At 46.0% G+C, this 288,358-nt stretch overlaps 2 protein-coding genes and 2 long non-coding RNA genes across 4 annotated transcripts in view; 2 read left to right on the forward strand and 2 right to left on the reverse strand.

The window, feature by feature from the left end:
• The window catches only part of LOC119180073 (uncharacterized), a 10,968-nt gene extending 1,984 nt beyond the window's left edge, over positions 1–8,984 (forward strand). The window contains exon 3 of the long non-coding RNA XR_005110961.2: positions 8,748–8,984. This is a non-coding gene — a long non-coding RNA (uncharacterized LOC119180073). The remainder of the gene's footprint in view (positions 1–8,747) is intronic.
• An 18,155-nt stretch (positions 8,985–27,139) lies between these two features.
• On the reverse strand, positions 27,140–39,686 carry LOC142767052 (fatty acid synthase-like). The gene is made up of 3 exons (XM_075868273.1): positions 39,459–39,686; positions 28,867–29,094; positions 27,140–27,302 (listed from the first exon to the last, which is right to left on the reverse strand). Exons 1-3 carry the CDS (start codon positions 39,586–39,588, stop codon positions 27,265–27,267), a joined length of 396 nt encoding a protein of 131 aa, XP_075724388.1. The 5' UTR covers positions 39,589–39,686; the 3' UTR covers positions 27,140–27,264.
• A 28,550-nt stretch (positions 39,687–68,236) lies between these two features.
• LOC119179100 (fatty acid synthase) lies at positions 68,237–191,703 on the forward strand. Its single transcript, XM_075870088.1, has 23 exons — positions 68,237–68,372; positions 72,140–72,463; positions 74,018–74,218; positions 76,464–76,586; positions 101,851–102,084; positions 105,248–105,549; positions 111,573–111,962; positions 113,193–113,382; positions 117,846–118,075; positions 139,940–140,143; positions 147,931–148,188; positions 149,671–149,887; positions 151,884–152,138; positions 155,743–155,916; positions 158,687–159,905; positions 162,209–162,363; positions 173,603–173,818; positions 178,167–178,496; positions 180,290–180,409; positions 183,500–183,855; positions 185,168–185,521; positions 187,857–188,100; positions 191,690–191,703. Exons 1-23 carry the CDS (start codon positions 68,237–68,239, stop codon positions 191,701–191,703), a joined length of 6,246 nt encoding a protein of 2,081 aa, XP_075726203.1.
• Positions 191,704–195,267: 3,564 nt separating this feature from the next.
• On the reverse strand, positions 195,268–196,093 carry LOC142767053 (uncharacterized). The gene is made up of 2 exons (XR_012884728.1): positions 196,005–196,093; positions 195,268–195,368 (listed from the first exon to the last, which is right to left on the reverse strand). It is a non-coding gene; the product is annotated as an uncharacterized LOC142767053 (long non-coding RNA).
• Between the last annotated feature and the right edge of the window lie 92,265 nt (positions 196,094–288,358).

The following is a 288,358-nucleotide window of genomic DNA, read 5'->3' on the forward strand; positions in this document are numbered from 1 at the left end:
ATTTCTGAAAACTGAATGTAACTTTCGCCAAACATGATTTTCTCTGCCTCAAGTAGTTTTGATAACTGAAGCTATTTAGATGTTAACTCTTTTCAGTGACGTAGAGAAGCTTCTGAATTTCAATCACCTTGCTAATCTAAAGTTACTGCATTCGACACAGTGTCTATGATGTATTTTGGATGCCGGAGAGCTCACGTGAATTGAAATGCAGTAAGAATATCCTTCGGGACTTGACTATGTCGACCATGGCCACCACTAGCTGAGACGTATACATGCACACCCCCTAGTACAAGTTGCCGCCCAACTAACGCCATGGCTTGCCTCCCCCACCATTATTCCGCCGATAGGAGAGTCAAGCATTCAAGATCACGCCTTTGCACACCACGACGCATGGCGTCCACATTATCATGATGTTGAGTACGGCTCTATAGGACTGAGTCAAACGAAAGCAGCACTAGTTTTGTACTCAAAACACACAAAAATCTTGCTCTGGATTTTAAGGTATGCAAAAAAGAAAGAGAAAAAACGTAACCACTTAAGCCCTTCGCACAAATGGTTAACCATCGAAAGCTAAAGCGTTCGGTCCCGGTGTAGAGCAGTGAGTTTATCCCGACGCTGCACTGAAGCCTTTCACAAATCTTGGTTACATGTTCGTGCTTCTTGTTGAGGTTAGACAAACGTTTGACTTGGGTTTAGCACAGTGTTTTTATCTCATGCCACTCATTGTCGCATGATAAAGGTCATGTAAGAGTGTAACGAGTGGTTATATGTGTTTCGCAGTGCGTAAATCACATGTAGTGGTTGTTCTGAAACAATAGGTGGTCACAGGCATCACCGCCAAAGCCAAAGGGCCACTGGAGGAGCTCCCGCCTGAAGCGGGTGTTCGCTATGGAGAACAGGCTGTTGCAATCATCACATTGACGCCGCAACGCCGTGTTTTTCGCAAAAGTTTGACATCGTGAGCTAACTCACAACGCATCCGATGACGCGCGTGCTCGGCCACTACGCTGCCAATGACGTAATTGATAACACACTCAATGGAGAGCACATATGATACTTTGGACGGATGGTTTTTCGTTGCTCTTAGCCAAATACAGCTTTCGGTGTAAAAACGCGCTGCACGCATTTTCTATTCTTGATTTCAACTATAATATCTTTAACCCCAGTTTGTTCCCTAATCCACTCTGCTCTCTTCTTGTCTCTTAAGGTTACACCTACCATTTTTCTTCACATTTCTCGCTGCGTCGTCCTCAATTTAAGCTGAACCCTCTTTGTAAGTCTCCAGGTTTCTGCTCCGTAGCTAAGTACCGGCAAGATACTGCTGTTATATACCTTCCTCTTGAAGGATAGTGGCAATCCACCTGTCATAATTTGAGATTGCTTGCCAAATGTGCTCCACCCCATTCTTATTCTTCTAGTTACTTCAATCTCGTGGTTCGGCTTCGCGCTTATTTGGTATATGCAGAGTTAGAAAAATGGCTGCGACCACATCATGAAGGGCCGTTATACTCCCATGCAGCGTCGACGCGCGCACACGCTGGGCACAACGACGCTACGTTAGCAAAACGCGAGCACTGTATAGTTTGACTCCAAATGCGACCGGCGCGACCAGCGTCTGTCGGCGCTGCCCGACAGCAACCGGCGCGAAATGCGAAATGCTACGTTTCGCGCCGATGCGCTACCCAAAATAACACTGCGTTTCAATAGCGTAGCATATATTCATATTGTTACATGACACGCACCTCATGTTTATCATGCATGCACAAGTATCATACCTCCGTCCTCCATTCACGTCCCGTAATACCAAATTTAGTATAAGTGAAGCTGGCGAAACGGCTGCCGGCGCATCAGGAGCGTGTCATGTAGTCATGTTGTTACATGACACGCAACGCATGATGATCAGCCCCGCCGCTGTGGTCTAGTGGCTAAGGTACTCGGCTGGTGACCCGCACGTCGTGGGATCATATCCCGGCTGCGGCGGCTGCATTTCCGATGGAGGAGGAAATGTGGTAGGCCCGTGTGCTCAGCTGTGGGTGCACGTTAAAGAACCCCAAATGGTCGAAATTTCCGGAGCCCACCACTACGGCGTCCCTCATAATCATATGGTGGTTTTGGGACGTTAAACCTCACAAATAAATCAACTCAATCAACTCATGGTGATCATGTTTGGACCAGTCACATACCTTCGTCATACATTTACGTACTGTAGTACCAAATTCGGTAATATGTCACGCTAGCGAAACGGTCGCGAGCTCATCATGAGCGTGGCATGTAGTCATGTTGTTACATGACACGCATGTCATGATTTTCGTGTGAGCGTCTGTCACTTGTGTTCGCCATGAAATCATGTCACACAATACCAGTTTTGCAACATGCCTTGTGAACGAAACCACCGCCAGAGCTGCCAGACAGTGACATGTAAATCATGACATTCATGGCATAAATGTAGTGATTTTCATGTCGTGACTAGTCAAATATGTTCTTCATACAGTCTTGTTGTGCCATACCAATTTTGGTATTGATACCATTATCGAAATGGCTAGGAGAGCCAAAAGTCATAGTTGGATAGATAGATAGATAGATAGATAGATAGATAAATGGATAGATAGATAGATACGTTTAATGTCGCCGAAGTTCGTTGAGAAATCATCATCATCATCAGCCTGACTACGTCCACTGCAGGACAGAGGCCTCTCCCATATTCCGCCAGTTAACCCGGTCCTGTGCTCTCTGCTGCCAATTTATACCCGCAAACTTCTTAATCTCATCTGCCCACCTAACCTTCTGTCTCCCCCTAACCCGCTTGCCTTCTCTAGGAATCCAGTCAGTTACCCTTAACGACCAGCGGTTATCCTGTCTACGCGCTACATGCCCGGCCCATGTCCATTTCTTCTTCTTGATTTTAGCAATGATATCCTTAACCCCTGTTTGTTTCCTGATCTACTCTGCTCTCTTCTTGTCTCTTAAGGTTACACCTACCATTTTTCTTTCCATTGCTCGCTGCGTCGTCCTCAATTTAAGCTGAGCCTTCTTTGTAAGTCTCCAGGTTTCTGCTCCGTAGCTAAGTACCGGCAAGATACAGCTGTTATATACCTTCCTCTTGAGCGATAGTGGCAATATACTTGTCATTATTTGAGTGTGCTTGCAATTGTGCTCCACCCCATTCTTATTCTTCTAGTCACTTCAATCTCGTGGTTCGGCTCCGCAGTTATTACATGCCCTGAGTAGACATTGTCTTTTACAACTTGAATTGCACTATTACCTATGTCGAAGCGCTGCTCTTTTCCGAGGTTGTTGTACATTACTTTCGTTTTCTGCAGATTCATTCTAAGACATACTTTTCTGCTCTCCTTGTCTAACTCCGTAATCATGAGTTGCAATTCGTCCCCTGAGTTACTCAGCATTCAATGTCATCGGCGAAGCGCAGGTTACTAAGGTATTCTCCATTAACTCTTATCCCTAACTGTTCCCATTCTAGGCTTCTGAAAACCTCTTGTAAGCACGCGGTAAATAGCATTGGGGAGATGGTGTCCCCCTGTCTTACACCCTTCTTGATTGGTATTCAGTTGCTTTCTTTATGAAGCACTATGGTAGCAGTTGATCGCCTGTAGATTTCTTCCAGGATGTTTATATATACTTTATCGACGCCCTGATTCCGCAGTGTCTGCATGACGGCTGATATTTCTACTGAATCAAACGCCTTCTCGTAATCTATGAAGGCTATGTATAGTGGTTGGTTATACTCTGAGCATTTCTCTATTACCTGATTGATCGTATGAATGTGGTCGATTGTTGAGTAGCCTGTTCGAAATCCTGCTTGTTCCTTTCGTTGAGAAATTCAAACTCTCTTACGGCTTCTCTCATAATCTTATGGTGGTTTCAGCATGCTAAACCTGACATATAAATCAATCATGGCTATGCTGTAATTTTTTTTTCGCTGTCTTCACAAGCAGAGCATGGTTGCGTTGTAGAACACCCGTTCGCTACGCAATCGATCCGGGTACGGTATCCACTTGAACCCAAAATTTCTGTTTAATTCGAAGCGTTGAGAAATGCTTCGAATTAGAGAAGTGCTTCTGTTGAGAAGTGCTTCTGTCTACCCGTCCGTTCGTTTTTGAGTCTGTCCGTTCGTCAATTTGTCTCTCCGTCAATGCTTCTGTCCATCCGTCCATTAGTGCATTCGTCTGTCTGTCCGTCCATGTATTCGCCTGTGCCTCTGTATGTATGTATGTGTGTATGTATGTATGTATGTATGTATTGATTGATTTGTGGGGTTTAACGTGCCAAAACCACCCTATGAATATGAGAGATGCCGTAGTGGAGGGCTCCGGAAATTTTGACTTCCTGGGGTTATTTAACGTGCACCCAAATCTGAGTACACGGGCCTACAACATTTCCGCCTCCATCGGAAATGCCGCCACCACAGCCGAGATTTGATCCCGCGACCTGCGGGTCAGCAGCCGAGTACCTTAACCACTAGACCCCCGTGGCGGGGCGTGTATGTATGTATGTATGTATGTATGTATGTATGTATGTATGTATGTATGTATGTATGTATGTATGTATGTATGTATGTATGTATGTATGTATGTATGTATGTATGTATGTATGTATGTATGTATGTATGTATGTATGTATGTATGTATGTATGTATGTGTGTGTGTGTGTATGTATGTATGTATGTATGTATGTATGTATGTATGTATGTATGTATGTATGTATGTATGTATGTATGTATGTATGTATGTATGTATGTATGTATGTATGTATGTATGTATGTATGTATGTATGTATGTATGTATGTATGTATGTATGTATGTCACCTGCTGAGTGAGTCATACAACTAGGTGGTTGCGAACCGGTCAAAAAGAGACATGCATGAACAGAACCACGGGTCAGGAACTGCCTATGCTTGGAAATGCAGCGAAAATATATTTCACCTTTTTTTTTACAAACGCATGCGTCCTGTATACATGCTTCGCAACACAACATGAAATATTGCGATAATATTGCGTAGTACAAGCGTACCTTGCCATCGGGCATTACAACATGGGATAATCATAATGAATTCATAGTTAAATGTGCAGCCACCCCCTACATACACGAAGTGTTTGAATTATGCACTAGGAACGAAATATTACTATATAACGTTTGCCTTTAAAGGCGAGGCTTAATGGTTACCCACGTTATCTGAAGCTGATGAAAACATGATTGCAGATGTTTCCGCTTCTTTGCGCAGATTTTTTTTTTCACTGTTACTGCAGACATTCCGAAGGGAGTCTAAGATTGGGACTAGCCTTTGTCGCCACCGCATCATAGCGCCTCACATTGAAGAAACGACATTCTCCACAAATGCAAAAGTATACGGCACTATACATGCGATAAAATAATACGGGCTGACCACTCTATCTGCCGTTTGAGAGCGTCTAGCATGGCTGGCAGACTTACCTAACCTGGGAAAATATCGACAGCAGAGTTGTGCAAGGAATACACAAGACTTAAGCTCAGCATTTCATAAGAACTTTAGAATTTTTTTTAGAGCAGGCTTTCATTGAACAAAGAAACAGTTCTTTTCATTAGCCATGAAGTGTGTACTACGTGAATGTACACGAAATCAGTGCGCCTTCGGTAGTTTATTCAGGCTAACCGCAACGTTATCCATTTCCTCCTCTCCTCATTCAGCTACGTTGCCGAAGTCAGGTAACTTTATCTTTATTGCCAACGATATTGGCTCAATTAAATGTTCGTAAAAGCGCAGACAGCCTACATTTTTGTCTTGAGCACTTTTGGGAACTGCACGAAAAGATTTCAACAGTTCCCACTTCCTGTTTTCAATTTTGTCATCACTAACTTCCATTTTCCTCTTTCTGGCCGTTGTTCTAGCTAACAAGCATGTGTGGTTTTTCAATGTTTTTCATCACGTTGCACTGGAAATGCTTTCGCTCTTTTGGTGGCAACGTCTTTTCTCCAATTAACGGTTTTCCAACAATGTTTGGTGAGCCACAAGACACGTCCCAATTGCAAAATTGTAAAAATGTCGATTGATTCTTGCTGTCACATTCCTTCTCTAAGTATTGTTACCGCCCCATCACAGTGTAAATGATTCTCAGCGCAAACTGCGCCGGCAGTGTTTGATAATCTGCAGGGCTGTAGTAGGTCATTTTGTTGAGATTACACGCACGACGCTAACGTAACTGACTATTCTGCATCCCACGTGACACCTGAGAGCGCCGGGATATTCGACGGCACATGCATAAATGCCGACGCGCTTCACCGCTCATCAATCGACCGACGTTAGAGGCTCTGTTCCAAGCCATCATTGCCTCCGTGTTGCTGTAGTCTAACTTTCCGTTTACCGGCCATAGGTCCAGCCAAATAAACAGCTCCACCATCGATATACACCCTGCTGCTTTCGTTAACTTCACTTTCACGTAGCACTATTATGACTGTAGTAGAACAAATATATGATGTGCAAGTGCTGCCTTGAGTGAGCACTAGAGGCCACGATTGATGATCTGTGAGGTTTAGCATCCGAAAACCACCAGACAAATATGAGACATGATGATATTTGGGGTTTAACTTCAAAAACAACCTTATGATTATGAGAGACGCCGTAAGGAAGGGCTTCGGAAATTTCAACCACCTGGTGTTCTTCAGCGTGCACCCAAGTCTGAGCACATGGGCCTACAGCATTTTTGCGTCCATCGAAATGGAGCCACCACCGCCAGGATTTGATCCCGCTACCCGCGGGTCGGCAGTCGACTACCTTAGCCGCTCCACCATCGCGGCGGCGCTCGAAGCCACGATTAAATTTTAGGTAGAGGGCTATGAACCTCAGCAGGTGGTGCATCACCGTATCAGCGATGTATGCTCTGTGCCCAAATTTGGTGTCTCCCTTTTGAAAAGAAGTTTATATGTTGTCAGTGTCACCCCCACTGCTTCCTCTTTGAACATACCTCTTTCAAGCAACTGAATAACCTTCTCCTAAGCGACTGGCAGGGGCTTATCACTGCCATTCATTTAGTGCCACAAGAAGAATCTCACGATGATGATAGCATCTACCCCCCCCCCCCCAAAAAAAGAACAAGAACACCTATTACACCCTGTCGGTTAATGTAATTTGTTGTAATGCAAGAAATTTTGGCTACTGCGGTTTTGCATACGAAATATATATATTGTGACACATTGTTACGGAGACGATAAAGGAAACGAGAACAGCTGTAATCTAGAAATACTTCATGTATTGTGCTTCTATATACGCTAACTAATGAGGTGGTTGTGTGTCCTAGGTGGTCTAGTGGCTAAGGTACTCGGCTGCTGACCCGCAGGGCGCGGGTTCGAATCCCGGCTGCGGCGGCTGCATTTCCGATGGAGGCGGAAATGTTGTAGGCCCATGTGCTCAGGTTTGGGTGCACGTTAAAGAACCCCAGGTGGTCTAAATTTCCGGAGTCCTCCACTACGGCGTCTCTCATAATCATATAGTAGTTTCGGGACGTTAAACCCCACATATCAATCAATCAGATTGGCCAGAATAGTTGTTTTCTTTGAGGCTTCTTGGAGCTGACGCAGTTAAAACGTCACTTAACGTATCCACGATGACGTCGTGCAACACAAACATAAAATAGAATAGGCGTCTTTATTATTTAATATTTTAATAAAATAGAAGGCATCTTTAATTACACCGATTCATTTGATGAAGCACTATTGCGCCACTACAGAGTCCCTCTTCAACGTATAATGAATGCTCGTCCAGTACGCGAATGTTTCTCAGTGTTTGCAATATTTCTCAACTGCAATGTTTCCCTGTGCGAAACATTGCAGTTGCTGCAATGTTTCGCGCAGGTTAGAAATGATGGCGCTACAGCCACAGAATATATTGAGCACTGAACTAGGTGCCTGACATGGTACAAAGGCCAATATCATTTTGAAGGCAGTGGCATTTCGCGCTGTTTTGCAACACAAAGGTGCTACTGTTCTTTCACGAGCCCTTACCACATAATTGTTTTACAGCGAAAGCTGTTATAAGATGACAACTTGGTTTACGTGCATGCCGTAGCTGTCCGCCGCTGCCACCACCACTGGTGTGTGTAAACATTATCGCCTGAAATAGGACAACTCTGTAGACAGAAAACATTAAGTACATTATGGTATTCGTACACGGGTCTCCTGCATGCCAGCCCAGTACCTCTGTGCCACGCCTGTGTTTTGAAATTTGTTGCAAACTCGCCTTAGACATGGCTTGACGTCGGCAAAAGAATCGCGGTATTATTAGTAATAAAGCGTTTTAGAACAGCAAAAGAACACTGAGGTGTCACAGACTGTGCAGTGAGTGGGTTATCGAATGATCTAACCATTTACAAAAGCTCAACCTTGTTCCTCTAATAGGTGTGGGACCTACCTGCTGTGGGGGATTTTGGTAATAACTAAATTCTCTGCCATAATTCCTCCTTCTAGTCAAGCGCAGCCGACCCTTGAATGTGTGCAGCAGGTTTTTTCCGAAGGATGGAATAGTGAATGCATGCTAACTCTATGATTAATAGCGTAGTGGTTACCCTGCAGGTGTGCGTGCCCGAAAGAGAGCTTAAAAAGGCTCTGAAGCGCAGGCCTGGCGTTTTTTTTATTTAATCAGGTTATCCTCTTTCATTCACAGCTCGGCTGTTCAGGATGCGCTACACGTTTTAATTCATACCAAGCAGGGAGTCTGAATGATTGCGTTGTGACCCAGCAAGTGTATTCTTATTTTACAGCCCTGCTTCCATTTGGGCATACCGCACCATATGAAGAGCTCTACTCTACCGAAAAAACGAAAAATTTTTGCTGCGATTTAACCCAAGTCTCCGGCTTGATTTCTTATGTGCCTGGCCCAGAAACAGAAAGCAATAAATAATCTGCACAATCCATTGCTCAATCCTCAACTAGCGTAATATTCGCGCCACTGTTTCAGAAGAAATGGATGTCAATAAACAAACTGGTTGAAATACTGATGCCTATATATATTTTTTAAATGGAGAGTTTTTACTTGGAACGGCAAGTATCTCGCTGAAAGCAGCGTGTGATTTGAATATCACGTAAAAATTTAAACTGCAATGTAGTTTGTTGCCTTCGGACAAGGTAATGGTCAGCGGCCAACTTTATTACGCCCGTATGACAATCTTATTCGCGCAACAACTGTCTTATATAACAGCGACAAATTTATAAATGTTTTCCAACGTTGCCGTGCTTTTGAGAGTGGGAGGAAAGTGAAAGGTCGCAATTATGTTTCCAAGCATTGGGAGCAACCGTTCCTGGTGCATGGTTGGGAAGAAACGTTCAGATTTTCACTTAGCATTGGAAAAATGCGACTGTGATGGACGCCTATTGAGGGATGTCATTTCGTGACCACCTACGGTTCGTTAGTTAAGGTAAGCGGCATGAGGATTTGTGTATGTCAGCAACATCTAGAGGTGACCCCTGTGGCCTAATGGGGCACTGAAAATCTTTTTGAGTGTGGTCAAGAAACACTGCATATTTGAAGCTCCCGAGAGGACGAGTGGCAGCTATTAGAGCACCCGTTTTTATTAGCATCAGTTCTTTCACGTGGAAAGTCATTCATGGAGCCGTAAACGTTTCAGCCCGATCTGATCACGATCAGAAGGTGTGTCGTGTATTTGCTCATGCAGTAAAATATTTACACTCTCCTTTAATTTTATAAATAAACGAGTGGAACGCCCTTCCGCGCCCCATTGTGATTATTAAAAAATTAACTGGTTTCCAGTCAGCTCTACTATCGTACTAAAGAGAGCAGTCCTACCGTACTAGTTGAATTGTCGAAATTTATGTTTGCAATTATTCTATTTATATTTCTGGCGAGGTCGTGTATTCATTGATCGCCTCTTTTACACTACCAAACCTTGTATTACTGATCTGTGTTTGTCTTTTTAAATGCGAAGAATTTCTTGGTGAACTTCGGTGACTTTGAATCTATCTATCTATCTATCTATCTATCTATCTATCTATCTATCTATCTATCTATCTATCTATCTATCTATCTATCTATCTATCTATCTATCTATCTATCTATCTATCTATCTATCTATCTATCTATCTATCTATCTATCTATCTATCTATCTATCTATCTATCTATCTATCTATGTATCTATCTATCTATCTATCTATCTATCTATCTATCTATCTATCTATCTATCTATCTATCTATCTATCTATCTATCTATCTGTCTGTCTGTCTGTCTGTCTGTCTGTCTATCTATCTATCTATCTATCTATCTATCTATCTATCTATCTATCTATCTATCTATCTATCTATCTATCTATCTATCTATCTATCTATCTATCTATCTATCTATCTATCTATCTATCTATCTATCTATCTAACCGCCTACGACTTTTAGCTCTCCTGGCCGTTTCGATAATGGTATCAATAGCAAACTTGGCATGGCATAACATGACTCTATGAAGAACATATTTGACTAGTCATAATATGAAGATTGTGACATGAATGTCATGATATACATTTCATGGTCCTGCAGCGCTCATAGTGGTTTCGTTCACATGGCATGTTGTAAAACTGGTATGGTGCAGCATGATTGCATGTCGAACACAAGCGACAGACCCGAACATGAAAATCATGACATGCGTGTCATCTAACAACATGACTACATGCCCACTCATGATTCGCTCGCGGCCATTTCGATAATGTCACATATGCCAAATTTGGTATTACAATAAGTGAATGGATTACGAAAGTATGTGACTTGTGCAAACATGAGACTCATGAGATGCGTGTCATGTTACAACATGACTACATGCCACGCTCATGATGCACTGGTGGCCATTTCGCGAACTTCATCATACCGAATTCGGCATTCCGGGACGTGAATGGATGACGAAGCTATCATACAGGTGTAAACATGATCAACATGAGATGCATGCCTTGTAACAACAACACTATCTGCTACGCTCATGATGCGCTTCCACCCGTTTCACTAGGTTCACATGTACCAGACTCGGCATTACGTGACGCTCATGGACTACATACGTAAATGACACATCCAAACATGATAATCACGACATGCGTGTCATGTATCAACATGACCATATGCCGAATTGACGACGCACTCACGGCCGTTTTGCTAGCTTCACATATGCGGATTATGTATTACGTGATGCCAATGGGTGACGAAGGTATGTGACTGGTGCAAACATGATAATCTTGAGATGCATGTCATGTCATAACAGGACTATATGCCACAGTCCAGGCGCCAATACATTTTGACGTGACGCGGTGTGCGTCCTCGCTGGCGTACATTTCGTCAAGTCACGCTGGCGTTGCCAGGCCAGGCGCCGGTCCTGCCATATACTCGCAGGCAAACGCCGCACCGCGTTGCTTTGACGCATGCGCATTTCAGTGCTCCCGGCATTCCTCCGTCACGAAAATAGGCAGACGCAGTGTTGCCTGGGTAACGCACCCACGCGAAATGCAGCATGTCACGTTTCACGCCGGTTGCCGTCAAGCCGCGCCGATGGATGCTGGTCGCGCCTAGCGTCAGCCTATAGGGTGCTCACGTTTTGCTAACGTAGCGTCGCTGTGCACAGCATGTGTGCGCGTCAACGCTAGATTGGAGTACATTGGGCTCTTCATGATGCGCTCGTGGCCGTTCCGTTAGCTCCACTTATACCAAATTTTGTGTTACGTGACGTCAATAGACGACGAAATATATGGCTGATGCAAACATGATAATCTTGACACTCGTGTCATGCAAGAACATGACAACATACCACGCTCATAGGGTGCTCTTGGCCGTTTCACTAGCTCCACATACACTTACTTTGGTAGCACGCGATCTGAACAGGTGACGAAGGTATAGGACACATCCAAACATGATAATATGACACGGAAGTCACTTACGGTGTCATTTACCTCAACCTCGTAACGTTGTGCTCTTTTTAAAGTGACATATCAACATTTCTCATTCGTGCTTCGCATATCAACAATTCCCACTTTACGTGGGATCTGCCAATTTTTCTTTTTTTTAAATTTTGTGCGACGTGGTTACGGGCATCGGTGGCGGTGGCGGACAACTACCGCGCTGCACGAGACCCGAGTTGTGATCTCATAACAGCTTTCGCTGTAAAATGACAAGTGCAAGAAAGCGAACACCACAAGCGCTTAATAACAACCAAAAGTTTTATCACCTGAATAAACAAAAACAACATCTAAACTCGACGCTCGACAAAAGAGGATTTAAAAAAAGTTGGCCCCGTATCTGCATGTAATCTGCAAATGTAATGGAAAGACGATTGTCTTACGTGTGAAGAAAGTGAACAAAAATTTTTTTGATGTTCTGCGCATTAAAATCGGTGAGTAGTGTTCCGGAGGCGCGGCGTTAGAGTGCCTCGAGCGTGCAGCGGAGGCGAACGAACGTATCAAGTCACGTCACACGTGAGATATGAGCGCCATCTGGCAGTTTATTTAGGAAAACAAAGTGCGTGGCCATGCGCCCCTTCTCAGAGGTGATAAGGTGTAGAACGCGAGGCGACGGGTAAGTGCCACCACCATTTCGTCTTAGCGAAGCGTTGAGAGCATTCCCCGTTCCATGCAATCGTTGCATAATAAGCGCAGCGTAATAAGCGCTACAAAATTACTTATGTATGCGTTTTCTGGTAAGAGATGCATATGCAGAATATATGCGTGTTGTTATGGTGCTCTAGACATGCGCGATAATAGCTTTTTAATTGACAACTGCACAAGCATGAACGCTCATCCTTGAGCAACATTGGTGGTCGCTGCGGATGCGGTCGGCCGTTTCAAGTACCTGATGCCGGTACGAGTATACAAACAGACAAATATACAGACAGACAAACAGACAGACAGACCAAAATTTTTGCGTCGAAGGTCCACAAGAAAGACTATCGTCTTTAAAATTGCATGAGTGGAATTCATTGCCTAGGAGTGAAGCAGTGCCTCAGGCAAGATGGCAGCTGCGGCGGCCATCTTACTAGGGGCCTGATAAAATATCACTGTTCAGAGATTAAGAATAGGGCGTTTACTTCACATGCCCAACGAGTGTAATGGGGAAACTTTTTCATATCACAGAGTTCTCCGAAGGCGTCTTAGAGCTACTAATTTTCTTTATCGAGCCTGTAATCGAAGGCAGAGTTCTTGGGAAATTCAGTCACCCATACTCGTTTCTGTGTGTTATTTCGTCGGGAATGACTATCTTTTAATACCAAAACTGACGTAAAATTTACACTATTATATCAAAGCCACTTGATCTCTAAGTGGCCACTATCAGGAAAGAGCATGTTTCCGACATCTTGGCAGTGGCAAAAGATGGCTTCACTTCTAGTGGCATGGCATCGCAGGAAATTCCACTTCTGCAATTTTTTCAAATTCTCCTTGCCCTGATCTAAAACCCTCGCATGCGCGTCGTGGGCGAGGCAAAGGGCAAGAAACCAAAGGAGAAAAATACTTCCTGCGAGCGCATGCGCGGGATTTAGTTGAGCGTCAAGTTTACATGTTATTTGTTTTTGGTTCAAGCAATAAACCTTTCAGTTGTGAGTAAGCGCTTGTGGTATTCGCTTTTTTGTTCTGGTCTTTTTTTGTGTGACATTTACGTCGTAATGAATCAGTACCGACTCGCTCGCCTCTCCATTTCACTTCCCAGTAAACTTTTTGTTTGGGAGGAAGACGAAGTGTCTCTCTGACAGAAAGCTGAGTCCCTCGGTTTTTCTTTTTTTGGGGATAACAATGTTTTCCCCAGCCATGTGTGGGTTCCTGCCGGCGCGCGATGGAGATGGAGTCGCACACGCGTCCACCAGACCCCACGAATCTCGCGAAAGCCGGCTCCAGGAAGTGCAACGGCGCGGAGAGCGACACTGACAGTGACGATACCACGAACTATTATGTCAGCAGTGAAGAGTGTGGTTACGACACTTTCGAGCTGGTGAGGAGCTGAAAGGCGAAGAGACGGTTTATGAGCACGCCATCCGGTTTGAATACGTCCACCATATGACCTTCGCGTAGTATTTCACCGTCATGTTCACGCCAGTTCTCGCCACGGACTCTATGAGGCGACTCAACAGGAAAGCCGTGTCTGCACAACTGGAGGCACTGATGCCAAACGAAATCAAAGACGTCAGAGTTAACACGCGCAAGAATGTTCTAGCCATTGACGTTAACCACGCGGCTGCGCTGGGCATATTGCGCAAGGTGACAAAGCTCAATGGCATGACATTCCACTCTCCCATACCGCTCGGCAAAGAAGTCATTGCTGGAGTAATTTATGATGTTCATGAGACCGTTGTCAACACAGACTTGCCAATCCTAATCAAGCCCGCTACAGAAGGCAACATCACAACAAGCGTTCTTCGTCTCGGCATGTCACGCTGCGTGAAGATCATATTCAATGGTGAAACCCTCCCGTCACACGTGAAGGTGGGACACTTTCGGCACGCTGTTCGTCCCTTAGTACTGAGGCCACTTCAATGCGGAAAATGTACGAAGTTGGATTACGTGAGCAGCGTGTGCAAGAACACCACCCCTTGTGCTCGATGCACTGAACCTCACGCCACTAGCAAATGTCAATTCAATACTCGGAAATGTTCGAATTCTGACAGGCCCCACGTTTCATCATCGAAGGACTGTCCAATTATTCGAAGAGAAATGGCAGTGCTAAAGAAAATGATTCGAGATCACTCGTCTCACCGGGAAGCAGCCGCATCTATTAGACGACGACGATCGCGTCATCGACAGCGCTCACAGACATCCAAAACACCGTTGTCTCATAAACCGCGCTCAAAGTCATCTCCACTTCTGTCTCCCAGAACAAGCGCAGTCGGGTCCAAGGATAAAGAAGCCGCCAACAGCGACAGAGCTGGCGCCTGGCCGGATGTCCCTCGACTACACGACACTAGAGAGCGGCATCACACTTCAGCAGTGAAGCACTCCTTGTCCGAATTCTCTAAACCAACAGAGAAGGATTAACAAATAGTCGCCATGGTCAGCTCCCTCGGGAGTAGCATTCGTGTGTTCGTGGAGAGGGTGCAAACACCAATAGCACGAAGCACGTCGCAGCTGCTGGATACCATCAGCCCGGTTCTACCAAGCCTTCAGATGTCGATTGTTTAAGAAGATTAGCAGCAGAACCATGGCTTGTCAACGGAAACAGCTATCGTTTGCAGATGATATTCAAAACGCCTTCATATTTGAATGGAATGTGAGACTCCTGAGGTCGTGAATATCGGATTTCCCGCAGTTCATGTTTTAAAACCGCTTCCCGATCATGGTAATCTGTGAGCCGAACTCATCGACTATAAGAATATCAGGATACTAGTCTTTCACCTCAGCCACGAATGGAAGTAGCAGCAAAGTTATTGTTCACATTCGCAAGGACCTTATTTATTTCGCCTATGCTACGTCATGCTATGTTATGCTATGTCATGCTATGTTAGCTAATGACCAGCGGCGCTTCTGGTTGGACATTTGGTTACTCAAAGAATTCACCTGATGCATATAAAAAAGCCCAGCGGCACGTCGCGAGTAGTAGACATGTGTGTCAGAGAGTAGACTTATGTGTTAGAGAGGAGGGATCGGCTCTTCGTGTCTCTAAGTTGTCGGCCCCAGTGCCGAATTTGTAATGCCTCTGTATATATGCTGTACATAAACCTTGTTTAACTCACCGCCGTCGCGTCCGCTCGTCTATCAGCTCTACGCAGAAGCAGTCGTGAGCTGAGAAACCTACGCTACCAAACGGCTGGTGATCTTCCCGGCGGAGTTCGAAGCAGTGGCGCCTTCGGGACCCTGTTGGCGTCGCTGTCTTTCGAAACTGTGGTTGCAGCGGTGAGATTCGTGGCGCTCTTCGTAACGTCGTTGGAGGCGCGCTTCGTAACAGTGGTCCAGATCACCACCACCGGATCACGAGAACCAGTACGTGTGCATTACTCTGAAGAAGAAGCAGTTGTCTTTTACGTTTATTGGCGTATATCTCCCGCAACTCAATTTGATTGTAAGAGGTTAACAGACAATATGGCAGCTATTCTAGGCTTTTGCATTATAACTGGTGATTTCAATGCACATCATCCAATATGGGGAACTTGAGGACAAACTAGACGGGGCGCTCACTGATATCCTTTGTGTCAGACCACAACCTGCACCTTCTGAGTGATGGTAGCACGACATACCTGCGAGGAACGACGTACAGCCGCTGCTTCGACCTGGCACTGGGGTCGGGTTGCCTAAATTCAAAAGTGTGGCGGTTTACAGATATCGAAACCCATAGTAGCGACCACATTCCGACATATGTCAGCATTGATGGTCAAGATACTTCGTCCTCGCCGGTCAATCGGTATATAGACTGGACACTTTATTAAGATCAAGTGAAAACACGTGCAGAATTGATTCCTCGTGTGGGTTAGAAAAAGTAATTGCAGATGCAATGAAAAATTGTACGCGCTGCTTCACACGCTCACGGAAGCGCACGGAGCTTGACATCGAATCATAAAGGCTTCGGGCGTTACGTAGACGTGCTGAGAAAAGATACAGGCATACCAAGTTGATTCTTGATCTCAGATTGGCAAAGCGTATGCAGAAAAAAATAGTTCACCGAAAAGACAAACTGCAGGATCAAAGATAGAAAAGCTTTTGTGAGTCATTAGACTCACACAAGCCATCGTCTCATGTATGTAGAACTCTACAGGATCTTCGCCCACACGCCATGCAACGTCATCCCTTCAAGGTTCCTGCACTTCGTCTCAACCGCCGTGAAATTGACGTTGCACCAAGTTTTTGTGCGAACATCACCGGTGGGACAGCCCTATTCTCTTATGCGCTTTTATGCAATATCCCCAGTCCTCGAGATATAGGTATGGATGCTCCATTTTCTTTGGAAAAGCTAGAAGCTGCTCTGACACTGTGTAGGTTTTTTTTCTTTACCAGGGCCCGATGGGATAATGTATACGGCTCTGCATCATTTAGGCCAAGCAGATAGACGAGAACTGCTAAATTTATTTAATCGGTCATGGGAAGAAGGCATCGTACCTCAAGAATAGAAACGGAGCTGTCTTGTGCCACTCAGTCTAAAAGCAGCGAAGTTTTCTCTGGTGCTGACATCATACCAGCCTGTAGCTCTCGCCAGCTGTGTTGAGAAAATCATGGAGCGCAAGATTCTCACGCGCCTGGAATGGTTCCTTGAACGGCACAACATTTACCCCGACTACAAGGCGGGATTTTGACGAGGCCGTTCATCGATTTACAGCGTCATCGATTTGGTGTCATCAGTAGAACAGCAGAAATTTAGGAAACGACTAGCACTTGCACTCTTTCTTGGTGTGAAAGGTGCATATGACAACGTTTCCCATCAAGCTATACTAGACACACTGCTGTTAATTGAACTGGGAGGGCGAATGTTTTGATGGATTCGAAGCTACGTGACACAAAGATCCTTTTTTTGTATATACTGAAGTTTGCCCAACCTCAGACCACTACACGTGTCGGGGCGTCTCGCAAGGTGGCGTTTTAAGCCCAGTTCTTTTCAATCTTGCCTTGCTTGGCCTGGCGGAAGCTCTCCCGGAAACAGTCAGTGTTTCAATTTACGCTTATGACATCTGTGTTTGGGATCTGCATTGACACGCATACAAGTTAGAGGAAGGATACAGAGGACAGCGTCGCAAGCATCTGACTACCTTCGCGCACAAGGCCTAACAATCTCAACAGAAAGATTTGCTTTGCTGGCCTTCATGCGCAAGGCGTTGAAAAGTTACCCGATAAGCTATAATGGACAGCCCATCTCTTACAAGCGTAGCCATCGTTGTCTAGGTGTCATTGTTGACCGCGACCTCCTTGTAGCTCTCACGTGACTAGCTTGAAAGCGAAACTGGTGTCTATTGCCCACGTCCTGAAAGTCATCGCTGGAAAAAGATTGGGTCCGTCATTGAGTTACATGCTACAGCTTTACCAAGCACTTTTTGTTTGTGTACTGCGCTACAGTTCACCTCTACTTACTAAACCTTGCAAGACAAACGTTCGAGCAATTTGGAGTGTGCAAGAACAGGCACTACGTGTTTGTCTCGGCCTGCCACGAACTACCTCAACCGCTGGAACAGTTATATTGGCTCGGGATCATCCGGTTACGGCCTACGTCACAACCGACATGATGAAAGCACACATTCGGCACATTTCACGGATGGTATCGAGCCATTTGACATTTCTGCCGTAAGAACGACCGCAAGTGTCGTTCTCTAAGGTCGTCAGCTCCCACTGCGTGTTTGCTACAATACGGTTTTATACCCTTGGCACGTTCAACCTCCGCCTTGTGGAGCCTACGACAACCCGACATGCGCCTTTCCGTCACAGGAATTAGAAATAAAAAAGTCCTTTCTGCCTTGGCCTTTAAGCAAGCTACTCTGGGCTGTTTACGCACTTTCTACGCTGACAGAATCCACGTATACACAGATGAATCTATTCTCCAGACTAGCTCTACCGGCACCACTGTTATTCTATCGCGACACATCATAATTCCTTAAAACTTTGTCACGTGAGCACATCAACTGGTTCTGAAATTGTTGCCCTGCGAGGTTCAATCGATTATATCAAGTAACAACCGGCTAATCGATGGGCAGTATTTTGTGACTCTAAGGCGGCTCTAGAATGTCTTTCGTCAGCACTTCGTCACGGGTCGTACGAAGAACTGGTATGGGAGATCAGAGAACTGCTGCACTATGCGACCGAACAAGGACATAAGGTTGTGTTCCAGTGGATACCAAGTCATTGCGGTATCTTTAGCAACGACCTCGCCGATGAAGCAGCCAGAACTGCACACGTACAAACAAACCCTGTGTCCGTACCTTTATCTAGGATTGACTCGGCTAGATACCTAAGTAAGCTGGCGCAGGACATGACACTCCAGAAATGGCAGTCATCACAGTTCGCACATCACAGACTATATTCTCTCGATCCATCTTTACGAATGCGGCTACGCTCTGGTCTTTCTAGAGAGGAAGGTACAGTGTTGTGCCGTCTGCGTCTGGGCGTAGCCTTCACCAATGCATACTCATTTAAGATAAGGATGGCTGACAGCGCGGAGTTCAATGAGTGCGCCGTCGATGAGACTATTGAAGACATCTTATGTTACTGTGTCACAAAACGAGCGCTCATAAACGGGCGCACCGCCAAATTCTCGCGACGAAGCGCCGAGAGGTCAACGATAAAAAAAAACAAGCATCTAAAGACTCCCCGGGCGCGCGTTCTCCTCCCCTCGGAAGCGTAGGTATGCCGACGAAACCTCCTCGCGTCGGCGGCCGAGCAAGCACTAGAAAATTCTCGATGGAAAGGGGCGTGGTGATACCGGGTTGAGTCATCCGTCGCGGACGGCCCCCGTATCGTCTCGCACTTTCCCCCGGCCTTCGCTGCGTATCCAGCCGACGAAACGATGAGAATTTTCTGGAATCTCGCGCGGAAGATATTTAATCGAGCAGCCGAGATGGGAGATCAGGAGAAGATGGAAGTAAGCGCCAGAGCGCGTGGGGTATTCCGCCGTGTAGTCGGCGAAGGTTTTGTCCGTAGTGATAAAGCAGGAGAAGAAGAGAATTTCCACCTGAGGGGTGAAGGCTCGAGCTACATGCAAGAGCGTTTGTCTACTGCTATCGAGTGAAGACGCGTGGCAACAGCTGCGTGTGTGAAGCCGTTGTGTTTCCGGCGAAGAAGGTTGAAGCTTGGAGAGTGGCCAAGTGAAGACGCGAGGTTTCCTAGAAGAGAAACTTCGGTGGCAGTTGAGGTTTCCTGGAACAGAAACTTCGGGGGCAGCGGAACGCAACAACGCTAGACTTTGAGTGAGTGATTCTCGGAAGAGTATCATCCAGACTTTTGTTCCAACAACTTTGGACTGAATAGGTTTTCTATCTGTTTAGTATTTAAGTGTCTTGGTTGTTGAATGCATGTGAATGCATTGTAGTGCGTATTGTTGTCTGTGTCTGTTGTTTCGAGTGTGGCTGGTTGTAGTGTGTAGTACGTTGTTTGATTGGTGACATATTGTACTCAACTATTGTGGAGTGTGCATACTTGTGTATTGTTTTGATCTGCCATAATTGAGAATATAATTTTGTTTTGTTTATCAACTATCGGCTCTGACTTGTTCTTTGGGCCACAGCCGGCGTCCACTGGTGCGCCAAATAGGACCACTTCTAAATTGTCCACGCTTTCGTGGTGCGGTTCGGGGAGGCTGATACTTCGGCCCCTCGAATTAGCCCGGCGATCGCCTCCCTAATTAACGGGACCTGTGACAATTGATGTGGCGTCCGCGACAGGACGCCTTTTGGTGCACAGTGTGTCCAAAGTAGTGAGAAAGAGCCTCGAGTTGTTGATAGTGCTATCGGAACGATTTTGTGTGTTGTTCAGTGTTCTAGTTAATGAGTGCAGGGGAGTGTTCCGATAGACTTATTTAGGCAGATACTTTTTGCACGCGGCAAGACTTCATTTGCGAGACACAATGGATCTCGAAAAGTTAGTAGCTTTTGGTGAGAAGAAGGGTCTTTCTGGAGCCGAACTTCGGAAATTGGTAAGCCAGAAGGAGAAAGAGGCGGTGGAGAGAGAGAGGTTGGCAGCTGAGAGGGCCAAGAAAGAAAAAGCAGCTGAGTTGGAGCGAGAAAGGCTGGCCGCTGAAATGGCGAAAGAAGAAAGAGAGGCAAAGGAGCAGCAGCTGAAAGAAGAAAGAGAGCAGCAATTAAAGTTGGAGTTGGAGAGAGAAAAGTTGGCAGCCAAAAGGGCGATAGAAGAAAGAGAGGCAAAGGAGGGACAGCTGAAAGAAGAAAGAGAGCAGCAATTGAAGTTGGAGCTAGAGAGAAAAGCTGGCCGCTGAGAGGGCAAGAGAAGAAAGAGAGGCAAAGGAGCGACAGCTGAAAGAAGAAAGAGAGGAAGGGGAACGGCAGCGACAGCACGAGATGGAACTCGAGCGGCTCCATTTGCAACAGCGAAGTGAAACTCTGGTTCAAGCTAGAGTTGAAAGCAGCGAACGGAAAGTTCATGGCTTCCGCTTGAACCCAAGCAAGCTGCTCGTAGCGTTTGATGAAAGGAAGGACGACCTTGACGCGTACCTTTACAGATTTGAGACGATTGGAAGGAGCCAGAAGTGGCCAGAACATCAATGGGCAACTGCTTTGAGTACTTGCTTGAGTGGTGAAGCGCTCAGTGTGTACGGTAGGCTGACGCCGACTGATGCAGCCAACTGTGCAAAGGTGAAAACTGCTTTTCTGAAGTGCTTTAGATTTACTGTGGAAGGATTCCGGGACAAATTTCGGACAGGAAAGCCAGCTGATGGTGAGACGGCTACGCAGTATGCCGCCCGACTTTGCCATTATTTCGACAGATGGGTTGAACTTTCAGGGATAGCGCAGGAGTACGATGAGCTTAGAGAGCTCCTAATTAGAGAACAATTTCTTACTAGTTGCCACCCAAGCCTTTCGTTGTACTTGAAAGAGAGGAGAGCTAAATCACTTGAAGACATGCTTGAATTAGCTGATCAATTCTTGGAAGCTCAAAGTGGCACTAATTTGGCCAAGCTCTAGAAGGAGTGTCCCGAAGATTTGAAGAAATCGGCTCCCGAAGAATAGAAGCGTGCACCGGTGAGCATTCTGCGATGCTTTCTGTGTAACCGAGTGGGTCACCGTGCGAGCGACTGCCGAACTAACTTCACGAGCCCCACGGTTGTAAAATGTTTCAAATGTGGTCAGACTGGGCACAAGGCAGACGCATGTCGTAACGGAGCGAGTCAAACTCACCAGGTATCTTGTGCACAAGTGGCACCAAAAACCGTTGATGACGTCACCGATGGATTCGTAGAGTTGAAAAATGGGGAGAAAATCCCTATTGTGGGTGCTGTAATGTCAAAACAGCAAACAGGTGCTACGAAGGGAATGTCTGTGATGGCTGGAAAAGTGGCGGGAAGGCGTGTAGACGTTTTAAGAGACACTGGGTGCTCCACTGTAATAGTACGAAGAGATCTAGTCTGGGACAACGAACTCACGGGCCAGACCAGCCTGATTTTTACCGTCGACCGTTCGGTGATAAGGCTGCCTGAGGCCAAGGTCAAGATCGAGACGCCCTTTTACAGTGGAACTGCTTCTGCCTTCTGCATGGATGATCCATTGTATGACGTAAATGTGGGGAACATCGAGGGCGCCCGTTCGCCGGACCAACCCGAACCACTGGAAGAAGACACAGAGATCGATCCACCATCGATTGTAAACCCTCACAACCAACCACGGCCGACGAGGACGTAGCGCAGTTGTGACCCAAGCACAGACCAAAGCCCAGTTGAAGCCATGGCAGCCCCTCCCTGCACCAAACTCTGAGGAGGACCCGAGCTTCATCTATGCGGAGGAACAAATCCAGGACGAGTCGTTTAAACCCTGCTTCACGCAAATCGACAAGGACCTGAGATGCCGTAATAGTAAATGCGCGATAATGTTCAAGCAGGAAGATGGACTGCTCTACAGGTACTATACGGAGCGGAGTGGTCGACGGATACGACAGCTCTTGGTGCCGAAGACCTATCGAGAGGCTGTTACGAAGCTACCCCACAATGAGATGATTGCTGGGCACCTGGGAGCCGAGAAAACCAAGGAGAGAATTCAGGAAGAATTCTTCTGGCCAGGTGTCACAGCCCACGTGAAACGTTTCGTGGCGTCTTGCGATATCTGCCTGTGAACTGTGCCAAAAGGAAGGGTGCCACACGTGTCACTCGGCTAGTCCCCCGTCATAGACATCCCCTTTAAAAGGGTAGCTATTGATATAGTAAGCCCTAACAGACCTCCATCTGGTCAAGGAAACCGCTATATCCGGACGCTTGTCGATTGCGCCACGCGCTACGCGGAGGCGGTTGCACTACCTGGCATAAAGACCGAACGAGTCACAGAGGCCCTCGTTGAGATGTTCTCCCGTTTTGGTGTACCGAGGGAAATCCTAAGCGATCGGGGCTCGAATTTTACGTCGGAGTTAATGAAGGAAGTGGCACGACTTCTATCGGTGTGCCAACTTCATACCACCCCTTACCACCCGATGGCCAACGGGATGGTAGAAAATTTTAATGGCACCCTGAAGACTATGCTTAAACGAATGTGTGCGGAGAGACCAAAAAACTGGGACAGATTTATCGGTCCGTTGCTGTTCGTGTACAGAGAAGTTCCCCAGGCAAGTCTCGGCTTTTCACCGTTCGAGCTACTGTACGGTCGACATGTCCGGGGACCCCTGGCGATCTTAAAGGAAGTCTGGACGAATCAAGAGCTGGACGATGAGCTGAAGACAACCTACCAGTACGTATTGTATCTCTGAAATCGTCTAGAAGAGACGTGCCGCCTAGCTCACGAAAAACTCCGAAGGGCGGGAGCACGCTACGCTAAGCACTACAATCAAAAATCAAGAGATAGAATATTCCAACCAGTGGATAAGGTTGTCATCCTGCTCCCAACTGACAAAAATAAACTCTTGCTGCATTGGAAAGGGCTCTTCAAAGTGCAGGCGACAATTGGGGACTTCGATTACTCCATAAAGACGCCGAGCGGGCCGAAAATTTTCCATGCCAATTTGCTGAAGAAGTATGCGGAGCGGGAAACGAACCGAGATGCGCCACATCAATGCCAAGTCATCGTAGGGGTTATTGACAATAGAGATGATACCGGTGCCGCAGTTTGTGCAGACAGAAGGGATTACTGACATCAAGATCTGCCCATGTTTGACGGACCAACAAAAGGAGGCGTTGCAGTAAACCATGACAGTGCTCTCTAAAACATTTTCGAATGTCCCGGGCAAGACAGATTGGGTGGAGGGCCACCTCGAGACAGTGACGGAGTCCCCATTCCACGTCAAACAGTACCCGTTACCTTTTGCTACGACTAAGGACATCGAGGCCGAGGTACAGCAAATGAAAACACTGGGCTTTATTGAAGTCTCGAAATCGCCCTATAATTCCCCAGTGTTGCTTGTGGACAAACCGGACAAAACCAAGCGGTTTGTAGTCGATTTCCGGCACCTGAATAACCTCATAATAGCAGATGCAGAGCCCACGCCTAGAGCAGATGCCGTTTTTGCCAGTGCCACAAACAAAATATTCTTCTCTAAGTTAGATTTTGTTAAAGGCTACTGGCAAATCCCACTCTCCCAGCAGTCAAAACCTAAGACTGCGTTTTCGACAAAATCCGGTCTCTACGAGTTTTGCTACATGCCTTTTGGGATCAAAACGGCACCCGCCGTAATCGCCCGGCTGATGCGACTAGTCACTGAGGGAATCCCGGGCGTTGAACATTACTACGACGACGTACTCATAACAAGCACGACCTGGGAGGAACACCTATTCACTCTTAGACAACTCTTCACTCGAATTCAGGCTGCCGGGTTGACCGTGAGACCGAGCCAGTCTGAGTTGGGAATGAATGAGATTGATTTCCTTGGTCATCACATTGGACAAAACATGCTTGCTCCGCTGAGAAAGACTCTCGACAAAATCCAAGCTGCACCCGCCCCAAAGAAGAAGCGACAGGTACGCGCTTTTCTCTGGTTGACCAGCTATTACCGGGAGTTCATTCCAAATTATGCCGAGATCAGCGCCCCTCTCACAGAACTGATCAAGAAGGGTGAAAGCAACTTAGTAAAATGGACGACGACACACGAGAAAGCATTTGCGAAACTCAAGGATTGCATCTCGAACCCTCCCGTGCTCCGCCTCCCAGGCTTAACCAAGGAATTCATCCTCTGCACCGACGCTTCCGACACCAGCCTCGGGGCTGTGCTCTTGCAGTCACACGAAGGGACCCTCCATCCTATAGCATACGCCAGTCGCAAACTACTTCCCCGGGAATCAGCCTACAGTACCATCGAAAGAGAATGTCTAGCTTGGTGTGGGGGACACAGAAGTTTAATATTTATCTCTACGTAGTTTCTTTCTTGGTCCAGACTGACCACCAGCCACTCCAATACATGAAACAGGCTAAACAGCTTAACAGCAGAGTATTGAGGTGGAGCCTGCTTCTGCAAGGGTATCAATTCCGAGTCGAGCACATCAAGGGAAGTGAGAACGTTGGTGCCGACTACCTTAGCCGAGTTTGAATCTTGTGGAAGGGTCTGAGAGCAGTGAATGCAATAGGCTGTGTTGTTATTGTGTTATCCTGTGTCACAAGTGTCGAAGTGTTTGTGCTGTGACGTGATGCATAGTATTCTACAATTGTAATGAGAGAACTTTGTACATTTGTATTGTTTGGAATATGTGATGGAGTGTTGTACTCATGTACATGCGGTTATATTTCATGTGTTGTGAGATTGAATTACATTGTACAATTGAATTGAGTGATCTATTGTGAATGTGACGTGTCATGAGCAACGGACTAGGTTACAGTCTTTTAGAGTGTGGAGACTGTTCACGCTCGTTTGTGTGGTTTTCAATATTATGAGATAATATTCTTAAAGTGGGAGCAGATATTAATTGTCACAGGTCCCGTAATTAGAGAGGAGATCGTCGGACTAATTCCAGGGGCCCAAGTATCGGCCCCCCCGAACCACACCACGAAAGCGTGGACAATTTAGAAGTGGTCCTATTTGGCGCACCAGTGGACGCCGGCTGTGGCCCAAAGAACAAGTCAGAGCCGAGAGTTGATAAACAAAACAAAATTATATTCTCAATTATGGCAGATCAAAACAATACACAAGTATGCACACTCCACAATAGTTGAGTACAATATGTCACCAATCAAACAACGTACTACACACTACAACCAGCCTCACTCGAAACAACGGACACAGACAACAATACGCACTACAATGCATTCGCATGCATTCAACAACCAAGACACTTAAATACTAAACAGATAGAAAACCTATTCAGTCCAAAGTTGTTGGAACAAAAGTCTGGATGATACTCTTCCGAGAATCACTCACTCAAAGTCTAGCGTTGTTGTCGTTCCGCTGCCCCCGAAGTTTCTGTTCCAGGAAACCTCAACTGCCACCGAAGTTTCTCTTCTAGGAAACCTCGCGTCTTCATTTGGCCACTCTCCAAGCTTCAACCTTCTTCGCCGGAAACACAACTGCTTCACACACGCAGCTGTTGCCACGCGTCTTCGCTCGATAACGGTAGACACACGCTCTTGCCTGTAGCTCGAGCCTTCACCCCTCAAGTGGAAATCCTCTTCTTTTCCTGCTTTGTCACTACGGACAAAACCTTCGCCGACTACACGGCGGAATACCCCACGCGCTCTGGCGCTAACTTCCGTCTTCTCCTGATCTCCCATCTCGGCTGCTCCATTAAATACCTTCCGCGCGAGATTCCAGAAAGTTCTCGTCGTTTCATCGGCGCGATACGCAGCGAAGGCTGGGGGAAAGTGCGAGACGATACGGGGGCCGTCCGTGACGGATGACTCAACCCCGCATCACCACGCCCCTTTCCATCGAGAATTTTCTAGGGCTTGCTCGGCCGCCGATGCGAGGAGGTTTCGTCGGCGAACCTACGCTTCCGAGGGGAGGAGGACGCGCGCCCGGGGGTCTTTGGATGCTTGTTTTCTTTTTTTATTGTTGACCTCTCGGCGCTTCGTCGCGAGAATTTGGCGGCGCGCCCGTTTTTGAGCGCTCGTTTTGTGACATACTGCTCGGCATACACAAACAAGAGCCTTCACCTGCGCAGTGTTTTAAATCAACTGGACATAAGTGGTTTCACTGCCGAGAAAGTATTGGGAGCATGGAACTGCCCATCCAATTTCCGAAAGGCAGCGAAAGCACTGTTGCATTTTCGCAAATACACCGGCCTGTTTTCATCGTTTGCGATGGTGAAACTGTTACGCGTCGGCCCAGTCAGTGACCTTTTCTCTCCTCCTCTATAACTTTCCTTTCCCTCTCCCCTTCACCAGTGCAGGGTAGCCTACTGGGGCTCAGCCCTGGTTAACCTCCCTGCCTTTTTCCTTGTGTTGTCACGCTCTCTTTCTCTTTTCGTTTGGGCCAATTGGTGCAGCCTCGAGCACATAATTCTCCTTCATCCGTGTGTTTTCGCCCAATCCAAATATGTGCTTTGGAGACCAATCCCACCAGAACAAGAAACTAAGAATGGAAGTCATAAGTGGTGCTCGTTCCTGTGGCAAACGTGCTAATACTATGTTGAGATCTACACTATGGCAGCGCATACACATTTTATTGATATATTGCGTCGTGTTACGATTACAGGCAGGCATTTCGTAAATGCATAAAATACTTCATGATTCTCGAATTTTGACGGTCGTGGTTGAGAAGTATTGCGCCTTCATGAAGCCATTTCTTCATCCACGTCGCTGGAAATATCTGCAGATGAGCAAAGCAGAAAGTACGGTCATGATGTTTATGATGTGCCAGGTATATAACTTAGGCTAAATATTTCGAAACGCCCCACTTGTATATATATATATATATATATATATATATATATATATATATATAAGACCACGCATAATCATTAGCGATAAATTGGCACTTGCTTATACAGCCAATGGACTAGCAGTTCAGCTATTTGCAAGAGCTCCATGGAACTGTCAATTTATTTTGCGACTAGTTCAACTCATGAAATTGTAGGTGGGTCGTCATACCGTGTTTGCCAAAAATGACAGGCAACTGAAAACTGTATGATGCTTACCGAAAGGCCTACAACATCGATAGCTCTTTAAGTGATGGTGTACCGGAATGATTCAGTCATCATTTTAACGATGCTATGTAGGGTACAAAAAAAGGAAAAATATTTCTTGGTCACCTGAAGGAAGTGCAATAAAAATGGTATTAACTTTTCTAGTTTGAGACTAAACCGGAAATTATAGGACCGAAGGCAAAGTTGACAAGTGGTGTTGTATCTCTTGCCGTTTACGTGAGAAAAAGTAACAGGATGAGAACGTGTGAGCCGGCTTGCTGGATGCGTGACAGAAACGGAGATGATGAACACTTGGACCAGCAAATCAAATGGGAAAACTAAAACTAAGAAATCAGCATAACAAATGAATATCCGGCCGAAGGCCAAGGGCATGCCTCGTTCCTGAATATGTATATTTATTATGGCCATCTATTAGACACCGCAGTGTGTCGCAATGCGCCGCCGTTCATGTCATCGATAGAAGTTCATAATAGAGTGCCCTTAAGTTAACCAGAAGGTACTCCGGCCCTGCGATGATCCATTCACCATTGGAATGATGGGTAGTAAACAAATTTGCCTGGTCTTCGTGCTTGCGGGCTCTAAATTTAACCCATTTGTGGCTTGGTTGATTCCCATTCTTTTATTTTGTTTCAAATGAACGAACGATCATTGCAGGTGTCGTAACCCAATTTGAATTGGTGAGCCTAAACAGTTACGGCGGTGAAGCATACCTGCCTAACGTTTGCTTATTGTCGCATAGCGACGAAAAGCTTTAGGCTACGCGAAGCGAAGCGGAGCGAAAAGAATGAAGTTTAGAGAAATCCATATACTACCCGTCATTCCCATGATCGTCAAAACGCCGCGCTCTACAGCTCCCATAGACACTAGCGCCAGTTTCCTCCATTAAATATGGTAGGAATCTCTATGACGTCAATCCACTCAAGTGGCCCGTAAAGTGCACTGCAGTGCACACGGAACGTAGTGCCATGCACACTCCATGTTTCATTTTCCATCACTTCGATTGCTGATTCATTTCTCGTCTCTAACCCTGAGGAAGCTCATAAAAATTGCGGCATGCTATAGTAGACACGAGCAAAGAATGAATTTATCGTTTTTAAGGTCAAACTACTACTACTGCGTATGCCATTGACCACGTAGTGATGTGTATATGTATGGCGGTGTGCTTGCAAGTGCACGCTGAAGAAATTATCATTATCGTGACGTGAAAGCCATGACGTCATAGCCTACCATGGTTTGTTTTGACAGTGACGCAGCTGTCCGGCATCCTTTTTTTGTCGGTGCAGGCTTCGTTGATCTCTCTCAGTTGGGCTACGCTGAGCTGTCGTATTTCTTGCATGGAGAGGGCAACGTCATAGTCTCGCTCCAACAGCTGCCTTACTTCGACTGTCATCAGCGAGTCAATGCCCAACTCACCGATGGTTATGCTTGGGTTGACCGTGGATGAGTCTTTAATCCCTAGAAAAAAAGCGCACATTCCTAACCGTCAACGCCAACACTTTTTTTTCATCGTTCCCAGCGTAGGGTATACTCTTGAAATAACAATTGTTTACGCGTCGTAAGCATCCGAACTAGAAGCCAAAAAATTCTTACCTCAATTTTTGAAGCCATGAAAATCCATACAAGAAATTAAAAAGTGCACAAAAATAACTGACCCTTACTCAATTGGCATTTTTACGTTATCATTTCTGTGGCCTGCAAGATTTCACAAAATGACCTGCTCTTATATAGGTGAATGTACTTGTTGTCATTGGCCTCGTTTACATCCTGCCACACTCCGTACATCTGTCCATATACGCGGACCACATCTGCATCTGGGCATCAGGGGTCACGCGTCGACACGTACGAGCCAGGCTTCAGAGAGCGGCTACACTGACGTCAAACTACCTTCAAGGACGAGGACTGGAGCTGTCATCTGAGAAATGCTCACTGGTTGCGTTTACGCGCAAGACAATGACGCCATACCGCATCAGAATTAATGAACACACAATCAGCTATCAAAAGACTCACCGTTTCCTGGGAGTATTTGCTGAAATACGACTGCTTCATCACCGGGCTATAGAGAAACAACATGACATAGCGTATCAATGGATAGCAGGCCACTGCAGCATTGATGGAAACGACCGTGCAGGTGAAGCAGCCCGAACTGCTCATTATGATGCTCCTTGTGTAGCCTTACCATTATCCAGAACGGATGCCGCTGCAAGGCTTCAATCACTTGCACGAGAACTGACACTCGCTCAGTGGAATTCACCGGCATTAACCAACGTCCGCCTTCATAATTTGGACCCACACCTACAGCTGTGTCTTCCATCAGGAATAACCAGAGCAGAGGAGACGCTTTTGTGCCGTCTGTGGATTAGGGTGGCCTTTACGAATGCTTATTCGTTTCAAATCGGAATGGCCAGAAGCCCGACATGTGACAACTGTGGCTGCACAGAGACCTTCTCCCATCTTCTCTGCGAGTGTCCCCGCTTCAGCATGCCAAGAAAAGAACTGTCGAAAGCTCTACATAGAATAGACAATCGCCAATTGTCGGAAGAAAGGGTATTAGGACACTGGCCGAGACTGTCCTCTGCACGCAAGGCATTGAGAGCGTTGTTGCGCTTTCTGCGGGCAAGTGGTCTTAGAGACAGACTGTAAACAGCGTCGTGGGTCGTCTGATGACCTTTTCTCTCCTTTTTTACAACGTCTCTTTTCTCTCATCCTTTATCCCCCCTTACCCCCTTCCTCAGTACAGGGTAGCCAGCCGGTCTGAGAACTCGCTAACCTCCCTGTCCTTCCTCATTTATTCCTCCTCCTTCTCCTTGTTGTCAGATGACCACAGATTGATGTAAACTGATAACAGATTGTTTTATTCGCTTGTTAGCTCTGTTGTTTCGTGTTGCGAAGATGCAATGAACACTACCTTACCGCATTACGTTTGGGTATCATAATTTTAACAAAGGAAGTGGGACGAAAAGATAAAACATTGCACTTAGCGTGGCACAGTGTTCCCTCGTCTCGTCTCCGTTCCTTTTACACAAGAATTGTGTTGTAGCACAAATTTCTGCCTTAAATGTTTTTTTAGAATAGTGACTGCTAATTTTGTATGTTTACATTTTACGATTAAAGGGACGTTGTACGAAGGACGTTATGTGCCGTAAGTTTTGAATCCCAAAATGTTTGTCTAGTGGAAGGCCACACTCGCACATATAAAACGAATATAGAGTAATTAAAAGCCTCTGAAATACAATGATAATGACGTGGGGTTTTTATGGTGCAAGTGACACTATTGGCCTAAGAGCACCGAGTCATGGGATATAGGATGTGATTAGTGGTGGCACTTAGCGGGTGCGTAACAGCCTAAAAGTCTGCGAAGTAAAGGTGTATAAGACATAAAGTGCCTACAACGGGTGGTCTGAACTAGGTGAGTCAGCATGAAGTGCCCAAAATAGGTATGAGTAGTTTGCTAATGGCTACCAAAGTAAAATGCGTTAGACTACTCAAAGTTCGTAGTTCCTACCGAAGCCACGCAGCCGATCATCCGAGACCTCTTTATTGGGATTTTAGTGTGACGGAAGACGGCGGCCGCGTTTCCCATCTGCTTGAACCGCAATCATCAGCAGGCATCAAGTCGTTTCCCTCGTGTGAAGAACATAGGACTTGCGGGACGCTGTTACTGTTCTTGCTATTAATATGCAATCTATTTTTGTGCCTTATTGCCTGTTCCCAGACGTTACGTGTATAAACAATGATGAAGTGGTCACAACAACAGATAGTACCAGTCCTACTGGAGACACACCACTTTTAAAATTCCTTGTCTCACTGTCAGGGGTTCCATCTTCATCAGCCACTCAGCTATCGACGGAGACGTCAACGACGATGCATGGCTGAAAAACTTTTATTGGGGCCCTGAAGGATTCCACCTCCGTTTTATAGGGGTAGGATCGCGGGCCGCTCCCACGTTGGGAAGGGGAAGTCCAGCCTCACCGCCGCATCATGGGCCTTCTGGGCAGCCTTGAGTTGTTGCATGAGAACCGGACTCGTGAGCATTAAATGAAAGAAGTTCTCAGAAAATTCTTCATTTTTCTTTGTAAAGAGGGGCGTTTCCAGAGCATGTGGTTGAAATCATTGTGATTCTGGCAGTCCGCACAGAGTTCTGAAATATCGGAGTAATGGCTATAGGTTACGAGGCTAGGGTATGTTCCCATCTGAAGCATGCGAAGAGAGATTGCCTGTGGCCTAGACAACTTTTGTTGTGGCAATGGAAAGGACCTACGGCATAATTGATAATGCTTCGTGATCTCGTTGAAGGTAGTCAAAATGTCCCTAAAATGAAGGCCTCGCGCCTTGGAGTGGGCTAAGTCGTTGACATTAAGAAGTCCTCCGACCCTCAAGCCAAGGTGAGCAGGGAACCAAATAATTGTGTGGTGGGTGCATTCCTTGTGAGCGAGAATTCTCAAAACTTACTTGCACACGGAACCAGAAGCGAAGATCCTAGCAGCGGATTTAGAGTCCGTATAAATATCAGTCCTTTGTGGATCAAGGAGTGCTAGTGCAATGGCCATCTGTTTTGCTTTGTAAGAAGAAGTGGTTCGAACCGATGCCGAGGATAAAATCAGACCCTTAGTATCTACGGATACTACCGCAAAGCGAGCGGAAACGCCATACTGGGCGGCACCAACAAAGCATGAAACAGACGAGTGTTTGTGAGCTTGAGCTAAAAGAGAGGAGGCTCGAGCGACACGCCTGCCCGCGTTGCACTGTGGATGCATATTTTGTGGAAGGGGGTATACTTTGATGCGAGAGCGTATATAATCATCGAATGGCGTATTTTGCACTTCGAGCGTCAGGGGGTTGACTCCAGTGTCAACCAGAATCTTTCTCCCCGCTGGTGTGATCGAAAGTCTGGCAACCTGTGCCGTTTGTTGAGCCTCGATAACTTCTTCAAGCGTGTTGTGGACTCCAAGTTTCATAAGGTTCTCAGTGGTAGTGCGCATAGGAATGCCAAGAACTTTCTTGATGCTTTTCCTTATGAGGACGTTCAATTTATTTCTTTCATGGAGTTGCCACCTGTGCATAGATGCGACATAGCTTATGTGGCTCATCAAGAACGCATGGAATAGTTGAGGACGTTGTGTTATCTAAGACCACCTCGACTGTTGGAAATGCGTGGGATTAGTCGGATGACCCCTTCCGCCTTAGAAGTCAGACGGGTGATCGTGCGGCTGTTCTGTCAATTAGCCTCGATAATCAAGCCCAGAACGCGTATGAAGTCCACCCTTGGAATACGCTGCCCCGATGCTGTGTCCAACCTAATGTCGATGTCAGCCAGTAGTTGCCGGTTTTTGGGTTTGAGTCCCCGTCTCGTGGGTCGATATAAGAGAAGTTCAGACTTTGCTGGCGAGAGCTTGAGGCCCATTTCATTTATGTAGACTTCAACACAGTCTACGGCATCTACAGAGCCCTCCGAGCCACCGACACTCCATATGGTGATGTCGTCCGTGTAGATGGGGAACTTGATGCCTTCTTGGTTTGAGAGCTTTGCAGCAAGGCCGCACATTGCAATGTTAAAAAGCAGTGGGGAGACGACTGAGCCCCGCGGGGTGCCGAAGGAACCGAGATCGTAGGGCTCAGACTTGAGATCTCTAAGCTGTATAGTGGCTTTTCTATTCTTGAGGAACGAGCACGTGAACTTGTGAAAGTTGGCTCCTAAGTTGAGAGAAGAGATGGAGGCAAGCATGTGGGAGTGCGAGACATTGTCAAAGGCCTTTTCAAGATCCAGACCGAGAATAGCTCTAACGTCTTTTGTCTCCTGATCTATGATGTGATGCTTCAACATTTTCACGACGTCCTGAGTAGATAGGTGTGGTCTAAAACCTACCATGTTGTACGGAAACAGATTAGTCTTCTCTATGTGCTTTGATATTCGATTGTTGATGACATGCTCGGCGACCTTGCCTATACAGGAGGTCAGTGAAATGGGTCGTAAGTTGCTAAAACTGGGACTCCGGCCAGGTTTAGGTATGAGAATAACCGACGCCCTTTTCCATTGCTCAGGGAAAGTCCCCGTCTCCCAAATACGATTGATTTCTTTGGTGAGGTAGGTTACCGAGTCATTGTCTAAATTGCGTAGTGTCTTGTTTGTAATGCCATCCGGGCCCGGGCTGGAGTTCCCATTAAGATTGTTTAAGATGGTGCGGACCTCTGCTTCCTGGAAGGGCTGCCATCCGGGCCCGGGCTGGAGTTCCCAATAAGATTGTTTAAGATGGTGCGGACCTCTGCTTCCTGGAAGGGCTTGTCCAATTCGAAGGCTGGTGATCCCGTGTATTGCGCGTAGCCAGGAGGAGGCCGGGTTGTGTCCAAAGGGAGGTATCTCTGTGCCAGACACTTTGTTTTTCCGTGTCCGATTTAACCTTCATTTCTGAGTGCAGTATTCGGTCTACCAAGCGCTTCTGGTTGGATTTAGGTTTGGTCTCCTGTAGCAGGTGTTTGAGGAGGTTTCATTTTTCCCCAACTTTTAATGACCATTCACCTTGTTGCAAATCTCGTCCCAATGCTGTTTTTCCAGCATCGGACAGTAAGTCGTTATTTCTTGGTTAAGACTTGCGATGCGTTTTCGTAGTTTTCGATTCATACGGTGTGCTTTCCACCTGGCTAGGAGGGCGCTTTTAGCCCCAAGAAGATGAGCAAGCCTACTATCCATTTTATTGGGAAGATCAGTCTCTATCGTTTTGGTGGCCGACTTGACGCCTTCGACCAGCTGAGACAGCCACTTGTCGAAATTCGGTGAGTCATTAATCTCTTCTGCGCTCTTCGCTCTGATCTTACGGAAGAGGTCTCAATCTGTAAATTTTAAAGCTTTAGGGGGCTTTGCTTGAATTTGTAATGTCGTACTCAAAATACAATGGTCACTCCCCAAATTTTCTCCTAAGTTTAACCATGATACCTTCCCCGTGGTTGTGACAAAGGTGATGTCTGGGGTAGTAGCCCTAGAGCAAGAATTTCCAGTGCGGGTACGAAACGTGGGGTCAGTGACCAAAGTAAGATTCAGATCCGATACCGCTTGCCAGAGCTCGGCTCCCTTGGCAGTGGTGCGAGGGTAGCACCAAGCTTGATGGGGTGCGTCCACTTTCCTAGCGATTGTAACGGCTTTTGATAACAATGAGGTGAAGCGATGGAGCCTGCCTTTTGGAGAGCTATATATGTAGAGTATGAAAATGCTATTTTTAAGGTTGCTGCCAGGTATAATTTCTAAAAGAGAGTGTTCAATCTTGCTATATGCCATGTGCAAATTGTGCTCAATGTAAGTGTACTTCTTGGACACAAACATGCAGATACCGCGGCCATCTGGAGGTTTCGTGATGTGATCGGGGTAGCTTGGCAGGCTCATTGTTTCCGTAAGCGTCTCCTGTAGCATAATAACATGTGGTCGAATTGGCTGGGATTTTACATACTGCTGGAGAGCTGCCTTCTTTGATTGGAAGCCCCAGCAGTTCCACTGCCAAATTACGAAATTGTTAAGGTGTCCCGCCATTTTTGGGACCCTCAAAAGCTCTCTCCTGAGAGACGCTACGGGTTGCCACCTTCTGCACGATCCTGACCTTAGGTATTACTTGGACCGAAGTAGCCTCGGCTGATTGTAAAGCTTTAACTTGGTCAGCCTCGATCTTTGTGACTCTGCTGTCCAATACCGCAATCGACTCAACCACCGCCCTGAGAGCATTTTTGATATCATTCAAGGTTTCCTTGGCCTCTGTTTTGAAATCCCTGTCCTCGTTATTGGCCGGTTGTGCTAGCGCTCTCCTTTTTGTTGGTTTTGCCCCAGGATGAACGTCCATGGGTACCTCATCGTGACTCGCATCCGATGTGGCTGCTGTACAGGGAACTGTGTTTGAAGGAGACGGAGACGAAACCTGCTGTGATTTCCTGAAGTCGGCTATTTCAGCCCTGAGTTGCTCGACAATGGCCCTGAGGTTAGCATTTTCCCTTTGCATCTGCGCATAGATATCTGAGTGTTGCTCTGGATTGGTACCCCCCTTTACCTGTGGTTGGGAGCCCTTGATCTTGGATGCCCAGGTCTGGTGATGATTTCCTTGCTGCACACCATTGCGGACGGTAGGCACCCGTGAGTTAGAATGGCCCTTAGATCTAGAATGTCCTCTGGATCTCGAACGACCTCTTGCTCTGCCTCTGGAACGGGATCGCCCTCGCGGTAGTTGTAGCTGTCGGCTGACGTCACGCGGGCGCCAGCTGCTGCTCAGTCGCTCAGTCGGAGCACGGCCGCCTGCAGCGGCTTGTAGCGATAGAAAGTCTCCTCCACTATCTGTGAAGTTCATGTTGTCGGCGTGTTGTTCCGCAAATTCCATCGTATATTGCATCCGTCGCTCTCGTCTTCGTCGACGGGCTATGTAGGGCACTGGAAAACGATGCTTACACGTCTTGTCTGCCGTGAGATGTGGACCCCCACACAACTTGCATTCTGGAGTGCAGACGTGATCCTCCGAAGGAGATGACATACCACACCCTCTACAGATGGTATCCTCTGGATGGGGACAAACATCGGCTCGATGACCTAGCTTTCCACAGGCATAACAGACATCCGTCTGTCGACGATACATGGTGCAGCGAACAAAACTATCTCCACATATGACGTAATATGGTACTTTTAGTCCGTCAGAGAGGATAATCATCATGGTGGAATTCTCCGCTAGAGTGCTTATAACTGCAATGTTCTGCATCATATTCGGGCATACCACGTCTTCCGTGACTTCTTCCTCACTGAGCGCTGCAGCCACTGCGAGTGCTTTCGCGAACTTAATTTGACTCACAGTTCTCATATCCAGGCCATTTGTAGGTCTCACGATGACTCGATGGTGGTCTCTTGGAAGGTAAGGAAGTCTAGAAGCAGTGATAAGACGCTTCTTCACCGCAGCCCGGGAGCGCTGAGGCGACCATGCCTCGCCGTGCATGGAGACGCTTGCTTGCGTCTCGGTCCTGGGGGTATGCGTCCCAAGAAGTTTACGTTTATTGGTACCCACAGACAATCCAGAATCTTGAAGATCATCGGCAGCGATACCCTCCCCATCGACTGAGACTTGCATAGACATTCCGTGCGTAGAGTGCTGAAACACCCTTCCGAGAAGTGCCGGCGGCCGCTCCACCGTAGCCTCAGTCTAGCGCGCTCAGCGGAGCAGATGGGCAAACAGAAGAGTCTCGAAAAAGGGTCAAAAAGCTCACCCACAGTGAAATACCCCAACGACGATGGTGACAGAAAAAAGTTGCGCCTGAAATGCGCACGTAACTGCGATCGCTGCAATAAGGCATGACTGTGCAAAAAAAAAAAGAAAAGGTACGCTGAATTCGGGGACGTTACATTTTAACTCTCACATTGATAAACAGACTAGGCTAGCATCTGAAATGACTCCGATAATTATGTTATCTTTATCATTATGAATGAGAGAAATAGATCATCGACCTCACTGCGTGTCTCTTTACCCGTGAAAGATTGAATCTGCGTATCATGAAAGGCAATACCGGGTAGAGCAAGGGTGTGTTTCCAAGCAAAAATAAATGGAGAAGCAGATGTGAATTGTTACACAAGTTCGGGGACGGCTTTCAGCTCTCCCACAGTAAAGTACTAAGTACTCTAAATCGTTGACCACTTTTTCTAAACACACAAGTTCGATGGAGCGGTTATTCACTTATATTACGGTTCTCGATACCTTTCTCCTGTTCATAAGACTCCCACAAAATGTTATGGCAAAGCATCGTAGAGTGCACACAGGTGCCATGCCACGGTGCTGGCGTATCTAGACAGGCACGAGGAGTGTTTACGTGCATGATTTTTCTTCAATTTTCCTCAGCGTGCGCCTCAATAACGAGTAACACATGATTAATTTGTGATGCGTATACAGGAATAGCTTGATTTGGACTTGATTTGGAGGAGCTGGTTTATTCTGAGTAATGTAGGTACAGCGCAATAACATTCATTATTGTAAGGTAAGAAAAACAAGTCCTCACCGCACAGCATGAAGCCATAAGTAGGAAAAGAATAACAGTACGAAAGATTAGCAGTTCAACCACACACAGCTGAATTTTACTGAACTTATGGAAGGTGGTTCCGCCAACTCTTTTGACGGGGTGCGAAACCCCTTCGCGTGCGTTACTAAGTTATGTTATGCATAGCACAGTTGTTAATGTAAGGAATATGATGTGTCAGATGGGTGAAGTGAGAGTGAGTTTTTTCATCGCACCACGGCCTTCCGGATAGAAACACTTCTATATTGTCCCTTTCATTCTTCATATCCGCTTTCTTGAAAACCCTCGTCACGTGAAATAGGGCATGGTTTTCAAAGTCCTTGCAGTGCACAGTCAGTGGTTACCGTGATCATTTTTAACGCTGTATGTATGCTGTGTCGCTCGACCATTAAGCAATTGCCATGTTTGCCCTACGTATATCTTTCCACAGGCCAACGCTATTTCGCAGATGACATCTGAGCACCCAACAACAAACCTGTGTTTATGGCGAACGTTATACAGTTGACTACACTTAGTGTCTTACACAACGTGCAACGCAGTAGAGTGGCGAAGCTTTTTGCAATGAATGCGTTAGCACTAAGAATTGGAATGATGATTTTTCCCTCTCAGAATTGACTGCTTTAACTCATCGAGCTTTGTAATAAATGGATGTGCGTCGGAGAAAAAGACGCCTCGTTGTACGGTTGTCAGTTTAGTTTTCCTGGTTCACTTCACGTCTGTTTGTTCTCATTTCTTGAGGTTTCATTTTTGAATTTTTGGGTCGTTAGGCGTGTTCATGCGTGCTCATCTTGCGCGAGCGTTCACAACGAATAAAGTCAAGTCACAAGAGAGGCAAGTCGTCACACACATTGCTCACCAAAACTCTTGCATAGCTTTCATAGCGTCGCACCTCATGTATAAAACGCAGTATAGTCTTGTTGCTATTAGGAGACGCACTATCACAAGCTTGCAAGGGGAGGAAAACAACAAATTGATATCACATCTGCCCGCTTTCCCTTTCACCCCCCTACATTGTGAGGCACCTTATGTACGTACAGTACATTAAGAAATGGTCTTTCATCTTTTGTTTTTATTTTGCTCCTGTTTAGTTGCAGTTTACTTCTTGCAGGGGGCTATCAGAAAAGGGTGGGAGGGCGCAGTGGCAATAGCCATCAGTATGGAGTCTTGCAATCTGGTTAGTTAGGCTGACCTCCACCTTGTGCACACGTGAGTTGTTGAAAGTTGCAAAAGCTTGAACTCAGGCCTCCGAAAAGGGAAAGAAATGTATAGAAAGTGAGAGAAAAGATAAGAAAATGGTAAGTTTGAGAGAAATAGAAAGAGAGAACGAGATAAGAAAAAAAAGAGAAACAAATTGAGACAAACAGATACAAAAAGAAATAAAATGAAGAGAGAGCAGACAAAAAAGAAACATAGAAGAGAAACATAAGGGTGAAGCCCACCCAGCTCCCCATTTTATTAGGAATGGAACTCCTATTGCGAGGTAACCTGAATTGTTTCACAGGCCCTGTGAAACGATGGGAAAGAGCGATTTGAAAATGCAAATCGCTCTTCCTGCGAAAAATGGTTCCCCTGAGGTGCTCACAGTAGAGCACGTAGTGCTCTAAATTGTTAGATACTTTTTCTAAACCACACTTCTTATGTTGATCCTACTAAACGACTGTGCTGCCGGCTGAGTGCAGTCAATCGAGTATTTTATCAGAATCAAAGGCAGGTTCACAAACCTCAAGCAAGAGGGCTCGAATTCTACAGTCGGTACAAAACATTCACACGGTTTTGATGGAAATATTCCGTTCACTTACCAAGGATATGTGCCACGCCTTCAACGAGATCGCCTTTATCCTTGCAATATGCCGCCGTAGACGAGCTCTTCTTGACGAACGACGAAACAACGGGATGGCTTTGGCTAAGAAATGCGTCCATCACCGCCATGCAGGACCTTATTGACTGTTGCTCAAGTCCAGCGACTGCAAAGTCCTCACCCAGGTTATCGTGGAGTACACCAACGTCACCGATTGCACCCCACTGAATGGCCAGCCCTGAAGGGTTCAAAAGGAAAGGTAGTGAGAGATTGCCACTACAAAACCTGCATGTCATTATCTACTAGAGCACCAGCTCTCGAAGCTAGTAATTGAAGCCGAAGTCACAATTTAGATAATGGGGATGTCTTGAAATGAATCACGTGCTTTGGGTCTCTTCTGCAAGCAACTAAGCTAATTATCTGCAGGTCTTTATAACAAGCGAACTCGAGCTTCGTCATAGGTTCATACATAGTCCAATTCGTGGGTTTCCTTTGCTATTTCATATTTAAAAATGGTGTTGCATTTGTTTAGAGCAGACTAGTTCTTTTCACCGACGAAAGGACATCTTAAAGGCATAGTGGTGAATGAAATCAATAAAGACAAACTACGCAGAGTTGGTAAATGTCAATTCAGACATTTACATATATTCAGACATACAGACTGTTAAGACATATACATATATTCAGACATATACCCTGAGATCGATAGCACCAACATCTGTAAGGTCTGCCAGACAGACACAGCTAGGCTAACACACATGCTCTGGGAATGCGAGGCTTAAGCAAAGCGTATTATTCTCGATGTTCTTTCGGCGAGGTCGACCAACTCTGGGCAGTCCAGCAGGCCCGTGAAGCGGCGGTGAGGCAAGGCCTTGACGACCCGGCATTTGAGACCTGAGCCCGGGCCACTAATTTGCCAGACAATAAATGAAGTATGACCACCACCACCACCACCATCAACGCGATGAAAAGCACAAAAAACAGTGCTGTCACATAACAATATAATTCTCTTAAAATGCAATTTCTAAACACCGTGCATGGATGCTGTAAACGAACTACCCTTACATAGCTGTACGAAAATTGGGAAAGCCCACTAAGAGAGATGTAGAACGAGTGCACGCATGAAGTGACACAATGCGCTGCACAAACACGTAAAATGATAAGCTTTTGTGTACAGGCACCATTGTAAATTCTATAGAATACTCGTTGGCCCTGGCTAAGCTATAAAAAGCGCCTAACTGTTGCCGTTAAACACAAAGAGAAGCAACCCTACCATTCTAAAGGTTTTTTAACATGAAGGAACGTGTTGCGTTCTGCTGTATTGTTATATTTGATAGCCAGGGAAAAGTTTTGCAAGAGAGAGAAATGTTTACCCGATTTAACGCCGTCTCTCAAGGAAGCCTCGACTCAATAAAACATGGGGCAGCATTAACAGAAATTTGGTCGAAAGAACAACATTACAGTGACCAATGTAAAAAAATAATGTTTCAGGAACCGCATAAATCTCGTGTTCACACTGAATTTGTGAACACGGGGTCCGTGCGGATCCCGATACGTCATTTGGTTTTATTTTGACATAGACCAGTGACATGTTTTTTCATCAATGCCGTAAGCTGACCAGATATTATTCCGTGGAAGTGGCGACTACGTGAAAGAAGGATTTTTTTTTACGAATATATAAAAAGGTAACTTTTAAATTGAGAAGGCATTTCAAAAAGCCTGCACAGAACAGCACATTATTGAAGACACATTATTGAATACCACAAGAACGTAAACAACCCCAATGTGAATTTGCCAAGCCTCAGGCCAGTGAGTGAAAACATCTAGTAATCCAGTACGACCAGAGGTATCAACCGGGAATATTTTTATTGAAGGTACCTCGGCGTAGTTGCGTCCGAACAAAAACATAGACAGAGCTTGAAGTTTATTATAAATATGACGCGCAGGAGCTTTTAACGACCTTGACGATTTGTCGGCAAGCGCATGAAATAGCTGCATAGCGAGAGTCACAGCTCACTGCATTTCGCTACACAGTGATTGGGCGTTTACTTTTTTTTTATTTGAATATACTGCAGGCCCTTCACGGCCCAAGCAGGAGTGGGTACACAGATACATCGAAATACATACATTGCCAAAAAAAAAATGAACAAACAAAAAAAGAAAAAAAAATCATGGTGCAAATTCAATACACTGTATGCGGTTGATGAAAGAGTCAATCGTACTACAACAAACAATGTCGTTGGGTAGGCTGTTCCAGAGGGAGATAGCTGACGGAAAAAGTGAATGTTTGTGAGCGTTTACACGACTTAAAGGTTGGCGTATTGTTTTAGAATGATTTAGTCGGAATGATTGTTTAAGTGGATCTTGCAGATAATGAGAGCGTGATATGTGGAAATGACCATGATGTAATTGGTAAAGGAATTTTAATCGTGACATTATTCTGCGTTGAAAAAGTTGTTTTAAGTTTGCCCTTGCGAGTAAATCTGCGGTACTGGACTGCCTCGCGAATTCTGAATATACGAACCTTACTGCCAATTTTTGTATTCGTTCTATTTTACTAATCAGGTACTTTTGATGTGGACTCCAGATGAGATCGGCGTACTCTAAACATGGTCTAATTAGTGTTTTGTAGGCATTTATTTTAATATGTGGTGGTGCATTGCGCAGTTTTCTTCTTAAGAAAGATAATTTCTTTTCCGCTTTCTGACACATGGCCAAGATGTGTGGTTCCCAGTTAAGATTCGGCGTGAGTGTAATGCCTAGGTATTTAACTTGATTGCATTTTTCGATAATTGAGTTTCCAATCCTATATGTATAGTTAAGCGGGGATTTCTTATTTGTAAAAGAAATGCAATGCGTTTTTGATGTGTTTAATTTCATGCCCCAAGTATTGCACCAGGAATAAATTGCCTGAAGTGAATTGTTAAGTTTAGTTTGGTCGTCTGAATTGCGCACGACTGTGTACACGACACAGTCGTCGGCAAACAGACGCATCTGAATAGGGTTCTCAACGGAAAAGTGGATGTCGTTAATAAACATTAAAAATAGCAGAGGTGCAAGAACCGATCCCTGAGGTACACCAGAATAAACATCAAGTGGTTCTGATAGCTGATTGTCAATTTTAACGCTTTGTTTCCGTTTAGTTAAGAAGTTGTTGATCCAGGATATTATTTTGATATCAATACCAAAAGCCGTTAGTTTTTTGACTAAATCCAGATGTGGGACAACGTCGAACGCCTTAGAAAAGTCTAAAAATATAGCATCTAATTGGACGTTATCGTTGATTGCGTTGGCTATGTCATGAGTTAATTCAGCTAATTGGGTTATAGTTGAGAGGCCTGATCTGAAACCATGCTGTTGTTTGTAGAGAAGTTCGTTTGTTTCTAGGTGGGTTATTATGGCCTTGAAAATTACATGTTCCATTATTACATGTAATAATGGAACATGTATTATCTTTGAGTGTGTATTATCTTGTGAGTCACACTACATGTTATCCTCATGGTCACCAGTGTGTCAAACCAATGTAAAATGTGGTTCTGGTTCAACTAAAACTCTCAATTTTCCCTTGGTGGAGGTTCAGTTGGCAGAAATATTATGTTAGGACCCTCGAACTAATTAGGCACAGCAAACTCTAACACAGTGTGAAGCACTGTTCACACATATGTGATAAGCTGAGAAACAACAGATGCGAGCGAACTGGTAAGCTTACTTGTGAATCTCTTATTTGAATATCATCGTAATTTCCTTTTGCTTGCATGAACATTTCATACTGAGTGCATGACGTACATCTCCGAAAACGACGGTGGAATTTTCACCAAAATGATATCCAACGTTTCGCAGAGTTTATTCGCCCACGAAATCCTTAACGTAGGGGAGATGCATACTGTATTTCATATTACGAGACTTGATTTCGTACAAGATTACTGCTACGATTGAGAACACATCACTACCGGCATGTGACCTTCAAGAAGGTGTGACTGACTGCTGGTCGTTCCGTACTCAAGCGGGCAAAGTAAAAGATCACAGTGAGTATTAAAGAAAATACAAGAGATTTATAGGCCCACAATTGCGCGCGAAACAGTGAAATAGGCACAACAGAGAGATAACCCATTGGTACCTATATCAAAAAAGGAGCAGGATAAGGAAGATGAAACCAGTAAATAAGGGAAATAAACGGCTAAAAGTGAGAATGTAACGATGATGCAATCTAAATAACACTGGTAGGCTCAGAAATAAATTGCCCATCAAGAAGTATGTGTATATGTCACACGGATGACTGAACAGTAGGTACGTACAAGTACGTGCATGATTCTTGAAGGGAATGATGTCGCTTTTCCCAAGAACGATGGCGTTTCTTCTCTAAGTGAGTGTGATTTCTGGGCTCATTTACGCCGGGGTCTAGACCAAAAAGCTTTTCCCGAGAAACTCCAGATAACAAGACGAAACATCATGAACACGGTTGCGCGCCTTGATCCATTACCTTTCTCGCGAGGCAGTGCTTCAGAATTAAGATTGGCCCAGGGAGGACTACATGGTGGTGTACATTGTACGGCTTCTATATCAGGGTTGGCTATAGATGAATTAGAATCGGTAATTGCTTCCGTTGCAACGACTTTCTTTTACTTCAGTTGGCAGGGTTAGTTTTGGTGACCATACAGTCCTCCAAAGATCTTGGGCGCACTACTTGCATTGGGGTGAGAGAGGCGGAGGTTTCTCGCTCTACCATATGCTGAGACGCTAAACGCTCTTATTGAACAACAAAACTCGTTTGTTTTAAATGCGAAGCATTTCTTGGCGAACTTCGCCGACTTTGACGGTATCTATCTATCTATCTATCTATCTATCTATCTATCTATCTATCTATCTATCTATCTATCTATCTATCTATCTATCTATCTATCTATCTATCTATCTATCTATCTATCTATCTATCTATCTATCTATCTATCTATCTATCTATCTATCTATCTATCTATTCGCTTACGACATTAGCTTTCCTTGCCGTTTAGATAATGGCATCGATACCAAACTTGGTATGATATAACATGACTGTATGACGAACATAACTGACAAGTCATAACATGAAAATCATGAAATGTATGTCAATCATGTCTTGATTTACATTTTATAATCTTACTGCTAATGTGGTGGTTTGTGTTACATGACATGTTGCGAAACTGGGTTTGTATAACATGAATGCAAGTGAAACACAAGGCGAACACAAGTGAAAGACCCTAACATGAAAATCATGACATGCGTGTCATGTACCAACATGACTCCATGCCACACCCATAATGTGCTCGCGGCCGTTTCGTAAGTTTTGTATATACCTTATTTGGTATTACAGAAAATGAATGGATGATGAAGGTATGTGACTGGTGCAAACATGATAAACATGAGATGCGTGTCGTGTAACAACGTGACTATATGCCATGTTCATGATGCGCTAACGGCCGTTTCACTAGCTTCATATGTACCAAATCCGGTATTACGTGACGCGAACGGACGAATAGGTAAATGACACATCCAAACACGATAATCACGACATGCGTGCCAAGTAACAACATGACTTCATCCAACACACATGATGCGCACGCGGCTGTTTCACCGCCTTCACCTATGCCAAAGTATGGTATTACGTCACTTGAATGGATGACGAAGGTATGCGACTGGTGCAAGCATGGTAGTGATGAGATGTGTGTCATGTAAAAACATTAATAGACGCACACTCAAGGCGCCAATACACTTCAACGTGAACCGGTACGCGTGCGCGCTCGCTGGCGTTCATTTCACCACGTCATGCCGGCAATGCCACGCCAGGCACCAAAATCCCCCTAGTAGACATCAGTGGATCTGCCCATTGACCTCCGTTGTGGATCTGCCTGCCATGTACTCGCAGGACTGCACTACACTGCTTTGACGCATGCGCGTTTGAGCGCACACAGTGTTCCTCCGTCACAAAGAGGTACAGACGCGGTGCTGTCTAAGTAACGTGGTCGGCGCCAAACACAGCATGTCGCATTTCGTACCGGTTGCCACTGGGCCACGCCGACGGACGCTGGTCGCGCCGGTCGCAGCCTTCGTCAGACTTAATAACTAAATGCTCGTGTTTCACCAGCGTGGTGTCGCTGCGCCCAGCCTGCGCGTTCGTCAACGTTGCGTCGAAGTACATTGGGCCCTTCATGACGTGGTCGCCGCCATTTCGCTAGCTTCACATGTGCTGAATTTGGTATTACCGGAAGTGAATAGACGACGAACGTAAATGAGACGTCCAAACCCGATAATCACATGCGTTTCATGGAAAATATGACTACACGCTACGCTCATAGTGTTCTCGCCGCCGTTTCACTAGTTCCACATATAGAAAATTCGGTATTACGTAACGCGAATGAACGACGTATGTAAACGACACGTCTAAACATGATAATTATGATATGGATGTCATGTGAAACATGATTACATGCTACACTCCTAGCACGCTCACGGCCGTTTTGGTAGCTTCATATATAATAAAGTTGGTATCAGGTGACGTTCATAGATGGCGAATGTAAATCAAATGTCCATACATGATAATCATATCATGGAAGCCATGTACGTCATAACTTGTCGCCGTCTCGTAACGTTGTGCTGATATTGAAGTGACCTATCAAACTTCCTCATTCGTTCTTCGCATATACTCGATTCCCACTGTGCGCGGGATCTGCCATTTTTTTTCAAATTTTAAAATACATTGGCTGAGGCCCTTTGTACATCCTGGTGGCGTGGGCTGCCACCATTTTCCCTTTTGTTATGGTTGTACAGAAGTGGAGGGAAAAACACGCAAAATTGGCTGTATACCAAGTATATATACTGGCTGATTGACAATCACATTAGTGTATTAACAGCAGACGGATCATACCGTGATGATTGTTTATTTCGAAGCCTGTTAATGATGTGTGCATCTAGGCATCGTATACAATCACCACGCATTTCAGTGTACCCGGAAGGTAGTTCACACCACTTTTCACATTTTATTGAGGTGCATTTACGGGGAATAAACTGCGCGGAGTTCCTTTCGGAAACTCCCCGCCGACGCACCGAGTCAGGTGTGCCAGCGTAACACTTTTTAAGGTAATCGCGAAGCAAGAGTGACTGAAAACCCTACCTGTCCTTTTTAACATCATCTCCCTTGACCGTATGGCACCCGCTAGCCTGCACGTGGCATGCCGTGACAACCAAAAATAAGAAAAAATTAGACATATGTCAATGATGAACCGATGCCTTGCACGTAAAGTGGAGCTACAATAGCAGTGACATTTGAGATAAAGCTGTGTACAATTATGATGGTGATGTAAGTGAAATAGTTAATTGATCATTCCACAACGAGGTAACGAGAAAGCGAGTCGCCTTTTTATCCGTATTTTTACAGCACAAGCTGTAATGCCTACAAAAGTCGGGTCACGCGCGGTGCCGCAGTAGTCCGCCGCCATCGCCGTCACTGCCACAGCCGGTGTCCATAACCACCAACGCGAATTAAGAAAAAAAAAAAATGGCCCCATACCCGCACGTTACACTGCAAGTGTCGTCAATCTTGCGTCTGGAGAGAGTGAACAAAATGTTTATTTGATGTTCTGCGCAAGAAAATCTGTGAATGACATTCTGGAGGCGCTGCGTTAGAGTGCCTCGAGGTTGCAGCGTAAGTGAATGAGCGCATCAAGTCCCGTCACACGTGAAACATGAGCGCCATCTGGCAGTTATCTTGGAAATTGAAGCGCGCGCACTGTGCGCGCCCGTCTCGGTTGTGATAAGATGTAGAACGCAAGGTGACGGGTAGCTGCCACCATCACGTTGTCTTAGGTAAAATATCCAGAGACTTTAGTCTTAGCAAAGCGTTGGAAATACTTGCCTTTTCGTGCAAGCGTTGCCTGGTCAGCGCAACGTGATAAATGCTGTGGTCTTTATAATTACTTATGTATGTTTTTAAATGCGAAGCATTTCTTAGTGAAATTCGGCGACTTTGAGCGTATCTATCTATTTCTCTGCACTATCAATGTAGCCGCTTATGGCTTTTAGCTCTCCTGGCCGTTTTGATAATGGTATCTATACCAAACATGTTATGGCTTAACATGACTGTATGAAAAACATATTTGACTAGTGATAACATGAAAATCATGACATATATGTCATTATTGTCATGATTTACATTTCATGGTACTGCAGCTCTTGCGCTGCTTTCGTTTACATGGCACGGTCGCAAAACTTGTATGGTATGGCATATTTGGACGGCGAACACAAGCGACAGACCCTAACATGAAAATCATGACATGTGTGTTATGTATTAACATGACTTCACGCCATGCTCACGATGCCCTCACTGTCGTTTTGCTAGCGTCACATCTACCAAGTTTGGTATTACAGTACGTGAATGGATGACTAATGTATGATACTGGTGCCAACATGATAAACATGAGATGCGTGTCTTGTAGCAACATGACTACATGCTGCCCTCATGATGCGCGCAGGGCCGTTTTGCTTGCTTGACATCTATTAAACTCAGTATTACGCAATGCGAACGAATGACATTGGTAAATGACCCATCCAAACATGATAATCACGACATGCGTCTCTTGTAACTACATGACTACATTCCACACTAATGATGCGCTCGCAGCCGTTTCTTTAGCTGCACATATGCCAAATTTGGTATTACGTGACACCGATGGGTGATGAAAGCATGTGACTGATACAAGCATGATAATCAAGAGATGCGTGTCATATGAGAAGATGACTACATGCCACAGTCAAGGAGCCAATAGATTACGACGTGACGCAGCGCGCGTGCTCGCCGGCGTTCATTTCGTCACCTCAGGCCGGCGTTGCCATGCCAGGCGCCAGTCCTGCCATATACTCGCAGGCGCGCGCCGTGCTGCGTTGCTTGGACGCATGAGCATTTCAGCACGTCCGGCGTCGCTCCGTCACTAAAAGAGGGAGACGCTGTGTTGTCTGGGTAACACATCGCCGCGAAATGCAGCATGTCGGATTTCACGCCGGTTGCCGGCGGGCTGCGCCGACGAACGCTGATCGTGCCTGGCGTCAGAATATAGAGTGCTCGCGTTTTGCTAACGTAGCGTCGCTGTGCCTAGCTTGCGCGCTCGTCAACGCTACATTGGAGTATATTGGGCCCGTCACGATGCGCTCGCGGCTGTTTTACTAGCTCCACATATACTAAATTTGGTGTTGTGTGACATCAATGTATGACGAAAGTATATGACTGGTGCAAACATGATAATCCTGACGCGCATGTCTTGTAAGAGCATGACAACATACCACGCTTCTAGCGTGCTCGCGGCCGTTTCACTAGCTCCGCATACACTAAATGTGGTATCGCGTGAGGCGAATAGTCGACGATGGTAAACGACGCATCCAAACATCATAATCATGACAAAGAAATCATGTACGACATCATTTACCTCAACCTCGCAACGTTGTTCTGATTTAAAGTGACAACATTTCTCATTCGTGCTTCACACATAATCTATTGCCACTGCACGTGGGATCTGTCAATTTTTTTTCTAGTACAAGACACACATACAGAATATTGACGTGTTGTTATGGTGCCTCAGATATGCAAAATATTTCTTTTTAATTGATAATCACTTAAGTATGAACGCTGAACCTTGAGCAATAATGGTGGGTGCTGCGGATGGGGTCGGCCATTTGGAGTATCGTTTGGCCACTTAGCTGCTATTTTGGTACCGGTAAAAGCGGACAAACAGACAAACGTACAGACAGACAGACAGACAGACAGACAGACAGACAGACATACATACAGACAGAGAGACAGACAGGCCAAAATTTTTGTGTTGAATATCCCCAAGGAAGACTGTAGTCTTTAAAAAAAAAAACATTTGTACCACGGATACAGTGATGCTCGAACCCAGGTCCGCTGCGTGCCAGCCCAGTATTCTACAACTAAGCTATGCCGGTGCTTTTTTTTTCTCTAATGAATGACATTATCACCAGGAAAGTACACAGAACATACTTCAACAGAAGTCAGGCAAACACACACAAGCGTGAAGAACGGGAAGCCACACCGAAACAGGGTCAAAAGTCTCGACAACACTGCGCACTTGAGCAGCTGCTTCTCGGAATACAGATCTTGTCGACCGTGGTGGCGCGGCGTGTCTATCGATCATGCGACTTTTCCATAATGAATAAAGTCCTAACAACATAAACAGGTCGTAAGGAGTACTATAAGTCAGACTCTTTTTGAACGGAAGGAACCTCATACCATGGGCTGTGATTGGAAGTTCATTTCTTAACGTTCTTTTTAGAATGCCCCAAAAGTGAAATGCACCACGACAATGAATAAAACAATGCTCTATAGTCTCAGGTTGGTTACAGAGTCTACAATTCACTGTCCAGGGTACGTATATTGATTTTTCATTCGGCCACGTTTTCACTGGCAGCGTGGAAGTGTGCAGTTTAAAGAAAAATGTTTTCGCTGAAGGAGATATACACATTTTATGTACACGAAATAATACATCATGACCAGACAGAAGCGAATATGACTTTCGATAAACAGGTTCGGGGAAAAGATTATTCACAAGTGCAGCGGTTAAATTTGTTCTGTCAATAGTATACAAATACTCTAAGGTAAAGCTGGCTTTCAAAAAACTGCCAGTATCACCAATTTCTTTTAGGAATCCCTGCAACGGCGATTCCTTAGCAACGCTTGTTGTGACATGAATAAAAGGAAGGTGGTAACATAGACGGTTACGAAGAACCGCTAATAGAAATGGGTGGCACACATCCTTGAGGTAGAAAAATCGCAACACCAACTGTCGCACGAACAAATGCACAAGGCCGAGGCCACCCTTTTCGAGTGGAAGAAAAAGATTGTCTCTTCTCATGGGTTCCCAGGAAGAGCTCCAAATAAAGCAGGCAAATATTCTATGAAAGGTTCGAATGTGTACCCGGGAGCAATGCAACACCTGCAGGATATAAACAAGCTTCGATACAAGGAATATATTGCATGCTTTCGCTCTGGCGAAAATAGAAAGCTCCCGTCCGTGCCATGTTGCCACCTTTCGGCGGATCGCACGGCTACGCATGGCCTGCGCGCTCCGGGGGCTGCTGGCAGCGGCTTCCAGCAGGAGCGACAGCAACCACGTTCTCTTCTCGCGTCATCTCGCGGCGAGCAAAACAAGATGTCATTACTGATGTGGAACCGATGGCAAGATTGCAACCCCCTCCCCTTTCAGGTTGATTACTGAATCGTCCTTGTCTAGCGACTCAAATTATTTCATGCGCGAACCTGAGGACTTATTTTGTTGTTGTTGCTTTGCTTTATTGCTTCTACTTAGTGTTTATTTTCTTTCTGATTGTACTTTCGTTTCTTCCTAAAGCATCACGACGATGCCTTTTTCAGAGGGGGGCAATCCTACGTTCTCGTCTCATCTTTTATTACTGCCCTGTTTCACTGTCAGTAGTTTGCAGCGTAAACCACGCCTACACAGTTTGAGAAGCTTCAGGACGGCAGTGGAAACTTTTGTTAAGATTACGCCTACTTCATAAACATGACAGATTATTCTCCGCTTGTCAGCTGATCGATGGCTGACGCTCTGTTCGCTGCTAGCAGTGCCATTGTCTTGCTGTAATCCGACTTTTCTTTTGCGTTGCCACAAGTTCGGCCCTAGTAAAAGTTGCATCTTCGACATGAAGTTCACTCCCTGAAGTTTGCTTCCTGAAGTTCGCAACCTGAAGTTCGCTCCCCCGTGACAATATTGTTGCCTGCTTTTCAAGCTCTGTTACTTTTTAGTCCATTTCTTGACTTTTCACTCTAGATAATCTCTTTATTAATGCAGCCTATGTTCGAATGGGTACAAACATGCTCTCCATTATGAAAATAGTTTTTCGTTGTCTTTCTTACTTCCGTTTATTTTATATTTAGGATTACGCTTTTGCTTTCTGTTAATTATTTTTCATAATATTTACTTCACACTTCAGGGGCGTAGCAAAGAAGTTGCACGCTGGCCCCATTCCCCCCCTCCCTGAAATATGTCTAGCCATAATATACCGAGCAAAAAAAACATTTTTGAGAGTGTGCCTCCTCACCCCGCTAAACGAATGTCTGGCTACGCCCTTACATACGACCTGGTGAAACAGCTGGCCTTTCAATGCAACAATACGCCAGTGTAGTATTTTGATTTCAGGCGAGCTCCGCATAACGTCCTGGCATTGACGCATTGTCATGAAGGGCTCATGTTTCTTAGAGTTATCACTTTAGCTGTAAAAATTTTTGCTGCCACCATACACACCTTTCATGACTAATCATTTAGGGGTGAAGCTCCTTGTGCCATGGGTTGTGCGTCCTCAATGTATGTGGTAGTATTAGGAGGTAGCTTCCTACTGTTTAGTACTTGGAATGCTCCCTGGATGGCCGTACTTGTATAAGGTGAATATATGATGAAAAGATGCGAGATGGAGGAACTTGGAGTGTTGGCTAGATGAACGGACCGACGGACAGACATACGGATGGACGGACTCACGCGGACACACAAACGGACTAATGGACAGAAAGACAGGCATACAGATGGCGACACAGACGGAGAAAAAGACAGACAGATGGAGAGACAGACAGATGCAGAGACGGAGAGGCAGGCGGAAAGACAGACGGACAGATGGATTTGTGGTTTACCGATAAAACCATCTGAAACTTTGCCCCACTCATCAGCATTCCCTCCGCGGATATGCTGACAATTTTCAATTCAGCCGAGAATGCTTGTGGTCCATGATTTAGATTTAGGGGCACGTTAAACAACCTTAGGTGGTCAAAATTTCCGGAGCCCTCCACTTCAGCGTCTCGCATAACAATATCACGGTATTGGTACGTTAAGCCCCGTAAGTTATTATTGTTGGGTCAAGATATTGAGGTCAATACCCCCTGACTATTCTATTTCTCCGAAGAAGTGTGGTTTTCTCTCATTAGAACGAATAAACAGGTTTATCGTAGCGCTAAAAGGTCTGCAATAGGTGCGTGAATGACTGAGATGACGCGACGGCGTTGATTAACCTCTTTAAAGCAAAGCAACTGCTGAAACAGTTTTGTGACATATCTTTCTCTTCGCGCGTTTCTATGTTGCAATGCCCGCAGCGCTCCGTAAGCAGCAAACAGCTGTACGATCAACACTTGCAACAACCGGGTCAGTTGTCGGGGATACATGAATTTTCTTCTATTTTATTCTCGCACACAGGTTTAAAACGAATAGCCTCAGGCCATTTCTCCATTAACGAAGACATGTTCAAGGCGGTTTTCGTTTTTGTGCACCGGCGTATCCTACAGTAACATCGGCGGGGAACTAAGGACTTATTGAGTAGCCCGCACATTGTCAACATTTTTCTTCCGGCCTCAAGCCAAATATCTCCGATGCAATTTTTATAAATACAAACGTTACTACAAGATATAGTACTTAACCTGAAGCAGCTTCCTTTATATCTGAAAGCTGTAAAAGAGCCTTTCCTTACTTTAGGACATTTTAGAAATCAACCTGTCTGGTTCCGAGTCAGAGAGTAATAATTAAAGCGACCTGAAACTTTTCAGGAAGCAACACGTGCTGCTGCTATTGCAATGTTGAAACTGGACAAAAGGTAAGCCTTTTCCGGAAAATGCCTGTGGTTCGCGAACAATGTTCGCTTACCTGCTTGTTGTTTTCCTGTTCTTGCGCGTGCTTCGGTGGTAATTGTAATTCAATATTCGTCGAGACTTCTTCATTACAAAAGAACTCCAGACCCTTATCGCTATTGATCCCACCAAGAGCAAAAGTAATAGCAACGCTGGCAGCAACACAGGTCGGTTGAATGTCTGATAGTCATCACTTTGTGTATTAGCCAATGGTAGTAACTTTTCATTCTTTTCACTTTGAATTTGTCTTGCACAACTTGCTGCGACTATGACACGTGTTACTTTTTGAGAGATACATTGTCATAACTTGTCGTTTTGATTGAGTGACGCTTACAACGACATCGCCTAGACAGCTGACAAGAGATGCGTTGCTTATTGGCGGCCGCACAGAACTCATATTTTTCTAGACAACAGTAACAATCCAAATCAACCACGTAATTAGAGATGTTTCAAAATCTAATCTCTTTCACTCAATCTCAAAAAAGCTTTATGGCAGAGGTTCTCACTTGCTGCAGAATCCATTCTATTCGGTTGAAAGTCAGTCACAAATCGTTTTTTTTATCAATCACTGCCAGCGTCTAGTTCTTTACTAAAGCCAGAAATAAATTTTCGGCTTAGCGGCGAATATCACAGCCTTGGCAGGCAGATGCGCTTAGTACTGCACAGCAGCAATTACAGTGCACGGGACGCTAAAGCTTGCATTCATTGAAACCGCATTGGAACCGGAGGGAAGCATTGCTTCAAATAAGCGTTACCTTCAGAGCATCGGCTGTGTGAAGAGTTAAAGAGGTATTTTTTTACTCCTACTTTCATTATAATAACTTTGATGCTCCTTAAGAGAAGCATTTGGTAAAGAGAACAGCCGACATGGACTTACGTTTATTAGGGACTGCATGAGTTAAACTGTCAGAAATGGCTTCTCGTTTTCTTCCTCGAAAGAGCTGGCTAGCATGCAGCTTCTCTTCTTGTTGTGCTGGGCAAATGCAGGCTATTTGTACTCAAGCTTGCTACTACACAAATGGACGTGGGTCCATTCACCCTCTTCGCCTTCTGCAGGCCTGGATGTTCAAATTAACCTTCACCGTTTTCCAGGATTTAGTACTAAGGGCACGCCAACCACCTTTGCAGAAAAGCTACGTATCCACAGACTGAGAATTTTCAGCAGCGCAAGCCGCCCAATAACCTGAGACTCAATGATGAACTTTTTAGTACCTGCATCATGCGTACATGTTTGTATCAAAAGTCGGAGGCACTCGCGTTTCTGCACAGTTCCATTGGGAGGATTTTCCTCTAGCATGTACCTCCCGAAAATGTGAAGGTCACGAAGGTACCAGTGCAATAAAGAAAGAGATAACCAAAAAGTAAGAAAAATATTGTTCTATGTTGACCCTCCTTTTTTGTTTTTTTTTGTAAAAGTTTGAAATAGATTTTCTCAGCCAGGTTTTATCGTTCTGCCAAAGCCCAAGATACTTTACCATTCTCAAAACGGCTTTTTTGACAACAAGTCCACCGAGCGAGGTCTTCTGTATCAAAAAGAATATATAATCTAGAACTTTGTAAATATGCTATTAATATTAGGCATCACTCTTAACTTTATACAGTCGTTTTACCACATTACTCACAAATGTCATACTTTATAAACTCGACAGATATGGACTTAGAGGCGTTCCTCTTCAAACCGTTTCTCGATGAGAGACAGTTTTTTTGTGGATAATAATGCATCAGTAATCAAATGAATATTTTGCGTAGTCCCACAGGATACCATTCTGTGCCCATTTCTATTCAGCCTGTACGCCAGTGCTATTGATTACAATTGCAAAAAGGTAAAATAATATTTACGCAGATTACACGATTGTTTTCATTTCGTACTTCACATAGTAATTTATTTACCATGGTGTATAAGTGAGTGTGCAAACCATGCTTCTGTTCTATTGAGAACTGTTCAAGATAAATGCAACAAAACCGAAACGGTAGCTTTAATACTTAAGGCTTACGTCTTCTGTCAGGTCAAGCATTAATCTGTAAATCTACAAAAATAGGCGTTGTGCACACGGTAAAGGTTTTAGAGGTACATTTTACAAATACTATTCAATGGGATGACAATGTATGCTCGACCCTCCAAAAAATGGCCCCGAAACAGGGGCTGCGTGTCGTACCATGTGTACGGTACCTGTATCGGCAAAAATAATATTAGGTATTGCGCTATTCGTTTCTCACATTCGTTAGGGACAATCTTGCATGGGGCACCACACCTCAGCTAAACACGAATGATTTATTCCTTATGTGATCACTGATGTGCGATATTTGGCTCATACTGAAGTGCTCGAGAAATACATCACTAAAGTCCATGAAATATTTGAAACTCAACTCTTATGGGAATACTTTCGCTCATTTTATAGCATCATAGCTCTCCCAAATCAGAAGTGTGGAGCTTCCTGTGCTTGAGAACTGACCATGCTTAACACGTGCCGTGTCTTAATATACCTAAACGTCTTAGCTTGTACATTAAAAAATGTCAAATGAACAGCTCTTGATATTGCCATAATTTAGAACGTTGATGCGTTTCCTTCTCTAGCAAGCTTCGGTAAGCTATTTGTGTGTGATATCTTGCTATTAGTTTTCTTGCATGCTACGAAAAGCATATCTCTTGTTCCTAGGTTTTTCTTAGTTGCGTATTCCATTATGCGGTTGTTTTCTTTTTCATTGTATCACGATAATAGTTTATGGCCTTCCACAAACGTTATTACGTCGTCTACCACGAGTAGCCATACTATTCCATGGGGTGTTGGGTTCCCTCATCTAAGTTTGTGCGTTTTTTTTTCATTATCCACGTTCATTTGCCCATTTGTACACGGGTGTGTAAGTAGAAATGAATCAATCGCATCAATCATTCAAATCTTCCAAAGTACCTGCTTCAAAGTGTAATTGGTGTTTACATGATGAAGCACCTAAGACAATCAGCACTGGCGCAGAGCTCCTCTTGATGTGACGCGAAATGTGTGACGTTCACTTCAACAATAGTTCAAAGAAATACCGCAAATCCATGAGGATTAGCGTTGTACTACCGGCTGAAAAGAAGAAGAAAGGACTGCGCGTCACAACATGGCGGAACATTGCACGGCTCCTTACCACCTTGCATGCGAAATCATGCAACCTGCATTTAAGATTTTCAGAAAAAGGTTTTTGAAAAGCGCACTTGAGCATGGGCAGTCAGAAATATGAATATGAAACCAGTGCATCAAATGTTGTCATTGAGGCAATACAAAAATACTGCATCTCATTCAAGATTGTATGCAACACTTAAACACGTACTGCTGATAAATTTGCGTACTTTCTTCTGCTAATACATAGCTCTCAGTAAAAAGTTACTTAGAAATTTGGTAGTGTATTGCCTATTCTCGTGGCACCCATGACGTTTGACATCAACCAAAATTCTTCATTTTGGCTCTGTGACCAGCTTTTCCTATTTCAAGTTCAAATGAAAAAAAAAATGGCCGCATATCTACGGGAAGAATGATAGAGAGTAGGGCGAAGCATCCGTCCGTCCATTCGTTCTTGCTTTCATCCGTCCATGCGTCCATCTGTTTGACCGTCCATGCGTCCATCCAACCGTCTTTGCGCACGTCTGTTCGTGCGTCGACACGTTTATCCGCGCGTCCATCCCTGCGTTCATCTATGCAACCGCCCCTGCGTCTGTCCATGCGTCCATCCGTCCGTGCAGCCATCCGCGCGTCAGTCCATGCATCTGTCTGTGTGTCCGTTCGTCCATCTAGTCAACACTCCAAGTGCCACCATCTCGCATCTTTTCATCATATATTCCGCATATAGAAGTACCGCCATCCAGCGGACATTCCAAGGACTAAGCGAGATGTGGCACATGCACCCTTTCTTACGGCTTGCGCTTCGTGTCGACTTCCCACTTTTAACCACCTGGAGTTCATGGTATATACTACTTCGCTGTATTCATGGCACTGCGGCCCAACGCTCGCTAAACATTCCTAAAACCAAGGAGCTTACGCCCAGCGAGTATAACCTAGCAACCCTTTCTTGTCAAATAGTGCTTAATGTACATGCCAATGGCTTGTAATTGGGAATGAGAGACAGGAGAATTCGGCTTTTTGTCAAGGCGCCCGCTGCGAATTTATTATTGTTCAACAACGCACAGGATAAATCTTCAACTGGCACCACCTTGCAGGTGAAAGCGTAAGACGTGTTACGTACAACGACGAGGGATGAACGGGTGCCGCTTTAAGGAGCTTCGCCCCTGGAACGGGCATTCAATTCGCTCGAAAATAGCATTTCAAGTTTTATCTGTCACGTTTCCCAACCCACACTGGAACATCTTGAATAAGTTTTGAAGATATGTTATAGCTTTTTTAGAAAGCCAAACAATGCCGTCACTAGCAGATATGTGCTAGTTTTTACAAACGTGGGTTGGTCCTTAGAGTCATGTACAAGACGTCTGTGACGCCCAACATCAAGGATTGAAATATGTTTTGTGTGTTGTTTTTTCGAGATATTTCATTGATAAACCAGCACCTTATTCTATAATCAAAATGGGATTCCGCTATTTCACGCCTGTCCAAAGGCGGCCACCTGGGCCGGGTATCGAACCAGTTTCCTAAAGCCTAACATTGTAACAACTTACCTTTTAAGGTACGCTGGTGAGTACAAAACGTTTTCAGATGCCGTTATCGCCAGCGGTTAAGTTACATTGAGCCCAATGCCACGCCCGAGCACCTAAAACGAGACATCCAGAGCTTCCGTTCAGCAGCTACTCCTCCGACCAGGTTATCCATGCAATCAGCGGATAACATTGAAAAATTGCGGCATTTTGCTGACACTCCTAACAAGCCCGCATACACAGCCTGGCAGATATTAAAAGAAGTTAAAAATTTAACAAGCTCCGCTTCGGGGACACCAATGACACAGCGAAGTTTACGGAATTATCTTTATCAGGCTAACAAGTTTCTATATATATTTTGCATTATTTTCATATATGTTGTATTACTGGTTTTTGTAAAACTTACTATGTTGAGGTTTGAGACGGTAGTATAAACTGTATTACATATTGACTATAGAACTCTATAAAAAAGTTTAAAAAGAAGCATTTGCTTATTATCGCATGATATACTGCATCACTGCTATTTATGAAGCTCTATTTGTTATGCTTTGAAATGGTAGCATAAATGAATAGCAAATGACCATAATAGCAAATCAATAGCAAATGAATAGCAAATGACCATATCAAAACAAAAAGCCATCGTTTAATTCGACACAATTTATGTATCACTACTCTTTCTATTCGACACTTTCATAGGCACTGAGGTTGTAGTATAGCCACCATATTTCATAACCCTAAGGTCTCACGTCACAGTGGTTATAATAGCTGCTGCCTTCCTCCACTTTAGTGGAAGCTGTGGGCTGTGGGTTTAGACAATTCTTGTGGCAAATGCGTGTTTATGATGATGACAGCTTTCTGATAGGTCGCAAACATTTTGGTGGCACATGCCCGTTTTCTCTGCGAACTGTTGCCCCCACTTTTAGTGTGCCAGTGGCGAGTAGCATGATTATGCCAATGTGTGTGACACATACCACAGATCGAAGACATGAAATACCCGACAAACAGTGGCTTTGTTATCTATATAGTACTTCAGCGTTCTTTGTGTTTGGCCGAGTGGAGGTACACAAGTCATTCTGGAACCCATGCATTTGGGTATAATAACAAGTTGCATAACACTAAAATACCGAAACTTCCGGATCCCTACACAATACAGCGTGCCTCATAACTATATCGTGGTTTTGGAATGCAAAACACCAATATTTCTTGCTAATATGTTCTCATCTGTCAGCAACGCGCTGACGAGTCCTTGTTTTTTGTTTTAAATGAACTTCTCTCCGATCTAAACTTGTGTTTTTTGTTATAAATGAACTTCTCTCCGATGTCAATTTACTGGTTATACGCTTGCCTTTTTTCAACAATTATGTGTTATTCATTTTCAATGCGCAACTCATCTATCTATCTATCTATCTATCTATCTATCTATCTATCTATCTATCTATCTATCTATCTATCTATCTATCTATCTATCTATCTATCTATCTATCTATCTATCTATCTATCTATCTATCTATCTATCTATCTATCTATCTATCTATCTATCTATCTATCTATCTATCTATCTATCTATCTATCTATCTATCTATCTATCTATCTATCTATCTATCTATCTAGCTGTTTGAGTAGACCAATATTATTATGGGAGGATAAGGTGGATTTATCAATATGGTTTGCTGGTCGTAACGTGAATAGCGTAAAAATACCTTCCAGTACATTGTAAAGCGCTTTCTTCTGGACACGTGAGGCACATACTCGAAAAACATGGGCCGCGGTCGCGGGTATGTGCCACAGCTGATCGACAATTTATCTATACCCCGCAACGACGAGAGCCGTAATGAGTAATTGATATGTGAGTGTGTTTATAAAAACGGACATTGGCAGTGTTTACCAGACGAATTCAAAAAATACATAATTGGGGGTCGCTTAATCATAGCCTTTCAGAGTTTCACGCGATGGTGTTAATGTAAATTTTTTTAGTGCGTACATCAAACACTTAGTGTGTGAGGTCTTGTCGAACTTGCTTTACACCAACTGCGTGGTCTTAGGAGTACAGTAGCGTGTGTGCCTTTTGTTGTGGGTGACTCGCTCCAAACGCTGAAGTAATAACGATAATTTCAACTTCGGATGCCCAATGGCAATGTACGCTCGTACCACGCACTATAACGGTAATAATTCATCTTGTATTGTGAAGCAATTCTACAGAACCCTTGCGTTTAGTAAAGCTTGGAAATTGCTTCTATTGATATCTAAGCAGAGGAAGTTATTTTTGCTATATTGAAAAGCAGAGGAGTGAATTCGTAGTATAACACCAGCTTTCCTTAAACGACACGGGTTGTGACCCACACACGCCAGGAATTTTGTATTATTTTATTCACATCTGCCTCAACTTTTTGGTAACGCAAAGATCATGATCTTGGCTCACAACTAGTGACACTGTCCCCAACGCCGTAATTTCTGCAAAGCGACGTCTTTACCGCTATCGCGTTAATATAAGGGCCCAGTAGTAAGAGAACGCAAGTATTATGCTTCAGAGTCACGCACTCTGCCACGGAGCCAAGCGAGGTCTCGATGTTTCTTTGAATAAAGACCCAAACCAGGCTTATTGTTAGTAAAATACTCTTTATGGTTGCAGTACTGGCTATCTAGTTTTATAAATATTACATGATCTTACGTCTTGGTTTAGGCGGGGTGTATTTAACACAAGGACTCAGCAGCGAATGGGCAGTCTGAGACAGAGTATGCACGCACATGATGATGATGGCTGTGACAGCCGCTGAAGATGAGGACAGGGACCCAGGTGGATGATGAGGATGATGATAAATGTGCAGATGAGAAGATGCGCATAACAAATGCCCACAATGTATACACCTGTGATACGGGCGTCACGTTGGATTAACGTCAATTGTACACCTAAACAATACCTGCTGGTGTTTTCTATGTAGCACCAACCAGCGCTACTATCCTTGCAAGCACATGAATGTGCAGATGAGAAGATGCGCATAACAAATGCCCACAATGTATACACCTGTGATACGGGCGTCACGTTGGATTAACGTCAATTGTACACCTAAACAATACCTGCTGGTGTTTTCTATGTAGCACCAACCAGCGCTACTATCCTTGCAAGCACAGTCTCCACATATCAGCATACCGCCTCTAGCATTGCTTACTACCTATGTTGCTGCTGGCATCTTTACGTAACTCTGAACAACAGCTTACATAAAACACATGCACGTATGCAACGTAAGTGTGTGCGTTCAACCTTTGTACACATATTCAGCGTAATATCCTAATATTTAGTGCAGTGAAACATTATGCATCCATCTCGCTCTCTGCGTATGATTTGCATAAAATTGTTTTCAATAGTTTGTTGGGTGTGCTTAATTTCTTTTAAATCATCACAGCAGGGTGGTTACAAACCTACATCGATGGAGGCGAAAACGCTGTAGGCCCATGTACTCTGATTGGGGTGCACGTTAAAGAACCTGAGGTGGTCGAAATTTCCGGAGCCATTCACTACGGCGTGTCTCATAATCATATGGTGGTTTTCGGACGTTAAACTCCACACATAAATCACTTGAACAAAATATTTCTTTTATTACGCTGCACGCGTGCTCACGTGACACTAGACTTCGTTAAACAACTGTCTCAGCAAAAAAAGCACCAACAAAGAGGTGAGAACAATGAACACAGCACAGCGGGAAGTATACCTGATAGTTTAATTTTGTACAATTGCAGCTGTCTCTTCGTAACAGAGGATGTCAATCTTCTACCGGCTCAGTTCTGTCGTGATGCCGAATCAAACAAATTGACTTTTCTCATCTTCAGTTTTATTTTCAAGATATTTTTATTCCCCACACATCCCTGAGGGATATTGTTTTATTGTTAAAACTAATTTTAAACCGTAATTTACAGCACTGTCTTACATTGGCGTTGGAAAGAGTGTTGCTTTTATCTAGAATCACACAAAATCGGGGTATGCGTAAATAATGTGTACCTGGGACTTGGTTCTGGCTGTTAAAGCGTGATTTTATTGCTCATGATCACTAGCATAACACAACAGTAAGCAAGCATGCGTGCTTTCGTTGTAGTCTAGCTGCGACACAATTCATTTTGTTGCAATTGGTGGAAAACTGCAAGCTATTTTTTTTCTTTGCCGTTGGCGTCGCCTTAAAGCCATAGGTCGGCAAACTCATTCATGAGTATACTCACCCAGATTCACTCAGACTCAGATGGATCCGTGAGTCTGAATCTCAGTGAGTGCGTGGTTCCAGTGATCCCAAGTGATCCCAAGTGATTCCACCTGAGACCAATTTTGGGGAGTCTGGGTCTGATATGAGAACATTTTGATGAGTATTGGTCCAGGTGTTGCTCAAGCGCAAATTATGCTTGTGGGTGAGCGTGATAAGCTTCACATTTTGTGCTGACCTATGATTGTAACTATTGAACTGTAGCCTTACTAGTAGCCTTATATTGGCTCGCACTCATACTCACATCTTTACACACATATTCCAACACACTGGATTTCCTACGACAGCTCAGTTGTTCCGGAGGAGAGGCGTGAATTACGAACAATATAGGCGCCTTGACCTGCCCTTTATATGTTTTTTTCACGACAATATCTTTACAAAAACGTGTCTTGAGTAATCTATTTCATCAAAAATATAATTGCTGACTTTCAGCACGTATAACTTCTATAAATGTATTAGACATAAAGTATCAAATATAGCTTCGATTGGACGAGAGATTATTGCTGAAAAGCATTGATACCACGGTCGAAAGAGCTAAATATAGGCTAACGGACTCGTAGGTGGACTCACTCATACTTACGCAGCCTCGAACTTAGTCGTGAGTCCGAGTTTGATTGAGGTTTTATAGAGTCCAAGTTAGGAACCTTATCGTGAGTTTTAGTCACGTGACTTTGGTTGAAAAAAAAAGGTTATTGAGCCTGAGTTCTAGTTACTCCACTTCAGCAAAACTTTTCGTAGTGTGAGCTGAACAGAGCGTGATAGGCAAAGTACACTTCATGACTGAGTCTGAGTAAGCTAATCTTCCGCCGACCAACGTCTTGAGGATCCGTATATGTATACTGGTGTGCGCAGTGAATGATAACGACCAAGAGAAATAGCACTCAAGGGTGTCCCTCAGAAGCACGAAAACTCGGAATAATCCTGCCGACCTTTCAATATGTCTGGAGACCTTTCGCGAAATTCAGCCACAGCAAATATACTCTCCGCACAACGTGAGCCATGGGCATCCTTCAAGGGGCCCTGTAACACTTTTTAGGCATTGTTAGAAAACGCTGCCGATCGCTAGTAGACGCTCCCGACAACACGCAAGCTAATATTATAGCTTAGCATGCAGCTTGGAATTCATAATAAATTATCAAAGTCAGCTACAATTGCTTCCTTTTTTCTCAAAAAATGACAGAAGCCGCGGAAAAATAACTTGTAGAAAGCCCATCGATAAGCCATGGGCTGATTTGAACATGGCGCGCTCGGTTGTTGCAGAGATTGCCGAGAAAGGCCGTCACACGTCCATGCGTGCGCGCGCGATCGCACTAAAAAAAAGCCTCGTATTCAAAAGAAAAAAAAACGTCTCAAGGTGATGAGTCACAGGTGACATATTTTCTTCGCCCCTGCCATCCCTCCCTGCTTAGCTTCTAGGCTTTCGTCAGGACGAAACAAGAGAGAATGCAATAGCAGCATACGACCAATCTTGATAGCTTCACTCGCACTAGAAGGATTCTCAAAATTTTAGCGGTGTTGAATTCGTGCAGCAATAAGGTTTTCCAGGGAATTCATTTCAGAGTTACTTGAAAGAGTGTTTCAGGGCCCTTTTAGAGGTTGGAAATCCGTGTGTATCTGAGTGCTGAGCTTTTTCAAAGACTGTCAATGCGTGTGTAAATTAAGTGCTTGAGCTGCTTGCTTGCTTTGGCATCACGAATACTTACTTGTTCAGTAAGTATTGGTGAGGAGTCGAAGAGTGCTGCAGGCGCAGCAAAACCTCTGCATGCTTTTTGCGTAGCCAAAGCGGCCGTGGATAGGGTACAGTAACTTCAAGACACGAGTTACTGAGGTCTGACACGATATCTTTCGAAAGCATTGTGTTAAATGGTATGAACAGAGCGTAGTTACAACGAAGGCTGATAAGTTTATCTACAGTGAGCACAATTAGGCCGTGCAGTTTGTTTGAAACTAGGGTCCTGTAAACTGTGGCAGTCGCTTCTAGGAAGCCAGCAATGAGTGTGTTCCAATACAGGCCGTAAACAGCTAAACAGCTAAGTGGACTGCAGCCATATTAAGTCCCATTCTGATTCGCACGTGGCTAGCAAAATATGCAGTTTCGAGAAGGTGGCATTGTTGACAAATACGATGTAAGGTGCTTTGCTGTTCAAACAAAATGGCGGCTCAGCGAAATGCTTGGATCTCACCGTAATGGTCCTCTGCACAGAAGCAGATCCTGCAAAACCAGAGAACCAGGCGTCACGCATAAAAAATTCTGTAAACAGGCGTCCGAAAATGTGAATTCTGTAACCAGTGGGTCGTTGAGTGCTTTAAATTTGTTACAAAAGGCTCACTAACATTTCTTCATTTTAATTAGCCACAGTTTCACTTGTAACTAGCTACAGTGTACGTATTGTCGTCACTGTAATTAGCCACAGTTCACCTAATGTCTCACAGCTACGTCACGGGTACGACACTTCTCCAATTAATGATAAGTCATGGTGTACTAAGTATTTCCCTACTTCCTGAAACTCAGGATAATTTACAGTGTAGTGCTTGCGTCGTGATTGTAATGGTATTAGTGACCCAGGAAGCTCATAGGGGCCCCATAATAACTTTCCTCAAAACTTTCATAAAATTTTCCCTCTTTTAAACGTTACCTAATAAGACCCAGTGTACTTCACGTCCTCTTCGGGAATAAAAAATGCACAAAACAATATCACGATCATGCTCATTACAAAATCAAATGCCAAAGGCTGAATGAAGATAGTCTTATCTTGGCATATTATTCATTCTAATATCCTCCTCGATGAGTCTTCACGTGAATGAGAACCTTCTCAACGCACGTCGTCAGTACTTATTTTTCTAAATTTGGTCACCGATTCTTAGGCGTCGTTATCGACTGAAGTCTTTCATGCCGAATGGTGATGCACGTTGCAACCATTCGAAAAACAAGATCATCAACTAGCCCGCATTCAAGCTGTTCTAAATAGATGTTTAGTCAGATGCTCACATCTCGCACTTCCCGAAGAGGCTCACCACTAACGTCCACGTAATATTTCTCGCTGGAAGTATAGAGCGCTCTTCTTGGGGCACTAGCGGTGTATAAAGAATAGATGGGGGGTGGGGGTGAATGACACTGCTTTAGAATACGTGCGAATAGAAGTGCGTATAAACGCTATCTAGGTTAGGCATATAGCAATGCTGACGATGAGTGGATATGACCCTAGGTCCGCACACATAATTCATATTTACTCAGACTGACTAAATCAATGTATCTTGTGCTTCGGACTCACTAAGGCTTCGACTAACCAAATATTTTTGAGCCAGACTCATTCAGCCGTACACTCAAGAACATTTTATTCAACCTTGACCGCTCCGACTCAAACTCACCAAAAGATTACTCACCCAGACTCAATCAGACTCAGACTCACGGCTCCCTCTGAATCTGAGTAAGTCGAAGTGAGTCGACTCATGCGTCAGGCCTCCGACCTGTGATCCAGAGTGCCCGACCACCACCTCGCTAGACAGCTACTAGAAATAACGAAGGCAGAGTCCGCAGTTATTGCGGCTAATCAGCATCCCATCTCGAGGAGGTTCTCACCCGTAACTATACCGCTATGCTCAGAGTGGTGTCTGTGAAAAGCCCGTGTGCACCTGGAAGTGCCGGAGACATACAAAAAGGCTTGCCTCACATCCGCAGTCACGAAGCAGGTCTCATTCAAGCTTCTGCATACATCATATGCTAAGCGAACTCATATCTATACAGATGGTTATATCTCGGAAAGTTCTATGGGCACCTTCGCGGTTTCATCTTAGTCAATCAGCGTCATGTTGAAGACCTCACACGTCACGACATGTACGGCCTCCGAGCTCGCCCCCCTTCTAGCCGCAATAAAATATGTTATGCAAGAATCATCTCGCAAGTGGGCTGGGACTCCGAGGCCTCCTATAAAAAATCTGCGAAGACTACGACGCGGGAACTATTGTCAGTTGGGGCCTCAAATCAAAGAAATCAGTCATTCTGCCACCAACCAAAACAATAACACTCTTTAAATGGTTGCCGGGTCCCTGTAGGATCAGTGGTAACCTCATTTCCGACAGCGCAGACCGATGTGCACGTGACGAAGCGCGCACACTGGTCATATCCTTGTCAAGAGGGGTACGCTGCAAGAGAGCTTTGCACATCCCGCATCATGTCACGCTTATGCATTCGAACCTTTCAATCAACTTCTCTTAACGCCCACAGAACCTACGTGCTTTACTCCAACTACAGCTGCCCTCAAATAGTTCGTCACGGGACGCTAGAAAGCTTTGCAGGTTGTCAGTTGGCGTAGCTTTTAACAACTCATCAGGTGATCACATTGGTATGGCTGACTCATCCAGGTGTGACAACTGCAACTGTGTGGAAACTCTTGACCACGTCTTGTGGCACTTTGAACAAGATCGCAGAACTCTCCTGTGTAGCTTGAGGAGACTAGATGGCCGTTCCTTTACTAAGGAGAAGATGTTGCGTGTGGTTTCCTCAAGTACATCAGCCCAGAAAGCTACGCGAGCCCTTCTACAAATCTTGAGGGCAACATTAATTAGCTACCGCTTATGAAACCCGGCTGAGCGTGTGTGGTGTGCGGTGTGCAATGTGCATCTTCCTCTCTTTTAAATTTTATCTCTTATACTCTTTTACTTTCATCTCCCCATCTGTAGGGTAACAATGTGGACGTAGTCTAGTAACCTCCCTACCTTTCTGATATTCGTTCTCTCTACCTCTCTCTATGTGTATGTTTGTGCATGCGCACGCACGTGCGTTTTGCCCAGTCCTACGGTGCTTTACCAAGTTTGTATTTGGTAATAGTATTTAGTTATGGGAGCTCCGTCATGGTGGCCTAGAGTGTTCCAGTGAGGACATTTCCTGTTACGTGTAATGGTTATCCTAATCATATCTCGTTTAGTAAAGCCTGCAGTATTCGTACTCACAGAGTAAACTTGGTACAAGAGGGGTGATATTGTTGTGCAGTTTTCGGCCCATTTAGTGAAACTGCATAAAGCTCAGCATTTCCTGCAATGTCATTTCCTTTGAATGTCACATGTGTTCTCCTACCTGTTTAAGGTGTTACACGTCCTGATTTCCCTTCAAGCTTGCGTATTTGAACTAGCAGACAAATGAGGCTCCTAATCAGTCTTTATTGATTCCGACTGCGTCATTGTAATGATACTAATTTTAACATCAAAAGATGGCCACGTGCTTTTAAGGGACGCTGTAGTGGAGGGCTCCTGAACTTTCGACCACTTAAGAATCGCGCACCTAAGTCGAAGTGCAGGGGCATGAAGCGTGATCACCTCAACGAAGCGAAGAAGAGTGCGAAAAGTCAATAAAGTGAGAGAGGCGGACGAAGCCGCGGAGCTTTGTCCGTCGCTCTCACTGTCTTCTGTTCTGGCGCTATTTTTCGCTTCATTTGTCATGTACCAAATGGCCCAAATAAGCACTTTAGTAGAGTCTTTGCCTCCACCTGAAATACAGCCGCCGCAGCAGTGGTTACATTCCACGAACTTCGAATCAGAGCTCGAGCACTGTCACCACTGAACCACCGTGGTGGGTCGTTATTGTCTGGAATATGTTTAAAAATATTCCAAGGTAATATCTTCTCATGCGGTTATTCGGAACGACAAAAATATAGTTATCATAGGTTCACCCACTATCATTGGTCCGCCCACTACTCTGATGACTACCGCCTTCCTGTTCGTCGCTTAGAGATAGCTTTCCAATCCGTTGACAAAACTGGTTATATTTATACGAAAGCTCCGCCTCTTCAAGGCCTAGATAAAGTATAGTAAAGGTAATAAGAAACGTCCTAACTAAGTAAACTCCGTTCGATTTCTAAAACATGCCATCCATTTTTCATTGAGAACAGACCCTTTTCAAATTTTAAAGCTAGCTTTTCTGCGACACAATATGAACAACTGATAGCGGCTAGTCACTTACTGCAAATAGGATGTTCAAGCACAGTTTGCAAAGGCGTGGAAAATGTAGAGTGTGCTCTCTTGACATAAGTGCTTGTAGGAGACAAGGCCCAGCTCGTTCAACTAAGACCACTTCTCCGCTTGAAGCACGACAGGTGCCGATGTTGTTTGGGCTAATATTCAGTGCAGAGATGCGCAGTTGGCACTTATGCGAAGGGTTTATTGGGCAGTTCCGAAGAACGCAAGAGATATTCCTGCGAAGGTGCACAACTTGTATTTTCAATTTCTTGCAGGTTTGTCCAGAGACAGCAATGGCTGACGACGACGACATCGTCATCTCCGGCTTCTCCGCCTATTTTCCACAAGCCAATCACCTGGTAGAGTTTAAGGAGAAGCTCTACGCTGGTGTCGATATGGTCACTGAGGACGGCTTGCGTTGGCCCCCCGGTCAGTCTTGCAATATGTATTATAGTGGTAGCAACATTTACGCCCTAAAGTCATTGCATTAACGAACACGACGCACTGGTCAAGACATGAATAGTGTCACAATCCCGCCGTGTACGTCGTCAAACACTTCCCGCCAGACAGTTGCACATACCCACTGGCGGGTATGTGCCGCTGGGTATGTGGATATGTGCCACAGGTAATTGACAATTAGTATCTTTAAAGAAGAACGAGAACACACGTGGGCAATCTTAACGCGTGAGCGTTAAGAAATACCCGACATCGGTAGCATCGATCCGACGACTGCAAAAAATAATTGTTAGGGTCTCAGCTGGAATCAAACCAAAGCATTCTGCGAGGCAATGGAGCATTTTGTCACAGAGCTACGCCAGGTCTCGGAACTACTTTTCAAAGAAAAATAGACTCTAATCTTTGCTAAACGTCGATAGTGGTTGTGGTGCTGCCTACCCAATTTTGCAAATATTACATATGTACTTCTTTGAAACAGCCGTCTCATCGGGTTAACGTCAATTGTGGTTAGTTGTCATGCGCTGAAGTTGATTTTTGTAGCAGTGTTCAGGGCCGGCCTTCTCGCGAGCATTGGCGCTTCTTTTCACCTTCTGGTGTTTCTAATACGCATGTTTCAGTTGGCGTCGTTGCGCAACTGCAAACAACTGGTTAGGTAAACATCTGCAACTTTTCAACATAGGTCTGTGCGTGCAGAATTTGTACATATATTAGCGTCATTTCATGAAGTGTCGCTCAATAAAAAAAATGCAACACGGTCACTTTTCCTCCACATGCTTCGCATATCGTCGATTGCCAGGCACGTGGGATCTGCCAATTTTTTTTCTCTTTGTGTTGCCCATGAACTGCAATACCTCTTAGTGGCCCTCCAAAGTTCGGACAGTCGAGCAGATGGCACTGTCATGGAGTTATTTCGTTTCTGGTTTGGAAAGCGGACCTTAACCACATTAAGTGGCAGTGTCCAAATCAGTCCCCTTCCCCGAGCTTTCGTAAACAAGTATGTAGTCAGGAGCTGTGGGAGGCTGCCATGTGCAGCTAGAACCCTGAAGACTGAGGTGGTAGAGGAGGCCTACCGCGAGTCGGATCCCTCATCTTCTCGCAGGCGCTTTCCCTTCAGCTGGGTAAATACAGTTGTTTCTCTCTAGGGTTCCACAACGCACAATGCTGACGAAAGCGTTACAGTTTGTCAAGAAAATGCTCAGTCTAAGTGTCAGTCTTTATTCCAGACATGCATTGACAAATACTTGACTAAGAAGAAGGAAAAATTGGCAGGCTTGACAATGCTCTATTTCTCCACGTGTACATCACTATTGCTGTATGCACAGAAAAGAAACATATAATGACGCTGGAAGAAAAAGCCAGACAAAATAATACAAAACAACTTGAAAAAACAAGCTGCGTACTAAAATTTACGAATCTACAAATACAGCATATCTAAGGGTTTATTCAATACGAGTTACACCAACAAAAAAAATAAACAAAATGGTGAAGCAATGCTCATACTAACAAAATAAGTTCCGAAAAGAATTCTATGAAATATTGTGGATGGAGACATGATATAACCAACACTTTGAGCAAAAAATCTATGTACAATTCAGAGTGTCAAAGGCATTGTTAGTACGTGGGTGAAGCACAGATTAATAATAACTAATATACTTGTGGTGCCTTGTAAGGTAGTACACAATGTTGGAGGAGAGGTTAGAGAGTTCAGATAGTCGTATTAAACCGCTTTTACGCTGTGATTTGTACAGCTGTAAAAATATTGCATATGTTGGGTATACGTATAAAATGATATGCACAATACTATATACAATTCTACAAGTAGTTCAGCAAAATTTAAGACTTATTCTGTTTCTTCAGATAAGGATAAACAGAACTTTTCCACATTAATACGCCTCTTTTTGCGGCTCCCGATTCTATTATCAGCGGCTACTCGAAGTTGTATTGAATACCACTGCCTCACGGAAGTACAAAATCATTTTCGATAGTGCAGGCTAGAGGTGTATGTAGCTTTTTTAGAGGTACTTAGGGTTCGATCCCCGCTTTGATTGTCTTACAGGTACTTAGTAGACAGGTGATTAGGGAAAGCACTCTGGCTTTAAGTATAAAGTGTAATGAGGCTACTTTGTCTTTAATTTTTGCTTTCTTGTTTTTTTGCTTCCCCATGTGAAGAACATATGCTTATAATGTTCTGCACAGCACTAGCATAGACATTGCAAGAAACTGGTATGATTTCATGAAATGCTAAAGGCTACACGAACCTTGGCAGGGCAAGCAACGAACAGAGTAATTGCGTGATAAAAAACAAATTTGTATATAAAAGAAAGCTTTGAACAGAACATGGAGAGCCAACTGCACAGAGGCAGCAGGAAGGCAGCCTAACAGACCGTAGTGACAGAAAGCACACGTCAAATCCACACCTTACTAAGCTCCAGAAATGTGAAAGCATGTTGCAGTCATTTACAACTGTTAAAAAAACTGGGAGGGAGCAAAGCATGCCGGGAAAGGTGTTTGAGCGTCTCATGCACAGAACCTGAAACACCCACGCATAAAGTGTTTTGATTTATGCTCTCGCTATTTTTCCTATAGATTTTTACTTTTGTACTTATACTTATCTAAATCTTCGTCAGCTTTCGTTTACTTCACTCTCTTCCTCCCTCTTCTCCTATCTTTCTTTTCTCGTCCCTCCTCCCGAAAGAGTGAGCAGGTGTTGTGCCCCTCCAGGTGGCAGTTGCCAGCCTGCTTTCTCCTACTTTTCTGCGTTCCTTGTGTAACCGTGTATGTAAATCAAATAAACAAATAGAAGCTTTTCAGGTTCATGAAGCATTTGTGTTGTACAACGGCCCAACACGGCAATATATATGCTCTAGCAGCTAGAGAGAAGGCTGTACAGCAAGCTTCCACCCCATTTTACATAGGGTTCTTGATGTTTGTATTGCGTGATTTCAACCCACGGGCCCATACTCATAGAAATGCAATATTGAGATCCTCGATCTCAATTTTTCGGCTTGCTCAAGTGGCTAAAAGCTGTCTTTTTATTAAACATTTATGAACGTAGTAAATAGAAGCGTTGATTTATGCGCGCAGGAACTTCGGCATTCATTGAATATTCTAAGCAACAATTTTTTTTTCAGTTTATATTCATTATCATTTCGAAATACAAAGGTTCATGAGTAGCAGTATACAGACGAAGGTATCAAATTAAAGCAACTGCAATCGGATTCTTGGTTAATAATAACAAAAAATATATAGGTGAAAAGTAGGATAAGAATGTCGAAATTACCCATAGTAAAGAGAAGTGAGTAAGGAACGTACCAGAAAAAAAAAGACCTACAGTGCCATACAACGAGTACATAAGAATTAGAGATGTAAATAAGCACACCTTAAAATATCAACCTTAACTACAATTGTTTTGAAGTTATATACGCGATTTATATAAAATTATTGTTTACGAACTAGTTAAGCAATATCATTTTTAAGTTCATGTTTCAAAGTATGCGATCATAATGATGGTTCAGAACACACGCTGCCTTTGGCAATACACATATGCTCAGGGGCATTTGCTCTACCGTCAAGCAAAGTGAAGCACTTTTTTCTTAACCTTCGTTTAATGACTAATCAAGAAACCGTGTTCCACTAGCGGAAGGATGTGCCACACGCAATAATATCGTAACGTTGCGATAGAAAGCGAAACTTATTCTACCTTCTGAGAAAGTAACACGCGGTGAACTATTCCTTTGCAGGGCACATGGGCCTGCCTGGACGCCACGGGAATATCCTAGATCTGTCCCGCTTTGATGCTCAGTTCTTCCACACGAACCCAAAGCAGGCACACGTGATGGACCCACAGCTACGAATGCTGTTGGAGACGTCGCACGAGGCCATCTTCGATGCCGGCTACGACCCCGACACACTGCGCAAGCGCAGCATAGGTGTATTCATTGCGAATTCGAACTCCGAGTCATACTACGCTTTTCGCAAGGACGACAAGGTGGACAGCAACTACCTGCTGGGATGCGCCAGGTCAATGTTTTCCAACAGAATCTCCTACTCTCTCGACCTGCAAGGTGTGTGACATATACCTGCATCCGAATCACGATCTTTTGCGGAGGACAAGTTATTTGTGTGCATGAAGAATCTTGATAGAGTACAGAGTGTTAACATTATTTCCAAACACACCAGCGTTCTCTGCCCAAGACTTAATCACAATAAAGCGGCAAGAGAGTGACTTAAATATAAGCCGTTCAACATATGGGCAGCAGGGTTCCAGGCCAGCTCGACGTAGTGCTGCTTGATTCAGAACTTCTTAGAAATCTGCAGTCGTTGAGCTCTTTGCGATGTACACATCTGATGTAACGGTCCAATTGCCTGTTTTGTCTCCTCTGTGTTACAGGCATTCTTCCTGAGTTCTAAGCGTTGCGCCGTGCATCGGTGCTGTGTTAGAACCGTTTTTTGGGGCCACTGCAGTTGCAGCTTCGCTATTGCTGAGTGCCCTAACAACTTTGTGTGGAGCACCCAGAATTTGTGTTTCCTCTCCGTCTTTTTTTTTTGTTTCCCACTAGCATCGCACCCTGTCGCAAGAACAGCATCTTACGCATCGTTAATCAAATTAAATATCTGTTTTGATATCTGTTGTTGCCCTCAGTCATCTGCACGAGGAAATGCCGCTAAAGCGACGCACGCCATGGAATCAAAATAGGTGACTTTCCGTACTCCTGAGTAGATGCGCACGTAGGAAATTTCAGTGTTATCACCTTCCACAGCAATTTCAACTGGCGCCCCTGCTCCTATCTTACCTGCTAAAACTCTTGGCGCTCCTTTCAGCAGAACACTGTCGCTTCCGCTTTCCAGCGGTCGCAGAGATCTCGGATCACATCTGTGGAGCGTCAGAATGTAACTCTTGCTTTTTACCATTGCTGTGGGTGGAATGAAGAGCGCGTGCGTGTTTTCGCCGCCACTGCAACGAAATGCGGTGACCAACCGCCTCTACAAGCAGCGTTTGTTACCACTAATGCATAGATCAGCCGCGCGAGCATGGCTCCCAAACTTGAGCTTGGGTCCCCTGTAGCAGACAGCTACTTTTCGCCCTCTGCGGGTAAACGTTAATCGTTCTTTATTCTTTGTAACGGTGAGAGCATTTGATTGATGTTGATTTGGTTTGCGTTGTGCTCGTGTAGATTGTTCCATCTGTAGGTCCACGACCCCTGTTGTCGCTGATGGCACCTAACTATGGATTTAATGCTGGATACAGCACGTTCCCCCCTCCCTCCTTTGTGCGCGTTGAGAAAGTGTGAAAAAATGGGGGGGGGGGAGGGTTCTGCCCGTATCACCTCGTATTTGAGTTATCCCAATTCATCAAGTGACGCCTGAAAACCGAGCAAGGTAAACCAAGGCCTATTCTTCGAGAACACGTCTAGGCAACTGGTGCAAGGTTATGTGCAGCACACGTGACTGAGTCATCGTTGGCGTTCCTTGTGTACGTATTCATGAAGTAGGTGCTATATTAGCGTTGTGATGATTAACCAACAAACTTGAGATATATTAGATTCATGCAAAACCACTTAACTCGAGACCGTGACCCGCAACAAGAACTCAATCTTGGCCAACATTCTATAACACAGGGCCGAGTATGACGGTCGACACTGCGTGCTCTTCTACACTGGTGGCCTTGAACGAGGCCATGCTCGCGCTTCGCTCTGGACGCTGCGAGGCTGCCATCGTGGGCGCTGGGAACCTCAACCTCGATCCATGCGTAGCGCTGAATTTCAAGCAGATGGGTGTGGTGTCAGAGGACGGGAAGTGCAAGTCTTTCGACTCAAGTGGTGAGCTTTCTGTCGGTTACCATTCCCCGTATTCTGAAAACTTACATAAAGACGCTTCCACAACTATGTTTGTCACGACGTCGTCCTCTTCAGAACATCACATTATACGTCATATCAATACTTCATTTTTTTTTCATTATTACATAACTGCCTCATTTGCCGTAAAAAGTATATTCTGCCAAACCTGCAGCTGAGGTCAAAGAACAACGATGCAGAAGCAAGTTCTTGCATTCAGCATCTTGATAATCTATCTTCAATAAATAACAAAGGATTCGACAACGAACAAATATGGGAACAAAGACAAGTGCCGACTTTCACAATCAAAACTTTCAATATGGATCTGCTCTTTCTTCCCCTTCTTCTCTATTTAGGCATCGCATTTGTTGACACGTTTAATATTGTTTTTTTTCTAAATTTGGCAGCGATGCCTGTTATACGCCTGCTTCCCTGCACACACAAGGTGTAGTATGGCAAGATAGATAGATAGATAGATAGATAGATAGATAGATAGATAGATAGATAGATAGGTAGGTAGATAGATAGATAGATAGATAGATAGATAGATAGATAGATAGATAGATAGATAGATAGTGATAACGATAATTTCTACAGGAGCGACGCTGCATTTCGGCTCACGTCGACTCAATGCATCGTAGTTCTTTGACCTCAGCCGCAGGTGTGGCAGAATATACATTTACGGCAAATGAGGCAGTTCTGCAATAATGAAAAAAATGATATATTGGTATGACCGACAATGTAATGTTCTGCAGAGGACGACGTCATAACAAACATAGTTTTGGAAGCGGCTTCTATGTTTTTTGTTGCCTTCTTTTTCGCTGCTGTCGTATATGATGCTGATGGTTTTCCATAAATAGTCAAGCTTAAATTAAAATAAACCGTTAATTGAAGCAACCATTTCGTCCTGTGTCATATTTGAGTCTTGCTACATTCGGGCTTTCACACCTACCGAATTCGCACTTTTCCATAAGTTTTGAAGTGCCTCCTCTCATGTTACTCATGTTTACTCATCAACTTGGTCATTTGTTTTTGTTTTAGAAGATCCCATTTGCCCTTATTGCTATCCTAAATTCATCTGCTCTTTGGTACACTCTATCTAAGAAGGGCTATTTATATATTTATCAAGTTATCTCTTCAGGATTGCCGGGCTGCGCATGTGGCTGAGTAGTTTGCTACTTATTTGCCTTTTTTTTTCAACTAAATATTAGTTTCGTGTGTGAATAAAATTCCGTCAAGCATTTCTTCAGCATTTGTTGCTTCTGCATTCTCAATTCATATCCGCATGGAGAAAACTACAATAAATAACCGCAGTTTTCGATGGAACATACTATTTTTACGTTTAAGAAAAAATATGGTGTAGGAAACAATTACATTTTCTTGCCCGGAGAGTGAAAAAATCTTATGATTCACACAATCTCGCGATAATCATTTCCAAAGTTTTTAAACTCAAGTTCCACACTAGCAAAGCCTGCCTATCTGAAAGAATTTTACCTTTTATACCAACCATCGTACGCGAAACATCAGTGATGGCCATGCCCTGTGCAATGCGGCAGAAAACGTAAGGCGTCCTGCTTTCACAAAGCTCGCTTTCAAGAACGGGACTGGTGTATGGTGTGTACATTTTATTTATGTTGTTTTTTTTCTCTCAAAAAGGCAAACCACTGATACTTCACAAAAAAAGATACATTACTTCTAGATCAGCTCAGACAGCGTACAGCTTCATAACTAAAATTGTAGTGGCGGAAGCAATAAACAAATGTTCATCATTAAAAAAACTTCTAGTTAGGTCTCACAAATTCAAAAATACGTGTTTTAACGCCACTCTACTACCGCTACTCTGAGGTTCATGTAGTTCACTGAAGCACATCATTTTCATTCAGTCCTGGTTCCTGTCAACATTTATTAATAATTGTTTCAGTGAAAGGCTCGGGAAATTCTGTCTATCGGGTGTTGTGAAACGTGGTCATTAATCTGAGTGCACGGGTCTCTAGCATATTGTGTCCATCGAAAAGCCCCCACCTCTGTCGAGATTCGATCCTGCGACCTTAGGGTACGAAGTTTAGCATTAAAACCACTAGATCACGTCAGCGGGCTCCACGCCAGTGGAATATCTAATGTTACGTACTTTATATTGATAATAAAGTTGACCTGCAAAAATGTATTTAGAAGGTTGCCCTTAGGTACATGTCTTCAATGCTTAATGGTACCATGTTTTTCTTTTGTGCAGGCGATGGCTACGTTCGAAGTGAAATTATTGGCTGCATGTTCCTACAAAAGTATTCTGATGCCCGTCGTGTATACGCCAAAGTTATCAACGTAAATGTTAATACCGATGGTTACAAGCTCGAAGGTAAGCTTTCCATCATGTTTCTCAATTTGGCCTTGCCATTTTATAGCGATAAAGTATTTCCTTAGCTACTGAATGTGCGTGAGCGCGTGCGTGTGGGTGTGTAAACTTTTCATGCCAGTGGGCATGGAATGGCAGCAGCGACGATGGTCGCTAAAAACCCTTTCTGCTTTTTTGTTCAGTTGGCTGCACTTCTCCACACGTGCCGTTATGCCTGCGCCGTGACTTCGGCGCACCCAAATGCTGCTGAAAAACGCCTGGTCCTGGAGATAACAACGATCCATTCTGCGCCATGTGGCCTGCCTCCATACGTGTCTCCGCAAGGGGACGCTGCCCAAGCCGCCAGAGGGACATCGACCGCATCCAGCATGTCCTACTTAAGCCGCCTTCCGACCTCGCCACAATTCAGTGGGCATGGAATGGCAGCAGCGACGATGGTCGCTAAAAACCCTTTCTGCTTTTTTGTTCAGTTGGCTGCACTTCTCCACACGTGCCGTTATGCCTGCGCCGTGACTTCGGCGCACTCAAATGCTGCTGAAAAACGCCCGGTCCTGGAGATAACAACGATCCTTTCTGCGCCATGTGGCCTGCCTCCATACGTGTCTCCGCAAGGGGACGCTGCCCAAGCCGCCAGAGGGACATCGACCGCATCCAGCATGTCCTACTTAAGCCGCCTTCCGACCTCGCCACAATTCAGTGGGCATGGAATGGCAGCAGCGACGATGGTCGCTAAAAACCCTTTCTGCTTTTTTGTTCAGTTGGCTGCACTTCTCCACACGTGCCGTTATGCCTGCGCCGTGACTTCGGCGCACTCAAATGCTGCTGAAAAACGCCCGGTCTTGGAGATAACAACGATCCATTCTGCGCCATGTGGCCTGCCTCCATACGTGTCTCCGCAAGGGGACGCTGCCCAAGCCGCCAGAGGGACATCGACCGCATCCAGCATGTCCTACTTAAGCCGCCTTCCGACCTCGCCACAATTCAGTGGGCATGGAATGGCAGCAGCGACGATGGTCGCTAAAAACCCTTTCTGCTTTTTTGTTCAGTTGGCTGCACTTCTCCACACGTGCCGTTATGCCTGCGCCGTGACTTCGGCGCACTCAAATGCTGCTGAAAAACGCCCGGTCCTGGAGATAACAACGATCCATTCTGCGCCATGTGGCCTGCCTCCATACGTGTCTCCGCAAGGGGACGCTGCCCAAGCCGCCAGAGGGACATCGACCGCATCCAGCATGGCCTACTTAAGCCGCCTTCCGACCTCGCCACAATTCAGTGGGCATGGAATGGCAGCAGCGACGATGGTCGCTAAAAACCCTTTCTGCTTTTTTGTTCAGTTGGCTGCACTTCTCCACACGTGCCGTTATGCCTGCGCCGTGACTTCGGCGCACTCAAATGCTGCTGAAAAACGCCCGGTCTTGGAGATAACAACGATCCATTCTGCGCCATGTGGCCTGCCTCCATACGTGTCTCCGCAAGGGGACGCTGCCCAAGCCGCCAGAGGGACATCGACCGCATCCAGCATGGCCTACTTAAGCCGCCTTCCGACCTCGCCACAATTCAGTGGGCATGGAATGGCAGCGGCGACGATGGTCGCTAAAAACCCTTTCTGCTTTTTTCTTCAGGTTGGTACTGTACCCTCGCTCTATTAGAAAACATCCGATAATATCTGCCTGCTGTTATTCCCGTGCCCACATGTTTTAGTGTCTGAGTTTTATGACATTGTGTATGTTGTTAAGCTTGTTGTACTAGGAGGCGACGTAGAGCTTAACCCTGGTCCCCCAAAACTGGACCCTGCAGCTGAAACTAGCCAAGTCTTGTCTGCAATTAACCGTCTTACTAAGCACCTAGACGAGCGGCACGACCCGCTCTTGGAATCTATCAATGAGGTAAAAGAAAACAAACGAATTCTTGACACCAAGGTATCCGACTTAACAATGCGTCTTCCCGCTGTCGAAGAAAAAGTAAGTTCCTTTGACGCACTCCATGATGAAGCGAATTTAGACGCGATGATTACGTCAGCTGTACGTAATGAAAGCGCCACACTACAATCACGGCTAGATGATTTTGAAGACAGGGCACGACGAGAAAATTTGGTATTCTATGGAATATCTGATTGTGCGGAAGAGACGTGGGCTGAAGCAGAAGATAAAATTAGGGGAATTCTTTCTGACAAGTTCAAAATACAATTGTCCGATGAAGCGATTAACCGTGCGCACAGATTAGGAGCGTTTGTCGAAAATAAGTGCCGGCCAATCATCGTCCAATTTGCGTCTTTTAAAACGAAAGAGTCAATTTTTTTCACAAAAGTCTCAGCTACGCGGTACAAACATTTCAGTTGCTCAGGACTTTTGTAAGGCAACGCGCACCGTACGTAAAAAGTTGCTGGATTTCGCGAAGGCCACCAGTCAGCCATTTTCTCTGAAGTACAACAAAGTTGTAATCGACAAAAAGAGCTATGTGTATTGCAGCATTACCGATCGTGTTGTTGAAATTGGACTAAAGGGTGGGCGCTTTCAAAACTGCCGAAGTAATCATAATAGTCTGGGCCAAGCCGGATCGTGTTCCCCAAACAAAAGTGAAGGTCAGTCGTCAACATAGCTAGATGTGCGCACACAAGCTGATGCTATTGAGCGGGAAATTTCCTTTCTCCTTTGTAATGTAAGGAGCGTGACGAATTATTATCTCTTGTTCATGCGTGCCTGGCAGATGTAATCATACTGACGGAAACTTGGTTGTCAGCGAAAATTGATAGCAGGGAAGTTTTGCATGGTGCAAATAACTACGTTCTTTATCGGTACGACCGAGGTAGCCGTTCTGGCGGAGGCGTCTTAATTGCGGTATCAAATGAATTTGTGTCTTTCAAAGTTAATGTCGCTTCTGAACTAGAGTTAATTTGTGTGTGCATTCGCCTGCACCACAAAGACTACATTCTTTGTACCTGCTATCGGCCTCCACATTCTTCTTCAGGCTTTTCCGAGATATTTCATGATGTTTTAAATAAGATACATATTAGATTTCCTGCTGCAGTGTTCTTTGTTCTGGGAGACTTCAATCTGCCCGATATTTCTTGGTGTTTACCCCAACCAAGTGCTAGCTCCAGCTCGTCTGAAAGCGCATCTTTTATCAGTGTGTGCTCAGATTTCAATCTAATACAACTTGTCAAGTACCCGACCCGTGTTACTACTACCAGCTCAGCTATTCTAGACTTAGTCCTCACAACTCACCCAGATCTTGTTACTTCCCTTTCTGTGATACCTGGTCTCAGTGACCATTCAGCAATCCACTTTACTATTCCCAACAGGAATCCCAGACGACAGAAAACCTCCAAAACATTCAGAGACTATAAACGTGCAGACTATGCTGCACTAAATAGGGAGCTTGAAATATTCACCGAAGAACTGTTTCAAAATTTTGATCAGCGTTCTGTAGACGAAAACTGGCATCGGTTTAAATCCAAGGTGTCTGAGTTAATAGACCACTATGTACCACTGCGTAGAATAACGAATACTGTTCAATCACCGTGGTTCACACCGACCCTAAAGCGACTACGCAATAAAAAGCAGCGCCTTTTTCGGAAAGCCAAATGCTCGAGGTCAACTGACCGATGGGCTGCGTACAATGAATCAGCCGAAGAATATGCGCACGCGCTTGCCGTGCCTAAGCGTTCTTTCTTTGAAGTTACCCTCCCCTCTATGATTAGAACTAATCCCCGTAGATTTTGGCTAACCATCAACGGAAAAAGTGAAAAGAAAATTGAACTCATGTCTGAAGACGACTGTATGATCCCAAGTGAAATGTGCTGCGAAGCCTTAAATACGGTATTTTCGTCGATATTTGTGACCTGTACGCCATACTGTTTGTCCCATTTCCCTGCCTGCAATTATTTACCCATGGATCCATTAATCATAGACTGGGTGGGTGTTGCCGAATTGATAAGGAATTTGAAACATTCCTCCCCCGGAGATGATGGTATTAACCCCAAATTCTTAAAAAATACTGAAATGCTATTCGCTATAATTCTATCTAAGATTTTTTCACAGTCTCTGGAAACTTCTGCAATACCACAGGATTGGAAGGTCGGGAAGGTGGTTCCTTTGCCCAAAACAGGTAACACTCACAATCCCATCAATTACAGACCCATATCGCTCATCAGTGCACTATTTAAAATTGTTGAGCACAATATCTACTGCCATTTATTCCGCTTTCTCGAAAACAATTCCTTTTTTGGCAAATTCTAACATGGTTTCAGAAAAAATTACTCCTGTGAAACTCAGTTACTTAGCCTCACTAACGACCTATTTTGCGCCGCTCACCGTTCTTCAGTTATCGACTGCGTATTTATCGACTTCGCGAAGGCATTCGATACCGTTTGTCATAAACTACTGCTTTCTAAATTAAACTCAATCAATCTAGATGTAAATATTCTCAAATGGTTGGAGTGTTTTCTAAGTAACTGCACACAATACGTTGTTGCTAATGGCTTTATTTCCACGCACTGCTCTGTTACGTCTGGTGTGCCGCAAGGTTCTGTCTTAGGTCCCCTGTTATTCTTATTTATATTAATGACTTGCCGTATACACTATCATCAACTATTAGACTCTTCGCGGACGACTGCGTAATTTACAGAGAAATTTTGGATTCCGCCGACCAAAGTGCGCTACAATCTGACCTTAATAAGATTTCTACCTGGTGCGATACACGGTTAATGAAACTGAACACAAATAAGTGCAAAGTAATGCGAGTAACCCGTCAAAAACATAATACTACAGCGTGCACTTACATACTCAACCACGACCCCCTAACCAAAGTGTCATGTTACAAATATCTTGGCGTGTACATCTCGGATAACCTTTCTTGGCAAACACACATCGATCATATCACAAGCGACGCTAACCGCATGCTCGGTTTTTTACGACGAAATTTCGCTCTTGCTTCAGCAGATATAAAACTCGTTTTATACAAAACTTTAGTTCGGCCAAAGCTGGACTATGCGTCGTCGATCTGGGACCCGCATATCAACTCGTTACTTCATGATATCGAAGCTATCCAGAATCGTTCCGCAAGCTTCATATTATCAAACTATTTTCGTACGGCTAGCGTCTCGTCCTTGAAATCTTCCCTTAACCTACTTGATCTGTCTGTTCGCAGGAAAATATCACGACTTTGTCTTTTTCATAAAATTTATCACGCCAATTCAACGCTCAAAGATTCGATGCTTTTTCCTCCCACTTATCATTCGGCGAGAAACGACCATCGGTTGAAGGTTGGCGTACCCAGCAGCCGGCCAAACTATTATTTCAACTCATTTATTCCTAAAACCAGCTCGGACTGGAACCACCTCCCCACCTGCATTGCTTCAATAATTAATCCAGCCAATTTCAAGGTAGCTAGTAGTGGCCATATTACCTGATTTTCGGACTGGAACCACCTCCCCACCTGCATTGCTTCAATAATTAATCCAGCCAATTTCAAGGTGGCTATTAGTGACCATATTACCTGATTTTTTTTTCGCGAATTCCGCGGTTTTGTGTAAATCCTGCTCGGTTATTCCCGTGTACGGCAAAAGTTTTTCGCGCCTTTTGATTTTTCCTTTCCGTTATTGTTTGTTTATTTTTCCAGTTTATGCGGATATTTCAAATATGTTTCATATGTGTAATCACACTCCAGCTGCATTGTATACCTGCAGAGTGTTTTACCCCCCACTCCTCTCTGTAATGCCCTTGGCCCTGAGAGTAAATAAATAGAAAAATGAGGAATAACGCTGTCATAACTATAAATGAGGCCGTCGTATTGACGGAAGAATCACAATTAGTGGCGTTCAGAATTTTTATTTACTATGTAATATACAAGTTCGAATAGGCTACTCAACAATCGACCACATTCATACTATCAATCAGGTAATAGAGAAATGCTCAGAATATAACCAACCACTATACATAGCCTTCATAGAATACGCGAAGGCGTTTGATTCAGTAGAAATATCAGCCGTCATGCAGGCACTGCGGAATCAGGGCGTAGATGAAATATATATAAACATTCTGGAAGAAATCTACAGGGGATCAACTGCTACCATAGTGCTTCATAAAGAAAGCCGATGATGACATTGCATTGCTTGGTATTGAGGGGACTAATTGCAATTCATGATTACGGAGTTGGACAAGGAGAGCAGAAAGGTGGGTTTTGAAATTAATCTGCAGAAAGCGAAAGTAATATACAACAACCTCGGAAAAAAGCAGTGCTTCGAGATAGGTAATAGTGCACCTCAAGTTGTAAAAGACTATGTCTACTTAGGGCAGGTAATAACTGCGAAGCCAAACCACGAAATTGAAGTAACTAGACGAATAAGAATGGGGTGGAGCACATTTGATAAGCACTCTCAAATTATGACAGGTTGATTGCCGCTATCCCTCGAGAGGAAGGTATATAACAGCTGTATCTTGCTGGTACTTAGCTACGGAGAAGAAGCCTGGAGACTTAAAAAGAGGATTCAGCTTAAACTGAGGACGACGCAGCGAGAAATGGAAAGAAAAATTAGTATGTGTAACCTTAAGAGACAAGAAGAGAGCAGAGTGGATTATAGAACAAACGGGGGTTAATGATATCATAGATAAAATCAAGAAGAAGAAATAGACTTAGGCTGGGCATGTACCGCGTAGATAGGATAACCAACCGCTGGTCATCAAGGGTAACTAACTGGATTCCCAGAGAAGGCAAGCAAGTTAGCGGGAGACAGAAGGTTAGGTGGGCAGATGAGATTAGGAAATTTGCGGGTATAATATGGCAGCAGCAAGCACAGGACCGAGTCAACTGGCGGAACATGGGAGAGGCCTTCGTCATGCAGTGAACGTAGTCAGGTTGATGATGATGATGATGATGATAAAATTACTAGGTTTATAACCTATTTATTTATTTATACATTCATTCATTTATTATTGCTGCCTACATCACCCAAGTGGGCATTATTGTAGGGGTGTGAGGAAAACAACACAGTTTTACAGTTGGAAATGTTGTAGTCTTGCACCGCAACGCCTGCGCATTCACAAAAAGCACACATCTTGTAGCGACAAACAAAAAGCATTGGCTGGAACATCAACAACACACGCATCCAACGAATAGTAATAGATATTAGATAATAGATAACACTTTCTTTTATTCTAATTTTACTTATCCTGGTTTATGTGCAGCCAGAGAACAAACTGATGTAAAGGTGTGCCTTGAAATATTGCAAATAGTAGGCTCGAATGCTTCTCGAACAGTTGATGGTTCTCGGATTAATACCAGTTCACACTGCTTCAAAAAGAGACCTCCCTGTTTAAGTTTACATGTTGTGGCCGGGCCGTTTTACTTTTCGTGCTCTTGCGTATATGTGGTGTATATGTTATTACTTTAATGCACAATTTTGCTTTAGAGAGGGGGTCCAGCAACGGGCGAAATGCCTTGAAGCATATTTCGCACAAAAGTTTCTGTAATATTATTCAGCGTTCAACACAACACCGTACACAAACCGATTACTTCATGTTATACCTCATGTGTGAACCAATCTTGCTATTTAAAAAGAATCGATAATTTAAGAACCACAAAAATCATGCACCATAACATAAGCTTTGGTTGGCTTCTGTGCGAAAAAATTCTTTGGGATCCCTTTTATATAGTAATCGGTAGAACTCACTAAAGTGAAACGTGTCTTCACGGAAGTAGTTCAATCTTTAATGCACGTTGATATATAAAGTCCATTGGTGTTGAGTGTTACAGCACCCTTAAATATTGATGCACTTAAGCTTACACCTCGTGAAACGTCTTTTCCCGCCACGACAACCAATGGCTCGCGACCATAAACTTCTCGTAGACACTTCATTACACGCCCTGGAACATCAAGCAAATCCCACTTGAACCACAGTGCAAGTGTTCACAAATCGCACTGAGAGAGAGTAAGAGATTGACTTTATTAACCATATCCTGAGGAGGCTGAGAAAGGGCCATTCCGGCCCTTAATTAAACCTGGAGGCTCCGCCCAGGATGGCGCTGGCAGCCGAAGGCTTGTAGCGATGTCCCGGGCCCTCTGGACCGCCTGTTGTTGCTGCTTCTATTCGTTGCTCTTGAGGGCTTCCTGCCAAGCCTCTTGGGTATTCAGTTGTGCTGCGTTGTGGGTAGGGCACAGCCAAAACATAAGTTAGAAATTACAATATGAATGGTTGCAAAGGGAGCATGTGGGTGGTGTGTCGCGGTCGACTCTGTGTAAGGTGGATGGTGTTATGTACGTACGTGTTTGCAATCTTCTTAGAGTTAGAGTTTGTGTTTTGTTAAGTTTTGGGTGTGGTGCTGGAAAGGCACGTCTTTGTCCCCGGTGGTGTGAAGTGATCTCGTGGTATGTGATTGCTTCGTCCTGGCTCCAGAGAGTCTCGTACCGCTCACTCGTCGAGGGGTCGTTGTCGGCGGAAAAAAGCTGAATTTAAATAGGTTTGTGTGTGGACAGAATGGTGCCACATTGAGTTTGTGGCTATTTCTTCTGGACATCAGTATATCGGGAGACAAATAAGCGTTGGTTAATGTGTAGCTTAGAGTACTACCAAGAATATGCAGTAACCTTAGGCATTCTAGATTGTATCGCTTGGGTAGGGTTTGTTACCATAACGTAGCAAGCTGATAGGAGGGTGAGAAATAGCACTCGTAACGTCGCATAATAAAACGGGTGGCTTTATTTTGAACCGATTGCAGTGTGTTCGTGTCACGCTCTTTATGAAGTTTCATACGGGGCAGGCACATTCGAGAATGGGACGGTTGAGCGCTTTAACTGTGAGCAATTTTATTTCCCGTGGAGCACCTTTTATTCTGCAATTCAGATATCCAGTTCCTCTAAGGCTCTATTGCAAGAGTATTCGATATGTGCAGACGTCTTAAAAGCACGTTAGCTGTGAAGATGAGCCCTAGGTACTTGCAATCAGACACACGTTTCAGAGAGGTGCTATTGAAAGTTTAATTGAACAGAGAAACAAAAGTGCTTGTACAGAAAGAAAGAGTGATTGTTTCAACAAAGATTATGTTCATTTGCCACGCTTGGCACCATCTACAAACTTTTGCAAAATAAATACTACGTAAAATGCGGTCGTCATTCGTATTATTCACACTATAAAGTACATAGTCGTAAGCGTAAAGGCTGTTTCACATGCTGCGGATGGCAGCGAAAAAAGTCGTTCCGTTCGTTCCAATCACTCTGTTTGCAACCGCCACTAATGGCAGTTTTGTTTCACATGGACCACGAATGGTCCGTGATTTTCGCTCTGCGAATGGAGCAGCGAGAAACGTTTCTGGTTACCGTTCGTTGTGGTAGACACTAGAATTTTTCAAATTTGATGTAACAATCTGTGCGTTATAATATAGTCAGGTTTCCATGAACGGTAACGAAGGGCACTTGTGTTTCATCATTTAGGAACACTTTCCTATCTAAATTAATTTTAAAATGCACAGCATCGGCTATTACTAAAACAAACACGTTGACGCTATTTTGACGGCGTGGCTGGCCCGGCCCTATTTCGACGAGTCCCGACCAAAAATCGCTCTCGCCGCCACGATCAGAGCGAAAATTTTTTACATGTTGAAAGCTTGCCGCAAACAAGTGCAGCAGAAGTGAACTGTTTTTTTTTTTTGCTGCAAGAGAATGCGCAGAATGAACATCGCTACTTTTTGTGTCATGCGAAACGGCCTTAAAGGCGGAATTTTCGGACAGATAATTGGGCGAATACTTTATGTACAGTAAGAATAAAAGTGGTCCCAGTTCTGAGCCTAGGGGACGCGTGATGACACATCCACAACGGACGAGTGTAAATAACTGGAAAAAACGTACTGAGAATGGTTCTTGAAAAAACTAGCGATCTTTTCATACAATAAGTATTGTTAAGAATAGCGTGAAGTTTATGCAGAAGTTCAGAATGCATAACAGTATAAAATGCCTTTGAAAAGTCGACAAAAGAAGTATAATAAAGGTTACTGAAGTTCAGAGCGTGTGAAATGTCGTGCGAGAATTGTACAAATTATTTACTATACCCTGGAAGAAAACCGTGCTGAGCATCATTGAGGATGCCATTATCTATAAGAAACTCCATAGTATGCCTAAATAATAAGAGTTCTACTTGTGTACAAGATGGAAACGTAATAGAAATGAACGAAAGCCTAATGGTGACTGTTGGCTGTCAGATTTATACATAGGAAGAATTTCGGCAAATTTTCATGATAAAGGAACAGTACAGGGGCACAATGAATTTCAAAAAATTACGGTAAAGCTGCGTCTAGTCTACTCGGAATATTTGGCTGAAAAGTATCAGGAATTCCATCAAGACAAAAAGATTACTTGTTCAAATTTTGAATTAGGTTCATATCACCATTCAGAGGCACGGAAGTATCACGAACTGAGTTATTTAGGTCATCATAAAAGCTAGAGATATCTATGTTGTCAGTTGTGATTATGGACTGAAAGTATTCATGAAACTCGTTGGAAATACTTGAAGGGCCACTACTAGGGATGCTACTAATAGCAACTGTATTTATGGCAGCTAAGGTCGACAAGATAAAAACCCCAGAAGTTAGCAAGTTCCCTTTTCAGTAAAATTCTTGAAAAGGGAATCTTTATAACTATTACTTTGTACCGAAGCACTTCCTTGGCAAGGTGAAATCCCTGTATTCTAAGGGGATCGCCGATTCTTTCTTGACGCCTCAGCCTAGCAGCGCGACGCGACAGGTGAAGTATGTGACACGGTATCCAGACAGCTACCGCTTTTTCTTTGAAGTTTTTATCAGCACAAAGCATTCAGTACAGATTGTAACAGTCCTTAAAAAATCCACCAAAGCATTCAGATCATCTCATTCGTTGAGGCTTTCGAAATCATGAAAAGAACTCAATAAGAGATCAAGAACAGACAAATCATGGCTCGTGAAAAGTCGGTGAATTTAGAATAGACCAAGCGGTTCTTACGAGCTGGAAAATAAATAGAGAAATAGATACCACAATGTCCTTGTGGTCTGAGATGCCATAAGAAACGTCCCTTGCACAACCACTGTGTTGGAGGAAAGGATGAACAAACACTAATTCTAAAACTGCATCTTTTCGTGTGCCACTTTGAATGATAATATGTTTTATTCCAAACTATAGCGAGAAATCTAACAGAAGTTTGCTGATTTTACGCCATAGCCTGTGAGCGAATAGATGGCCGCAAAATACCTGGAGTGTTGAAATCACCCAAATAGGTCTAGTGAGAGTAGATAAAAAGTGCTCGTTCATGTAAGAAGAAGAATAGGATGAAAAGAATGGCAGGAAGGTTAACCAGCCTATAGGCAGCCTGTTTGCTACCCTGCTCAAGGAAAGGGGATGGGGGAGATGAGAGATAGAGAGCAGAGAGGGAAAAGAGATAATCACAGCACATTCGGCAGCACACGCGCGCACACTCAGTCATAGTTCAGTCTTGTCTTTCGCGGTGTGTGACATTGCTGTTACAGCCGCTTGTTCAAGTCCGTGTCGCGTAGGAATTTCAACAGAGCTTTTGTCGCATTCTGTTGAAATTTCTTCTCTCGGGCACTCGACAGAATAGTGTCCACAGCAATTTGGCTGTTGTCAATGCGCGCAAGAACGGACGCCAGTGACTGTCTCTGGATGTCATGCAACGAACAGTCGCACAGGATGTGGTGTAGCGTCACTTCGCAATGACAGGCATCGCAGAGAGCGTTGTCGGCCATTCCTATGACAAAGGAATAAAATTTTGTAAATGCCACTTCTAGCCATGAGCGATGAAAAAGCGTGGCTTCTCTTCGGTCGAGCACAATGGGCATGTGGACAGCCATCAAAGAGGACAGGTGGTGTTGACGATTCGTCTCGTTGTTTGGTGGGCATTATAGTGAAAACGTGATTTTACGCGGAAGTCGTCGAACATTACTGGCTGCATTGGTCCGCGAAAGTGTAAGGCTTCTTCTCATGTTCCTGCAAGAGCTGCCCGCACGGCAGTATTGGCATGTTCGTTCCCTATGACACCGCAGTGACTTGGCAGCCCATGAAACGTCTCACGATACCCTTTCTCGTGCGAAGAAAGGAGAAGGCATCGAATTTCGAAAACAAGCTGTTCGTACAGCCCGCGACGCAATGCTGAGAGCACAGATTGTAGGGCAGTCCTTGAGTCGCTGAAAATCGACCATTGTTGCGGTGGTTCCCGATTGACCACACAAATTGCAGTGCGCAAATCAGCTAGTTCCGCTCTGTAGATACCCTGGAGTGGTCAGTCCTAAAGTTGATGGTAACAGCTCTTGCTGAGACAACTACTGCACCTGACGAACACTGGCGGTTTGTGGAGCCAACTGTATATATATGAACACTGTCTGATTATTTTCCGTACAAAAAAAAAAGAGACAGTTGTTTCAGCACGGGCGATGAAGGCTCGAATTTCCTCCGGATTCCTGGTACACTAGGATGCACCCTGGGTTGAATAAGACATCAAAGGGGTATCAATGGTTTAGATGCAGGAGTGAAGTCCGAGGGAAGTTTCTCGTTGTACTTCACAATCAATTTAGCGAACGATGCTGCGCACCTCTCTGAAGGCAACAGTGCAAGGTGATGACAGGGAGCACGTGTGAAGTGTCTGATGTGCGTTCTCAGGACATGTACATCAGTGTGAGTTTGTATCAGATAGTCACCAGCAATTGCAGGGGTTTGTACTGCCTGTAGAACACGCACACTTATCTTGCAGGTATTGCTAAGCACGGGCAAGTTATATCTAAGGAAACTGAGAAACAGGGCTCTGTAGAGTTCCATCATTGCGTCTACTGACATCCACCACGTCTTTCCTGCCAGGAACTTGACAATTGAGAAATAGTGGTCAGGCGCTTCTTTATATAGGCCACATGCGGACTCCAACAGAGGTCCCTATCAATAATGATGCCCAGAAACCGGCGGGTTATGGCGTAAGAAAATGGTCACCCACAGATTGAGATGACATAAGGGTTCATTGCTTTGCGAGTGAAGGCCACCAGCGCAACTTTTTCTGGTGATATGCTGAGACCTTGTTTTAACTGTAGAAAGGAAGAAGATTATGTGCTGCAGTGGGTCACGCCTTTAGCGAGAGGAGCCAAGCGCGAGCGTTTGCCCCGACAAGTAGTTGGCAATTATAGTTGCTGCTCTTTGAAGCTGGGAACGCATCTGAAAATGTATGACTGCCGAAGTCTAGACACAGATGTCTGCGTATATTAAGATTTAAATGGTAGTTGGCAAGTATTCAGGAAGGCCAATTAGTGTGAGATTGAATAGCGTCGGGCTAGGAACTCCCCCTTGAGGAACACCCCTGGAAGTACAACGTCGCGTAGTTGGGCCACCTTCTGTTAACACAAAGAATGATCTTGCAGCCAGCTAACTCGAAAATCACCGAAGGACTCGAACACCAAGGCAAACCACCGCAAGAGCTCCCAAAATGGCTTCATGTAGTACATTATCATACACGCCTTCACATCTAGAAACAAAGGTATAGATAAGTCGCTTACGGGGTCTGTCGCGCTAAAACGTAGGAAAATAGATCATCGACATTGTCAATGGAAGAGCGGTCGCGTCGGAAACCAGCCATAGAATTTGAATAAATCTCGTAGTATTTAGGAGACCACTCAAGGTGGCCTAGTTTCATTCTTTCCATTATCTTCCTTACGCAGCTGGCCAGTGCAATTGGGCGGTATAAGGCGAGTACGAGTGGGGATTTGCCCTGCTTCAAGATGGCCAACAAGCGGCTTACTTTGCAGTTGTCAAGAACATTGCCACACTGCCACGATATGTTGCAAAGGCTCAACAGTTCTCTCCTTGCACCTTCCCCAAGGTTACACAATGCTCGGTACGGAATACCACCTGGGCCCGGAGAAGTTGAATGCCTGCAGAGTGCTAGTGCCGCCTCGAGCTCCTGCATTGTAAAAGAGAGGTCCATTTGGTAGTCACGAGAACGAAGGACGTCGCCTCTCACTGGAGAATCTGGACGAGTGGCTTGGTTGGCGATCTGCGCACAGAAATCTTCTGTGACATCGATGTCTTCACTTCCTTAAAATAGCTCGAGCGCTTTGAATGGAAAACGCTGTTCCGTAGGGTGACGCGGACCTTGAACCGTTTTCCAAATGTGTGAGAGTAGCTTGCGAGGGTCTAGTGACTGCCAAAACATTGTCCATCGTTCCGACGCTATCTATCAATGTAACGCCGAATCTTTTTTTGCGTCCTCCTGGCTCCCCTAAGATCGCTAACTGATTTTGTACGCCGATACCAACGCTGCGCCCGGTGTCGAAGTGCTCGGAGTCACTCCAACTCTAAGTCCAATTCGTTTCGTGTGGAAGATATCGTCACCTTGTGATTGGCGTTTTGTATTGTGCTCTCAACTGTTTGCTCTAAACCAGAATGTAGGCCTTCACTGCAAACATCTTCCATGTCAGATTTGAAGTTGGCGCATTGAACTGCTCGATTGGTCGTCCGTGGACCACAAATAGACAAGCCTCTGATGTTAAGCCAGATTGGAATGGGATCACTTCCTCGGGTCTCAACATCTGGAAACCACTTGAGGTATCTCGCGAGGGAGTTGGAGACAAAAGCAAGGTCGAGACAGCTGCCGTATGTCACCCCTCGAAGAAAAGTGGGGCTGCCGTCATTCAGGAGAGTAAGGCCATAGCTGTAGTCAATGTTTGCTAACCTGCATTCTCGCGAATTTGTCCGCGTACTTCCCCATGCATGATGGTGTGCATTGAAATCACCTATGATGACCCATGGTGCAGGACACACTCTCAAAATATCCGCCAATCTCCTGGAATAGAGATTAATCGAAGGCGATATATAAACGCCTCTGAGAGTAAAGTTGAGTTTGTTCTTTTTCACAGTTATGCAGACATAGTGATTTTTATCATGAGGCGTAATTGGTTGCACAACATACGTTAGTTCATGACAAACAAAGACGGTTATTTTGCTGTTGGCCCTGTTTGTTGAAGATAATGACAGTTTCGTACCCCGAAAGTCTTATTGATTTCGACAAATTTGGTTCACAAATGACGATGAGTGAAAACACGTTGGTATACGCACACTGACGAAAATCTGAAAAGCACGATTTCAGTCCTCTGGCGTTCTATTAGATGACGGATGCAGCCTTGACTTCTTTCCGAAATTATGGGGTGTGAGTAGCCATCTTCCTAGTTGAGAGATTCAAGCGCTGGGCTTATGGCGTCCGATACTCCAAGTGCGCTTCCAGCAGATGCTGTCTTCATGTCGACTGATATCGCCCGGATGGTTTCTATGAGGTAACGCAGCACCGAGATCACTTGACGATCTGTTTTAGGCAAAAATTCCATGACTGGAGACAGCTCTGGTGTGGCCGCAACCTGCTGAGACTCCTTGGCAGAAGAACGGGTCGGGAGCGTGGGCCATTGCTCCAGATAAGAGGCTTGTCCGCTTATTTCGTAGAAGTGGTGGGTCCTTTCGCGGCACTACTGGGTGGAACCACTAAAGAGTGGGAACTAGCATGTCCAGAATGTGCCTTCTTTGAAGACTTTCGATGATGCCGACGTCGACGCCGACGCCTAAATACTTCGGCTGCCTCCCTGTCTGTCGAGTTGTCTCGGGCCATCTGTCTGAGACCTGCGCGCTCCTTTTGGATTCGTGGACAGTCTTTCGACGAGGCAGAGTGAGGACCGCTGCAGTTGGCCCACTTCAGAGTAGTCGCCCGACAGGCGCCTTTGGCATGAGGTTTAGCGCAACGGGCACACAGTCGCGAGCTGGAGCATAAGACCTTGACGTGACCTAGCCGGAAGCACTGATGACATTGAGTGGCTTTTGGATGAATGGTCGAACCGGATGTCGGAAATGTCCAACTTTAACGTGGGACGGTATGCAATCTCCCTTGAAAAACACTTTAATGCAGCGTGTATTTCCCAGGTGCCGCACTTGCGTAATGACAGTTCCTTGTTTGCAGGCTTGATGAGGGCAAGCAAGTCAATATTAGAAATGGCAATGTCGATGTCATAAGTTACAACGGCAATTGATTTATCATCTACCGGGATAAAGAGCGCATTTTAATGCCGCCTAGCTCACTCATTTGCTGCAGCTGTCCTAGGGCACTCACATCTTGCGCGTCTATGGCGAGAATGTTCTTCTTTGGGTCACTCTTACGTCCTTAATTTGATCTGGCGCTGCACATTACAGAGCAACGAAAAGATCTTGACTGTTCAGCAGTCGTAGGTTGCTTGAAGGATCTTCCGGCATGAAGATGATGACGTGCGGCCAGCACGCAGGCCTTGACTGTACAGTCACTGTACTTGCAGGAGCTGATGCTGATGTGATCGCAGCCATTCCCTTTGCCCTCTTACCCCGAACAGGTATAAAGCTGTCACCGGATGTGTTGTCTACTGACATAGAATACAAATCAGTGTCTTCAGTGTCACTGGGGGAGCCAGCTTGCTTCCTTGTGGTAGACGGTTGTGAGAACCTCTGACCAGGCGGGCCTCTGGCATTCTCCATGGCCATCACCGCAAGACGGGGAGGCGAGGCACCTCGAAAAACCGGTGGTTTCACTAAAAAGTAGAGAGCGCAGAAACAAGCTGGTCGGTCGGTCGGTCGGTCGGTCGGTCGGTCGGTCGGTCGGTCGGTCGGTCGGTCGGTTTCCAACACCTTGGCGCAACCCACCTAGGTGGATAGGCCCTGAATGGGACGGTTCCTTGTTTTTTTTATATAATTCACTTCAGGAAATAGAGGGTTGGGTTAATTAGGTATTATAGGTAATAATAAAATGGTTTAATAAAAACGGTTTGCTATAAACCAGAATGTAGGCCATCACTGCAAGCATCTTCCATGTCAGATTTGAAGTTGGCCCATTGGACTGCTCGAATGGTCGTCCGTGGACCACAAATAGACAAGCCTCTGATGTTAAGGCAAATTGGAATGGGATCACTTCCTCGGGTCTCAACATCTGGAAACCACTTGAGGTATCTCGCGTGGGAGTTGGAGACAAAAGCAAGGTCGAGACAGCTGCCGTATGTCACCCCTCGAAGAAAAGTGGGGCTGCCGTCATTCAGGAGAGTAAGGCCATAGCTGTAGTCAATGTTTGCTAACCTGCATCCTCGTGAATTTGTCCGCGTACTTCCCCATGCATGATGGTGCGCATTGAAATCACCTATGATGACCCATGGTGCAGGACACACTCTCAAAATATCCGCCAATCTCCTGCAATAGAGATTATTCGAAGACGATATATAAACGCCTCTGAGAGTAAATTTGAGTTTGTTCTTTTTCACAGTTATGCAGACATAGTGATTTTTATCATGAGGCGTAATTGTTTGCACAACATACGTCAGTTCATGACAAAAAAAGACGATTATTTTGCTGTTGGCCCCGTTTGTTTAAGATAATGACAGTTTCGTACCCCGAAAGTCTTATTGATTTCGACAAATTTGGTTCACAAATGACGATGAGTGGAAACACGTTGGTATACGCAAACTGACGAAAATCATAAAAGCACGATTTCAGTCCTCTGGCGTTCCATTAGATGACGGATGCAGCCTTGACTTCTTTACGAAATCATGAGGTGTGAGTAGCCATCTTCCTAGTTGAGAGATTCAAGCGCTGGGCTTATGGCGTCCGATACTCCAAGTGCGCTTCCAGCAGATGCTGTCTTCATGTCGACTGATATCGCCCGGATGGTTTCTATGAGGTAACGCAGCACCGAGATCACTTGACGATCTGTTTTAGGCAAATCTTCCATGACTGGAGACAGCTCTGGTGTGGCCGCAACCTGCTGAGGCTCCTTGGCAGAAGAACAAGTCGGGAGCGTGGGTCATTGCTCCAGATAAGAGGCTTCTCCGCTTCTTTCGTAGAAGTGGTGGGTCCTTTCGCGGCACTACTGGGTGGAACCACTAGAGAGTGGGAACTAGCATGTCCAGAATGTGCCTTCTTTGAAGACTTTCGATGATGCCAACGTCGACGCCGACGCCGGAATCAGTTCGGTCGGTCGGTCGGTCGGTCGGTCGGTCGGTCGGTCGGTCGGTCGGTCGGTCGGTCGGTCGGTCGGTCGGTTTCCAACACCTTGGCGCAACCCACCTAAAAGGATAGGCCATGAATTGGACGGTTCCTTGTTTTTTTATATAATTCACTTCAGGAAAGAGAGGGTTGGATTAATTAGGTAATATAGGTAACAATAAAAAGGTGTTAAATTTCTAAACAAAAAAACCTTGAAAAGAAAACATAATAAACATCCAAAAAGAAAAAATATACATACAACTGAAGTTACTTTTTTTTAGCATTCCATTTTTTAGATTCTCGTAAGAAATTTGTAACAGTGGTAAAAACGCTCCTGTGGCTGCATCCAAATGCGACTGCGCCAAATGAAAAAATTACCGGAAGTGTCAAGTTTAAGCCCAACTTTCGTAGGGGTTCTTTTAGTAGATTTTCCCTTTGAGTTTTGAATTTTCGGCATAACAAAAAGAAGTGCTCCAAAGATTCCCTCTCATTACAATAAAGGCACAAAGGCGACTGTGCCAGACCCGACCTGTGAAGGTAAAAGTTCAATGAGGGGACTCGACAACGCAGCCTGGTAATCACTATTTCTTCCTTTCTTGATGAACACCACTTGTTCTTCCAAGGGGACTTTAGCTGTGGGAAGTCTAAGACTAACAAAGAGGATTTTTCAAAGTTATTGGCCGTTGTGCGTTTTTCAAAGCGTGCTGCTGTGATACATTCCGAAGTAGGCAAAATAGGTAAAACAGGACAATCAAGGGAAGATACAGCTAGTGCATCTGCATGCTCATTCAGAGCTAAACCTCTATGGCCTGGTAACCAAACTAGTCAGACGAGTCGCACAAGTGTAGGAATGAGCGAGTAGAAAGTTTTTAAGGTACGCGAAAAAGTTGGTGAGTTCAAGGCAGTACAAACCGAAAGACAATCTGTTAGAACAGTCACCGCTGATGGATCTTGCGGCACTTTACGCAATGCTAGGACTATTGCCTGTAGTTCAGCTTGGTAAATAGGTGTAAAGTCGGGTAATCAAATTGAGAAAGCCCAATCTAAAGATTATGATACGATTCCTACGCCAGCCTTCTCTTCATAAACCGAAGCGTCATTCGCTATTACAATGGATGTTTCTATATTGGCCAAATGGTCTTCCAAAATGCCATTTATATACTGATATGGTAAATTTTTTGCATTCTTGGGATATATATTGTCAAATTATATCCTAATTGCATCTACAGTGTTGAGCACAAGTGTTTCCCAAAGGTTAACTTTTAAGGGCTCCAAAAGTTTCTGAGTAAATATTACTTGAGGACACCTTAATTTAGGCCAATGGTGGTTGAAGAATGAGGTCGGCTGGTTAATGAACACATACTGTGACCTCCACTGAGGTGATGCACAGATTTTAAGGAATGCACGTACTGTCAGAATATGAAATCTTTTGATAAGAAAAGGCAGGCGGGATTCTTCATATAGGATGTTATTGGCAACATATTTGGGTAGCCCTAGGCATAAGCGTAAAGATTCGCGTTCTAGCAGAATCAGTGGTCGAGCTTTGTAGGCCGGAGTGCCAGAAAACAAAACACAGCCGAATTCTAATATTGGTCTAACGTACATGCAATGTATCATAACGAGCACGTTTCTACGCAAACTGGCACAATAATTACTGAGCCTGAGCAGCATCCCTATGGCACATGCTCCTTTAGCAGCCATGTTTTCTATGTAGGGACTCCAGTGAATTGTTTCGGTGTAGGTTACCCCCAAGTACCTAACTGACTCGACCTGAGGTATGGCGTCCTGTCAGTACATTAGTGAAATTCGCACTGGGGCGTTTTGTGCGAAAACTATGATTGTACTTTTGTTTGTATTGAGGCATAAGTTGATATCCTCCAGCCACGTTTCCAGACTATTTATGTATGTCTGCAGAATCAGGTGCAGTGTGTGAATGTGCGCCGACGCAGCAAAAAATGCAATATCATCGGCATACACATACACCTGTATATCTTGCTGTATGGGAATGGTACGTAGTAGTGCATTAAATAATTAGGGCGATAGTACTGACCCTTGCGGTATACCTCTCGTTTGCCTGCATATTGATTAGTTGACACCAGATTGCGAGCAGTAAAATTCTCTATCACCTAAAAAGCATGGATCCAGGCCACAAAGTATTGAGGCAGTCCTAAATTCTGAAGCGAATCTAGCAGTTTAGGATGCTCCATGATATTATAGGCTTTTGTGATATCTAAGGTTACCAGAGCGGAGTATTGTTTCTGATATCTAGCAAGTTGAATTCTGCTTTCGAGATCCACGTGCGCCCACCAAATGGAGCAACCACGCCTGAATCCACTTTGACATGGGCTCAGTGTAAGTCTTTCTGACATCCATTGATCTATACGTCTATATAAAATTCTTTCAACGAGTTTTACTAGGTTTGATGCAAGTGAAATGGGCCTGATATTATCTAAGGTAAACCCAGCGCCTTGCTTTTTAATAATGGAATCACTTTTGTCATTCTCCAATCAGGTGGCATCCAAGAGCTTCTAAGTGAGTGAATAATAATTTCGTGTAGGCCAAGTGGATATATTTTATGTACTGATTTTATTATTGACGTCATGATGCCATCAGGACCAGGAGCAGAATCGGGTAGTGTTCTGACTACGTTTGCTAATTCTGCATGCGTAACCTCTTCAAAATTCTCAGCCCTATGGGGGGACTGGGCTTGGTATGAGAGAAGTGGCGTAAAGCAACTTTCCAGGCCCTGAGCTATATATTCTAGAAGGGCCTTCAGTTCAACTGGTGATGATACTAAAGATTACATACTTCTTTGTACCGGAAGAACTTTCTTAGTTCTAAGAAAGCGAAAAAGAGTTTTTCTATTGACTGGCTTTGACAGGAACTCACATCGGTCGTTGTTAAATTTGTCCTTCGCATTAGCGATGGTTCTCTTAAAAATAGCGGCCGCATACTTATAATCACTCCAGTTCCTGGGACACTGGTTGAAGATTATTTTTTTCATGCAGCCTTTCTTAGTCTATAAGCCTGCGAACAGTCCGCATTCCACCAAAGGTTGGTAGACGGTTTAGAGATTTCAATGGTGAATTTTGATTTCTTTAACGACTCTTTTAAAATGTTGCAAATTCTGATGGCGTCTAGTTCTGCATCATTCGTTTGGCTAGATAAACTGTCTCGTAACGAGTTCTCGAAAGTATTAAAAGTTACAAGCGTTATGGAAGATCTATTCTTGGAGGTTATTGGACATACCACCTCGAACAATATTGGCATATGGTCACTACCTGTTCCTGAGTTAATCGCAGACCATGATTAGATGGAGAGGTTAGCGTTAGAAAAAGTTTGATCGAGTACCGAGGAGGACTGATTACACATAAAAGTAGGAGTTTTTGTGTTTATGCATATAAAGTTATTCTTGTTCACCCAATTCCATAAACGTTTGCCATTCAGATCAGTTTTAAAACCCCACGAAATATGATGAGAATTGAAGTCACCTACTAATGCAATATTTTTTCGGCAATAATGAACTGCAGTATCTAGGACAGAAGAATATAGAACACCCGCAGGAAAATAAGCATTAATAATTTAGAATGGGAGGGACCCAGGAATAGTAATGCGCAATGCTTAAACCTCGCTTTCTGAAGCCAGTGACTGATAAATAATTTTAGCTCTATGGGCGATTTTAGATGACATAAATATTGCTAAACCTCCACCCCGAGTTGGTCGGTCTAAACGAAATGTGTGGTAATTTTTAATCTTAAAATACTTATTTTCTGCAAGCCAAGTTTCTTGTAAAGCAACAATATTAGGGGAATAATTATTGCAATGTTGAAGTAAGTGTGTAGCTGCTGAACAAATGGAGCGGCAATTCCACTGTAGTACTTTTAAATTCCCTATTAGGAAGAGATACCAGCAGCACTCACTGCTTTCTCTAAGATGCTATCCTTTAAAAAATCCTTTTTTGATGGGTTTTCCTTCTGATATCTCTTATTTCTTGATTTAGGACTAATGAAGGAGCGTTGTGCCTCAGGAGAAGCACGTCGTTTCATATTTCTTGAGTCAGAGTGCATTTGTTCTGGTTGGGAGACATGAGAATCGGAGTCCGAGCTGTCCTGATCTAGGTCCTGTACAAGAGGCATAATTATTCTATGGCCAGTGTTCGGCGTGTCTGGCTTTGACTTCAAAGGGCCTGGTTCCGATGGATTATCAGTAACCTTAACTGATAAAAGTAGAGAAGGGGGCACGGTAGGTTGTTACCTCCCTGCAATATTTGATTCAACTGAGTGCTCAGTGTTTGTGCCAATGACTCCGTTAGGCTCACGAATAGAGATTCCATAAGTTTCGTATAGGCCTTTTCCACCGTTGATGTTATTAAATCAGGCAACGACGACTCAAGCATCTGGTTTGCCTGGTTGGCAACGAGGCATAGCCACGTGAGCGCTCAGAAAGAATAGATCGGGCCTCACGCGAGGAGCATCGCTGTTGTTCGATGATCTCTAGAAGTTGCAACTCACATGCCCTCATGCGGCAACTTTCATCGTCAGCCGCGTGATTTCCTGTGCATAGACAGCATCTCACCTCTTGGATTGAACATTTGTCGGGTGTATGTTGGTCAGTACATGTGCGACACCTCACATCCGATCTACATCCCTTGATGGTATGCCCATACCTCCGGCATTTTTTGCACAGCAGTGGACGAGGGGATAGTGCATCTACACGATAAATTGGTAACCATGCCTTAATTTCGGTCGGTCGACCGTGTCGGCAAAAGTCACAATCACTGATTCTGCGGGGACCTTTTTGTTCTCAACGTTTTGCGAGCATCGAAATACAGAAACTGCTCATGCGGCCGCAAACATTTCAAGTATTTCGGGTGGTGTAAGGCTCAAGTCCGCTCCTCGAACCAGTCCCTTCACACAGGCCAAATGGACAGGTACCTTACAGCTCACTGGATTTGAGGCAAACGTTGTGCATTTTAGAAGATCTGTGATGCAGGCCTGGTCCAACGAGCAGCACAGGATGCCTCCACGTCCAAATTGACGCACCTCAGTAATCATTTGGTAATAATAGGAAATTTTCCGGAGTTCTTTCTGAAGCAGTTTCGGCTTTTTCATGCGAATAGACTCGCCGTTGGTTGGAACAAGGGCCACAGGAACGCTCTTCAGACCACTGCGCAAAAATAGATCGATTGGCAAATCACTGTTAGGAAGGGAAGCTGGCCAGGCAGAATATGCCTGGCCGAGAGAGGAAAGAGACATCAGGTTAATAGGCTTAACAGCACCGCCCGATCCGGCCGCTTCCCCACAGGAGGAAGCACGAAGTTGCCCTTGAAGTAGCAGTGGGGGTATATCCCGAATTTAAACCGGACACTCAGGCCTCAGGAATAACCGGAGGAAACCTCAAGAACAGCGAGGACCTACTAGGATGGCGGACACCACGAAAGCAAAAATAGTAAAAGGTAAAAAAGAAAAAGGAAAAGAAACAAGCGTTCTTCTAAAGAGACATTTCTTCCTCTTAAAGTAATAAGCTGGTCTATATTCGATACTGGTGAGCGGCAAAGCATGCCAAAGACCAAGGGAATACTTCCGAAAACGATCTTGCACGAGATATATTCAGTATCACATGGATGAGATACAATTGAAACTTTAAAATCAGACCGTAAATATAGTGGAACACCACCTCCACTGCTAAGACGTCTGTCAGTTTGGACGACCAGAAACCTCGGAGATGTTATTTCACTGTCATACATGTATGTTCATTCAACCAAGTTTCTGTTACTTCAACTATGTGCGGTGAAGGGGCCACGAGAAGCGAAAGAAAGTTTAGAAACCTATCGACTATGCTTTTGGCGCTAACATTTAAGATGCGGAAGTGTTCGTTAGGATTATTCCGGAGGCGTGAAAGAGCGTTAGCGGTGATGTTAAAAGGGGTTTTTGCTGGGCGAGAATTAATCCTAACGAGGGTATTAGTGTTACGTACCACTTCCACCTAACTTTCTGTATAAACGCATGGTCAAAGCTGAAGCTTACAATAAAGCCATTATTCTGAAATGACTTCTATGCTTCCCACAGCTTCATTGTGATGATTCTTGAGCGGGAGGAACAGACTTCGGATATGCGAAAGTTAGACCCTTCAAATTTATAGTAGTTTTTGAGGACAATCGTTTTTTCGCGATATAATAGCAGGTTTGTAGTAATGAGGCGCGGAATTAATCTGCCTATAGACGTACCAATTTGTGACACCACTTCATATTCTAACAATCAATTTGCAGATTTCCTTTGAACCATTCAGGGCTGTTAGACAGAAGAACGTCGTATGATTCATCATGTCTCTCAGCGAGACCATGCCGCAGCAAACTACAACGATGACACTGGGTTTCAAGATCATCGTTACGCATAGAGAGTTTATTTACGTTTATTTGTAACTGCTGAATATCGCTGTTCAAATTATTGCTTTAGAGTGGGGATGAAGGCGTGATGTGAAGTGGTTCAAATGTGGAGACACGAGGCTCCAGAGCATCAAACACATAATTCACAACTTCATGAAACTTTTTGATTTCAGCTATACCTTGCAATATTTTTTTACCCTTAATGAACTCGTAAAGTATTTCAGTCACTCAAAAAAAGTCAACCTCCAGAGAATCAGAATGGCCCGCCTCATCGGCAAACGACGAACCACGTGAACGAGTGTTAGGCTCGTGTAACTGAGGAGGCCCCGGATTCTATTCTACATCAGCGGACAAAAAAAGCTTGGTAACGCAGACTATAACGTCAGAGCAAAAATACATATTATCAGAGGTACACGGCAAACCGTGTGCGCAGACAAAAGCAGCAGGAAGCCATTATCTGAACCAATACACTCGGTTTTCGTAAGGTAACATCTCTTCCGAATACTTATCACCAGACTTGTGGAATGGAGTCACCTTTGTTGATCGCAGTAAACTCTACAAACTGGGCAAGAAAAAATAACACAAAACAGATTATTACACTTCGGCGCTCCTAAGAAGTTTGTAATTTTCGAAATCATGCTTGAAAATCGGGAATGGTTGCGTTGGTTTCCGAATGGGATTGACGTCAAAAAAAAGATCGTTCTATTATTGCAGAAGCAGGAAATTATATGTGGTCATAAAATTAGTAAAACGCCTAACTAAGAAATCATCTGACATGCATTCTTGAAAGTCTTTCAGCAGTAAAGATATCTGGTTCTATTTTGACTTATTGAATTGGTGATGTTGCTCATGGGTCAAACTACCTGTTTTGCTTTCTCATTCTGCAGGAATGCCTTTCCCGTCGGCCGTAACGCACGAGCAGCTACTCCGTGCTACGTACGCAGAAGCCGACGTCGATCCACGGAGGGTAGTGTACGTCGAGGCCCACGGTACTGGCACGAAGGTTGGCGGGCCTCAAGAGCTGGAAGCGATTAGCAGCGCCCTTTGTCCACCGGGACGCGAAACACCCCTGAAAATCGGATCCGTGAAAAGCAATATAGGACACGCTGAGAGCGCTTGCGGTAAGAAGATGGAACATTCGCAAGCAATACGATTATTGACCGCCACAGAGAATTTCTTCGACTGCGCTTCCCTTACTTGTTAATTGGACGTCATCTATGATTGATGTTTTTTTTTTCATGAGTAGCACATCATTTCATGTGTTAAAATTAGTCTAACCACGCAAGTTCACTTCTGAAGCAGTTGATTCTGTAGTATCTAGAAACTTTATTTTTGACCAGAAATTTTAAGCGGTCACTTCTTTTTCCTTTCCCGGAAAAGGCATTGCTAAAAATTGTAACGGTATTTGGAGCTAACGTAATCAGCATGGCACTCTTTACTTTGTCACTAATTTTATTAATTGTGCAGCGGTCACGTATGCCTGATTATTGCATATTTGAAAATAGAACAGTTGGTTTTCATTAAAGTGCGGTATTTTTATGCCATTGTGCTCTTGGCAAGCATGATAAAGCGGGAGTTATAGACACATCCGCTTTTCTTAAACAAAAAGAACCTTTACGTCTTTCTGGGTAGTATAACCATGCAATATTACTCCCATTCTCGGCGTCTTTTTGTGAAACACAGTCTTTATTCTAACGCAACACTCCCACCTAGATACTTGTCTAGGGGGACCTTGTCTAGGGCGCCGCATTGATAGAAAAAACAAAATAGTAGAAGTATAGGGATACTATCAACCGAGATAATAAAGGGTTGTACTAAAACCAGCCATGGTAGTGAGCCTGCTCGCTATAGATATGAGCGCACTGTTTTGCATGCGTAAACGCATATCCTCCACTAATCTGTATATATTCTATACCGTGGAGAATCACACCGAACATTCTCTACAAGCAATCGCTGTAGGCGTGATTTTTCCTGGCGCAAAAGCAAGAACATTCTCAGACGATCGAATAAATAAACATAAAGACATCCTACTATGTGAAGGTTGTAGCCCCAGAAAAATAAATATTCACGGCCACATATGCATAAATTCCCTTTCACGAGCGTGGATGTGGGCGTTTTACTATCTAGCAAACCTATATTGCAAGATAACCATCTTTTTAAACATTTGCCTGCCCAAGTGCTTTAGCGTTGCAAAACACACAATATCTTCATAAATTTCTCGCTGTCAGTTAAAATTTCACGAACGTGGCCTTGCCTATGTTCAGTTCGATTACTGTTCAATTACTGTCGAATGCTTTCACTGTTTTCAGTTAATTACAAGTTCGATAAGTACAGAATGTGAATTCCAAAAGATTCCGGAAACCTCAAAAATGTATGCTTAGGGGGTACAATAGAGATTTATTATTAGGTGTTTTGACTGTCATGCCTCCGTCGCCTTTGCAAGCGGACTTTACGTGAAAGCAGAAAAAGGTTCCGCAGCAGAAAGTGAACTGTAATGGGTCATTAACCAAAGCTCGTTACTTATGAACGGATTATTCGTTACCTGGAGGGCTGTTGTTTACGACAAAAAATGTAGCACGTGACTAAAAACTTTCTGGCTTGCACACTTCTTCATTATCAAGAAATTGATGTAGTTCGAGATATTATTTGAATATGAGTGCTCTAATCTAAAAGCGTGAAATTGGGCGCTCTAGTGAAAGCGCGATAGTGATGCTAAGCGCTATGGGCGTGCAGTAACTGTGCAATTTCGATTACGTCAAAACAGCATGTTCTAGTGATGAACTTCGAAAATGGCCCATTCGGCCAAAGCAGAATACGGTCAAACAAAATTCAATGTCATCACAACTACCCGATTGTGACCCTTATTTCTTGTTTCACTGTGAAGCTCTTCTCAGGTTTTTGTTTGTGTATTTTTCACTGTACCAAACAAAAGAGAAATGTCCACGCTTTTTTTTTACTGCAAGATAAAACTTGGCGGCAGCTTTTGGGGCGCTACTTCTCTAGGACAAGCGAAAACGAGTTCTTTGCAATGCGGTACATAGTAGCGCAAACTTGGTCATAGGAAAGAAGTAGGAAGGCGCAGAAAGGTTGGACGATAAACTTCAACTGTTTATTCGAAAGAACAGGCCATAGATAACAACTCTCTGGGCGTGCGTGGATCAGAGTCGGTAAAGAGTGCTCACAGTAGCGTGTCAAGAAGTTTGTTGCGTGTCATTGCAGTTTATCACAGTTTAGCAATGTAACCAGTAAACACGACACACTAAACGGAAATAATAAATGGTTCATTAGGTAAGTGCGACAAAATGGCGTTGATTCTGACCTAATTCTTGTTTATATGCATGCAACTTTTTGGAAGTTCACTATGTGACTACTAGTGTACCGCGTTGATTAGGGCCTGCAACTTTGACTGGCTGTAACTACTCGCCTTTTTGAAGATTTTTTGAAAAAGGTGTGCCATAAAGTGTCACGGCCAACAACTACGAACATAAACAGCTGCCCTCAAGTTGAGCATCAAAGCTATAAATGTTTGAACTTTGTTAATTGTTCATTTAGATGTTACTTTACCTGCGACAATATTTTTGCGCCTCGACGTAAAGGTTCTTCCCGAATGCGATAGTGAACTGACAATCAGAGCATTTTTATGACAAAAATTTGTGTTCTCTTTGGGAAAAAAAAAACGTTCTGTGTACAGACACTAGCAGCTGCATTGCAACACTTTATATGCTTCGAGGATATAGGTTGCAAAATCTTCACAAAAATAATTTCTAGTGCTATATTATAAAAAAGTATTTCCTTCGCTTGGAAGCATATTCTCCTTGTATATACCGAACTTGATACATAGTGCTGATAATCAAAAACACTTACAATGCCGCCATTTGTTAGTAGTGGTTGCTCAATATTGTTGTGATGCGTGATTGGGCAGTAAAATGTCTGTACTTATGTCACAAATAGATCACGTTAACTAATTATAAAATATATCACTAAATCATTCTAACGATTGTACTGATATGAATGTTTGAGCTTAGTCTAATCAGTAATTTACTTTTGGCTGTCCATTAAACGCCTTCCTTTAGAATGCAATTGTCTATGTAAGTAAACACTTCTGAAGTACGTTTTCCAAAGCTATGCAAAACAGAAAGGGTCTTGAAAGAACCACTGGTGCAGCTATTGCACCAACAGCTCATAGTGCAATCTCTGGTTGAGTTTAAGATGATAAACTTTGTTGAACAGTGTCAGCAAATAGTGAATCTTTTGACATGGCTCGCTGCTTCGCGCATCTTTTAGGTATTGCTTCAATGGCAAAAGTCATCCTGACCATGGAGACGGGCACCATCGCAGCTAACCTACATTTCAAGGAGCCAAGCCCTGATATCCCCTCGCTGCATGACGGCCGCCTAGTTGTGGTTGACAGGCCAATGCCCTTCGATGGTGGTCTTGTGGCCATCAGCTTGCAGGGCATCGGCGGTACTAACGCCCATGGAATCTTCGAGCCCCATCAAGGTCCGCACGTAGACCGTCTGCAACGTGAGAAGCCGGAAATTCCGAGGCTTGTTCTCTTGGCTGGTAGAACCAAGGAGTCAATGCTGGTCAGTTTTCTTGCACATTATCGCACTATGAACCACCGACCGGCAGTGGAACGTGGTCCTTCAAGTCATGCGTCCACTACTATCGACTGCATCTGTTAAGCGTAGGCTTTAGTGTTTGGCATCTTCCCTTCTTTCTACCGCTCTCTTTTCATTCTTTCTTTTCTTCAGTGTAGGATAGCAAACAAGAGGCTCATCTGGTGGATCTTCTGGTCTGTTTTTACAGTGAAATCTGTTATTAGATCAAAACACGGGTCACGTTGAGCACCGTAGTTGTCCGCCGCCGCCACTGCTGCCGCTGCTGGTGCCTTTAACTAATATCGCTAGAAACGAAACAAAAACTCTCTAAATGAAAAACACCTTGCTATCCCAGTGCGTTTCAGTGCGTTGGGTGACACTCGAAACGCTGTACACTGTGTTTCAGTGTACTAAAGCGTGCTGAGAGCCACTGGGACACACTGTACAGCGTGACCAGTGTCTCCCAGTAATCTGAAACGCACTGGGCCAACCTGTACAGCGCAGCACAGTGTCTTAAAGCGCACTGGGGGGCACTGGTGACGCTGTAGTTTCTACCGCACACTGGAAATATTAACGCCATATGGGAAGAAGTTATTCACCATCGGCGCACAATCTATAAGACTTCATATTGAATCGCGAGATGTCGAACGTAAAATTTACCGAATATGATGGTATTCTTATCTATGTGTTAGACATATATAGCGTTAGTTTTAGTCACGCATAGAACGTGCGAGTATGCTAAAGCAATCATCTGTCGAGCGCGTGGCTCAGGGGCACCGCCCAGATTGTACTAGGGGGGGGGGGGCAGGCAGACACAGAACTTATGCGTCATGTTTTTACTATGCTTGCTCTTGGGGAGGGAGGGGGGAGGTGTGCAAGCGAGAAATTAGAAAAGAAAGGCTCCAGCTCACCGATGCACCACCCCCCCATGGCGTGGGTGCGCTTTTCTTGAAGTGTGATCGAGTTTTATTAATATATTTCATAAATGGCATCGATAGAACTGATCATTCTCAACACAGTATGATCGTAGTATCAGTCTAATAATCAAAACCAACGTACTCTAGTAATCAGCCGTTTTTGCTCATACCGCCGAAAGCCACACGTCCCCGGAGGCAGTTAGCCGCTGCGATGCCCGAGTCCAAGTTACTAGCTTCTCCTTTGTGTAGCTGAAGATCAAAACATGACCAGTCATGGGTCAGTTATGATCGAAACTACATTCTAGCGGTTGTTCGACTCTTCGTAACTGAATATCCACGATCTTCACAGCGACCATGGCACACGAATTACTAAGCCTATTGAGCGTTTCCGCTAGAAATAACTGCTGCGGCTGTCGTACGCGCAACGTTAACAAGGAGGACACAAAATACTTGCAAACGAGTGACAAAATTTGCAATGTTCAGTGAGCAGTACCAATCCACACCGTTTTCTACATAGGTATGACTAACCGCATAGCGAGTCACTGCGGTTGCCTTAACACATCTGTGGTAACGCTAATAAGTTTTGCAGCAAAACGTGCTAGATAAATGTGATTCAAAGCAACTCATCAGAAATAAGCTAACAATCACCTGTTAGGTTAGCATGAGCACGAAAACACGAAACTACGTTTCTAAACGGTGAAATCAAAATATTGTATACCTGAATTAGCTTTAAGATGAAAAAAGTCACAGCTTTGCCGCAAAGTCGAAGCAATGAATGCGATAGCAACGTATTAGAAGGTCACGCGCAGAATGGCAAGCAGATCGAAATGTGCGCCGCGTTCGTCACACACAAATAACGCACGAAACGTACTCAGAGATACGGATAAACGCGAATAAGCGTCTCAGTTGTTACTTCGCTGTGTCTGAAAAGCGCGCTCATTTCACCAACAAAGACTGTGCAAATCTTGCAGGGACCTTTGTGCACCCGGTAACTACAACAGAATCGTTTCGGTGAACGCTTAAGGACAGTCAAGACATAAGATGCTCCCAACTGCGAGATAAGGGCACGTGAGTGTGCGTTCTGGGGCTTTACGACCACCCACTCCTCTCTGCGAGGCAAAGTACGCGTAGAAATGAGGACGCGCGCCACCGCGCGCTCAGTGCGCGATCTTGCTGTTAATGCTAAAAACACGATTGTTACCCACCCCCCCCCCCCCCTGTTGCCCATAACCAGCTGTGTAAGGTAGATTAGATACCCCTCGCACTCACGATGCAGAGGTTCCAAATTCGATTCCGCATGCCGGAGTCTTTTTCTTGATTTTTTTTCTTTCTTACGTTTTTATAACTATATATACGTATACATATACTGTTACTGACGGCAAAGCCAGCGGCAAAATTCAGCCCGGAGTGTCCTCATAATCGCTTTAGTGATGAAAATACGTTTAATCTCTTCTTTTGGGTGTGGCGAAGTGGACAGCGTGTTAAATCGTGGTGTGCGATGCGTTAAGATAGTGCCTTCTACTCCAGCTCACTCACTTTTTTTATCTACACTGCTTATTCATCCTTAATTACGATGTTCACTTGACCAAAATTTTTAAAAGCATTTTAAAAGCAGGATTTTGACCGATATTGTCTGTCCCAGTGTGCAGCGCGCAGCGTGTCTCGTGCAGTGTGCCGGTGTCACGCTGTCCAGCGACGCACTGGTCTAGTGATCAGCTATGGCGCTGGGACAGTGCCAAGCGGTTTTGTGATAGGCTTAGGACACAATGAGATTCGAACACGGGTCCGCTGTGTGTCAGTGCAGCATTCTACAACTGAGCCACACCTGCGCATGGAACTCGCTTTTGAATTCGCCTTAGGCAGGCTTTATGTCTGGAATGGAACCGTTCTACTATAAGGAATAAAGTGCTTGAGGCGCTATTTTCTTCTCGAAGAGCCAAACGCAGAAACCGAAACTAGGGTAATCCTCAGTGGAACATAAAGCATGCCTAAGCATCTTCAAGTTCTAGAACAGTATAAACAAACTGGGGCAATTCCTTATTGTAACACGAGCTCTAAAAGGAAGTTTCTGATGAAAAATGAGCCAACTACTCCAACTGTTTCAATCAAAGTGAGCCAAATTCATTAAACCAGCACTACGCAAACAAACATGATCAAAATAACATGGTCTGACCCAAACTGTTTCATTTGTGTTTTAGTTCCTTTGTTATCGTGTTTACGTTCCACAACTAGGTTTTCTAGCGCGAATTGACACTCACTGAAGGACGTGATGTTTAAAGACAAAACTCGATAATAAAAAGTAAGAGGCTTACTTGCCTACTTTTTTTTGCATCCAAGTGATTGTTTTCGACTTTAGCGCAACAGTATTTTGTCCCGAGTTCACTCGAACACGGTATATTCGAAATAAAGTAAATATAAAATACCTATCTGACACGTATTTATTCCCTAAATAAGAAGAAGAGATCAGAAATGGCAAAGCCTAAAACTAACTCGAACACTTTTCAAGGTCTTCTATTAATGCCAGCAACAAAAAAACACCGATGAAAGTCCAGAATAGTGCCCTCTTTGCAAGGAAGCACAACTCGCTCTTCAGGGCTAGCAATCGCCATTATGCTCATGCGTCGAAGCGCGGCAGCGACGGAAGCACAAGTTTTGTGTCAATTCTATCGCGAAATAGTGCTAAAGTGTACATTGGAACCATTTGACACTTTTTTTCATAAGCTAGTTCATGTACAAATGAAATGTTTCATTTTATATGAGCTAAATACAAACTTTACTCCACAATACTGACAAAATTTGGCTAAGTACATTTTAGCCACAATGAAGAGAAACATGCTAGCAAAACGTTGTTTGAGCAGGCCCAACCATAATGTCAGTAGAAACAAGGCGTTTCTCTCAGTTTCATTTAAAGTGCATTTGGCTCTTTTATAAAAAATGCCTTGTTTTGGAATAAGAGAACAATACAAATTGCGTAACTATTGTGTCGTCATTGCTATAAGTCATTACAAAAAGTTCCTCTTGATCATGTATTAACTGCGGCGCATACCCAATTCAGGCATAATTATTCATCGTCGTCGTCCACGGCATGAAAAATATTGCAGAAAAATCCTAGTGTGTGTACGGGATACCACGCTTCACCAAAGAATAACGAAGGATAGCTTAGGGAATGCTGCTCTACTGCACAGAAGTTATGATTCTTCATGAGCATTGTGTATCCGGCAAGTGTGTTTGTAGCAGTTACCCAAAGAGTGTTTAGAAAAGGCTCTGAAGGCCCGCTCTTCCAGCTGTCACTATGAACGCGCTGCGCGCTTCGTTGGGGCCTGGCGGCTTTTTTCCTCTTCTTGCTCTTATCTCAAAAGCTAAATAAGGTTAAAAAGAGCAGGTAAACATTTTCTATTAACTGTTCATGTCAGATATTATATTTTCTACTAGTAAAATAAAATGCTATACTTGAAAAATTCAAAGTGTTATGCAGGCTGCTTTGTGATCAAGATTAGTAGGTTGCCGAGTTATGATGGCCTGCCAGCATGTGGTTGTTTCTTTAAGAGAACCGTCAGTCAATATTCTGTAACGTGTATTGCATTCCGAAGACGGTAGCAGCTAACTAGGCCATAATTTCGCAGGCACCTTCCGATGACAGATATTGCAATTTCAACCGTCATGATATCAAGTTGTTCCTAAATCAGCATCAGACAATATTACGTATGACAAGCTTGCTAATTTAATTGGCACTAGAAGTTGCGATAACACTCACACAGTTACGCAAAAATCTGGTGTAAATGTGTCTCTAAAGACCCTCAATAGTTGAACCTCAGGTCATCTGAGATACAGCCTTTTTACTCCAGCCCCGCCGCGGTGGTCTAGTGGCTAAGGTACTCGGCTGCTGATCCGCAGGTCGCGGGTTCAAATCCCGGCTGCGGCGGCTGCATTTCCGATGGAGGCGGAAATGTCGAGGCCCGTGTGCTCAGATTTGGGTGCACGTTAAAGAACCCCAGGTGGTCAAAATTTCCGGAGCCCTCCACTACGGCGTCTCTCATAATCATATGGTGGTTTTGGGACGTTAAACCCCACAAATCAATCAATCATTTTTACTCCAGCGTACACAGGGTGTCCCACATAACTTGAGCCAAGAATTTGAAATTGAAAGGCGGCACTTGGGAGGCGAATTGAGCCAAACGCATACTACTCACAGTAGCCTGTAGGTCCTCAGGGTATTTTTATTTCTCCCCATACTAAATATTTATGGTTTTTAATTACCTATTTTTTTTAATATACGCTAAAAAGAAAAAATACGAACACTAAGATGTAGAGCAGTTTCAGAAATCACCAACTAAATGGTTTCCTGTACGATACGCCTCGCGCTGTTATTTTTTCCACGCAGTAAAGAAAGCCCGTGAAATGTGAAAAAAAAAGCCGTGTGACGGACAGCCAGCGCGCTGGTGTAGTGCTGCTATAGGATTTCTTTAAAACACTGTTGTACCATGTACCTTCTGCCAGACGGGCTCAGCCAACGCGTTTTCTAGAGATGTGATTGTTGGTAGTTGTCGCGTGTTTTCACTCGCACATACAAAATACAGCGCATTGGGCTTTCACTTTTCAATTTATATGGAACAGGATGGCGAAACCGACATGGGCGCAAAATAATGCGCCTAAATAGCCCCCACAATTGCCATCGCAGTGAATCGAAGGGAAATTTTCGTTGACGTAACGCAGTGACGTACTAGGGACGCTAACATGTTGCAGACATTGGGCGCACTGTACAACCACGGTCTCATCTGTGTACAGTACGTGAGCAGCCGGGTTTCGCTCAGCGGGGTGGTACTTTGAGGTAGTTATGGGCTCTGAAATGGTGTATCAGGAGCATGCACAGCCTCGTTATCGTGCTCACCACGCCGGAGCCCGATACTGCCTCAAGTTTTCGTACCGCAGAGCACAAACCGGCTGCTCGCGTGCTCTACAGTGACGGGGCCGCAGCTGTACTACTAAACGCAGATACGAAGTGAATGTGCTGTCAGCAGTACAGAATAGCCAAGCACTGTACTATTAATCTTACAAGGTGGCTGATGGTGTTTTCTTTCATACTTTATTTAGCGCACCCTGTATCGAATAGAAGCCGAAGGGCCGTACCCAGACCCCACCTACGCCCTGCTGAATCGTGTAGGCCAGCCAAGCACGAGGCAGTTCCCCTGTCGAGCCTTCGCCATCGTCCCTGTGGACGATTCGGCAAGGGAGATCGTTAAAGCTGTTCAGGATGTACCATCAGAAAAGCGTCCCTTATGGTTTGTGTTCACAGGCTTAGGCTGCCAGTGGTATGAGATGGCGAGTCAGATGATGCAATTTGACATCTTCGCCCGCTCAATCCACCATTCTCATGCAATGCTACGGGATAAGTTTGGCATTGACCTGATAGACCTGGTGACCAGTGCCAACCCACGAAACAAGTCCATCGTTTCACCCGTTGTCGCCATTACTGCCGTTCAGGTGAGTAGCGATATGCACATGTAAATCGTGTGAACTTGAACTTGTCAGTGTACATTCATTGTAAACAACAACGCGAAAACAGCATGGAAGAGAAAGCACTGTCCTGTTTCTTCTGTTCTGCTGTTTTTGTGATGTCTCTTACTATTAGTAGTGAAATCACACCGTTCATTGTTGATACGAATTCGGGATGTAATGTATCATATTTTAAAACAAGCGCGCATGGGAAACATTCCTAAACCTAAAGAATGCATCAAATTGCGCGTAATATTTTGAAAGAATTATTCAAGTGCCGTTTGAAACGGGTTCCAGTTTCGCCAACGGGATGAACTATCCGAGGGTGGAACTGAGAAGTCTCTCATACGGCCTTTCAATGGTCACAATCCACGTGACATAAGTGTTTTCATGGTATACCTCATGGGCGCACGGTACAATGCAAGGTAACTGTCTTGCCAAAAGAGCAGTCATTCGTCTGTAAGCGAATTTTATTTGCACTGGAAAGATGAATTTCCCGAGTGATTTCTGATTTGAAAATATTCAAGACAAACTTATCAGAAATGAACTCAGACGTTATCATAACAACAAGGCGTAATTAGGGAACACATTTTACACATTTCATCGCGTATTTTGTTATTACACTACTTTTTCCACACTTCTATGCTCTGTTTACCTAAGAACTCATAATAATTAAAAATATTCATTGAAACCTTTACATAACCTTAGATATATCGTAATGACAGTCACTGGCCTGAAGGCGAATGTAGTGGGGCAAACTTCAATGAAGTTGTGTCACATTACATTCAATGCATCACCCACTTTTTCAAGTGCCTTTTCGTCTTGTTCAAGGTTGAACAACATTCTTTCTCAAATATTCTTAACTTTCTATAACAACATTCTTTCTCAAATATTCCTAACTTTCTATAGGGATACCAGGCGATTACAATATCGTCTAAGTAACAATTTTATTTTGAACTGCTTCGTTAGAGATCAATCTTCTAAGTGTTTAAAATCATGCTGTAGTTGTACTATCGTGATTTTATTGCACAGTTTGGGCTATATTATGGAAGAGAATCAATCATTTGTTCACCATATTCTTTTCTGTTGCCTACCTTTTTTTTGTTTATGACAAATCACTAAGCCTCATAGACATATCAAGATTTATTAAACATACATATGAGCGTTCTTCACAACTCTTCGCCGCACGCCAATTTTAGGAGCCGTTCTGCGTCACAGGTTGCGCTGGTGGACATGCTACACGCTATAGGCCTCAAGCCAGACGGCATTGTGGGACACTCTCTGGGCGAGGTTGGCTGTTCCTATGCCGATGGGGGCTTAAATGCCGAACAGGCAGTTCTATCTGCCTACTGGCGAGGTCGCTGCACAGAACTGAAGAATCCACCTAAAGGATCTATGGCTGCAGTAGGCAAGTACATATTGTTATGGTTATGTTGCACTGTTCATTTTCTATGACGCTTAACATGTCGAATTGATTCCTAAGGCTGCTAGAGACGCCGCATTACTACAAGGTTTCGGATTATTCTGTCTACTGCGGGTCGATCCTTGACATGCAGCAAGATCATTTCACCTCTATGTAAACACGATCACCTCGTCTAAGATCTAACCCAAGTTCTGGCCTACTTCGGCTTAGCGAGCGAGCCCCATAAATACTAGGCCACTTTCTTGTTGATTCTTTTAAATGCGAAGCATTTCTTAGCAAACTTCGCAAATTTGAGCGTATCTACCTATCTATATATCTAGCCGCATACGTTTGCGTGCTCTCAAGGTCACCCCCTTCAATTGGCGTGAAAGAAAATTAGCATGGGAGGGTAAGATGGTTTCACGAATATGACCCGCTGGTCAAGACATGAATAATGTCACAATCCCGTCGCATACGTCGTCAAAAACTTCCCGCCAGACAGTGGCACATACGCACGGGCGGGTATGTGCCGCTGGTATTTGCCACAGGTGGTTGACGCTTAGTATCTACGCAGGAACGACGAAAACTCAAAAAGGCAATTTTAATGCGTGAGTGTTAAGGAATTAACAACATCGGTAGCGTCGACCCAACGAAGGCATAGAATGAATGTCAGTGTTAACAAAAACGTGACATAGGTAGCGTAGACCCCGCGACGAATGCAAATAATAAACTTCAAGGTCCCAGCTGGAATCGAACCCAAGCATTCTGCGTAGCAATGAAGCATTCTACCACAGAGCTACGACAGGTCTCGGAAATGTTGTTCAAATAGACGCTAATCTTCGTGAAATGTCAATAGTGGTTACAGTGCTGCCTACCCAATTTTCTAAGCATTACATAAGCATTCCTTTGATACGGCCGTCACGTGAGGTTAATGTGAATTGTGATTAGTTACCATGCGCTGAAGTTGATTTATGTAGCAGTATCCAGGGTCAGCACCTCCGTGAGCATTAGCGCTCCATATCTACTTCCGGTGTTGCTAACACGCATGTTCTAGTTGGCATCGTTGCGCAAGTGCAAACAACTTGTTTTATAAACATCTGCAACTCTTGAACATATGCCTGTGCGTGCAACATTTGTACATATATTTAGCATCATTTGATGATTGTCGCTCAATTGAAAAATGCAACACGGTCACCTTTCCTCCGCATGCTTTGCATAACGTCGATTCCAAGGTACGTGGAATCTGCCGAATTTTTTTCTGTTGATTGATTGATATGTGGGGTTTAACGTCCCAAAACCACTATATGATTATGAGAGACGCCGTAGTGGAGGGCTCCGGAAATTTAGACCACCTGGGGTTCTTTAACGTGCACCCAAATCTGAGCACACGGGCCTACAACATTTCCGCCTTCATCGGAAATGCAGCCGCCACAGCCATTTTTTTTTTGTGTGTTAGGCTCCTTAGCAAAATGTGCTATAGTCGTTCTTTCGGCTTCGTCGCTATTGGCGTAAGTGAACTGAGAACAATACCCTAAGTCTTATAAAGGTGTGGCTCTTCGCGCGCGTGATACAAAGTGCGGAGCAAATTAGGGACGCGGGAACTCGTAAGCTGTTGTCGCTTGGTGTAGAACAAGAAAATCTCGTATGATAATGCGAAAAAATGAAGTAAGAGAGAAATATGGAGAAAAAGACAGCAAAATTAGCATGAAAACTGATATAGAGAGAATTATTACAGAAAACGGGTCAAAATTGACAAAAACAGGAAAAGTGAAAAAAAGGAGGTAGGAAAAAATAGACAAACAAAGATGCCCAGATCCACATTTTTGGGGGGGCTTCGCCCTACTTCTTTTCGCTCAAACGATATCGTCTTCCAAGACGATTTCCAAGTAACAATAACCGTTTGAGATAGCGGGAAGGCAAGAAGGCAGAAGCAAGTGCCTAGGTTAACCACAAATTTTGTTCTGTGAAGCAGGACCTGTAGAAATTCTATCGTATCATAGTTCCCGCAGAAATCCTGCTTCAGTGAGTGTGTTTGCTTTACATTAAACATTTGGCTGGCGCATTGCTTGAAGAGGAATTCTTTCATTTCGTTCGACATATAGTGACAATACACAGCGCCATCATCTTAGCTATATTTAAAGGACCATAAAGCCACTAATAAAATCGGCCAACTGAGATGTCGAGAGATCAAGTTAGGGGCTAAGGGCACACGACAGCACGCAATTATCTCACTCCTCTTTTTAATCAGGCATTTCGCCGTGCTCCCGACCGGGTTGCAGAAATTAGGTGCCTTTTCTCATTTTCTAGCCACTACCACCACCACCCTTTTTGAATGTACCAATGAAAGGTCTCTCGGAAATGCCCGCGTGAAGGCACAGATGGAGAACATACTCAGAATAATGACACGAGTCTCGTATCGCAGAGCTGGCCTCTGTCAGAGCAGTCTCCTGAGGAGATATAATGCATTTTTTATAGGCAAGTAAACTGCAATGCATCAGCGCTGGAATGGCCCCGCTCGGAGGAAGTCAAAATTGATGCACTTATCAGAAAAATATCAGATGCATACTGGAAATCCCGGTTTGCACTGTCACAATGAAGCTGTTTAACTAAGGTTGCACAATACCTTCACTGAGGTGAACGAAGCGCAAACAATGACGCAAACACCATGTCTCTCGTCTTCGAAGGCAGGCAGAAACATCTAAAAGCCCGCAGGTCTGGTGGCCTTGGCCATCGAATACAAAGTCACCACGCTCTCTCACAGCAAAAGGGATACGATTCAGGTGACCTCTTTCCCAAGAAATGTGCACCCCCCATATAATGTTGCTAGACTTAAGACACGATCCCGCTCCCTCATTGACTATGCGCACAATAGCCTTGATCTCACTACTAACATAGATGTTGCACAGTGTGGATGCACCAATTCATTTGTAGCTGTTGTAGCTGATCCACATGGGACAATCTTCAGTTCAGCTTCAATAACACATGTCACGGTGGTGGCACTGAACAAGCTGCCCTCGCGCGAGCTATTATTGACCCCACACGGCCTCAGATCTACACTGACTCGATATCAGCAATCCAGCTCTCCTTATGTGGTCTAATTTCAAAAGAATTAGTGGTTATAATAAAGCAATGACCGCCTGATGCTTTTCACTCTATCACATGGTTCTCAGTGCACAAGAGCATCAGTTTACAGTTGGCCAAATCATTACCTGCCGTGGATGAGTGATATTTCGGTATGTTTGGCATACGACTGGACTAACTTTCCATTCAATTTGGGACAAGTGTATGCCCCTAAAGCACATGAACACGAAGCGAGTTTTCGTAACTTCATTCCATACTGTGGCGCTGACATACAAAGAAGTGGCTGCTGCGCACAATAGCTTAAGTTCTGACTGTACATTCCAGCAAACCCCACCCGAATTAGCTATTTCCTGACCAACTGTGACGTCTGACATTCCGCGATGGTCCCGATGTGCTAGACAATCCAGGTTGGAAGCATAACACCGACCCATTACTTCTTTTTTATGAAATAGATAAACACTGTCAGCTTCGGCGCAGAAAATTCCCGCTCCCGTACCCACTGCTTACCAGACCTCTATCTTCCCTGAGAATGTTACAAAGAAGATCTTTCCCGCTGAGAGGAAGGTTTGGTTGCTTGGCTCCGGACATCGATCCACACTGCCCCGAGTGCCATGAAGAGTATTCCTCGTCAGCTCACGTGCTCTGGCAGTGTTCCGTGTTACAAAGTGCCTCTTTCAATAAACAAGAGGACTGAAAAGAAGGCCTCAGAAATAGCGATGTTCATAAACAACGAAACATCATGATCCTCCGCCGATTCACGGTCCAAAGGGCCCACGAACGGGCGGAGTGTCACGGTCTTTGCATGCGACAATCAACTCCCATTCCAATAACGCCAATGTCTAGGTGTCCACTTCTGTTAAATATACTGTATTTTGTTTGAACATAGCAAAATGTATTTCTAAGAAGAGTGTCTATGTGATATACAGCTAAAGGGAAAGCAGTACATAACAAAGCCAAGTGAGGTATAGGTAATTTGAATCGTACAGTTTCAGTTAGGTGTAATGTTAGAATTGTGTAATAATTGTGAAATAGATGAGAAGAAAGTGAAGTGAATGAATAACCAACCTTCTGCTGACAGAGAATAAACCTGCGACTTTCGAAGTGTAGCAGGTCACCGGTGCGGTCCCTCCCACCAGCAAGTTGTTTTTTCGTCTATTTACTTTTTCTTTGCATTTATATCACAAATATTTCAATATACTTAAAACAGTACCATTCACAATCGCCTTACGTTCTTTGGCTTCATCATCTCCTGCATTTTTTTATGGTTGTGTCATTCAAAATAACGAGCCCAAGAAAATTTTCTTCATTTTTGCAGCTGACGGGTGACTTATACTACTCAGGTAAAACTGTGCAAGAAAACTTAGTTTATTACCGAAATGTTTATGTAGGACTTACATGGGATGAAGTGACGAAGAGATGTCCCCCTGGTGTGTACCCTGCATGCCACAATGCGGAAGACTCTGTGACTGTGTCCGGTCCCACCGAAGCTGTGGCAGAGATGGTCGCACAACTCAAAGCCGAGAACATTTTCGCTCGCAATGTTGACAGCTTGGACGTGGCCTTTCACAGCAAGCACGTCGAACATATTGGGCCTAGCCTTCTAGAAGAGCTGAAGAAGGTGACATACTTTAAATATAGCAATGACCTCTTGTATATGTTCCTGGAATATTCGAAAAGACGGAGTTGCAGTATATAGAACTGATGCAAAATTGCTGCCATCGGTTGGCCTTCATGTGCATAGGCAGCAAACTTGAGGCTCAGCGCGCGCAGTACGCAAGGCAACGTCTGTACAGGTATATGTCATTACGTATGCGTAAAGCCCATCAACGTCACGCGTGTATTGCCTAATAATCGCAATACCGGTCTATTGCTGCGTTTCCTTCTGCACACAGACAGGAACTCAGAATGCCGAAGGAAAAAAGGTTCGCCATAAATTTCGCCTCTTGTCATTTTTTCAAGCTGATTAAGTCTCCAACGTGTGCTCGGGCTACTGCTCCCAAAACGAGTCTTTGAGTTCTCTTTTGTAAGCAAAGAAGTTGTGCAATAGCATTTGTACTTGTGCTCTCACAAATTGCTGCTCACCAAAGCAACACAACTTTTGCATTGTTTTCACTAGCAGCCGTTTCCCAAGGTGTGGCGACTCATACGCTTCACGCAGAAGCCACCTTCACACAACGAGCTTTATCGAGGACGATTGCATGCCTGCATTTCGAATGTGCGTTTTTGGTCATTACGTTTCAATAACAGCACACGCTGAATTAGAAGCAAGTGCTCGTGATCGGTTCATTGTCAGAAGGGGGCGTCGGTAGTAAGACATATTTATTTGTCATTTTGTTTTCTCTTCTAGAGGGTGACCACCTGCCGTTCAGGGGGATGACCTATGCCGGACTGCGCAAGTTTTTCAAGCAGTCGTTGTCTTCGACACATTCAACGAAATTCATACACGTGCAATTAGTCGCGATAACGCTCGTTGCGAAAAAGTGTCATCTGCGTGAATCATACCAGTCGCTTTTGCTTGGTAAATGGCTGCTAGCAAAAACGTTGCCAATTTTGTCTTGCCCAGGTATGCAGCAGTTTGTGGGCACACAAGTAATAATGCTATTGCACCAATAATTTGCTTAGAATAGTGAACGTAAAGACGTCTTTCGGGAGCACTTGTTGGAAACGTCATCAGCTTGAAAAAAATAACAAGGGGAAAAATGTACCACTTACCACTTTTCTTTCCGCATTTAGAGTTCCTCTCTGTGTCCAGCAAGAACGCAGCAACACGTCAGCTTTTTGATGACGAGCCAATAGATGCCTCGCGTCAATACACTTAACGTATACGTAAATACGTGTACGCAAACGCGCGTGGCCTGCACGTACTGCGTGAAGCTCCGCCACTAACATGGCGGCTATGAGTGCGATGGCCGAGAGATTGCCACAATTTTGCATAAGATCTAAAGCAGATAGATTGATAGCGGGGTGTAGGTGGTTCATAAAGTCTTCATATGAACACCTGTGTTGTGTTATTTTCACAAAACTTTGAATAATCTACCATGACTCACACTCCCAAGTGTGGTCTGAAGTTGGAAGTACTTTTTAATTGTAATGATACTGCATGAGAGATTCAAGTTGGATTTTCCGGAAAATGTCTTCTTCTTAGTTACATAGGATAAACTTCTATAGGTTATTTCACACTTCTCGCAGTCTTATACAGCATGGAAATACTAGTCTTTGTTCACTAATGTTTACACGAAGTAAAAGAATGTCTTATGTAGTGTAGCTTGTCCCCCACTTTATATTCGTAAGCGCCGATTTGTCCTATGAAGCTGTAAATATTTGTTTATTGAGATGCAAGTGTGGATAAGAAAAACTACTTAAGCATTATCACTGCGTAATGCCATACGAATATAATGCAGCAAATTCGCTTGTCTATTTAGTAGTTAAAACATGCATATAGTGCAATATTCTTAGTCTTGATCAAATTCCTAGGCTGGTTGCAATCCGAATTATTCAGCGACAATACCTCCTGCCGTTACTATTGGGCACGAGATTCACCAGAGTCGCCGCCTGGCGGCGACTGGCTGACGAGGCAAAGCACACCTACCAACAGCACATGCGTGCAGTTGGTGCCTGTACAACTGTGGCACTGTAGTTCATTGATCACGGAAGGAGCCTTAGTTGTGTTTATCTGGCCGTAGAACCACTACATAGAAATATTACTATCACATAAAATTTGAAACATCGGTACGTAAACTGTACTTAAAACAGAGTAACAGCGCGCAACTGTGTGCCTAGATTTGAGAACGCTTCGAAGAGCCCAGACGTTGATAATTAATTCAGACGGTATGCCCTTTATATAATGCAGTATAATTTCACTTATCTTTTTTACATAGTCGTCAGCGTTTGTGTGGCATAGTTAGTGACCGATGGAATACAGTGGTCACTTTTTTGTCTAAAAAAAAGTCTTGCCCATTAACCAGTCTTTTTTTTGTAGCACTGTCATGCATGTAATCCAGCAATGAAAGCTTTCTGCAGAACGCTTATATAAGACTTTTGTATTTTTACTTCTGCAAGGACATACGCGTACACGTGATAGACGCAGCGTATAGCTCAAAGCGAGGTCCGTCACACTGTGCTTTCCTGACTAGACTCTACGACTGTCCCTCATTTCGTGGGAACAGAATGAAAGAAAAAAATTATATGCGTATAAGGTCTGAACGGTGTTACTGAACTAATTGCGCAGATATGCGCGCATTCTGCGATCTTTCTTTCTCTTTTTTTGTAGTATGCAGACGACAAAGATGTAAAGAAGCGGTTCAGTCACGCTACAGCAGTGCGTAGCAGACGGAACACAAGGTGACCAAGTTAAAAAAATATTGGCCCGAATCTACATGTTACACTGTAAATTTCGTCGAAAGACGATAGTCTTGCGTCTAGAGAGAGTGAACAAAACATTTCTTCGATGTTCTGCGCAAGAAAATTGGTGAATGATATTCTGCATGCGCTGCGTTAGAGTGCCTCGAGCGTGTGGCGGAGGCGAACGAGCGCATCTAGGCACGTTAGACACAAGTGCCATCTGTCAGTTATCTTCGAAAACGAAGGCGTGCAGCCAGCGGAGAAAGATACGCGCCAGTATCGGAGGTGATATGGTGTAGAACGCAAAGTGACGGGCAGGTGCCACCAACGTGACGTCGTAGCAAAGCGTTAGAAACACCTTTTTGAGCATCTCGTTGCACTGGCAGCGCTGCGCGATGAAACACTACATTCCTTAGAGTCACTTTTATTTTTATTTTTTTATTTTATTTTATTCATACTGTTAGCATACATGCCAAAACAGGAGTTGCTTATCTGGGCACACAAATTTCAAAAGTCAATGCAAAAGTGTAATATCCTACAATTTGACACAAAGAAAGCAAAAGCAATGCAAAAAAATAAATAAAAAATCCAACGCTCAATGCGCACCCTGCAGCATAACACGGCAGAACACAGGTGAGCAAGTGCGTGCCTTATCACAGCTCAGTTCAACATTTGAAACGCACATTCAAAATCTTTAACATTGTTACACAGTAGAACGTCATTCCGTAACTTATTCCATGTGTCAATAGCGGATACAATAAAAGAATTTTTTAACGATTTTGTGTTATGCTTCAGAGGTTTAATGTGTTTGGTGTGCTTTGTCCGTGAATGCGACGTGTCTAGAGTGAAAATTATTGTTATCTCTGTTTTGTAGATACCGTGGAATATCTGAAAAAAGAATTCCATGCTGTTGATATTCATTCTTTCGTGCAATGTAAGAATATGAGCCCTAGTTCTTAGACTTGTTACGGACTGCGTTCTACAATAGGAGTTAAAAATAAATCTTAAGGCTCTATTTTGAACCTGTTCACATTTAGCGATATTATTTTGCATATATAGCTTCCATATCGGGCATGCATATTCCAGCAACGGAAGTACTGTGGTTTTATATGCTATAAGTTTTACTTCAGGTGTCGCGTCACCAAGCCTCCGACGAAGCATCCAAAGCTTTTTTTTGCAATTTATCACAGATATAATCTATATGGCGGTTCCAGTTCAAGCTATCTGTGACGTAAACACCCAGGTATTTATATTCTGACACACGGCAGAGTGGTTTGTCATTTATGACGTAACGAAATAAAAGAGGCTTGGTTTTTCTTGTAATCGGCATAAAAAGTGTTTTGCTTGAGTTCAACACCATTTGCCACTTTTTCCACCAAGATTTGATTGATTTGTTGTGTTTAACGTCCCAAAACCACCATATGATTATGAGAGACGCCGTAGTGGAGGGCTCCGGAAATTTGGACTACCTGGGGTTCTTCAACGTGCACCCAAATCTGAGTACACGGGCCTACAACATTTCCGCCTCCATCGGAATTTTTCCACCAAGAGCCTATCATGCCCAGATGTTCATTAAGCTTTTCCTTGTCATGGTTCGATTCTGCCTTTGAATAGATGACTGTGTCATCAGCATAGTGCCTAATGAAAACATCGGGCGAGAAGCCGCTGTTCATATCATTGATATATAGTAAGAACAGCAGTGGCCCTATGACAGAGCCCTGCAAAACTCCTGAACCTACCGACTAGCTCGTGCTGTTTGTGCCCCTAATGCAATCCACTTGCTCTCTGTTTATCAAATAAGCCACTATTCAATTTATGAGCTCATCATTCTGCAGGATCGTGCTAAGTTTAGCAGCAATTTCGAATGTGGTATTTTGTCAATTGCTTTTCTGAAATCGAGAAAAATAATGTCAACTTGCCCTCTGTCATCTGAGATTTGACTAATGAAATGTGAAACCTCGCTCAGAATTGTCACTGTCGAGAAACCTCGCCTGAAACGATGTTGTTGTTCTGCCATTAGTTTGTGCTCTTCGAGAAATTCTGTTAAGTGCTTAGTAAGTACATGCTCCAGTGTTTTACAGCACGTGCTTGTGAAAGACACAGGCCTGTAGTTGTTTACACAGTCTTTAGCACCTCCTTTATGAATCGGTATGACCTTGGCACATTTCCAGTCATTAGGAACCTGTCCGTCACGCAAAGATTTTTTAAATATATCAGTGAGATAGTAAGAGCACCATTCAGCACACCTTTTTAAAAAGACATTCGGGATGCCATCTAAGCCAGTTGATTTCTTTTCATCAAGGTTCAGAAGAAGGTTACAAATGCCTTCCTGTGTAACGACAATATCAGGGATTGGCGAGGCAGGACAACCTAGGCTGAATTCCGGCAGTATACCGTCATCGTCCATAAAAATCAATTTGAAATAATCATTAAAAGTACAGGCTAACTGAAAACTATCGGTAACACTGCCGGTTTCTTTATTTAAATACACAGTATTCAATTTTTCTCTCGATAAATATCACCAAAATTGCTGCGGTGCTGTTTTAATAAACTGCGGTAAAGATTCATTCATGTATCGCTTCTTTGCGTCAGCCAGCTCAGCTCTGAACGACTAAGAGAACGTCGTGACGTCAGCCGGTCTGAGACTTTACTACTTTTTCGTTTTGCCCGCATGCGCCTTAGTTGTCGTTTCATGTGAATAATGTTTCGCCGAACCCATGGATTCATTCTTTGAACCTTTTTTTTCGGTCAGGTATGTATCGTTTTATTGGTGTGTGTACAGTTTTTTTAAACCTCTTTCACGCATCATCAACCGCTGAACTATCACATACAGCAATGCGCTTAAAATCTTCATAATCAATGTCAAAAAATTCCAGAATTGAAACATCATCAGCTCTAGAGTAATCGAGCATTAGTACAGACTTTGTGGCTTGCGCTTCATGACGCATGCCCAAAAGCTGAAGAATCAACATACTGTGATCTGAAATACCGCCCATCACTTCACAAGTGTACTTTCGTTCAGCCAGTGATGCACTCAAAAATACAAGATCAAGTAAAGAGCCACTCTTTTTGTGTACTCGTGTGCACTTCTGTACAACTTGAACCACACTGAGTGAGAACACTTCATCTAGGAGAGCTCGGGACGGTAATACATCAGCCTGACCCGCTTTATACTCCACCCAGTTAATATGCGGAAGAATAAAATCCCCGGCCATTACAACTTTTCTTTTTGAAATCTGAAATTCGCTATGTAAGAAGTTATTGAAAGCTAGCACGTAGTCTTCCGAAGAATCGGGAGGACGATACACTGCAATGAATGTGAACGAACTGCCATATAAAGTCATGTCACATGCAATACATTAAATTTCAGGTGGCGAAGAACGTTCTGTGGACTCAGTTGATCTTTTACAGATAATCGCAACACCACCACCCCTAGATCCGCGATATCCACGATAAGCTGTATAGTTTGGAGGAAGAAACTCGCAATTTTAAATGCATTTATTAAACCAAGTCTCAGTAACAATGAGTACATCTGGTTCATGCTCGAGCGAAACATGTTCAATGGCTGAAATTTTATTCAAGACGCTGCGCGCGTTCAGATTCATAACCATCACTGCATTCGGAGTAGTGCCCACGTTCCTGGATTTTCATATGGTTTGAAGATTATCAGCAACTAAGCATGGCTACCGTGAAGTGGTGTTTTCGTCCCAGAAATATACATCCCTGTTCACGTAAAGTTTGTCATGAACAAGGAAGGCGCACGCGCGCATGGCTTCGTTTTTCTTCTTTTGCACTCTCCCAAGGGCACTTGCGACAATAAAGTACGCGCTTTGAAAAGTCTTCACACACCGAAACACCTGTTCCTTTAAATTTCGAACACTTCATAAAGATATCGCTCTTTTCTTTGGAGTTGTGTAAGCGAAATATTACAGGCCTGGAACGGTCTCGCTTTTTTCCCCAAGTCGATGTATGCGTTCTACACTACACGGGCTCACACCTATTACAGAAAAAAACTTTTGGTTTACAATTTCAAACAGTTCATCGGCTGATTCATTTGGTCTCTCAGGAAGACCATACACGATCAAATTATTTCTTCGTTGCTGATTTTCCAGATCGTCGACCCTCCGGGAAAGCACAGCCACTTCCTCAGTTAAAGCAGAAACCGCTTCTTTAGTTTCAGTTAATTTTGGAAGTGATGACTCAATCATAGACTGTCGTCCTTCAATTTTTTTTATGACGCTGCCATTCTCTTTTACTTCCTTCTGAAGCGCACGTTGATCACGTTGTATATCAGCAAGTGTCCTTGTCTGTTCTTTCAATGTTTGCAAAATTTGTTAATTTTTTTCTTCAAGTACAACGGGACCGGGGTTTGTCTCAATATCACCGCTCCTAGCCAAATTCAGCAACACAGACCAGCAATCACAAGATAGAGACAACAGTGTGTTGGGGCACAGCATGACTATAAGAAATAGTTCATCGCTTTGAAAACATGACAAGCACCGTCTCACCTGTAAACAAGCAAAGACGAGCGTATTTGAGGTCATGCTTTGGTGGATGCCGTGCCCGCAACTGAGTCCGTGTGGATCCGAGGTGTTCCTAATGTACGGTTGAGGGGCGTGCGCATCAATCTTTGATTGGGCCCCGTAGTCACAGCATGGCTCGTCGATGACGTAGGCTGCTGGCTCCAGGGGAACCGCATGAATGCGTCCGCTTGTTGAAAGATGTTCGACGGAGTAAAACACTTGGCAAAGTCGTGCAGCTTGCAGAAATGATAATCGGAATCTGTAAACAAGCAAAGACCAGCGTATTTGAGGTCATGTTTTGGTGAGTGCCGTGCCCGCACTGAGTCCGTGTGGGTACGAGGTGTTCCTTATGTACGGTTGCGGGGCGTGCACATCCATCTTTGATTGGGCCACGTAGTCCCAGCATGGCTCGTCGATGACGTAGGCTGCTGGCTTCAGGGGACCCGCATGAATGCGCCCGCTTGTTGAAAGATGTACGGAGTAAAACACACTTGGCAAAGTCGTGCTGCTTGCAGAAATGATAATCGGAATCTGTAAACAAGCAAAGACGAGCGTATTTGAGGTCATGCTTTGGTGAGTGCCGTGCCCGCAACTGAGTCCGTGTGGATCCGAAGTGTTCCTTATGTACGGTTGAGGGGCGTACACATCCATCTTTAATTGGGCCACGTAGTCACAGCATGGCTCGTCGATGACGTAGGCTGCTGGCTCCAGGGAAACCGCATGAATGCGTCCGCTTGTTGAAAGATGTTCGACGGAGTAAAACACTTGGCAAAGTCGTACAGCTTTCAGAAATAATAATCGGAATCTGTAAACAAGCAAAGACCAGCGTATTTGAGGTCATGTTTTGGTGAGTGCCGTGCCCGCACTGAGTCCGTGTGGGTACGAGGTGTTCCTTATGTACGGTTGCGGGGCGTGCACATCCATCTTTGATTGGGCCACGTAGTCACAGCATGGCTCGTCGATGACGTAGGCTGCTGGCTTCAGGGGACCCGCATGAATGCGTCCGCTTGTTGAAAGATGTTGGACGGAGTAAAACACACTTGGCAAAGTCGTGCTGCTTGCAGAAATGATAATCGGAATCTGTAAACAAGCAAAGACTAGCGTATTTGAGGTCATGCTTTGGTGAGTGCCGTGCCCGCAACTGAGTCCGTGTGGATCCGAGGTGTTCCTTATGTACGGTTGAGGGGCGTGCACATCCATCTTTGATTGGGCCACGTAGTCACAGCATGGCTCGTCGATAACGTAGGCTGTTGGCTCCAGGGGAACCGCATGAATGCGTCCGCTTGTTGAAAGATGTTCTACGGAGTAAAACACACTTGGCAAAGTCACGGTGCTTGAAGAAATGATAATCGAAATCTGTAAACAAGCAAAGACGAGCGTTTTTGAGGTCATGCTTTGGTGAGTGCCGTGCCCGCAACTTGTGTCTGCCTCTTCTAGTATAGAGGCAGACATAGAGAACATTGAAGCGTTGCTGCGGCGCCTCAGATATGCGCAATATTTGCTTTTTAATTGACAATCGCACAACTATGAACGGTAAACCTTGAGCAATATTGTTGGGATTTGTGGTTTGGCTGGCCGTTTGGTGCCGTTTGAGGTATTGTTAGGGCAGACAAACAGACAATTGTCCAGACAGACAGATAGACAGACAGACCGAAAGTTTTCCGTGCAAGGTTCCAAAAAAGACTATTGTCTTTAAAACAACGCAGCAAAGGCGTGATTTAGTGCGAAAGCGTGGACAGAGTCACCGAGGGCGAGCACCCCTGTGAAAGGCAGAATGCGGTTTACTCGCGGGTATGTTAACGTTGCAAAGGCGTCGTGCACTGAGCCAATAGAAAAGAGAGAGCATATATACTAACAGTAGACTTTATCAACGCATTTTATCCGCCGACAATCGGCTAAGACCACACGCAACGAAGCGCCGCTGCGTGTTTTTGTGTGCGCGTCGCCAACCGCCTATCCACCTTTGTGCGGGAACGGTGCTGCCTCCTATAACCCCTTATCGCCGTGAATAGCGTCTACTTCTATTGTCAAAGCCTCCCATTACTTCAAGTTGAAAGCCATCATGTACTGGTGATGGTGGAGGCAGATTGAGAATGCACTTCAGCGTGTCCTCGCCTTGTTCAAGGAGACAACCCCCTGACTCCCTACTTTAGGCAGTTGCGATCAATGTCTACGGCTCATATCTTCTCGCAATACACGCGGGAGTCAAACTAATGAGGTGAACTACGCCCCTGCAGCGTTATGTAGTACCGTCATAGCTTATCACATAGCTTAATATGATGGGCAACCGAGACACTTCAGTGGCGTCGTGCTCTTTACAGCACATCTAGGAAAACACAGGAAATGCTCACAGGACCCTTATTTCAGTGGCACACGCATCCGAAAGGGACAGTTGCGATGACGCAACTCCAGAAATACCAATTATTTAACGTGTATTTATTATTGTTGTTAAGGCGTTTATTAGCCGGCACACAACGAGCATACACAATGGCGACAGTAACGGCCAAGCACGGGCTCTCAGTGGGAGCGGTGTTCTTTTTGGGTAGGCGCACTAGAAGGAACTTGAGAGTTCGACCAATTTCTGAGTTCTGAAGCATCTCTACAATTACTCCGGGGTCGAAGAGGGAGCCACCTGGCGACCTAACAGTTTGTCTCTATGAGCGGGTCATAGTAAGCCTTCAGGTGCTCCACGTTGACTATGTCGCACCCGCGGCGGTGCATGACAGAAGAATGATCAATTGGTTGGATCAGATAGTTGACCGGAGATGTCTGCTCGACGACGCGGTATGGCCTTCGTATTTCGGGAATAGTTTGGAAGAAAGGCCAGCTACGGAGGTCGTGATCGAGAGACATACAAGAGAACCAGGAAGGAACGTGGGCTCAGAAGTGGCGTAGCCGTCAGGAATACTCTTCTGCTGCTCTTGCTCATGCGTCGTAAAAGCCTTGGAAAGCTCTCGACGCTCTTCAGCAAGCCTGGCTGTCTCAGAAATAGGTGCACACTGAGATGGAACCGCTGTAAACGGGAGTATTGTGTCGATGGTGTGTGACGGGTGCCTTCCGTACAGCAAGAAGAAAGCTGAAAACCCAGATGTGCTCTGAGGAGCGGTGTTGTAGGCGTAGGTGACGAAGGGCAGTATAGTATCCCAACTCATGTGGTTGGTGCCGACGTACATCGAAAGCATGTCGCCGAGGGTGCGGTTAAAGCATTCGGTTGAGACCATTCGTCTGCGGGTGGTAAGCAGTAGTTTTGCGGTGGACAGAATGGCACTCCGTGAGAAAGGCTTCGACGACTTCTGACAAAAAGACACGGCTTCGATCGCTGAGAAGCTGCTGAGGTGGACCGTGGTGCAGTATGAATCGATGCAGTAGAAAGGACGCAACATCACGCGCGGTAGCCACAGGAATAGCGGTAGTTTCATGTATCGTGTTAAATGATCTACGGCGACGATGGCCCAGCGGTTACCAGCCGACGTCAGAGGAAGTGCTCCATACAAATCAATACCTATGCACCCAAATGGACGCTCGGGGCACGGTAACGGTTTCAGACTGGCTGGCGACATGTGTGCTGACAGTTTGCGGCGTTGGCAAGTGAGGCAGGAGCGAACGAACTGCTGCACGTAGCGGTACATCGCGCCAGAAGTAGCGTTGTCGAATGCAATGGTAGGTTTTGAATACCCCAGAGTGTGCGCATTGCGGATCGGAATAGAAGGATTCACATATGTCCGACCGCAGACTGCGGAGTATCACGAGTAACCACTGCCGGCCATCGGCGTCGTAATTGCGTTGGTGTAGGAGGCCGTCACGGATGGCGAAATGGCGAGCTCGACGACGCAAGCCACGCGTGAATGGCGTTGAGGACGGATCAGAGAGCAAGTCGATAAGCGGGGCGATCCAATTATTCTTTCGCTGTTCGGTAGCAATGATGTCAACATCAATGGCAGAAACAGCAAACGAGGATACTGAGCAGAGAACGTCACCTTCAGGCAGAGGGAAGCGCGAGAGGGCGTCGGCGTCAGCATGCTCGCGTCCGTTGCGGTACAGCACGCGGATGTCGTAGTCTTGTAAGCGAAGAGCCCGACGGGCGAGACGGCCTGGGGGATCCTTCAATGATGAAAGCCAGCATACTTCATGATGGTGGGTGACGACATCAAATGGGCGAATATACAAATAAGGTCGAAACTTTGTAAGGGCTCAGACAATCGCCAGGCACTCTTTCTCCGTGATGGTGTAGTTTGTCTCGGCTCTCGTGAGCGTACGGCTTGCATATGCTACAACATAATAAGGGAATCCGGGTTTGCGCTGCGCCAGAACAGCGCAGAGGCCTACACCGCTGGCGTCCGCGTGCACCTCCGTTGGGGCCGTAGGGTCGTAGTGACGTTGAATGGAAGGAGACGTCAACAAATGGCGGAGCTTCGCGAACGCGTCGTCGCACTCGGACGACCATGAATTGAGGGGTCCGTTACTCCCAAGGAGCTTCGTCAGCGGTGATATGATCGTGGCAAAGTTTCGTATGAAGTGTTGGAAGTATGAGCATATGCCCACAAATCTATGCAGTTTTTTGACAGACGCAGACTTCGACCATGGCCGTAAGCTTGGCTGGGTCAAGAATAACGCCATCCTTGGACACGACGTACTCTAGTAGGGTGAGTTGCCGTGCTGCAAAGCGGCACTTCTTCAGATTTAGTTGCAAGCCGACATTGCTCACACGTGCGAAAACTTCTTTCAGACATTGGAGATGCGCGGAGAAATCTGGAGCGAAGCTAACAACGTCATCGAGGTAACACAAGCACGTTTGCCATTTCAAGTTGCGCAGAACGGTGTCCATCATGCGCTCACAGGTTGCAGGTACATTAGATAGACCAAACAGCATGACGGTGAATTCGTACAAACGGTCGGGTGTGATGAACGCAGTCTTCGGTCGAGCATCATCAGCCATGGGTGCTTGCCAGTACCCCGAGCGCAGATCGGGAGAAGAAGAAATTGGGCTCCATGAAAGCTGTCAATTGCGTCATCGATGCGCGGCAGTGGGTAAACATCCTTGCGAGTGATCCTATTGAACCGTCTGTAGTCCACACAGGACTACACAGAATTTTTTCTTCGCAACAAGAACACCAGGAGACGCTCATGGACTGTCCGAGGGCCGAATAATGTCGTGTCGGAGCATACCATCCACCTGCTCATTAATTTCTCTACGTTCAGCAGGCGACATGCAGTAGGGACGTTGCCGTAATGGTGGATGGGCACCAGTGTCGATACGATGCGTAACAGTGGATGCGCGACCGAGAGAACTTCGCCCAACATCGAAAGAAGAACGATATTCTCGCAACAGGTCCAGGAGCGGGGATTGCTGTACCGACGGAAGGCTGTCATCAATGTAGGGGTCAAATACATCAGGAGATGATAGATCAGAAGTGGAAACCGCACTGATGGTACGCGAATTGGGACAACGCGAGTCATCAGGTACGTCCAGAACTTGTGTGTCATCCACTGGTTTCACTCTGCTGAGACGTTCCCCTCGAACCAAAGTAACAGCGTACGGGGATGGGTTGGTCACAAAAATAGCGGCATTGCCCTGGGTGATTTGCACGGTCACGAAAAGTACTAGCAACCCTTTCCTTCGGCAATTACGGTTGGATGGCGAAACGAGTGCAATTGTGTCGGAGAGACCAGCGCAGTAGACACATACACGCATCGTCGAGCTTGGAGGCACTATGGTATCGTCTTTCACGAGAATCTTGCTCAGTTTCGAGGGACAGACCTTCAGGCGTCAAATGCGAGAAGGGTGAGAGTTCAATTTCGGCGGTGGCACAATGGATGACGGCGTCGTTGCGGGAGAGAAAATCCCATCCTAAGATGACTTCATGAGAGCATGCAGGAATGATGATGAATTGGCCAACATACAGAACGTCCTGAACGACAACGCGAGCTGTATACCCTGCTGTAGGATGGATACAATGCGAACCAGCAGTACGAAGGGACAACCCGGAAATTGGCGTCGTCACTTTTCGAAGCAAGTGGCAAAGAGTTTCATTTATAACGGTTACTGCAGCACCAGTGTCAATAAGAGCAGATGCATGAACACCGTCCACAAGTACGTCAATGCATTAGATGGGCGGCTCTGAGGGCTTTCACAATGCGATAGCGTTGACTTCCTTGCCTCGGGGACTGCGACGACTAGTTTCCCCGCTCGTGAGCAGCTGAACTTGGCCGCATGGGGGACGGAGAACGACGTCGTGGAGATGGTGACCTTCGAGAAGATGGAGCTAGGCGAGACGGCGGTGGCATAGGCGGCGTTTCGTCGTGATAGGTACGCCTGATCTGGCCAGTAACAGGCGATGAGATATGGGGCGTCTGTACGCGAGTGCAATAACGTGCTACGTGGCTGGCGTAACCGCAGGCAAAGCAAACGGGCCGTTTGTCGGGTGTCGCCATCGGTTCGCCGGGTAGGTCTTGTCCATGACGCAAGAGCCTATGGACGGAACGGTGGCTGGAAAGGCTGCAAGGTGGGCTGGAGCTGAGTCTAAGAGGTCACGTCAACATACGTAGCCGGCATACCCGCTGCAAAAGACGGAGGTCGTGCGGCAGCTTCGGCGTAAGTCATTGGGGCGGGCGCTTGAACGACTGGAGATGGCCTGGCGACCACTTGAGCGTAACTTGGGGGCGCAGGGGCCGGAAGCTGTTGTAGGTGGTACGCAGGCATGACCTTCGCTATTTCCTGCTCAATTCCTCGGCGGATGGGCGGAAGAATGGTAGTGGCCGATTGTTGAGCAGTGGGTGGGTGGGCAATGGGCAGGAGAGAGAACTGCCGCGTGATTTCCTCACGTATGAAAGACTTGAGGTCTGCCAGCAGCGCCACCTGATCACAGCTCGCCTCCAAGCCAGCAAGCCCTGCATTTCGTGGTGTGGGGCGACGGGTCATCGAACGCTGCCGGTGGAGCTCCTCGTAGCTCTGGCACAGCGTGATGATCTCAGCCACTGTGCCTGGGTTTTTGGCAGGCAGCGTTGTGAAGGCATCATCGTCAATGCCTTTCATGGAGTTCCGGTTCTTGTCTGATTCAGACATGCTGTCATTGAATTTCTTGCACTAGTCCAATACATCTTTAATGTAACTAGTGAATAATTCACCGGCCTGCTGAGCGCGTTCGCGTAAGCGCTGCTCGGCTTGCAGCTTACGAACGGCAGGGCGGCCAGAAACGTTAGTGATAGCAGCCTTAAAATTAGACCAGGTTGCGAAATCGGAGGCGTGGTTGTTGCACCACAGACTTGCAACGCCCGCAAGGTAAAACACCAAGTTTGTCAACTTCCCGTCCTCGTCCCATTTGTTGGGGACGCTCATGCACTCGTAAACGGCGAGTCAGTCCTCCACGTCAGTGCCTTCGGCGCCAGTGGAGATGGGTGGATCGCGGATCCTGGGGGCACTGGGACAAGCGGGCGACACGGGAGGAGGTGTTTGCTGGGTACGTGATCGTAGCTCCAAGGGCATCGAAAGAGATCGTAACACTCTCCACGAATTTGTTAAGGCGTTTATCAGCCGGCACACAGCGAGAATACACAATGGCGACAGTAACGGCCAAGCACGGGCTCTCAGCGCGAGTGGCGTCCTTTTTGGGTAGACCCACTAGAAGGCACTTGAGAGTTCGACCAATTTCTGATTTCGGAAGCTTCTCTACATTGTCAAAGTTAAAACCTCCGATTGAAGCCGGGCACCATTCAGTTTGTCCACTACGCAAAACATTCCCATGCTCAGCGCCTTTTTAAACTCATTCATTCGACCCTCAGCTTCTTGAAAGAATACATGTCACGATTACTGCATTGAGAAGGTTAAGAAGGTGAATTCTTGCTCAAGATTACAGCATTGCAAACTTCGATGAAAAAAAAGAATTTACTACCCAGGAGGAGTTGCCATGTAAAGGAAGTTTTTAAGGTATGAATAGGATAATAATTTTAATATTGTTGCGTATATGCTCGAAGAAAAAGAAGCGTATACGGTGAACGCACTTGTCGCCGAGAGCGAGAGAAGAAGAAGAGGATCAGGAGGATCGTTACCCAGTCGGCCGCTTCTAAGCTGCCCCTCGCGACCTAATAAACGGCCCCTTTCAACGTCTACCAGTCTCTTTCAAACTTAACAGAGTGGTGGAGGAGCTGGGTAAGCGCTTCAACTACGGAACGATCACTGCCACAGCTTCGACGAAGCCGTCGACTTGCCGGTCTCCCACCATCTGCCGTGAGTGACTTCGACATGCCCGAAGAAGCAGGCGTTTCCAGGACGGCACCATCTGGCCCGCTTCCATACTACCGAGTTCCACCGCCCTTCGGAGGAAAAGCCGAAGAAGATGTCGACGCCTGGCTCACCAAGTACAAACGTGTGGGCAATTCCAACGGTTGGGATGCAGCCGCTATGCTAGCCAACGTAGTGTTCTCCCTGACCGACACCGCACTGCTATGGTACGAGAACCACGAAGACGCACTCACGACGTGGGATCTTTTTGTTGAAGAGCTCAGGGCGTGTTTCGGCGACTCGGTTGCACGAAAGAAGTGGGCTGAGCAAACACTGTCGCAACGGGCACAGCTACCAGGTGAGACATGCACCACTTACATAGAAGAAGTGTTAAGGCTGTGCAAGGTGGTCTGTGCTACCATGTCGGAAGAGGACAAAGTTGGGCATCTGCTGAAGGGGATTGCTGAGGACGTGTATAATTTTCTAATTGGAAAAGAAAGCCTCAGTTCTGTGTCTGACGTCATTCAGCATTGCCGAACGTTTGAAACGCTCGAGATGCGTCGAATTGCGCCGAAGTTTGGTCGGCTGGCTAACGTTACAACTGCTGCCAGTGTGGACACGAATCCTGGCCTCGACCTTTTCTCTACCATTCGACAGATTGTTCGTGAGGAACTGTCGCACCGAGAAATGTCGTGTTCGACAGCTGACCATCGCGAGTTGTGTCTGCCACGTGAGGCTATGGATGTGCCTCCTTTGACCCAATGGCAACCGACGATGAGCGCGGCAACTGTGGAGTACAGCCCAGCCCCACAGTCAAGAATGACAACCAGATTTCCCGCGTCGCGGTATGACCGACGCTCTCAGCGCATGCCTCCTCGACGCCCGACGTCTCGGTACGATGCACCCAACCAGTACATCCGTCACACAAGAGCAAATGATGACGCTGTATTCATCGACGAGCGACCGACGTTTCGACCTCGGCCGGTGTGCTATTCCTGCGGTGTGCCAGGCCACATATCGCGATTTTGCAACCGTCGGGTGACTCCTCGGTATCACCAACCATGTCATTTTTCACGACCCTTCGAACAGCCTCATGGTGTCCGGCGGCCGGCCCACATACCACCTGATGACAACTATCGGCCCAGCAACTTCCGCAACTACTCCCCGGCATCTGACAGGAGTTTAACGCCCCCACCGCGACCTCGTGGTCATCGTTCTCCTTCACCGCTGCGTCGCAAAGCGCCCTCTTCGCGACCGGAAAACTAGCCAGCGCGGCCAATGGGGGTGAGGTCGCTGGAAACGTGCTACTAAGAGAAATACCTCCTGTGTGTATGTTTAAAAACAAAGTGCGTGTTTTGGTGGATCACGTGCCTGTGATGGCGTTGGTGGACACAGGTGCAACGATTTCCGTGATGAGTGGTTCTTTTAAAGACGTGTTAGGGCGGAAAGTTGTTTTTACCTGGGATGAAACTTCGACGTTCTGTGGAGTGAGTGGAGAGCCATTGCGCCCTATTGGTGTGTGTAGTGCTGAGGTATTTTTGGGAGGCCTTATGATAACGACAGAGTTTGCGATTATTCCTCGGTCGACACATGATGTCATTCTCGGCATGGACTTCTTGCGAGAATGTGGTGCCACTGTAGACTGTCGCACGGGGAAAGTCTTTGTGAGTGGCCAGATGCCTTCAGAACTTCTGGAAACTCCAGCGAATGACCAAACTACGCTGTGTGTCTGTGGCGATACGTTCATACCTGCGTTGTCTACCGTACGTGTTCCTGTTGTTTGTCGCGGCGCTGATTCTGAGAGCTTCGACGCGAGCGTAGAACCAATGCACATAAACTGCATGAAGAAGAATGTGTTGGTTCCCCATTGTGTGGTGTCGATTGATGGCGGAAGAACTGGTCTATGGACTGTAAACTGTTCCTCTGAGCCCGTGACCCTACCCAATGGTTTGAAATTAGCTTCCGTCAGCAAAGAACACGCGACCTTATCAGTGGTCGAGCTCACAGACGTGCCGGAAGAACGTGACGGAACTGGTTGTCACAATTTAGACGGGGCGCTTATGGCAACGATAAATAAGTCGCTTAGCTCAAGCGAGCGCCGAACTTTAATGAATGTGCTGTTGAAGCACGTTTCGGTATTTGACTTTGCGCAGAAGGGCAAAGTAATCCCTATCCCCATGTCTCGAACGCGCCATACCATCAACACTGGCGCGGCAAGTCCGATTCGCCAAAAACCGTATCGTGTTTCCCCGTCAGAAAGACAAATTATCAACGACCAAGTGCAGGAAATGATGCAAAAGGGAGTGGTACAAGAGTCAGCCAGTCCGTGGGCAGCACCGGTAATCCTTGTTAAGAAGAAGGATGGATCTTGGAGATTTTGCGTCGACTATCGCCGACTGAATGCCGTGACTAAAAAGGACGTATACCCGCTGCCCCGTATAGAGGACGCAATAGACTGCTTACATTCGGCCTCTTATTTTTCCTCCGTAGACTTACGATCCGGTTATTGGCAAATTCCGATGCACCCAGAGGACAAGGAAAAGACTGCCTTTGTAACCCCTGATGGGCTCTATGAATTCAACGTAATGCCATTTGGACTGTGCAATGCACCGGCAACCTTCGAGAGGTTTATGGACACCATTTTGCGTGGCTTGAAGTGGAACATTTGCATGTGCTACCTCGACGACGTCATCATCTTTGGCCGCACGTTCAGTGAACACAACTCTCGTCTGGATACTGTTTTGAACTGCATCCGAAACGCTGGCCTAATTTTAAACTCGAAGAAATGCCACTTCGGAGACCGCCAGACGCTTGTGCTCGGGCATCTCGTTGACAAGGATGGCATCCGCCCTGACCCCCAGAAAACAGCAGCAGTTGAGGCGTTCAATGCGCCGCGTTCTGTCAAGGAGCTTCGTAGTTTCCTGGGGCTTTGTTCGTACTTCCGCCGCTTTATCCCGAAGTTTGCCGACGTGGCGTATCCTCTCACATGCCTCTTACGAAAGGACAATTCCTTTGAGTGGACTCCGGAGTGCGATTCTTCATTCCGTCAATTGAAGTTTTTGCTGACGTCACGACCCGTCCTTCAGCACTTCAGTCCTTCTGCTCCGACAGAGCTTCATACGGATGCTAGCGGCATAGGTATTGGCGCCGTCCTAGTACAACGTTACGGCGACCGCGAACACGTCATCGCATACGCAAGTCGCTCCCTAAGCAGGCCGGAACAAAACTACACTGTTACGGAACAAGAATGCCTGGCGGTATTATTTGCAATTCAGCGGTTTAGATCTTACCTGTACGGACGCCCATTCACAGTCGTAACCGACCACCACTCTTTGTGTCGGCTTGTCAACCTTCGTGACCCTTGTGGTCGCCTTGCGCGCTGGGCACTCCGGCTACAAGAATACAGTTTTACCGTCGCTTACAAGAGTGGTCGTCGACATGCTGACGCGGGCTGTCTTTCGCGTATGCCACTTAGTACAACAGACTGTGAATCCGATGACCTTGACCAGCTTGTAGCGTCTGTGTCGCCTACGTTCCCGGACTATCCCAGTTTCAGAGCAGAACAGCGGAAGGATGCTAAACTGGCACCACTATGCGCCGCTGCATCCGCTTCTACTAGTGCCCGCCGTTTCTGTATGCGTGATGGACTGTTGTTCAAAAGGAACCTCTCCAGTAGTGGCGCGCGTTTCCTTCTAGTGGTCCCGGAGAGCCTGCGAACAGTTATTATGAGTGTCATGCACGACGACCCTACATCTGGACATTTAGGTTTGGCGCGGACGCTTCACCGGACTAAAGAGCGCTTTTATTGGCCTGGTATGCAGAAGTCTGTTGAGAGCAATGTGGCAAGCTGCATGCAATGTCAGCGTCACAAACGTCCATCAACTTGTCCAGCTGGTCTTCTACAGCCGATGCCTACTCCAGGCGCACCTTTTGAACAAGTTGGCATTGACTTTCTGGGCCCCTTCCCAAAATCGGCTAAGGGCAACCGATGGATAATTGTTTGCGTCGACTACCACACACGCTACTGCGAGACGGCGGCCGTCCCCTCCGCAACTGCCAGTGAAGTCTCGTCGTTTTTGTTACAGTACGTCATCCTCCGACATGGCCCACCTCGCCTATTATCAGTGATCGTGGACGACAATTCACAGCGGATGTCGTGGAGGAGCTACTCCGTTTATGTGAATCCCGCCTGCGTCACTCGACACCATACCACCCCCAAACTAATGGGCTGACGGAGCGTACCAACCGCACCATTATCAACATGTTGTCTATGTATGTTTCCTGCGACCACAAGAACTGGGATGACGTACTCCCTTTCATTACTTACGCGTTCAACACCACGAAGCATGAGATTACAGGCTATAGCCCTTTCTTTTTGCTTTATGCCCGTTCGCCCCGGTACACAATCGACACGATATTGCCTTTCTGTGACCACGACAACGTCACTGTCGCCGAGACTCTCTGCCTCGCCGAAGAGGCGCGTCGCATAGCTCTACTGCGCACATTGGCATCGGAAGACAAGGCGAAGGCACGCTATGACATTCACCATCGACCAGTGATTTATCGCCGTGGTGATCTGGTGTGGTTGTGGACTCCGATGCGCAAGCGCGGGTTATGCCAAAAGTTTTTGGCCACTTACGATGGACCTTTTGTGATTGTCGACAGACTTACAGAGGTCAACTATGTAATAGCTCGTCTCACGGCGAGTGGTCGACCAGCTGCCAAAACTCAAGTGGTTCATGTTGCCCGCCTGAAACTGTACACGCCACGACAACTCGACTGACTCGTCCGGCGGCCTTCGTCTGCGCGGAGAGGAATGTTGCGTATATGCTCGAAGAAAAAGAAGCGTATACGGTGAACGCACTTGTCGCCGAGAGCGAGAGAAGAAGAAGAGGATCAGGAGGATCGTTACCCAGTCGGCCGCTTCTAAGCTGCCCCTCGCGACCTAATAAACGGCCCCTTTCAACGTCTACCAGTCTCTTTCAAACGTAACAATATATAACAATTCCTATGGCAATAAACGGATGCTTTGAAGTTGATAAAATGAAATATTAGAGATATTTAGGCCAATAAAGTAGGAGGATTTAAAATTACTAGAGACATTTGTTTTAATAATATCTCATAAGCGTATTTCGTTTTAGCTCGACACTATTATCGGTCAAAGTTACTCAGGGGTGTAGGTAACCAGTATTAAAGCACTTTCGTGCATAGTGATACGAAAGAATTTTTTCTTTCCACCATTGACATTTTCGAGTGTCACACGTGACTACATTTTTTTAACGTGGGCAATGTTTTACGACTAGTTTTTGTTTATATAAGCCTTGTAGCGCCATTTGAGCCCCAGTGCCTAAAGTTATAAAAATGTGGCTATCTGTATCACTGCAGGGAATGTTAGCAGTGCTAGGTGAGTGGGACACTTTTAAACCTAAACTGGGAATTAGCCTAGCAATGCATCCATGGCAACACATCATGAAATATGCTATCACGCTTCATGTACTCTTACACAGAGGCTTCAGTAGCACACCTTCGACCACAAGTTTCTCGTAAGAAATCTGGCAATCGTATTCTGAGCGCGCTTTGTAGCCGAAAATTACCGAAGCCTTCATACATGTGACAATAAATGTAAGGAATTGTTACTTCAAATATCACTTCGCTATAATTTTATAGGTAAAGAACAGGAATGTGGGGAAAATTTGTGAAGTAAATCATAACACAGTCCAATCGTCTTTCTTGTCCCTTATGTTTATTTTTTGACCTCATAGCAAACATCATTTCGAAAAGGTCGCCAGTGACAGTAGTTGCTCATTGGGGATAATTTCGCACGAAAGTGCCTAAACATTACCATGACAAAACACATTGCAAGGGAAGCCACAGTGAAGGGCTCTGCAAATTTTGATGAGTTGAGATTCCTCAAGGAAGGAAGAAAAATAGGAGGGAAAGAACACCAAAGAGGTTAACCAGCCTATAGGCAGCCGGTTTGCTACCCTGCGCATAGGAGGGGTATGGGGGAGATGAAAGATAGAGAGCGGAGAGGGAAGAAAGATATACACAGCACATTCGGCAGCACACGTGCGTGAGATTCCTCAGTATGTAAATATATCTAAGCAGGTGGTCAAGAAGCTTGTATTTCGTCTCCATCGAAATAGGGCCACCGCAGCGGAAATTCAATCTCCTAACTTTGAGGTCAGCAGTCCAGAACAACAACCATTACACCACACACGGTGGCTACTGACAAACGATTCAGCGAGTATGATCGATATTCAAACAGGGCGCATCCTACGAATGGCCGGCATGTGGACGCCTTTTTTTGGTTATTTCTTGGAAACTATCAGTATATTTGAAATCTCACCTGTGCGCAATACTCAGTGGTCATTCATTGTTCACCTTGTTAATCATCCAGGTGATACCGCAGCCTAAACTGCGGAGCAAGCGATGGATTAGCTCGACCATTCCGGAGAGTCATTGGCATGAACCCTCCTCGCAACTGTGCTCTGCCGAATACCACACGCACAACTACCTGAACCCGGTCCTCTTCCGTGAGGCTCTAACGCATGTACCTAAAGACGCCATCTTGTTGGAGATTGGACCACACTGCCTCCTGCAGGTGAGAAAACTTACAACGCAGGATTTATCATTTTTCATGTCGACGTGAGTTCGCCATCGAACTCGATGCAAAAAGCAAGGCACATTTTGTTTGTGGCCATAGTTCTCAGCTAGATCATCGTTAAAAAACGCGCCCATTTCACCACTCTAGTATAGATTCCTTCACTTTGTCGCTTTCTCAATGGAGTGGTAATGTACTGTTACCCAACATAGTAGCCCAAAGGTTGCAGTGAGCACGCACAATTTCAGCTTACGAAGCAGGTGTAACACACAGTGTTAAAAATTTGTATTGATTAAATAATATATTACTAAACGTAAGCACTGCTTCCCTACAATGACACGCATCTGAACTGAACCAGAAGAATCATACAAGAACAACACCTAGTAAAACAAATATATTGTTATGAGAGAAACGTCACAGAACACAATAAAAATGCAGCATTATGCAACCAAGGATATTGTTTTACAATAAAAGCGAGATGAAAATAATCAATACGCTTCCGGAAAAGGGACAGGTTTATGCAGCTTACGTGTAGGACACCCAGAAGTTTTTTTTTGGAGGGGGGGGGGGGGTAGGAGGGGCGCTTAACCATGGCTTTGTGTGCGCATTTGCATGTTGGCATATATATAGACACATGCGAAAGGAACAATCTTCAAGAAAGTATGAATCACCCCACCCTGCATCTTTAAAAACTATGCCCCGTAAACTTGCAGAGGTCACTTACAGGTAAATATACCTTCTAACTTCAACATTATCAGGTGGTAGAAAATTCAAATGGCGACGTGTTGTGGGCAGAAAATAAGTTTCGAGTTTCTCTGTTTTGTCCATAAAATCGTCAACCGTCTTATTTGGTCAAGAGCACACTGCACATCCAGATGCTTCTTTGATGTACCATACTTGTTCTTTCTGAAGAACATTTTTAATCAGCCATTCGCTCTTTTTTTCTGTTTTTGTTTTTGCTTTTGCTTTCTTTTAACAATTTAGTGAAAAAGGTGCCTAAGTGCTATGCAGAAGCATTTAGCTACGAAAGTTGGCGTTAGATTCTCATGCGTAGTAAACTATTGTAGATATACTCCCCATAGATCATGCAGTGCGTGACAGTGTGTGCAAGGAGTCGCATAATGAGATAAGCTGATGGTTCACACTTATAAATTTTATTTATGCAGGTGCCTGGACACAAAATAAGGTAAATGGGAGAGAGGAAGTGTACATTGTACAAAATCTTTGCCAATAATGTCATTTGGAAGGGTGCTTTTCTGTATCTCATTTACGTAAAATTTTAGAGAGATTTAATGCTGGGTTTGATATTAGTGATTTCTGGGGTTTAACGTCTCTAAACCACTATATGATAACTAGAGACGCCGTAGTGGAAGGCTCTGGAAATTTAGACCACTTGGGGTTGTTTAACGGGCACTGAAGTCTAAGCACACGAGCCTCAAGCACTTTCGCCTTCATTGAAAATGCGGCTTTGCGGCTGAGATTCAATCCCGCGACATGCGGGTCAGCAGCGGAGTGCCTTAGGGCCGTTCCACGCGCTTCCCGCACAGCCGCAACGTACGTGCAGGGACCCCTACCGCACGCGAGCGGGGACAAATAAGCCTAATGGCAACGCTCTTTCACCCTCCGCCGCGTCGCAAATTGGCTTATTTGTCCTCCGCTTGCGTGCGGTAGGGGTCCCGGCACGTGCGTTGCGGCTGTGCGGGAAGCGTGTAAAACAGCACTTAGGCCCCAGACCACTATGGCGAGTATCGTTAGAATTTCAATATAGCAACGCCTATCTTACAAGAGTGTGGACGTGAACTAGGTAATACAAGTTTTTTTTTTGTTAAGTTTCGATACAGTAACCGCATAGGAGCCCCACGAAAACAAAAAAAGCAAGCAGAGCCAGTGGCACTGTGGGCAATCGTGTTTTCTTGAGTTCACAAATTGGCTTTTTTTCGTCCTTCATTATATAGTTCATCTTTATTCACTGTTTTCTGTTTCAGTAATTTTTTTCTGGGTTTATTTTTCTGTCTTTCTGTTTATTTCTATTTCTTTCGCTTTCATCCTCTCCCCATCTGTGTTTCTCTTTAATTCCTTTCTTCCTCTTTCACTCTGCTTACTTCTCGCTGTTTTATTACTATTATATTTATTACAGAATTCGTTTTAATTAACGGAATGAACCGAGCCTAGTAGATGTCTAGGTGCGTTCTCTTGCTGTGTGCGCAGCTGTGCGATTAAGATATCGCGTCCCAGTATTAGGGATGACGGGGAAAACTGAATAGAGTCGCAGGAGGTGATGCGCTGCCCCCCTCCCTCCTTACTTTTGTTTTTTTTCTCTCTCAGCTGATCGTGTCGCGTCGACCGCGCGCTACGACGGGGGATGCTACGCTTCCCCTAGCTGTGTCAGCACAAGACATATTGTTCGGACTCGTGTATACATGTGATGAATAAGCGTTCCAAGGCTGGTTAATCGGGGTATGTCGGATATGCTACAGCTATGTACGCCTGGAAGGCTGCTTTATCGAAGCAGATGGAGCGAATTAAGCGCGACTTGCGCGTGCCTGTAAATGGGACCCGGCCGACGAGCCACCGTCGCTTACAGGGCCCCACCCACAATAAGCACAAACTACTAAAATTCCAAATAATCATCGTGTATTGTTTCTTAGCTCAAGAGCTTAGTATACAACAATAAGAATAAAATGACATAATAAACATAATAATAACAATAATAATAATACAAGATAATGACTACATATATAAACATAAGAATAAAATGACAACATGTCTCACTACGCGCTAATCACAATTAAACTGGATACCGGCGAGCAATTACCTCCCTTAATCGAAGAAAAGGGTCTTTCACGTTGGGACGTGCGTTAATTGATCTCCACCAAAGCCAGACGAGGTGAGACGGCATAAGTGAGGTAGTCGTCTTGTTGCTGTTGCGAACGAGACGGCGCTTGGCCTTTTGCCATTCACTTTCAATCTTTTGCGTGTTGGCGCCTGTCGTAGGATCAACGAAGTTGACACTGTGGTTCATGGTGTGCCCGTCCAAGTTTAGCGTTGTTCTATTGGCATCCACAAGTCTGGATTTGCACTGGTATGCGGCCCACTCGTCGCTGTACACCGTCGTTCCGGGAAGAATGTGCTGCTGGTCGAAGCGATGGCGCAGGCGACAGTCCGATATCACGAAGGAAGGCCTCTTCCGCGGCAGGGTACCTCATGATGTCGGCGATTTCGACAATGCTGGGGTCTATCCGTGGCGTGGACATGACGAGACGCTTCCTGAACTGGTAACAGTGTAGCTTGCATGGCTAACGTTACGGCATTTTATAAGGGTCATGAGGTGAAAGGGGGATAGAGTGCTCTAACGTTGACAGGGCGCCTACGTGATGCAGCATCAGCGAGGAAAGAGGGGGTGGGTCACGGCGCCGACGTGGCGCGAGCATCTGCGGAGAAAGACGGGATGGGCAAAGACGCCTGGAATAAAAAAAACATAAAAAACCTTTTTGGACCTCTAACGTTGGTTGACATGGCGCCGACCCGACGCGACGCGAGTGTATGAGGAGAAAGAGGGGGTGGGTCACGGCGCTGACGCGACGCGAGCATATGTGTGAAAATACGGGATAGGCGAAGACGCCTCGAATCGTACAACACGTACGTCACGTACAACACTTCGGTGCCCTCCTTCCCCGCAGCAACGGTGACTTGAGCGGGAGTGCGAACGACGTTACGTGATGCTACGTGATGTGACCCACGTATCACGTAAACAGTACACCACCCAGGGCACGTACTCCACCTCGGTGCATTGGGCGTCGAGACATGGACAAACTTGCTGATGTAAACCTCTCAAATTTCCTTATTTGGTGCTCCCTATCTCGGTCGCAATCCCTAAGCTTTTGGATCGTGATCCTTATGAAATGCCGTAACGTTAGTTGTGCAAAGTACATTGTCACCATTTCAGGAGCCGTCGCGTTATTGGACTGTCGAAGACGCCATCGCTTCGAGCGGCAGTTCGACCTGCAGACAGTCGGAAACAGCACAGAAACCGCCGCCGACATCCGATTGATGGGGAATTCGCAAGGACCTCGGCTTAATTATGGTGACCCAGGATGCAGTAAGTTGTCACGTACAATCTCCCGGCAAAAAAAAAAAACGAGCAGACCCACACTTCAGGTACAATGGTTGCAGGAAACAGCTAGCTGTCCCAGCTCCGCGGGACACTCACGATGCAGGGTAGACAGGGACAAGGCTCCTTTTTTTGCCTCTCGAGACGTACTTGGTCATTGCACGTCTCAACGTGAAAGACCCTTTCATTCGATTAATGGAGGTGATCGCTCGCCGATATCCCGTTTAGGGATCCCTGCCACATCGTGAGTTATGAGCGGGTAGTGAGACATATTATGCCATTTTATTCTTGTGTACCCACTTTATTGTTTTATACTGCGCTCTTGAGCTGAGAGACAATTTGTGCTTATTGTGGGTGGGGCCCTGTAAGCGACGGCGGCTCGTCGGCCGGGTCTTATTTACAGCTACGCGCAAGTCACGCTTAATTCGCTCCATCTGCTTCGATAAAGCAGCCTTCCAGGCGTACATAGCTGTAGCATATCCGACATACCCCGATTAACCAGCCTTGGAACGCTTATTCATCACATGTATATACGAGTCCATACGATACGTCTTGCGCTGACACAGCTAGGGGAAGCATAGCGCCCCCGTCGTAGCGCGCGGTCGGCGCGACACGATCAGCTGAGAGAGGAAAAAAAAAGAAAAGTAAGGGGGAGGGGGCAGCGCATCACCTCCTGCGACTCTATTCAATTTTCCCCGTAATCCCTAATACTGAGACGCGATATCTTAATTGCACAGCTGCGCACACAGCAAGAGAACGCGCCTCGACTTCTGTAATGGGCGGTTCAATCCGTTAATTAAGACGGCCTCTTAATTGCGCAGCAGCGCCACGCTCGACTTCTGCTAGGCGCGGTTCATTCCGTTAACTAAAACGGCCTCTTAATTACGCAGCAACACCGCACTCGACTTCTGCTAGGCGTGGTTCATTCCGTTAATTAAAACAGCCTCTTAATTGCACGGCAGCACCACACTCGACTTCTGCTAGGCGCGGTTCATTTCGTAGATAAAACGAAATCTGTATTGCGCGGTTCATTCTGTTAATTAAAACGGAATTAAAACGGCCTCCTAATTGCACGGCAGCACCACGCTCGACTTCTGCTAGGCTCGGTTCATTCCGTTAATAAAAACGGCCAGCGTCGCTCATGCACTCTCGAAATGTACCGCGGATAGCACCAAACTCTTACGGAGAAGCCAAAACTACAAGAAAAAATTTTCAGCCAGGAAATGCACCGCGGATTGCACCAACCTCTTACGGAGAAGCCACAACTACAGGAGAAAAATTTTCAGTCAAAAGATGCACCGCAGATAGCACCAAACTGTTACGGATAAGCCACAACTACAGGAGAAACCTTTTCAGCCAAATTTAGCGGCAGTCTGGCAACAACCACCCCAAAGTCTGGCAACAGATTTATGCAACGCGAAAAGGAACCTTGCCCAACTTCTGTCATGGCGCCCCAGAGCTTGTTATCACCGGTAGAGGTACGGCTTTTACTGCTGAATTGACCCAAGTGATCTTAAAACATAGCCAGACAAGCCACCGCCGCACCACCGCCTACCACCCACCGACAAATGGTCTCACCGAGCGGCTAAACAAGACCATCGCCGGCATGCAGGCCATGCATGTCGACATCAAATACAAGACGTGGGACGCCATCCTTTCGTACATGACCTTCGCATATAACACGGCCGTGCATGAGACGACGCAGATGGAATCGTACAAGTTGACCTATGGGAGGAACCCTGCAACGACGTTCCACGTAATGCTGCCCGACGTCACTGAGGACGAAAACCTTGACGGTCCCTTCTATTTTCAGCGCGCTGAAGAAAACTCGTCAACTCGCCCGCTTGCGGATCACGAATTAGCAGACGACTGACTGCCACCGTTACAATCTTCGGCGACGCTTCGTGGAATACGAGCCCGGAGAACGTGTTTAAGTATGGACGCGGATACGCCGACGTGAACTCAGTGAAAAGTTTTAGCGACGGTACTTCCAACCATACAGTGTAGTATGACGTCTCGGCCGCCTCGTCTACGAGGTTGTCCCCAACGGCATTACAAACTTTTAATGGCGCTCATCGCAACCTTAATTAAGCCGTTCATGTCACGCTCCTCAAGCCGTTTTATGAACGCTAGCGGACTAAAAGAGTGTATTTTTGTTGTTGTTATTAGTACTGTATCACACTTTATTTTTTGTACTTTCTTACATTACTATTGCACTTTCGTCTGCTGTTAAAGCATCAGGACTATGCCTTTTTCAGAGGGAAGCAATACCACGTTCCTCCCTCAAGTTTTCTTATCACCCCGTTACGCTGTACGCGATTCTCAGCGTGAATGACGCCTACAGTGTTCGAGAAACGTCCGGACTGCAGTAGATCATTTCGTTCAGATGACGCCTACTTCTTGAGCATTTCCGATTATTCTGCAATATACGTCGCCGTTAGTGATAGCGCTAAAATATTACATGGCGAATGTACAAATGCCGTCACACTTTGCCACTTGTTATTTGATCGACGGCGAACGCTGCGTACGCCACTATCAGTGCAAGTGTGCTACTGTAAACCGACTTTCCGTTTACCGGGCACAGGCTCGCCCAAGTAACCATTTTGATCTTCCCATCCAGTCACCTGACTTCAGCCACGTCACGACCCCGTAACACTATGGTGCATGGGTTGGCGTGCCTGTATAGCCGAGTCCTTAGGACATTCTGCTTTAGGTCAAGGGTACGCGGGTGCCAATTCAGCCTCACTAAGAACTCTTTTCGGTGAGAAACCAGCTCTTTCCTTCTCTTTATAATTTTTCTGCTTCTGTCCTCTTTCTCTTTTCTTTCCCTATCTTTGTACTGGTTCTCTCATTATCAGTAATATGCCATAGCACATTGAAAAACTTGCCACATGCGTTCTGGTATCGAAGCAGAAAAAGAACAGGATGACGGACAAGATTGAAAGAAGAAAAACGGTGCGTGACAGTTCAGACTTGTACGACAGATTCTAGGATCTGCTCTACTTTACTCTACTATATTCTGTGTAGCTTACGAACACACTAAATTAGTAAAACTATGGGATCCAGACAGTCAAGTTCAGAATGGACCGTTAGCGTATGCTGTCACGTGGTCAGGACGGTGAAAAAGTCTCCAACAGAACTTGCAAAAACTGACAGCTGCGAAAACAGCCTTGACCGCCGAGTTTTCTAATCTGCCGTTAAAATTTCCTGAATTTCTACATGCCGCATCAAGCAATCCAGGTGGTGAACGTGCTAGTTCCAGAATGAGCTCCACTGTTCGCGTTGTGCGGTAAGCCTTATCAAAATACTCTGAAAGTTCGGGAATCTTCCACTGCGTGGCGTTGTGTGTTAATGGCAGTAATTATGCGTGAAAGAATTCTATTACATTCAAATAGATAAAAAAACTTGCGTTGCTACATATAAAGCACCGGTATACAAAGATCAAAGCATATATGTCCAAATGAAGAGTATGGAGGATTCCTTAGAAGTTATTGTAGATTTTCCGAATTTCATCACTCAATTTTCACGTGCCTACTCTTTGGCATTTGAGTCATCAGAAATGTGCCAGCTCAGTTTGTGCAGCTTTTGTAATATTACAAAAAGCTTTCCTTGTGGCCCGTGAAACTTCATTTAACCCTGTCAACAACCGTGGACACCTTCTATCACTTTTCAACAGCCGATCCTGTGGCGTGCTGTGGGCCCTAAAGCCACTTGTCTGGGTCTTATGAAGCGCTACACGGACAACCTGGAGTACTTCCTTCGCTCGCTTGGCAGGCTTCACACTCTTGGTGTCCAAATGAACTTGTCGGTGCTCTACCCTCCAGTTCCATGGCCCGTGCCACGTGGCACTCCAAGCATTGCACACTTGGTCAGCTGGGACCACTCGCAAAGCTGGACAGTGGCCCATTGGAAGGACTTTTCTAACGCGACAGAGGTGAGACTTCATTATTTCTACTTTTACGCGCTGCCTTTCTCGCGAAAGTTACAGCTACCACACAGTGACAAAAAGTCCTTAAGTCTCAATGTAAGCTGCTTAGAAATGCTGCTTTCATGCCTTTTAGAATGTACTACACGAGCCTTCTTCCATTTATGGGGTCGCGGGAAATCATACGCGTCATTTGCAGACATACGTGTTAGCGTAAGGCATTTCCATGAATTGGGCCTACTTCCATAGAATTCAGCTTCCTAGGTGATGACTTGTTTCTGAACTGTAAACTTTCGTACTGTGTCCCCATGAGGGCCGTAACCCATGCTTAATCAGAGCTTCGAGTCTATTGTCGTGTCATTAGGCTTCCTCTGTGACGCAGAATCCCGATCGAGAACAAACATTGCAAAACGGATGTCCACAGGGAGTATTGTACAGTCGTGTAGCTACGAGTCAGCGTGCGTGCTTCTCAGCCCTATCCGTATATAAACGCAACACTGTAATGAAGAAGGAAAAAGAAATGCAAGAATAGCTGCAGGTGTGTTTATGCTGTGGAGCCGTGTATTATGCATTATGGCAAAAGTAAGTTGCTGTTACAAAGTAGCGCCCGTCGGCACATTTCTTTTGGCTGTAAATAAAAGAATTCAGCCTTGTTGACAGGTCACCGAATGCGCGGAAGAGTAAATTTTAAATGGCGCCGCTTTACCACTGCATCCTTCCATTATTACGAAGAGCGTTGAGACAGAAGGGCAAAAAATAGTTTAGTGGCTACAATATCTTCGCTTCTCCTATCAATTATAAAGAAAGCGTTTTCACTGTATTTTTAAGGGGCGTGAAATGATTTTGGCTTTTTTTTCATTCAGTAACAGAGTGATTCAGAAATCATTTTAATGATGGGTCAAGAAATGGAAAATGTACAACATCTTTTCATGAGCAATTTCAAATGTTGGCCCTAATGCAGCCTCCAATGACACAGCTGGCTCCCCTAAACGACGAGGTAAACACACTAATTTAAAATTCATGCTATGTCACAGCGCAGTTAGAAAACGTGAAAATGTTTCAGCCAGAAGATTTCGTATAATTACTTTTCGTAAAACATTGGTAGATGTTCAATATTCTTGCGATGGAGTTTGAAATAGCGCTGATTTTTTTCTTCCAAACATGCTCGTTTCCCACGAGCAAGTAAGAAATATAGCTATGTAACAAGTCAAGCTACGGTGCCCAAAGATATGTGGTGTGGCCTACAAGTTCTGAACATCATTATTGTTGGCTGGAACGCGTTTATTATTTTATTGTCGGTGCAATACGATGGCTTTTGTCAAGTAGTGCGTTGTGGCGCATTTGTTTACCACGTAGCTTCTCTACATAATCTAGATAGCTTTCAGGTTTATCTGAAAGACTGCGCTATTACACACAGTGCATGTTAGACTGATGCACCCGATGTTTTCGACATACGAGACTAGAGTATCACAAGCCTTGCTTCGCCCTCAGGCCTTTGAAGAGGTCATTGAGATTGACGTTGGATCGAACAGTGCGGACAAGTATCTTCTCGGTCACCAGCCCGATGGTCGTGTGATCTTTCCTGGCGCTGGCTACATGCTTCTCGTGTGGAAGACTCTCGCAAAGCGCTTGGGAAAATCCTTCAACGAAGTACCCGTCATCTTTGAGCATCTGAAAGTTCAGCGCGTGACTATCCTACCTCCATCTCGTAAGTCACCAAACATCCTGCAGGATATTTTTAACGAACGTTTACACGAACCGAGAATATTCTCGACTCGAGCAATTCAAACGGCACCTAGCTGCAATATAGGAAAGCTGTGTACTGAGGTCCCAATAGTTCAAGCGCCAGTCGTATACTGTAGGAGCTTGGCGGGACGGTGCCACCTGTGAAGAAAAAAAAACGAACAGCCAAGCATATTTTTCCTTTCCAGGCGAGGCACCAGTGTTAACTTGTTGATGCAAACCTATTAAATTACCATTGTATGCAGTGACTACATGTCGCTGCGGCGCCCGATGTAGAAAAGTTTCGCCGAGAAGCTGTGTGCTATGTGCATTACACACACAACGCGACCACTTCAGGAACACCGCTCGCGCTTGCGGGACCACTGGTGCCGACTAAAATAAGATGCTCGGCGTCGACAATCCGCTCGCCTTCTACAAAGCAGCGCGAACTGCAATCACATTGCAGAAAACTCAATATCTGTGTTAGCGACAGCGAACGTGGGGACCTCCGTGAATCCGCCATGCTGCAACTCCGCAGCGCCCTCTCATGTTCACTTGAGTTGCGAACGCTCTACATCCGTGGTTTTCCTGTACACCTATATTTATCCACAAATACACGAAATGATTTAAGTAAAAGTACTATCGAAAAAATCAATTTTTAAACTTGCCATTAGCTAGTAAAATACATCATCGAAAAAAATACGTTAGTTTTTTATGTAGAAGGTATATTACCGTAGATAGGCGTTCTACTTAAGGAACGCAGTGAGTTAAACACTGTCTTCCCAACGTGGTTATTTACGTGTGTATGTGGGTGCCCACCACATTTCTAGTAGCTGACAACTGACAGCCAAGCCAGGTTTACCAGCTGGAGGCAGTCGTCCAGTTGAGAGTTAGTCGAAACACACTGGTTTTAGATCGACATTCGGTGTAAATTGCTTCAGCTTTTTCAGATTGTACCGTTCAAATCACACGTCTGAGTGGGCCATATATTTGTTTTCAAATTACAATGTGTGGTCCCAACTGTATGACATCAATTGCCTAAGGCACTATTTTATTTGCCAACAGAAAACTGCCAATCAATACCCCTAGTACCAGCCGCTTCCACAACACTAAGTTTGACGTACCACAAATAATAGGTAGAAGCGATTTCCACCATGTTAGCTAAGAAGTTAATTTCTCTTCATGACACAAGCACATTACAATTACGAAAAGAAAGCGTGCGCAATCTATCACTCTTGAACAAACGAGATTTATTTTTTATTCGAAAAACACAGGACAAGAAATAACTGGCCATCTAAAATAGGTCCAAATACAGCCCGAGCTGTATTTGCTGGAGTCAAGAGAAGACGGAAGCGAATGTTTTTGCTTGTTTTGTGAAAAACCGTCAAATTCTTAATTTATGTACCTATATTGCACACTGCCTCGTATTATTTGCCTGCTCTAGATTCCAGACGTCTAGTTTACGGCATAGTTATCTTCAATGCGAAACGCTTCCTGAAAGGACAAAGAAGTGAAAACTTGAGAGCTCGTTTTTTCTTTGTTACACCCACTAATAACAAGAACTAACAGACATGGATACGAAAGAAATTGTAAGAAAAATTATGAATGGTAATTGCAGTGTAAGTACTCAGAAAAGTAGGTAGAATGATAACTTGCCACTGTTATACAACCTTAGCATAAGGCGTCGGATGTACAACCACCTGAACTATTGCGCCTCAGTTGGTACATAATTGGACGGCCTATTCGAAGATGACTGGTTCCGACTCTGCTTGCGGCAACTTATATATCCATTGACTTTTGTTGTTCACATTTATATCATGATCACTTCTAATGACATCCGCTATAATTTTATTGTCATCCTTGCCTGTTAATGTTTTTAATATATTGAACGAGTAATTTTTGTTCTACGTTTCTAGAAGATTAAGTTGGAGCAGCGCACCAAACCATATTACCAGTCAAAAACGCATTTCTTTTTCATGCAGGCTGTGTGAGAATCATGGTCACAATGATGCCACTGTCTGGGGAGTTTGAAGTTTGCGAGTCGAGAGCAGTGGTGGCTAAAGGGCGCATCCGCGTGGCCAAGGAAGGGGAGGCAGTGCTTCTCAAGGACCCTCCGGGAACCCCAACAGAGGCCATAACTTACGACATGGACATTGGCGACGTCTACAAAGAACTCAGTCTCCGCGGCTACAAGTTTTACGGAGCATTCCGGGGTGTCCTGGAAGCTTGTTCACAAAGTAAGGTGGATATGTCTCTATAATGCCAGAATTCATGTTAGAATGTCATAAATTGTGGGCACTTCTCTGAAACAATGAAATAAAACGTAGGAAATGAGGCAAGAAATTAAAAAAAAAACATGGACGCATCGACGTGTTTTTCTTTCGTCCCATCTTTAATCGTGCTGTTAATTCCATCTTTGCGAGAAAAGTCCGCTACTTTCACAACTACGGAGGTGCGCTCACGCAATATGTGTTTTCAAGGTGTTAAGCTTAGTTATTAAGAACTCCTGACCAAGCTACAGCCGCTCTAAAGAAAACTTCGTGTCGTTTTGAAAATGCAGCGCGCTAAAATAAAACTGACACTGCAGTAAAAAAACGGAATTCGTTCACATCACCGCAATTTAGATACAAGCGGTTCAAACGTTCTCAAATATTTGAGTGGAAAATCAGCCAGAACAGAATCCGACTTTGTAGACATGACAGACGATTACTTCGGTTGCAAGTGACCATTCACTTATGTCCGAAATGCTTCTTCGTGCAGCATGTTTTATTTCACTAAATGATTTCACGATGAGGCAACACCTGAAGCAGCAGAAAATGCTACCATATACGGTTGAAACAGAACCAACAGACTGCGGACTCATTTTAAATGCAATTTTCACTGATACTGTCAAGTACTTACATTTTCATGCAGCTTAGAGTCAGATAAAAGCTTTTATATGTGATTCTTAACAACGAAAAAAATTATTACATCATTTGTTTATCGAAAGTGAAATGAAAAGATGTATCTGGCAAGGTTTCACGTAACTTTTCACCTTTTATGACCCATATGTGGTAGTACGTTGCGAAGTCAAAACTCCCCGAGCTAGCTTATCCATTTAACAGTTATCGTGTGTTCATGTTTTACATAATAGCTGCTTAATAACATAGTTAGAGATCGCATGTTTTACGCATTTATAGTGGCTGTACGTACTTGCGCTTTCATTTGTGTGGCGTGAAGACCATTCCAGCCACGACATGAAGCAGTGTAGTTATATTCAGCAATATAAGATACAGCGCCAAATTCATGGGTAATAAATGCGACCTAGTGAATTGCCAGGTGTGCCTGTCAGCCTTAGGATTCCTTACCAAGAGCATACTTGGGCTAGACAACACTCTTTAGCCGCTATGGTCTTTACAAGGTGATTTTGCAGTCTCCTACCGCATTTCTACACTGCCATACAAGAAAAGCCGTGAAAATGATAAAGTATACATTACAGCGGTAGCATGGAACCTTGACTCTACGCTTGTAAAATGGGAGGCCTCAAATTTTACACCTAGGATTATAGTGAATTTTTTGTCGTTAATCGGAAAGTTTGGATCATATTTTTTTGAATGCTCACTATCAGCAATACCGTCCTATAATTCCAAAAATACACATCTCTGAAGTGCTTCACGCGTACTTGCTACGCAATTGACATGCATTTTTCTCCTAGTCCGCTTGTTTTTTTTTTTCCTACCTAAAAGTAGAATACTGAGCGTGAGAATGATACATAGACATAAACGAAAGAAGCAGGAAAAGCAGACCCGCAGGTAGTGGTATCGAATCGCGGCCGTGACGGCTTCATTCTTTATGAAGGCGAGAACGCTTGACGCCCATGTGCTTACATTTAAGTATACGTGAAAGAACACCAGGTGGTAAAAATTTACGGAGCCTTCCACTACGCCACAACTCATAATCATGCGGTGGTTTCGGGACGTTAAACCCCAACAATTACTGTAAAGACAAGAAAGGCTGTACTTTGATTAATGTTTATTTAGGAGTTCGTCAGCAAATATATGCAGAAAACACACATGCGCAGCAGGGCAAATGCATAGTTGAGCACATGACTTCCGAATCAGTCAACAATTTATTCAATTTCTTCCACCAAAAAGTTCACCATGGTACCACTGACACACATGCCCCTCTTTGATAGATGTACAACTCTTCAAGTGACACCAGTGCTATCTTGACCGTACTCCGCTGATAATATTTATTTCATTCTTTGTCTCATATACTACACAACTTACGCAGTGCTCTGCCAAATAAGTATCCCAGCTTATTACAGCCCGTGAATTCTCACCCACCCAGTCATCACTACAACGGCCCATGTAGAACCAGCCTCGTTGGTCTAGTGGCTGAATCACCCATATGCTGACTCGCAGGTAAAGGGATCGAATCCCGACTGCGCCGGCCACATTTTCGATGGAGGAAAATGTTTGACGTGCTTGTTCTTAGATTCAGCTGGACGTTTAACAACCCCAGGTGGTCGAAATGTCTGGATCCTTCCCATTAAAGGCATCTGTCAATATCAATTAGTTGTCTTGGGACGGTAAACCCCATCAAATAATATTATAACAACCCATATGGACAATAGACGCTGTGCGTCAGGTCAATGGGAATTCATTATTACACCGCGTGCAACAGTTAAAAATTGTCTACCATGTTTTTTGTTGGCAACTACTTTTCTTTGAACCATGAGCAACGTGCGAGCAAAACTGAGCAAACTTCTTTGGAGCCGGCAACACTACTGGCATCTTTCGAAGGATCGCCACATTTTTAACATGGTGTGCAACTTTCTTCTGGTACGTACGGCACCACAACAAGCTTGACCCTTCTCAAAGATGTCGGATATTCTGCCAACACACTCGGGGAGCGTCAGGTGTGTAATTTTATTAGCACAAATCATATAGAATTCCACTTACTAGAAAACTTTTCGCACACCTCTCTAATGGCTGGATCATTTATTTGTGTGATACACTATTACTAAAAGCACGTTACAAATGACTGGAGCTATTCATGCAGCAGTACAGCTCCTTTCTTTATATGGTAAAATTTATGTATAAATGAGATGACTGTCTTACCAAGATCAAAGTAAAAAAATGCTCAGAAGATTAGCAACAGATACACTACTACAATTTTTGAAAATAAAACAAACTAAACTCGTCGCTAGCTTCCGTAAAAGCAACAAGCGATAGTGAGAACAAGAACAAAAAAAATCAATTATTTCAACGAATGAGAGACGTCTTCGCGAGACTTTACGTTCAAGAAACTTCCCGACATTGAAAGAATTCTTCGCAAATCCCTTTCACCTGCGGCAAGGTGTATAGACCAGATGGGTCGTTGCGTCACAAATCAGGAGAGCATAGACGGGCCCTCTAGAGGGGGGGGGGGAGTACTATATGGCTGAGCACAGTGTAAGTTGTGAGACACGTGACCGGAAGCGGAATGACATAAAGGTTCTGGGAAGAGGGCAAGAGAAGGTGGCACGGGAATTCCTGCAAGAGCATCATATCAGAAAGAGAGGGAGTACATGAGTAAGCCACATATCGCTCGAGCTTTGAAATGCAGAAACTCAATGCTTTGATGATTTCTACTGAAGTGAATACAAGTTTGTGACAATGCATCTTACTCTCTCCGCATGTGTGCTTTTGTATATAAATGCTGGCTCAAATATTTCTAGATGAAAGTGGATACCTACGTCAACTTAGTGAATTTCACTTTATCGCGCTCAAAAATTTTACAATAGCTATGCACCATCGCACAGATTTCTTAAGTTTTGTTCTCATAGAAATTTTTTATTTGTGTTTTTCTTTCATATAGAACCCTACTTCAAGCTGAAATGGGAAAGCAATTGGGTCACCTTTCTAGATGCACTGGTGCACGTCAATTTCATCTGGAATCCACATAGGACGTTTGACTTGCCTGTTTATGTGCAGTCGTGCCGCATTGACCCAAGGGTTCAAGAAGCGATCACGGAGGCTGCTGCAGGAAAGGGTAAGTACAATCTGGTAATAGTGTTAGCCCAGAAAGCATTTTGAACGAGTACAAAAATTTCGAACCACCTTTGATTTCACCAATCTTGCATAGAATAAAACGAAGTTTTAGGTCGATAGACCATGTAAACGAATGTAGATTTTGGACCTTGATGAGTGGGGCCACAAGGCTGTGGCTTCCTCAATCATCTACGGCCGGTCAAGTATGACTCACAACTGCTAGTCGACACCTGGGTGAGTGAGTTTCACCTCGTAGTGCTTTGAACTATTTACTGTTGGGTCGCCGAAAGATGTTTTTATTCCTGCGCCTTTCTGTGATATCCCCATTAGACGGTGTATACAATTGGCAAAAGCATGCACCATGTGAATCCAAGCAGGACCAGTATAACATTTGCTTAGCGCTTGTCTTGTGCTTTTATTAGCTTTGCCCAGTTGGTGCTCTGAAAGTTTGCCTTGATAAAACAACTGGCACAATTTCTCTTAAGAATTCGCACAATCGTCCTCAGAATTCTAGAGATGTTGGCGTGCCTCCACTGACCCTGTAGGTGCAACCTATCCTTCGGGACTTCAGATTTGCCTGTGTGTCTTGGGTAACTTTTTGCCTATTCCTTCTGGTTCTTCATTTTTGTAGGCAAGCGTCGGTTTAGTTTAGTCGGCACGCCGCTTAAAAATTCGATGTTATGACTGATTCCTTCTTCACTTGATGTTCTTGTTCTCTGATTGCCCCAAGGTTATGGAAAATTTGTCTTCGGAATTGAGGATCTGTATCCAGCGCTTTTCATATCCAACACTTTTCATATTTCAGCGAATTGTTGCTGCGTACTTTACTGAGATGCCCCAGCCAGTGCCAACGTGTATGAGATTTTTTGCTCGATTTCACTCGCTTCTTAAACCACTTAAGACTTTTTCATTCCTTTTTTGATCATTCTTCTTACCATTCGCGCTAAAGGTGCGACCCAAATCATTCAGCGGATAACAAGCGGAATTCTTTGAGCTTTACATGAAGGTCTTGGGCGCGGGGAGGCACCTACTTTTATAAAATTTTATCTTTCTGATCGCGTCTTCCTGATTCCAATTCTTTTTGTAAATATGAGAATGGCCGCCTTCAGCTTGACGTGCGTATTGGGTCAATGAACTCAAGTGAATGTTCGGTCGATGTGCCACGGGTAGCTCAGAACTAAGCCCTTTTCTTTATCAAGATGATGAATTGATCTCTTCTGATGAGCTTTTGCTAGTTTTGACAGTACGCTATTTCGCTCATTACTAGTGGCTGTACTAAATATAGCCTTTATTGTATGTTTTGTTTGTACGCGTTATTTTGTGGGTTCTAGTGGCCGTGTGTGTTGCAGTTTTTAATAAAGCGGTGTTAGCTCATTCTTCCATTATTTCAGCATAGAAGCCCAGAATGAATTCTTGCCACGGGGTTTCTGACCCGAAGACTAATTCACCTGAGCACTAGTTGTATCCTCACTATGGCACCTGTGCTGCTGCAGAGCACTCGCAAGTGTTCACAAAGCAGCATAATGCAACAATGCCAAAGACCGCCGACGTGTTTTTCATGCACTCGTTGAGCACGCAAGTGTGGTAATGCTAAATTAGATAAATAGCGAGCGTACGGAAAACCTACGAGTTCTCTATCGTTCTGCCCATGCGCATTGTGATTCTGCTATGCTAATGAGCCCACTAAACTATAATTGTCTAGTCTTGACGAAGTTTTTTGATGGCTCTCATCGAAGGTGCATTCGGTAGGCTGCAACAATAGCAACGATCTGCGAGTCACAAAAAATGAAGGCGTGAAGAGAGCAGCAGCATTACCATATAATTGTGCGCAATTGGCTCACGCTTTGTAAAATGTCCCTTTCCTTCAGCGCAGACCTCGAACGGTGTTTCAAGTAAGCTGGTGAAGCTAAAGAAAGTGAAGGAGGCTCAATGCACTGAAACAGTGGTTAGTTCTGGGGGATTTAATGAGTCAATGCTATACAGGGTCACTGCACTGCAGAACTCCGCATAATTCTGGCAATCGATTCCTTTAACGCTCACTTGTATAGCGCGCTATACGGGCTTCTATCACTTCGCCTCCTCCGAAATTTGTTCCCCAAAGCCGCGTTATTTGTGTAAGCTGCAGATGAAAACTACTTGTTGATAGTTTTAGCTGCTTTGGATTCCCGGCACAAAACGAAGTGAATTAGGGTAAGAGAGGTACTTGGAACGCAAGCAGAATTTCCTGCTGTACATTGAAGTATTGAATGCTTTACCCGATTTCTGGAAATTTACGGATTTTTCGCACGCCGATGGGTGTATAAGCAATTCGATAGACAACGCCCGCTGTAATTCACAGTGAAAAAAAGCAATTATTTATGTCCCATAGACAAAATGATGGTGGACGCTTATAAAAACTATGGTGCCCACGGCGTTTTTCAGCCCAACATCCGCACTCGCAATACTTTGTACACTGCTTGTTTTCATTTTTTTTTCACTGACCAAAACGTAACTATGTTTTGAGACAACTTCCAAGGAACTTGTTTCTGTAGGTTTATTGGTGCAGTATTGGATTCAAAGCTGTCATGACTTGCATGATTTTACTGCCCAGAAAACATGCGTCTTGTAGGAGCATGTCACACGCAGCTAATTAACATTGTCCATATACTGTACATAAGAATTGACAACTGGCAAGATGATTGAGTTTGCAGTTACGTCATGTCGTCCATCTTGAAGTGCTGCACACATGAGGGATCTCACGAATAACCATTTGTTTTTACACTTTTTTGCAGGAGTACACGCCGTCTATTGCCCATATCTCAACATGGGCCGTGCAGGGGGCGTTGAAATAGAGGGCATAAAATTTAGCAGTGTGACGCGACGGCCAGTGCAGCAGGACCCCATCTTGGAAGAGTATCGCTTTGTACCATACCAGGACAACGATGTCGCAAGGTCTAGAAAAGAACACTTCGTGCGACAATACGCAGATGTGTGTGGTTGTACCTTGCTGCACGTCCTGAAAAACTTTGAAGTAAACAGCAATTTTTCCGAAATGGGGACTCACTGTTGTGAGTTACCAGAAGATATTCAGAGTCGTTACACTGAGAACATTCAATCAAACCATGGCTTGCTAGGACTACTGCTTAACGTGCGCAAAGATGTCAATGGTGCTGAATCCCTGGCTTCTACCGTGAAATCAGCAATACTGACCAACAGAACAAGTTTGGAGGCGGACTTACTCAACATCAGTCTACTCGGAGAAAACCCACTGAAGTTCCTGCTTGACGTAGTGGTTGAAAATACAAGCTTCACAAAACTCACTGTGCTGGAGGTGGCGGTCGACGGAGACGTTCAACTTATGATTCTATGGGTGAGCGATTCGCTTTCGTTGTACGATGGGAAGCTGAAAACAACGTACTACGTCAGCCACCCAAATCCAGACAGCCTCCCTCTGGATCAACTCCCCAAAGGGGCATCCGTACTTGCACGGCACCATTCTGCTTCAGATGAAAAGTTGCCTCAAGCTGACTTGTTGTTAGCTTTCTTCGGCATTATGACCACACTTGCCGACCTCTCTGCATTGGCTCAAGAAATGTTCTCGCAGTGCAAGGAAGGCGGTTTTGTTCTTATCTCCCACCGCACTACATTGACAGTGGCCGAAGCCTTACTGTCAAAAATCAGTGGGGTTCCTTTTCAAGTTTATTCAGAAGAGGCAACTAGAGCAGTCTTTGAAACTTGTGGATTTCGATTAGTGGGTCTGAAGTCGAACAACCTCTTTGTGCTGCTATTGCTTAGGAAGATGACCTTACCCGTCGATGTTTCCAGGCAGGTGGTTATCAAGATAGAAAACAGCAACTTCAGCTGGGTTAAGACGCTGAAAGAGAAAGTCGCTGAATACGTCGGCAGGTCCGCCAGAGGTAACATCTGGCTGCTCAGTGAAGATGCCGGTACCAGTGGTGTCCTGGGTCTGACAAACTGCCTTTTACAAGAGACTGGTGCACGTCTCGTAAGGTATGTGTGTATTCAGTAGTGTACGCCGTTTCTCTCACAGGTACCCTGTCACAAAAAAAAAGTCGCCGCAAAATTATCAACTGTAATGTGAGTGCCTTGAACGGAACTAATAGGCAAGTTGATTAGTTAAAACTGGATATGCAAGACTAGTTAAAATAAAATACTTGTTTTTTATAGCTTTCTTTTGCTGATTCAATCAGCAAAAACGTAGTGCCCAGTAACACTCGCGCCTTTGGCAGGGAGTCACTGTGGCAGGCGCCTTGTGGACAGTAATGAGGTGAAATCTCTCCAGCTTTGCATGTTTTGCCTACGTACTGATTGAAACTTCTTCTTGAATGGCATGCTGGAGTACTGCCACAGATTTTAAGAGCAGATTTTTGTCAAATAACTCCAAAAGTATCTATGGATATTTGCCATACAGCGCGTCAAGTGCTCCGTGAAGAGAATACTTCCTAACAGAAAAAAACATTAAATTCGCGTACCATTATGTTTTAGTTGGGCTAACTGGTACATTTCAATTCAAGTCGAATACCGCGGAGAAGATAAACACAACATTATGAACACAAATTTGAGGTATGGATGCAAAGCATAATCAAAAAGCAAACAAGATGCTCAACATGTGTGCAAGTCTAGCTTATTGATAAAGGCAAGCAGCTGTCTGTCAAGAAGCTCACAATATTTTTGGTGAAAAATAGTTGTCTCAAGCAATTTTATTGTAAATCGCGTGCATAACGTGGGTGTACCTTTTTATTTCTCAAATAAGCGATAAGTTCACATTGTGTACTCGCATTTGTGATATATTGTGTTCTGTATGAACACAACATATTGTATATTCCAAGCGTAGCGAACCACTCGTGCTTGGTGAAAACAGACAGTGAGTGCTCTGAATAGCACAGCCAAATCTTTCAGTCATACACGGCCAGGAGCATTTAGAGGTGTAGCAAGAAGTCAATATTTTTCGGGTACACTATTTTTAAACAGATACTTGCTCTCTTCTGAGCTTTCGACACCTTCAGTTCCAGGTCGCGCAGTTTATGGCGTGTTATAGAAGCGGCGTTTAGATTAGATGCATTTCTTGCTACCAGATGCCGCCACACACTGGTGTCGAGCTTTGTAGCCTGCTGAAATTGCACAGTTAAGCCCACTAACATGCTGGAATAAAAGTGGAAAAAGAAAATCAATTTTTATGACGAGCCCTTGAGGTCCTAATACGCGGTGACGCAACTTCTTTATTCCAGGCCATTTTTCACTGCGTAACTCACAGCATTGTCGACAGGACGAGAGAAGAAAGGAAACGCTTGAAGCGTAAGACCGATCCCTGTATCTCTGTTATTTTTGGACGATACCGGCCAAGTTTTATGGAAGCTCATGCATGAGACAATAAACTCTGATGTGGACGCTAGAAGGATGAGGACGCTAGAAGGAGGGTCGTTCAATTGTTATTTGGGAAAGTGGTTCAGGATCGCTTTAAATACTCTTCAGAAAGCCATGGAAGGGACCCACTAAAGAAGCTTAATGACACATCAAATCAGCCCCGCAAAAATTGTGAAAAGTTGTCTGGTATACGAGTGGAGTTACAACAGAGATTTATTGCGCGTTGCAATCGCTTTCTTTCTTTTCTCGTGTTGGTGGAAGTGCTGTGCGCTAAACGGGAAGGGATTTCAGGGCCACAGAAAACCGTCACGCGCGCCTGGTGACCTTGAGCACTTTTCTTTTTTTTTTCTTTGAACGCGCGTCTTTTCAAAGCGATCGCGCTTGCATTCGTGCCGAAGTTGTAGCTTTCCGCGGCGTCCCCAATAATGACTGAGTGTGCCATACTCAGATCAGGCGATGGCTGATTCTAGGCCTTCTTCGTTATGATTTTGAGCCTATAGCGTCAATTGTCGAGAGAAGCCAAAGTGATTTTTAGTACTTTGAGAATGTACTGTATATTCTACGCTGCGTGCTGCGCTATAATATTTGCCACGCGCGTTCTCTGGCGCCTCCACTGCGGATTGGCATTGTTTGCTGACCATGCTTAAAAATTGTTGCAGAGCCTCTTTAAGTGCACACCCAGATTATTTAACCGCGCTAGCTGATCGCCCTCAAAACTCAGCAAGTATTCCCATTCGTTTACTACTTGGCAATAACCACAGCAAGCGGAACGTATCGCTGGAAGTCTAGCTAATATTGTAAGTCTCGTCAGCGCCCACGCTCGATAAGCCTTTTGAGCACACGCCTTTGAGAAGAAAATCCTACTAGAGTGTATGCCTGTCTGACTATAAGTTCGTATACACTATATTTCTTTCTCATTCTTCTCCCAGGTGTGTATTCGACGCCTCCGGAAGTGGTGGAAACAGTGTAGCCGACTTTAGCCCCACCAACCCAGCCTATAAGGATATCGTAGAAAATGGCCTAGTGATGAACGTGTTCCGCGATGGACAGTGGGGCTCCTTCCGGCATCGCAAGATCGATTGGTGTGAGTGGTTCAGGTTCGGTATTTTATGCGCCGATAATATTAGCATTACATATCTTGCGAGCGTTTCGTATCTTTTACTATTAATACGATGTTACCGAGACTTCCGTGAAAACACCACACTGAAGAAGCATTGTCATCGCATTGCTGCTAACGTATTAAGCATTGCTCTTCCTCTAAAGGCTATTCATTAACAATTTAGTAGTTCTGATACGCTGAAATTGAGGTACTCGAAGCACCACTGTTGTAACTTGCCGCCTCCTACACTATTCATTGAACAGGTGAGTTTGCTTTTTTTATCGCGACCTAAGTGTGACTTTGCGTCTGGGGGCGCAACAAATATACCTTTGAGCTCATCAGAAAAGTCTTAAACTAATGCGTGTGGTTTTACAAACCACGTGCACATGCATGTACGTGATAAGGAATTATATACACAGGTAATCCAGGACAGGATTGCAACTGAGTGATTACAAATCTTGGAGATTAGCCAGATTAGAAATGGACTCACTGATTTCAATGCGATTTCTTAGAACGACCAATGTTAATATATCGCATAGCGTAGATAAATGTGTTATTTTTTTCTATCTTCGTTCTCCTTGAATTTGCCGCATTATTTGTTGTCAGTGGCTAACTTAAATTACACGAGGCCATTAGTGAGTTAAATATATGAGTTGGGGCCGCGTATAGCGCTTCATAAGTGTTCAAAGCCATTAAACGTGATGAGCTGAGCTGGTGCGATGATATACGAAGGCCTCCTCTGCGATAAAGACCTTCGTGCACAGCTACCAATGAATACGCCGTACATAGCATCCCTTGACAGTGTAAAGCCATGGGGTATAGAAAGAAAGATATCAATATAATATCTACGGTTTTACGTCCCGAAACCACGATACGATTATGAGAGATGTCGCAGTGCAGGGCTCCGGAAATTCTGACCATCTGGTGTTTTTTAACGTGCGCTAACAACCCACAGCACATGGGCCTCAACGATTTCGCCTCCACTGAAATGCGATTGCCATGGCCGACATTGAATCCGCGACCTTCGCAGCAGCAAAGCGCTTTAGCCACCAACCCGCCCTGACCAACAAAAGAGAGGGAGAGGGAGAAAAAATAGGATGGAAAGAAAGATGGTGGTGGTGGTGGTGGTGTTGGTGGTGGTGGTGGTGGTGGTGGCGGTGGCGGTAGTGTTGCAGCAGGCAGGGTTAGCCTGGCCTGCATGGCCAGCAATTGTTCCGCCAGAGCATCTCCTGAATTCGTAAATTGTCACCACGTGTCACAAAGCCCAGTGTCTCGCAGAAATACCAACAAAATTAGTTGCACGTTCCTCCTAGTGGCCGTGCGTCCTTCAGGAAAAATGACGTCATCAACTGTCCGGTGCCTATGACAGCTTTTTTGCAAGGTGCCGATCGTCGCTGCTCTTTGCTCATCAAACTGTGGTCAAAGCCAAATGAAATGTTCATTATCCCCAATGTCACCGCAGAAGGCACAAAACGGGGAAGCTTATCTCCCAGTCTTGAATGACCAGGCTGGGGTGTATGCGGAGCCGGTTCTTATGCGGTACAACAGCATAGCTTGTTCACGAGAAAGTCCATGAATTACACATGCTTGTTGTGGAAACTTGTAGATCACCTTGAAACGAGTGCGTATAACATATTGCTGTTCTGGTAAGTCTTGGGAGTACTTACTTTTGGAACAGATGTCCGTGATTCTCATGCAAAGGCATCAGTCGTTTCATTGCTTATAATGCCAAAGTGGGATGGGATCCACTTAAACTATATGATAAAACTCTTGCCAATTAGGTGTTTAATTAGTGCCAGAGATTTCCTGGTGAACTTTTGTTGAGGTAGGCTACGATGCAGTCTTTGTAGCACCGATTTGGAGTCCGTGAGCACTACAAAATCTCGTGCAGAAAAGGATTGCAATTTTCGCAAAGCCGCCGTGATTGCAGCGCTCTCTACCGTTGTGGACGAAACCATGCGGTCTAGGCGGCCCGACCATGACACGCCAAGGCAGGGCATGCAGAAAGCCGCTGCGCAGCTATCCGTTTGTGTGCACACTAAACCGTCGGTGTACACTTCTCGGTGGCCGTGGTACATGGTGCTCAAGTGGTCCAGCACAAGAAATTTTGCTTCCGTGGCTGCAATGATGCGCTTCGCTGGTCGCCTGGGTACGCTGAAGTTACACGCAACATCCACAAAAGACCCTGGCGGGTTCATAAGGTGCCGTTTAGGCTGTTTCAAGCCTAAATATTGAAATGTGTTCGATGCCGTGTTGAAATGCGAGCCAGTTCTTGCTCTTAGCCTCCGGAAAAGTGCCGTGCCTGCAGAGGACTCGCCCAGTCTTAGCAGCTGCGTCATTAAGGCATGAGACGCCACAAGGCGGAGCGGAAAAGACTCAGCTTCATTGGTGACCTTCGTGCCTGAGGAACTCCCATCGCCAAGCGAAGACCCTTTCTGTGTACTGCCTCTCTGTGTTCGAACTGGCTCGGTGATGGTGATATCAGGGGCAGCTGATAAAGAATGCGGCTTGTTATAAGCGCATCATTCAATTTAAGTATGGACATAGGATTGTTGCCCCAACGTACCCCTGCGATGCGACGAAGAGTGTTGATCCTTTGCACTGATGCAGTGACTATACCATCAACCGCACGTCACCATAACAGCTTGTTGTAGATGATACTGCCCAGGAAACTGACACTTCGTGCACAACGAATTGAGTGGTCTTGAATATTAAGTGACAGACATGTTGACTTCCGTCTCACTCCCGGGAAGGGCATGAAGGCCGATTTTTCCATCGATAAAGATAGGCCAAGTGTCAACAAGTGACGCTCAATGATTGAAATAGCGCTCTGTGCTATCTGGGCCAAACGTTGGTGCTGGTACCCTGAGATCTAAACTCCGATGTCATCGGCGTAGATTGATATTTTAACTGCTTTCAGAGCTAAGCGCAGGGTGTCAGGCAGGCTGGTCATCGAAGCGTTAAAAAGCAAGGTAGACAGAACACTACCTTGTGAGACGCAGAGGAAAACGCGTCTCTCTTCGCTAGTTACATTTCCAAGCATAACCCAGACACAGCGGTCTCTGAGAAATTCATGTACGAACCAAAGAGCACTTCCCGGCACACCCATGGCTTGGAGCCCGCTCACGTTGCCTGCCTGAAGCACACAATCATATGCCTTGGCAACGTCTATGAAGACGGTGAGTGTCGAGAGTCCGCTGACATGGTGGTGCTCGATGTGGCTTGAGAGGTCCAAAACGCTGTCCTGGGCACTCAGTCGTGGAAAAAATGCCGTCATACACGATGGCCATCGTCTTCCTTGTTCAAGGTACGAAGTTAATCTTGTACATATTATTCTTTCCATCAAGTTAGATAGGCATGATGTAAGAGATACCGGTCGATATGATGCGAGGCCCGCAGGATCCTTTCCGCACTTTAGGACTGGCACCACCTATGCGGTGTTCCAAACAACTGGGATCTCCTGTGCTCCATACATGAATAAATATGTCCAAAAGGGTCCTTTTTCACTCATATGGCAGACTATATTCATCAGATACCCCGCAGCGCCCGAAGGCGTTATAGTAGGGGTCAGCATTTGATTGTCAGCATTTGATTGCTGATCAAATCGGGACGCACGGCACAGCGTCTTCATAATTTGCCAATTGTCATATCCAGCTCTCGAAAGGCGGAAGGCGTATCCATCGTGCGAAAAAAATGGGGTGGCAGAGGAATCGCCGCTCCTGCTGATCTTCCAGTTGTGCACACGTCTGTGAAATCATCTGCAAGCATACCTGACTGCAAGCGACAACACAGCGCTGAATCGGAGAACGAATCAGCTGTCATCGGGGACCACAACGTGGTGAACCTCACACATCTAGACATGGACGAAGGTGGTTTTCGTCTTGTGCGACATCGCAAAGACAGGATGGTGGGCATTCCTGTGTTAATTGCTCCAACATCCGGAGGAGCTAACTTGACGCAAGTGAACCCTATTGACCTATACTCTGAAATTTAAATTATTCTCGGTGGAGCCCCAGTTAAGAGCCGTTTGACAGCACAGGGAGCCCTGCTCTTGGATATAGTTGACGAAACACCAAGCTAATACGCTTCTACAGACCAACACTATATTTGGCCTTGCCATATCTGCTCGTGTACCACACAGCTACATGGAAAATACATGCACTATGAAAGGAGTCCCACGAAGGTACTCGGACGAAAAGCTGTTAACCTACCTGAGACTTCAGGGAGTATACCACGCAAGAATAATCATAAGATGGGTCCAAACCTCATAGTCCCAGTGGGAATCAAGACGCACTGACTCTGTGGTTCTCACATTCACTCCCAATTCGGAACGCCTAGAAAAGATCAACCTTGGCTTCACCAGACACGAGCTTGTAGACTACGTGGAGATATCGCCACGCTGTTTTAAATGTCAGCGTTTTCGGCATGTTGCTAAGCACTGTCGTGAGGAACAAAGGTGTAAGAGCTGTGAGGGGCCTCATTGCTTTAAGACGTGTACAAGTAAACGAAAACTTGTGTGTGCAAACTGTGGCGGCGACCACCCAGCTAGCTACGGCCGATGCCCAGCACGAACAGCTGCGCAACGAAAAAATAGGACATTTGTCCTTGGCCTGAAGACTGTAAACGAACCATCGCTCACAAAGAATACGTCTGGCGCGCCACAACTTGGTGGTTTGGACAATGAGTACGCAGGAAAATTTCCGCGCCTAAACCTGACAAGAGCTAGTACTGAGTCAACGCAAGTGTTATGAGAAATGTATCACGAAAGAGTCCGTAAAGCGCACCTATGCTGATGCACTGAGCCCACCTCAAATACCACCTGGAAGTAAACAGCAAGAAAACCTCGAGCACGTTATTCAAGCTCTGTTGACCGCACTACGTTCACACGTCGCTAGGATGCCTGCGAGTTCAACGAAGGACATGTTGGAAGCAGTCCTGGCTCTAGAGTCAATGTTACTTTGCTCTGCTTCCACAAACACACAGTAGAATAATGGCAATGTCTTGCCCACCTGGTCTATTCCGTCCTTCAAAAGTGGCCTTAATAATGCAAAGGAACTGCGCCGGTCTTCTAAAATGTGTGTGCCAACTCAACCTTTTCCGGCGCGACATTTCAATACCAATTCTAGCCCTCTCAGAAGCCGGTCTCCCGAATGCAAGGACGCTCCCAGGGAACACCCGACACGGCAACCCGAGCATAACGTCATTTGCAAATTTAAGCGCAACGATATACATAAGGCGGAAAATACCTCACGTCGCGTTACTAGTGCAAGACCTCTGTTCCAACTCACTGGAAGTCGCTGCTGTGCAAGTGTGCCTGGGAAACCGAAAACTCAGTGTGGTATCAGTGTACATAGGCCCACGAAAGAAGGTCGCCATGGAGGCTTTCCTAAAGAACCTTTACACTAGATGTCCCGCTCCTCAAATAATCTGTGGTGATTTTAACGTGCACCCTTTACTCTAGGGAGACAAGAGTGTAGATTTTCGAGGCAAGGAACTTGTAGCAGCTGCGGATGCTGCCGACTTATGTGTGGCGAACAATGGCAAACCTACATTTTTCAGGCCACCAAATTCATGCAGTGCAATAGACCTTGTACTTCACTCCACACACCTTCTGGTATGATCGACCACACCTCCAGACAGGATGTGCAGCGATCATTTCCCCATCTTCACCAATATCCTGGGATTTAGTACTGCTGGTCGACAATTCTGCAATGTAACACGCTGGGGCACCTACAGAGAAACGTTGGACAAATCCACTGGTGAGCTGTTCGCAGATATGTTGCAAAGCAAGTGAACGGCAACTTCGTTGCTGAAACTGCCCGACCATTTTATTGCTCCTGCCTTGAAATTGAAGAACCTTTGCGCAGCACGTAGACGAGCGGAGCGGAAACTAACGAGAACAAAAAAAATCCGTCTGCAAAATTGAATATAACAGGATAAACGCTGCGATTTGTCGTCATACGAAAAAGTTAAGACGAGTTGGGCCGCTTTCCGTGAGAGTTTATCAACGTTTACGCCATTGACAAGGATATGGGCAGTAATAAATAGTCTTTCTGGAAGATCCGCTCACACAGGCCATTCGAAGCACCCGCTTTGAAACAAGGGAAAGATTTGCAAACCCTTGCAGAGAATTTCGTATGATGGAAAGAAGAAGTGTGTCATACGTTCAGATGGCGCACCACCTGGCCACGCCACGCACGCGGAGCAGCGAAACCCCGACCAGCGATGGAGACATCTCGCAAAACATTAGAGGATTTTAGTCTGTCCGGCACTCCGGTACGTTTTTGCGTATACCGGGTTGCCGGAGGGCGTCAAGCCGAATAGCGCTTGAACGAACTTTTTGCATTTTTAGCCCGTACCGCCCAAAATACGCTCAAAAACGTCCGCAACGCCTTTGCGGCCGTGGCCACCACATCTGCGTATGCGCAGTAGAAAGTCTGCGCGATTACTGAATAACTCCAAAAAGAAAAAAAAATTGGACATTGCCAATAATTTTTTGTTACAAAACGGAACTTTATGTTTGTTTTCTTTACTTGCCCTATGATTTAAACTTAACTATGAAGAACACATCAGCATCACGGTGATCAGCATCGGAATCGGTATCACGATTTGCTAACACAAGCGTCATGCGAATCATGCCTACTTTTTGAGTCTGGCACAAAGTGGTGGCTTGAAGATACGTGAAATATACGGTCTACTTACTTTTTTCTGTTTGTCGCGTCATTCCGTAGGAAGTGGGCTAGGGGAAGGTCAACGCGCTCTTTCACACTTCGGGAATTAAGAGTCTACCGCAGCAGCATTGACACTCTTTCAGTTATCTTGTGCCACCGCGAAGCATTCTCGAAAGGGTTCAGCACATGAACTTCACCGAGGACAATCTTATCATCGGAAGGCGAGTAGCGTGCCCGCGGTGCCATGCTGGTAGCGGGCCTCGAAGTAGCCATTTTGTTTTTTACGTTTTTGTTTGGCTCAACTTGACTCGGCTCAAAGGGAAGCCGGTAATGGCAACCTTGGAAGCATGTTGTGTGTTTGGGCGTTTGAGCTTGTCCGGTAAACGACCGTAAGGCACGCGCATGCGCAGTTCAGACACGGTAAACCGGTATCTGCAAACTTTTTTTTCGTATAGCGGTGCGCCGGACAGATTGAAATCCTCTATTCACTCTGCCAGGCTTCGGTGCTGCGCCACATTGTGCAGAGAACCATGAGGCGTACGTGCTAAGTGCGTACTCCTGAGGAGAAAGCCGCACATCTCGAAGCTGGAATTGTAGGTCGACAGCGTGTAATAGGAGGGACTGGCGGTTCATTTCCTGTGCCAGGCTTACTGCGACATTTTGCAAGCTTCGCGATATCTTTTTTTTTTCTTGGCATGCTAATATCGTGCTTTTTATCGCCATGACTTTGTACCGAAAATCTGAATTCCATATTGGTTTAAACCTTCCTAATATTAGTTGCCGGACAATATTTTAGATCTCATCCTTGTTGTCAATCAGAGTCTGGTTTTCTTGCCAATATATAATTACCCAGTATCACTTCGATGGTGTTCGTGACAACCAAGACTTTTTATGAAAATTTCGTTTAGCACGAGTGTTTGGGTGAATTGGCAGGTAATTGGTTGATCATCGTCAAATAAATTCGAACAGTTTGGAAAAAGATCGAAGCAGACTTTTGTAACAAGGGTCAAAACAACGAGGCCAGTGGGTCTCGAAGTACGCTGATGTTTCTTGTGATATTGTCGACAGGGAGGGCGATCGATGGAGGTGGTGTGTGGATGGTGCTAGTACCTTCATTTCTGGCAGCACAGTAACGACTGTGACTGCTACATTCTACCTAATTGCAGACGACTCGCAAGTCATGCGCTGTGGACCAACTTGGGGCAACGTCGCTGGCTTGATGACGAGCTGACGCAGAGGGCGCCGGAAGGTGACTTTTTCCGACCTTAAGCAATGTCTGATCAATGCGTCATTGTGCGCCGATCACTCGACAACAAGTTTGAGTCAGAGCCGATGTCGATAACGCGAGATTCAGTGGTAGGTCTGTGGTGGCACAGATGTCAGGGCCTGTAGATGTCGTTTAGTACTCGATCACGTGGCCTCTGTTGCAGTCAAGTCATTCGCCCCGAAAGGGCGGATGTTAGAGATGATTGGAAGCGTACTTCATGTGGACGGAGAGGCGCATGTAGAGGGACGGGAAGGTGCATCAACTACAGTCACTGAGAAACCATTTGCGGCTGGTTCAGGAGAGCATGAATGCGGGGCAGTAGGCTTGCATGGTCGGTAGATCACGGAGACAGAGAACCAGTCTACAACCTGTGGCGAGGCAGATGAGTGGTCCTCGAGGGTTTTGGTAGTGATTGCAGCGTCCTGCGGGTTCGGCTGTGGCTGGCAAGGGAAGCAAACATTTGCTGGAGAATTCGAGGTCTGTCGTGGTCCCTGCCGGCAAGATGGGCAAAGTGTCGAAGTCAATGAGAAGTGATGCTCGAGAGACAACGTCAAAAGTGAGGCATCCGTGAGTGTAAGGCTAATGGCCCGCACGACTACCTCTGCGCCATACTCCGAGGCGTGTGGCAAGGTGGCCGCCGTAAAATCTGAGGTCACAGACGTGTCGTGAACCGGTGAGGGCGATGACAACGGGTGCATAGCGGACAAGGCTGATGGACAGTCCGCCAATGATGTTGCAGAAACGCAGCTCGTAGTGACAGCTGTAATGTCCTGAATTTCGTCAGGTGGGTGGTCGGGTGCGGGAATATTAGCGATCGTGGCAGGACGTAAAGTTGAAGATGGTGTAGTTGGGGATTTTAGGTGTTGGGAATGAAAAATAACGTGCAGGTTCGCACAGCTCACTGCGACGCAGGACAAACCTTGAAGTAGCACGCTTTCGGAATCAGTTGTATACGTGGGGAGAGAATCGCAGCGCTGGGGTTGTCGTAGGGCTGCGGGCTGGAGTGCGACGCGGCAGCTCTAATGGTAGGACGTTGAGCAGAATGGTGCGCATCGGCGACTGTGCCTTGACGCCATTCAGCAGGGGCATGGCCTCGAGCTACATTAACCATGTTCTGGTTCAGGCCGAGTGGAAGAGCTTTACCGGGGGCCAGAATCGCGGAAACATGGCAGCGACTGCTCATCTAAAGGTGTGTTCTTGGGGTCAGCACTGTAGCTAGAGAGATGTGACGGCGGCCGATGTAGCCGTGCTGATCTCGCCACATTATTTCTAGGCAGAATGGCCGAAGCATATTGGTGGCAAGTGAAGTGTTCAGAGAGCCAGGTGCTTGGAGTGTCCCTACTGGTTCGCACCACACACTCTCAGCATAAGCTGCACGAGAAGTGGAACATGCTGGTAAGGAAATGACAAATAATTGCGATGATTATTGTGGCACATCCTCCTGCGACCCTGTGTTCTCGACGTGGTGTTATCGCTTTGTCGCTCAAGCTTTTCCTTTATGCGTACTTCAAAGGTTCTACGGCATCAATCTCACAAGTTTCACTCACCTCGGTAAGAACGCTGCCAACTTGTCTCGTGAATCTGAGAATCCGATTCATTGACTGAGCTCATTCTAAGGGCCGACGCGTCTGTTAACATGAACTCCCCAAAAAAATACAGATGGTTGAGAATAGGTGTCCTATTGCGTCAGCCAAAGTGTGAACCAATGGCCTACGCAAACAGCTCCCGGAGTTGGCAAAATACAGAAATACGCCGATTCAATGTTTTCTTAGTATAATCCAGCAGTCTATATACATGCATTCGGGTGCACCACTCCAATGTAGCGGTTACAGTGCTCAGCTGCTGACCCGAAAGTCAGAAGTTCAACCCCGGCAGCGGTGGTCCCATTTAGGCGGAAGCGAAACGCGAGTGACTGGTGTACTGGGCATTATCGGGGCACGTTAAAGAAAAGCGAATCATCAAGGTACCAAAAGCGCCTCCTTTACAGCGTGCCTCGTGAATACATGGTGGTTTGGGCAAGTAAAAACCTCTATATTATGATTGCATACCCGCTTGATTGGTTATATCAATATAGGTTTTAATGAACCACGGAAACATTCATTGATTGCCTCTTAGAAGCACATGAAGCAGAGGATGTTCAACAAAACCCAACCTGGTTTCATGCTGGCCAGTACTTCATTACGGTATGAAGCCTGCGGCGTAATCTTAGGATGCTTCTCGGATATACTTTTTACAGAAACATCTGCTCATACGAGATACCATATGCATCACGTCGACTGTGGTGCTCATTCGATACTGTCAATGATGAATCAAGGTGCTTGAGGCTGAGGGCATACTTTTCTGGGTGGCAACGTCTGGCCCCGTCACTGATTGAATTCGTAACTGCTTTTGCCTCCTCTTTGCACGGTTACATTGGCTGGCGAATGGATACGAGATCCCTCGATAGAACTAGAGTGTCACAGATTCGATCGTGGCTTCAGCATTTAAATTGCGATCCAGGATAACTGCAGAGCGCCGTGCACTGGGCAGTCCACGAACATTATAGAAAGTGGGTGCTCTCAGTAACATGGAGCTCTCCGCTATGGTGTTTTTCGTAGCCGAAGTTGTTTTGAGACCTAAAGCCTTACGCAGGAAGCCAATAAACAATTATTTCATCTGATTCTTGCGTTCACCACACGGGGGGCGCCTACAAATTTTTTTCTTGCTCTGTCAGCTGCCATTGGTTGACGGGTCACTTCGGTCGTCCTACGGAGTTGCATAAGGCATTGTGTTCTCGAAACTTTCAGCATTTCCTTCTTTTGGTGTCTGCTGGCTGTGTCGGCGTAGTTCCACTGGTGCGCGGGCGCGTTATCTTATCACGTAGCCATTGGCTGCGGCTTGCGATCATCGCTACTCAGCGCCCACGCTGGAAGTTGGCTTCTGGCGGTTGTAAATAGACGTTGATTATAGAAGGCACAGGCGTGCAGACACACGTTTTGCATTAACACTCACTCGTGGCAAAATTATTCACCAAAACATATATCAAGAGATAGTTAAAGTGTGATTTGTGCAGTCACACATCATTAAAGTACGTGCCTTCAAATGCTATAAAAACGAAAATTTAACGAATCTCTGAAATAATGAACGAGGAAACAAAGATGAATGAATAAGTTATAATCGGTTGTCGAAAGTATAAGATGGCATATCAGTTACCGGTCTGTGCATTCTCCATCAAAACATTCTGAGAACTGTGCTTTTATAATCATGACCACCCCTCAAACTCAAATTCTTTTTCTATGCATGACAGCTGGGGAGGCAAAGACTGTTACGGGAGACGCTTACCTTCACTTCAAGAAGCGCGGTGACCTGTCCAGCCTGCAGTGGTACGAGTCCCCCCTTGGCTACACTTCCCTGTCCGAAAAAACTTCCTGCAGTGAACTTATCTGCGACGTGTACTACGCACCTGTTAACTTCCATGACGCCATGATTGCCACCGGCAAAGTCAACGATGATGGCTCTATTGGTAAGTGGGCATTAACAGACGCCTATCTATGAAACTGTCGCGATACCCCATTGAAGCTGGAAATGGAATAACAGCTTTTTTCATTATTGCTTGCTTTTGTAGAGGAAGAGGCGCATTAAGAAATGGACACGTAGGCAGTTTCTTGTAATGTGATTTATTCATAGTTGTCTGTCATTCCGCTTGTTTTCTTCCCAGCCTTTTCACTGCTTCGGTCATCTGAGTTAGCAAACTAAATATTTCCTGTCAGTTCAACATCGTGCTTTGTTTTCTTTGTTTTTAAGACGAACGCTTTTAATATCATTGTATATCAAGACTTCACTGTGTTTTCTTCGCGGATACGGTATTTAATACGTAGGTACACCAAGAAATGATAAAGAAAAAGAAACAGAAAGAAAGTTTTCCGCTGCTTGCAGTTATTCACATGGCATTGCGATATGCAGGGATCGCATTCATTGTTTTTTTTTCTTGTGGCGGAACTGACTATTTGACGTTTTTGTTGACACCTCCTTTGCGCATGGTTCACGATATACTGTATTATGGTGTAGGTTGAATCTTCAGCTACCACAAAATGACATTACATGAAACGACATCTAAAAAAATTAGATGAAGTGAAATTCAGCCCAAAATGACATTAGATGAAAGAGCTACCCTTAAAGAAAAAAGAGAGCACGGCTTATATCTCTTTTTAGGAATCGGCATAACACGAAAGCTAAACGTGTCTTCACCGAGGCAGTTGAAGGTTTTTTTGTGTCAAGACTGATTGTTGGCCTGGTTCGTATTCGTTTAATGACATTCTTTCATTGTAGACCCGTTGCGGTGGTTTAGTGGCTAAGGTACTCGACTGCTGACCCGCAGGTCATGGGATCGAATCCGGGCTGCGGCGGCTGCATTTCCGATGGAGGCGGAAATGTTGTAGGCCTGTGTGCTCAGATTTGGGTGCCAGTTAAAGAACCCCAGGTGGTCGAAATTTCCGGAGTCTTCCACTACAGTGTCTCTCATAATCATATAGTGGTTTCGGGATGTTACACTCCACATATCAATCACATCCTTTCACCGCAAAATATCACAAACACAGAGTAGAGAAGACACACCACGACAAGAACAAGCGGCGCTTCCACCTAAAATAGACTGAGCGCAAATCCAAAAATAAATATACAGCATACATGCATGCGCAGTCTTCACACAGCCTTACCAGCTATCCGTCGGTGACGTTTTACGTATTGGAAAAGAGATTGATCGATAGCTGAATAGCGTAGTGCTATGTGAAGATGGCGCATGTCTGTATGTTGCATATTAACGCGATAGCGTTAGAGAACTCGTGTCGCACAAATTCCGCCGTCGGTGTCGGACCCGTTGGTTGTGAGCGGAAAATTGTCCGTGAGCAAAAAAAGCTCGTTACAGGGATTGCCGCGGAAAGCCGCTACTTGCCCACGCGTGCACGCATGATCACACTGGAAAAGCCGCACATTCGAAGGAAAAAAAAAGAAAGAAGTGCTCAAATTACGAGGCGCGGGTCGTGTAGTTTCTTTGCCCCTGCCACCCTTCCCTGCTTATCTTCCAGCGATTTCGTCTGGACGAGAGAAGAAAGAATGGAATTGTAGCATGTGACAAACCTTTGTAACTCCACTCGTACTGGACAGGTTCTTAAGTTTTTTGCGGCGTTGAATTCGTGAGACAATAAGCTCTTCTAGTGAATTCATTCCATGGTTACCTGAAAAAGCGTTTCAGGGCCCTTTGGCGCTTTGTATTCCACAGGTGTCAGGACGAAAACGAGCCCATTGGGCGATTTGTAGACGCATTTCGGAGGCCTCAAACTACCTCAAAAAAGGCCGGTTTGTTCAGCCATCCCCGCTAAAACACACAGAAACTTTCGAACAGCTTTAAAAATAGACAGCTATGTCCATCTAGGGGAAAACATATCATGCTTTTTCAGCGTCATTGATTAGGCAAACAGCAAACGCTGAATAATGTCATGCCATCTGTGAGGCATGGTGAGACTCTTTATGGCTTCCGAGATGGTGAGCGCACGGCGTGTGTCTTGGGTGCCATGCGACTTTTGCTCTGGATTGGCTACGTACATGCGACTTTGGCTCTGGATCAAAAAACTGTATGTACCATTCCCTCACGCGCGCTGGTATAATCTACTCTGTGCGTGTGTGTGTGTGACAAAACATATTAGGTATGCACTTAGCGGTTGAAGCGCGCTCTAGGGGCCGCATTTCCCTATCGCGTGCAACTCTTAAAGACGAGGCTTAAGAGCTCCTAATTTTTGTTTTCTGTGTTTGCGCTTGGTGTAGTTGGAAGAGCCGCTTGTCCTTGTCCTTGTGCGTCTTCTTTGCTGTGTGTTGTTGATAATTCGCGACTAAAGAATGTCATTCAATTGAGCGTTTGTTTTGTGCTATTTCGCCACAACGGCGAAGGGAGGAGTACTACAGCAACAAACGGCAGTTTCATGCGAAAAACGGCAATCACCTCGAAACTTACAGCGGGCACTTCATGCAGAAAGCATGCGCGAAATGAGCATACACAGCATGAGCGCAAACAAAGAACGGTCCCAGCTCGACACATAAAGCATTGTGCTGATAAAGAAAGGAAGACGCACAAAACTAACGCAAAAATATACGGAGGATGAGCACGAACAACTTTCATAATCCGCACTTCATCGTATGTGAGCAGCGTGGTACTTTTGTAAACATGGCCGCGGCAGCGAGCGAAGTGACCTTCTTCTCCTGAATCATAAGCACGCGTAGCAGAGACCGTGCCCCGTGGAGGCACGAGCTCATAGAAACGATAGAGGCGCCAAAAGCGAGCTCATTGCGCAATCTCGCTACTGAAGATGAAAACGCGGTGAAGTTGAGGAACTCTGAGGACTGCCAACGGTATATGGTGTTCATAAATGTCTTGCTGTCAGCAAGCTTGGCAGCGTATACCGTGTGGCTTAGTGGCTTACGTCGCGCGCTGCAAAGTAAGAGGACGCTGGTTCGACGCTTCACTTCCGAACTCTTCTATCGCTTTGTTTTGTTGCATTATCTTAGCATATATCCCAGCGGAACTCTGGTAGACCCTGGGATAAAACACTTTCCTGTCGAGAAATTTCTGGCTGCTTTGTTTATTACGTGCTCTCACAACCATACAGTTTCCTAAAATTCACTAGAGGGGGCTTTGGTGCTGCGATCAGTGAGTGACTATAGGAATGATGGGAAGTACACAGATTTGCCAGAGGCGAATCGCACTTGTGGCTTCGTTTATTGCTGTGTTTTTGTCGAAGCAAAGAAGAAATCCTTTCGATATTCGTTATCTATTCTGAAATGGTAAGCCTAATATATTAGGGCGCTGCCGAGGAGCCACTGAACAATTTTTGATTTTCGCTTCGTGAGAAACCGGATACAAGACACACGAACTCACACAAAGCCAAAAGTACTAAGATTAGACAAATTTGTCTCTTACCCATCATTTCCATGCTCGCTGAAGCGGCGTGCGTTGCAGCTCCCGTAGGCACTAGCGCCAGAGTTTCCTCCTGTGTATATCAATTAAACTATATGCTCACAATGATCTGTATTTGGTTCTCGGTTTTCCGGGCTTATCAGTAGAAAGTAATTGACTTCTTGAAATAGAGCATAGGGGCTCCTGTTGATCCATCATTGCCAAAAAGCTGCTTGGCCGTATTTGCATATTGAATGATAAGTCAAGAACGTCCTACTCAAGGAAGGTACGAAGCAGAGCTTGCACAGCAACTCAATATTTAGGACAAAAGTGGGCACCCCTGCCCTCAACAGACCTGCCTGCCCGACTCATTGCGCAGGCCTATGGAAGGCATCAGTAGTCACATATACTTATAGAGATCAATTCATGAAGAAGGTGTGGTACTGGACCAGACGTTTCGACAAGAGGACTTGTGGTCTGTGTCTGCTTGTCGAAAGTGTTTCCAGAGACACACTCTTTTTAACAAAATACTCATCCAATGAAGCTTTTGTTTTCACTTGAACATGATTGATTGATATGTGGGGTTTAACGTCCCAAAACCACCATATGATTATGAGAGACGCCGTAGTGGAAGGCTCCGGAAACTTATACCACCTGGGGTTCTTTAACGTGCACCCAAATCTGAGTACACGGGCCTACAACATTTCTGCCTCCATCGGAAATGCAGCCGCCGCAGCCGGGATCACTTGAACTTCTGTCTTTTGTCATATTCTCAAGGTAGGGTTCTTCCTAGGGGTATTGAAAATGAGTGCCTTTCATCACATGCATGTTACATACATCTTCACCAGTATAACGTCGCCTTGTACAACGGCTTCCATCTTCGATTTTTAAAGTTCCACCGTTCTGACTTGCTCCGCTCTTGCAGTTGATGTCACCGGTCAAGGCACGTTCCTGGGCACAGAGTTCTCGGGGCGGGACCAGGACGGACGCCGTGTCATGGGTTGTCTCGGTGGCAAGTGCATCGCAACCAGGGTCGCAGCGGACCCATTCGCTCTGTGGGAAGTGCCGGATTCATGGACCCTGGAAGAGGCTGCCACGGTTCCCGTTGCTTACTCCACTGCCTACTACGCCCTCATTGTGCGGGGCACGATGCAATCAGGAGAGTCAGTCCTCATCCACTCGGGAAGTGGAGGCGTGGGTCAAGCCGCTATATCTGTTGCCCTGTCCATGGGCTGCACCGTCTTCACAACCGTCAGTGAGTTGCATGCGTCTACGGCACATCTTATTGTCTGGTTCATAATCTTATAACGCACATGCGCACTACCGTTCACGTAAGCAGCGAGAATACGAAGGCGATGCTGTATGTAAAAAGGGGAAATATAAAGACACACCAAAGACCTCTCTTGCCACTCAACACTATTTGACACAACAACCACTCTTGTCTACTTACGTCTAATGTCAACCGCTCATGTGACTGCTGCATACATAACGTCAAAAGTTATTAATTCCCATTCGCTCATATTAGTTGTCTCAGGTCCAATGTGACGTGGTCACATGGGTGACACCCGCAGTATACCCTTTGAGCTACTCTTGCTTGCGTCCTAATTTGCTTCCGTGCTAATACTCTTGTTTGCGTCCTAATAAGATATTCGAAATATATTTTCAGCTATAGCACAGGAAAGCTATTACCGCGGTGTCCATCTAGTGTACATGTCTAGTTCTGCTGACTGCGCTTCATCACTGTAGAAAAACAGCATATTCACGGTGTGATTGAAAATAAGTGGGGCGAAGCGTTCGTGCACTCGCCCATTGCGTTCATCCGAGCGCCCGCCCATCCGCACCTCGGGATCCTACCGACGAGCATGAGCCTCAGCTACCTTTCGCACCCGGCGCCCCCATCATCCATGATCCGCCAAGCAGCATGATCCGGCAAGCGCACTCGTGTGGCGACGGTCCAGAAGAAGGATAGATAACCGGCATTCAGGCAGTGCGCACTGCCCGCGCAGCAGCCAATCAAAAGTAGCTGCACTGCCAACGCCATCTAGCGTACCTTGACCCAACCGCCAAGGCGCCCTCTCGGAAACGAGGCGAGAAATAGAATGCGTACAGCTCCATCTGGTATATTGTCACCCAACTGCAGTGTACCAGCATCTCGATGGCAAAGCATCATCTACTGCATAAGAAGGGAGACGCTTTTGGGTACAGAGGATGGTTGACGATCGACGATCGACGCCCCTCGAGCACCGGCCAGGTCTTGCCATAAGGAGCTTCACCTCTAAAAAAATGGCGAGCCGTCAGGACAATGCACGCACCGATTCCTCCAGCCCATTCCCAGCGTAGAGAACAAAAGTGCACGAAATGTACAGTAGCTGGACTCGAAACTAATTTCACAAGTGCCCTCGCATACTTGCGCTCTAGTTCAAGATTAATAAGCACAATCTCGTGCATATGACTACGCTCTTTGTTCTTTCATACGTCATTATTATATAAAAGAGCATATCTTTTTAAATCAATCTGAAGAAAACATTTCAAATCAATAATTTTAGGGGCGAAGCTCCTAAGGCGCGGGTCTGTTCATCCCTTGTATGTATGTAGTAGTACGTAGGCACTGGTGGCACATACCCGCTCTAGATCTGGTATGTGCCACAAGGTTTGTGAGCTGGCGGTACTCGGAGTGTTCACTAGTTGTACACATGGACGGATGGACAGACAGACTAGCAGACGGACGGATGGATCGATTGACGCGCGAACGTATGGACAGATGGACGCACAAAGAGACAGACAGACAGATGAATGGACGGACTCACGGACGTACGTGTGGATAGATGGATGGACGCATGGATGGACGCACGGATGGTCCCACGGACGGACGGAAGAAAGAACGAACGGATGGACGGAAGCATGAACGGTCTGTTGGACGCTTCGCCCCCTGATCATCATTCACTCCGTGGATATGCTGTGATTTTTTCATGTTACGTACACTGCACAAAAAAGGCCAATGTTTTTGACTACACCATTTAACTGCTTTCCTTTTCCATCGGTTCACAGGTTCAGAGAAAAAGCGGAACTTTCTAAAGTGCCGCTTTCCACAACTGGAGGACAGGCACTTTGCAAACTCACGTGACCGCTCATTCGAAGAACACATCAAGGTGCAGACACGTGGTCGTGGTGAGTACATATTTACCAAATATGAGGGCATTGAAAAATATTTATTTGTGGCTCACGCATCTCATTAAAGTCTGTGTAAACAATGAGTGATTTAAGGTCCAGCAGCTAGTGCATAAGCGCGCTTTCTCGATCTTGCTTTTCGAGATCTCACGTCGACAGATCTTGTTGGAGCATAGTTACACTCGGGAACATTCGATGGCTTAACTGACGCTGGGATCTGAAAGTGCTAGTCAGCAGGGACTCCCGAAACCTCTTTAATCTGTCGTTCTTGTCTAGCGCTGACTGCAACTTCACAAGCGCCTTTACAGCTGCTTGTTGTTAAGAAACTTTGGCGATTCTTTGCTATACAAGGTTACTTAGGGCAGTGTTGGCAATTTAACTTTCTCCACAATATTCATGGTTTTTTATACTAGTGGCGAGGAAAGTGATGATGCACAAGTAGGCGAGATCTCCTTGCGACCTATTCAGAGAGAGGACAGCCTGAGCCTTCCTGACTGTGACAGTCTCTTCACCTGAACAGCTGCTAATCTCAACCTTCAGGTCTTAAATGTAGCAGTTGCAATACTGCACTGCTTCTAGCCATGTCCGCGAACGTGCGGCGATGGGCCCTGCCGGGATGGGTACAAATGCAATTTTTTCTTGAACGAGCGCACGTGAGAGCGTGACTTCAAGAACATGGCCTTGACTTTTCTCCAAACGTTCGTTCAACAAGAGGATCAGTTCCCTGTTTTCTGAACAAATCATACGGCCCAGTTTTATGCATACTGCCACGAACTGCTCACGAAAGCAAAATTTGGCATAAATGGTGTTTTAAGAGGCACACAATACAGTATTTAGAGGTAATTAGGTGCATTTATTCAAAAGCACATAAAGTAGGCGTTCATATGCATATAAACACAAAAATAAGTAACGCTTCAACTCTGATTCATGCTCATTCAACAAAGTTGCTCAGTAGGAACGCAATGACCCAAAGTGGTGTTTGCCTACAATCTTTTGTCTAGTAATCAATAACCAAGTCAACAAGACATACTCCTTCACGACATAGGACATCGCCTCCTATCATGTTCATCGCTAATATTCACACAACAGGTGAATACAAGAGATCAGTTACTTGTGCATACATCTAACCTCTTATATCTTACTTCTTAACTTGTAAAACATTGAAGCTCGTAATTACGTTCAATGATATTGGCTGCCTGTAATGAAGTTCCTCTTTTGTGATGAATGCTACGAGTAGTACTTAAGCGTCTCCAATTTTTTTCTTTCTCGACATACGCAAAACAAGCTTTTGTGGGTGATTTTACGCGACAACATAACATTCACACGTGACTAGCATGACTATAGCGTTTGCCGTTGTGGCTGGCAGCTGGGTGAATTTTACCTTCCAAATGGGAAAGCATTGGAAATATTTTTCTGTAAGTCATCGTATTGGCAGAATATGCAGCCATGAAAGTAGGGTCCTGCTGTTCAGTGATCACAGGGCGTCATTGCGTTTATTATTACAAGCGCATTCAGAGAACAATACAAGACTTATCCAATACTATGGCACAAGACATGAGACACCATCAAGTGCGCAAGATACACCCATGGTGACCAACAACTATTGATGTTCTTTTGCGATGTTGTAGCACATACGTGACTTCACGATGCCGATTCGCTCGAGCATCTATGTTAACAAGACTGGGCGCCTCAAACTCTTGTGAAGCTTATCAGCACATTTTCGAGTTACTACAATAATAAATTGTCCGGCTAGAAACTGAGGCTGCTCATAGTCTCACACCGCACCCTGTGCTCGCAGACACAAAGTGTGAGTATACGTTGCATATTCACAAATGTACAGACACAAACAACTTTTAATTACTACGTAAAGCGTAGCCGGAGAATTAGAAGGCGTAGAAGATTTTTGTACGTTTGTCACTATTTCACCAAAAAATCGTGGATGGATATCTTGCAGCGCTTTTAGAATGTGACGGAAAGCCTTAACCAGAGAAAGGCTCCTCAGCCAGTATTACAGCGCGGACTAAGCGGACATTCAAGACATATTTGAATGGCATTGGTCAACATCATGTGTGCCTATGTTTGTAAAAACAGAGATGTATGCATAATCGCCACAGTAGTGTCGAAGCTATGGCGCTCAACTGCTAATCTGAAGGTGTAGAGTTTGAATTCTGACCATGGTGGGCGCATTTCGATAGAGGCGATATGTTAGAGGCTCATGTGAAGAGATTTAGGTGGCCGACAAACAACACTAGAAGGTTGAAATTTTCGGGCACCCCGACTACAGCGTTCCTCACAGGCAAATTTTGGTTTTGGTATGTAAAACCACGACAACTATTATGAATAGCGATAAGAAAACATATATCTTATGATAAATGTGATATAGTCTGAAACAATTCCAATAAATATGCAGAGCATGATTTTTCACCGGTTTAGGGCAGTTTAACACACGCTTGCGCAGATAGTGTTTTTGCCGATGTGTGCAAACGGCGGTGACCTGACAAATGAAGGCCCCATGGAATGCTTCATAAATGCTGTATTCGTTTCCCCGGTGCGGTTATATCGGTGACTGCACGTGATGCACTTCGGTGATTTTATAGCGCTGACCGAAAACATCCTAGCAAGGACAAAACATAAATATGAAAGACGCTACGCAGCATTTTATTACGCTGCGAGTTCTTGTTATTAATTTAGTATTCATCTATTTAATTCAAGTTCGCAAGTTCCGATTCAAGTATCTCGATCGTTGCGCATATACGGTCCTTGTCACCAAGTGAGTTGTGGCTTTCTAGCAATAAAACAAGTGACCAAGGCAACTAAATGCCTTGTGTAAATGTAAAAGGAGCTTCGCTTCTAGAAACATTTCAATACGCAACCAGATTCATGTTGTAATGGTTCTTATTCCAAGGAAGAACACGTTTCGTGACCATGACGGACGTGTGGGCGCGTAGCATATGCGGCAATACCATTTCATTTTGCACAGATTTTACCCGCGTCTTAATGTAGTCGCTTTAGATTTCCACTGTTTATTGAGGCGTTCACTTAAAGCAGTGTCTGATTTCTCATAAACATCAATATGCATCTTCGCTACAGGTGTGGATTTGGTGCTGAATTCCTTGGCCGAAGATAAACTGCAGGCCAGTGTGCGCTGCTTGGCCCCGCATGGCCGTTTTTTGGAGATCGGCAAGTTCGACCTCTTCGAAGACAACAACCTGGGCATGTCGGTGTTCCTGCAGAATGTCACCTTCCACGGAGTCATGACGGACAGCTTGCAGAGGAATGACCCGGCAACGCCGGTGCACAAGCGTCGCATTGTTGAGCTCGTCCGCGAAGGAATCGCATCTGGTGTGGTGCGCCCGCTGAACATCATCAAGTTCACTCTAGACCAGGCTGAGCAGGCCTTCCGCTACGTTGCATCTGGAAAGCATATAGGAAAGGTTTTGATTGAGGTATGTTGTCACCATGTCACGTGCTTACTACTGCATTCACAAGGATTGTGGGGCAGCGTACCATATCAGCCCGCTGATAACTGGCTCCAAACGTACCGGTGATAAACAAGATCGCAAAAGCATTACGTAGGCTGAAAAATGGGTAATTATTTTCCGCCACGTTTTAAGGTTGCGTATTTAAATGGCTACCCATAAAATTATGTCTATTATGCGAAATTCATGACTTCTTTGATGTTAGAGCATACAAGGTTCCGCAAAAAAAATATGGTCAGGATGGGGTAAATTGCATTCGTCAGTAAATCAACCTGAATCGTGTGCCTATGGAAGTAAGCAATATACAGGCCACCTTACCGGACAAAAGCGTCTCTGTCAGCACTTTCTGCTGCTTGTCGAACAACTCCTCCCGACACCGAAGCAGAACCAGTCCTTGTGCAAAGGCTTGCTGCACACTCACGTCGTATAGGCGATGGCTGTTTATTATTTCCAATTTTGACATGTTAGGGCTCGACACTTAGGCATGCGCGTTTGTGTATCAATACATATCTCTAATTAGGTTCGCATGAAATGACGGTGATTTTCCACAATGTTTCTTAATTACTGTTGGGTTACACGCAATATTGGACATGGTTGTCCTTCTGTAGGTAATTGTAAATACACACAAAGTGTACAATGAATAATCCCATTTATGTCTCAAACTTTTGCGTCCTGCAGCCACAGGTGGAAGCTGTAGTGGAGTGCTCCAAAAACTGAAAACATTTTGTGTTATCAACAAGTATTAGTTACGTCTTGAAAGTACCTGATAATCATAGCAACAGTTCAATATGCGCTACCTTTATCCTCGTGTAGCAACGTAGCATAAGAATTATGCAGTTGTTTATCAGTTTTCGCTGCCGCGCACAGCGTCGCTGTCTAACCAGCACTAGATGTTACTCAGGATACGCACTCAAGCACTGATGGCAATTCGTTTACAAATAACACGGCCAAGTGTGCCGCACGAGTAAGAGCTGACTTGAACTCTGACCCCTTAAGTTTTGGGGCCTACCCTGTCCCTAATCTTCGTAGCTTATTCTTACGGATATTTGTTTAAAGCTTAGTTACAGCTTGCCTATGAAACCAACTGCACGTGTCGGTGGGCTTTGTAGTTTGTTTTTACAGCAGACATAATCGTGAAGCATGACACCGTAAGCGAATGATATGATCACCGCGTCACGGCGAAATGTGCCTGGAGCGCTGTAACATATTTAAAGATTGAAGATTGTGACGAAAAACGTACTGCACATTGTGCACATATCGATAATTTTTCTCACTGCAGATACGGCCAGAAGAGACCCAGCTCCGTGATACTAAAACACCATCGGTGACACTAGAGGCCGTGGCGCGTCCGTGCTTCTACGGACACAAGTCTTACATCGTCGTTGGTGGCCTGGGTGGCTTTGGTCTTGAGCTGGCAGAATGGATGATATCTCGTGGCTGCTGCAAGCTTCTATTGATCTCAAGGACCGGAGTACGGACCGGTTACCAGCGGCTTTGCATTCACCGGTGGAGCAACGTCGGTGCTACAGTTCTTGTGAGCAACGAGGATGTATCCACGGAGGAAGGTGCCCGCAAACTAATTGAAAACGCAGAAACGATGGGACCTGTGGGCGGCATTTTCAACTTGGCCATGGTGCGTAAACTACGAAAAAAAAAGTGTACAGTATAAAAAAATGTTCTTGAGTGAAAGGTGTTCTCTGATACAACATCATTAGCTGTTTTATGAGGCGATTACAAAGAAAGGCGATTACAGGTAATGTTTGCTGACGCCTGCACACCATGCACAAAATTCAATCTCATGTCTGGAAATTTGTCAGCTTATCACTGGAGCTATTGAGCATGCCCCGTTTCCCTACTTTTGTAACTCGTTGTGTTAATTTAACGTACCATGCTTCACAGGATGTTATTTTTTTCAGAAACTCATTAAGCCATGTTCTTTCTATTTGAAGAATTGATTGCTATTGCAGCTGGTATAAAATGCCAAGAGGCGGCACAAAATGAGACGTTTTAGAATGTCTCATTGTGATATTACACCGTTTTTTTGATAATGTGTCCTCAGCTTATCAGACCAAAAATTCTCTTGAGACACTACACAGATGCTTAAGCTGTTGAACCTGTTAGCCCTCAAGTAAATATCTAAAAACAGGGTGTCTATTTCTTCCCGATCTCTATAATGCGGCATGATGAGAAGGGCCTACCGTAAACTATCATTTTTTTGAATTTTCTTACGAAATTTTTCTGTTTTCAGATACCACGTGACTAAGCCATAGTGCAACAATATGGCAGAATAATTAGCACTCACGAACCACCACGCCACTGTCACCGATTCCCAGTAGTGGGTACTCGTCAACCTTAACCTAATTAAGCAGTTTAAGTCCCCATTTAGCCATCGCTATTCTCCTTTCGGCAACCCTAGTCACAAGTTGGGGACTAGCAGTGATTCGATAATAGTAGAGGTTCAGAAAGTCTGCCGGGCTGACATCAGAGATCATGCACTCAAAGAGCAGTTTTGATGTGCTTCCTGCAGACTTCTTCCTAATTTCAAAGATCAAGAGAAGCAATAAAGGTAGCCGTTTGTCCTCGACATCGAAGAGGTGGTCAGGGTTACCTCTCCCAGCACCCATCGTCGTAATGTTTTGTCCGTTTTATATTGTTTGTCGTACTGTATGTTACAGAATTCGGTGCCGAAAAACCCAATTCACCACTTTAATCAGGGTCAGGGTCTGTCTGATCGCTGGAGGCAGCTGACATTCAGGCAGCCTTCGCAGCGTGGGAATCGCTTTCTACTGTTGGTATCGATGACATAAAAACTATAAATAAAGAATTGGTTGTGTTATGCAGTGCGAACAAAAACTCTCGCCATCGTAAATCCACGCGCACTCTTTTCATTCTCTCCTTCCTCTCAGAGCTATTCTTTATCTTCTGCTTCGCCCCCCAAATGCCAGCGCCCATTTGTGTGGCATGGCCTTAAAATAACCCTTATAATTCAGAGCCAGAAAACAACTTCGGGGAGTCAGAAAAAGTAATAAATTAACAGAAGCCCAAAAGCAATAAATGAATTTCAACAGGGATAAAAATTTGCCGACCACATGTTCCTGAAGCGGCGGCGGGATTAAAACTCACGTACCCATGATCCAAAGGCGACCCTTCTAACCTTTTCGCTATCCAAGAACGTTGAGAGAACACAGCCTAGAAAGCATAAATAGAAAGGCAATGGTAAAAAAGCGAAATGAAGATAGAAAAAGGGAAAAGGAGGTACAAGTTCAAAGGAAAAAAAGTAAGCAGAAACGAGTGATAGAAAAAACAAAGGAAGAAATATAAGAAGAAACGAAGAGAAACAAACAAAAGAATATCAAGATTCATAGATCATCGAGGCTGGGCACCGCTTGTGCGAAGCAGCTTGAAGACTTTTTTTTTCTAAAACCCATGAACACTTTGGATGAATCGCTTCTACAAATTGTTTTACCCGACCCAGTCTTGTAAAACTACTTTATAGACAGGCACTGTACTTTATAGAATTGTCTTTTTTTCTGTGTACTCTGAAATGCTTTCTAGGTTTAAACACGTGGACCTTACCACTTGACTCACTGCACTTAGCTCACGTCTGTGAGTAGCGGAGGGTTCTCAAATGTTGTAGAATTGTCCTATGTGATTGTGCCGATTTCACCTCCCTCCTTCTAAGATCTTCATCAAGAAACACCGCAGTGGCATCGTGTCGCCTATGAAATACGTGACCCCAGTGTTTTTTAGCGATAGATTCACATTACTAAAGCAACCACCACTGTATATGTGATGTTTGGAATTTAGATTTATTCAGTTAAGCAACAGGCAAGTACAACTCGCCATAATCTTACAGTAGTGATGCTCTTTCTGTGAGGAGTCCTGAACTTCAGGGTTTCTTCGAAGACGAGCGCCCACAAATTTTCCGTTCATCGTCGCATCTTTCTTTCTACACTTTCTTTTCGAAGGTTCTTCGCGATGCCCTCATCGACAACCAGTCGAAGGAGATGTACGAAGAAGTGTGCAAGCCGAAAGTTCTTGTCACCCAACGCCTGAACGACGTGTCGCGAGAACGGTGCCCCTCCTTGGACCACTTTGTCGTGTTCTCTTCCCTTGCTTCTGGTCGAGGAAATGCTGGTCAGACAAACTACGGTTATGCCAACTCTGTGATGGAGCGTGTGTGCGAGCGTCGCGTGGAAGATGGACTACCTGGTAAGTCAGCATTATTAACGCGATAGCGTTGAAGAGCTCGTGTCACAGAAAACCCACCGCCGGAATTGGCCCGGTTTGTTGTGAGCGAAAAATTGTCTCTGCATCCGTGACCGAAAAATTAAGTTACCAAAATAGCCGTGGGAGGCCACTACTTTTCCACGCGTGCGCGCGCGATCACACTAAAAAAGCCGCACATTCGAAAAAAATGGCCCCGTATCGGCATGTTAATCAGCAAATGTCGTCGAAAGACGATAGTCTTACGTGTGGAGAGAGGGAACATTTATTTGATGTTCTCCGCAAGAAAATTGGTGAATGATATTTTGGAGGCGCTGCGTTAGAGTGCCCGAGCGTGCAGTGGAGGCGAACGAACGCATCATGTCAGGTCACACGTGACGCATGAGCGCCATCTGGCAGTTTTCTCAGAAAACGAAGCACGTGGCTCTGAGACGGGAGTGCGCGCGCGTCTCAGAGGTGATAAGGTGTAAAACGCAAGGCGACTGGTAGGTGCCACCACCGTCTCCTCTTAGCAAAGCGTTGGAAACACTCGCCTTTTCGTGTAAGCGTTACATGGTAAGCGCTACGGTATTTAAAATTACTTATGTATGCCTTTTCTAGTAAAAGACGCATATGCAGAATATATACGTCTTGTTTTTGTGCCCCAGACATGCGCAATAATTGCTTTTTATTTAGCAATCGCACAAGCATGAACGCTGAACCTTGAGCAACATTGGTGGGCGCTGCGGATGGGGTCAGCTGTTTCAAGTACCTGGTGCTGTTAAGAGTGGACAAACAGACAAATGTCAAGACAGACAGACAGACCAAAGTTTTTGCGTTGAAGGTCCCCAAGAAAGACTATTGTCTTAAAAAGTGCTCGAGGTCACGAGGCGGGGTAGTTTCTTTGCCCTGCCACCCCTCCCTGTTTAGCTTCCAGCACTTTCATAGGGATGAGAGAAGAGGTAATTGAATTGTAGCAAGCAATAAACCTTTGTAGCTCCACTCCCACTGGACAGGTTCTCAAAATTTTTGCGGCGTTGAATTCGTGAGGCCATGAGCTCTTCTAGTGAATTATTTGCATGGTTACTTGAAAAAGTGTTTCAGGGCCCCTCTAACGCATTTTGTTCGAGAGGTCTCACGACGAAAACGAGCCCTTTCGGCGATAATAGCGCGAGCTGGTCCTACCTACTGTGTGCGTGTTGTTTTGCGTGCGTGTGTATGTAACAAAACATATTTATAAGTATGCACTTAGCGGTTGTAGGGTGCACTAGGCGCCGAATTTCACTATCGCGTTCAACTCACAACGGTGAAGCGCTTAAGTGTCCCCCAACTTTTTTCAGCAATTTAATACCTATTGAATTATTCGTTCGTTGCAGCAGACAGTGTTAACGTGCTGTTTCCACACGCGTGTATATAATTTTTGTCTTCGTGACCCCACCTGCACACAAACGTTACCAAGTTATTGCTGTACAGAGGAAGATGTTTTGCACACCAAAATCAATTTCATGCCTAATAGTGCAGCACGCTCTATAACTAACTCTAGTGAGAGGAAATTTCCAGGAATGCATGATAAGCGAGTTATGAAGATCCCATGCGCATCGGCAATAATCGACATTTGGGCCACCGCCTGCTTTTAAATACTAATTTTTTGTGCCCACTCTTTTACTTGGCATGCGTTTCCGTCCACAAATAGCTCTGTTTTATGGCAAAAGCCTTGAGTGGCTCATGTTTGCGCTGTCCGTATGTCGGTCTGTCAATCCGTGCCCTGAAAGGGTCCCAGCTGCAGCCTCTCCCCCTCACACTAGCAATCACATGATGGCACGACGGCATACAGCAACAGTTGCGCCACCACAGCTGTGGCATCTATTCTTACACTCTCTCACCAATCCTGTGATCCCTGATAGTGTACAAAAATAACAACAAAAACGCATGCAATGGTCAGTCGAATGGCCATAGATTTCGGCAGATGAACCTTGCAATTTAACAAAGTATCCTTAAATAATTACCTTGAGGTAATAGTTGGTGCGTTATTCACCACCAAACAGCAAGCGTTGCCACGGAAGTGCTTCAGCGTTGGTATGCCGCACACCCATGAAGCCGTGCGAAAAGCACAGAGTGTGCAAAGCGAACATCGCACTCGACAACAAGGCTATCTTCGTGCTACACGGCTTTTTATTGAGCATAGATATCTGTGTGGGAAGACCAGAAATGGAGGATTGTGAACTGGACAGCAGCTGTGATGTCAGCTTGAGTACCTCTTACACCAACCATTCTGCAGCAACTGGAGCCGTCACCATTATTTCGATGATGGCCGATTCAATATTAGTGAGCCTGGTTTGAATAGTTCAAAGTGTTTCTGTATACAGCAATTGATGCTCACGTGACAAGTCGCGCCAAATCATTTGTGTAATTATGCCAGGAGGAAGTTGCTATTTGACTTTTAGAAGATTGTGAGTGATCGCTCAAAGGCTCAAAACTATTTCGAAACGCGTTCCATAAAACCTCCATTATTGTCATTTGACGACAGTGGGTAGATACTGAAATATTTAAAACATTTGAATATTTAGCAACTATTAGTCTTCCTGAATGTTAATCACACAACAGACCAATATACAACCGGTATATACAACAATATAAACAGACCAATATACAACAGGTATGTGCCACAGGAGATTGACACTTAGTATCTACCCAGGAACGTCGAGAACATACATGGGCCATTTTAGCATGCGTGTGTTAAGAAATACTCGACTTCGTTAGCATCGATCCGATTATTGCAAGTAATAAATGTCAGGGTCCCAGCTGGAAACGAACCCAAGCATTCTACGTGGCAATGAAGCATTTTAACACAGAGCTACACCAGGTCTCGGAACTATTTTTCAAATAGGTGAGAATCTTCTTGAAACGTCAATAGTGGTTGCAGTGCTGCCTACGCAGTTTTATAAACATTACATATAGACTTCTTTGATGCAGCCGTCACGTCGGGTGAACGTCAGTTGTGGTTAGATGCCGTGCGCTGAAGTTGATTTACGTTGTAGTGTCCAAGGCCAGCGTACTCGCGAGCATCATTGCTTCATATCCGCTTCTGGTATTGCTAATACGTATGTTCCAGTTGGCATCGTTGCACAAGTGCAAACAATTGATTATATAAACATCTGCAACTCTTCAACATATGCCTGTGCGTGCAGCAATCGTACATATATTGAGCGTTATTTCATGATATGTCGCTCAATAAATTGTAACACAGTCACCTTCCCTCCGCATGCTTCGCGTAACGTCGATCCCCAGGTACGTGGGATCTGGGGAATTTTTTTTTCGTGTTTCTTCGTAATACTTCTCGTATAAGCTAGATTGGCTAACTTCCCAGCTTTTCTACTTTTTTTATTTCTCAATCGCTCTCTTCTGAACCACCGCAGCCTCACTTATGAGACATGAACGAAGTGAGCTGCCTATTATCGCCAACAGTATGCCGTAGCGGTACCACGAGAAGACGGTCTAGCTTGGCGGGATGTGCAGGAACTGAAAATTATCATCATCATCATTATTATCAATAAAGGACACACGCTCTCTTTGTCCTATTCTGCTTTGCCCCCAGATCACGTGCGCTGATTTGAGCAAGCACATAGCGAAAAAGAGGTGTGAGCGTTAGGAGTAGAGTGAAGACAGCAAGATACACAGAGGTTTAAAGTAAGGTATAAAGGGAAAGAATGTTTCCCAAAATAAATTATCTATGAGGCGGTGAGATTGAAACACATGGACTCACAAGTCGAAGGCAAAGCCCTTAAACACTCATCTAACCATGCACAATGCGGAACATACCGTAGCCTTCTGCAACATCGTAAAACGAAGGGGTACAAAAGCGAAACGACTGTTAGGTACAGAGTAAGAAGGAGAGAGAGCGAAGCATAGCATCAAGGAGTCAAATAAGAAAGAGATACATGCAAAAAAAGAAAGAGGATATAAAAAGGAGAAGAAAAATTGGGACCGCGAAAGGAAAGATAGAAATTGGCAGCAAGCCAAAAGTAAAGGAAACGACACAAAGCTCGGAAAGACTAAGAAATAAAAAGATGAAAACAAAGAGATAGAAAAAAAAACGCCACGCCTGCACAAAAGGCGCAGCACAGTGAAAGCGTAAGATAGAATACCGCCCGTTCAGAGCCTTTCCTGAACACTCAGCCGGTAGCTGCTGCAAGCCCACTTGCTGGGTACCCACTACGGCATTAATGATAATAATTTTTGGGTAGTAGGCCAACATTCGCTATGCTATTTTTTATCATTCTTCTGAGAAGCGTTTTACTCCTTATACACTTGCAAGGAATTTTGCACCAATTGTTCAGACAGGGGCTGATGAAAATGAGGAATTATGCCTGAAGTGGGTAAGTGCCAGAATTACTGGGTGGTCAAAAAGAAGCTTTTTTAATGGGTTGGAGCGTTGGTTTGCCCACTCGTTACGCTGTTCACGTTGTGTGGCGCCTCGTTGTTCTTTTGCTGTTCTAAAACGCTTTGTTCTTCATAATAACGCAATTTCTTTCCCGACATCAAGCCTGCCTAGGGCAGGTTAGCGCACAAGTCCCAAGTACGTTTCTGTGAAGTCGCTGGCGCGAGCATAAATTTTTATAAAAGTAGTGGAGTCTGGCTAGGCATGTGGGCTACAACTCCTTCGGTCTTCGTAAATATTCATTGAAATGCGACTCGTATGAAATACCTTGGTGTGCCTCTCAATAACTATCGTAACAGCGGCCCACACTGGACCGCTGCGATAACTATATAGCATCAGGCTAGAGCAGCGTAGCTCATTGCTTGTGGCTCAGGCGGCGCTGGTTCAGGTTTCCTGAAAAATTGCTGGACTTCCTTGCATGCAATATCGGCGTTCGGGTTCACGGGAGGCTGTGAGGCTAGCAAAAATTTACGAAGCTCTTCCCGTACGATCGCTCATATCGTTTCGAGAAGTTCGTCGGAGCCGAGATCATGAAGAGCTGGGCTGCCTTCCATCGTTCGCCGATTGTACTGGTGGGTTCGCATTTTCAGCGTCTTCTCGATTGATATTGCTTCTGACAGGAATCCATGGACGGTCTTCGGGGCTTTTTGTATCAGTCCAGCGAAGAGTTCTTGCTTGACCCTTCGTATGAGAAAACGAACTTTTTTTTTTAATTAATTGTATGTATGAAGAGGTGGATGCCAATGCGTAGCGCCGGCTACTCCTCTTTTTTTTCTCCTCGAGCATGTCAGGGTCAGAGTAACAGAAAAGTTGCGTCAATTCTTTCACGAAGATTGTCACATTTTCATTCGAGAGTTGCACCCTCGTATCAAGCAACGTCATGGTTCTTACAATTCGGACTATGCTTCTAAACAAACCCAGAATGCGCCATGGAGGAGATCTTATGTTCGTAGGGCAGACTCCTGATCATCGGACCAGGTCCTTGCCAAGTCTTTCAGATAAAAGTACACGCGACGAAGCTTCTCTTCCGTGTCGCAGAGGTTGGGGGCGGCCACTCGGTCGTAGGTCTCCAGCCAGGTCTCTGGATCTTCAAACGTCGACCCACGGAAAATCGGTGGTTCTCGTGGCTGCTGCATCACTATCGCGGGCAGTGGTGCAGGACTTGTCATCGTTAACCTGGTCGATGTCATCGCCTTGGTCATTCAAGCCTTATTTTGTAGAGGCCCGTACTACGGTGGTAAACCGTGCTGCCTGCGGCTTCTTTGGTGCTCCTGGCTGGCGTCGGTGTCTTCTTCTTGACGTGGGCTGGGTTCATGGCTTGATGGGGGTGTCCAGTACATGAGCGAAGCAGCACTACCACTAGATGTCACGTGGTCGAGACGTGAAAAAAAGACAGCAGACTTCATATCGACGATGCAACTGTTCCTTCGGGCCAAACTTATGGCCACGCTAAAGAAAAGTCGCATTACAGCCGGACACTGGTGCTGATAGCGGCCAGCAGAGTGTCGGCTTTTATATATTTTTATATTTATACACTTGCTATCGAATATTCTAGCGTTATTGCTAGCGGTGATGTAGGTTCTAGAATAATCAGCCATGTTCAAGTGGTAGGCGTAATCTAAACAAAATGATCTACTGCCATCCCGAAGCTTCTCAAACAGTGTAGGTGTGGTTTACGCTGAAAGTTACTGAGTGAAACGGGGGATAACAAAAGACGAGGCGAGAATGTGGCAATATTGGTATATATTATTGGAACCAATCTTGCTTTGAAACGTAAATGAGAAGACGTAACATTCAGTAACAGTAAAATACTGACAATGTATATATTTGCCTTGAATTACTTTCGCACTATCTTTGGCGTCAACGTTTGTTTCCGCCGTCCTGACCCGTAAATGTATTTAAATACATACAGTAGGAGAAGGCAGAAAAAAACCCTAGTTAGAGAAACATTGTTGAAGGGCGGAATCGAGCGGGTGACCTCTCGCTACACCGTGCGTGGTGTTAACGACAGAGCCACAAAAGCCCACGTTGTTCAACATACAAACAATAAGCCGTCTATGTACACAACTTAGCGCTGGCGTAGCCACTCTCAGCGTATTTTTAGCCCTGCTGGTGATTGATAAGATTTGATTTATCGATATGTAGGTTTAACGTCCGAAATCCATCATATGATTATGAGAGATGCTGTAGTGCAAGGCTACGGAAATTTTGACCACCTGGGGTTTTTAACGTGCACCCAATTACGAACACATGGGCCTACAGCATTTTCGCCTTCATCGAAAATGCAGCTGCCGCAGCCAGGATTCGATCCTGTGACCTGCGGGTCAGCAGCCGAGCCCCTTAGCCACTAGATGACTGCGGCGGAGCAACCGGCCGGCAAAATGGCGCTAACAGCGCGCTCTGCACCCCACCCGTCGCAACGCTTGCTCATGGGCCCATCTTCCACGCGTACTTTGCCCCGCGAAGGATAGACGCCCTCACGTGTGCACGCTTATCTCGCCGTGGGGGAGAATTGCCCACCTTAGCTCTTCACCAGAAGGATTCTGTTGTAGTTACTGGGAGCATCAAACGTTTTCGAAAATAGTGCACTTTTCAGACCCAGCGAAGTAACAACTGTGGTAATTATTATAGTGCGCTGATACCTGTGAACCTGTGATCACGTTTTGTATAATAATTTTTTATTGAATAGCGTGCTAAGTGTTCATTTGTGAAAGGTACTAAAACGCAGTCCTTCCATGTGTGCTGTTTTCCGGCAAAACAGGTGTTTTTCTTTATTTCAATATCTTTTTCTTCTTTATCTCCTTCTATAATCATTTCGTCTGGCTCTTCCTTCGTCCTGAAAGAGTAGAGAGAGAGAGAGAGAAAAGAGGAAGGTCGGGAGATGAACGAGATATTAGCATCCAGTTTGTTACCCAGCACTGGTGGAGGAGAAATAGGGGCAAAAGAGAGAGTGATATACAAAGGAAAAAAGGACAAAAAATTTCGCGTGCACTCAGGAAAAAACAAAAACGCACAAAAGAAGTGCGTGCTGGCTACAATCGTTCAGAAAGGCCGGTTGATCGCAAAAAGCGCAGTAGAGCTCGCAGGGCCTTCTTCTTTGACATTGCACTTTGGCGACATTATAAAATTGTTTTCTCCGACAGATGTTAATTTTTTACTTTGCAGAGCTCATCGCGAAGGCAAAGTTTCTGTCCACTATACTCTAGGCAGCCACAAAAGATATTTCGGATGGTTTGTTTGTTGCCGCAGAGGTCACAGGGTGCGTTGTTGGCCATCTCAATGCGGAGAGCGTAAACGTCGGTAAACGCAACGCCCAACCACACCTTACATCAAAGCGCCTCGTATGCATGACGAAGCTTTGACGGTACGTAAAGACTTAACGTAGGACAAAGCGAGTATAGTAGGGCATGCTTAAAGTGCAGCTGATACCCTTGTAACGTGGTTTGTTGACGACCAAGCAAGCGGAGCTTACGTGCAGCATCGGTAAGCAGGCATTGTGTCCATCCAGGTGTCGCTTGCAACTTTGCTTTCACCCTCTTTTTCCGGCATCCTTGTACATCTGACCATGCAAATCAAATAATAATAATAATAATAATAATAATAATAATAATAATAATAATAATAATAATAATAATAATAATAATAATAATAATAATAATAATAATAATAATAATAATAATAATAATAATAATAATAATAATAATAATAATATAAAATAACAATAATAATAATAATAAAATAATATTAATAATAATATAATAATAATAATAATCTTTATTGTCATCTTGAGTCAAAGCCAGAAAGTGGCTTGGAGGACTTGGCCCGGCACATCAGCAGACGAGAGACGACATATATATTGAAAAACTTTTCATGTAAACAATCAGAAAAAGAATACATGTAACTCATTTACGCTACATATAAACACAATAACAATCGAGAATCAAATGAACGGAAGTAATACTACCTAAACATCAAAAATGTGAGGACCAGCATTGAAAAATTTTAAACAGATTATACCCAGTATGCAAGAAACTAGAAAAAATTAATAATGCGATAACTAATGCAGCATCAAAGAGACGTTAGGCACTTTCGTAGACTGCGCTCAGTCGTTGCCGAAAAAACACTGTCGGGGATGTCATTAAAAACAGTAGGGGCATAGACATTTCTAGTAGCTTTGCCGTATCGTGTTTTGATTAATGGTACAGAAAAGCGGGCAGTTTTTCTAAATAATAATAATAATAATAATAATAATAATAATAATAATAATAATAATAATAATAATAATAATAATAATAATAATAATAATAATAATAATAATAATAATAATAATAATAATGCAGTGCTTACAGGCAACAAACAAATCGGCTGTCTGCACCTTAATTTTCAACGTGTTTGTCTTCTTGAATTGTCAAATTCCAGAAGAAGAGGAAGAAGAAAAGGAAGATCGTAGCCGGAGGCCTTATCCTCCCGCCGCTCTGTTTGATGATGCAGAAGGGTGAAGCCAAAAGCGAGCAGCCTTCAGTCATGAGTTCTATGACGCCTCCCCAAGAACCCGGGCACAAAACAAGTGGTCAGTCAGGTGCTCATTCACCTCCACCGTCCGCGTCTGCGCCGGCGCCGTCACCGGCTGGTACCGAGGACAGTCCTTGGCGGCGGTTCCTGGCACTCGGCAAGGGGCTCACCACCGACACGGACAGTTCAGTCAGCACAGTTCCACTGCTGGTGCGTCCCCGACGACGGGTTATTTTTCACACTGAAAGTATCTTATTATAGTATCTGAAATGCACCGATAACACTGCCTGAAATACACCAATGCGAGCTCACATGATAAAATAATTTCTTCTTCAAAACTGTTATTTCGCTTCTACCTGCCACGTCGCAGGAATCCCTTATTATGGTACTGTACCTTGGTGAGTAGGTATATATGCGGCAGATGATATTTTGTTCACCTATTTAGTGAGCCGAAAATCGTGAAGGCCTCATTGTACCAGCCGCTTAATAAACGAGAATTTTTATATATTGACAACGTAACATGTCTGTCGAAAGTTACTAGCTAGAATATATCATGTAGAAACATAACCAAGACGATCAATTTCTCGTCTTCGTTTCTGCGCCATTCTGCTACGAGATCACCGAACAACAAGTACATACCTTACCACATTTAGTAAGGGGCTAACGGTGCTGGCACCATATGAAAAAGGTAGTTCGCTGGGGAGGCAAATGCTGGACAAATGTGACTTTAGAGAGTTTAGGTATTGTGAACGTAGCGTCTACAGCGGTTTTGGGTGCTTAAAATGCATATTTGGCAATGATCGCGGGCGCATCGCATCCGATCATGCGCTCTATGTGAAACGCGCTCTTCCGCACATAACACTGCTATGAACAAAACGTATGCACAAGCATCATTATTGCATCTCATTTTCCTCCCACGCTGCTTCGTAATCAAGTGTCGCTCCACGATGATGTCCATGGTGTCTTTAAGTATAGGAAGTAATGTGATATATTGTCACTAAATTAATAGGAGATCTTTCAGGATAACGCGAGGTCAGCTGTCACTGTGTCGTCAAGAGCCCGGGTGTCTCCTAGTGGAACCGGAGCAGCGAGCTCGAGGCGCAGGACGCCGGACAATCTAATTTCACCACTTCAGCAGGAAGGGATACCACTGGCCAGCTCCTTGGGCTTATATGCGCACAGTCCCAGTTCATCCGCATGTGAATCATCTCACCACAGCGGCAAGGGATCGTCGCTAGCCGCACAGTCCGCACCTGGAAGCACGCCAGCTGTACGTTACATGGCAGCAGAACAATACTGCCTACTCAGTTTCTAATGATACTATTCCTTTTTAAGAATTTTCTTGACACGCGTTGAATCAATATCTAGTACCTAATTATGTATTTTCTATCAATAGCTTTTAGTAAACGCTCGATGTCATGTTGTGAAAAGCCAGGCAAAGTTCTCCAGCCCTCCTTCAAAATATTTCTCTCTCTCTCCTCTCTCTCGATGTCATGTCCAATGTATTGACCCCTCAACTATACGCCCGGAGGAGCTTTCTAAGGTGCTTTTGAAGTAAATATGTGAATTTGTATGCATTTTACCGCATGCATACTTATTCGCAAGTCGAGTAGTATGACCTGTGGCTGTGTTAAAGCCTCGGGTTGAACTGAGTGTTGTTTTGCATTTTCGTCGGACGATTTATTTTTGTCCGCTAGCTGTTCAAGTAAATATATGAACCTTTAAGGCCTGAAGTGTGCATTTGTTCTACCTTTTCGTTAGCGCTTGTTAACTTGCCTCGTAGAAGTATTCCTTCGTACATGAGCCTTTTCATAAGCACATCTTCGCACCTGCCTCTCAATTTCGGATTTCCTGTCGTGAAACTCGAGGCTTCATGTACAGCCTCTGTTTGACATTCTGGCTCTTAGAAAAATCTCAGGCCTCAAACATCCGAAATGTCGTGAACATGGGCGTAGTCAGGGGAGGGGGGCGGGGGCACGTGTTTTGCTATGTCCTAGAGAGCGAAAATGGCTATCTTAAGATGGTGCCTCTCCCGAAATCAAGGTGGTGCTCTCTCGCGCGTTGCCGTGAATAAACGAAATTAAATGCACAAAACTACACGACATCGCTTTGAGCACTGCAGTAGGACAGAAGAGTTGTCTTTAGACCTTTGGGACCCTCACTCTTCAGCAGCTTTGTTCAGTGCACTGCAGTAACTGTGTCTGCGATAGTCGATTACAATGCAGCTGTTTTCGAAGGAGGCAAAAATGCTGTAGGCCCGTGTGCTAAGATTTGAGTTTGCGTTAAATGACCCCCAGTGGTCGAAATTTCCGGAGCCCTCCACTGTGGCGTCCCTCATAATCATATAGCGATTTTGGGACGTTAAACCCCCCATATCAATCAATTACAATGCAGCTGTGCGTTTTTTTAACACAAATGTAACAACAATGTGTACAGTATGGAGGCTTTAATATGGGTATTTTGATCGTTATCTCGAAAGGCGGCTCTCAGAATACACAACAAAATCAACATCGAGTGCACCAACTTTGCGACAAAATCTTTCACTGCTCTACCACAGGAAAACTTCCCATGGTTCTGCTTACAGATTTCACCATCTTCGCCTACTGAACATGTTCCAGCCTCTGGCCTGGCAACTTCTACTAAAGTCGGTTCAGATATGACAAGAACGAAGGCGCAAGTTACTCAGCCGTGGGTTTGCGACGCCATCTGCTCTCTCGGGGCAACAGCGGCATCACTGGCGCTAATGGCGATGATGTTCATGTACGCGCTGTGGATGCTCAGTTACAGTGGTCGGATTGCTAAGCCGGCACACCTATCCGTTAACACATGTACTACTGATGACTGCAAATGGCATGCCGCTTATCTCCTGGATGCCATCAACAGGTACCTATATACGCATTTTCCTCTTCCTCAAAGGAAACAATATACTCAGTCATCTTTGTTTTGAAAAATAGTGATTCCTCCGGGTTTTAGGAGAACTGACTCATTTCTTCGTCACTTCTTAGGATACTCCCAGGACAGCTTTCACGATCAACCTTAAGTACGATCAAACATAAGTCACAAGACTCACAAGAGTAAGTCCGAGCATCATCTTTGTGTCGTCTAGCCAATCTGGGTGAAAGAGGGGGGGGGGGGTTGCAATTTTCCAGTCAGTCTTGCTGTAAATCCCAGAATATAAGCTCGTGCTCGCGGATGTTCTAATCTTTGAAGAAGTGCTTAAGAAGCATAAACAGCAGGTGTACACTGTTAAATCAATGTTGTATATTACGAAGCGGCAGCAAGACCGAGAGGAAAACCGAGATACCACCTGCCAAAGACTCAACACGTTGTAGCCATGCATTATTGCAACATTTCCGCTTTTTTTTCAAACCTATACCGACTAGCACCGGCTGCTTCATAAGTTAGGGTCGTGTCTGTTGGGCTGTGGAAGGGGTTTCGTTTGATATAGTGCGCGAAGTTAACGCTCAATGTAAACAGGAGTGACGCTCGGTGTGCGTGCGCCCTCTGTCCGTGGTCGTCGCGGCTTACACTTCCAAGAAATTTAGGCGCACGTTAAAAAAAAAGATTAGGTTGGGCGAAATCAATCTAGAATCTCACACCACGGCGTGCCTTCTAATGATATGATGGTTTTGGCACGTAAAATATTATAACATTGCATACACTCGAGCCGCGGGTGATACACAGCTCCCGCTATGAGCTTGAAACGAGCTTAAGGAAGAAGCAAGGTAGATTTAAAATTTTCCATGGTTTCGCGAAATTAAACGCAGTTATCAGAGCCAAATCCTGGCGTAACCAAAAACCCGGTCAATCCCAGTGCGTACTGTATGATATGATGAAGAACAAACAAGCTGTCAGAACAACCAAATCGACTTTCGAATCAGTGAACATGTTGCGTGATCACACGTGGATGCTATCCGAAATGAAACATGTGCTGCACATGCATGACCGAATCGGACATAAATCACGTTTTTTTTGTGTGCGTCTTTATACTTTCGAAGGAGCTGCGAAAACATTCAAGGTGCCTCGTGTCATTTAACTTACAATACAACCTTGCTAACATCTGATGAAAACGTCAGCAAAAATGAAACTCCTATGAAACTGAACACTCCGCATTGACATGGTGCCAGGCACTCGAAAAAGCAGACGTGAGTTCAGTCCCTTTACACTGACCTCCTCATAAATTTAGAGCTGCGTGACAAACTTGACATTCATGCAATCTAAATTCGAACGCTATATACAAATGCACGCGAAAGCATGGCGGTGGTTTGCCGACAGCCCCGCCGCGGTGGTCTAGTGGTTAAGGTACTCGGCTGTTGACCCGCAGGTCGCAGGATTGAATCCCGGCTGCGGCGGCTGCATTTCCGATGGAGGCCGAAATGTTGTAAGCCAGTGTGCTCAAATTTGGGTCCATGTTAATGAACCCAAGGTGGTCGAAATTTACGGAGCCCTCCACTACGACGTCTCTCATAATCATATGGTGGTCTTTGGAAGTTAAACCCCATATATCAATCAATCAATCATGGTTTGCCCACAGCTCCGAGAAGACATGAATGCCGAAGCAAATGCGGGTTTTACCGGTAACATACATATAAAATTCACGCCACCACCTCACTTTTATCGTCATCGAAAGGCGGCTGTTCACTATCGACATGCAAATAGCTGTCACTCAAGGACATCGGTTTGTCTTGCTTGGTCCCGCAAATTTTTGTCAAAGAATTGCTCTCGTTTCTGATAAGATTCGCTCCGTGAAAACGTTTTCACAATCTTTTCAAACATTCGGAGCAAGTCACAAGGGACGCTGCATGTGCAGGGCGACCAGATAAAAGCGCGGGCAGAGCGAGTGACCGTGCTACTGAAACAGCGCAGGCAGAAGGTGGGAGCGAGGTATCAAGCGACCGGTTTTCGCTAGAAAGGCGGCCAAACGCGCGCGGCACAGCGCCCCTTGGCCGAGGTTGGGAGGCCTATGACGAACGGATTAATCTTGTGGCACAATTTTGAATTGATTCAAGTGCATTGATGATATACGCATTGTTTGGTGGGGGTTCCAGATGGCAGCGGCATATTGTAATAGCGGGATGAGCTTATACACGATTAGTTAGACTTGCTGTAACGTTTGATTGACGTGAAGTTCCATATACCTGTCCATGCTCAGGATATTGTGTGGAAAATGCCTACCAGAACCGCCTACGCGTCCACATATCACAAAGCACAAAGGCGGTTATCCTGCTGGCTGACGCTGAGATGGCCATTAATCGACACCCTTTGACACCTTGTACAAGTCACTGTGATGACGACCTAAAACAGAATAAATATCGTGTCCGGCCCCCGCCTTTTTCTGAAAAATATCTCTCTTTTGTATTTCACAATCGTTGACATAACTTTCATTTCATAGCATTTAAATAACGTAAAGGCGCCATTTGCAATATTACGGTTAGCTTGTTGATTCAAGAAATAATAAGCAGATGTTATGGTGAAACAAGAGTTGGCACAGTGCTCAGAATTACTGAAAGATTTGTCATGGCAGCAGCGTTTGGGCGCACGCACGTTTTGCAGCTTCCAGCAGCCTGATGAAAAATGGATTTTTATACGGTACATACGGTGCATGTGAAAGGACAGGAAACATGCAGCTAAGAACCGGTGTGACAAGATGGGCTTGAAAATGATGGCATGGTGCATGGAGGTCATTTAGCAGTTTACGAATAACTGACGTGATTTTGAACTGGTAGATGTACAGTAATGATATCTACTTGGTAAACTATCATTAGAGGCATTTTCTTAACAGCAAGCGTTTAATTCGCGCAGGAATGGCGAAGCCTAGAAAACTGCACTGCCCCCCCCCCCGCCTGCCATAAGCCTTAAAAATCTTATGTAGGGGGATGTTATTACCGAAAGTAAGGAATAAATTGCTTTTTTTTCTTTGAAATAAGTGAGATATTCTGTAAGTTCCCATGCCTAACCCCCCGAAAAAACTCCTGGCTGTGCGCCAGGGAGTAGGGCTGCTATGCGTGGCGGTGTCCACTAGCCTGTCTGAACGATTACATTTTCTAGCAGACTCTGTCACGCATACAAAAAAGCAACATGCTTAGGAAGATAACACGAAAATATAAGCTTCTCTTAAGCTTCCATAGTTGTCGATTACAGCCACAGGAAGGCAGCTGTTGAATTCGAATAACTTATACCAAACTCACGAAAATCTGGTTACGTTGCATTTCCTTATCTCTGTGATGCATGTGCCAGTTCAGCGGAACCGTGCCAGGACTTCGAAGCGTTTGCATGTGGGCGGCGCGAGCCTCCGCCAAAGCTGCGCAGCTTCGACACACTGCTGAAGCACCACTGGCACGTGCTGGACGTGAACTTGATGGTAACCAGGGGCCTCCGCAAGCCACCACGCTTCACAGCAACGCGCAAGGCGGTCGCCATGTTGCTGGCCTGTCTTCACCAGGGCTCTCTCGACAACCGGCGTCGGGGTAGGCAGGTGCGTTGGAGCTGGCTCACGAGACCATTTCACTATTACGTGGGAATATTTACTTATTAAATGTGAAGCAGCATATGGTGGAGTTCAATCTGGTGGTGTGCGGCGTGACCGTGCACCCTTGTTGCGTATGCTTCAACTCTCCCCTCATTCTCGCAGTAAGTGGTAGGACGCTCTACTAGCGCGAGGAGATGAGGAAGAGACGGTGCATGCGCGGTGAAGCAGCGAACAGTCGCCGAGGGCCCTCTCTTCGCCTGAACATGAGGATGTAGGAGGAGGAGGAGGAAGGCTGGAGAAGGTAGCTGAGCACTGCCTCCGCTTCGTTTCGTCTCTTCTGTTTATTCCAGCCCCACAGCTGTGCACTCGTATATATTGCTGCGCTCTCGCGCTCATTTGAACTCCTAGCAGCGCTGGATGTTCGCTTTGCGGCACACACGCAGCAAGGCACAAAAAATAGAAGGGGAATGGCATAAGCGATAAACAACATATAAGCAACTCCACACAAAGATGAAACATACACGAGTACCTACAAATGCTAATAGAAATAAAGAGCGCCGCTGCTTCGCATCGCCCCATGGTTCTCTGTAGTGAGAGATGGTGGAATTTTTCAGTTATTGAAATTACCCTCGGAGCCTGGGGCGCTATAGAGAATTGTGGTACATCTAAAAATGCCATACAAACACTGTTCTGTAAATACAACGTTAGTTAAAAATTTACAGTGACCGTCGTATTTAGACAAGCAATATAAGAATCTGGGTAATACTGAATAATTACATAATTAGGCAAGCACCAGTAGCAGTGTTACCTAACCGAAACAAGTAAATCAATTCAATTAGAAGAATGGTGTCTCATCTCAGCAAGATGGCACGCGTTTCTCTATGAGATCTGTTTGTCCTGGTCGTCAGCAATGATGACATGAAGAAATGCAATGATAATTACTATACAGTAAGGACATCGATAGATAAAAAACATTAATTTATGAATTGGGGAACCCTTAAGCTTCGCCTATAAATGTTGAACATGGTAGTGATATTCAGTTTCTAGTGTGTACTTCACACACTTTGTGCATGAAATGTTTTCGAACCCAATGTATGACCTTGAGGGCGCAATGGCGTGTGCGCATTTGGTTGTGGGTGGCTGGCTTTAAACTACGAGGTCATTATAATAATTCCACGTTCTGATGCCCGATGGCAGTGCACTTTTGCACCAAGCATTGTTAAGGCAATAGTTATGTTGTATTGTGAAGCATGTACACAGGACGCGTGTGCTTGTAAAGCCTGAAAGTTACTTTCACTGCAATCTGAAGCAAAGGGCTTCATTTTCAGTGCCTTCACAAGCAGCGTTGACTACCAAAGTTTTGCAAAAGTGCTCTCAGACGGACTTCGATTTGCAATGTCGATACTTATCGGTGCCCATCATACCTGTGGTCTTGTAGAGCACAGGTATGATGGGTCACTCAATACATTGTAACATACATATTGGTCGCTCAGTATGGAGCTTTGTTCGAACTTACATGAGCAACTGATGATACCACAAGTAGATTTAGCGAAAGCCTTTGATCGAGTTCACCATTCTTTTCTAATTTCCCTTCTTGAACATGCCAACATCGGCTCCATCATATTTAAAGGTGTTAAACCATGCTACCATGAATGTAAAGCCTGTTTTATTGTTCAGCGCCATCTGTCAAAGCCTTTGTCCCTTAACTCGTCTGTGAAACAAGGTGGCCCGTTGTCGCCAATTCTTTTTGTTATTTACTTGGAGCCATTGGGCTTAAGCATTATTCATTCTAGTGAAGTACGTGCTTTCAGTGTTTAAGGGAATTACGTAAAGGTATTGGCGCATGCGGATTACCTAGCGCTTTTTTGTACAGATCTCTCTAGTATAAAAATGGTGATGTCAACAATCGGCGAATTTGGAAAATCGCTGGGGCACGAGTGAACTTTGGTAAAAGCTTCGGACTGTGGTTTGGCCTATTGACTTATAAACAAAACCATGTCGAGGATATAAAATGGTCTTACGTTCCGCCAAAATACCTAGGCGTCCCATTAGATGCGTATCTATCCAGTAAGCAGTGTAAAAAAGAACGTCTACCTACCCCAAAACGTCATGCCGAGACATTTATTCCACATGACCTTTCTATCTTTGGCAAAGCTAAGGCGTGCAACATGTTTGTGCAACAAAAACGGTCTACCTACTGCAAATACTTCATTGCTCAAGAATTTTGATACAGAACTTTCACCACCGCATATTTGCAGCTAATATATGATCATCAGCCTATCAACCGATCAGGCGGGACAACGTTTTTAGACCAGCTTGCGCAGGCTTTCTTGGGTTGGTATACCTTTTTATTAGAAAATTTATGTTACGTTTTTTCGGAAATGGGATAATCAACTGCTTAGAACATTCTTGACAGTGCATTTCGCGGATGTTTTACCAAAAGTATTGGTATATACTAAATTTGCATCGCCTCTCTACTTTCAAGGGCTTATGCGTGGAGTATACGAATCAGTACGTTTTCTGGCAGCCAGATTCTCTATTGAATACGTGTTCTCTCGGTCAAGAAAAGGTTATTAATATGCTGTATTGAATATGGTATATCAGGCACCACTCTACCGCTCTCTATATATTGCATTGTCTTGTCAGGACTTACTAGTAGTACGTGTAATGAAAAGGCGTATTTCAACAGCAAGCGAAACATCTTTTTGCGAAGTGCATACAGAAACAGTACCTGTGAAAGCCTAAGTAAATACCAAAGGTATCTTTTTATACTCAATTAACCGTCGCCTTTGTGAAGTTCCAGAAAAATTAGAACATTGTTTCATTATTTGCAAGGACGCCATAATCATTTAAGACGTCCGGCAAGGACATTTAAAGAAAACAAAGCTGCTTGATTTGAATTCTTATAGCATACGTTTTCTTGTACCCCCAAATGCAGTATGCCATTTGACATGCTCTTGTTAATGGACATGCATAGTTTATAGAAAAATCGCATGTTAGACAGGCATGCAGAACTAATCGTGTCTTTGCGATCCCAGTTTGTTCAAGCGATCTTGCAGCTAGAAGATTTTCATGAACAACTCCTATTTCAACCGGGCTGGATCAAGATTTCATGAAGGGGTCTGCTCAAATACCTTTTTAAAAACAGTGTTGTACGGTATTGTTTTGTCATGCCTAGTGTACATTTGTCGCAGAGGCTTGTACGCCATTTGGCTTGTACGCCAGAGGCTTGTAACCCACATTTCAATAAATACCATTTAAAAGAAGAAGAGGAAAAAAGATTTGCCCGCATCTGCATGTTTCACAGCAAATATTGTCGAAAGACCATAGTCTTTTGTGTGGAGAGAGTGAATAAAACGTTTATTTGATGTTCTGCGTGAGAAAATCGGTCAATTGTATTCTGGTAGCACTGCGTTAGAGTCTCGACCCGTACAGCGAAGGTGAACTAGCGCATCGAGGCACGTTAGACACGGGCGCCATCTGGCAGTTATCTTCGAAAACGAAGGAAGGCGTGCGCGCCTGTCTCAGAGGAGATAAGCAGTTGAACACAAAGTGACGGGCAGGTGCTACCATCGTGTCGTCTTAGCAAAGTGTTGGAAACATTTGCCTTTTTGAGCATCACGTTGAACTTTCAGCGCAGCGTGATAAACGCTATGGTCCTTAGAACTGCTTGCACGTGCATTCGGCGAGTTGTAACGCTGCCTCAAACATGCGCAATATTTGCTTTTTAACTGACAATTGCACAAGTATGAACACTGAAACTTCAGCAATATTGGTGGGTGCTGCGGATAGTGTTGGCCGTTTGAGGTATCGTTTGGTGCCAATAGGGGTAGCGTTACCGAGAACGAACAGACAATTGTACAGACATTCAGACAGGAAGAAAGACAGTCACACACAGACTAAAATTTCGGAGTCGAGAGTCCCCAAAAAAGACTATTCTGTTTAAAAAGGAGTTGCACCTATGTTGTGTCCCACTTATTTTACTGCCCTCACATTTGTGGGTATTACAGTCTGTGTACCGCGAAGTGAACCCCTAGCGCTCCTAGGGGAGTGCAATGGGGCGAGAGAGCGCAGCATTATATACGAGCGCGCAGCTGTGGCGGAGAGATAAACGGGTGGAAAGAAACGAATTGGAGGCAGCGCTCTTCCGTGCGCTTCCTCCACTCCACCTCCTCGCGTTTACGCGAAAAGAGGAGGGCGCGTTGGCATATGCGCAGTGGGGGCGCAGACAGGGCGCGATGGGACATACACAGCTCCGAGCATGGCCTCTGATATTGTGGGCTCACTCATGGTTTTCTCCAGCCGTCGCAATCACCACGCTCCCCAGCAAAAGCAGCGAATCTCGCCTCACGCGCCCGGCTACCGCTAGAGGGCGCGTTTAGTGTGGGTTTTTCGAGCGGCGGAGACCACGGCAGAAAGCAAAGCGCGCGGGATTTCAGCGTGCACATGTTTTATTTCTCGCGTGTGAGGAAAAACCGCTAAGAAATCTTCTGGCTGCACTGAAGGCAAATATTTTTTTCCGCTACTGCTCTTATTTTGGTCCCATTGAGGAATAAAAGCATGGCAACTGCTGAATTTTTCTAATGTATAATATTGTCACGGGGTCGTGACGTGGCCGAAGACAGGAGACTTCGTGTCGGGATTTAACTGTTTATTTGGGCGAACCTGTGCCCGGTAAACGGAAAGTCCAATTACAGCAGCAGTCTCGCACAGATAGCAGTCTCGGACTGATAGCGGCGAACGGAGCGTCGGCCTTCGATCAACAACAACTGGCAAGCGGCGAAGCGCGTCGGCATCTATACTCTTGCCATCGAATGTTCTAGCGTTATCGCTGGCGGTGGCGTAGGTTCCAGAACAATCGGTACCGTTCGCACAGTGGGCGTGATCTTATCGAAATTATCTACTACAGTCCGGAACCTTCTGGAAAACTGCAGGCGCAGTGTGCGCTGAGAATCGTGTGGTGTTTTGGGACGATAACGAAAACTTGGGAAATGGAACGTGGCATTGCCCCCCTCTGCAAAAAAGGCATCGTCCCGATGCTTTAACTAAAGATGAAGGTACAAAAATAATGCAAGAAACTACAATGAATAAACTACGATGAAACAATAATACAAAAAAAACACCGTTTCAGTTTGTTAACGCGCATGAAACGGCTTGAGGCGCGCGACATGCACGACTTCAGGTCGCGATCGGCGTCGTTGAGAGTTCGTGATGCCGTCGGGGACAACCTCATAATCAAGTGGGCCGAGACGTCGAACCACCCTGTACGGTCCGAAGTAGCGTCGCAGAAGCTTTTCACTTAGTCCACGTCGGCATATCGGCGTCCACACCCAAACACGTTCACCGGGCTGGTATTCCACGAAACGTCGTCGAAGGTTGTAACGGTGGCTGTCTGTCGTCTGTTGATTCTTGATACGGAGACGCGCTAGTTGTCGGGCTTCTTCGGCACGTTGAAGGTACTCGCTCACATCGAGGCTTTCTTCGTCGGTGACGTTGGGTAACATGGCATCGAGCGTCGTTGCCGGGCTCCTTCCGTAGACCAATTTGTATGGAGATATCTGCGTCGTCTCCTGCACCGCCGTGTTGTATGCGAAGGTCACATACGGAAGAATGGCGTCCCACGTCTTGTGTTCGAGATCGACGTACATTGACAGCATGTCGGCGATCGTCTTGTTAAGCCGCTCGGTGAGGCCGTTGGTCTGGGGGTGGTACGCTGTCATCCGGCGGTGGTTTGTTTGGCTGTATGCCAAGATCGCTTGAGTTAAGTCGGCAGTGAATGCCGTTCCCCTGTCGGTGATAAGGACCTCCGGAGCGCCGTGACGTAGGACGATATTTTCGACGAAGAACTTAGCTACCTCGGATGCACTGCCTTTTGGCAGGGCTTTTGTCTCGGCGTAGCGGGTGAGGTAGTCGGTAGCTACCACGATCCACTTGTTTCCGAAAGCCGACGTCGGGAACGGCCCTAGTAGGTCCATACCAATCTGCTGGAAAGGTCGACAAGGTGGATCAATTGGCTGCAGAAGTCCCGCTGGCCTTGTCGGCGGTGTCTTGCGTCGCTGACAGTCCCGGCATGTCCTCACATAACGAGTGACGTCGGTGGTAAGACGTGGCCAGTAGTACCTTTCTTGTATCCTCGCGAGCGTGCGAGAAACACCGAGGTGCCCTGCCGTCGGATCGTCGTGCAGGGCCTGCAGGAGTTCTGGTCGCAGAGCTGAAGGAACCACAAGGAGGTACTTAGCTCGAAGCGGTGAAAAGTTTTTCTTTTGTAGAAGACCGTTTCGTAGGAAGAACGACGGAAGTGCGCGCTTGAATACCTTCGGGACTTCGGCGGTCCTGCCTTCGAGGTATTCTATTAGGGCCTTAAGTTCCGGGTCGGCCCGCTGTCGTTCAGCGAAGTCGTCTGTAGTTATCGTTCCCAAGAAGTAGTCGTCATCCGGGTCGTCGGGTAGCGGTTGGTCGACAGGCGCATGAGAGAGACAGTCGGCGTCGGAGTGTTTTTTGCCGGACTTGTAACTGACAGTAATGTCATATTCTTGAAGTCTCAGGCTCCATCGTGCGAGGCGACCTGAAGGGTCCTTCAAGGTGGCTAGCCAACACAAGGCGTGGTGGTCGCTCACAACTTTGAAGGGCCTGCCATAGAGGTAGGGGCGAAATTTCGACGTAGCCCAGATGATGGCGAGGCACTCCTTTTCTGTTGTGGAATAATTTGCTACTGCTTTGGATAGTGATCGGCTGGCGTAACTAATAACCCTTTCAAGTCCATCAGCCCTCTGCACAAGAACGGCGCCAAGACCTACGCTGCTTGCGTCAGTATGTATTTCTGTCTCGGCGAATTCGTCGAAATGGGCAAGTAACGGAGGCGTTAGAGGCGATGTTTAAGCTCCTGGAAAGCGTGTTCCTGTGGCGTTTCCCACTTGAATTCCACGTCGGCCTTGGTAAGCTTAGTGAGAGGATCGGCGATGCGGGCGAAGTTTTTCACGAACCACCTATAATAGGCGCACAGGCCCAGAAATCGGCGCACGGCTTTCTTGTCAGTGGGTGGCGGGAAGTTGGCGATGGCGGCTGTTTTCCGCGGATCGGGACGAACTCCAGACTTGCTGATAACGTGCCCCTGAAACAAGAGCTCCTCATACGCAAATCTGCACTTTTCTGGCTTCAGTGTGAGTCCGGACGTCTTGATGGCTTGAAGTACAGCTTCAAGGCGCCGAAGATGCTCGTCGAAACTCGAGGAAAACACAACGACGTCGTCCAAGTACACAAGGCAAGTCTGCCACTTCAATCCTGCCAGTACTGTATCCATAACGCATTGAAAAGTTGCAGGCGCTGAGCAAAGGCCGAAGGGCATCACCTTAAACTCGAAGAGGCCGTCCGGTGTTATAAATGCCGTCTTCTCTCGGTCTCTTTCGTCGACTTCGATTTGCCAATAGCCAGTCTTGAGGTCCATTGACGAAAAGTACTTGGCGTTATGGAGCCGATCAAGTGCGTCGTCTATTCGTGGGAGAGGATACACGTCCTTTCTTGTGATTTTGTTCAGGCGGCGATAATCGACGCAGAAACGTAGGGTCCCATCCTTTTTCTTCACTAACACCACGGGGGATGCCTATGGGCTCTTGGACGGCTGGATAATGTCATCCCACAGCATTTCATCAACTTGTCTCTTCATAGCCTCACGTTCTCGCGTCGAAACCCTGTACGGACTCTGACGGAGTGGTCTGGCATTTTCTTCGGTTATGATGCGATGTTTCGTGATTGGGGTCTGCCGAATTTTCGATGACGACGAAAAGCAATCTTCGTATTGCAGGAGCAGGGCCTTGAGCTGTTCTTGCTTATCGTTCGGAAGTCTGGGATTGACGTCGAAAGCTATGGGAGGGGCTTGGTTCCTCTGAGCAGGTTCCGCTGAATCGGCGAGGGCGAAAGCACTGGTGGCTTCGACAGTTTCTTCAATGTATGCGACCGTTGTTCCTTTGTTCACATGTTTGTACTCATTGCTGAAATTCGTGAGCATAACCGTTGCTTTGCCTCCCCGCAGCTCTGCAATTCCTCTTGCGACGCAAATATTTCGGGTGACCAACAGATGCTGACTGCCTTCAACGACGCCTTCCAAGTCAGGTGATTTAGGAGCGCCGACTGAAATAATGACGCTTGAGCGAGGCGGAATGGTGACTTGTTCTTCCAGCACATTCAAGGCATGGTGTCCTGACGGCGTGCGCGGCGGTAGTACTTCTTCTGTGGATAACGTTATCGACTTTGTTTTTAGGTTGATGACAGCACCATGGAGGCATAACAAGTCCATGCCAAGGATGACATCTCTCGAGCAACGCTGTAGGACTACGAAGTCTGTAGGGTAAATACGGCCGTTAATGGTGACTCTCGCTGTGCAGATTCCTGCAGGCGTTACGAGATGACCTCCAGCTGTGCGGATTTCAGGGCCTTTCCAAGCTGTCCTGACTTTCTTTAACTTCGCGGCGAACGACCCACTGATGATAGAATAGTCAGCTCCAGTATCGACGAGAGCAGTCACACTGTGGCCGTCGATAAGAACGTCGAGGTCGCTAGTTCGCCGTCTCGCATTACAGTTAGGGCGTGGCGTCGGGTCACGGCTGCGTCGGCTTGTTCCGCTGCTTCCATGTTGCGTCGTCAGGCCACCTTCGGTAAGTGAGTTTTCGCCGTCAGGGCTTTGCCTGGTTGACGTTGTGTTCGGAAAGCTCCGTCGCGGCGTCGTCGTCGTCGGAGGATCTTCGGTAGTTCGTCGCACAGCAACCGCACCTCCACCGGTTGCTGCCCTTAGTTTCCCGGATACGGGCTAGGAGACCGGCCCCGCGTTGGGCCGGAGTACTGCCGGGGGTGCGGTGACATGCGGCGGCTGGGCGACGGCGAACGGGAAGGACTTCGTGGTGTCCATTGAGTTCCTGTCAGGTAGTCGGCGATGTCACGTGGCCGTTCCCCTGGCTGTGGACGAGGTGCATCGACGGCGAAGCCACGCAGTCCCATCTGTCGGTACTGGCAACGGCGGTAGGTGTGCCCGGCCTCGCCACAGTGGTAGCACAGTGGGCGGTGGTCAGGGGTGCGCCAAACGTCGGTTTTCCTCGGCGCACTGCGCTGGCCCGCTGGCGAACGGTAGGTCGTCGGTGGGGGTGGTGACGGCGGTGGTGTCTGGCGACGGAAGTGTGACGGGGCGGCGCTTCGGCGTGGACGGGAAGGAGCGTTGTGGCGCACTGCAGCGGCATAGCTCATAGTTTCTGGCTCGGGCAGCGGTGTTTGGGGAATTTGAAGCGATTGCCGAACCTCTTCTCGCACAATGTCGGCGATCGAATCCACTTGAGGTTGCGCTGAAGGCAACAGTTTGCGCAGCTCTTCCCGCACGATCGCTCGGATCGTGTCACGCAGGTTGTCGGAGTCGCTGGCTTGAGCAGCAGCGCATTCTGGAGTCAGGCGACGATTATACTGTCTGGTGCGCATGTCCAGGGTTTTTTCGATGGTGGTCGCCTCGGATACAAATTCTTGGACGGTGTTCGGTGGATTCCTCATTAGTCCCGCGAAGAGCTCCTGTTTGACCCCTCGCATGAGGAAACGAACTTTCTTCTCCTCAGGCATGTCTGGGTCAGCGTGACGAAACAGGCGGGTCATCTCCTCTGTAAAAATTCCAACCTTTTCATTTGGTAGCTGAACCCGGGTTTCTAGTAGAGCAGCGGCCCTCTCTTTGCGTGCGACGCTCGCGAACGTTTGCAGAAATGCGCCGCAGAAAACATCCCACGTTCGGAGCGTGGACTCCCAATTTTCTAGCCAGGTCCTTGCGGTGTCTTCCAGGTAGAAGTACACACGACGGAGCTTTTCTTCGTTGTCCCAGTGGTTGAGGGCGGCCACATGGTCGTATGTTTCTAGCCAGGTTTCCGGGTCTTCAAACGATGACCCATGAAACGTTGGTGGTTCCCTGGGTTGATGAATGACGATCGCGGGCTGGGACGCTCCGGTTGTCATAGTCGCTGCAGTAGAGGTCATGGCCTTGGCTTTCCGCGCCTTGTCTTGTAGAAGCCCGTACTCTGGTGGGAGACCTTGCTGTCGGCGGCTTGTTCGCTGCTCTGGGTTGGCGTCGGTGTCTTCGCGACGTGGGCTGGGTTCACGGCTTGACGGGGGCGTCCGGTACATGAACGAAGCAGCACCTCCACCAGATGTCACGGGGTGGTGACGTGGCCGAAGACAGGAGACTTCGTGTCGGGATTTAACTGTTTATTTGGGCGAACCTGTGCCCGGTAAACGGAAAGTCCAATTACAGCAGCAGTCTCGCACAGATAGCAGTCTCGGACTGATAGCGGCGAACGGAGCGTCGGCCTTCGATCAACAACAACTGGCAAGCGGCGAAGCGCGTCGGCATTTATACTCTTGCCATCGAATGTTCTAGCGTTATCGCTGGCGGTGGCGTAGGTTCCAGAACAATCGGTACCGTTCACACAGTGGGCGTGATCTTATCGAAATGATCTACTACAGTCCGGAACCTTCTAGAAAACTGCAGGCGCAGTTTGCGCTGAGAATCGTGTGGTGTTTTGGGACGATAACGAAAACTTGGGAAATGGAACGTGGCAATATTGAAAGGAGGTATTATTACGCTTGTGACAGAAGGATTCTAGCATTCCTCCTTACTCGAGACACGTATATCGGTGAAAACTGGGCAAATTATCGTCGTTGAATTACATTGCCCTCCTATCATTAGAGATCGTATTACTATTTTATCGCGTACCGATATTTATCAGGTGATCAACGGAATTCCACTTACGCTCTAGATACTCAGGTGCCATGATCAAGCCACTTATTACTGTGATAAGTTATTTGGCCGGAATATTGTGAGCTGCTAGGATTACCCGACCTACACTTACTCCCCACGTCCTTGACAGTGAAAGTGCTTGAGGGATCATCGTCTCCTTTTTTCGTCATCTGTCTTTGGATTATGTTTTGGTAGCAAAATGGCAATATCAGTATTGCGTTCATTTACAGTAATCTCGACTGCGACCAAACCAAAGGGTCACACATGCGGCCGAACGGCGTCGTAAGCCAAGTATGAGTCGAGGTAGACTACCGGAGAATAAAAAGTGGGAATTGTCACTGCTATGTAACGCTCAGTGTTTATCACCAGAGACACAAAACTCTGAACGCGTGCGGCGTTTTTTTCCAACAAGCAAAACATCTCGGTGTTCGTTCTTTCATTCCCCAGCATTTCGACAGAACAGCGTAGAACTCGCAGTGTGAATGGGCGACCATAAGTGACCAAAGCGCACCTGTAATCAGCCCGTGGTCTTCGCAGAGCCGGTGGCGTATAGACCTTCTCCGTGTCTCCTGCTTCTTCGGTGTCACGGCAGATAGTTGAAAAGAGAAACTGCGGAAGCCTCGCGGGCAAATGCGAAGCGTTTTACGCTTTGAGAGCATGGCTTTTGCGCCAGACATGACGGCGTCGGGAAATTGCGAGGAGAGAGCGAGACAGCTACTGATGCTAAGCGCCGAGTTTCATCGGCTCAGCGACCGTTCCTCACCGGCGGGTGTTATTTCTTCGTAACGTGCTCATGCTGAGGCGTTCGAGTGCTTACCTAGCGTGCATGAGTCACTGGCATTCTGCATAGAGGACACAAAATTTTAGAGTGGCGGTCAAAATAATGTTTAATTTAATTGTAGTGATTTAATAATTAAGTTGCCAACTGGTTACGGTTCATACAATTGATGCCATATCAATGCTGTAGTTTTTTCCTGTTAAAGAAAGTGATGTCAGGTCTCACTTCTTCCATTTAATTTCAGGAATATGTCATACCGATGCGTGCCCTTCTGCACATGAGACAGAGGGGAAAAATTGGGCACGAGAGGCCAGCATGCACAGTGGTGGCGTCAACGGCGCCGCTGACGCCTGATTTGCGAGTTGGTGCGATTAGAAAGCGCTCTACCCTTAATAAAAACAGAGAGCCCAGTCCACCTGCGAAATCAGAATGCCGCATTCTGCGCTCACGGGTTACACGCAAATAAATGGGTAACATTCTTGTTTCTTTCCTGGAACTGCTCCTGATTTAAATTGGATGCTGTTTGGAAAATTATTTCAGGCACGCTGACGTAATCAAAACAGCGACGCGTAGCGCAACGTGGTTCGATTGCTTTTAGGAACGAAGCATTTTATAGCATCACTTGTTCGGTCTTCCTTCTATCCAGCGTAGCCAGCATATCCACGGAGTGAATGATATGATGAGTAGGGCGAAGTTCTCATCCATCCGATGCGTGCTGTAGTATGATAGGAGACGACGGGTGCATGGACAAATGAACGCGTGGATGGACGGATTAAGGGCAGGACGCATCACCCCACTAAACATTCACCCCGTGCATATGCTGTAATTTTGTTTATTTATCCCTCGCGCGCCGAACAGCCCTTTGCTTGTCGTTGACAAGTCCCCCCGAACGCTCCTCATATATAGGGAAGACTAGTTGTGGCGAGCACAGCTGGACGTCCGGCGTGTTATCCTAAGAAGCGAAGAACGTTTCTAAGAAGCAATAAAACCACGTCGTGGCGCAGCTGTGATGACATTGGGGCGTCTAAAGAATATTCAAAACAGCGTTACAATGAAAAGCAGCGCTAGATCAATGAGAGCAAGAATTCATTCACTCAAGTCAAAAAAGTATCCATAAGCGTAATATGCTGCAGTCGTCTGACCTCGCTTGCGGATCGGACTGCCATTGTTTTTTTCTTCGCCGGCGCCCCCCCCCCCCTTCTATGCAGCCCACGAACTTCGAAGTATAGTTTCGAGCACATGCGGATCTCTTGCAGATGCATCGCAATTTTAACTGTTTTAATATGGGTGGTGTCAATCTACAGCAAAATGATAACCTCTTCGAAAACAAAACACCCCAGCATTCCTCTCGTGCTCCTTGATCCGACATTTCCAAACAAACACAAATTTATGTAGAAGCGCAAAACCATTTTTTTTCTCGCCACATAAAAGCTTCGCCGGCATCGCGGTAGCCTTTTGATGATGATGATGATGATCTCTGTGGTCTTCCCCTTTATACCGGGGGGGGGGGGGGCACCTTTAATGTCCTGACCGGAACGAGAAAAAAAAGGAAAGAAAAATCACACCAGGTCCATGAACATCACAATTGTTCACTGTCTCCTTGACCACCACTGTAGAAGCCTTGCTTTGGTTATTGCTGTCGCTGCCAGGGGGTGCACGTTGGTATCGCGGCTGTCGCCTCCCGGTGCGCCGCAGTCTTTCACACAGCCGAGTGGATGGATGGATGGATGTGGCTGTACCCTTTAGATCAGGCGGCGGCTAACGCCACCTAGCCGTAATACTTTCAACCGAAAAGAAAGAGCGCTCTTTCTTTCGGCCGAAAGAAAGAGCGCCGCGGTGCGGAGACAAGAGCGGGCTACGCCCACCTCTGGCAACACACGCTCTACGTGCTTTTGAAACGGCCGGAAGGAAACCCGCCGTGCGCCCACAATCTCGGAGGCCATGTTCCGAGCATAAGTTGTTTAGCGTTTAAAAGAGAGAAACCACCTCCCTTAAAAGGAAGTGATCGCTGCTCAAGGAACAGCAAAAAGAGTGTGGGACGCTTGCCTGATACCTCCCTCTCCTCGAGAAAGAATTCTAGCCCACGGCGCAGTTGTAGTAGTTGGTTTTTGAAGTTGAGGCGAGAAAGCGTAGCTCAGGAGCCAGACGATAGTTACAGCACGGGAACAAAACGACGACACAAAGACAAGAAGGACACAAAGGACACGAGCGCTCGTGTCCTTCGTGTCCTTCTAGTCTCTGTGTCGTCGTTTTGTTCTCGCGCTATAACTGTCGTCATGCCATACGAACTAGCCCAAGCTGCCACACTTCAGGTGCCAGACTCGCTGACGGGGCTTTTAAAAAAATTCTACCATATTTACCATGGAAATTTTTCTCCAATGTTCTGCGATACCTAAATTACGTGAACTATCGATCATTCCTTCTCTGGTCAAGGAACTCGCCAGAACAAATAGGCAATGGGGCACCATGTGCAACTGAATCCCTGTTGCAGATTGAGCAGCATAATACGTCTACTACATTGTGTTCTGTAGTTAAGAATCGGGGCGATGATCTGTTTGAATGGTGGCAAATGCCGTAGCAAACCTGTAGAGCTGAAATAATGAAAAGCTCGCGCAGCAAAAAACAAAAACAAAAAAACACGAGGTACACGCTCGGTCCTTTTTACAGCGACTTGCATATAAGTAAAATAAGTTGTCCCGCATCCAACGTCTGCCCTGTGTGCATTGTGAAAATACAAAGAACTGCAATATAAATCATGCTGATATTCATCATGCATGTCACAAGATTGCATCGAAACGTAAGTGGCAATATCTACTAGAAGCGATCTTTTTGAGGTGAAATCTAACATGTTAGCCTTGAGATAGAGAGCGAGATGGGCAAGAGCTTTTGTTTTTGCGTAATGCCAGGGGACGAAAAATACTGCTAGTTGATCATAGTTTGACAGCCCCTTGTGCGAGCAGTGACCTATCAGTTGTTTATAAGCTTGTGAAAAACGCTCACAGTATCGGTGCCAAAATTACATCGGCATCATGTGCAGATTGTCACTATAAGAGAGCGTACCCTTCTTAATATGCTTTATTTTACGGCAGTCAGTCTCGGCCACTGTCTTCAAGATCCGGCAAACCTTTCCAAATTGCATTCTCTTCACAGGCCCTGATAAACTTCTTGAAAGACAGGGGCTTGTCATGGCCCGAGCCGTCAGGTCCGGTGCCTACCTCTAGGACTCTTCAGGTGCTGCTGGATTTATCTCTCAACTGGGCTGTGGACATATGGTTCCGCTTGGCCGTCTTTAGAGAAAACGCCCGTAACAAGTTCTACTTCAGGTACGCCCCCTCAAAATATTTTAGTGGCTTGTTGATTATGAGTACATGCAATTACTATCTAACGTTATGTACGCATACATAGTATGTGTTTAAGGACCTTGACAAAGATCTCACCACGCTCAACAAAGATCTCACCATGATCTCAACAAAGATTTCACCATGGGTACGTCTGAGCGCCCTTTTGCAAAGGGGAAGAGAGTATAGCAGAAAGAAAACAATTAGACAACATCCACGAAATGAATTATGATGGGTGGGGTGAAGCGTCCCTCCGCTCGTTTTTGTGTCCGTTCGTCCGTACGTCCGTTCTTATACCTGTCTGTCTAACTGTCTGTCAATCCGTGTGTTCATCCGTCTATCCGTTCGCTCAAGTACCGCCATCTCGCATCTTTTCATCATATATTCATCATATACAAATACCGCCATACAGCGGACATTCTAAGGACTAAACGAGAGATAGCTACTATTACAAACACGTGACGTACGACCCACGGCGTCAGAAGCTTCGCCCCATACAAAAAAAAAAGAGATAGAAACGCTGCGTTTGGTCTGCTGAGGTAAAACTGGGCTATCAGCTATATCCCAGCACAAAGGCCGCGAACTCCCCGAATTCTTCTAGGGTATACGCAATTGTGATAGCACAGAAAGCGAATGTCCTCCATAGTCATTCTCATTAGTCGCAATATTGGGCTTTTGCTGGACATCTTGCGTCATTTCGCACATGCAGTGAGGCAAGATAACATGTAATATAGCGCTAGCGCGTAGCAGGATCGGTAGCATGCAAATCCCACGCCGAGAGATATGGTACCGCAAGCCAGGCACTAGCGGTACACATGACATGCGAGGAGTAAGCCAGCGTAGTAGTACTCTTTTGAGGATGGGAGAGGTAGTGTTGGTCTGAGCTTGCGACTGGCTGGTGTGGATTGGTCCATATGATTCGGCACCAGTTGGCCCGCCACCAGTTGGCGGGTGTATAATGACGGCTGTAGTGAATGACGAGTCGGGTGTGCGAGCAGTTCATTCCAAGCGAGCTCCAGGAGGGATGCATATGAACGCTTTAACAGCAGCTCGTGGTTTGCATGAGATCAGAGGAGAATGAGCAACAGCTGGGACCTTCGGAGGGGCATCATCTGTGCTTCCGGAAAGCTAACTATGCAAGCCATTCTCAGCGACGCTTCCGTACAAACTGCAGTGCAGACATACACTGACAGCGAAAGCGCAGTGCTTCGAGTTGACAGTCATCTGATAGCAAATTTTCTTGAACATATTAGAGAAGCAAGCCTTTACATTTCAAGTCCTGGGAGCCGACTTGTCTGGTATGAATTCAGAAGACGGCGGTAATGACATTTTAAAGATTTAAAGCTTTTCATGGTGTATTCACGCCATCGCAGCTGGCCAAGGACCACCCACGTTGCTATATGTCAAAAGTGTAAGGTCGATTGGCCGATCGATGTTTGCTCTGGGATTACAACGTTAGTTATTGACTTAGGCTACGCAGAGAAAGAGGCATCGCAGTAACACGTAAATAATTTCAGTGTTTCCCAAATTGTTCGCGCGTTTGTTTATTGTTCTCCAAGACCAGTTGTTAATGGCACTGACACACATTATCTTTGTTCGTGTCTCCTAAGACACCTCAGTGCAATGCGGTACCTTATGCCACTAATGGCACTTTTTTAAGGCGAGAACTTTAGAAGCCTCAACAGACGTGAAAAGGGACCATTAGTGTAACCAACAAAAGTGATAAAGATTACATGATAGCGTCACTGTATGTATAACGTCGTCACCGGCTAAATAAAGGGTGGGCGGCTCTGCAAAAACACCTAATAATAACACCTTAGGCCCATCAAAAAACACACTATTTTAAAGTTACAGCATATGAACGAAGTTTATGATGATGAGTGGGGCGAAGCATCTGTCGGTCCGTCGACGCCTACACCCATCCGTTCGTTTTTTCTTCCATCCGTCCGTGCAACTGTCCGTGCGACCGTCCATGCGTCTCTTCGTGCGTCCGTCTATCTGTGCCTCCGTCCGTCTGTTGCTCCGTGCCTCTGTCCGTGCGTGCGTTCATCCGTCCTTGCATCTATCCGTCCATTCGTCCGTCTGTCCGTGCATCTGTCTGTCTCTCCATCCGTGTGTATGTCCATCTGTCTGACCATATAGTGATCACTACAGTACCACCATTTCGCATCTTTTCATCGTATATTCATCATATAAAAGTACCACCAGCCAGCGGACATTACAAGGACTAAAGAAGAGGTGGCATGGCCGAACTAGAAGAGCGGCACGCGCACACTTCCTTACGGCTTACGCTTCGTGTCCAGTTCCCCCTTTTCACCACCGCTAGTTCGTGACACTGCAGCCCAAGCCTCGCTAAACCTTGCGAAAACCAAGGAAGTTACGCCCAGCGACTTTAACGCGGCAACCCTTTATGGTCAGATAGTGCTAAAAGTGCGTCCTTCTGATACAAGTTTTGTTTAGCAAGCATCATATTCAAGGTAAATTTTGTAGGATATTAAGTCATCGATACTCGCGTAGGTTATTTGATCAGAAGCAACTATCTTTATATTTATGAATAACGTGCGCTGCTTTCCTCCTCAATTCGAATGATTGCGCGCGTGATGCTCTTCAAGTCTGGCCGTGGAGATAGCTACGTACTGCTACGACGCACTACTACTACATACATCGTAAACGCATGATCCACGTCTTAAGAAGCTTAACCCCTAATATCTGAATTTTTACGTCGCAGAACCAGGCGCTGTGGGGGAGGGCTCTGATAATTTTGGGTCCTCTGGTGTTCCTTAATCTGCACTGGCATAACACGTGCACAATACAGAGGCATCTACGAATGTACTCCCCCCCCCCCCCAAATGTCACAGCCGTGACCGATTTCAAACCCGTAACTTTCGGGTGAGCACCGAAGCACCGTAACCATTGCTCCACCGCGGTGGACAGTGTAAAAAAAAACGCATGGCTCACAAAGCTGGTAATGTCTTCAAACCTGGAAGCAGTGGAAAGCCGCGTTTTGTAAAGAAAGTTTTTGGAATGACGGGGATTAGTTCAACCGCTTGAGAACAGCATGCAGAGTATCACACTCATCTTCCAGTCGTCTTAGGCAAATGAGTGCGGGAACGTGTTACACTTCCAGACGTTTTGAATGAATCTTTATTTTTCTGGCGACTTTACATCCTTCAATTCACGTGACATGCAGGGAGCCAATCGTGTTTGTGAGAGCCATACACGAGCTACGCCAACGGGACGAGCCAGACGGTGGCCGTGAGCGGGTTCGGCTCCTGCTGCAACAGCTACATAGCCCTAGTGAAGCTATGCGAGCGCTTCTGAATCCACACGCCGTGGACGCCTTCGTGGCAAGGCTATTGTCGGATGAGCTGCTTGTGCTCAGGAGGCTCAAGAATGCGATCGGAAGTTCGGGAGACAACGGAAATAGACTAGACAAGCTGCCAATCAAATTTATGGAGTCCGTGACAGCCCCACTACCAGGTGAGGTTTATTTCTTAACGCAGAAACGTAAATATCTTTTCACGAGGTGTATGTAACTGGTATACGTTTATGAATAGTGGCCGCGCTTACGCCAGATTCAGTAACGCCAACACGAACACTTACATGACCAGTCTTTAGCCTCAACGCAGGTTGGATGCCCTAATGAAGATTAGTGACACAGTATTGATATGTGGGGTTTAACGTCCCAAAACCTAGTGACACAGTAGACCAGAGCATTTCATTCCCGGAAATTTTACTTGAATTCTGAGTATTAGACTTATATGACTGTTGAAAACACATAACATACCGTCCCAGTATTGCTTGTCACCCATTGATTAGAAAAGTGACTTCCTTGTGCTGTTCCGTTTCTTAGATACGTATAGTCTATAGCTTTGTGTCCTCCACTTGGGTGGCTGCGAACAGCCAAAGTTGCTCATCTATGCTTCGACATGAAGTATTCACGAAAAGGTACTATACAGGGTATTTCGAGAAATTGGTTCAATAATATTTTAAAAAGTATGAAAAATGACGTATTCACTTGCTGTCTTCATGATTGCTTTCCCTGTATTGACAGGTATCGTAACATGGTTGAAGACACAATTCGTAAAAGTAATTAGGAAAGTTAGTATTATTACCTTTTCAATGGGTAGGGCCAGACGGTTAAATTAAATGGTAGAATTTAGGTGCCTCATGCGAAGAACCCAGCGCAACTGTGAGATTTCGAAAAATCGGCCTCAGGTAATTATCGTGGCTCAAGGAAATTCAGGCCAATCGAACGGCGAAACTAAAGCCGATGCACCAATGAGCGTAACAAGCAGATGAAGACACTGACATCACTGTTCAAGACAACGCTTACAGATGGGCAGTCCTACTCGATTCATTGACGTTTGTGTGTCATACGCACAAGTTAACGCAAGCTCTGATTCCTCCCCCCCCCCCCCGCCAATGAAGTCATTCTATAGTTGATATAGCGCAATTATTACACAGACTGCCTTTATTTTTTAATGACAAAGTTGCAATGGCTTACTCGCATAACAGACTTCAGTTCTCCCATTTATTTAACCAATTATTTCGCGAATTTAGGAAGCTAACAAATTTAACTTGCCTAATTATTGTCCCAAATGATGCCCTCAACCACCTCAAGATACTTGCTGCTTCACAAGAAGCAAATGTGAGGACAGCGAGCAGTTGCAGTTACCTCATTTTCCTGATTTACAAAAATATATAAATAAGAGACATATTTCTGTAAACACCTTGCATAAATAGCTACACATGCTTTCAACACATTCCTCTAAGAGTATGCACGAAGCAGCTAAAGGGACCGCAAAAACTACGAGAAAGAGAGACATGAACACAGAAGCGTGTTTGGTCTGTGTTCTTGTCTCCTTTTTGATGAGTTATTGTAGTTACGGATAATCAGCGCGCCCAGCGTTCAGTCCTGCTGAGTTAAAGACAGTATCGGAGCACGTGAGGCACACTCAGTGTCTGGTTTATATATCTGGTGACTGCCTGCGTCAAGCCTTTTGGTTTTACGCACCTGTGACGTAAGGCGTAGATGTTCGTTGCGCGATTTCGCCACCTTCTACAGACTGATGCCAAACTCTGAATTGACAGAATGTAGGCAGTTCACGCAACCAAAGCAACACCAAAGCGTATCGCTGCTAGCGCTCACTGTGATTTCGTGGTACGAATGGCGGCCGCCTGTGGCTGCAACTACCATTGCGGTATTTCCCGTATTTGCGGCACACTTCATGACACGAGCAGTCTGCTCACGTGAAGTCAGGATGATATAGGTTCTTGATTGAAAGATATGCGATATATTTGTTGTGAAGTGTATTGGTATTCGAGAGGCATATACATGGCGTGGATTATTTTCTGCTCTTCTTTGCCATGCAATCGCATACGCATGCTGCTTCGTTCCGCATAGCTATCATCAGCGATAAACAGAATTAAATTTGTTTCCAGCGTTTCCGACTGCGCAAGCGCATCTATTAGGGTGTAGTCAGAAAGCACAAAATCCTGACTGGCTGAACGCTCAGTGCTCACATTCCTCGTGCTTCATGAAGAACTTACCAGGAGAATATAGAGCTTGAAGCTGTGCAGCAATGGCGAGAAAAATCCACTCTCTCACCTTTGACATCAGTGTGATTTATAGGAGCCCTTTAAGAGTGGACCACTGTGTAAGTTTTGTAATGCCAACTGGACGGGCATTCTTTTTCTGCGACTTTTTGAAAAAATGTACATGTGGACCTATCCCGCGAACAGACTCGTCCGATGAAAAACTGGGGGACTCTTTAACTTCGCGTTTAAGAGTTAGACGCAACAGCGAAATCCGACCCCTAGTGAGCCCTTCAACCGCTTCAGCACACGCACGCGCGCGCGTGCGAATGGTACATACAAGTTTTAGATATAAAGCAAGAGTCGCATGGCCTCTAAGATACACGCCGCGCATTTGTCATCTCGGACACCATAAAGAGTCTCACAATGCCTAACAAATGGCGCGCATTGTCTAGCGTTTGCTGTTTTCTTGAACAAGGCCTCTGGAAAGGCATCATATGTTTTCCGCTAAATGAACATAGTTGTTCATATTTAGAGCTGTTTGAAAGTTCCTGTGTGTTTTAACGGTGATGGCTGCACTATCTCGGCCTTTTTTGTCGTAGTTTGATGGCCTCCGAAATGAGCCTACAAATCGCCGAATGTGCTCGTTTTCGTAGTGACATCTGTCGAACAGAATGCGTGAAGGAGACTCCTTCCACTACATGACATTTATGTAGTGTTTTTCTCCCGAAGCAGCTGCAAGTAACATCGTGGCTTTGTTACTACTGCAGGCATTACTAATGCTTGACGGCCTTAGTTATTTTTAATTTTTCAATGTTCGTTGTGTATTGTAGTATTGTAATATATTTATCTTAGCAACCCGTTTGTCAAAGTTAACCGGAGAAAAAGAAAAAAAAAACATCGTGGCTTTGTGGTAGGACTCCTGCTTGTCACACGAACGGCCCGTGTTTGATCCTCAATGGGACCAGAATTTTTACTCTTTATTTGCTTCTTTCTCGATTTTTTGCTCACATACAATTTTTCGCTCACAAGCAACGGTGCCGACGCCCACGGTGAAATTTCTGCGACACGAGCTCTCTAACGCTATCGCGGTAATAAGTATAACAAATATATCGCTCTTTGTCAATTGTGGAGCCGGGCCTCGTTGAAGGGTGCAGTTGGGCTGCCTGACTCGTTTCTCTTGTTATCTTTCTTCTCTACTTTTATATTTCTGGCTCCTTGCCTTACACCTTTCTGTATCTGGTTCTTTCTGGTTGCTTCTTTATATTTCGTTCTCTATATATTTCTTACTCCTTCTTGCTATTTAAATTGTTCCTTCTCTTCTCTTTTTCTGTTCATTTCCCTGGCAGCATTTTTCTGTTATTTATACATTTCTCTCTATCTGTGTCTGTCTCTCTCTCTGTCTGTTTGTGTGTGTGTGTGTGTGTGTGTTTAGTGCTTGTTGTGCTCGACTTCGCCAAGCCGCTTCGTTGTTTAACGCTACCGCGTGCTGTGCTCAATAATAGCCCTTGCCTAGTTCCTATAGTGCATACCCACTTGTTTTTTTTTTGTCCGCGAAACATAAAGCAGCGGCACTTGAAAAAGCATCGCTATTTAAAGCAAACGTTTTGCAATACGAGGAGTGCCGGAGCAGAATGAAGACGAAATTATTAGGCACTAGGCACGCTGTAACAAAGTAAAATTATCTTACTGTAGCAAGGGCTTTTTTGATAGCGTGCATCGAAATCAATAAAACGTATGCTTTTTTTCCGGACCCATTTAAATGTGACTTTGAAATTTTAACTTTGATTTGACACCTAGTCGCTAGTTTAAAAGTTCGGTTTACTTTGTCAAGCAATCGTGGTAATTAGGCGAGTTGGTATAGATTCATTAGCACAACATTGGCGTGATGAATGGGGACGCCATCAGTGAAAGTATGGTGTTCGGACGTTTCTGGTCTTCCCTTATCTGATGATAATTGCAATGATAAGTTGTGTTTCACCTCCCGAAACCACGTTATCGTTTTGAGAGACGCACTAGTGCACGAAAAGAAGCTCAGACCACCCGGTTCTCTTTAACGCGCACTAACAGCCCACAGTACACTGGCCACCAGCCTTTTGCTTCCTTGAAAACGCCACCTCCGAGGTCGGCATCAAACCAGCCAACTTCGAGTCAGCAGCCGATTGCCGTAACGCTGCGCTACCGAGCTAAACGCCTTCTTTTATTTTGTCGCCTAACTTTGATACTAACAAGTGAGCTTTCGGCTATGCTCAGCTATTTTTAAAGCAAAAGTCACACATGAAAGACAATGTACCAATAGAAAACCAACCTCTCGGAATTATTTGATGTCTCTTATTTCAAGCAGAATGCGCTTGTGTGATTCAATGACGACAGTACATTTGTGCTTACCGTTCCATGCTGAAGAGAGCGTTTGAGTGTTTCCATGATTATTAAAAGTCAGGTGCAAGTCATCTGTTCCTGCATCTGAAAGTCTCATTGCTAACATCTAGCCCTGCACTGCAGTCGTGGCTGCATATTTTTGAAAACAAAAAGCAGATCCCATGTACAGTGGCAATCGATGATATGCGAAGGACGAATGAAGCAGGTTGATATGTCCCTTTGAAATCAGCACAGCAATAGGAGGCGGAGGTGAATTGTGCCGCATATGACTTCCGTGTCGTGGCTATCATGTTTAGATATGTCATTTCCCTTCATCGTTTATTTATTTCGTGTAATACCAAATTTGGTCCATTTGCAACTAATAAAAAGGCCATGGGCACACTATAAGGGTTGCTTGTAGTCATGTTTTCAATGACAAACATATCACTATTATCAAGTTTCGACGTGTCATTTACCTTCGTCATCTATTCACAACTCGTGATACCAAATTTGGTAAATGTGGAGCACGCGAAACAGCTGCGAGCGTATCACGAGTGCGGTATGATGTCATGTTCTTGTATGACACGCGTGTCATGATTATCAACGTTACACCAGTCATATAGCTTTGTCGTCTATTGACGTCACGTAACGCCAAAATTGGCATACGTGCAGCTAGCGAAAGGGCCGCGAGCGCATCATGAAGGGCCCATATACCCCGATGTAACGTTGATGAGCGCACACGTGGGGTGCAGCGATGCTATGCTAGCAAACCGCGAGTACTCTACGCACCAGAACACAGCGAGCTCAGTGCGTGTTGCCATATTAATAGGTGCGTGGCGCCATCTGTTGCAAGTGCGCAGAAGCAACACCCTCCACTGCCACGCGAGCAGACGCTCTACAATTCAAACGCGAAACTTCACAACCCGATTGTGACTGTAATCATGTTTAGCGCCGTTTCTATGCTAGGATTTTATACTGATTTCGTGTGAAATGTCGAGGATACCTTTCTCGGCAGTCCGGAATGTCTGCAGCGTCTGTATTGCAGACTGCAGAAGCAACTTCATCAGGTACATATTATCCGACTGAAAGAAACGGAAACAGCGTTAACTGCGGGTGTGCCTTGGCTGTGACAAGGCAGAATTTGTGCTGTAAGCCGGCGTCAACGTGGCGCTACACTGGCTCAAAATTACACTTATGCACCACATGTGTATCAATTGCCAGTCCTGCCAGGCAATCGGAACACACACGTCGTGCAAAAGTGCCCGCCGGAACAAGACTTTGGTGACGCCAGCTGAAAACACATGTAGATTCGGCTAGTGACAGTCAAGGCATGACGCAGCTTGACCAAGTCGAAAGCCACGCTTCCCGCACCGTTCACATCTCTTTTTATCGTGAAAGTAGGCCGTTACAGTTGTACTAAACATGCGCGGTGCGTGCATCCACGCGTGAGTCGTAATACGCATATCCTACTATTAACATGCGGCCTGCGAAAGAGTACGGCAATAGTTTTGTGCCGCATACTACAGGCATACTGCACGCAAATCGCTGCTGTAAAGAGGAGCAGCTGGAGTCACGCTTTAATAAACGCAATAAGTATAATTACTCGTACATTTCACTGGGCTCGCAGTTTATTCGGCTGATTGCGATTATATTCCATAGAGCAGCCGAGCTCGGCGTATCTCGTTGTGGACGGAAATCTGTGAAATCGCAAAACACCGCACGGGCACGATTCCTGCGATGTGCTGTGAACTTCACACGCAGTGCTCAGCAATCTCTTCCTCTTGCGCTGGTTGTTGTCGCATCAGATGACAGCGCAGTGTTACCTAGATGACATTTCATAAGTGGGCGCTGCGTAAACAGGTGCTTTTTTGCATTTTAAACTCCCGCAGCAACTGCATGCCATGCTAGCAAGGCGCGCCTCAGCAGTTGCAAAACAAATTATGGCATCTCTGGCAGCGAGGCTATACCGCCGAAGGCGCCTGGGTGCGAGGTAGGCGTGCTCTCGTTTATAGCCTGGCGACAGGTACGACCGACGCCACTAGAGTCCGTCGGCGCGGCCCGGCAGCAACTGGTGCGAAGTGCGACATGCTGCATTTCGCGCCGATCCCATTATCTAGACAGCACTGCGTCTGCCTCTCTCCGTGAAGGAGGGATCAGGCGCGCTCAAACGCGCATGCGTCAAGCAACGTAGCGCAGCGAGCGCCTGTGAGTATAGATTAGATTTGTTGGGTTTAACCTCCCAAAACCACCATAAGAATATTAGATGCCGTAGTGGAGGGCTCCGGAAATTTTGACCACCTAGAGTTCTTTAACGTGCACCCAAATCTGAGTACACGGGCCTACAACTTTTACGCCTCCATCGGAAATGCAGCCACCGCAGCCAGGATTTGAACCCGCGACCTGCGGGTCAGCAGCCGAGTACCTTAGTCACTAGACCACCGCGGCGAGGCAGGGAAACGCCGCCTGTGAGTATGTGGCAGGCAGATGTGCGTCTGGCGTAGCAATGACGGCGTGACGCGACGAAGCGAACGCCGGCGCGCACGGGCGCCTGGTCACGTCGAAGTGTTTTGGTGCCTTCAGTGTGGCTTGTAGCCATGTTGTTACATTACACGCATTTCATGATTATCATGTTTGCACCAGTCACATACTTTTTTCATCCAATCATGTCCTGTGTACGAAATTTGGTATATGTGAAGCTAGCGAAACGGCCGCGAGCGCATCATGCGCGCGGCATGAAGTCATGTTGTTACATCACACGCATGTCATAACTATCTTTTTTGGACGTGTTATTTACCTATGTCATCCGTTTGTGTCACGTAATACCGAATTTGGTACCCGTGAAGCTGACGGAACGCCCACGAGCGCATCATGAGTGTAGTATGTAGTGATGTTGTTACATGACACTCCCCTGATGATTATCATGTTTGCACCTGTCACATACCATCGTCATCCATTCACATCCCACAATACCCAATCTAGGTTAGGTGAAGCCATTGAAACGGCTGCGAGCGCGTCATGAGCGTGGCATGTTGCCGTGTTGTTACATGATACGCATGTCATGATTTGGCTGTTCGCACCAGTCGCATACCTTTTCATCTATTTACGTGCCGCAATTACAAGACAAATTCTCGAGGCTGGCGCAGTGCGCGCACCCGCAGGCTCATGGCTTGTTCTCGCCGACAGATGGAGAGAGTCGGCATGGGTGAGAAGATGCCCACGTGAAGAGTGGGTATAGTGAACTGACATTTGAGTTCGCTATAGAAGTGGGCTCGAGCATTGCGAGCTGTGGAGAGGGGGCAGCGAGAGAGAGCTGACAAGCGGTGAGCAGCCGGCAGGCAATGGAGATAGACGTCACCGCGCACTACTAGGAGGGCGTGAGCTACTTGGCGCCGCTCCAACATCTGTGGCGAGGGGAACGGTGCGGACGAAGGGACAGCGTTACACAGGATAGTCAAAGAGCTGCATCTAGAACACAGCCTCAATTAGGGTTCAGTGTGTGGAAATGTACGTTGATAAACGGGACATTGTTCAATTTGTAATCCTGTATCACACAGGCGCTACCTGGTTGCGACTCCTCCGGCACGTACTGAACGGCACCTCAGTGACCGTAAGCGAGAACGACCTGGTGTTTGTGGTGAACTCGCGGCTGCTATCAATAATCGCCAAGCTGATGGTGACCTTGCACAACCGACTGCTGGACCAGGTGGCCTTGTGGTTCCTGCAGCTGCACGCGGACCTGTTACCCATACAACCGCGTTACATGTTGGACAGAACGCTCTTCTGCCATGCAGCCGTTGAGTTACGTTTCGGCCTCGTCGTCAGGGCTGAGCACGAGGCGAATCAGGTCAGTTCACTAGTGCACGTTCTTGGGCTAGATTGTGCATATAAATAGGAGGCACGAAGTAACGAGGACAAGAAACGAAAGGTTGAGATCAGTCCCATTGTTTCTTGCCCTGGTTCCTTTCGCTCTCTCTCTCTCTCTCTCCAGCGGTTGTGAAAAGGTAAAAAGAAAGCGCTCCTGGTAACTGTCTATCCTTAAGATGATACCTTAACAGCTGGGCACAGGGATGGGGAAATGGCAATAAACGGGATATCAAGGAAAAGGCAAGGAAAGATAAAGACATTTCGAAAATAGGACTCGTTTGATACGGCTGCCGCAACACGCATTTGAGCCTATGCAACGCACAGCCGACCGCAAAAGCCACCGAGAAAGCCAAGGCGCGAGGAATGCGCACGGTTCAATACGGATAATAAGAAGTGGGAGGCCCTCTAAACTCCCGATGTAAGCCCGGTTGGCTCCGGTGGATGCGCCACTTCGGAGGGTCAATCGCACGGCGCCAGGAAATGGTAAGCGAGCATAATCGCAAGACAAATAATCTGTCGCTTCCGAGAATCAACTGGAATGATCTTGACCACCTCACGAAATGCTGCAAGGAGTGCTGCAATTATTTTGTCCTTCAAGGGTCCCGCAAGAGCCGCCAGTTAAAGAAACAGTTTGTACCGTCATGGCACACTTGAATACGGTTGGAGAAGCCGGCGGTGGTGAGCAAATGGGCGGTGTCTGTGTCGCCGTCGAGCGCGAGGTGACGACGGCAGAGGCCGGCTGAGTCGTGGAAGAGGGCGATGTCGTCGTCGTGCTTCAAGAGACGACGAGCGCACTGGATGTGAGAAACAGGGCGGCTTCTAAGGTTGTTCTGCCGGTTTCGGTAAGCGCATCACAGAAACAGCGGTCCTTGACGATCATTGAACTTCTCCCACGGGTCCTGGCGCGTCCAAATGCTAGGCGGCGAGTCACCGTGCAGTCAGATGAGACCATGATGACCACGGCCTTGCGCTCGAGACGCCAGAAAGGGCAGTGCGGCTCGGTTGCAAAATGTTTTCCGCTGCAGTTAATACGGCGTGGATGTTTAGCTGCACATGATCTTGGGGCGTGCTTGATGCCACAGTGCAGGCTCCGTTTGTCTTGCGAGTAGGTGGCAGTTGCGTGAACGAAGTGGCCGCAACGGTAACACTCATAGGTCGGCACTTTCAGAGGCTACTCACTCATACTCACTCACCACAATTTTTTAGCCTTCACCCTCTCTCACGTTCTCGCTCACGTCCACTCCCACTTATAGGCCCTCACTCACGTTCATATTCTCGCCTACTCGCACTCATGAGTACTCACTAACGTTCATACTCACTCCTTCTCACACTCAAAGTACTCACTCACGTTCATACTCACTCCTACTCACACTCATGAGTACTCACTCACGTTCAAACTCACTTCTACTGACACTAAAAGTACTCATTCACGTTCATACTGACTCTTACTCATACTTATGAGTACTCACTCACGTTCAAACTTACGCCATATCACACTCTAGGCCCTCACTCACGTTCATGCTCACGACTACTCACAATGATGAGTACTCAATCATTTCATACTCACGACTGCTCACACTTGTGAGTCCTCACTCACGTTCACACTCACGCCAGCTAGCACCCATAGGCCCTCACTCACGTTCATACTCACGACTACTCACACTGATGAGTACTCACTCATGTTCATACTCACGCCTACTCACACTCATTGTTCATGGCTCACGTTCAGACTCACGACTACTCACACTCTTAGAGAAACACGGACTGCTGGGCGAGTTGGTAATTCATATTAACTGAGGTGCGCGAAAAATTGAAGTACAAGAAGAAGACACCTCGAGACAGCGCACCGTGTCCAGGTGTCTCCTTTTCGTACTTCAAATTTTCGTGCACCTCAATTAATACTCATAGTTACTCACTCTCCTTCATACTTACACCTGCTCAAGATCATAAGCCCTCACTCACCTCCACACTCACATAAGAATTCACCTTCATACTTACGCCTACCCATACTCAGGCGCACTCACCCACGTACTTTTACATTCACATACTCATCATCATCACAGCAGGACAAAGGCTTCTCCCCTGTTCCGCCAGTCAACTCGGTCCTTTGCTTGCTGTTGCCACTTCATACCCGCAAACTTCCCAATCTCATCTGCCCACCAAACTTTGTCTCCCCTTTTCCCGCTTTCCTTCTCTTGGAATCTACAAAATAACCGGCAGAAAACGAAAGTAATGAACAACAACCTCGAAAGAAGACAGCGCTTCGAGATAGGTGGCAGTGCACTTGAAGTTGGAAAAGGTATATACGTCTACTTAGGACAGGCAGTACCTGCGGAGCCGAGCCACGAGACTGAAGTAAGTAGAAGAATAAGAGTGGGGTGGAGAAGATTTGGCAAGCATTCTCAGCTCATGGCTGGTAGATTGTCACTATCTCCTCAAGACGAAGGTATATAACAGCTGCATCTTCCCGGTACTTACCTACTGAACAGAAACCTGGAGGCTTACAAAAAGGGTTCAGCTTGAATTGAGGGCGACGCAGAAAGCGACGGAAAGGAAAATAGTAGTTGTAACCTTAAGAGTCAAGAAGAGAGCAGAGTGGATCAGGGAAAAAACCGGGGTCAAGAATAATATAGTTGAAATGAAGAAGAAGAAATGGGCATGGGCCGGGCGTGTAGCACGTAGGCAGGATAACAGCTGGTCATTAGGCATAACTGACCAGATTTCCAGAGAAAGCAAACGGGTTAGGGGAAGACAGTAAGTTAGGTGGGCAGATGAGATTAGGAAGTTCGCGGGTACATAATGGCAGCAGCAAGCATAGGACCGAGCTGAGTGGCGGATCATGGGAGAGGCCTTTGTCCTGCAGTGGACGTTGTCAGGCCGATGATGAACATTAACATTGAGGTTGCGTAACGTGGACTCAGGGGACTCAAGAAACAATCGAGCTAAACAACTGTCGCTTTCTTTTAGGGTCGGTAGGCTCCACAAACAGGCAATGACTCAGCGTGATTACGACGCACCTGCACATTCATTTGTGTGCCATGACGCGTAGGAGACGCCGAGACATTGTTTAGAATCTCAGTAATGTGTTACAAGCACTCAAAACGTGCTTTCGTAGGCTACGACGCACACGCGCGAAATAGAGACGCTCTCGACAGCTTCAGAATACTACACGGCCGCCGCTATGATTACCCGCATCCGGCTCGGCCGCTCGTTCGTTCCAGTGCCCATAGCCCCTTCGACTGCACTAGCGGGACCGGCGGGCGCCGCGGCCAGCCCGGCCGCCCGGCCACTGGTAGGGGTTCTGTGGCCCAGCGCGACCGTCGAGACGGCACCTCCCCTCTCTGCCTCACCTTCATATGGGATGCGTTGCGTACGGCAGTTTTGCATTCGAGAAATTGTGCGCATCTTCGGAGATGTTTTCCTTCCTCTGTGGGTCGCGCTCACGCGGAGACTTCGTTGGCTCCGTGCCCGCACTGACGATTGCAAGGGGCCTTATTTATGGATCTGCGGACGCGGTTAAGGTTCATTGGCAGTGTGCGTACGTAGGGTTATCGCGGACAGTCGAATGAAACGGTAATTAACGAGTTGCGTTATGTGTGTTTTTGTACTAGCCCGCGTTATGTGATTGATAGAATAAATTATCAAGGGTGATTGAGCGCTTATTGCACATTGTGTCTGCACTGTTGAAAGCATAATAAGCCGCCGAAAAGTGAAGCGAGGGTAGAGATTGAAACAGCGATGCGAACAGGGTCTGATATCGCTATCGCAAACTATACTATTGACGGCGAAGCTCAACCGTCCTCCAAGCTTTCCTTTTTTTTTTCTTAATGGGGCACTGAGAAGGCGAAGTTTGCACACAGCTTCACGCTTGAAAGGTCATGAGATCACTTAAGGTTTTCGTTCAAGGCAACCTTCAGTTGAGGGACAACGCAGAGATAGAAACTGCAAAATCGCTGCGCACAATGTGCATAGCGCAGAAAATGTGCTTTCTCTCGCAGGCCATTTCAGCGCTTTTTTTTTGTCGCTTGCGCAGTGCATTTATTTTTTATGAACCGGCTCGCGCGGCGATTTTCGTTAAAGGGCTTCTCAAGACCTCGTTGTTTTACATGTATAATCAGCGCGTTGCCTAGACTGAAGCGCAAGAGGTAAGTGCAGCAAGAACGGTAGCTATAGGGACAGGCAGTTCAAAGGTATGCAGCCTAGAAAATTCAATTTACAATACAATGGACGGCTACCCTCAACTCGAGTTTTGCGCAGTCACCTCGCCCCCCCCCCTTTTCATGTAGGATGGCTCCCCCAGTTTTCAAACTAACTGAAGGCTTCCATACAGGAAGCTTGCATGCTATAGTGCCCGTTATTTCCAACGTATTGAGGACGCCGTTGCGATGGTTACAAATATATATCACACTCATAGTAACTCACTCATGTTCCTACTCGCTGCTACTCACACTCACAGCAACTCACTTGCCTTCGCAGTCAAGTCTACTCACACTCATGAGTACTCACCCACGTTCGTACTTACTCCTACTCACATTCATGAGCTCACACTCACTCCTAATCACACTCATGAATACTCACTCTCGTTCATACTAACGAATACTCACACTCATCAGTACCCACTCATGTTCAAACTCCTACTCACACTCATGAGTACTCACTCACGTTAATATTCTCTCCTTCTCACACTCAGGGTACTCACTCACGTTCATACTCACTCCTACTTACACTCACCAGCTCTCACTCATTCCTACTCACACTGATGAATACTCACTCACATTCATACTTACGGATACTTACACTGATGAGTACTCACTGACGTTCAAATTCACATCTCCTCACACTCATGAGTACTCACTCACGTTCATACACACTCATACTCACACTCTAAGTACTCACTCACGCTCATACTCACTCTTACACTCACAATACTCACTCACGTTCATGGTCAATTCTACTCACGCTCAGAGTACTCACTCACATTTATACTCACCTATACTCACTCTCAGAGTAGTCCCTCACGTTCGTACTCACTCCTATTCACACTCAGAATACTCATTCGCGTTCATACTCACTCTTACTCACACTCATGAGCACCCACTCACGTTCATACTCACTTCTACTCACACTGAAAGTACTCATTCACGTCCATACTCACTCTTACTTATACTCATGAGTACTCACTCACGTTCTACTCACTCCTACTCATACTCATCAGTACTCACTCATACTCACACTCACCATGTTCAAATGAGTATGAATGAGTGTGAGTGAGTGTACTCATGAGTGAGTATGCCGAGCTATGGACTAACACTGTAGGGACCGGGAATGGCGTTACAAAGCAGGAAGTCAAGGGGTATGGTGGTCGCGACAAAAGTGAGGCTGAGGCACTCTCCTCCCTGCAAACGGGCCAAAAGTGGTACAAAAGAAGCAACGTCGGCAGCTGAGTCCTCAAATGAAATGGGTGGATCAATTTCAGCAGGAGGAAGCCATGGACGTGGCAGGAGAGGTGGAAGATGCAATAGTCACTTTTCACTTGAAGCATGGGAGAGGGTGGCATTTCCATGGTTGCGGTCCTCCTGAGGCCTTGTTTGATTCTTGGCACATGGAGGCTTTGGTAGTGCCTGCTGCTGCTGCGTGGGCACCGATGACGACGTCAATGTTGCCGCGACGGCGTTCTGTTGCGTTTTCTTTCCATGGCCTGTGTGGGGCACCATCTGTAGCCCTTAGAAGCACTCCGCGCAAAAGTGTCTCGCGGCTTATATATATATATATATATATATATATATATATATATATATATATTACATCAGGTTAGTCAGTTAGTGGTCACAATTGCTGGCGTGTTCGTCCTCATAGCCTTTCAAAGCAACGTCAAGTGGCGCCACTGTCCTTATTGTAATTGGGAATGTACACGGTGTGCTTCTTTTCACCGCAACTCAGCGCCCCCGCTTTGCTGCAGGCGCGGACTTCTCGAATCGCACTTCTTGCGCGTCACAATGCAAACACGGCTGAGTAGCCATACTACGGGTAGAATGACGAACGCATGCATGGAAGTGTCCTTACCGCCACTGCTGCCGAATCTGGTTAGAAACCGCGTTCGCCGGCGGCACCTACGCCCATTAACGCGTAGCGCGGCCGCGTGAGTGTTACTTCCAAATTGGAGCGTATGTTGCCTATACGGTGCTGTGTCGGAGTGCGTAAAAAGTTAGAGTTTTGACTCCGATAGTGAAGCGTACACATAGAATGTGTGAACGGACCACACACTATGCATTTCTACTGAAGCGCCGTTTATGGAGACGTGAACAAGAACCGGCACAACCATCTTGGACTTGGTGCGCCATCGTCGTTGTCTTCGCCTAGTCGTATTGTTGTGGTCCGCACTAGCGTGCTTCAAATGCACTCTTACGGGGGCGAATGAAATGCTCAAATACTTTTTTTTTGCATTTGCGAGTAACCACTTGGAGAGTGCGTATACTGTCGTCAGCTCCAGTGCAATGCAGTCCAACGGTGCTGTTGACCTGGAACCTAACAAAGGTCCGTGACCTTAGCAGCGAAACATTGTTCATGCCCAGCTGCAACAGCGGGCAGATGAAGAAAATTAGATGAGAAAGTGTGTGCGCAATCGCTAGAAATGGGATCAACATATTCACCATGGTGTGCAATGCCTCAAAAAACATCCTTAACTTTTGTTGCCCAGATGCCTGTGCTAATACTGTATGTGAGTATAATTGGCCGTTCACTGCTTTTTGCGGTCCTCGGATGAATAGTTGTTAAAGTGAACTATCTATCTAAAATGTATTCGGAAAACCATGAGTAAACACCGCACAAAGACACCACGAAAAAGCGCCCAGGGACTAACGCTACACAAGCACCAGCGTATAGTACTCAAAATTTTTTACAGGTGTTTTCATGGCCCCCACTATGTCTTCACCTGTTTTGTTTAGCAAGCGATGTAGTGCCTTTTTTTATTTTCACACATTGTCTGTGCTTTCTTCGTGGACATAATTTTATGTACATCTCATTGAATATACCTTCTTGTGCTCATTAAAGCTGAGACACAATGATGCTGTTGTGTTCCGTTGGCATAAGCCCCGACAAGATGGAGGTCCAGAAAAACATGAAGATTTTAAATGGACCTCCATCTCTCGGAATGCCGATGGAGCCAATACTTCAACAGGCAGACTTTCCGTGCTTGTTGTTGGCGTGACGAAGTTAGGCAAACTTAAAATTGTTGTTTCCTGCGACGTTCACCGTTCAAGATTTTCTCGGAAGTTTTCTCAGAAGCTATCGCAATTTCTACATAAAATAATTTTCTCACACATTTTGTTCCACAGTCCACTCTGCATTAGCCGATTTGATGGCTGAAAATACACATCGATTGATCAGGGAAGCTGAGTAAGGGTCTTAAAAATCATTATCTTCAATTCAGTGTATAGAGCGAGATTGTTACACAGGTGTATAACTTTATTCTTGTATGCTCTTGTTTCACGGCCGACAACGGTTTTCAGCGCTCAGAGCAGGCCACGCCATTATGTATGGGATGCTTCGCGGTTTTTTGAGACCGTTTTGTACAGATTACGCTAAAAAGGGAGAAGAAAAGCGAAACTTATTCCAGAGCTTGCGCTAGCATCAGTGATAACTTTGGAAGGCTCAAGGCTTCATGCGTAAAAGGTGGCGCGTTGGAGCGATGGTCAGTTTATCGATGGTCGGTGCTCTGCTCGCCGCTATATTGTCACGGGTTCGTGACGGGGTTGAAGGCAGGAGACGGAATGGTAAGATCAAACTGTTTATTTTGGCGAACCTGTTCTCGCTAAACGGAAAGTCGGGTTACGGTAGCACACTTGCGTTTAAGACAATTTTATTTCCGGATATATCTTACACAGCTTATGTGCATACATAAAAATACACAACGGTGAACAATGCGTATGTACAATGCAAGCTGCTATACACAGCGAAAGAAATTATAGTGTATGCAGTGATGTACAATGCAAAAATTGTTCAACAAACACAGGACATTCATGACATCGAGATGATTAAACTTAAATAAACAGTGAGGCTATATGAAAAAACAAGGAGAGGTCATTCACAGTGTAGCGTGATATTTTGTATTCACCTGTGAGGACAATTTGCTCTTGCGCTCAAGAACAATATTGCACAAAAGGACATGTTTCTAAAGAAGAAAAGAAAAATACACACTGTAATGTTGCAGTGGTACAAGCTCTAGCCCATCTCCTCAAAAGGGGAGAAAAGGCATAGACACTCTATTGTTTTTTACGATAATAAATCGCGTAGGCCACCGTAGGTGGAAAGCCTTCTCTCCCAGGATGACTAGTTCGGCGTTAAGATACATAAGCATTATGTTTCTTAGCCGATGTAGTAGCGGAAACATGGCTCTCTAGGGGCGTCCCCTCCGGCAGGCCTGTCCCCTTCGTTTCCATAAGATGAAGGCTCCGATAGCCATTAAGAGTACGACTAAGTTATCCCTGTGGCTAGACTTCCACTGCATACTTGTTTGGAACTTCCTGGTAACCATGCGCCAAAAGGTGCGCGCTACTATACATTCATGGAAGACATGGTTTAGTGTTTCGATGCGACCGCGTTGCGGGCATGTGGCGGAGGGCGCCACGCCCCACGCCGCAAGGCGGTCGGCCGTTGGTAATTTAGGTCACGTACCTCGGAGGGAAAAGACGTGTTTGTAAGAGTCCAGCGTCTGTTCGCCCGGTATTTCCGGCGTTGTTCTTCAGATAGGCTTTTAATTGCTATAAATTCGCTCATGTTGGTGCGGGACATTTTCATAAGTTCTTGAACTAGAAAATCGTTTCGCCATTGTTGCAAAGATTTTATAACATGTGTGTAATACGCTGGTGGCTGCTCAGCAGCTGGTCCCGTGTCGTTTGCTAAACCAAAAAGTCTTCTAGATGTTCCTAGCAGATACACTACAAGTTGCCTGCCTCAATACGATGAGTTCTCTAAGAGTGCCCAGGTGTTTTTGAGAGCCAACATGCGGCACATTACATCAAGGTTGGGTACACTGAGCCCTCCCTATTTTACTAATAGGCGGACCAAGGCTCTGGCAACAGCTTCGGTGTGGCCATCCCAGAAAAAGGAGCCGCATGCAGTAGCCACTCTCAGCAAAACCCGTCGAGGTAGTCGGGCAATTCTGGCTACATAAAGCAGTGGCGCTGTTATGCTGGATTTAATTAGGTAAGCTCTTTCAGTAAAATGTAGTAGAAACGTTCTGATGACTTCAATGCGTCTGTCCACTTTGTGTTGGATTTCTTTCCGTGTGGTGCGGACTACCTCACCAGTCGAAAGGAAAGTTACACCTAAGACTTTAACGCCTTGGACTGATTGAACACCATCAGGAAACTCTTCACTGTGTATCCCAAAGCACAATGCCTTCCTTTTTTCGGGATTAAGACGTGCTCCCGACAGGTATCTATACGTGTGGAATATTCGCAGAAAGTCTCTGTAGCTATCTATGTTCCGAATAAACAACGAGGTGTCATCGGCGTATGCCGCTACTTTCACTTCGCCCAAGCCTGGAAGAGGTAAACCACGTAGCGAAGTGCATTTCTGGATTTGTTTCAAAAATGGTTTTATGCATAATACAAAGAGAATTGCGGAGAGGGGACAGCCTTGTCGAATGCCCTTACTTACTGCAATAGGTTCAGATGTACAGCCATTCATTACTAATGACGTTTCTAAGTCTGTGTATAGTAAGCGGAGGGTGTCAGTTAAATCAGCTGGGAAGCCATAACACTCAAGCACAGGGAAGATATAGTTCCATTCTACGCAATAAAAAGCTTTTTCCAGATCCAAGAAAACAAAAATGCCAGATATTTGTGTTCTTGTAGCGTACGTGAATAAATCGCGAGTCCGCGCAAGCGAGGAATAGATCGTTCAGCCTGGGACACAGCATGTTTGTATGTCGCTTACTATTTCCGGTAAAATGGTTGTTATGCCATTTGCAAGGATGGCTGTCAATATTTATAATCCGAGTTAAGTAGCGAAATGGGCCTCCACGCCCTTGGATCGGACGGCTCTCCCTCGCTTTTAAGAAAGAGTATAACTTTGCTCTCACGAAACGTATTCGCTCTAATTCCATCAGCAAGAAGCCCACTTTGCATTGTCAAAAGGTGGTCTTGTACTGTTTCAAGGAAGGTTTTGTAGAAACTCAAAGGTATCCCGTCAGGGCCGGTGGTGGTGGTAGTGTTCATGCGCTGAAGCACGATGCGTAATTCGTCCAGCGTCACTGGGCTGCACAGACCATTGCGGAGCTCTTCCGGTACGCGGGAAAGTTCCTCACAAAACTCACTATCTGTGGTGGTATAGTTCACGTCGTTTGCGTTCTCCGCCTGAAAAGATTCGAAAAATGTCTTTCAAAGACCCTCGTTACGTCTTCTGCTCGTGTAGACTGTTCGCCATTCGGCAACTGAACGAAAGGGACATGCATTTGTTCACCCAAGGAGCCGTTGCGAACACTTCGAAGAAGAGCTGGATCTGAAACCGGTCGTCCGTTGATAAAAGACTGCGCAGCTGTGCGCGAACTAGACGTAGCAAAAGTTCGTACCGCGCCTTTAACTGATCAAGATAGTCGTGCATTGCGAACGTCAGCGTCTCGTCTCTGCGTACAATGCGCATTTTTCGTAGCGTATCGTTTCTCTCTGTCGTCAGGCGCGCTTTCCTTTCGCGCCAACTGCGTTTCAATGCGTCCCAGTTACGCGGTTCAGGTGGCCTTTTGCATGCTTGCTCTAGTGCATTGCGCAGTAATGCTATGCCTTTTGGGTCGTGCACGAGTGTGGTGTCCATTTTCCAATGTTCTCTAAATGTAGTGGATTGTTCAAAGAAAAGTGTTACATACACTGGAAAGTGTATGTAACACTGGAAAGTGGAAGTAATGCATGGAACGTCCGGTGGGAAATGTAGGACCTCGCAACTATGGACATGTGTGGCTAGCACTTCTGGAAAATAAAAGCGGTCTAGCCGGGTCATGTTGAGACTTCGTTGCCATGTTGCAATGAAGTCATTTCCGTGAGTGTCGACCCACGCATCCCCAAGCTTGAAATTGCGGATGAGTTGTCGCAATGCGCTAACTCCGCTATATCGTCTGCTTTCTCTGCGTCCGCGCGCATCTCTGTCGGTGTCTTCAACACAGTTAAAATCCCCTACTAAGAAACTAGGGTAGCTGCCAAACATAAATGAGTTGAGTGAATTGAAAAAAATCGACCGTGCCCCAACGTTGAGATGGGGCATATATTACGAGCGCCGTTACTCGTCTGCCGTGGAGGTCACAGTCTACTGATAGTGTGCGGCCGTCGAAACCATAAACACAGCGTGCTCTTCGACGTAACACTGGTGTCAAGAAAACAACTCCGACTCCGCAAATCTTTGAATCAGTCAGCGAAAAAAAGGCTTCAACTCCAAAATATGAACAAAAGGATTGCACATCAAAAGGGGTTCTAAAATTACATTCCTGTAAGAAGAGGATGTCGACATGACGTGACCTTGCGAAGTGCATGACTTCTCTCTGCTTATATTGGCGTCTGAAACCCTTGACGTTTAAGTAAAGAAAATGCACCGTAGCCATTTTGAAAAAGAGAGAGTGCGCGCAAACTTCAAAGAAACCCCCTGCAGACGGTGGGGCGAGCGCTCAATGAGTGAAAATGACTAAAGAGAGAAATTGTCGGTTGTCTTCAGAGCATTTGCGAATTTTCAGGGCTTACTACTGTCCGTAGAGCCCTCAGAGTCCGTGGTCGGTCGGTGGGCTCGTTTAGTGGCTGGACGGTCTGTTACCATGGCGCTGGCACCGACACTCGCACCGGCGGCCGTACCTGTAATCTGGTAATCTGGTGTCGGGGTTTGACAGGCTCAGTTTGCGGGTCTGAGCCGAGTACTTGCTGGTGCGGGCGCTCGTCGTTATCGGTGGCATTATCACCGTTGTGGGCTTGTCTGGGCTGCTGACCGGAGCGTCTGCACGTCCCGTTGTTCGGGTGCCGCGTCCCACCGAAGCTCTCGGCGCCTCGGAGCTACTGGTGGTGCCAACTGTGTCAGAGCTGTAGCTCTCGTGGTTTCTAAATACGGTCACTTGGGCTTCGGCTTTGGATGAGCTGTGTTCTTCATAGGCGTCCGGCGAGAAGTCGCTGGTCTCGGACGGGGCGTGAAGGGTTGACGAGGCTTTCTCAGTTAGGGGAGGCAGGTCTCCTGCGTCTTGTGGTTCAGTATAGGCGTCAGTGTCGCTAGTGTCAGTGTCGCTCGCAGGCTTGAGCGCTGGATAATCATCTTGTAATGCGGGCGTGAGGTCGGTGCACGCTTGTTCTTCGGTTGCCACTGATGCAGCCGCGGCGCAGGTCTTCGAACGTACGCAGTCAGCTGTTGCATGGCTGCCCGAGCACTTGCGGCACGGTTCTGCGCATCCCTCTGTGGCATGTCCGAACGCGTTGCAGCGCGTGCAACGGGGCGTGGCACAATCTTTGGCGATGTGGCCAGTATTCCTCCACTTAGAGCACACTTTCTTGACACCCCGGTAGTCACACATGACATTGTAGCCTTGAACTGTCAGGAAGTTCGGTATTTGGCTTTTCATTTCCACTCGCGCCACATGGACACTTGTGCCAACCCCAGGGCGGCCCTTGAACACTGGCTCGTGGATATGTTGCACGTTACCGTAGGCGGAGAGAGCAGTCGCTAGGGCTGCGTCGCCTACCCACAGCGGTACCCGGAAGACTGTGACGTGGACTATTTCAGAACCTACGCTGACTAGTGGAACTGATTCGCCGTTCAAGAGAATGGCGCCCCGTCTCTTCAGCTTGGTGGCTGCATGGACGTTTGCGGCTGCGGCGCCGAACTTTGCACCTCCCATGTGCTGGAGGGACTTGATACCGGCTGGACCGGTTACTGCTTTGAGGGCATCTATGATGACGTCGACGGTGCTCCACTAAGGAGCACTGAAGTTCAAGCAATCAGTTTTCGGCGATGGCGCTGCGAAAGCCATCACACATCCGTCCTGGCCCTGGCTCCCACGGCTTGCGCTGTGGTACCCGGGCGTTGGCTCACGGTGAAGGCCTGGACAGAGCCGGGGGATTGTCCAGGGGCTCGCTTGATGCTCGATGAGATGGGGTCGACGACTGGCAGCGTGCCTGGTCGCGGGAATCCTAGCACCAGGTAAGCAGTGAACGGAGCGTCGGCCGTCGATCAACTGACAAGCGGCGAAGCTTGTCGGCATTTATACATTTGCCATCGAATGTTCTAGCGTTGTCACAAGAGGTAACGTAGGTTCCAGAATAATCTGTACGGTTCGTGGAGTTGGCGTGATCTTATCGAAGTGATCTACTGCAGTCCTGAAGCTTCTTTAAATGTGCAGGCGCGGTTTGCGCTGAGGATTGTGTAGTATTTTGGGGCGATAACAAAAATTGAGAAAAGGAACGTGGTGTTGCCCTCTCTGCAAAAGGCATCGTCCCGATGCTTTAACGGAAGATGAAGGTACAACAATAATGCAAGAAAGAACATGGAATAAATTACAATACAGCAATATTAGAAAAACACAGTTTCAGTTCGTTAACGCGCATGAAGCGGCTTGAGGTGCGCGACATGGAGGACTTCAAGTCGCGATCGGCGTCGTTGAGAGTTCGTGATGCCGTCGGGAACAACCTCGTAATCATGTGGGCCGAGACGTCGAACCACCCTGTACGGTCCGAAGTACCGTCGCAGAAGCTTTCACTGAGTCCACGTCGGCGTATTGGCGTCCACACCCAAACACGGTCACCGGGCTGGCATTCCACGAAGCGTCGTCGAAGATTGTAACGGCGGCTGTCGGTCATCTGTTGGTTCTTGATACGGAGGCGCGCTAGTTGTCGGGCTTCTTCGGCACGCTGAAGGTACTCATTCGAATCGAGGTTTTCTTCGTCGGTGACGTTGGGTAACATGGCATCGAATGTCGTTGCCGGGCTTCTTTCGTGGATCAATTTGTATGGAGATATCTGCGTCGTCTCCTGCACTGCCGTGTTGTATGCAAAGGTCACGTACGAAAGAATGGCGTACTACGTCTTCTGTTCGACATCGACGTACATTGCTAGCATGTCGGCGATCGTCTTGTTTAGCAGCTCGGTGAGGCCGTTGGTTTGTGGGTAGTACGCTGCCATCCGGCGGTGGTTCGTCTGGCTGTATGCTAAGATCACTTGAGTTAGGTTAGCAGTAAATGCCGTTCCCCTGTCCGTGACCTCTAGGGCGCCGTGACGGAGCACGACATTTTCAAAGAAGAACTTAGCTACCTCGGATGCACTGCCTTAGGGCAGGGCTTTTGTCTCGGCGTAGTGGGCGAGGTATTCGTTAGCTACCACAATCCACTTGTTTCTGAAAGCTGACGTCGGGAACGGCCCCAGTATGTCCATACCGATCTGCTGGAATGGTCGGCGAGGTGGTTCAATTAGCTGAAGAAGTCCCGGTGGCCTTGTCAGCAGTGTCTTGCGTCGCGTACAGTCCCGGAGTGTCCTCACATATGGTGTGACGTCGGCGGTAAGACGTGGCCACTAGTACCTGTCTTGTATCCTCGCGAGCATGCGGGAAACACCGAGGTGCCCTGCCGTTGGATTGTCGTGCAGGGCCAGCAGGAGTTCTGGTCGAAGTGCTGAAAGCATCACAAGGTGGTACTTAGCTCGAAGTGGTGAGAAGTTTTTCTTTTGGAGAAGACCATTTCGCACGAAGAACGACGCAAGTACGCGCTTGAATACCTTCGAAACTTCGGCGGTCGTGCCTTCGATGTATTCTATAAAGGCCTTAAGTTCCGGGTTGGCCCGCTGTCATTCAGCAAAGTCGTCGGCAGTTATCGTTACCAAGAAGTAGTCGTCATCTGGGTCTTCAGGTGGTGGTTGATCGAAGGGCGCAAAAGAGGAAAGTCAGCGTCGGAGTGTTTTTGCCGGACTTGTACACGACTGTAATGTCTCAGGCTCCATTGTGCGAGGTGATCTGAAGGGTCCTTCAAGGTAACTAGCCAACACAAGGTGTGGTGGTCGCTCACAACTCTAAAGGGCCTGCCGTAAATTAGGGGCGAAATTTCTACGTAGCCCAGATGATGGCGAGGCACTCGTTTTCTTTTGTGGAATAATTGGCTTCTGCTTTGAATAGCGATCAGCTGGCGTAACTAATAACCCATTCCAATCCGTCAGCCCTCTGCACAAGAACGGCGCCAAGACCTACGCCTCTTGCGTCAGTGTGTATTTCTGTCTCGGCGAATTCGTCGAAATCGGCAAGTAACGGAGGCGCCTGGAGGCGATGTTTAAGCTATTGGAAACCGTGTTCCTGTGGCGTTTCCCACTTGAACTCCACGTCGGCCTTGGTAAGGTTAGTGAGAGGATCGGTGATGCGGGGGAGTTTTTCACGAACCGCCTATAATAGGCGCACAGGCCCAGAAATCGGCGCACTGCCTTCTTGTCAGTGGGTGGCTGGAAGTCTGTGATGGTAGCTGTTTTCCATGTATTGGGACGAACTCCTGACTTGCTAATCACGTTCCCCAGGAACAAGAGCTCCTCGTACGCAAATCTTCACTTTTATAGCTTCAATGTGAGTCAGGATGTCTCGATGGCTTGAAGTAAAGCTTCAAGGCGCCGAAGATGCTCGTCGGAACTCGAGGAAACCACGACGACGTCGTCCAAGTAAACAAGGCCAGTCGTCCACTTCAATCCCGCCAGTGTTGTATCCATAACGCCTTGAAAAGTGGCAGGCGCTGAGCAAAGACCCCAGGGCATCACCTTAAACTCGGAGAGGCCGTCCGGTGTTATAAACGCCGTCTTCTTTCGGTTTCTTTTGTTGACTTCGATTTGCCATTAGCAAGTCTTAAGGTCCATTGACAAAAAGTACTTGGCGTTATGTAGCCGATCGAGAGCATTGTCTAATCGTGGAAGAGGATACACGTGCTCTCTTGTGATTTTGTTCAGGCGGCGATACTCGACCCAGAAACGTAGGGTTCCATTCTTTCTTTTCGCTAACAACACGGGGGCTACGCGGATTTTGGGGCCTTGCCAAGCTGTCCTAAGTTTCTTCAACTTCGCGGTGAACGACCCGCTGACGACGGAATAGTCAGCCCCAGTATCGACAAGAGCGGTCACACTGTGGCCGTCGATAAGAACATCGAAATCGCTTGTTCGCCGTCTCGCGTTGCAGTTAGGGCGTGGGGTCGGTTTACGGCTGCGACGGTTTTTTCCGCTGCTTCTATGTTGCTTCGTCAGGTCACCTTCGGTAAGTGAGGTTTTGTCGTCCGGACTTTGCCGGGTTGGCGTCTTGTTCGGAAAGCTCCGTCGTGGCGTCGTCGTCGTCGTCGGATCTTCGGTAGTTCGTCACACAGCAATCGCACCTCCATCGGTTGCTGCCCTCAGTTTTCCGGATACGGGCTAGAAGACCGGCCCCGCGTTGGGCCAGAGTACTGCCGGTGGTGCGATGACATGCGGCGGCTGGGGACGGCGAACGAGAAGGACTTCGTGGTGTCCGTGTAGTTCCTGTTAGGTAGTCGGTGATGTCACGTGATCGCTCCCCTGGCTGCGGACAAGTGCATTGACGGCAAAGCCACGCAGCCCCATCTCTTGGTACTGGCGACGGCCGTAGGTGTGCCCAGCCTCGCCACAGTGGTAGCAGCGCGGGAGGTTGTCTGGTGCACGCAAAACATCGGTTATCCTCGGCGCACTGCACTGGCCCGCTGGCGAACGGTAGGACGTCAGCGGGGGTGGTGGCGGCGGTGGCGTCTGGTGAGGGAAGTGCGATGGGGTCGAGTTTTGACGTGGACCGGGAGGAGCGTTGTGGTGCACTGCAGTGGCGTAGTTCATAGCTTCCGGCTCGGGCAGCGGTGCTTGGGGAATCAGAAGCGATGGCTGAACTTCTTCTCACACAATGTCGGCTATCGAATCCACTTGAGGCTGCGCCGAAGGCTGTGCAGCTCTTCCCGCACGATCACTCGGATTGCTTCACGCAGGTCTTCGGAGTCAATGTACTTGAGCAGCAGCGAAGTCGGGAGTCAGGCGACGATTAAACTGTCTGGTGTGCATGTCCAAGGTCTTTTCGATAGTGGTCGCCTCCGATATAAATTCTTAGACGGTGTTTGGTGGATTCCTCATCAGTCCCGCAAAGAGCTCCTGTTTGACCCTTCGCATGAGGAAACAAACTTTTTTCTCCTCTGACATGTCTGGGTCAGTGTGACGGATTAGGCAGGTGGTTTCTTCGGTGAAAATAGTGACATTTTCATTTGGTAGCTGAACCCGGGTCTCTAGTAAAGCAGCGGCCCTCTCCTTGCGAGCGACACTCGAGAACGTTTGCAGGAATGCGCCGCAGAAGACATCCCACGATTTAAGTGCAGACTCGCGATTTTCAAGCCAGGTCCTTGTGGTGTCTTCCAGGTAGAAGTACACACGACGGAGCTTTTTTCAGTGTCTCAGTGGTTGAGGGCGGCCACGTGGTTGTAAGTCTCTAGCCATGTCTCCGGGTCTTCGAACGATGACCCACGGAATGTTGGTGGTTCCCTGGATTTATGCATGACGATCGCGGGCTGGGACGCTGCGGTTGTCATTGTCGCCGCAGTAGAGGTCATGGCCTTGGTCTTTCGTGCCTTGTCTTGTAGAGGTCCGTGCTCCGGTGGTAGACCTTGCTGCCGGCGGATTGTTCGCAGCTCCTGGTTGGCTTCGGTGTCTTCTCTGCGACGTGGGCTGGGTTCACAGCTTGACAGGGTTGCCCGGTACCTGAACGAAGCAGCACCTCCACCAGATGCCATGGGGTCATGACGGGGTTGAAGGCAGGAGACGGAATGGACAGATAAAACTGTTTACTTGGGCGAATCTGTACCATCTAAACGGAAAGTTGGGTTACGGTAGCACACTTGCACTGATAGCGGTGCATGCAGCGCCGGCCATCGATCAACTGACAAGCGGCGAAGTGCATCGGCATTTCTACACTTGCTATCGAATGTTGTAGCGTTATCGCTAGCGGGGACTTAGGTTCCAGAATAATCTGTATAGTTCGCGGAGTTGGCGTGATCTTATCAAAATGATCTAGTACAGTTTTGAATCTTCTCAACAACTGCAGGCGCGGTTCGCGCTGAGAGTTGTGTAGTGTCATGTGACGATAAAAAAAACTTGAAAAAAGGAACATGGCAATATGGGTCCAGTGTATATTGCTATAGCTAAGAGTTTTTTCTCTTCTACACACTGGTTAACCCAAATAGAGAGTTTCCTATTTATTATGCTGACTTTAGCTTTGTCAAAATTAGGACCACGTGACATTGGCGGTGGTGCTGTTCATTTTGTGGATCATGCCCTAATGCGAAGCAAAAGTCGATGTCAACACCAAGCAGCGCAAGAGCCAAGGTTAACAAGAATTATCTGCAAAGCGCTCCCCTCAGCCTGAAAAGACAAGGCAAAGCTGACGATGGCCATGACGGCGATGACAGCCCCTGCATGGTCTGCACTAATTCTACGCTGGTGACCAAAGGAGCCGCCAGCTAACTTTCTGTGGTCTATCGATCGAAGACCCGAAAACTGGCTTGCAGCATGCGACCGCGTCGGCAAATTTATCGGCTGGAGCAGTGAGGACAAGCTGTGTCATGTACATTTGTACCGGGAAGACGGGGCAAGAACTTGGTTTGGGAATCGAGAGTTTTTGCTTCATACCTCAGACGTTTTCCGCTGCTGATTTGAGGGCACGTTCACGGGTGTAATGCGCAAGCAAAAGGCCGCTTGTTTGCTAGAAACCCAGGTGCAGCTACCAAACCACAACGTCTCGATTTTTATGTGAGAAATATCTTTTGCGCCAGGCCAACGCTGCGATGGCCTGAGACAAAAAAGGTCACCTGCTCTTGGGGAGGCAATAAATAACTGTCCGGCGGACTTGCCCACAGCCCGCCCACAACGGTCGGCGAATTCTTCGCTGATACTACAACTATCGAAGAGCCCCTTGGTTAGCGGACGAAAAAGAAAAGCACTGTCTTGTGTCTGCATACGGTTCAGGAGTGCACCTACTGGCCACAAACGGTGTTTGAAATAATCTGTGTGGTTGTGCAGGATGATACAATAAAGACGTGGCCTTTGCCACAGATTCAAGCGCAATCGATTTCCAACACTGTATAAGAGGAAGTCCAGCAACTGCTTAGAATCACCAAAGCACCACAGCCTCAGTCGAAAGCTATGAGCAAAGCTACTGCAGTCTGAACTTCCATTCCTCATCCGCGACAATGTCAAGACGCCCGGTCACCACTCTTTCACTGGCAGACAGCAGCGCCAACACACCCGACGTCCTACTGTCCTTCTGTCGGCTAGTGCTACACGCCAAGAAGAGCCAACGTATCACGCGACCCTGAAGAACACCGTATATGCTGCCTCTGTGGGGAGGCCGGCCACACCTACTGCACTGACAGATAGGTCTACGGGGTTACGCCGTCAATGTGCCTCGCCCGCAATAGGGAGAACGGCTACATGACATTGCCGACTGTCTTGCAGGAGCACAGTAGTTAACTTGTCGACCAATCCGATTGCCGTCACCGGGCTCTCATGACACAGGAGCACCACCAGAACACTGGCCCTACTCGGGGCTATTCGGCGAGCTCATATGCGGGACACTAAGGGCAGCAACCGTTGAGTTGCGGTTGCTATAAGGTGGAATGCCGATGAAGCTTCGCCACCGACGAAGTTTTTTTGGGAATCACCAGACATCAGCCCACCGCCAAGCACACAGGCTTCATAAGGGGACTTCATCCATACAACATCAGAACAGCCCTGACTCGAGGCCACGACTTAACCGTAACTCAAAATGGCAAACTAGTGATCCCAACGTCTATTCAACGGCCACAATATCACCACTCTTGTTGACACTGGGCCAGACTATTCTCGTCGCCAGTAGGCCCTGCAGCTTGTAGCTCAAGAAAGTTAAAAGTGCCCGGAAAGGCTGTGATTGTCTTGTCTGAAAGCCACTGACAACCAGGAGACATTTTCTGTAATGCATGGCATTGTATCTATGCTTTTAATACTTCGTTAGCTAATATGGCATGCAGAATTGCGTGGATTCATTTACGACAGTGTGTGTTCTTCTGAAGACACGCAGGTAGTTCACCACTGTCAAGTCACTATTTGTTGTAACAAACATAGTGTTTGTTAGGAATACAAAATACAAACTATGAAGATCGGTAAGTAGAGCAGGGCGCAGAAAATCACTTAAGATAATCGCATGTTAGTTCGTACATGCATTTTAGTACAAAAATATTTATACCACGTTCTTATTCAGATCAGCAATGCAGTTTCCTGGCCACGAGTGTGTTGTATGACTACCGTAATGTGTCGTCCGTGTCATGGAGGTTCATGCTGGTGCCCTTGCTAGCTGACAGTTTTAAAGACAATAGTCTCTCTTGGGGACCTTCGGCGCCAAAATTTCGGTCAGTCTGTCTGTACATTTGTCTGTTTGTTTGCAGTGTGAAGAAGAAAGAGCGTCGTTGACAAGCAACATCGCCACCACTTGGGTACTGGGTGCTGGGCTTCGCTCGCTCGGCTCGTGCTGATCATCGCCGGCATCTGCTTGACCGTTGCTCATGCACGATCGTGTTTCTTCGTAGGACCACCGTCGCAACAGTCGTCAATAAACCCTTTTTCAATTGGTGGAAGGTGCTGACATTCCCAGTCGCCTGAACCTGGGTGCTGCCATTCGCCGTCGCCTGAACCTGGAGCTGCGCAACCGAACGCTACCTCCCATCATGGCTACCAACAACGCGCAACCTGGCTCTTCCACTCCATCCCCAGCAACCCCGGCGTTCTTCGTTTGCGAGAGCCCAAGGTCTTTAGCAGAGCTGATGAGACCGACGTGGAAGACTGGTTCGCTATATATGAACTGGTGAGCGCAAACAACAAGTGGGATGACGCGGACAAATTGACTTACGTCATCTTTTACCTCACTGACGTAGCCGAAATGTGGTATAACAACCACAAAAACGACATCACGACGTGGTCCATCTTTAAAACCTTGTTTGCTGACGTTTTTGGCCGACCCGCAGTCCGCAAGTCCAGAGCCGAACAACGCTTGAGGATTCGCGCACAAAAGCCAACGGAATCTTTCACCAGCTACATCGAAGACATTATTGGTCTTTGCAACCGTGTGAACACCACCATGCCCGAGTCGGAGAAGATTCAACACATCCTCAAAGGGATAAATGACGGTGCATATCAGCTGCTCCTGGCCCTAATCCTGCCACCGTTGCGGAACTTGTCACTTTGTGTCAAAGTTTCGACGAGTTGAGCAAGCAGCGCGCCCTGACTCGGCCATTTTCCTCACACGCCGACTCACTCTCCAGTCTCACTTCTGTTCCCGACCACTCACCAACCCTGCAAGAGATTAAAGACTTTGTGCGTGAAGAAGTAGCTTGGCAACTGTCGTTGATTCCCTTCACGCAGCAGCCGCCGTCCTCTCGTCTGCCCTCACCACTCCGCGACGTTATTGCCGAAGAGGTAGCTCAGGCTGTTCCCATCGCTGCCCACCAGCAGCCTGTGGCCATGCCTGTTGCCCATGCGCCGGCTATGCAGCCCGTGGCCGCGCCTCTTACGTATGCCCAGGTGGTACGTAGCAGACCCCGCCAGCAGCATTTGCCACCCATGTCTTCAGTCGCTCCCCACTCCGCCCCATTTTCGACACCTTGGGCCGCACCACGAGTCAGCAATTCCTGGCGCACTCCTGACAATCGACCGATCTGCTACGCCTGCGGTACTCCAGGACACGTGGCACGATATTGTCGCCGTCGCTTCCAACCACTCCACGACGCTACTCGGCCGTTACCGTATGACCCACAGCCCATGCACATACCTGCTCCCTATCCCTCACCGCAGTATGGATGCACTAACTTTCCTGAGTCTCGGTCACACCAGCCTCAAACTCACTCTCCCCGCTCCCCATCTCCTCGCAGGCGATCACTGTCCCCAATGCGTCCTAGACCCGCTTCCTCCAACCGGGAAAACTGAACGCCGCAGTTCCAGAGGCAAGAAGTGCGCCGTCGTCGAAATGCTCAAGTCCTCGCACTTCACCAGCTAACGTCGTCGCTATATCTGTCGATGGTGTTTCTACCTTTGCCCTCGTCGACACAGGTGCTGCCGTTTTATTTATAGCCGCCCAGCTCTGCCGCTCCCTACGCAAAGTGACCACGCCGCTCTCTGGACTATCGCTTCGTACAGCTAGCGCACAAGTTCGACCTCTTGGCACCTGTACGGCCCGCATATTCATCCAAGGCTCTATGTCCGTTGTCGAGTTCATCGTCCTTTCGGTGTGCTCGCATGACGTTATCCTCGGGTGGGACTTTCTGTCAAATGATCATGCCATCATCGACTGCGCACGCGCTGAAGTTCAATTTTCGCACCTGTGTGACGAACCTTTGCACGAAACCCTTGAGCGGTCGCCAAAACTTGTCGTGCGTGAGGACACTGAAATTCCACCAGCCTCTCTTGCCGTTGTCCCGGTTTGCTGCGATGACTATAACGATGCTACAGTAATGTTTACACCTTCCGACATTTTCATGAGCAGCAGAGCCGTTTCCTTGCCTTTCGCTACACTCGACGTCACTGCGGGCCGAAGCAATATTTTCGTCCACAACCCCCTTTCTGCACCGCTTACGCTACTTGCCGGCGAATGTCTCGGTCGAGTGGAGTACCTCGATTCCTCTTTATTCCTTAACATGCCAGACGAATCGTGCAGTAGCGCCTCGACGGAACTTCATGCCCTTTCCCCACTGGAGTGCTCATCGAGTGACACCTTCTCGAGTTCCATCGCCGACACCTTAAGCGCCCATGAACGCGCCGAGCTTCTTAATCTCCTCCAGCACTTTGCGAATTCATTCGACGTTTCTCAGCCGCAATTGGGTCGGACTTCCGCAGTGCACCACTACATTGACACCGGTTCGCACCAGCCATTGCGTCAAAGACCGTACCGTGTCTCTGCTGCAGAACGTCACGTCATCAACGACCAGGTCGAAGAGATGCTACGCCGTCGCGTTATTTGACCATCGCACAGTCCTTGGGCATCTCCTGTTGTTCTAGTTCGAAAAAAAGATGGATCGATTCGATTTTGCGTCGACTACCGGCGATTAAACAAGGTGACGCGGAAAGACGTCTATTTATTACCGCGCATAGACGACGCCCTTGACAGCCTACAAGGAGCCGAATTCTTCTCCTCCTTAGACTTACGATCTGGATACTGGCAGGTTCCTATGGCAGAAGCTGATCGCCAGAAAACTGCGTTCATTACACCAGATGGCCTGTACGAATTTAACGTAATGCCATTTGGTCTTTGTAATGCTCCTGCCACGTTTGAACGGCTCATAGACAACACACTGCGTGGACTGAAGTGGTCTGTTTGTCTATGCTACCTCGACGACATTGTCGTTCTCTCTCCCGATTTTCCTACGCATCTGCTTCGGCTCCAACAGGTTCTGACGTGTTTAACCAACGCTGGGCTCCAACTGAACCTTAAAAAGTGCCGCTTCGCCGCGCGAGAGCTGTCCATCTTAGGGCACATCGTCTCCAAGCATGGTGTTCGACCCGACCCTGCAAAACTGCGAGCAGTCGCTGAGTTCCCAAAACCTACTACACTGAAAGAATTACGCAGTTTTGTCGGACTATGTTCGTACTTCCGGCGCTTCGTGCGAAATTTTGCATCGATCATGTCACCACTGACCAACCTCCTACGCGGTGATGCAGACCTTTCATCCTGGTCTTCTGACTGTGACGTCGCGTTTGCCATGCTCCGTAGTCTGCTAACATCTCCTCCAATTCTTCGGCATTTCGACCCAACAGCTGCAACGGAAGTTCACACAGACGCTAGTGGGGTTGGTCTAGGCGCCGTCCTCGCCCAACGCAAGCCGGGCTACTCCGAATACGTCGTCGCTTATGCGAGTCGCACACTTACTAAAGCTGAGGCCAATTACAGCGTCACTGAAAAAGAGTGCTTGGCGCTAGTGTGGGCGCTTCGCAAGTTCCGCCCTTATTTGTACGGTCGCCCATTCGACCTGGTAACGGACCACCATGCACTTTGTTGGCTCGCCACATTGAAAGACCCTTCTGGCCGCCTAGCTCGGTGGGCACTGCAAATCCAGGAGTACGACATTCGTGTCATCTATCGCAGCGGACGCAAGCATTCTGACGCTGACGCCCTGTCGCGTTCGCCTTTACCTCCCGACTCGGCCTGCGGAACCACTGGTATCTCCATCGCATCTCTCGACCTCGACTCCTTTACCAGTGAACAACACAAGGACCCGTGGATCACTTCTCTTTTTAACTGTCTTTCTGGATCGTCAACCACGGCGGTACCACGATCTCTCCGACGTCAAGCTGCTCATTTCGCCATTCGTGATCGGCTACTACACCGACGCAACTACGCCCCCGAAGGTCGTAAGTGGCTCTTGGTTGTCCCGCGCAGCTTGCGATCACAAATCGGCGCCTCCTTTCACGACGATCCCCAAAGTGGTCATGCCGGAGTTTTCAAAACTTACGAACGCATTCGCCATCGCTTCTACTGGCGCGGAATGTATAATTTCGTTCGAAAATTCGTTATGGGTTGTCCTGACTGTCAACGTCGCAAATCACCGCCTTTCCACTCGTCCGGTGCGCTTCAACCGCTTCCGTGCCCTGCCAAACCTTTCGATCGGATCGGAATTGATCTCTATGGCCCTCTACCGACAACATCAGATGAAAATTGGTGGATTATAGTCACTGTGGACCATTTAACACGCTACGCTGAGACCGCCGCCCTTCCAAGTGCCACTGCGCGGGACGTAGCATCCTTCATCCTTCATCGCTTCATATTACGACATGGTGCACCTCGAGAACTACTAAGCGATCGAGGTCGAGCCTTCCTATCAGAAGTCGTCACGTCTCTGCTTTCTGAATGCCATGTTGTTCATCGCAAGACCACGGCATACCACCCGCAGACTAACGGGCTCACGGAAAGATTTAACCGCACCCTTGGCGATATGCTCGCCATGTATGTGACATCCGATCATACTAACTGGGATCGCATTCTTCCATTCATTACGTTCGCATATAACACCGCGGCACAGTCTACCACTGGATTTTCACCTTTCTTTCTTCTTTATGGACGCGAACCATCCCACACCATCGATACTCTCCTTCCATACCGTCCTGACGCATCCGAATGCCCATCTGTGTCCGAAGCTGCACGAAATGCGGAAGAGTGCCGTGAACTCGCACGCACCTTTACGTCTCGAGAACAACAGTGCCAGAAAGAAAACAATGTCGACTCTTCACAAAGCCCCAGCTATTCCCCGGGATCACTTGTATGGCTGGCTGTTCCTTACCAAAACCCCGGCATTTCCTCAAAACTCGTTCCAAAGTACGAGGGCCCATACCGCGTTTTGGAGCAAACCTCGCCGGTGAATTTTCTCATCGAGCCACTTTCCCCATCTGACGACATGCGCCGGCGTGGACGTGACATCGTCCACGTCGCCCGCCTCAAGCCATATTATAGCCCTCTGCCTCCAGACTCTTAGGTCGCCAGGATGGCTCTTTTTCGGCGGGGGCAAATTGTGAAGAAGAAAGAGCGTCGTTGGCAAGCAACATCGCCACCGCTTGGGTACTGGGTGCTGGGCTTCGCTCGCTCGGCTCGTGCTGATCATCGCCGGCATCTGCTTGACCGTTGCTCATGCACGATCGTGTTTCTTCGTAGGACCACCGTCGCAACGTTCGTCAATAAACCGTTTTTCAGCACTAATAATCCTCCAAACAGCACCAAACAATACCTCAAATGGCCAACACCATCCCCTGCGCCCACCAATATTTCTCAAGTTTCAGCGTCAATACTAGTGCGATTGTCAATTAAAAAGAAATTATTGCGCATATCTTAGGCACTATAACAAAACCTCCATGTTTCGTATGTGTGCCTTTTAATTGAGAAGAGAAACACGAGTTATTCTAAGGACCTTAGCGTTTATCACGCTGCACTGACAGTCAACGCGATGCTCAAAAAAGCAAGTGTTTCCAACGCTTTGCTAAGACGACAAGGTGGTTGCACCTCCTCGTCACCTTGCGTTCTGCACCTTATCGCCTCCGAGACAGGCACGCACCTTTCTCAGTGGCAGCGCACGTCTACCTTTGTTTTAGAAGACAACTGCCAGATGGCGCCCGTGTCTAACGTGCCTCGATGCGCTTGTTCGTCTTCGCTGCACGGATTGAGACTCTCTAACACAGCCCTTCCAGAATACAATAAACTGATTTTCTCACGCAGAAGCTCTACTAAACGTTTCGTTCACTCTCTCCACACGCAGTACTATCGTCTTTCTACGACATTTGCAGTGAAACATGCAAATACGAGGCCAATTTTTTTCGTCCTAAAGATTGAGGATAGCTGGTCGGGACTTTTTATTTCATTTCAGTGTAATTCTGATTGTTTAGTGATTTACGCTTTCACAAAACTACAAGGCCACCTAGCAAGTTACATGACAAAGAAATGGCACTTGGGTGCTCGCATGCTTTCATTCTTGATTGATGTAAGTTACCATGGACACTATCTTTCCGGACTCTATAAAACTTACAGCTGTGGCGTCAATCCCAAAACCAACCATTATCAAAGAGGTGAAAACAAAAAAGAACAAGAAAGAAACTGGAAGACATGAATTCATTAGCACGTGGTTTTTTCATGTAAATTGTCTGCGGTTTGGTTTTTATTTTTGTACAGTCATTCATTTATTTGTGATGCCATGTGACAGGTTTGATGGTTCACAATAAAATTTTAGTCGGAAATAAGCACTTGTCCTGGTTGTTCTTCTGGTCCATTGTTACCTTTTTGTTTGCGCTTAAACTGCTCAAGACATGAAATACGAACCAGCCCGCTCCAACAACTTCCTCCGAAGCAACATTCGCTTATGTTGTTATTTCCGGCACTTACGTGCGCAATTTCGCATCCATTGACACCTGTTTGACTAACCGTCTTGCCGGCAGCACTCATCCGTCAGCAAGGCGTGCGACGATGAGTTTCAGGAACTCCAATGCCTCGCCACTACGCCTCCCATCTTGCGACATTTCGATCCATCTTCTCTAACAGAGATTCATGAGGGCAATACAGTTGTCCAGGTTGGTTTATTATTTGCCCACTGCAATGATGGCAAACTCCAAGCGACTTGTTTTACAAGCTGCAGTCGACTCGACGATGCTATGGTTTATTTAGCGTAACAGCTTACATGAAGAAGGTCCGCGATCGCAGTCTGCCATCTCATTCTTCTCGCTACTCATGCCCAGTGTCTACTGCCTTCATGTAGAGATACAAGTTCTATTTAGAAGGCGACTGTTTTTTTTTCGTAATCTTACAAAGCGCACCTACCGAGCTATTAGAAAGAAAACTACACGCCAGTTGCTTACATTTAGATGCATGGTAATGAACTACAGGGGGTGGAAATTTCCAGAACGCTCTACTATGACATCTTCCATGGGAATGTCATTGTATTGTGAGTTTCGTTATTATTGTTATTACATTTATTATTATTTCACGTGGCGGTAATGTTGTGCACATCAATCTAGTCAATTTTAGCTGATTATCACGCGTGTCAGACACGCAGAGTATTATTACAGTATTGTCACTGCTAAGATCCGGTCGGTAATGTTAAGAGTGCTTGTACAGTCTTGTCTTTCTCGTGTGACTTGAGTGTACTACGCTGCTCAGTACTTTCATGGATGTTGGATACTCCGTTTATTGAAGCTACCGGGAAGCTGGTGCATTGGGCCGGCTTTCTACAACGACATCTACGTTTATATCACTGGCATCCCGTACGATCTCGCACTTCAAGTAGAAGTAGACAAGTGCTTCATTCTTTGTCTTATCACCGATATTTGCGTTCGCAGTTCAACGAAAGTCAACGGCGCAAAATCCAGGCCGTGGAAAGCGACATCCTGGATCAGATGATAGCTGTGATCAAGACGGGCAGCTGGGTCCCTGGTGAGGCAAAGATCAAGGTCACCGAGAAGTTGGAAAATATTACGGTGCGCTGCTGCTAATTGACTTGGTCGCTTGCATATAAATGTGCATACCTATACGTGCCGACTCAACGAGAAAACCAGCTGCCATGGTGGTAATATGGTTACTGTGGTCGGCTGCTGATCCGAAAGTGGCGAGTTCGATAAAGGCCACGGCAGTCACATTTCGATGGAAGGGAAATGCTAGAGGCCCGTGTACTCTGCAATTTTGGTGCACATCAGAGAAAACCAAATAGTCGAAATTTTCCGTAGCACTTTACTATGGCTTCTCTTATTTTAATATGGTGATTTTAGGATGTAAAACGACGTATAATACTAGTATTTACGAGCGAAACTATCCATTCGTACCTCTGTCACATATCAGGATGAATCTTCATAAATAAATAAAGTTACAATGGTCGACACAACATTTTGGCTCAAATTAAACGACACTGAGTGATGAGAGTGAAACAACAGTGGATGGTTTGTACCGTATTCAGCGTTAGCAATGATGATATTAATCGCAGCGGCTTTCCTATTCCCGCTATTGCACTTGACTGTACCGCCACTACGCCTATTTTCGTTCTACAGTTTAGGGTATAGATTTCGCTTTTTGAGGAATTAGTATTCTTTAGCCTAGATCCACAGTGCTTCACTACAGTATCGTGGTCTCCGCTTTCGAAAATTGGCGATACAATCACATGAAGTAATCACCCACGCGATGGATTCGAAGGCTGGGTTGTTCAAACGTCTCATTCTTTAACCGATATTTATTGTTTTTAGCCACGTGAATTAGTTATAATCAAGAACAAACATTAATCGCAGGTCAATCTTTGGCACGACAGCCGCCTTACGGATGCCTTAATAACGTGGATGTACTCTGGCTTTCCCGACCATGCATCTTCGTACGTCGAGTTTTGGCTAGAGACAGGCAAGGCACAAAGCCTCTGGCTGTTCGAAGCAATGCAGAACGCTACAGCCGGCGGCGTGTACAGTGAGGAGCAATATAACTGGTGGGTATCGTTTAGGAAGTTAGTGAAATAGTACTATCGACGTTATATGAAAAGCCAACGCAGGAGAGTGCGCGCCCAAGCACTAGCAAAGCTAATAGGAGCGTCGTTCAGTTGTCAGCACTGACAGTCACGTACATCCGGTTTGGCAACGCTCAGCGGGGTGTTGCAGTATTTTGAGTTTTAATTTAAATACTAAAAGGAAGCAAATGAAAACAGAAGATAATGAGAATCATTACAAAATAAAAAATAAAAAAACGGGAAATGGCAAGATAACCGTGAGTGCGATTGGTTCCGATTGAAATGTGAACAGTGGCAGCCCCCGTTTCGATTGGCACTATACATACCAATAGAACTTACAGTTTTGCGAAACGTATTACAATACACGCCGAATGACACACCGAATGGCGCGCGTAATGCACGTTGCACACCTATGCTTGGCAGGAGGTACTCTTATCCGGTATGCCACTCGTGTGCCACGTTCATGCTTTCGGTCGCCAAACCTGTGCAACGGTTGTTGGCATGAATGTGCCGAGCGCATTTGCCATACCATTCACAGTGATCTGCTCTTACTTCAGCGTTGCGGTGCTTTCAGTGAGTCGGCACAATAGAACAAGAACGACAACAAAAAATGAATCTTACTAGTTATGATCACAAGCATCGCAAAGAACTGCTGTTAGAGGATGCCGCAACCTCTTAGCCGTGTGCATTATGATTATACCTGTCAGCAAAGATGAACATGAGTTAGTATGAATGCTTGAATTACAATATAATAAGTGAAGAGTGACTCCACAATTGGAAACAACCTTTGCACAGTTGACAGAAAGAATCCGCAAACGGATAGGTATCCGCCTCATGAAGGCACTCTGGCGAGTCCTTGCCGAGGTGAAGGCTCGATGGCTATCGCGAGAAGTTTGAGCAGGTAACTGAAGTTTGATAATTAGTGAAGTCATCTATGCCGCCTTATTCTATTTTTCGGTAGGCTGTCAAAGAGTCCGGTAACACCAACGGTTTATGCACTTGTTGACCGCATGGTACCTACGCATCGCTCCAACTGCCGGGTTGGTCAGTGTTCCTATACACTTTGTAAAATCTTCACCCGGTAAGCTATTATAACTGAAGCCACTTGGCATTTTCTGCTATCGAATTAAAAAAAAACACATAGTGGTAGAAATAAGGATAGGCCCGATGTGCTTTGGAACCAAAAATAAGAATGTTGTTATTGCACAAGTGCAAACGGAAGGTGCGAAAAATTGGTAGTTCCCACGTACAGTTAAGATCAATGATATGTGAAGCGTGAATGAAGAAGGTTGAATTGTCACTATAAAATCGGCACAAGGTTACGAGGCGGACGTAAATTATGCTGTAATTGACACGCATGTAATGACTGTTATGTTTGGACATGCCATTTACCCTCGTCGCTCGTTCACGTTACGTAATACAAAATTTGCTATATGTGAAGTCAGCGAAACGACCACGAGCGCACTATGAGCATAGCATGTAGCCGTATATTACATAACACGTATGGCATGATTACTATGTATGGACATGTCCTTTACTTTCGTCGTTCGTTAGCATCACGTAATACCGAATTTGGTATCACGTGACGCGTGCCCATGTCATGAGCACGGCATATATATGCATGCTCTTACATGACACGGATATCATGATTATCATGTTTGCACTAGTCACATACTTTCGTCAGGCATTCACGTCCTGTAATACCAGATCTAATATATATGAAGCTAGAAAAACGACTGTGAGTGCATCATGAGCGTGGCATGTAGTCATGCTGCTACATGACACGCATGTCATGATTTCGACGTGAGAGGCTATCACTTATGCTTGCCATGCAGTCATGTCATACATACCAGTTTTGCGATATGTCATGTGAATGAAACCAACGCAGCAGCACCAAGGCCCTGACATGCAAGTCATGACATTTATGACATACATGCTACGATTTGATGCTATGGCTAGTCTTGATGCTCGTCATACAGTCATGTGCCCTACCAGTTTTAGTATACATCCGATTATCCAAACGGCCAGGAGAGCTAGAAGGCGTAGGCGGCTAGATAGATAGATGAACACGTCAAACTCGCCGAAGTTCGCTAAGAAATGCTTCACATTTAAAATTAGTAAAATCCAACAAATCGGTTAGCATCGAAAGGCACTGTGTGAACAAAGGGGGAAGAGAGGTTCCTGACGCAGCTTTTGACAAGTAATAACTACTAACATCAAGCGCTCTACATTTAAGCACCAGACATACAGGACGCAACACTTAAACTAGCGTTCCGTAGTGCATGTGTTGCGTCAGGTGCTTTGCGAGATCAAAATGGATGTCGGCCACCTATCGCCACAGCTGAATGAATGTTCGAGTGATTTTTTATTTCTTTTTATAGATAATCTCTACCGCTTTTCGACGTTGTCGTCATGATCCGTATACAAACTCCAACTCAACAAGCACGCCCCGCGCATCGTATGGTGTCATCATCATCATCATCATCATCATCATCATCATCATCATCATTATCAGCCTGACTACGTCCATTGCAGGACAAAGGCCTCTCCCATCTTCCGCCAGTTAACTCGGTCCTGTGCTTGTTGCTGCCAATTTATACCTGCAAACTTCCTAATCTCATCTGCCCACCTAACCTTCTGTCTCCCTCTAACCCGCTTGCCTTCTCTGGGAATCCAGCCCCGCCGCGGTGGTCTAGTGGCTAAGGTACTCGGCTGCTGACCCGCACGTCGCGGGTTCGATTCCCGGCTGTGGCGGCTGCATTTCCGATGGAGGCGGAAATGTTGTAGGCCTGTGTACTCAGATTTGGGTACACGTTAAAGCACCCCAGGTGGTCCAAATTTCCGGAGCTCTCCACTACGGCGTCTCTCATAATCAAATGGTGGTTTTGGGACGTTAAACACCACAAATCATCATTCTCTGGGAATCCAGTTAGTTACCCTTAACGACCAGCGGTTATCCTGTCTACGCGCTACATACCCGGCCCATGTCCATTTCTTCTCCTTGATTTCAGCTATGATATCCTTAACCCCCGTCTGTTCCCTAATCCACTCTGCTCTCTTCTTGTCTCTTAAGGTTACACCTACCATTTTTCTTTCCATTGCTCGCTGCGTCGTCCTCAATTTAAGCTGAACCCCCTTTGTAAGTCTCCAGGTTTCTGCTCCATAGCTAAGTACTGGCAAGATACAGCTGTTATATACCTTCCTATTGAGGGATATTGGCAATCTACCTGTCATAATTTGAGAGTGCTTGCCAAATGTGCTCCACCCCATTCTTATTCTTCTAGTTACTTTAATCTCGTGGTTCGGCTCCACCGTTAATATTTGCCCCAAGTAGACATAGTCTTTTACAGCTTGAAGTGCACTATTACCTATCTCGAAGCGCTGCTCTTTTCTGAGGTTGTTGTACATTACTTTCGTATTCTGCAGATTCATTTTAAGACCCACATTTCTGCTCTCCTTGTCTAACTCCGTAATCATGAGTTGCAATTCGCCCCCTGAGTTACTCAGCAATGCAATGTCATCGGCGAAGCGCAGGTTACTAAGGTACTCTCCATTAACTCTTATTCCTAACTGTTCCCAATCTAGGCTTCTGAAAACCTCCTGTAAGCACGCGGTGAATAGCATTGGGGAGATTGTGTCTCCCTGCCTTACACCCTTCTTGATTGATATTCTGTTGCTTTCTTTATGAAGCACTATGGTAGCAGTTGATCCCCTGTAGATTTCTTCTAGGATGTTTATATATACTTCATCGACGCCCTGATTCCGCAGTGTCTGCATGACGGGTGGTTTTTCTACTGAATCAAACGCCTTCTCGTAATCTGTGAAGGCTAAGTATAGTGGTTGGTTATATTCTGAGCATTTCTCTATTACCTGATTGATAGTATGAATGTGGCCGATTGTTGAGTAGCCTGTTCGAAATCCTGCTTGTTCCTTTGGTTGATTGAATTCTAATGTTTTCTTTACTCTGTTAGCAATTACCTTTGTAAATAGCTTGTATTTTACAGAGAGCAAGCTAATCGGCCTGTAATTCTTCAAGTCCTTGTCATCTCCTTTCTGATGTATTAAGATTATGTTAGCGTTCTTCCAAGACTCTGGTACTCTTCCCGTCAGGAGACACCTCGTAAACAGGGTGGCTAGTTTTTCGAACACTATCTGTCCCACATTTCAGCAGATCTGATGTTACCTGATCTTCACCAGCAGGTTTGCATCTTTGCTTGCTCTCCAAAGCTTTTCTGACTTCTTCTATCATTAGTGGTGGGGTGTCATCTGGGTTACTGCTAGTTCTTATAGTATTGAAGTCATGATTGTCCCAGCTACTGTACAGATCTCTGTAAAACTCCTCCGCTATTTTAACTATCCTATCCATACTGGTAGTTATTTTGCCTTCTTTGTCCCTTAGTGCAACAATCCGATTTTTGCCTATCCCAAGTTTCTTCTTCACTGCTTTGACGCTTTCTCCGTTTTTCAGAGCGTGTTCAATTCTCTCCCATGTTATACCTTCTTACATCGGATATCTTACGCCTATGAATCAACTTCGAAAGCTCTGCCAGTTCTTTTTTGTCTGTTGTACTTGAGGCTTTCATAATTTGACGCTTCTTAATGAGATTCTTCGTTTCCTGGGTAAGCTTGCCAGTGTCCTGTCTAACTACCCTGCCTCCAACTTCCACTGCACACTCCGTAACGATACTCGTCAGATTATCATTCATTGTATCTATGCTAAGGTTGGTTTCCTCACTAAGAGCCGAGTACCTGTTCTGAAGCGAGACTCTGAATTCCTGTACTTTCCCTCTCAGTGCTAGCTCATTGATTTGCTTCTTGCGTATCAGTTTCTGTCATTCCTTTCTCATGTCTAGCCGAATGCGAGACCGTACCACTCTATGGTCACTGCATCGTACCTTGCCAACAGCTTCCACTTCCGTATGGTGTATGCGCTAGTAAATGCGTGTGAACGCTGAGTACGAGCGCGGCTGAAGCAGAGATCAAAAAGAACCGACATCTCCGAATAATAAAGGGCGCATTAGATACGATGCTGTTTTCAAGGCCTTGAGTCATACTCTCAAACAATTTCAAAACGTGACTATCGCCGCCAAACTGCTACCTATGATGCACACGAAGTTTGCTATTGATCAAAACCCAAAAAATGATGGCGCTATTTAGTGCGCTTCCATCGATGTGACGTTGTAGTATGTTATGCGGTGCTCGTGTAGTATGTTATACGGTGCTTATACGGTGCCACACAAAACAGACCATTAACCTTTGGTTACTGGGGAAGTCTAGCATATCAGTGACAATAAAATGTAGCGTCTACTATTCTATCATTGGTGGATGTGCGGTGCAATTTTTTGCGCTGAAGCTTTCAGTGAGCACAAGCGTGGTGTGTTTTCAATATTAGTTATGTTGCCGGCGCATGCTTGAACGTAGTTTGTGGTTTGAAATGCCAGCAATTAGGACGCAGGTGTAGCTCGCGTCATTGGTCGCGCGTCGACGATATGCTGATATATGTTAGGAGTATGGTGAGGTGGTGGCTCGTTGCAGGCGAACTCTATATTGTACGCCATTATAAACCCCTAAAAAATAACTTTCACGCAAGTTTGCGTTCTTCAAATATTATACTCTATTCTAAACAACTGTACAAGACTGAAAGAGTTTGAAGTTGGGCTTGTTGGTAATGCATAAATAATAGCGTAGTCCGTAAAAACAAATGTTAGACATAGGACAAGGAAAAGGACGAAAAGTGGCGCTCCCCTTTATCCCTTCTCTTGTCCTGTGTCTCAGATTTTTACGCGCTACGTTATTAGTTGAAGTTTGGAAGCACGTCTACCGTTTAAAGTAGACAGAGCCAAGCCTTGCCACTGCGTGTAAGCCAGTATACACTCGACAACACAACACTCCAGTCGCTCTGGGCTTGCACTTAACGCTCACTTTTGTCTTGTGAGACATTCGTAACACTGGCGTCTAGAGAAATGATGCTTCCAAAGGGAAGCAGCTTATTCAGTTTTTCAGCACATAAGACTAAACATTGCACAAGGCGACACTGTCGCCTTCTGCGATCGTTTTAGGATACGGCATCTAGCGTCGAAGGCTCCTGAAGCTGAGAGTAATTGGTGCCTCATCTGTCTTTCGTCAGGCGAAAGAGCATTAAAGGGTGCTACTCCAGCAGGAACTCTGAACTTTGAACAAAATGTGCGATCGCTAGTGCTATCTCGATAATCATTACTTGACGGCTCGTGCAGATGCTGTGCTCTCGGCACTTGCATATAGTGCGTTTTAGTGCGTTGACCGCACTAAAACGGACCGCACAAAAACTTTTTTGTTCTTTGGAGCAGCCACACTCACTTTAAACCAGAGCTTTTCACGTGAGATAGGATATAAACGAATAAGCTGTTTGTATTACATCGTATACTATTCCAACTTGTAGCAGTGGAATTCAGTGCTTCGCCGTTAAATAATTTATCTTCGTAGGGGCGCTAGAGAACTGCAGTATCGAAACGCCGCACGTGATCCACCCTTGGAATACGACTACTGGGCCAACGAAGTGCTGGTCAGCCCTGCCGTGTTCTATGCACCTCTGTTCTATGCCCAGGCCACAAACGGAATCGTATACTCGGGCCTGGGTGCCACACTGGCACGGTACATAGCAAAGGCGTTCGACGACAAGGTGAGAAAAAATAAAACGTGCGGGTGGTGAATCGATGAACGAACATGACCACGTGTGCCCGAACAAATAATTTTCTTGAATCGTGAATGAGATAGTGTTACATGGAAGCCAGTTGGTGATTTGGTAGCATCGTTCCCGAGTGGATGGTCCTAGCATCGTTTGAATTTTTTGTCGATCCATTCGCTGGCGCAAAATTACTTCATATTGGGCACGTCATTATAGTTCAAGACCTACAATTAAATTGGCGAGGCTTTACATTGTGAGGAACACTACAATAAAGAGCATCAGAATATCCGAGCATTCACTGATTTTAACGTGCATCTAAATTTAATGTACGTGGGTCTGGAAGAGTTCGCCTTCATCTAAAGGCCACGGCCGTGGCTGGAACTCAAAATCGAGACATTTTGATCAAGTGTCGAGCCCCGTAGCCACCCGGCATCTGCGAGGGGTGAAAGTCATGGTGAACACCCACATATCCTGACAGGGAGTCATGAAGGGTTGGCTCTTGTCGTTAACTTGACGGAGGATTGAGGGCCAATTTATCTGAAATTCTGATTTTTCAGTTTGGATATCATTGTATTCCTGCCTTACTGACGAGTGCTTCCACGAAGGGACGCGTTCTTACGCGCTGTGGAAAACATTTAAAAACTGCCCCGAACGCGTCTGATCCTGCATCTGCACCATGGCAACTTGAGCTTCAAATGGCGTATTCTCCAAACATTTCTTTTCGTCAGAAACAGAACATTTTTTTCTGTAAACACTACAGCTGTCAAGTGCAAACTTTTGTGACTTCTTTCTGAATGGCATGCACTAATTCTGAAGCAGAATATAGTGTGGCCACAAGAACTGTATTACTACAAAAGTTTTTTTTCTAAGAAAGAAGACCTAAATTCTAGTGATGAAATATTTAAATAGTGCACAAAACAATGGTGATGCCTACAATCACTATTTAGCTTCAGAAGGATGCACTAGGCATATGTAATAACCACATGAGATATAACTCTTTTTCATGCAGAATCGTTTTCGCAAATGTTCCTTCAAAAATGAATAAACTAAAATAGTATATTAATAATTATTTTCAGAATGACTTTGTCTTTTATTACCCAATTCCCAAGGGTAACATCTCTATTCAAGCTACTTGCTAAAATTTGGGAAGGCTGTGTTAAAAGTAACCAAGCGATGGAAAATATAGTAGTTGCACAGCTGTCTTTGCAGTCAATTCCCCTATAGGTGAAGGAATACGCCCTTTACTGATGTCTAAATTCAACCACTGTGGTCAGCCATTACAGAAATTACACCGATTAGACTACCGAATTGTTACTACAGTATGCACCTGAGCTAAAAGGTCTGGTTCACTGGCAAGTTACATTGGCAGACGTACCGAGATACAGTTCCTGAAGACATTTTGTGGGGAGTTGGCTCCAGTATGATAATTTACTAGGCACAAATCACGCATCTAAATAATTGGAAAAAAAGTGCAAACTTAAGCTTTGTAAATAGGCTTGCTACTATAGAAATTCTAAATGCGAGAAGGCTGTCACGTTCTTTTTGTCGAGGGAGATTTCGGAAACTTTCTACACAAATATATCTTAGAAGTGGCAGCCACTGTTTAAGTCAGGTGTAATACTGCACGCACTCGACCAACGAATGAGTTATCGATGACGAAAAAATGCGATTGTCATTGCAGCTGCGGCTTACGCACCACTAGTTTGACAGGGTAGCAGGTACTCTCACTCGAACTACTTAGAACGTTAATGCTTTGTGCCCGTAGTGTTATTTGCCTTCTACTGAACAATGCCATATTATAGAAGTGAAACCCTGAGCCACACTCAAGGTATGACGTCTCAATCGTTCTTTGGTTGGAAAGCTTTGTCGTAGATTGTACAAAAAATTGAGTTCATAATTGGGCATGCATGCCCTTCTCTCCGAGAAGAGAAGAAATGTATGGCAAAAAGCAACGGCTACTTCGTAGCTTTTGAAATAAACAAAAGCAAGTCGGCGCAGAATATTGTCAGAAAAACGGCAAGCCGCCCGAAATTCCCAAATAGACGTCTTATTTTTTGCATTTGGGTTTAGTGGCCATGATCTTGAACTGCCGACCCGGTGGTCGCTGATTCAAACCGGGCCATGACGGCTGAATGTTTGGTGGAGGCGAGAAGAATGCTCGAAGCCCGCGTGCTTAGATTTAGGTCCGTGTGAAACGTGGTCGCCATTGCCAGCCCTCGACTACTGCGTGTCTTATAATCGTATCGTGGTTATCATATGGTGGTTTTGGGACGTTAAACCCCACATATCAAATCAATAATCGTATCGTGGTTATGGGGCATCAAGATGCCACGATGTATACTATTCCTTGAGTTATATATGTGGTGCTCAATTGTTTTTTATAGGCGCCGTACAAAAAATAACTACAACTACCAGTGTTTATTTCAATGTATAGCTTAAAACTAGGCGGAAACGACTGCGGGGCCACTTACTGTTCGCCGACAACCAAACACGTTCTCTGCACTTCTTTCGATTTGAGGAAAGAAACGGGTAAGCCTGTACTACGTACACGCTAAACGCAAAGAATAGGTGGCCCGATTGTGTATTTGGGATGACTTGCCGTTTTTACTGACCATGTTCTACGGTGACGGGCCTTTATTAAAATTTAAAAAAGTGTCGCTTGATCTTACCGTCAGAGGCGAAAAGAACGACGGATTTTAGTGCGCGCCCAGTGCGCTTAGTTTTCAATTTTCAGAGATCGCCGGGCATAAATTTCGGCAAATATTACCTCCTATCACAAACGGTTTTGGGCATTATTAATGAACATGTCATTAAACGCCACGTCGTACAATTTTTATCATAAAACAACGATCCCAAAGTTGAAACGTTGTGTACCAAAGTTTTTTTTGCTAATTATTTGTTTGAGCAAACTTTAGGGGCAGAAAGTTTTCCACTTGGGCATAAGTATAGTTAGTTTGCTAAGTCAATTGGGGCCAGAGCGCGTTTATAAAAAGTCTCTATTGCCTAAAGAAAAACAAAAGCACGCTATCAATCCACTGAGGAGCGTGTACAACACTACATCTTGCTAAAGCGTATTTTGCTGGTGTTTTAATAATTTGTTTATATATACTATATCAAAACCATGGCACCATTGTGAGCGATGCCGTAGTGAAGGGCTCTGGAAATTACACCACCCGTAGTTCTTTACCGTGAAATCTAAGCACACGGGCCTTGAATATTTTTGCCTCCTCCGTGAATGTGGCCGCCGGGTTTCGATCCTGCGACCTCTGGGCCAGCACTGGGGCACGACAACCGTTTGAAAACAACGGCGGGTCGTGATGCTATGGGTAATGGTGATGAAGAGCTATGGCTGCAATCTTTGCAAAACGCGTGACGTGATAAAGCACTCGCTTGTCGCACCACTCGTACTGTGTTGCACCTGGTCGTTACTCTTATACAACGCTATATTGCGTCTTTCAATGTAATTTCTTGCTTATCATGGTGAGTTACGAAAGAAAGTCAGCATGCATACGGACGTGTCGAAGATAGGTACCACAACACAAGCTCTTTGGGCACTCCGTAACTTTGTTGCGTCTGTTAGCGCGCAGTTTTCTCCTAATAATGTGGGACGAACTAGTCCAACTATCAGTCTTGCTTCAACACGAAGGCTTTATAGAGCAATTTTGCGGAGGAATTTCAGCCAGCAGCATACTTACGGGTGGAATATTTGACTGATGCACACAGATTGCTTGCGCAAAAATCCTGCTTGATTCTCAATATTTTTGCTGATTTTTCGCGATAGTGGTTACGGGCAACAGCGGCCGACCAATACACCCCCGAAATCGCCTCTAGTTGCGAACTCATCACAGCTTTCGGTCTAAAGTTCGAGTACACTATTGTTCCAGGCTTATGTGTCTGCCATTCAAGAAGTTACTGTTTTATCCCGAAAACTTCAGTTACCTCCGTTCCGCCTCAAAAATAGCATCGGTAAAATACACAAGAAAAGGATGACAAGGAAACCTTACCATAAAAAGCATCGCAAATGTGAATGACGTGGAAGTCGAACCCTCGACTCCTTGGCCTGCAACCATAAATTTCAGAAGCTCCAACTACTGCGCTGCCGACGCATGTGTAAAAGTTTGACAAAGGCGTCTCATGTCTTGTACCTTCTCCATCTCGCACCGATTCGGTTGGCGGAGATCGTGTCATCACCTAGGATCACTGATGTGAAGCACTGCACCACGACGCGACCTCACGCAGACAGGCACCATGCCAGCACTTTACGTGCAGCGGTGGCTTTCGGTCCATTATTGTAGGTGTCAAAAACGAACGCTCAGAAAGGAAGCGTGCTGCCGAGTTCTGCGGCGGTGACGGTGCCGGGCGCCAGAAGGGCGCCTCAAGGTGAACGCTAAAAAACAAAACAAGCATCCAAAGACCCCCGGGTGCACCGCCTCAACCCCTCGGAAGCGTAGTTTCGCCGACCAACCTCCTCACATCGGCTGCCGAGCAAGCCCTGGAAGGATCTGGATGGAAAGGGGCGTGGTGATGTCGAGTTGCATCACGGGTCACGGATGGCCCTCGAAACGTCTCGCTCTTTCCCCAACCTTGGCTGTGCATCGCGCCGACGAAACGATTAGAATTTTCTCGAATCTAGCGCGAAAGGTATTTAAGCGAGCAGCGGAGAAGGGATATCGGGAGAAGAAGGAAGTTTGCGCTAGTGTGCGTAGGGTCTTTCGGCCGTATCGGTGACAGTTTTGTCCTTAGTGACAAAGCAGAAGAAGAAGAAAGTTTGTGCCAGGGTGCGCAGGGTGTTTCCGTCGTGTCGGCAAAGCTTTTAGTCTCAGTGACAAAGCTGGAGACGAAGACAGTTCACGCCAGCGTGCGTAGGCAGGAGATAAAGTTTTGCGCAAGTGTGCGTAGGGTCATTCCACCGTGTCGGCGAAGGCTTTTGTCGTCAGTGACCAAGCTGGTAATGAAGATGGTTTCCACCTGAAGGCTTAAGGCTGAAGGCAGGTGCTACCAGCAGAAAAATAGTGTGAGACTTCTGCCAGAGAGCGAAGACGTGTCCTGCAATCGCAATACGTAGGAAGCCTATGTGTTACCGGCGAAGAAGTCTTGAAGAGCGGCCAATTGAAGACACGAGGTTTCCTGGAAGAAAAAACTTCGGGGAAAGCGGATTGACAACAGTGCTGGACTTTGAGTGAGTGATTCTTGGAAGGGTATCATTCAGACTTTGTTCCAAGAACTTTAAATTGAATAAGTTTTCGAACTCTTTAGTGTTTAAGTGTCTTGGTTTTTGGATGCATGTGATTGCATTGTATCGCGTATTGTTGTTTGTGTCCATTGTTTCAAGTGTAGCTGATTGTACTGTGTACTACGATGTTTGATTGATGACATATCGTTTTCAACTATTGTCGAGCGTGCATAACTGCGTATCGTTTGATCCGCCATATTTGAGAAAATATTTTGTTTTGTTTATCAACTCTCGACTCCGACTCGTTCTTTGGGTCACAGCCGGCGTCCGCTGGCGCGTTAAATAGGACTACTTCTAAATTGTCCACGCTTTCGCGGTGCAATTCAGGGACCGATACTTCGGCCTTTGGAATTTACCCCGCAACCACGTCCCTAATTATTGGCACCTGTGACAATTAATCTGGCATCCGCAACAAGGCCTTTTTGGTGCACAGTGTGTCTAAAGTAGTGAGAAAGGGCCTCGAGTCATTGATAGTGCTATCGGAACAAGTTTTGTGTGTTGCTCACTGTTCTCCTTAACGAGTGCGCAGAGAGTGTTTCGATAGACTCAGTTAGGTGGATATTTAGTACACGCGGCAAGGTTCTATTTGCAATACACCATTGATCTCGAGAAGTTAGTAGCCCTTGGTGAGAAGATGGGTCTTTCTGGCGCCGAACCACAAGAGTGAGTCAGCCAGAATGAAAAAGAAGAAAAAGAGAGGGCCAAAAAGAAGAGGCATCTGGAAAAAGAAAGATTGGTGGTTCAAAGAGCCAAAGTGGAAAAAGTAGCTGAGCTTGAGAGAGAGAGGTGGGTAGCCGAGAGGTTGAAAGAAGAAAGAGAGCAGCATTTGAAGTTGGAGCTGGAGAGAGAAAAGCTGGCAGCTGAGAGGGCGAAAGAAGAAATAGAGGCAAAGGAGTGACAGCTGAAAGAAGAAAAAAATGCGGAGATGGCTGAAAGGGAACTGCTGTGGTAGCACGAGATGGAACTCGAGCGGCTCCGTTTGAAAGAGCGAAGCGAACTTTCCGTGCAAGGTAGAGTCTAAAGCAGCGATTTATTTATTTATTTATTTATTTATTTATTTATTTATTTGTACCCTCAAGGCCTACAGGCATTTCAGAGGGGAGTGGGTTACAAGGTTATACAAAAAAACTAAAAAGCAGCAACAAAAGTAGTAAGCAGATAAGTACAAACATACATGGGCCCTAATCATACAATGTTAGCTAGTGCTGCACGAAACTGATGGTTGTCTTCGATTGCGGCGGTCAGTCCGGGAAGGCCGTTCCAATCTTGTGACGTCCGAGGAATAAATGACTGAAAGAAGGCACTGGTGCTGCATGGTACTGTTCCTACTTTGTGTCGGTGATCCATACGAGAAGAAATATATGAAGGAGGAGTAATTAACTCACTGAATAGGGGCGAATTATGGTAGTAAATTTTGTGAAAGTGACAGAGGCGAGAGTGTCTGCGGCGCAAAGTTAGAGTGGGTAATTGGAGCAAGTTTTTCATGAACGTGACACTTGCCGCACGGGTGAAATTACCGAGAATGAAACGTGCTGCGTTGTTCTGCACGAGCTCAAGTGATGTCACCAGATAGTCACGGCTCGGGTCCCAAATGGATGATGCATATTCGAGTTTAGAACGAACCAATGATTTATACAAAAGTGTTTTTAAAGAGGTAGGTGCAGAAAAGAAGTTGCGGCGAAGGTAGCCAAGCAGGCGATTAGCATTATTAATAACAGTATTAATATGAAGTGACCAGGTAAGATCAGTTGTTATGTGAATTCCCAGGTATCGGTACGACGTCACAGGTTCAAGAAGTGTGTTTTTTAAGGTAATAGGAACCCGTCAAAAGGGCTGTTCTTGAAATGCGTAAGACTTTGCATTTAGTTGTATTAAGTTCCATTAACCATTGCTCACACCAGTTAGAAATTGCATTAATGTCCGATTGCAGTGCCGTAACGTCGTTATCGTTGTTAATTTCTCGAAAAATAACACAGTCATCTGCAAACAAGTGAATATTAGAGAGAACACAGCTAGGTAGGTCATTAACGTATATCAAAAACAAAAGTGGTCCCAAGACAGAGCCCTGGGGAACGCCGGAATGAACAGAACTGGGTGGAGAGTCATAGTTATTGGCTGTGACGAACTGGAAACGATTAGAAAGGAAATACTCAATCCATGCAAACAACTTAGGATCTAGATATAACTTGCTTAGTTTGTAAAGGAGTAGTTTGTGAGACACTTTGTCAAAAGCCTTGGAGAAGTCGAGGAAGATACAATCAGCGGATGAACGGCGATCTAAAATTAAGTGTAGCTTGTGGGTTAATGAAAGCAATTGGGTCTCGCACGAGAACTTCTTTCGAAAACCATGTTGCGTGGGTGAGAAGAAAGAGTTAAATTCAAGAAATTTGACCAGATGGGTTAAAAAACATGTTCGAGAATTTTGCATGGAATGCTTGTTAGTGATATGGGTCGGAAATTGTTAGGCGTGTGTTTGTTACCGGACTTATGAAGTGGCACCACCTTCCCGACTTCCCAATCCGCCGGCAGGATGCTCGTGTCGAGGGTCTGCTGGAATATTTTGCACAAAATAATAGAGGAATACACAACAGTACTTTTTAAGAACTTCGTATTAATAAGGTCAACACCGGGGCTCGATGAGGGTTTCAGTGACTGGATTATTTTACTTATACTACCTGGGTCAGTAACAATGGGGTCCATGGATAGATAATTACAGTTTTGAAGTTCAGGTATTGAGGGGTTAGAAGAAACAACAAAGTTCTGGCAAAAAACTGCATTGAGTAGGGAAGAACATTCGCTACTGGGTATAATGGAACCATCTGGCCAAGTCAAAGTAATACTATTCGTTTTAGAAGGAGTGATGACACGCCACAATTTTTAGGATCGTTAATAAGCATAGAAGGAAGGGTGCGCTGAAGAAAGTGTGATTTGGCAAGTTTTACTGCTGCAATGTATGCTTTGTTGGCGGTTGTGTATGCGTTCCATCGGTAATCACTCGGGGATTTTTTAGCCAGATGATAGCAGCGCTTTTTTCGATTAGACAGCCTGTTTAACTGCTTGTTGTACCAAGGCGCCTCCGGGTTAGAATTTATTGTGCGCAGAGGGATGTATTTATCAGTTAGTTCGTGAACTTTATTTTTAAATAGGTTCCAGTTTTCTTGAACGGTACGCGTATCAAAATGCAACAAGAAAATGTTCAGAAAGCAAACTAGTTCGTTGTTATTAGTTTCAAAGTCTGCTCTTGAGTAGTCGCGAATTTGCTTAGCTGAGGTCGTAGCCTTGCTTAGTGGAACGTTTATAATAAATGAAAGGAGCGAGTGGTCGCTCAGACCGGGTAAGTATGAAATCGGGGAAGCAAAATTAGCGTGCGTAGTTAATATCAAATCTAGTATGTTCGCGGTCTCTTGCGTGGTTCTAGTCGGTTCAGAAACGAGCTGGGAAAAAGAAAATAATGAACAAAGATTGAGAAATTCTGTTGTTTGAGATGAAGGTGGTTTGGATGCCGGGGTTTCCGAGGACCAAGAAATATGTGGGAAGTTAAAATCACCCATAAGGAATATAGGAGCAGTGGGGTGTCGTGTAGAAACAATATTCAGCGCATCGTGTAGTTCAGACGCAAACGTTGGGGATATGAAGGTGGACGGTAACAAACGCCCATAACAAATTTCCGGTGCCCAATGTCAACGCAAGACCATGCAGATTCTAAATCTGTGTGAAAGTGAATTAAGTGAGATGGATAAGACTTTTTGACAGCAAGTAATACGCCACCGCCTTGACGCAAGGTGCGATCGCAGCGATAACTGTTAAAACAGGACACGTCGAAGATTTCACTATCATGAATGTGAGTGTGCAACCATGTTTCAGTGAGGGCTACGATGTCTGCGCTAACGGTGTTAATGACAGAGTTAAGGGATTCCCGTTTGCTTGTTACACTGCGAGTATTTGCTAGAATTACGGAGACACATGGCATCGGTGCTCTAGCTCCCCTCGCGTGTTCCTAGCTGGTAGGCCTGCCGGACAACGCAGACGCACTCGCCAAAAGCGGTGCGGCGGACGTGGCATTGGGAAGTGGCGCAGTAGGTGGCGCCCGTTTTATTTCTTTTACGCTGTCAGACACGGTATCGTACATGAAGCACCAGTCATCTATTATTAGTTTGTTATAGCGCAATTGGAATTGGGGAGAGTGGGCTTGGCCTTTGCCGAATTCTACAAGTTTCTTTCTAGCCTGCCTAGTTGCGACTGAGTAATCTTCTGATACCGCAATGTCTTTAGTTTTTAAAACAGCGCGGTCGGAAAGAATCGCTTCCTTCATCTTGAAGCTGCGAAATTTAATGATGACCGGACGAGTTTTGGAGCTGGAAAAGGTGCCTATGTGGTGAACGCGATCGACATCGTTTCCAGTAATGGCTTTTCCTGTCGCACTTGACAGTGCAGCTAGCGTCTTCTCCTCTGTGTCTTGCCACGATTCCCGCGAGTTCGGGATGCCATGAACGAGCAGGTTACTTCTCCGTGACCTGTCCTCTAGGTCGTCCAGGCGAGATTGCAAGACGTCCTGCTGCGACATCAAGCGTTCAGCAGCGTCGCTGACAGCCGCCAGGTCACCACTCATCTGCTCTATCACTTCCGACTTTGATTCTAAGCATTCAAGACGGCCGAAAATGTCAACCAGCTTTGTTTCTATTGCCTGCTGGCCGGACTTGATTTCTCTGATATCTGTTTGAAGGTCCGCTTGCCCCTTAGTTAATGCGATTGTCCGTTCGTTGATGTCTTTGAGTATCTGAAGCATTGTGTTCATTTGCTCCGAGTTCGCATCCTGAGATTCGTCGGAGCTGTGGATTGGTTTCGGGGTTTAGAAGGACCAGGGTTAGTCTCTATATCACCTGACAGAAGCAGCAACAGCGCGACATCAACGCAATCGAGCAATGTTTCACAAAGCACTTGTGGGCATGGGAGCAGTATCAAAAAGCGATTGTTAGATCGCTGTGCGAAAAGTGAGAATTGATTACGCACCTGCGGGGCGTAGAGAAGAATTTTTGGCATGGTTTCACGAACGCTGCTCCCATGCCTACCAAAGGCAAGTGTGCTGCGTGGCTTGTTTATATCCGTGCGCCACAGTGCAGCCGCCGTCACTTTGGCCGTGTTCCGGGTGAACGTCCAGTTGCTTAGTCGAAGGTAGATACCGTCGCAGCCACGATTGTAGATATTCAGCACGTCATCGCCAGTTGAAGCTTGAAAGGCCTGCCCAGGATCGATGCGCGTCGGACGAAATGGCCAGACGAAAAAGACGGTCAGCATTTGGAAGATATGGCTTCCTCTTGAACCCAAGCAAGCTGCTCGTAGCTTTTAACGAAAGAAGTGACGACCTTGACGCGTACCTTCACCGATTTGAGACGATTGCAAGAAGCCAGAATTGGCCGGAACATTATGGGGCAACTGCTTTGAGTACCCGCTTGGGTGGCGAAGCGTTCAGCGTGTACGGTAAGCTGACGGCGACCGATGCAGCCAATTATCATACAAAGGCGAAAGCTGCTTTACTCAAGCGATTTAGATTTACTGTGAAAGGTTTCCGGGACAGATTTTGGAATAAGAAAACCAGCTTATGGTGAGACGGCTACGCACTACCCCGCCCGAATGAGCCATTATTTTGACAGATGAATCGAACTTTCAGGGACAGCACAGGGGTACGAAGGGCTTAGAGAGCTCCTTATTAGAAAGCAATTTCTTACCAGTTGCCACCCGAGCCTGTCGCTGTATTTGAAAGAAAGGAGAGCTAAGTCACTTGAAGACATGCTTGAATAGGCCGACCAATTCTTGGAAGCGCAAGGTGGCACAAATTTGGCCATGGTTAGGAAGGAGTGTCCCGAAGATTCGAAGAAATCGGCACCCGAACAAAAGAAGCGTGCATCGAAGAGTGTTCCGCGATGTTTTCTGCGTAACCGAGTGGGTCATCGCTCTAATAGCTGTCGAACTAGCTTTACGAGCCCTACGGTTGTAAAATGTTTCATATGTGTTCAGACCAGCCACAAGACAGACGAATGTCGTAACGGAGCGAGTCAAATGCACCAAGTAGCCTGTGTGCAGGCGGCACCAAAAGCCGATGATGATGACGTCAGCAACGGGTTCGTAGAGTTGAAAAGTGAAAAGAAACTTTCTGTTGTGGGTGCTGTAATGACAGAATGGCCAACCAGTGTTATGAAGGGAATGCCAACGCTGCCTGGAAAAGTTGCGGGCAAGAAGATTACGGTGTTAAGAGACACCGGTAGCTCCATGGTTATCGTGCGGAGAAATTTGGTACGGGAAAGTGAGTTAACAGGCAAAACAAAACCAGTTTGTCTAATTGACAGTACGGTTCGGATGCTTCCCGAACCAGAAATTGAGGTTGAAACCCCGTACTTCAGCGGGAAGGTTACTGCTCTATGTATGACGACCCCCCTGTATGACCTCATCATCAGAAACAGCGACGGTGCGCGAGGGCCGAGTGATCCTGAACGTTTGGGGGAAGACCCGAAGATGGAGTCCTCGCCGACAAAGAGACCGTGAGATACAGGGGAGCAGCATCCCGTGAAAGATTTCATCAAGGTTCAAGGTGAAGCCCGGGGGCAAAAGACAGTGAATCAGGGGATGATCTTGATGAACGAGAGAACGTGCCGTGCAGCTTGACTTACGGCGGCGTGACCTCAACCGACCAACAGTGAATCGTTGAGGGAGTCGGCCAGCCATGCCCAATGTCGTGACGTGAACAAGCTAGTGAATAACCAGACTAGATCGGTTGAACTTATGGCCCGTTAACGGTGACTAAAGTGTCAACAATGGCTGATATACGCCGCCTCAGATACCGTCGATTAGAATGGCTCACTGGAACAGAACGAGGAAAAATTGGCAGATCCCACGTACAGTGGGAATCGATAATATGCGAAGCACGAATGAGAAAAGTTGATATGTCATTTTAAAATCAGCACAACAATACGAGGTGGAGGTAAATGATGCCGTACATGACTTCCGTGTAATGATTATCATGTTTGGATGTGTCGTTTGCTTTCGTCATCTGTTCACGTCACACGATTACACATTTAGTATATGTAGAGATACCGAAACTACCACGAGCACGCTGAGTGTGGTATGTTGTCATGTTCTTACATGACACGCGTGTTAGGATTATTATCTTTGCACCAGTCATATACTTTCGTCATCCATTGATATCATTTTCCACAAAATATGGTATAAGTGGAGCTAGCAAAACGGCCGCGAGCGCATCCTGAAGGGCCCAATATACTTAAATGTAGAGTAGACGCACGCGCACGCTGGCCAAACGCGTTAGCGAACGCGAGCACTCTATTATCTGACGCTCGTCGCTGGACGCTGGTCACGACCAGTGCGATTAGCGTCCGTCTGTGCAGCTTGACGGCAACCGATGCGAAATTCGTGCCGATGCGTTACCTAGACAACACTGCGTTTCCCTCTTTTCGTGACGGAGGGACATCAGACGCGCTGCAATGCGCATGCATGAAAGCGACGCAGCAAGGCGCACGCCTGCGATTATATGGCAGGACCGGCACATGGCGTCGCAATGCTGGCGTGACGCGTCAAAATGAACGCTGGCGAGCACGTGCACCGCGTCACGTCGAAGTGTATTGGCGCCTTGACTGTGGCATGTAGTCATGTTCTCGCATGACACACACCTCATGATTATCACGTTTGCACCAGTTACATACCTTCTTCATACATTGACGTCGCGCAATGCCAAATTTCGCATGTGTGAAGCTTGCGAAACGGCCTGCGAGCGCATCAAGAGTGTGGAATGTAGTCATATTGTTACATGACACTCATGTCGTGATTATCATGTTTGTATGTGTCATTTACCGATTTCCGTTCACGTCTCGTAATACCGAGTTTGGTACATGTGAAGCTAGCGAAACAGTCGCGAGCGCATCATGAGCGTGGCATGTAGTCATGTTACATGACACGCATATCATGTTTATCATGTTTGCACCAGTATCATACCTTTGCCATCAATTCACGTCCCGTAATACCAAATTTGGTATGAGGGAAGCTGGCGAAATGGTCACCAGAGCACCATTAGCGCGGCATGTAGTCTTGTTGTTACATGACAGGCATCTCATGATTATCATGTTTGCACCAGTCACATACCTTCTTCATCCATTCACGTACCGTAATACCGAATTTGGTATATGTGACGTTATCGAAATAGCCCCGAACGCATCATCAGCTTGGCATGTAGTCATGTTGTTACATGACGCGCTTGTCATGATTTTCATGTTAGGATCTGTCGCTTGTTTTCGCTATGCAATCATGTCATACTATACCAGTTTTGCAACAGCTATGTAAACAAAAACACCGGAAGAGCTGCAGAAGGATGAAATGTAAATTATGTTTTTCATGACACCCATGTCATGGGTTTCATGTTATGACTACTCTAATACGTTCTTCATGCAGTCATGCTATGATTATCGAAACGGCCAGGAGAGCTTAAAGTCGTAGGTGTCTAGATAGAAAGATAGATAAATAGTTAGATAGATAGATAGATAGATAGATAGATAGATATGCTCAAAGTCGCCATGTTCGTTATGAAATCCTTCGCATTTAATAAAACGCCGGCATTAAGCGCCACAGAAAAAGAAAAGCGCCACAGACGTAACGCAAATGAGTGCTTCGGTGCAGGAAAAGCGCTTACGTCTCAAGCAATAAACTTTGCCTTTCGCGTTCCTGAATTTGTGGCTGGTAGTGTATGGGTGATCACAGACGATGGTTGCCCGTTTACTAGGAAGAGCACATCTTGGCATTTCTTTTGTCAAATGACAACGTTTTGAATCGGCGCATATAGTGTGTGAAGATATATCTGCAAGCTGATGCCATGTGTATGCGGCATTCACCATATACTGGGGCCAGGCTGATGACTTCAGCTACCACGAAAGTGGTAGCTGTAGGGGGTAGCCCTGATCATGGATGCCCGCCATAGGGATAGAAATCTTTCCCTAGATGTCAACGTCAGTGCATTCACGTCGAATGGTGCTATAGCTCTCATATAGGAACGTACAATAAACAATCAACTATTCGTGTGAAGGCACATTTCGCATTCTTGCTATAGCTATTTGTAAATATTATTGGTAAACATGTAGACTAACAATGCTTTTTTTACCACCCGTCCTTGTAGTGTTTGTGTAACCACATAAAGAGCCGTGCAACACTTTTTTAGCATGGTCAGTAAACGCTGCCGATCGGCACTAGAGGCTCCCAACAACACGTGATCCAAATATTACGGCAAAGCACGGAGCCTGGAATTACAAATATAGAAGTCAGCTAAGAATGGCTTACTCTTATCTCTACAAATCACGTTATGTGCCCAAAAAGCACACGTCAATTACAGATCTATCAACCTTTGGCTGGTTTCAACATGGCGCGCTCGCTCGTTACAGAGATCGCCGCAGGAGACCACTACATGTCCACGCGTGCGCACGCGATCACACTTAAAACACCACGCATTCGAAGAAAAAAAGTACTGAAGGTCACGAAGCACTGGCGACGTTTTTCTGTGGCCCTGCCATTTCTCCCATTTCAGCTTCCATTGCTTTTGCAGCATGCGACAAACCTTTGTATCTCCACTCTCTCTGGAATGATTCATTGAATTTTTGTGAGTTCGTGAGGCAATAAGCACTTCCAGTGTAATCATTCCATGGTTACTTGAAAAAGTGTTGCAAAGACCCTTCAACATGGTAGAAAAGAAACCGTTCAGATGAAAGTAATTCTTGTTTGAACTGGGCAATGAAACTAGCGCAGAGTTTGGGCACAGACACGAAACTGCATCTATTTAGTTTAACAATTGTGTTGCTTCGTAGAGGCCTTCAGTAGAGATGTGCTAGTGTTCTGTAACACCGGCAAGCTCTCGAAAGCTGCCTCCATTGGCGCCATTTTGACAGTACGTCCGTCCCGCGCAGGGCATCAATCTCAGCATGGGCGAGAACCAGAGTGACTGGCAGTCGGACTCTGCCCGCGAGAAGTTCCTTCACGGCGCCATGTGCTGGCAGCCCGCCTTAGAGGCCACCATGATTGGCTACGAAGGCCTCAAAACGCAGCTGTCGCACGCGGAGGCACTGCTCATCGATAGTTTGCGTTCGCCTTGGCAAGTGTTCTTCATGAGCCTCTGCCAGCCTGTGTGCGGACTGAGTGCCCAGAGGGATCTGCCCAGGTACATGGTAGCTTACCACTGTCACTAGAGCAGGAGAAATACAAGCACTGCCTTTTGTGGTTTTTATGGTATAGTTTTCGGGACGATAACGAAACTTGAAAAAAAGAAACGGCCCCGAATCTGCATCTTACGATGCATATGTCGTCGAAAGACGATAGTCTTCGGTCTGGAGAGAGTGAAAGAAACGTTCAATTGATGTTCTGCCTAAGAAAATTTGTGAATGGTATTCCGGAGGCACTGTGTTAGTGCCTCTAACGTGCAGCGGAGGCGAACCAGCGCATCGAGGCACGTTAGACACTAACGGCATCTGGCAAGTCGAAAACGAAGGAACGCATGCACGCCCGCGGAGAAAGATGCACGCTTGTCTCGGAGGTGATAAGGTGTAGAACGCAAAGCGACGGGTAGGTGCCACCACCGTGTCGTCTTAGCAAAGCGTTGGAAGCACTTACCTTTTTGAGCATCGTGTTGCACTGTCAGCGCAGCGTGATAAACACTATGGTCCTTAGAATTACTTGTGTTTGCCTTCTCCTGTATAAAGGCACACATGCAAAACATCGACGTGTTGTTATGATGTCTGAGATATGCGCAATTAATTGCCTTTTATTTGACAATCGTACAAGTATGAACGCTGAATCTTGAGCAATATTGGCGGGCAATGGGAATGGGGTTGGCCGTTTGGTACCGTTTGAGGTTTCGGTAAGGGCGGACAAACACACAGACAGACAGACAGACAGACAGACCAAAATTTTTCCGTCGAAGGTTCCCAAGAAAGACTATCGTCTTTAAAAAAACTAAGGGCTGCATAACTTGCAAACGCGCAGGAACTGAGGCGCGTAACCTTAAAAGCCAACTGCAATAAAATTTCGCATTCCACAAAAAGTCAATATACAGGTAGTCCAGCTAGAGGTGGTACTGCCTGCCGAATGTCATCTTCGAAATACAAGCGCTTATTTTAGAAAAAAGCTTGCGAAGGACGGTGTTTTTGAGACCAAAACTAGAAAAAACGATGCCTTGACGACTGACCTGAAGTGACGTAAACGACAGAAAAAAACGACAGCTCCAGGGTCCTCGAGCAAGCACATCACGGACGCGCCCCTGAGTGTGCGTGTTTTTTAATGTTAACTTAAGAAAGCTGCGTGAACATGCCTGTTATCGGACGTTGGTCCAAGATTCCCTCTGGTGGGTTCGCAGTGTCTGACCCTCGTATTAAGAAACACCGCTTGACTTGAACTTAACTTGCCATCAACGCGGCACGAACACGTTTCGAATGCGCTGTCTTTAGGCATTTCCAAGGCAGGACAAACGCAAGGACGCATTTCAAACGCGCTTCATTGAAAGCGGTTTCAACGCAAGAAAGAACCATTCAGCGGCAGGGAGGATTGCTCTCAAGGAGCGACGCAGCGACGTTCTGTATTATTCGTCATATCCGCTTCTGTCCAATTTGCCTGGGCCCACCGCTGGAGTTCCACGTCGTATTTTTGCTGGCAAAACAGCACCAACTACAAATAAAATACGCGACTGCAAGATTTTTCACTGTCGCTATCGTGACTTACCGTATATATACTACGTATTTATGGCCGTTGCCTCCCAAGTAAAATTTTGTTGCAGTTGCCCTTTAAGGCATCAGAAGTATCTCAATAACTCATAGAAAAAGGAGGGTCAGTAAAGTTGAAAGTTGGACGAGTATGTGATAGTTCATGTTCATTCTTTTTGTGTCTTGTTTCTGTGCGTTTGATTTACACGTTAACAAGCCCAAATAGGGGTAGCCTACATGCTAGTACATATTGAAAGGAATACAATCTACCTGGGCAGGTGACGTCATGGCAAGGGCAGAGAAGAAATGGTCAGATGAGCCATCGCAATGTATATCACGAGATGGGAAACGCGGAAACGGGTGGCTCAGGGTTGAAGAAAGGCTAAGGACGCAACGCACTTCGACCAAAAACGAAGAGGACATGATGAAACATTGCTTGCAACGTTCTTCAACATGAACTAACCAGCCCTAGAACACGTTCTTGGAAGCGAAGGGCTAGATGGAGCAGCGACATAAGCAAAATAGCGGGAAGGTTGCAGAAGTCGCACGAAGCTTCGGCCAACAAAGCTAGAAATTTGTTTAATCTCTAGTTGGCCGCAAACGGTTAACACCACTTGCTGTAGGGTTGAGAGCTGGGCTAGTTGGTGAGACATCATTTAACCATATGGTGTAGTAGCGCAATTTTCACGGCGCAATGTCCTCTTCGTCCCCGTGAAAATTGCGCTACTACACCATATGGTTAAATGACCACTTGCTGCTACGTAGTGTCAGGTTGTTGTTAGATTTCACAATGCTATGAGCAGGTTCAGTTATGTTGTTACCAGGTGTCGCTCAATAGGTCTTTTAGACTTTCGTTTTTTTCACTCTCTTTGTTTCTCGTCTATTTTTTTTGGTTTTGCATGTGTTCGTTTCTATTTCCTTCTGTCTCTGTTTCATTTTCTTTCTTCACTTCCTTCTACTTTTCTTTTTTTCTCTTTCATTTTTTATTTTTCGATTCTATTTTTCTTTCACCTTCTGCACTTGTTTATTTGTAGTCCTCTGTTTGTAGTTCTTTATGTTATATTGTCACGTGATCACAGAACGACCACAACGTCTGTTCACAGGAGCAGCACTGGACGTCGAGCCGAACCGAACGTTAGAGCACGAGCACCACCAACCGTCCTCTTCTTCTTTCACACCATGGCACATACTCGCATTGGCGTGGCTAAACCTCATTCCATGCCTGTGGCATCACCCCCCCCCCTTCGAAAAAAAGTACCACCCCGATGACCAATGCCGAGTAAAAGTTAAAGTAGTCGCGTACACGCACAAAGACGCGTGAAGAAGCAGTGTCAGGTGGCTCGGGGGTAGTGTGGCTTCATCCGTGACACATGAACAATGTCGGGCTGCTGGGAACATCGAGATCGCTGAGCTGTGTCTTCAAGCAGAATTTCGTAGTTGACATCTGTGAGGCGCCGTAGTACTCTATAGGGACCGAAGTAGCGGTGAAGTAACTTTTCCGAGTGGCCCCTTTTGCGAACGGGGATCCACAGCCAGACCAGATCACCGGGTTGGTAAATGACATGGCGATGACGTGAGTTGTACCTCTGCGAGTCGATTCGTTGTTGTTTTCGGAACCGCTTGAGTGCAAGCTGGCGGGCCGCGTCGGCGAGCCGGAGAAAGTCGTTCGCATCAGTAGTAATATCGGTCGTGTCAGGCAACAGCATGGCATCAAGCATCGTAATTGCTTCTCGGCCGTGAAGCAACCGGAATGGAGTGAAACCCGTAGTCTCTTGAACCGCAGTGTTGTAAGCGAACGTTACGTATGGCAAAATTGCATCCCAGTTCTTGTGATTACGGTCGACGTACATAGATAGCATGTCAGCGAGCGTCTTGTTTAATCTCTCCGTCAGACCGTTGGATTGTGGATGGTATGCGGTTGTTTTGCGATGAGCTGTTCCACTAAGTCTCGTAACGTCTTGCATCAATTGGGCTGTAAAGGCTGTTCCACGGTCAGTGATAAGAACTGTTGGCGCTCCATGGCGGAGGACGATGTTGTTGATAAAAAAATACGCAACCTCATTGGCGGTGCCTCGTTGTAGGGCTTTCGTTTCGCAGTACCTCGTTAAATAGTCAGTAGCGACTACGATCCAGCGGTTGCCATCATGTGACTTCGGGAAGGGCCCAAGCAAGTCCATGCCGATTCGTTCAAACGGTTGTGACGGGGGTGCAATAGGATGTAATAAACCAGCAGGGCGCACAGGTGGGGCTTTACGGCGCTGGCAATGATTGCATGTTTTAACGTAATGCTTGACATCCTGGGTGAGCTTTGGCCAGTAGTAGCGAGTCCGAATTCGGGCAAGGGTACGTGCGAATCCTAGGTGGCCGGAGGAAGGCTCGTCGTGGCAGGCAGATAAAATGTCAGCACGTAGCCCTGGTGGAACGACGAGGAGGTACTCAGTCGCATAAGGTTCGAAGTTCTTTTTGTAGACGATGTCGTTGCGGAGACAAAGTGACCCTGAACGTGCAAATGCCGATGGTGGATTCGAGCTGCGACCTTGAAGGTATTTGATAAGTTGTTGGATCTCTGAATCATTCCACTGTTGTTGGGCCAAGTCAGATTCACTGACTGCACAAAGAAAATGGCCATCGGTATCATCGTTCCTCGATGTCGTCGCGAGGGGTGCGCGCGAAAGGCAATCAGCATCAGTGTGCTTGCGGCCCGACTTGTAGACGACTGTAACCTCAAATTCTTGAAGGCGTAAGCTCCATCTCGCGAGGCGCCCTGAAGGGTCCTTGAGATTGGCCAGCCAACAGAGGGCATGATGGTCCGTAACTACTCTGAATGGACGGCCATACAGATACGGTCGGAACTTTGTTATCGCCCAAATAACAGCAAGACATTCCTTCTCCGTGGTCGAGTAGTTAGTTTCCGCAGATGACGAAATGCGGCTAGCATAAGCGATGGGACATTCAGCGCCGTCTTGCCACTGGACGAGTACTGCACCAAGACCGATGTTGCTTGCGTCAGTGTGAAGTTCGGTGATGGCATCTTCATCAAAGTGCCCTAGTAAGGGTTCACTCTGAAGGCACTGCTGAAGCTGGGAAAAAGCGGCTCTCTGCTCTGGACCCCACACGAAAGGAGTATCCTCCTTCGTTAAACGGGTAAGGGGTTCAGCGATGTTGGCAAAGCTCTGGACAAAGCGCCTGTAGTAGGCGCAGAGACCCAAAAACCGGCGCAAATCCCGTTTGTTCGAAGGTGGAGGAAATGCAGCAACAGCCATGGTCTTTTCTGGGTCTGGTCTAATGCCATCGTGACTGATAAGGTGGCCGAGGAACTTTAGTTCTTCGTAGCCGAAATGACACTTCTCCGGTTTTAGAGATAGGCCTGCAGATCGAATAGCGACGAAGACGGACTGAAGTCGTTGTAAATGTTGCTCAAATGTTTTGGAAAAAACAACGACGTCGTCTAAATACACGAGGCAGGATTCCCACTTCAGACCGGACAGGACGGTGTCCATCATCCTTTGGAACGTTGCCGGTGCAGAGCACAATCCAAATGGTAACACTTTGAATTCATAGAGGCCATCGGGAGTTATGAATGCTGTTTTTTCCCTGTCACGTTCATCGACCTCGATCTGCCAGTAGCCGCTGCGTAAATCCATTGAGGAAAAATATCGGGCATGTCGAAGTCGATCCAGTGAGTCATCTATGCGTGGAAGAGGGTAGACGTCTCTCTTCGTCACTTTGTTGAGCTTCCGGTAATCGACGCAAAATCGAAGAGTGCCGTCTTTCTTTTTAACAAGTACGACGGGTGACGCCCATGGACTGTTCGAGGGTTGGATGACGTCGTCGTCGAGCATCTGTTTCACTTGAAAACGTATTGCTTCTTGTTCTTTCTGCGACACGCGGTAGGCGTGCTGTCGTACAGGCCGTTCGGTAGGGTCCGTTATAATGCGGTGCTTCACGGTTGGGGTCTGCTTGATTTTGGAGGTGGACGCAAAGCAATCACTATACGTACGTAAAATCATGCGTATCTGCTGTTGCTGCGCACAGGATAGCTGGCAATTCACGTCAACCGTGCTGGCTATATCAGTGTTACCTTCGGCAGCAGTGGCAATCGGAGCGATAGTGGAACATTCTGCGTCATCGATGGCTTCAAAGTTCGCGATTGCTGTTCGCTTTGCTAAGTGTTGGTACTGGCCGCCGAAATTCGTGATCAGAAGCTGAGTCCTCCGATGTTTCAGTTTGACGACACAAATCTGCCGAGCCAAGAGCATCGAGAGGTTAGTTTCCGCGATGCCACTACTCTTGTTGTCACAGTCGCTCTCCACCGTTACGAACATACTGGCTCGCGGCGGCAGTGCGATGGTGTCGTCAGCAATTCGAAGTGTTGTGGTCGGCGCAACTGCATCCTTTCGTAGGGCTGTATGGTCGTTAGATAACGTTATGAGCAGGTCGCGAAGGTTAATAATGGCTCCATGCTCGCGGAGAAAATCCATTCCGAGAATCAGGTTTTGGGAGCATTCGCGCAATACAACGAAGGAAACAATGTACGTCGACTCACGAATTCGGAGGCGGGCAGTGCACATTCCTAGCGGTGTCAATAGGTGACCTCCCGCAGTCCGGAGGTTGGTTCCATGTCCCCAAGGTGTCGTTACCTTTCTTAGCTGTGCAGCGAGGTCAGCGCTTATAACAGAATAATCGGCACCCGTATCTACCAGAGCGGTCAGCGGGTGGTTGTCGACAAGAACAGAGATACGAGCAGAGACCTGTTTGTCGTCGATGGCGCACGTCGGTGAAAGAATGTCGTCGGATGTCGGCAGGCAAATCGGGGGAGGGTCTTGTAACGGTCGATCAACAGCGGCCTCACCCCCAGAGGTCGCTGTTCTTAGTTTCCCCGGCGCGGGCTTGTGGATCTAGGTGATCTTCCTGCAAGGACGTCCGCAAAGGTTGATTGTTGGCCAGGTGACGTGGAACGCCGTGGAGATGGTGAGCGGGATTGGCGACGCGGAAGGGTTGAGGATCGTTGGCTTGCCAAGTATTCGGCGATAGCACGGGGCCGCTCACCATCTCTGGGTCGACGAGCATCCGGACGAAAGCCGGGAAGACCCATGTGCCTGTAGGCGCACTCACGGTAGATGTGACCTGGTTCACCACAGTGATAACATAGAGGCCGGTTGTCGGGAGCACGCCATACACTGGATTTCCGTGTAAGGGGTGGGTTGCCGTACTGCGGTGGTCCCGAGTAGAACGACGGTGCCGTCTGCAGGGTGGACGGACGGGACGGATAGCCAACAGCCGGTGCAGGAGTACGCAGTGCTTCCGCGTACGTTAATAGCGGAGCTTCGGCTGGACGCGGGGCCGTCATGGGTTGGACTTCGGCTGCACGCAGAATCGTCATGGGGTGCACCAGCTGCCGGACCTCTTCGCGAACGACATCCGTTAAAGCAGCAACATGGGGCGGAGAAGACACCACGTGCAGCTTTTGAAGCTCCTCGCGCACAATACTGCGCACGAGCTCCGTCAGGTCTTTTACAGTCGTGACGTCAGGTGTTTGTAGGACCGACGACACTGACGAAAGACTGCCAGGACGTTCATAC

Source organism: Rhipicephalus microplus, chromosome 7 (assembly GCF_043290135.1).
Source record: "Rhipicephalus microplus isolate Deutch F79 chromosome 7, USDA_Rmic, whole genome shotgun sequence".
In the NCBI taxonomy this organism is placed as follows: domain Eukaryota; kingdom Metazoa; phylum Arthropoda; class Arachnida; order Ixodida; family Ixodidae; genus Rhipicephalus; species Rhipicephalus microplus.

Bases quoted from the DNA above. Each gene is read 5' to 3' on its own strand.
- LOC119179100 (XM_075870088.1), top strand. From the start codon at position 68,237: ATGGCTGACGACGACGACATCGTCATCTCCGGCTTCTCCGCCTATTTT. The intron at 68,373-72,139 runs GTCAGTCTTGCA...ATTCCTTTGCAG, and splicing joins CGGCTTGCGTTGGCCCCCCG to GGCACATGGGCCTGCCTGGA. The intron at 183,856-185,167 runs GTATGTTGTCAC...TTCTCACTGCAG, and splicing joins TAGGAAAGGTTTTGATTGAG to ATACGGCCAGAAGAGACCCA.
- LOC142767052 (XM_075868273.1), bottom strand. From the start codon at position 39,588: ATGGCGGTGATGGACGCATTTCTTAGCCAAAGCCATCCCGTTGTTTCG. The intron at 29,095-39,458 runs GTAAGTGAACGG...CTTTTTTTCTAG, and splicing joins AGGCGTGGCACATATCCTTG to GGATTAAAGACTCATCCACG. The intron at 27,303-28,866 runs GTAGGCTATGAC...GCTCATCTGCAG, and splicing joins CACTGTCAAAACAAACCATG to ATATTTCCAGCGACGTGGAT.